The sequence below is a fragment of the Oncorhynchus masou genome, chromosome 16 (assembly GCF_036934945.1).
Source record: "Oncorhynchus masou masou isolate Uvic2021 chromosome 16, UVic_Omas_1.1, whole genome shotgun sequence".
NCBI classification, from domain to species: Eukaryota; Metazoa; Chordata; class Actinopteri; order Salmoniformes; family Salmonidae; genus Oncorhynchus; species Oncorhynchus masou.
In genome coordinates this window covers 14,868,281-15,152,254 of record NC_088227.1, presented here as the reverse complement: position 1 = coordinate 15,152,254, position 283,974 = coordinate 14,868,281, and the positions used below count along the sequence as shown (strand labels likewise).

The following is a 283,974-nucleotide window of genomic DNA, read 5'->3' as shown; positions in this document are numbered from 1 at the left end:
AGTACTGTAAGGCCACTGTTACAGCCTTGGTCACCCTGGTACCGCTAGGAACATCTCTCCCTAAGGCCGCAGTGCTGCCAGCACCGCTAGTCCGACTTACAGCGATTACTCTGGCTGAGTAACTCCAATGTGCCAATGTCCCATACAGTCGCAAACAGGGCAAAAAGGAAGGTCTTATTCTTGCTTTTCTGTTAGGAGTAGTTGGAGAGAAGAGTCATGGAATATGGAATACTGTGTTATTTCCAGACCATGTGGATGACATTGGATGAATGGTTGATTGAATGGATTTTGTTCTAATGGATACAGCAAGATACATCAATGGGATAGGGACGGTGAAGAAGGTATGTGAATTACTAGATTACATGGGCCATTTATGAAAAGGTATTACCATCATTATCTTTTACTAAGTTATTGATTGTTTTGTTTCTCTTTGTGCCTCTAGTTAGGCGTGGATAGCTATGAAAAGGAGGTTTTCCGACTGGGGAGGCAAATTTGCCACCAATTACAGTGTGGGATTGATATGAATTGTTTGAGAGAGTCATGGGTGAAAACATGACCTTTTTTCCCCCGTTCGGCTACCTCTGTCTGACAGTTCTTCTGTCTATGTTGTTCTATGAGTCTGTGCCGACTTTCCTCTCTGTTTCTGTGGTGCATGACATAGAGGTGATACCATAGAATACTGAAAGTATGAGTAGTGTCCATCCACTCTCTCAAAACTGGCAAACCAAGACCACCCAAATTTAAAAAGGGATTTTATTTATTTATGCCAAAACCAGAAAGTTAATTGAGGATTCCCTGATAGTCATATTGGTCTGTATGCACTGAGGTGACCTTTAAAAAAAAAAAAAATAATTCACCCTGTGTAAATCCAATTAGTATAATAAAAAAAAATCATCAAAATCTGTATGTTTAAGCAATCATTGGCATGTTTAACAATGGTACATCCACAATTGAGAATATTGCAAAACATTTAAAGCAAATAATGGTTTGAGGAGCCTTTTCAGCGGCATCCTGTTGCAAAGTGAGAAGCCATGTAAGAGTTTTGCAAAGTTATTTGGTTTTCCTGGCTGTAAGTGCCCTTGTCAAATGCCATCAGACATGAAAGAGGCTCTAAAGATGGGCATGTTTAGAATAAAGTATGTGGCTATGGTGCATCAGAGTAAATTGGTGTAATCCGTCCAATGATGTTGTTGGATCAAATTGAATTTACTCCTTAGGCCACTTCCTCTGTTGCTACTACCTTTATTACGACTACTACAACAACTACTTCTACTACTACTGCTACTACAACTACTACGACTACTACTGTTACTACTAAACTGAATGTCACTATGCCAATGTTACACAGATATAATTACCCATAGCGGATTATTTTCATTCATTTGACATCAAGGCTTGTCCTTTTTGGGTGGCGACATGTTTTTTGGGGTCCATATTTTCCAAAAAGATATCAATTCCAAACGCATCCAGCAGAGGTCAGTATTCACCAACAAATTGCTGCGTCTCGTTCTCAAACCAACACAGAAATAGTGTAAGCGCATGAGGACATCCCTATGACAAGTATCTCAGTGTAATATTGCAGACACTGACTTTCCATAGTAAGCCTTGTGATGTATGCATCATTTAAATCCAATATCAAAAGTATGACATCTCCTTTACGTCAGACAGTGTAATACAAGGTCTTGGGCCAGGATGCCTAGCAATTTTATTCATTTATTAGGAGCTCTATCCTGCACTGGGTTTGACTTGCTGACTAACCTTTGGATATGAACACACTGATCCCTCATAACATATCAATCCTGTACAGTATGTCTCAGCCCGGTCTCAGACACAGACAGACACAATCCCTCTGTCTGGGAGCTGCATGGAAACGTTTGTTTCAAATTCGTGGTCAGTCTGGAGGGGCAGGAACCCTCCGCTGAGTCATCTGAACCTGCGAGGTCGTCACTCATGTTTGGGAGACCGTTGGTTCCTCTTCCTGTAACAGAGAGATGATTATTGAGCCCAGAGGAAGGTAGTGAGAGAGACTCAGACCACTGTCATTTCCCAAGGCCTCACAGACTGCTGTGGGTAGTGTGTAAACACACCCATCTGGCCAAACCAATGGGGAAGGACCTTTTCCCATCCTACCTCTATCCTTTCTCCTCTCTTCTCCTGTCCTTGGACCTTTAACAGCAGCGGACTCACGGTCAACAACTGGCACTCCCCGCCTTAACGGTATTCGCTGGCCCTCAAGCGGCAGAGACCTGCTTTTATAAGACAAAAAGACTGCACAGGTCTCCTATTGCAGAAGGTGCCGTTTTCTCCTGGCTGGAGGATATGGATGCAAACTAATGTCGATGCCTTTCTGAGGCCTATTATGTAAAGTCCTGCTTTGATGCTGCTCAGCACAGGATTGAGGCAGAGGCCACAGGGGAATTGAAAAGGACATAAAACTCATTCCTCACTCATGCAGTATGAGGCCAGGAGAATGGCAACACAATATATACATTTACTACAGACTTAATCAAAAGCACACGGTGTAGGCTATACTAAAGAGTATTTATCATTTGTTTTGATGTCCATCTGACAACACATGCCACATTAGGCTTTTAGTGTTGTTTATCTAATTCAAATGAACAGTAAATAAAACTGTCATAATTGCACATGATAATATTTCACTTCTGACCAAAGTAGACTCCCAAGACCGTGTTTGATGTATTTATACTGCAGATAACATTGAAGCCCTTGAAGTGGGGTTTCTAAAAATCCGATCTGAGCCCTCCTCCCATGGTCTTCGAAACTTGACTTTTCTCTCCTCCACCCCATGGTCTTTGTTGTCCCTGTACATTACTATGGTTTTTGTCCAGAGACTAGAGTCTAGTCTGGGAACCATGGTTTCCTCATTACTGGAAGCATGCCACCCTGCTATATAAATTGGACAGGAGGTTCTGAGAACGCATTGACCTACATTTTATAGAGAGAAAAAAAACAGAACCCAAACCGGCTTCAGTTGGCTGGTTCCAAGTTCCAACATCAGACACCATCAGCTGATACCGGCCCTGTAAGAGTACGTACTCTCAGCCACTAGCTAATAGCTTTCAGAGTCACACTCCACATCTGCAACAAATACACTCCAAATTAAACTTTGACTACAAAGCTGTGAAAAATCATAAATGTTGATTTAGATTTTACTTGATAGGACTATTTTAACAAGATTTCCCCAAAGGAGATCCCCATACATGTATGTTTATGCAGGTGGTATATCATGAAACAAGCACACAGGCTGAGGCTCAGCTTTTCCACTCACTTCTCTATAAAGTAAACTTAGCTAACCTATTTTTGATACACAGCTGCCCTTAACTCAAAGACAAGAGATGTTACCAGAAGTAACACACAATGGGCAAGGACTTTCCTATTGCCAGAGGGGTTTATAGTTAGTTGGGTTAGTTGATCAGATACAACATTTACGTTTAAGTCATTTGGCAGACGCTCTTATCCAGAGCGACTTACAAATTGGTGAATTCACCTTATGACATCCAGTGGAACAGCCACTTTACAATAGTGCATCTAAATCATTTAAGGGGGGGTGAGAAGGATTACTTTATCCTATCCTAGGTATTCCTTAAAGAGGTGGGGTTTCAGGTGTCTCCGGAAGGTGGTGATTGACTCCGCTGTCCTGGCGTCGTGAGGGAGTTTGTTCCACCATTGGGGGGCCAGAGCAGCGAACAGTTTTGACTGGGCTGAGCGGGAACTGTACTTCCTCAGTGGTAGGGAGGCGAGCAGGCCAGAGGTGGATGAACGCAGTGCCCTTGTTTGGGTGTAGGGCCTGATCAGAGCCTGGAGGTACTGCGGTGCCGTTCCCCTCACAGCTCCGTAGGCAAGCACCATGGTCTTGTAGCGGATGCGAGCTTCAACTGGAAGCCAGTGGAGAGAGCGGAGGAGCGGGGTGACGTGAGAGAACTTGGGAAGGTTGAACACCAGACGGGCTGCGGCGTTCTGGATGAGTTGTAGGGGTTTAATGGCACAGGCAGGGAGCCCAGCCAACAGCGAGTTGCAGTAATCCAGACGGGAGATGACAAGTGCCTGGATTAGGACCTGCGCCGCTTCCTGTGTGAGGCAGGGTCGTACTCTGCGGATGTTGTAGAGCATGAACCTACAGGAACGGGCCACCGCCTTGATGTTAGTTGAGAACGACAGGGTGTTGTCCAGGATCACGCCAAGGTTCTTAGCGCTCTGGGAGGAGGACACAATGGAGTTGTCAACCGTGATGGCGAGATCATGGAACGGGCAGTCCTTCCCCGGGAGGAAGAGCAGCTCCGTCTTGCCGAGGTTCAGCTTGAGGTGGTGATCCGTCATCCACACTGATATGTCTGCCAGACATGCAGAGATGCGATTCGCCACCTGGTCATCAGAAGGGGGAAAGGAGAAGATTAATTGTGTGTCGTCTGCATAGCAATGATAGGAGAGACCATGTGAGGTTATGACAGAGCCGAGTGACTTGGTGTATAGCGAGAATAGGAGAGGGCCTAGAACAGAGCCCTGGGGGACACCAGTGGTGAGAGCGCGTGGCGAGGAGACAGATTCTCGCCACGCCACCTGGTAGGAGCGACCTGTCAGGTAGGACGCAATCCAAGCGTGGGCCGCGCCGGAGATGCCCAACTCGGAGAGGGTGGAGAGGAGGATCTGATGGTTCACAGTATCGAAGGCAGCCGATAGGTCTAGAAGGATGAGAGCAGAGGAGAGAGAGTTAGCTTTAGCAGTGCGGAGCGCCTCCATGATACAGAGAAGAGCAGTCTCAGTTGAATGACTAGTCTTGAAACCTGACTGATTTGGATCAAGAAGGTCATTCTGAGAGAGATAGCGGGAGAGCTGGCCAAGGACGGCACGTTCAAGAGTTTTGGAGAGAAAAGAAAGAAGGGATACTGGTCTGTAGTTGTTGACATCGGAGGGATCGAGTGTAGGTTTTTTCAGAAGGGGTGCAACTCTCGCTCTCTTGAAGACGGAAGGGACGTAGCCAGCGGTCAGGGATGAGTTGATGAGCGAGGTGAGGTAAGGGAGAAGGTCTCCGGAAATGGTCTGGAGAAGAGAGGAGGGATAGGGTCAAGCGGGCAGGTTGTTGGGCGGCCGGCCGTCACAAGAAGCGAGATTTCATCTGGAGAGAGAGGGGAGAAAGAGGTCAGAGCACAGGGTAGGGCAGTGTGAGCAGAACCAGCGGTGTCGTTTGACTTAGCAAACGAGGATCGGATGTCGTCGACCTTCTTTTCAAAATGGTTGACGAAGTCATCTGCAGAGAGTGAGGAGGGGGGAGGGGGAGGAGGATTCAGGAGGGAGGAGAAGGTGGCAAAGAGCTTCCTAGGGTTAGAGGCAGATGCTTGGAATTTAGAGTGGTAGAAAGTGGCTTTAGCAGCAGAGACAGAGGAGGAAAATGTAGAGAGGAGGGAGTGAAAGGATGCCAGGTCCGCAGGGAGGCGAGTTTTCCTCCATTTCCGCTCGGCTGCCCGGAGCCACACAAAGAACTGGCCAATGGGAAGAAAGAGGGATCTGGTTTAACCAACCACCAGTCTCTTAGCTGGGTAGAGCTAAGGATCCTGGCCCAGGGCCCGGAGAAGGGTATCCTTGGGAGTATCTCAATGGAATACTCCTTCGTGTCCTCTCCTTTCTCCTTCATAAAACCCATTGGATGAGAAAGCCAGTGGTCCCTTCCCTCTAACCTTCTCCTCCAACGGGTTTTGAGAAGGAGGCGAAAGAGAGGACGCAAGGAGGATTCAATTGAGATTCTCCCCTTGTAAATAGAGGGTTCTGGGTGAGTACCCCACGTGAGTAACAAAAATACTCCATGACTAAACTGAGTTATATTCACTTCAATCATATATCTCACTTTCAATTGATGAGCATAGGGAAATAACCAGGTGATTTATCGTATATTCCAATAGGCCAGATGTCCTGATGTTGTGCTGACAGTATTTTTAGGCCTTGCTTAAGCCCACGGGAAATATATCTCTTTATTTACCTTTTTGCGGGCGGGAAGGAAATAGCTGCACACCAGCAGCTACAACTGTGTTGGCATCGTACATTCCTGCTCTGCCCAATAAAGTGGCCCCCACTGGTAATACCCGTGGCCCCATGAAAATAGAGCCTCTCAAGAACACATTCCAGCAGATTCATCGAACCCCCGAAGGAATGTAAACTTTACTTTGGAGCTGGTCTGTTGTTCATTCTGTACTAGATCTATGGTACCAAGGAATTTTGTATTTGCTATGAAAGTGTGCACTGCGGTGGCTGCTCTGAGAAGGCATATTTGAAAAAACGTAATAAATAAAGATGAGATCCCTCTCCCCATCTCTCTGTGCAACTGGCACGTTTTAACATAAAACCACTTTTATAGGAAGGCTTCAGTATACCGGTAAATATTGATGTTTTGCAAGGACTTCCAGCAATTTGTGGCTGTCGGCCAAGAGTTAAATATGCCCCTGGTGTTTTTCAACTGAAGTCACTCTCCCAGGCAGTCTTTGAAGTTGTTGGTCTGCTCTCAAAATTGGACAGAATATTTTATTTGGCGGGTGCGGTTTCGGGCTAATATATTTGTTTCACGTCAATAGCACGGCTGGCCTGACAGCCATCATGGTGCAATTGGCGGTAATGAAACACTGGAGAGCATTAGGACAGAAAACAACATACCCCATATTGCCTTTTAATGCGTGACAGGGATGCATTTATTTATTTATTTTTGTCTAAAATACACAGACAAATGTTTGCACAGTACCAGGGGTATTTTGAGACACGTTAACAGCAGAGAGGCAAGAGTTAAGTACTCAGTGAGTACTATCTGGGCCTCCTGTCATCACAGGACACAAACAACAGCCAGGCAGCCAGCCACTCACTGTCCAGAGCACTTTCCATGTCCACCGTGATCAAATGTGCACAGCAAGGTCGACCGCATTCCACTGTAGTCTGTGAAAAATCAGAAACATTTCATCCGCCAATGTCAGTGGCGCACAGCATGCCTACATTGTGTCCTGTCACGATCTACAACAACAGCCCTTCCATTGACCTTTCATCTCTACCCACTTCCCAGGACAAGCCTGTGTGAGAGCTATGTACATGGCTGACAGCTGTGTTTTCCCCCTTCCATTAGCGACATTGGAAGTGAACTGCTTTAGTTGAGTTAGGGTTAGATGTGTATTTGAAATTCATATTTGCCGGACAAGGTGCACTCTTGAGTAGAGTCCCGTGTTCCTACTTCCTCCTATAAAGGTTGGATGTGGTTATGATGTGGCTGAGACCACACAAATGCCACAGGATGCCAGTGGTATACAGGATGGTGAAAACACGGTGAGGCGAAGGTCTCATAAACAGACGGCTGTAGTTCAGCACTCCTCCCCAGTACGTTCTCCGCTAACGTTGCCAAAGAAAATGAAGTAGACTATTACGAGTTATCTACATGGCCTGAGTCCGTTACCATGACGACAGACTGTGTTTGCTTTTGTAATTACACAGTACACTAAGGAAGGGAAAACATTGATCGTTGTATAGTTGAAACCCTTGACCCTCTACATCGGTTGTACAGGAACCACTATTGAGCAACCACACAAGGGTGGTCTCACAAATCACTTCCACTGCAACCAGAGAGAGAGACCCTGAAATACAGGAGTGATAAAACATTTTATTGTGACAATAAAATTTAAGATTACGTTGTCCCCTTTATGAAGCTTGCAGCCCACAGGACTGTGGGTCCATTGCTCGTACATTAAGCAGATTCGAGACCATTCCTGACTGCACCATGAATGCAAGCCTACTAGTTTTCTCAGAATCAACTAACGGTGGAAGAGGACTTCCGGAGAGAGTTGATTTATGTATTTCTATCAGGGGTTGGGTTGGACAGGGGTGGGTATGTTGGATGAGTGAGAGACCATGGGTCAGGTGATGATGTCTGATCTGGGCGGATGAGGAAGTAAAAAGAGTTCCAGTGGGCTCTCCCATCTAGTGCACATCCCGTAGCACCTAGTTGACTGCAAACACCACGGCTGCAGATGTCAAAACGAGACACACAAAACGTCCCCCCCTGGTTGTGAGCCCTCTGTTTGTTCAACAGGCCACCGTTACTTTTGCCACGTCACACTCACTGAGATGCGCAGACATTCTCGTTTCCACTTCCGTGTTTTTTTGTTGTTGTCCCTCTGAGTTTTTCCACCTGTGTGGTTTGAGAGGATATTCTGTAGTACTATTGTGGCAGAGGTGATCGATGTTAGATTCCCACTGGATTGGGTTATTTCACAACCTAGCTGTGGAGGGAGAAAAAAAGTCAGCTACTTCAGACTCCGACACTACTGTAACCCAAAACGAGTACGTTTATTCCCCAATAGGTTGTTGCTCTTCTCAAACCAGTTTGAGCTGACCCTCTACACGACATAGCCCCACAGCATCAAAATATATTTTTAATCAAGTGGTCAAAAGCAATTGCACAAACATTCTAAAGTAGCTTACGAAAACACCCTCCCAGACCCAGGGAAGAGAGAGGCCTTCTTCTGTCGGCTGGAATGTATACTAGGCCTTCTTTCCACATTTGTCATAACACAGGATCTCTTTGTGACCCGCCTGGCAACCACGCGGTATGGTGGAACTCGCAGGAATTTGGGCCTGTTTTTCCTGAAGAAAGCAGAAGTCGTTTGTTTTCCTCACAATGTTTCAATATAGTTCACTTTAGGTATATACTGTATGTGTAAATTGCATGTATGTTTGCATTACTATACACTGACCATACAAAACATTAAGAACACCTGCGCTTTCCATGACATAGACTGACCAGGTGGATCCAGGTGAAAGCTATGATCCCTTATTGATGCCACTTGCTAAATCCGCTTCAATCAGTGTAGATGAAGGGGAGGAGACCGGTTAATTAAAGAAGGGTTTTTAAGCCTTGAGACATGGATTGTGCATGAGGGCAATTCAGAGGGTGAATGGCTCAGTTGGTAGAGCATGGTGCTTGCACTGCCAGGTTTGTGGGTTTCTTTCCCAGGGCCACCCATATGTAGAATGTAAATGCAAACATGACTGTAAGTCGCTTTGGACAAAAGCATCTGCTAAATATTGTATTATTATATTATTACAAAATATTTATGTCACTTTAAACTGGGTATGGTAGTAGGTGCCAGGCACACTGGTTTGTGTCAAGAACCGCAATGCTGCTGGGGTTTTCACGCTCAACAGTTTCCCGTGTGTATCAAGAATGGCCCACCACCCAAATGACATCCAGCCAACTTGACAAGACTGTGGGAAGCATTGGAGTCCACATGGGCCAGCATCCCTGTGTAACGCTTTCGACACCTTGTAGAGTCCATGCCCAGAACGAATTGAGTCTGTTCTGAAGGCAGCTCTATAAGATGTTCTTAATGTTTGGTTATAGTCCGTGTGTAGCTACTATGTAACGCACCCGTGTACATGTGCACATTTTAAGCGAACACCAAGTTTACCTGTTTGAACTGGGATCAGATATAAATAGGAACAAGATACTTTTCTTTTATCAGTAAGTGGTGTTAAGGTTTTATTTAAGATTCCAAATGAAGCTATTGGAACAAATTAACTTGCTACTCCAACTGCCTGGCACAAGGATGAGAGTAAATTCTATCACATTTTAAGTCATGACTGAGTTTAAAGTAGCACAGGTTATTTTCAAGATGTAAGTGAACATTTTACTTCTCGTCAGTCGTGCGACATACGTTCGGTAAGGCGCTTATGTGTACCCGTATATACAGTGCCTTGCGAAAGTATTCGGCCCCCTTGAACTTTGCGACCTTTTGCCACATTTCAGGTTTCAAACATAAAGATATAAAACTGTATTTTTTTGTGAAGAATCAACAACAAGTGGGACACAATCATGAAGTGGAACGACATTTATTGGATATTTCAAACTTTTTTAACAAATCAAAAACTGAAAAATTGGGCGTGCAAAATTATTCAGCCCCTTTACTTTCAGTGCAGCAAACTCTTTCCAGAAGTTCAGTGAGGATCTCTGAATGATCCAATGTTGACCTAAATGACTAATGATGATAAATACAATCCACCTGTGTGTAATCAAGTCTCCGTATAAATGCACCTGCACTGTGATAGTCTCAGAGGTCCGTTAAAAGCGCAGAGAGCATCATGAAGAACAAGGAACACACCAGACAGGTCCGAGATACTGTTGTGAAGAAGTTTAAAGCTGGATTTGGATACAAAAAGATTTCCCAAGCTTTAAACATCCCAAGGAGCACTGTGCAAGTGATAATATTGAAATGGAAGGAGTATCAGACCACTGCAAATATACCAAGACCTGGCCGTCCCTCTAAACTTTCAGCTCATACAAGGAGAAGACTGATCAGAGATGCAGCCAAGAGGCCCATGATCACTCTGGATGAACTGCAGAGATCTACAGCTGAGGTGGGAGACTCTGTCCATAGGACAACATTCAGTCGTATATTGCACAAATCTGGCCTTTATGGAAGAGTGACAAGTAGAAAGCCATTTCTTAAAGATATCCATAAAAAGTGTTGTTTAAAGTTTGCCACAAGCCACCTGGGAGACACACCAAACATGTGGAAGAAGGTGCTCTGGTCAGATGAAACCAAAATTGAACTTTTTGGTAACAATGCAAAACGTTATGTTTGGCGTAAAAGCAACACAGCTCATCACCCTGAACACACTATCCCCACTGTCAAACATGGTGGTGGCAGCATCATGGTTTGGGCCTGCTTTTCTTCAGCAGGGACAGGGAAGATGGTTAAAATTGATGGGAAGATGGATGGAGCCAAATACAGGACCATTCTGGAAGAAAGCCTGATGGAGTCTGCAAAAGACCTGAGACTAGGACGGAGATTTGTCTTCCAACAAGACAATGATCCAAAACATAAAGCAAAATCTACAATGGAATGGTTCAAAAATAAACATATCCAGGTGTTAGAATGGCCAAGTCAAAGTCCAGACCTGAATCCAATCGAGAATCTGTGGAAAGAACTGAAAACTGCTGTTCACAAATGCTCTCCATCCAACCTCACTGAGCTCGAGCTGTTTTGCAAGGAGGAATGGGAAAAAAATTTCAGTCTCTCAATGTGCAAAACTGATAGAGACATACCCCAAGCGACTTACAGCTGTAATCGCAGCAAAAGGTGCCGCTACAAAGTATTAACTTAAGGGGGCTGAATAATTTTGCACGCCCAATTTTTCAGTTTTTGATTTGTTAAAAAAGTTTGAAATATCCAATAAATGTCGTTCCACTTCATGATTGTGTCCCTCTTGTTGTTGATTCTTCACAAAAAAATACAGTTTTATATCTTTATGTTTGAAACCTGAAATGTGGCAAAAGGTCGCAAAGTCCAAGGGGGCCGAATACTTTCGCAAGGCACTGTAGTTGATGTGCTCCTGCCATGTAATTATACAGTGGTAGCTGAATTCAAACTGGAGAGTTGGCACATCAGCGGGTTGGGTTGCAGGTTTAAGTTCAGAAGGTACGATTAAACTAATTTGCTAATGAAAAACAGAATATAATCCCAGTTTCTCAGACTTGTTTTTTATATTTCTATTAAATCGTCTTAAAGTTCCACCATAATCTGCCCTTCTTTCAATCATATAGACATTGCCTGAATAACACATGGAATGTTCCAGCTTTAGCCCAAAGTAACAATGATGCCCGTTAATTTACAGAGGTTTAACAAGAGTAATTCAGATTTATCTAACACTGCAGGACCAGAACAATGTGTTTCTGTCCCAAATGGCACCCTATTTCCTATAGTGCCCTATGGGCCTCGGGGTGGGGGTGGGTGGGGGGGGTGGGGAGTAGTGCACTACATAGGGTTATAGTGTGCCATTTGAGACACAGCCTAGCCTGTAAATCTTGGACACGAGAAAGTGATTAGCGGCGCCTGACAGGCTTAATGCGGATCACTCACTGCCAACCAGGACGTTTACAGGCCTGGGCAATAGAGGCCCTTTCAGAACCCAATACTCTGTAGACGCTCATTAGCAGCACCATTAGCAAACAGTGACCCCAAATGAAGGAGCACCATGAGGTAGCTACTTATGGTGCTCTCATAAAGATTGGTGAAATAGTGTCTCTGCTCGATTGAGCACAATAATATACAATAATGTCATATATACATTGGCTTTATGCCCATATACTTTTTAGTTTTTTTAGTTTTTTTTTTACTTCAGGGAAAATATCTTAAATGCAGCAGCTCTGTTGGAAAGCAGTTGAATGCCTGCTAGTGCATACGGTCGCTTGGTCATTCTAAAAGAGGTTTGGCTCCCTATCAAGTGTTCTCAAATTGCCAGTTTCTTGAGCAGAACCTATCGCAAATCAAATAACATCACTCTTAAATTATCAGCCAGCTAGACTAGTCTGATGATTAACTGCCCATCGGAGCTGGAATATGCATGCACTCCGTTAGCGTGCCGTGGTTCTGGGGCCTGGGCCTTCAGTGAAGTCCTACACAGTCCCACCCGAATTAATCCACCTCTTATTACCATCATTATGATGCCATGGCTCTAGACACTATACATTTAGACAGAAACGCAGTATATAACCAAATTGACATTTTTATTCAGAGAATTGCAGGGGAAGAGTACAATACCTTTTCATTGTGCAGCTTCGTTGCCCTGCGCACTTGTTCGTTGAGCTGTAGATCCACTCATGTGTCCCCAAAAGTGTTCAAAAGCACCATTGTTTGTAAGTGCCCAGCCGTACTTTGGTGTCTCGTTGCTGCCTTGGTTAGACAACTCAGGTTTGCAAAGCCAGTGTGGCTCCAAACACCAAATCGATCACTTGCAAATAATAGGCATTCCCAGCAGTACAGTTTGCAGTGCTTCTTGGAGCCTGTCTTTGTAGCGTCGGCTTTGTAGCGTCGGTGTCTACCTCTCCTGACAATGTCTAACTATTCTTGAAAAGTTTGTCTTGAGAATGGCGTTATAATTATATCCTCGACCAAATCGATATCTTCTCCTTCCGCCATTGTGGGTTGAAAAAACAGTTTAGTAGTACGCAAATTAATTTGTTTATCAATTTCAGTTTCCTAGTTCTGAGACCTGCCCATATAGGACCTGCCTCTCAATATTGGTAATCCAATCAAAAGACGTGCAGGCACTACTCCTGTCTAACACTGGAGCCAGCCAGCAGGCGTACAGTAGCCAACTCTAAAGCTGATTGGTTGACACTAAATTTTAATTTCCATTCACTTTAAGCTACAAGCGCCCCGCACCGTTGATTCTGAAGGCCTGAGGGCAGATTTTAGACCCCTGGCAACACATGATGGCTGAATATTATTGGATAAAATATCTAACATAAAGACCAGCCCTCCAAATCTCAACCTGGGGCTGGAAGCAGTGCAATCAAGAGGAACGCTATGAAATGAAGAGTGTAACTCTTACTCTGGGGAATAATTTAATACATATTTGTGGGAAAATATATGTAAAAAAAATTATATTCTGATGATGTTTAGGCCAGCAGAGAAGGCCTTGCTGGCCCTGATGGCCTACCACTGTGGCACTCAAAAGTAAACAAGGTTAACTTCTTCAGTTTTCAGCAGAGCTAATATATTGAAGAGATCCCAGGAGTTTATATAAGAGGCTTCCTCCTCACATTTGTTTGGCTTGTGCAATACTGTACCAGTAAATTATCCATGTATTTTCCTCCTCCACAGCAGGCAGTTCCAAAGACACTAACAATGACATCACTGCCATTATCTTTGTGTTTGTGATGAGGGAAAAGTAGAGAAATTAGATGAGGTAAACAAGCTGTCCCTAGGGCGCTGTGAGACGGCTCTGTTTACCGTACTGCACCAAGATGATTACTAGGGGTCTAGTAATACTTGGCTCAAATAAACCATAATGCATCCAGAGGAATTTGAACCTTGTCTTCTTTTGTGGTGAGGCAATGTCTTGCTTGGTGAGCTTTTGATGCTATTAGAGACTGGCTGGTTGCACGTTTCCTCTTGATCTTATCCCCGGGCCCCGGTCGTGTGGCTGTGTTGCGCTTGTGATTCTCTGTATCACCTGAAATACCGGTCATAGTCATAAACAAGGCCTAAGTTAAACTGGACTTCACCGCTGAAACACATGTGAGACTCTGGCCACCACATGAGCTGCATTCGACCCTCATTTGTGTGAAGAGAAAAAACTTCATATGGGATTAAAGCTCTCTTTAGAGGTTGTTTTTCTCTTTTCAATCCATTGAGAGTGACCTGAGGTAAACTGGCCCAATGGCAGGGCAGTCAATTCTGTGAACAACGTGGGGAATGTCCAGCTAGCTGGGGGCAGGAAAAGACAGTGTTGACCCCAGGCAAACACCAGCGGGCAACACAGCCCCTGACCCAATGTTGAAATATCCCATTCTGTACAAACAGTTCACACTTTTACAGAGGGAAAACAAATTCTCCCCAGTCTACTGTTTCTTTTTCCGAAGGGGAGTAATTTATCATGCTGAAAACATATCCTCCAGCCTAGGGTCCGTTTGCACATAGGGGTCAGGAGTCACTCATGACTGGGGTCACTGGCAACAGCAGAGTATCTGGACCAGCAGCACAGACATTTATCTTGCTATTCAACGTTTGGGGGGTATAAGTGTCTCAGTGTGAGCCACAGAGAGGCTGAAGATATTTTGTCAGGCTGATATGTTGACATATAGGTTGTGGGCCGAAGCCGAAGGTGAAGTTGATCGATCCCCGTCGAGGGAGGAGCAGATTCTTTTGTATATGACAGTAAAACATTCTTATGGCGATTTAAAAAAAAATTGGTACCTTCAAATTTTGGACATTTTCTTTTACAATGTATATTTCAACTCTGTCTGCTCAGGCAAATTTGACCAAATTCTAAACTCGGAACCAATCCTGACATACCCCCCTGATGAAGGCAGCCAATTGCTTCTCTATACGATGTAAATACAGCCTCTTGTGAAAACGCGAGCTGCTGTCTGATGAAGAAGAACATGTATAGCTAGCTCCCAAAGACTGAGATAAAGATAAACATTTGTTTTCGAGTGCACTTGAAATATGCAGCATGTAATTCGAATTGTCTTTATCATATGAAGAGGGAACTCCATTGACCATTTAGACAATTTATTGTAAGCTCTCCAATGTTACAGTTTGCCTACCCTAGCCAGCTACTGTAAATGCCAATTTGTGTTTCATTAGCTATCTCTCTGTCTGTGAATTACATTTTTCATTTCAAGTAACTAGCTGGAGGCTTAAAGAAACATTCAATCATATGCTTTGCATAGAAATCCAAAGCATGCACTGTAGATAGGGAATAGGATAGGGAATGCCATCCTTTGGAGAGAGGCATGATCCAACCTTGTTGTTATTAAAGCAGGCTACTGGTCACACACTGGTCACACACTCAGCATTCATAGGTAGTTGAGCAATATTTAATCAAATTTGCAGACACGCCTGACACACCAGGTGTGTGTGTGTGTGTGTGTGTGTGTGTGTGTGTGTGTGTGTGTGTGTGTGTGTGTGTGTGTGTGTGTGTGTGTGTGTGTGTGTGTGTGTGTGTGTGTGTGTAATACAATTGTCTCTCAAAACAGTTGTACAATATGCTCTGCAATAAGTTAACCAGAGTTTGATTTCTAAACCAGATGAGTTCTCAAAAAGCAGCTGCTGAATACCATGGTGGGCATGCATAATGTCAGAGTCATTGGACTATAAGGTATGGAGAATGATATAGAACCTGTAGGATTATAGGAAAAAAACAGTTGGGAAATAAATATTTGAGTTTCAAGTACTAAATGTTCAGTGAATATGAAGTTATTTAGATGGTTGAAAGGATGAACTTTCCTACTAACCTTCTAAAAGTTAACGGTTCCAAATTCTTGCCAATCCATTCATTATTCTACTAACTATGATGAGTGTGAGACATGTTTTCCATAGTGTGCGTTTCCTCCATATACATTCGAACAAAGAACACCATCACAAATAGTGTTTCACCATTTATTTTGTATGGAGAGAAATACCAAAGGTGTCTCAGGCTGTATTTGAAGTATCTAACTATAGTGTAACGTACCAATCAATGTTACTACAGACCCAGTTTGATTCCAGGCTGTTTCACAACCGGACGTGACTGGGAGTCCCATCGGCCGGCGCACAATTGGACCAGCAACGTCCTGGTTAAGGCTTGGCATGGGTAGGCCGCCATTGTAAATAAGAATTTGTTCTTAAATGACTTGCCTCATTAAATAAAGGTTAAATAAAAACTCTATTAAAAAATAAATGTTTATAAAGTGCCGTGTAGGGCACAATCTTACAGTGTTGCAGTACAGAGATGAGCGCTTTACCCTCTATGCCAAAAGCCTGGGCCTCTGATGGAGACACGGTGAGATGCTTCCTGAGTGTTCAACCGCGGGACAGGGGTTTTCAGTACCTGGTTGACTAGGAGGGTTATGTCCCGGAGAAGAGGTGCTGGGTCCCCGCTAGACATCCTAGACCCAGCCCCCACCGCCAGCACCCCAGTCAACCAGGTATGCAGCAAGGTAGGACGCCAGGTGGCGTCCCTGGGGGAGGGTACTGTCACACCCTGATATGTTTCACCTGTGCTTGTCCCCACCCCCTTCCAGGTGTTACCCATCTTCCCCATTATCCCCTGGCTATTTATACCTGTGTTTTCTGTAGATCTGTGCCAGTTCATCTTGCTTGCCAAGTCAACCACCGATTTTTCTCTCAGCTCCTGTTTTTCCCAGTCTATCGTTTTCTCATCCTGCTGGTTTTGACCCTTGCCTGTCCTGGCTCTGAGCCCGCCTGCCTGACCACTCTGCCTGCCCCTGACCGCGAGCCTGCCTGACGCCCTGTACCGTTTTGGACTCTGCCCTGGCTATGATCTCTTGCCTGGCTATGACCTGCCTTTTGTCTATCCCTTGGATTATAATCAATACCAGAGCTCAAACCATTTGCCTCCTGTGTCTGCATCTGGGTCTCGCCTTGTGTTGTTATACTTGGTTGATGTCTGGGAGCAGGACACAGGAGAGCTGAATAGATCATCTGAGACAAAAGTGAGAGACAAGAAAGAATCAAATAAATCATCACCGCAAAGGAATGTAGTTTGTGATCTAGAAAATGAACATTCTGCCAGTCTGAGGCAGGGTGCTCTGCAATCATCCTACTCCATCTATTGGCAGGGAAAATGTGGGTCCTGCCTTGATGACTGTATTAGATTTTCACTACTTTATCCTATAGATGTTTTTTTGTTGTTTAAATTTTACCCCCTTTTCTCCCCAATTTCGTGGTATCCAATTGATAGTAGTTACTATCTTGTCTCAATGCTAGAACTCCCGTACGGGCTCGGGAGAGATGAAGGTCGAAAGCCATGCGTCCTCCGAAACATAACCCAACCAAGCCGCACTACTTCTTAACACAGTGCACATCCAACCCGGAAGCCAGTTGCACCAATGTGTTAGAGGAAACACTGTGCACCTGGTGATCTGGTTAGCGTGCACTGCGCCTGGCCTGCCACAGGAGTCGCTAGTGCTCAATGAGACAAGGATATCCCTACCGACCAAACCCGGACGACGCTGGGCCAATTGTGCGTCGGCCCATGGACCACCAGGTCGCTGCCGGCTGCAGCAGAGCCTCGAACCCAGGGTCTCTGGTGGCACAGCTAGCACTGTGATGCAGTGCCTTAGACCACTGCGCCACCCAGGAGGCCCTCCTATAGATTTTTGTAGTCTTCAATTATTCTATGGAATAAATTGATAGCTAAAACGCTCCTTGTCCCAGAATTACATGCTAACTAGTGATAAAGCTATCAACTCCTGCTAGCTAGAAACAAGCTAGCTACATTTACTATAGTTGATGTGCTCTAAGTTGGGAGTCATTTTACATCTTGAATTGATCTCGTTTCTATAACTAAATAGTTAGATTACAAATAAAGAAAAAACACTTTACCTGATAGTTTGTCAGACGGAGATCTCTCTCTCGTTTTGGTCTAGACTCTGGCCTCTACATGAGCTGTCAAATACTTTGGTCCTTCACATACTTTACAGTGCATTGCTTTTTTCCTTTAAATATCTTGAAAATGTTTTTTGGAGTAGTCTGTTTTGTTAAATTTGTGTGCATAGTCGCAAGCATCGAGAGATTATAAAGAGAACGGTGTACATTCTCCCTCACGATCTATTGTGCAATCCAATAGCTGAACATTATGCTCATGATGTGGTCAGTGACATCTTCCTGGGTGTGCCATACATGGGGTCCTTTAAATCTCCCAGGTGATTGAACAGAGATGGCAGATGATAATGTACCTCACCCTACCTCATCCTATTGTCAGGCTGGCTTTTTTGCTTTCCCAACACAAGCAGAAATTAACGTGTTAGCAGATTTAGCGCAGTTACAACTGAGTCTTTCTGTCTTGTCATTCATTTAAAGTGTATGACACACCACATAAATCACAACTATAGAATGCAACATATGCACGGTCACTTCCGTCTGACCCAAATGACCTCATCAGAATTCCCACTCCATGACATCACAGATGCTTAAAGAAGTGACCCCAAGGGCACCGTTTGAACCTCTGAAACTGTCCAATATAGATGGAAGGCTACCATTATTCTGGCCACAGCTGCTCCAGAGAGCTGGTCTTACAAATGGTCTGTACAGCTCTGAACTATATTTATAACTAGCCAGGCTTGTTTGGTATCCAAGACACTCTTCAGTGAGGTCTGCAGGATAGCTCCATGCAAGGGTGCTCATCATGACTGCTGTTTCTATTGAAGATCGCGGCTGGCATGGGAGGGCGAGTCACTACTACCTCCATGCTTTGAGACCTCCGTGCTTTGTTTACAGTACCTGTTGCTTGGTGCTCATAGGCTGCTATAGAACGTAGTCCATAATAGAATAACATAGAGCAGGCCCCCCGGGAACGAATAATACATTTGGAGAGGATGATGTCAAATGGATTTATGTTCCTTATTGATGTAACAGCCCCTTCTCTTTGTTTTTCTCTCGCTATTTTTATCTGCTACGGTCTTCATTTATAAGCACATCTCCTGGATGGTCCTTGCAGCCTCATTTCCGCAGACCACAGGGGCCTACGTCAAAACCCACATGCACACACACACACACACACACATACCCCCGCAGCCCCACATTCACACGCCCTCACAGCCACACACAGACACTCACTCAGAAAACACACGTACACGTGCACACACAAACACACTCACTCTTTCAGAAACACTTGTCTCCCAACGCTAGCTGGCCGTTTGGAGCACAAGTCTCCTTTTTGCGTCATCATGCCACACACAGACTAACCCAAAATGATGGAGGGCCGGGGCCGTGTGCAGAGCAGACAGAAAGACATCCCCGTAGAGCAGGGAAACCCAAACACACAGGGTGTGGGCGTACAGTCAGTGGTGTTCCTCTCTGCCAAGGACAGGCTGTTCACCACAATCAGGATGTAGAAAGGTGGTTGGGCCCGAAAGCTGGACATTGTTATTTGAATTTGTACTATTAGCCTCATACACAAGTTGTACATACACTTTTAGAAAAAATGGTTTGAAAAGGGTTCTTCAGGCTGTCCACATAGGAGAACCCTTTTTTGCTCCACGTAGAACCCTTTTGGGTTCCATATAGAACCATCTATGGAAAGGGTCCTACATGGAAACCGAAAGGGTTCTACCTGGAACCAAAATAGTTATTCAAAGGGTTTCCCTATGGGAACAGCCAAAGAACCCTTTTAGATTCTAGATAGAGTGTACTGTATTGATTATGATGTACAGTAGCTAACTGAGAAATAACCTGCAACAGCAACCCCTGTAGCTTACTTCTGTTGATTAGGTTAATCTCTAATGCAACAGATGCCAGGGAGATTAGCATTATTAGAGTGTGCAATATCAGAAGGGGCTGTACAATATGCTGACCACTGAATCACCTCGCATATTGAGTAAGACTGAGACACATCTCTGATTCAGAGGGGTTGGGTTAAATGCAGAAGACACATTTCAGCTGAAGGCATAAAGTTGTACAACTGACTAGGTATCCCCCTTTCCCATTTCTATGACCTACATATTTAAATTATAATGGTTAACCTGCCATCTGCTTTGAACATCAAGACTGAGGCATGATGATTTGTATTGTTAATGCAATAAAGGTCAGAGGTCATTGTGTTCCCTCACTAGGGAATCGTTAGTCTCATCAACATAACCTTGCTCTATTGCTCTGTGCATAACTTATCATACACAACCTCCTGAAAACTTTTCCGTTTCATACGTTTACCGTCAAGTTGCCATTTTTGGAAATGCAACCCATGTCGAGAAAACAAAAGTACATTCTAGTACATTCTCAATAGTGCTATTAGAAAGCAGGAATATCCCAACTAGCACATAATGTTCTGAGAAACATAAGTTTCCTAGAGCTTGGTGAGAGTGTGGTTGTGGTTATTTTGCTTACAACCTTCCCCACAACGTTTTGGGAAGGGTGCAGAATAGGTGCTTGACTTTGGAACATTCTCAGCATATTTAAGGATCTTGACAAAAAAACATGTTACTTTCTTGGTATTTCATTACTTTCATAGAACGTTTCCTAAAAGTTCAATATATATATATATATATATATATATATATATATATATATACTGTACAGTACCAGTCAAAAGTTTGAACACACCTGCTGATTCAAGGGTTTTTCTTTGTTTTTACTATTTTCTACATTGTATAATAGTGAAGACATCAAAACTATGGAATATCATGTAGTAAACCAAAAAAGTGTTAGACAAATCCAAATGTATTTTATATTTGAGATTCTTCAAATAGCCACCCTTTTCCTTGATGACAGCTTTGCACACTCTTGGCATTCTCTCAACCATCTTCATTAGATAGTCACCTGGCATGCATTTCAATTAACAGGTGTGCCTTTAAGTTTATATGTGGAATTTCTTTCCTTCTTAATGCATTTGAGCAAATCAGTTGTGTTGTGACAAGGTATGGATGGTATACAGAAGATAGCCCTGTTTGGTAAGAGACCAAGCATATTATGGCAAGACCAGCTCAAATAAGCAAAAAGAAACAACAATTAATCATTACTTTGACTTGAAGGTCAGTCAATACGGAAAGTTGAAGAACTTTGAAAGTTTCTTCAAGTGCAGTCAAAAAAGCCATCAAGCACTATGATAAAACTGGCTCTCATGAGGATCAGGCCTGCAAAGAAACCACTACTAAAGGACACCAATAATAAGAAGAGACTTGCTTGTGCCAAGAAACACAAGCAATGGACATTAGACCGGTGGTCTATCCTTTGGTCTGATGAGTCCAAATTGGGGATTTTTGGTTCCAACCGCCGTTTCTTTGTGAGACGCAGAGTAGGTGAACTCCACATGTGTGGTTGAAACTGTGAAGCATGGAGGAGGAGGTGTGATGGTGTGGGGCTGCTTTGCTGGTGACACCATCTGTGATTTATTTAGAATTCAAGGCACACTTAACCAGCATGGCTACCACAGCATTCTGCAGCAATACGCCATCCCGTCTGGTTTGCGCTTAGTGGGACTTTATTTGTTTTTCAACAGGACAATGACCCAACACACCTCCAGGCTGTGTAAGGGCTATTTGACCAAGAAGGAGAGTGATGGAGTGCTGCATCAGATGACCTGGCCTCCACAGTCACCCGACCTCAACCCAATTGAGATGGTTTGGGATGAGTTGGACCGCAGAGTAAAGGAAAAGCATTCAACAAGTGCTCAGCATATGTGGGAACTCCTTTAAGAGTGTTAGAAAAACATTCCTCATGAAGCTGGTTGTGAGAATGTGAGTGTGCAAAGCTGTCATCAGAGCAAAGGGTGGCTACTTTGAAGAATCTACAATATATTTTGATTTGTTTAACACTTTGATTCCATATGTGTTATTTCATAGTTTTGATGTCTTCACTATTATTCTACCATGTAGAAAATAGTACAAATACAGAAAAACCCTTTAATGAGTAGGTGTGTTCAAACTTTTGACTGGTACTGTATGTTCTAGGAACATTCTCCAACTGTTTTGACATTGGTAATGTTCTCAAATAGTTCAGAAAAAAAAACGTTTTTTCCTACACTATGAGGTTGAAATAACTCTCTGGAATTGTGAAAATGATGACAACGCACTTTTTGTGTATGAGCTGTTAAAAAAAACACCTGGAATTTCAGGCTGTTCAGGTGGGATGTAATTTTGTCCTGGTCCTGCCCAAAAGCAAGAGAGATTGTGCAGTATGGCTGCCTTTGCAGTGTATTCCATCCGAACACTCACTTTGTTTGATTTGGCTTCGATTTATTTTCATAATCAACTGGGAGAGTTCAGTCAAACCTCTTGCACAGCACACTTTGCAGTAGACTACAATGCAAATCAGGCTAGGTACACGTGGATTTCCCAGCAGCTCCATCAAGCATCACATGGATCTTGAAATTGGCAGCAGCAGCAATCATTCATGTAATAAGTGTCTCAACAGTTATTTTTTCTATTATAAGTTAACATGTGGGAAGATGCCATGGGTGAAGATCCCGAATCTCTTCATTAACTCCCAACAAAATTAGCCTACATTTAGACTATTGATTATACAGTATGTGTATTTCACATTATGTTGAGGTAAAAATCTGAGTATAATGCTTGTATGGATGTCAACCCCAATACATACTTTGACTACCACCACCGATGTCTATTTACCTGCTACCCTACCAGCTTATGCGAACAGAAGTTAGCATTTAGCAGTCACTTCTTCTAAACTTGAAAAGCGACTACTTCTAAATGTTATACAGAAAGAACTGTCAAATACATCCAAATCGGACTTTCGTGACCACATTATGGGCCTTTTAAAATACATTACTCATGATGGAGTCGCAGGTAGTGGGAGACGATGAAACTAGGTGAAAGTGGGCCGACATTCTGCTCATTTTCTCATCGATGAACCGTCTGATCTCACTTCCTTTTCTGTTCCCAAAACTATAATCTGTTATGAACACAGTGCAGTTTTATAGACTTGACGCTCTGCCAAAGTAAAAAAAAATGGTGTTGTTTAGAGAGATTGAAAGGTTGAATTGAGTTTGTGAACACACATACTTCACAGAGGAGGCGTTCGCTAACAGCAATGTACAAATACATGTTACAACGCGCCAATAGGATCCAACTAGCTTGTGTGTCACATGGAATGACGCTGGAGAGACGAAGCAGGTACGAGGAGTCAAACATTTAATAAAGGAACGGACATGGAACGAGACAGGAACAGAGTCAGCATACAAGAAAACAAAGACAAAAAACAATCATTGCAGCAGTGGGGAACAGAACAAAGGAACTGACAAATATAGGGGAGGTAATAAACAAGTGATGAGTGAGTCCAGGTGAGTCCAATATCGCTGATGCACGTGACGAGGAAAGGCAGGTGTGCGTAATAGATGGTAGGAGTGAGTGATGCAGGGCAGCCTGGCGCCCTCAAGCCCTCATTTGCTCCCACTGTAAATGACAGAGATGAACTATCATGGGTTAGTTATCAATATCTTTGGTTCTGCTAGATACTCAATGGCATTCTCTGAGCTGCCATGAGCTGATGAAGATTCCATCTAATGTGCATTACAGTGACTTGGAAAAACAATGACATTTCTAAAGGAGGCAAATAATTAGTAGTAAAACCTTTTGTGATCACTGTGATGTCTCCAGTTTGACTTTAGATGGCGTATAACTTTAGCTAGCTAGCTAAGATTGAAGTTCAGGACAGGATTTTAACGAACTAACGTTACCATTCCTAACTAGACATTTTTGACAAACCTTTCTAGCTATTGTCACACCGTGATCTGCTTCACCTGTTTTTGTGCTTGTCTCCACCCCTCTCCCGGTGTCGCCCATCTCCCCATTATCCCCTGTGTATTTACACCTGTGCTCTCTATTTGTCTGTTGCCAGTTCGTCTTGTCTTGTCAAGCCTACCAGCATGTTTTTCGTACTCCTGTTTTCTTGAGCCACTGTTTTCTAGTTATACCGGTTTTGATCATTCTGCCTACCCTGAGCCTGCCTGCAGTTCTGTGCCTTTTGACACTGCCCTGGATTACTGATCTCTGCCTGATCCTGACCCTGAGCCTCCCTAGCACTCTGTACCTTACAGACTCTGCCCTGGTCTACCGACCTCTGCCTGACCCCGATCTGTCGTTTGCCTTCCCCCTGTTTTATAATAAACATCTGTTATTCGAACTGTCTGCATCTGGGTAACATATCTCTAAAGTAAATTTGACGACATGATAATGATGATGGCAAAGTTGTTTCCTACTTATTAATTGCTTACTTTAGAAATGTCATCACATTTCCAGGCCAATATAGTGTCCCCTCAGATAATGTTAGCTAAATTGCTCGCTACCAAAGTCTAACTAATGGTATTTAGCCTGTTGATTTTTGTTCAAGCTGCAGTCAGAGTCAGTCACCCAAAACGGACCAATGGTAGCCTACTTGATTTAGCGTGTGTCTTGTCTTTTTTATGTTCATGTTTTCTTTGACTGTACAAAATAAAATGCTCAAATCGACAACTTGAAGAGTATTTGTCATTAGGCATTAGTGATAAAACAAACTGGCTTGTGATTGGATTTGCAGCTAGTAGCCCGCCAGCCAGAAGAAAGAGAGAGGGTAGCTATTATTATTAGTAGCTAGCTAGATATCTCATCCGGTGTATGTTTATCTGTGATATGATTCCTAAAAAATACTAAGCCTTCTGACTGTTGCATGCAAGAAGGAACCCTTATGATAGATCATATGACTTATGAAAGCTCAGGCTGGAGGTCTAGCTGGTTTCATCTTGCTACAGGCATACATGATCATATTATTTCAGTCATGGACTATCAGATCTGAAATTATGTAACGTTTTCTCAAATGTGAGATTAGAAAATGTAACAAATTCCCTTCCATTCATGATCCCCATCCTTATATGCAAAAGGGTAATCGCTGAGGAAGGCCTGAGGATACAGGTTAGTCGAGGTAATTTGTACAAGTGACTATGCATAGCTAATAAACAGCGAGTAGCAGCAGTGTAAAAACAAAGGGGGGGGGCATTTTATTAATAGTTCAGCAGTCTTATGGCTTATGGCTTGGCGCTCCAGTACCGCTTGCAGTGCGGTTGCAGTGAGAACAGTCTATGACTTGGGCGACAGGAGTCTTTGACAATATTTTGGGCCTTCCTCTGTCAACGCCTGGTGAAGAAGTCCTGGATGACAGGAAGCTTGGCCCCAGTGATGTACTGGGTCGTTCGCATTACCCTCTGTAGCGCCTTATGGTCGGATGCCGTGCAGTTGCCATACCAGGCGGTGAGCTCTCGATGGTGAAGCTGTAGAACTTTTTGAGGATCTGGGGACCCATTCCAAATCTTTTCAGTCTCCTGAGGGGGAAAAGGCGTTGTTGTGCCCTCTCCATGACTGTCTTGGTGTGGTTGGACCATGATAGTTTGTTATTGATGTGGACACCAAGGAACTTAACTCTGGACCCGCTCCGCTACAGCCATGTCAATGTAAATGGGGCCCTGTTCGGCCCTCCATTTCCTGTAGTCCACAATCATCTCCTTTGTCTTGCTCACATTGCCAGGTCTCTGACCTTCCTATAGGCTGTCTCATCGTTGTCGGTGATCTGGCCTACCACCATAGTGTCTTCAGCAAACTTAATGATGGTGTTGGAGTCATGCTTGGCCATGCAGTCGTAGGTAAACAGGGTGTACAGGAAGGGACTAAGCACGCACCCCTGAGGGGCCCCCGTGTTGAGGATCAGCATGGCAGATGTGTTGTTGCCTACCCTTACCACCTGGGGGCAGCCCGTCAGGAAGTCCAGGATCCAGTTGCAGTGGGAGGTGTTTAGTCCCAGGGTCATTAGCTTAGTGATGAGCTTTGTGGGCACTATGGTATTGAATGCTGAGCTGTAGTCAATGAATAGCATTCTCACATAGGTGTTATTTTTGTCCAGGTGGGAAAGGGCAGTGTGGAGTGCGATTGCATCATCTGTGGATCTGTTGGGGCGGTATGCAAATTCGAGTGGGTCTAGGGTTTCCAGGATGATGGTATTGATGTGAGCCAAGACCAGCCTTTCAAAGCACTTCATGGCTACCGACGTGAGTGCTACGGGGCGGTAGTCATTTAGGCAGGTTACCTTTGTATTCTTGGACACAGGGACTATGGTGGCATTGTCGATGCACCTATTGATGAAGCCGGTGACTGAGGTGTTTTACTCCTCAACGCCATTGGAACAATCCCGGATGCTTGCTGTAAATTGTTTTAGTGTTTAATTAACTATACAGGTAAGAAAGTGTCTGATCAAGAAAAAAGTAGCATCAGCCACTAAAACAAGTGTTCCTTATTTTGTAAGGATCAGAATAGAAATACCTTTTACTGTGAATGAGTTTAACAATTGAAAAGTTTCATCACTTGAAAATATACTTACATGCCATGATTTTGACTTTCATTATAACCTTGTTTACCATCTTTGATAGATACTTTTGATTTCCACAAATGCATGTGCAGCTTGCCACTTAACAATAAAGGAAACTGAACTGTAGTGCATCTGTTTATTATGTTATGCGAATAACTGACATGAGAATTTATGAAGAATGACAACAACCTTTTTACTTTCAAAAACAGAATTCAAGTGATTACTAATTAGAAAAATGTAAATACGTTAAAATCTCCAGTATCATCACAAAGTCTATTTTGCAAAATGATGAAATGTACTCTGAGATGATACTGAAGATTATACAGTGTATACTTAGTATTGCTTACTGTGTTTGGCCTAAGATGCAAAGGTCTACAGTCTGCCCTGTACTGTAGATAATCATCCTATTCTGCAATGAATAGACGGCAGGCAAGGATGGTCCACCATGCAAACAGGCTGTTCTGGTCCTGCATCTTCTGGTGACCTATAGAAAACAGAACAACAATAATAACCTCTCAGAAAAACTTTCAGGGAACCATAGTAAAACATTCTAAGAACCTCTCTGCAACGAAAAAAATGAACGTTTTCAGAACGTTTCAAAAATGTTAATATGTACCTTGTTCCCAGAATCAATGAGAAACCAAAAACATACGTTCTCACATCTTCCAATGAAACAAATGTGCTAGCTAGGATAGTTCTGTCTGTGCACAAGACTAAAGATAACAAACACCCCAAGGTACTCTGCAGTGGGCAAACAAAAGTCTGCAGTAGCATGGTTCCCTGCTAAACAGGCTCTCCCTTGTGAGTGTCATTCTCCCTCTTGTTTTCTCCTAGAACAAGGAGCCAGAGCCAGGGCAGCAGACAGGAGATGTGTACTGTGTGGACTTTTTTATTCAAAACATACTGTTATAAGGAGAGCCATATCCTGGCTAATTCGAGGAGTAGTCTCTTTAAGTTTTTCCACACAACATGGTTTGCATACATTACACTGTATTGAATGAATTAGCTCACCCTAGCTTGTCTTTGATGTATATGATCTGTTAAAGGGTGTGGAGAGCTTAGCTCGATGTTTTTAAGGGTCTCTGTCAGGGTAATGCTTTGTAATCTCATATCTCAGTGCTGACCCCATTGTAAACCTCCCACCTTGAGCAAAGCTCTGATCCTGCCTGTCTGTCATAATTGCAGTCTTGTGAGCTCTTGGGTGGACCTTGAACTGTGCAGTTCCCGTAAAAGGAGGAAATACCACCTATGGGCAGTCCCACTCAAAATGCCCCGCACCTGCAAAAACATACTGGTCATTCCGTTGAGTGCAGACGCCCTGTGAATACCGGCAAATCACTTGTGCATAATATACTTTTTTTAGGGGAAAAGCACACTTGGACACACACACAACCACAAAGAGCAAAACGTTTTATTCTTTCACACATTCACACATCTTGTTTTCTTTGCCTGAAATCAAAAAGCAAAACCACCATGTCTCTTCTCCCCCTGTCCCAGACTCTATAGGCAAGGCAGAGGGCTAGGCTAATAAGCAAGATTTGCTTCATAGGCAAACATCTCTGGTGGTGGCCTCTGGACTGCCTTGTATTGTTGTAAATGCCAACATATCTGCACCTGACCACACATGTTTCTCAGGCCCAGTCTGCCAACTGCTGCCTGGCCTTCTGGACTGCCCAGCAGGCTCTGTTTAGTCAGAGGCTGTGTCTCATGTACAGTGGGGCAAAAAAGTATTTAGTCAGCCACCAATTGTGCAAGTTGTCCGACTTAAAAAGATGAGAGAGGCCTGTCATTTTTATCATAGGTACACATCCCCTATAACAGACAAAATGAGAAAATTAAATCCAGAAAATCACATTGCAGGATTTTTTATTAATTTATTTGCAAATTAAGGTGGAAAATAAGTATTTGGTCAATAACAAAAGTTTATCTCAATACTTTATTGTATACCCTTTGTTGGCAATGACAGAGGTCAAACATTTTCTGTAAGTCTTCACAAGGTTTTCCTACACTGTTGCTGGTATTTTGGCCCATTCCTCCATGCAGATCTCCTCTTTGGCAGTGATGTTTTGGGGCTGTTGCTGTGAAACACGGACTTTCAACTCCCTCCAAGATTTTCTATGGGGTTGAGATCTGGAGACTGGCTAGGCCACTCCAGGACCTTGAAATGCTTCTAATAAAGCCACTCCTTCGTTGCCCGGGCGGTGTGTTTGGGATCATTGTCATGCTGAAAGACCCAGCCACGTTTCATCTTCAATGCCCTTGCTGATGGAAGGAGGTTTTCACTCAAAATCTCACGACACATGGCCCCATTCATTCTTTCCTTTACACGGATCAGTCGTCCTGGTCCCTTTGCAGAAACACAGCCCCAAAGCATGATGTTTCCACCCCCATGCTTCACAGTATGTATGGTGTTCTTTGGATGCAACTCAGCATTCTTTGTCCTCCAAACACAACGAGTTGAGTTTTTACCAAAAAGTTATATTTTGGGTTTCATCTGACCATATGACATTCCCCCAATCTTCTTCTGGATCATCCAAATGCTCTCTAGCAAACTTCAGACGGGCATGGACATGTACTGGCTTAAGCAGTTGGACACGTCTGGCACTGCAGGATTTGAGTCCCTGGCGGCGTAGTGTGTTACTGATGGTAGGCTTTGTCACTTTGGTCCCAGCTCTCTGCAGGTCATTCACTAGGTTCTGGGATTTTTGCTCACCGTTCTTGTGATCATTTTGACCCCATGGGGTGAGATCTTACGTGGAGCCCCAGATCGAGTGAGATTATCAGTGGTCTTGTATGTCTTCCATTTCCTAATAATTGCTCCCACAGTTGATTTCTTCAAACCAAGCTGCTTACCTTTTGCAGATTCAGTCTTCCCAGCCTGGTGCAGGTCTACAATTTTGTTTCTGGTGTCCTTTGACAGCTCTTTGGTCTTGGCCATAGTGGAGTTTGGAGTGTGACTGTTTGAGGTTGTGGACAGGTGTCTTTTATACTGATAACAAGTTCAAACAGGTGCCATTAATACAGGTAACGAGTGGAGGACAGAGGAGCCTCTTAAAGAAGAAGTTACAGGTCTGTGAGAACCAGAAATCTTGCTTGTTTGTAGGTGACCAAATACTTATTTTCCACCATAATTTGCAAATAAATTCATAAAAAATCCTACAATGTGATTTTATGTATTTTTCTTTCTCATTTTGTCCGTCATAGTTGTGTACCTATGAAGTGTACCTATGATGAAAATGACAGGCCTCTCTCATCTTTTTAAGTGGGAGAACTTGCACAATTGGTGGCTGACTAAATACTTTACTTGCCCCACTGTATACTGCCTACAGTCACATCATAGACAGAAGAAAACATCCATTAATAAGGATGCATAGAATACCAGGATGAATGAAAGAGGTAGTATTTGGAACAACATACTGTAGCTGAAGCATGTGGCATGAAATAAAAACGTGTGGACCCATTAATGCCCAACAACTCAACACGGTCCTTGGGAACAGGTGTTTTGTTTGTTTTCATTCTCAACTTTTAATACTGAGATGCTTGATCAAACCATGGCTGAATATAACTGAAAATAATTATCTGTAGTTTGTTAAAACCTCTCTGGGATAGGCGGAACACAAATGTGTCACCTGGCCAATTGGCAGGAAAAATGCAGGGTGCCAATTTTTTTTAAATGCTATAAAATTCAAACTTTCATTAAATCACACATGTACGATACCAAATTAAAGCTACACTCATTGTGAATCCAGCCAACATGTCAGATATCAAAAAGGCTTTTCGGCGAAAGCATAAGAAGCTGTTATCTGATGAAAGCACAACAGATATCAAAGAGACAATAGCATATTTCAACCCTGCAGGGCATCACACAAAACACAGAAATACAATATAAATCATACCTTACCTTTGACGAGCTTCTTTTGTTGGCACTCCAATATCTCCCATAAACATTACAAATGGTCCTTTTGTTCGATTAATTCCGTTGATATATATCCAAAATGTCCATTTATTTGGCGCGTTTGATCCAGAAAAAAACAGCTTCCAATTTGCGCAACGTCACTACAAAATATCTCAAAGGTTACCTGTAAACTTTGCCAAAACATTTCAAAGTACTTTTGTAATACAACATTAGGTATTTTTAAACGTTAATAATCGATCAAATTGAAGACGGGTCTATCTGTTTTCAATACAGGAGGATCACAAACTAACGCTACTTTTCAAGTCTTGCGCAACTCTCAAACAGTACACAAACAGTACACATTGTTCCAAGATGGCCGTACTTCTTGACTGGTGACATCCAGTGGAAGCGGTAGGAACTGCAAACAAGTGCCTAAGAAATATCATTGAACAGATCTCATTGAACAAACAGTGACCTCAAAAAAAAAAATCTGAATGGTTAGTCCTCGGGGTTTTGCCTGCTACATAAGTTCTGTTACACTCACAGACTTGATTCAAACAGTTTTAGAAACTTCAGAGTGTTTTCTATCCAAATCTACTCATACTATGCATATCTTATATTCTTGGCATGGGTAGCAGGAAGTTGAAATTGGGCACGCTATTTATCCAAAAGTGAAAATGCTGCCCCCTATCCCAAAGAGTCCTGACTCCTTGTTTTACTTAGATGTTTTAATTTTTACAGTGTGCGTATGTTTTTTTATAATATATGTTTTATAGGGTGAAACCAGGTGTAAAGATATATATAAGCTGTCTATATTTGTTCATGCTTTCTTTATGGAAGAGAGTATAGCCAAATTTGTTCTTAAGAATGTGAAATGGAGCACAAAGAGCTACAAAATACATAAGCTTGCAATTACCATTCCTTGGCAGACCTGCACTTATAATGTCTGGAACCTCGACATAAAATTAAAAGCTCATTACTGTTCCTCATTGATTTTGCTTCGCTTTTGTTTTTTTCTTATGTCTTTCTCCTCAAGGCCCACTGTGACCACTTAAAGTCCTTGGGTCTGTCTGGTTTTATTTCCAAAGTCTCCTTTTTCTGTTACAGCTGCGATTGGAAAACTCCCTGCTGCTCGCGACGTTGCCAAGTAACTTCTTTATTTTAGTGGGAGGACTGGAGGGGGCTGTGCTCTGAAAGGGGCCGGTCAGCAGGGATGGAGAAGCATACAGATTGAGGTGGGATTCTGGGGAAAGGCGTTCCCCCACTAAACGCCATGTAGCCAGTGCTGCTATGGGACGTTCTCACCCACCCAAAGGAAAACAGTGCATGTACCAGACCTCCCGAAACACCTTTGTCCAAATGATCAACCCCTGGCTGACTGTGTGTGTGATACTTTCTCTGGGACCTCTTTCACTCCTCAACATTTCCCCTTCAGCAACACCTCACAGGGCAGGGAAGGGTAGATAGCTAGTCCTCCCTTTGTGGCAGCTGGTAGGTTTATGGTGAGATAAGTCAACACGGCATGGTGAGTTGAGAAAAGGGTTCAAAGAGACTTATGTGTTTGCGCCATGACTATCGTCATACCGCACGTCACTGAGGAGAAGTTCAGGAGAGGCTGAACCCCTAAGAGGAGTAGCACCCTCTGGGTACATGGAACCCAATAGAGTTCTACCTGGAACCAAAACAGTTCCACCTGGAACCAAAAGAGTTCCACCTGGAATCAAAAAGGGTTCTTCAAAGGGTTCTTCTATGGGGACAGCTGAAGAACCACTTAGGTTCTTGATAGTGCACTCTTAGAAAAAAAGGTGCTATGCTTGGTGAAGGGAAAACCAAATGCCAAAATGGCTGCAGTTGCTAAGGTGACAATGCACATTTGCCTTTGTCTATAGTGACTACAATAGGCCTGAAAATGGACAATGAAAATTCATCACTGCAGCATGTCATTATCCTTTTGTCACTCCAAAGGAAGTAGGATAATTTATCAATTGAAACTGAATATGAGGATAGTTTCCAGTTGCATTTTGAGGATACAAAGACCCTCTTTCAAGTCTCTATTAAGCTCATTACTCAAAAGCTCTTATGTCCATTCCTCCACTCCAACATCACTCAAGAGTCCAACATGGTCAGATAAAACATTATACCAAGAGCTGTTTCTAATCTCAGCTCGTCCAGTTCCAAAGCATTCCTTCCTGGGCATCCCCAGTGTTTCCCTCTCTCCTTTGACATCATGACCCTTGACAGAGTGGAGTGGTGCAGGCTGGAGGCTTCAGACCTGAACTGCCCCTGATGGACAGCAATGTGCCTCCTGCTTTCTGCCTCCTGGAAATTCCTCCCTGGATTAAGAGTTCCCAAGGTCCCCTAAACGGAGTTCAAGTTCAAGTGAGAGAGGTGTTGGAATGCCTGTCACTAAAGCTGCATTCACACGCCAAACAGGACACCTCTCATGGCATCGGTCGCACAAACAGTCCCTCACTGTGCAATCCCCACAATCAGGTCTGTATGTCCACATACCGAGTCAGCACAGGCCCGAGCCAGCACAGGAACGCTGAAGCTGAAACAGTTTACTTATCACACTATTTGACGTATAAGAAAACGGTTTGTGGTTTTGATCGTTAGTAACCTGGACTGGTCTAAGGACTTCATAAGACTAGTGTGGCCTAGGCCTAGATTCAATCAGATCAAGTATTAACCAGTGATAGGCGACAGGCGCATAGCTGATGTTTTGGCAGTGTCAGAGGTGGAACTGCATTGGAGCTGTCAAATTGGTGAGCAGCTGCCCTTGGGATCATTGTGACAAAGCCACACCCATCCCACTCTTGTTAGAAATTCAGAGCGAGAAAGGGTACGCTATATTACAAAGAATGATGCTCAAATTAAAAAACAGCCTAACCGAGGTGTAGATTACGGCTCACATTCCAGTGTTCGAACTTGTAAACAAGGCTACATGGGATTTGTCTTCACACAACTCCGTGAAGCAAATGGCAATGTTAGCTTTAGGTATAATACCGGGAGCTGCATGTGGATTTGACAGCTCTACCGCCGTTTCTCCTCTGACACTGTCAAAACATCAGCTATGTGGATGTCAGTTAAAGTAGATCTGATTGAATCGGGGCCCCTAGAAGAATTGAAGAGTTTATTTTCAAAACTCTACATCCAGATATTTGTAGCATTTGTGTTTTTTCCATCAGAAATTATTGCTACTGAGTACCTTCATGTGTTACTGTTCTCAGATTTGTACTGATAGATTTTAGGTGTATACCAAATCAAATCAAATTTATTTATATAGCCCTTCGTACATCAGCTGATATCTCAAAGTGCTGTACAGAAACCCAGCCTAATACCCCAAACAGCAAGCAATGCAGGTGTAGAAGCACATATAAATGTATTACATTGTTTTGCAAAATACTATATATCTATTGTCCTGTATATTTCCCTGTGATATGTGGTTGTCTCACCTTGCTATCTTAAGATAAATGCAATTACTGTAAGTCGCTCGAGATAAATGTCAAATGTAAATGTTTTACATACATATATCATATTACTGTATTTAATTATTATTTTAAACATTTTTTAAATAGTGATGCCACAAATGTATAATTTGTACATTTCTTTATTGAAAAAATGTTGCTATTTGTTACATTTAACCGTGTAAAACCTAGCAGTACCTCTTATTTCTCTGAGAGTGAGACAGATTTATAGCATTTTGCAAAGAAACATGATTATGAATCTCTCTGAAATGAAACCATCAAGTGATACATTTTAAACAAATACATGTCTGTCATTGAACAACAGCCGGCCATGATTAGATGGTGAAAGAAACACACCAATCTCTTACATCATTTCTTTAAGCAATAAAAGCTAATTTACCAACATTTTTGAAAGTGTATATATAGCATTTTGGAATTAAACTCTTCAATTACTCCAGAAGAATGCATCATTTCACACATTGTAAAACCCAACTGTAATTATTCTGTCTGTGGAGGTGTTTCTAAATATCTGCTGTTGGCAAAAGTGTAGTCTCGCATAGCCGTACTTCCAAAATCACATCATTGTCACGCCTCCTTTGGATTAGGGAAGCTGGGTCTTGACGAGGCTAGCAAAAGTGATATGTTATGTAAGTTAAATGTTCATCCTAATAATGAGCAGCCAAATGGACTCAAGGCTGTTGCCTTCAGTTTTCTCTTGACCAGGCTTATTGCTGGTGATGCTATCTGTCTGTATATCTCCTTGTTCTTTTTTGGTTTGTCTCTTCACTGGGACTGAGCCAGCTGTCTGGTTATCTCTGGACTGGTAACCCATTCCTCCACCATCACCTCTCCACTTGGCTGTCTGCACATCTGGGCCTAGTGCCAGCGTGTCTCAGGGGCAAGATGAGTGCCACAGGCCAGCAGGCCAGCACAAGGCCTCTATCGTCTGCTACCCAACCCTGGGCCTGGGTCAATCCCGCATTCTGCTTACTCCTGCCCTGGAGGTCCCCTGGCATTCAATCGTATGTCCTCTACTGCAGGGTCACTTTATCCTTCCTCCATCTAACTTACGATATACCGTAACTCCTTTGTGTTGATTTCTCCTTTGTGTTGATTTCTCCTTTGTGTTCAATTTCACCTTTGTGTTGATTTTAAGCCTATTTTAAGGATTTAAGCCTATGTTGAGTGGGCAAGCTGGGAAAATGACATGAATCTCATCCATGTGTGACTGACTGTGTGCAAAAAAATAAATTGTTTCGGAATAAAACCTTTCTATAACTGTAAACATTCAAAAGCGTTGTATTCTTGCCAGGGTGATGGTTGAATGTCCTCCACCACAGTCCTAACCGCTGTGATTAAAGAGCCGTTGCACGAAGGCTAGTCACATCTCCAATCATGAACAGTCTGTAGGTGTACATATCAATTGCAAGACACATGGAGAATCAGGAAAAGATAAAGGCCAGAAAAAATCCCTGTAAATGCATGCTTCTATCATATTTTTTGTTATTTGTGATAATCAGTAAGTCATTATTTAATGGGAATAAATAGCTATCAGGATAAATTAGCTGTCTAATTAGATATTGGGTCTGCCTTTGACATGGTTTGCTTTGATCCAGATCGTGTGCAAGTGCTGAAAGCTGTGTTTATACTGCTGGTGCAGCCGGGCTATCGAGGGCCTCCTCAACTTTCAGGACTAGATTTGTGGGGGCCCGCTGCGTGCCCTTTGACTAACAAGTGATGTCATATACCTTGAGTGATGAACTGCTCCCTGAAACCAAAGCATTTAATTCAATCCTGTGGACACACTAAGTGTTATTAAAAGGCATAAATTGTATAGTTCTGCTGGGCCTTGCAAGAAAATACATGTGAAAATATGTTGTGGTCAGAAAGTAGGTCTGCCACGTAGGACACACTCTCTTTTAACACGTAATCTATCACACGCCACGCACAAGTTACATTAGCCTGTCACACGAGGTCCATTGATAAAATGTACTGCATGCAGAAAGCGTCCGTCAGGCCTGTCACATTACAAAAACCGTATGGTTGAAACATTGTTTTAAAAACAACCAGTGGATGCGCCCAGTGTCTGTACAGCATGACTTCTCCTAACCAAACCACATGGTTTATAGTAAATACTCTCCATGAAATAAAGGAGGCCCTCCGCTCTGATAGTCTGGGTCCCAACGGCTGAACAGTGGGGCTATTGTTGAAGACATGAGGCAGACTGGCTGGAGTAGGAGTATGACAGACAGGTGACAGACACTCACCATGTGTTGGGCAGTTTAAAGCTCCGAGCCCCAAGTGAATCACTTCCAGACAGATGCGTTTCAGTGGTTCATTCATTACCCCAGCAGCCAGACAATGAGACATTGGATCCAGGTCAGTATCCGCTAGACTCATCAGTCTTCTACCTCCGTGGTTCTCCCTTGTCTGCCAAGGATGTCCAGATTCCAAATAGGACATGTCATTATGTGCTGTTATATAACAGCTATTTTCTTGTCACAGATAAGCAAACCATGTAATTCAAAACCATCCTTATTTTTAAGTTAATTCCTGCTCTTATCCTTAATATAAGTGCCACATGTAGTTTCGTGGGGATGATTTGATTGTACCCACTGCATAGGGTGAACGTTACAGTTGAGGTAGAGGTATTGTTCCTGTCTCAAGTGATGCATGTTTATTTATACCTCAGTGTCTCCAACCATGTCTAAGAATGGCAAAGGCCCTTCAAATGACAGGCTAATTTTAGAGCTCAACTGGTGCATGAGCTTCCTGTCCGGTGAGAGTTGAGGGAGAGAGTTACAGTATTTATAGAGTTCCTGGGGGATTGGAGACTGAGAGGGCAGAGGATAGCAGTACTATGTATTGTCTCTGTGTTACTGCCTGTCTACTGGTGTGGTCTCATGGGTCCTTTACAGAATCCTCCATCACATGACTCCTCCAGGCTCAGGGGGAAGTAGAGAGGGATCGGAACGATTCTCTTAAATCTGGTTAGATCTGTTTATAACACTGACTGAAGACTGCCCAGATCCTCTGGGATAGAGCCAGGTTGTATCCAAAATGACACCCTGTTCCCTATATAGTGCCAAATGGGCCCTGGTCAAAAGTAGTGGACTCTATAGGGAATAGGGTGCCATTTGGGACACAACCCTGGTTAACGTCCCCACCGGAGCTATAGGGACTGTATCAGATCATCTGTGTAATATGATCTGTACCACTCCATTGTGTCAGAGCAGCAGGGCAGCCTCAGATGACCTAGTTCAAGTATTAGTCTGGATATTCCACTGATATGTTTCAGATATCACACTGTAGTCTATTCTACCTGACAACTGATCTTTCAATCTTCTCCTCTAGAATCGCAATGTTCTGTGCACGTTTCACCAACAGCTGCTGGCGGACAAACCTAACAGAAAACATGACCCCCCCCCCGGCAATGTGTTTTCCTCTCCGAAACGATTTCCTTTCATTTACCTATGACCCAATTGTATGATGAGCCTTCAATTGTGTCAACATCTGAGAGCAGCTCATGTTATTCCAGGCCGCTCCAAGAAGGAACACAGTATTTCTAATTCACATTCCATCTTTCAGGTGTAGTGGAGGACTGCGCTCGGTGTAATTATGCAGGGAGAGGTTAGTGTATGCCTGCTCCAGAGTTCATACATCCTTTTCACCTCAGAATACATTTGATTAAATGTCAAATTCATTTGGGTATGAAAAGGAAAATGGATGGGGATCATTTTTGTATGAAATGCAGAATCCCATTCAATTTTCTGGGTAATTTAGTCTGAAATATGGAAATAATGACAATTACAGTAGGAACTGTCATACACAGAAGGCTATTTTACACAGACAGCAAGTCTGTATTAATTTTTCTGGTTGCAGGCATTTGACTACGATGTTGGCTAAACAGTATTTGAATATGGCCATCAGATGAACTAAGCTTTCATTGCTATGTTGTGGCTGGCAAAAATAATATTGCTTGAGAAAGAATGAAACAATGTATTTCATGTTACAAGCAGAAGTTTCAGATGAAATGTTTTGGTCTGCAGTTGCGATCCTGATCATAGTTCTGAGGAATTTGAGCAAAGTCCCAAAATGTTTGACCTTGGCGTAGTATGTGACTTTCTAAACACCCTTTGAAAACTGGGTCAGATGCCCTATGTTTGACAGATAATGGAACAATTGCTTGTTTTCCTAGTCATGACTTCCTTCTCGTCCCACTGCACTGTTCCAGTGTAAAAATGTGTTGTGTTTTCCTTTGAGCGTAGAGTTCAGAAATATTTTCATTGTGAACTTTTCCATGTTTTTGCATGCTGGAATTGCGAGAAGGTATGTTTTCCACTGTCTGTGGCAGTGGTTTTAGGATCTACTGTACCATTTACCATGTAGCAAATGGTGAAGAGATAGGACTTTGGTTATCTCTATCGTAGTTGTGTCCTTTTGATTTTGTTGACGGAAACCAGTTTGGCAATCCTAAAATACCCTAAAATAGGACTACATCTTGAATTTGGGCAGACTGTTGATTTAAATGTAAGAAGCACTTCAGTGCAGAGTATATCACACCGTCTGTCACTTCACAGTAGAACCCAACAGCTGTTAGAAATCACATCTGATGGAGAATTGGGGGGGAAATAGTGGTGTGTTAATGTCTTTAGTTTGCGTATGCATCCATTTTACAAGGTCTGGATTTTTTGACATATTGGTCTAAGGTTCTCCAGAAGTATAGAGGAAAAATACTTGAAAACACCATTAGGTCATCTCCGTTTACTGAATGTCATAAATCACATTGAGTCAGTAAAGCCATCCCATAGATAACATCATTGAGTAGTACAGTAAGTGAACTGTGGAAAGCAATCTACATTTTGAAAATGGATTTTAGCTGAATGCACAAATAAAGTGTTTGCTCAATGTCTACTCATTACTGGTCTAAGTGGGTCTACGTGTTATTGGGCCTTTGGCTTGAAAAACCTTTCGGGTGATGTTTAGTTAATTCCCCCCAGAAATCTAACTGTTATTCAGTGATGGAAACAGACCTCTCTCTTTTTAAACAACACCCAATACCAATAAAAGGAGGTGTATTCCTCCCAATGCTACATAAAAGGGAGAGCTGGACATTTCACATCTACAGTTCAACCAAGTGAACTGGGTGTTTTCCACACTGGTATGTGGGTCTGGCAATAATTAAAGCAAAAAGCCACCTATACCACAACCCATACGTCTCAGTCCTCGTCCTATACGGCACTGACTAACCGCATTATGAAAAATACAGTTTAGCGTCGTAACTTCAGTGAGATGGAGTTAAGTTCCTGGTGCTTCATTTATTTGTGCCCCTGAAAAGAGGGTTATTCTCATTGAAATACATTGGCATGTTGGAACTCAGAAATCATCAATACCAGGAAATGAAAGCTTATGTGAACCACTGGGAAAGTTCCATGGATTCAAAAACCTCAAGGAGCCTGAGTTTCACTGTAGGAGCCAAAGGTATGAATTTAAGGAGAAAAGAACACAGCACACTTCACAAAAATACACTTTTTGGCTTCAAGTCTGCTTCGGACAGCCATATAAGTTAACATATTCCAATAGTGAGATAGCATGACTAACCCATATTATGGAGATTGTATGGGGATTTGTTTTCCATTTCTTTCACTGACCACTGTTAGGTTCAGTAACTTTACTTTCTTAAATACTATTCATTATAGCAATAATAGCACTTTGGTACTGTCACTGGTGTGACAGATGATCAATCCCAGTCACTTTCTGTGGGTGGCCTGGTAGCAAGTCCAGTCTCCTGCTAGCACCTCCTTTGGTCATGGCAGGTTATTGCAATAAAACAGTGATAAACCCACATAACCATATTATGTTTCCTTATCAGAATACTGCCTATGAAGTTGGTTCCCTTTATACAACCATTATACAACCGACTCGTTTTTTTTATACCAAACATGTAAAAAAATAAAATGCTTACAGGCTATCAAAACTGCACACGTAAATATTACTGTACCAAAATGAGACATTGGATTACTAAACTGGAAAAGATTTGCATTGTAACACCCAATAATGACATGAATTTGCTTAAACCACAAGCTGCAGTAGTCTAAATGCTGTTGTTCAAGCCTGGAAGAAAAAGTAATGATCCCAGACAGTAATAAGGATCAGTTGTTTCTTCTCCTGATGTTTGATCTTTGCTGAAAATGGTGTCTTGCTGAACTGTTCTTCACAAGTCTCTTGATTAACCAAGACTAGTGTGACCGCATTGAAGGTTTGCGTTAGCACCTTCCTAGTACCACCCTCAAGACATACAATCAGTCTGTCTGAGTTATTTATCTTCAGACTCCAAGGCCCTGTTGAGCTGTATGAGGCCATCAGGTCTCCCATGTCTCGCTCACACCAACGCCTACTGACTCAGCTCCCCGTGAGCTGGGACCTGGATTAGTGGTCAGCTAATCAAAGAAGTCCAGATGGGTTGGTGTAACTGAAGTAGGTAAATCCAAACTTGTTTTGCCCTACGTTTAGGTCTTGAGGCTCTGCTGAAAAGTTGGATGGAGGACTGTTTTTCCATCTGCTCCTGAAAATCTTACGTTGGACATTTCTTCTCTTGGGTAAAATAAGCAGAACGGGTTTTCTCTGTGTTGCCTGACGCATGATGTAATGGCGTTGTCGTGACGGCAGCTGTGATTAATGGCAGAAGGCTGGGGAGACTCAAATGTGTGGTTCCCTGGATCCACACCAGGACACTGTATATATCCTGTAGGGCCCTGAATAGTAGACCTCAACCTGACTATCAGGCCGTTTCAATCGCAGACCTCCAGTGTTATAAGGACTTTAAAATATGGGCCTTATTGTGAATATTCACATTATCTCATTAACCGTACCTAATTGAAAACTCCAAAACTGTCAACATTTTTACAGATTTTTTTTACACTGACCTGTCAAAGGTCATAATAGCCTGCATAACATTTAGAGGATTAAAGCCCTTTAACAGATAGACACTTATGTAATAACTAATTTAGCCAAATATAGCTAATTCTGCCTGTGTTTATTGGACATACTTACAGCCCATTAATACTGCAAGCAGCTGATAAGCAGGACATGTTTTGACCACAGACAGTTGAAGATAAACAGGAGGGTGAGTAGCCAATGCCATTGCATGATATGCACTGTAATGCTTACCATCTTAGAAAATATGTCTGCCACATAAACAGTGTGAAGCTTGACCAAGAATCCTTATCTAATCCATTGTCTGTATCCACTAGCAAAAATGTCTTCCTCTTGAGTTTAAAAAAACATTTTATAAGTGCCACCTCAGAGAGGGCATGTTACAGCCTGATAAGTGTATTACTTCTCAGTAGACTCCAAGGACCAATGCACATGCCACATTCTCCCTCTCACTAAAACAACACAAAGCCTACCCCTCCCAATCAGAGATATTACAACGGATGTCACGTTCTGACCTTTATTTCTGTTGTTTTTGTCATTATTTAGTATGGTCAGGCCGTGAGTTGGGGTGGGCAGTCTATGTTTGTTTTTCTATGATTTTGGGATTTCTATGTTTCGGCCTAGTATGGTTCTCAATCAGAGGCAGGTGTCATTAGTTGTCTCTGATTGAGAATCATACTTAGGTAGCCTGGGTTTCACTGTTTGTTTGTGGGTGATTGTCTATGTTAGTTGCTTGTGTCAACATAGTCCTTATGATAGCTTCACGGTCGTTATTTGCATTCAGTGTTCAGTACTTTCTTTAATTAAATATTCATCAGGAACACATACCACGCCGCATTTTGGTCCTCCGATCCTTCTCACCTCTCCTCTTCAGATGAAGAGGAGGACGCCCGTGACAACGGAACTGACAGACTTCCATTCAGTTCAGTTGTAATGACTTTCATTGGGAGGGATAGAAAAAAAATGTATTCCCCCACACTTCATTAAACATTTCTTCAAAATAAATACACGTCTCATCTCTGCTGAGGGTGTACATTCCAACGAGAATACCTCTTCCAAAGTACAGTATGTCCTAAGTGTAAGAGTGAAAGTTCCTAGTAGTTGTTGGCCCTAATAATTTACCTCACAAAAACACTACGCAGACTATGGCTCCCTGAGTAGGCGTTTATGAGAACGTCCCCAGGTGGGTGGAACTTGACAAACAATTTGAAACAACACTGTTAATACATCTGTCAGGTCACACTGAGACCAGCTCCCGTAGGTGGAACTCGATGTCCAGTCTCCAGACAGAATCCCCTCTGTAGCAGAGGTGCCATTTTCCCCTGCTAGCCCACAGCCAGCAACATGAGGTCATCCCTCCAGTGCCAGGAATTGTGGGGCTATGACGTCACGGGGTGCTCCTAAGGTGGCCAGTTAGACACTCCCGGAGCAGGCCTGCCAGGCAGAGGGCGACCACTGTTTACTGCTCCGAGTTGAATGCCTTGTACTGGTGTTTTGGAGAGTAGATGTGGATGGAGGGAAATATGGGCTGGTTGGTGAGACACTGAAATGTCAATGACTGACAGACAAACTGGCTCCTTCACAAGCTTACGGGCTACTCTCTTTCCTTCTAAATACTGTAGTTTAGACGAGAAAGCTGTTGGTCATTGATATATTGTTCTACCACAGCATATCAGTATGCAAAATATTACATCAAACGTCTGTTGAATAATACATCACACGGATGTTCAAATATTATTACAAATATTATTAAAAAAACATCAGTCATGGCCTGTTGGTGACCATTTAGCAAATACATATGAATGTCCTTAGGTCCAGCCTGAGACCTGCAGGCTGATACAGGAAGGGAAAGCCACATGTATTTACTAGGTGTATGCAAAGTTAAAAGTCTAATGAAAGAAAAACACCAGGTTTATTTGAAGGTTGAGGAGAAAGTGGGTTCAAATTGGACAGGATGGCAACCTATCACGCTAGCATGCAACACCTGTTTTCGAAAAAAGGAAAACCGTAAAGCAAAGTTTTAGCGGTTTCTCTATGAGTTTAGGTACAATTTACCTTGGCACTATATGAGACAAACGAAACCCATTTCACTAACACCAGTCTTTGTATTCGAAGAGTTTAGCAGGAAACCAATTAGTGAAGAAATGTAACCACTTGCCAAGGCATGAGGAGGAACTGGCATTCCTCTTGAACCTGCTCAATGCTGCTTGTCACGGTTGGCCCATGAAAGATGTCTAATTGCTGTTTGGTTTCATGGCTTCCTCTCCTTTTCAGAATCGGGGAAAATTAGCTGAATAAATAAGAGGAAATGAAGGTTCCGTCCTTAGCCACCTCTGTTTACGTAGTCTCACCCCCAGACTGAAGTTTACACCTGGTCTGACATGAAAGTGAGAGCCTTGATTTACCGCTGCCTAGCTGTCTGTCTCTAACCTGGGAGAGATTGTGGGATTGTGCCCCGGGTTCTAATCCAGTAGCTGAGACTGACGGGTATGAGTGCAATCAGGCAGAGCAAAGCGAAGCAAAACAGAATGCTGTTTTATTCCTGAGGCCAGGGGAGTCGGACAGGGGCCAACTTGGACGACTTGTTAGTGGGTCAGTGTGCTGCACGGCCAGGCAGCCGTCTGGCAAACATCTCCTTTGCTGTCACAGAAGGTTAAGTCACTGAAAGGGCCTAATGAAACCTGGACACTGTCTTCCATAACACAATTAGCAGAGTACAAACAGCAGCAGCACCATTTGTGTGATAACATGATGATCTGTGTGTGACAAGGACTCTTACACATAGAAGTCTGCTGTGGTGTGTACTTCGGCCATTCAAAAATGTCCTCATTAGTGGTCTGGTGAGGACTGGAGGGATTCCACCAATTTCTTTATGTTACAAAAGACAGCTGGATTCCACTCAAACTTCCTTTTAAGGGAATGTGACAAGCTTGTTGGATGTTGCAGAACTTTTGAATGTGATTTAATAGCCCGTGTGGAACAGATACTAAAATGTAATATAATTTTTGAGGTTTGGTTTCCCTGCCTCCCAACGTCTCTAGCAGTGCTCCAACTGATGGGACAAGGCCAGACTCTGGGCCGGTTTCAGCCAGACCAACCACAGAGCGAGCCTAGTGGAACAGTGTAAACAAGACACGAAAAAGCACATCTGAGGTAAACAGGAACTTTTGCTGTAGATCTGCATACCTACTTAGTTTTTTACCTTGGGTTATTGGAAACCTAGTCATACAAGTACATGTACTGATAATGATTATTCTCAAGTTTATTCTCAAAACGTGTAGTTACTGTTGTTTTGGCATCTTCTTTAACATTGGTTGTTCAATGAAAGCAATTGACTAAATCTTTCCATGTTATACATTCGGTGAACTGTGCACCAGTTGTGAGCAGCTAGAGTAGTGTCGCGTTTATTCTGCCTCTTAGGTAATGGCCTAATCTGATTGGGGCAGTCTGCAGGAGAGACATGAGTCACTAATGTTATATTCCTCACTGAGGATAGAGACTCAGCCCACTTCACCACCAGACTAGATAGTACACACAGACAGGACACTGGTTACTGTACTCTCTTGTTAATGGTTTGTTTGCTATTGTTTACCTGAAATTCATAATTCTTTTTCTGTTGTTCACCACCTCCTGTTAATATTTTCAGAATATTTTATATATGGTTGCGATGTCAAAGGTTGCCCTATTAATATCTGGTAGTTTGTCATATTTTGTCATATAGTCTGTTCTATATGAAGAAATCTAGGTTAGTTGTACCGTACATTTCAGATGCATTGAGTTAAGCTGTCAGTTAATGCTCTGACATGGTCTAGTGAAGGTCCTTAGACCAAAAGCTTGGGCCACATCTCAAATGAAATATGGTCCCATGTTTATCAAACCATTCTGTGATGACAAGGTCATGGTATTGTTACCGTCTGGGTCCTAGTCCTCCTCTCTAACCGTATTCCAGTAGGGGGTGTAACCGGCCGGGAATAGATGGGTTAGCTGACAAGGTCACGAAAACGATGCACAAGTCTGGATGGTCAGATAGCTAGCAACAATGACAAGAAACTGCCATGTGGGGAATCGTAAGTGGCTTGTTTCAGCTAGTTTCATCTTGTTCTTAATACCATGTCTTGTTTTGAGGTGTTTTGACTGATTTCATTTCATTGCTTATATGGCTAAAATTCGCTCGCTAGCTAACCAATAACTGTAACAATGTATTTGACAGAGAACGAGCGCTCATTGTGCAAATGTATTTATGTTTTCAATAAACATTGGGCACAAAACATAGTTTGTTTAGTTAAACAACCAACAACCAACAAACATAGTTAAACAACCAACCCGTCTATTCTGATTGTTTTTGTTGAAGACTGTTACTGAGCTGTGTTGTCTCCTGCGGCTCAGCTCAGTTGCCATGGCGAGTGTGATGAGGGCATTCCTGGGGTGCTTGTCTTGGCGCTGGGGCGCTGGCCAACTGCAATCCCATGAATGAGTGCTTTTCAGGGCCCTCGGCCGTTAGACTATACCCACCAGCCACAGGTATCTCCAGGAATGCGTGCAGCAGTGATCAAAACATAAGTCAACTAATAAAGACAGCAGCTGTTGATGGAGAGGTAGAAATTGAATCCTCAGTTGGCTGGCTTCAGATTCCTCATCCTACTGCAGGTGGTATTTATCCCCACTGCAGTTATTTCACTAGCTTTCACTAGCTTTCACATTCAAACTTATGAAACGTTGGGTGACTAACTTTTTCATTTGATCACATTGCATTGTAGAACAACTCATGATTGTCGAACATCTCATTCCAAAATCATGGGCATTAATATGGAGTTGGTCCTCCTTTGCTGCTATAACAGCCTTCTGGGAAGGGTTTCCACTACATGTTGGAACATTGCTGCGGGGACATGCTTCCATTCAGCCACAAGAGCATTAGTGAGGTAGGCCACTGACGTTGGGCGATTAGGCCTGGCTCGCAGTCGACTTTCCAATTCATCTCAAAGGTATTCAATGGGGTTGAGATGAGGGCTCTATGCAGGCCTGTCAAGTTCTTCCACACTGATCTCTACAAACCATTTATGTATGGAGTTCATTTGTGCACAGGGGCATTGACATGCAGAAACAGGAAAGGGCCTTCCCCAAACCTTTGCCACAAAGTTGGAAGTACAGAATCATCTAGAATGTCATTGTATGCTGGAGCGCTAAGATTTCCCTTCACTGGAAGGCCTAACCCAAACCATGAAAAACAGCCCCAGACCATTATTCCTCCTCCACCAAACTCTACTGTTGGCACTATGCATTCGGCAGGTAGCGTTCTGCTGGCATCCGCCAAACCCAGATTTGTCTGTTGGACTGCCAGATGGCCAAGCGTGATTCATGCTTAGCATTGCACATGGGGATCTTAGGCTGGTGAGCAGTTGCTCGGCCATGGACACCCATTCCATGAAGCTCCCGACGAACAGTTATTGTTCTCTGTAGTGAGTGTTGCAACCGAGGACAGTTCTGTGAACTTGTGGCCTACCACTTTGCGACTGAGACCTTGTTCCTCCTAGATGTTTCCACTTCACAATAATAGCACTTACAGTTGACCGGGGCAGCTCTAGCAGGGCAGAAATTTGACAAACTGACTTGCTGGAAGCGACGGTTGTGGCTGAAATAGCCAAATCCACTCATTTAAAGGGGTGTCCACATACTTTTGTATAAATAGTGTAAGTTTACATGCTGTTGTGAGGTAGTGGCTGTTAATGACCTTCTTAGTTCTGCTATGAAGTCTGCTGTGTAAAGATGGGCAGAGATGGACAAAGCCCTCCTAATGACCTGAGTCCTGGCCAGGAGACAACAAACAGCAACTTGCATAAAGGGGCTCATCTGTGGAATGTTCCAATAACTCCTCTGAAGACAAAAAACATACAGCAGAGTAGTCTGGAGAAATGCTAACATTGGGAATGTAGGGGTGTGAGTTTGGGATAAGGGGGGCCAGAGTGTGGGGTGTCTATGCCTATATTTGGAACTCTGCACTTTGTTCATGACACTGTACAAACCATTCTCTCTTTAGATTCAATAAATCGTGGACTCTCAGGCCTCCATATTGGATTCTGTTCAGAATGATGGCAGGTTTTACAGACATGGGTCAGAGGTCAGACAGAGAGATGCAGCAGACAAGACGTAGGCTCCTCATTCACTTTCATTACCATGGTAGCCCCCTCAGAAGGCATGCGTGTAGCAGTAAATCTCTGTGGATGAAATTATTTTCTGCTCTTTGTTGAAAAAAGTTCAGCACCCTGGCACTTCCCTGGGTTGTCCTTTCTAGTCAAAATAGCCTGTAATTTTCCACAGCCACGGCTTTTTATAGACAATCGCATCTATCAAATCCATTTCCACTTTCCAGCCACTCTCTCTCAGCTGTATCCTTTAGCCCACCAATTATATTAATTTGTTTCACGCTTTCAAAGGAAATTAGATTTAGCCATTTCTAGTCTGTGATTTTGCTCCATGACACGAATGATGTAGTAAGGTCCAACGGTCGGCGAGAGTCTGGGCAATGAATTACCTCAGTCAGCCTTGGTATTTCAAAGAACCAGAAACTGTAGCCCTCATAATTAGCACATTTTGACATCTCTGCCACATGTTCAGTTTAAATAGTGGTGGAGGGACGGTCAGTTTGAAGTTTCAAAGCAGGGAACATTCCAGGAGCTCACTGCCAACTGCCAATTATAGAATTTTAGGTGGAGATGGTGAGGTGGATATGGATATGAAGGCAAATAATCTTTGTTCTTGTTTGTTTTAGTGTTCAGTAAGTTTAGCGTATAGTTGTTCCCAGACACTTTTGGATGATCAACCTTTCAACTAAAATAGCATGTCTGATTCTTTTCATCTTTGATCAGATGTTTCAGTGAACAGTAACGCTATGCAGGTCTGAAAATGCATAGGCTACTTACAATCCCTGAAAAATGTGGTTAAGATGAATACATTTCCCCTTTCTTGTTTTTTATTGAATACTCAATCATATTCTCACTCATGTCGGCCCACTGTACACCTTAACTTGTAATATGTAACTCTTGTTTATAACTCACTCATTGCCCGTAGTCAGTACTATGCTGCTGGCGACTTAATCACCCCAAAAGAGCTGTGTGTAAAGTACACTGGGTGTTGTAATGTTAGAAAAACAGCCTGTAGCCTTTCCATCTGTACATGTGTGTGTTGGTAAAGCACAACGGGCTTCTGGCTACATGAGCACAACTGTGCTGAGCGAGGCCCCACCTTGCCTAAATGGGGAAACCGGAAAATTCATTTTGAAAAACATTGCCTAGCTATTCCAAATGTAGAAGTAACTGTAATGGATGATGAATGACGGCAATGAAGAGGAAATGCTGAGTTAACCCGTGTGTTCAGAGGACAGAGGCACTGTACAGGGCGTTCTGTCACATCACCTCAGCTTACACCATGGCCAGAGAGCTACCAGTGGAAAACTCCCCAGTCTCTCCCCAATGAGGAGCTTCTGTGGAGCTTCTTTGGGGAATTCCATCGTCACAGGGCCCGTTCTGGCCTCTGATGAGGTCATCCTATTCTTTACTGGGAGATGATCGGAGAGGACGAAGGCGGCTTAAGGCAAATCCCATGAGGAATGCACTGCAACAATCTCACAGGAATGCTATGCTGCTGTGGCTGAAAATATGCCCTCTCTGAAGAACAAAAGGGAATCCAAACAGAAGGGAATCCATCATGGGGCGCTCCGCCCTCACTCCGCCCTCCAGTCAGAGGGAGACCTAGTCCAACTGAAGGCTCTCCATGCCAGTATAGCAACATGAAGGTGCCCATTTGCTAATGTGGTTATGTTATTATTGCAGTACTATTACGCACAAACACTGAAAAAATTGTAATAATAGGAGAGAAAGCAATTGGGGGCTATAGCGTGTGACAGTAATCCATGAGTTTCCCCCTTCTCTAGGAGACTTACTATGAATACACTAAGCTTGGACTAGGTTTTTGTTTCTCGGCAGCAGAAACAGAAGCTCAGTTGTTATGTGATTCATGAACAATATGTTTTACCCTAAAGGAAGTGAAAGCAGGTTATGAGGTGCGTCTTATAAAATGAATTACATCTGGGTAGGGTTACCGCAGTGGGGAACCGTGAGGGCCTTCTAGACTTTCAGAGAAGGATATATAAAACATGTATATTGTGTTTAATAAAATGTTGTTTTAAAACTTATATTTAATCTTTTCAATCATTTTAATGATCATCTGATTTCATTTTTTCAGTTTGTGTAGGAAAGTGAAGGGTTAATACTGAAGAGAGAAATTATTCCATCGGGATTTTTCTGTGGTGGTCTCTGGGTAGAAAAATCTAGATAGCTCAGACAGCCATTGGCTAGGCCTTCAGAAGCTGGACAGAAGGCCTCTGCCATTCAACTGTATTAGAGCAGATTTTTGGAGTGACAGTGGAATGAACCAATCACATTTTGACTTGCAACGGGTGGGACTGTTTAAAAAAAAGTGAGTTGTTGGTCAAGCCCAAGAGCAAATCAGTGGCAGTTTTCCCACGCCAGCTTGTGTTGTAGCATGGTGATGGCGGCTGCAACAGGTGTTATCAACTTCAAGGTGGATACTTTTCAAGATGAGCTTTCAAACGTTTTAAAATTATCATCACCTGTAGCCTCTACTAATCTGAGAGCGGAAGACTCTTCTCTCTTCTCTAACGTGTAGGCTCACTTTTTATGAACAGTCCCATTAAAGTCAGACTGTTGAATAAATTTCATTTGAACAAAATTTACCTGTTTTCCTCTGATTTTGTCCTTATGTAGGAAATAATCTGAGACAAAAAAAATATCCACAGATATGTCAGTTTGTGTTTCCGGTTTGTATTTTCCAATGCTGACGCAATCCGCACAATATGTCTACAATTTAACCGATGGAAAATACAAGCAACAGAACATACCGGTGCCGCAAAAAGTCAGGGTACCCACAGGAAAGTGTTTACCTACCTCCACTTCCTACTGCTAAAAGGACCAACAACAGGGACAACCAGTAAAGTACATTTAAATATCATTATTTTGAAACTTTTATAGCGACATCTTTCAAACTGATATCCATGGAGCAACCATGGTAACAGTCTGATGTTTAGAGAACTTAATCTGGTGAGTGGCACTGTGAACCTTCGCCACAGTCTGAGGTCCTGAGAGCTCTGGAGCAGGTTTTCATCAAGGATACTCCTTTCATCACTACCAGTCCCGCAGCTGAAAAACATCCCAACAGCATGATGCTGCCACCACCATGCTTCACTGTAGGGATAGTGCCAGGTTTCCTCCAGACGTTACGCTTGGCATTCAGGCCAAAGAGTTCAATCTTGGTTTCATCAGACCAAAGAATCTTGTTTCTCCATGGTCTGAGACTCTTTAGGTGCCTTTTGGCAAACTCCAAGCGGGCTTTCATGTGCCTTTTACTGAGGAGTGGCTTCCGTCTGGCCACTCTACCATAAAGGCCTGATTGGTGGAGAGCTGCAGAGATGGTTGTCCTTCTGGGAGGTTCTCCCAACTCCACAGAGGAATTCTGAAGCTCTGTCAGAGTGACCTTTGGGTTCTTGGTCACTTTCCTGAACAGGGCCCTTCTCCCCCGATTGCTCAGTTTGGCTGGGCGGCCAACTCTAGGAAGAGTCTTGGTGGTTCCAAACTTCTTCCATTTAAGAATGAGAGAGGCCACTGTGTTCTTGGGACCTTCAATGCAGAAATGTTTTGGTACCCTTCCCCAGATCTGTGCTTCGACACAATCCAGCTCTACGGACAATTCCTTCAACCTCATGGCTTGGTTTTTGCTCTGACATTCACTGTCAACCGTGGGACCTTTATTTATTCAGGTGTGTGCCTTTTCTAAATCATGTCCAATCAATTGAATTTACCACCGATGGACTCCAATCAAGTTGTAGAAACATCTCAAGGATGATCAATAGAAACAGGATGCACCTGAGCTCAATTTTGAGTCTCATAACAAAGGGTCTGACTACTTATGTAAAAATGTCTAAAAACTTGTTTACGCTTTGTCATTATGGGGTAATGTGTGTAGATTTTATATAATACATTTTAAAATAAGTCTGTAACGTAACAAAAATGTGGAAAAAGTCAAGGGGTCTGAATACTTTCCGAAGACACTGTATCTCTGAAAATAATGAGTGTGAAACATTGTTGCATTTTCTTTATGTCACTGGGTAGGGTGATGAATGGGATAAAAGATTTGCATTGGGAAGTAATAGCTGGTTTGCTCATTTCATTTTGGAAATAAAATGTTGTTTTTTTAAGGCCGACTGGGTTGAATGGGTTGCTTATTCTATACATTTATTTGATGGTGTGTGTGACTTCTGTCTATCAGCCGTGTCTATATGTTTGACCAAAACCGTGCTCTCCTTCAGTGCCATGGACAGTCGCTGTCCTTTCAGCACCACAAGTCTATCACCTTTGATGTGTCACTGTTGTGGTCGCTATTGGTCATATGTGATAGTGGTGTTAGGCTACCATAGGTTGTGTAAACAGTGTTTTTTGTTTTGCTGGTTGCATTATTGTATGCTGTGTATCACATTTGCATCCATGCCGGTTCTGTCTATGTGTGAGCTGCAGCACGAAGCGTGGCCTGTTTGATTCGTTCTTAACGTCATCTAAAAGTATTGCTCCTCCTTCATTACAACTAGAATGGTCTGACGATAGAAGATACAAAGTAGGCTATTGGAATATGTTTGATACCTCTGAATGCCTAGGTCCTATAGTGATGGTTCGCCACTGGGTTATTGTAGATGATCAAACTGTTGCTTTTAAGCTTAAAACAGATTCTTAGGTATTTGTGAGTCAGAAATCCAATTTCTGTACCTGTGTCTTCTACTATATTGGGCCTACCTATTTTTAGTCCTAATCATCCATTCATGGTGGAAATACTAAAGAAGTTTACACATGAAAGTAACACAAGGAAAGGGCAAAGGAAAAGGGGGATACCTAGTCAGTTGTCAAACTGAATGTATTCAACTGAAATGTGTCTTCCGCATTGAACCGAACCCCTCTGAATCGAAGAGGTGCAGGGGGCTGCCTTAATCGACATCCACAAGTGTTTGATGCACTGCAAAACAACATAGGCTCAACAACTAAAGCTGCTGTAAACATAGTGTTTCTAATACATAGTTTTAACTGTGTATTACACACATCAATTGTCTGAAGGCAATATGAATTCCTTCTATCCAATTTTACATGTTGTGTCTTTTCTGGAAGAGCACTAAAATTGCAATAATAAACATTATACACAGCACGTCCGATTCCATTTTAATCATAGATCAGATCTCTGGTTTGGTTAAAAATACAAATCAAATACATAGATGGAATACCTCAGACAGAACATTTGTCATTTGAACACAGTCACGTAAGTTGCAGACAGAACAGGGTTGTGTACCAAATAACAGCCTATTCCTTTTATGCTGCACTACATTTAAGGCCCACAGGGCTCTGATGGGCAAGAGTAGTGCACTATGTAGAGAATAGGGTGCCATTTGGGACGAAGACTAGAAGTGGAAATGGAAATGGAGAGAACTGGAATCACACTGCACAGACAATTACTCATTGGCAGAATGTTTAATACACTGATGTAGCTAGCTATGTGTGTTTTTTTGTACTGGGAACAATGAACCACGGCAATATTTTTACACACAACACCCTCCTCCGTTGAGGGAATGGGAAAGTGAGTCACATGGTCAGGTCTGCTACATCCCACAGTGTAGCATGTTTCTAATGGGTACTTTATTTACACTGAATGTGGAATCCTTTCCATTGCGTCACCAACTCTTGACCTTTGACCCTAGCTAACTTCTGCCCGTCACTCCAACATTAGCACCTCATCACTTATCCCAAATTGGACCCCAATTGCACCGCATGTGGAATGTTGAATTTGGAATCCTTGCCATGCCTAAGCTCAAGTTTCAGACCCCTTTTAGCCACCATTGAAAACCAGAGAGCATGACATTAAAGGTTAACAGACCTTACAGGATTTACCTATGCTCCATTGAGTGAGGAACGTCTTGGGGAGAAAGGAGCACACCAAAAGAGGGCTTAGAGAGAGAGAGAGAGAGAGAGAGAGAGAGAGAGAGAGAGCACTAATGAGAGCTCCAGGACAACAGCCTAAGACAGGGAATCTGATGCTAACACACAGCTACGTCTTACCACACACAATGGTTGATTAAACACTGCTGATCTAGTTCAGTTCATCCAACCCCTCAATGGAAAGCCACACCGTGCTGTTATTGGTTCAGGAAATCGAGCTCATTTTCAAATAGGGCATTGCGATAAGCTGCTACTATTTGACATGACGGGGTTAAGGAACTGGCAGCCTCTGTTTGGCCACAAATGAATCTGTGTTGACAGACAGGGTACATTACCATCCCACACACTGTCCGGCGAGAACGTCTCAGACAGTACAGACCCTGAGGAGCTCCTACTGTACTTTCTGTACAAACCACACTGGAAAAAAGGGAAAGACAGATGCTGCTAGTGAAGATTCCCATATAAGGCCACGCTTCCTCCCAGTCGGTGTGTCCATGCAGTAATAGTATGTCTGCTGGCGCAGCCGCACATTCCTCCAGCTCTGAGTTTTCTCTGGGAGTTTTTCATTTCCGATTCGGTGGCTGGTGAGGAGCAGGGCTGCCTTTCATAAGACTGAGGTGGAGAGTCTGGGGCTTGTGTGATCGTTTCTTCAAAAATATACAAACCCCAGAGTCTAGCCGCTTTCCTGCAATCCTCAAGTCTGCTCAGTGTTTAGCTACTGACGGAGCAAAATAGAATCCCACACCAGGAATGTAGTACAACTATGCTTTAAAGTCCATAGACTAAACCTTATTAGTGAGGTGGAAGCACATGGCTATAAAAAAAAGTATGCGATTAAAACCAATGAATAGAACTGATGAGAGTCTGTTAACTAGATGGTGATGTGGTTTTATACTGTATACTGGTTTTATACCTTTATTAAGGACTTGTTGATTAAATCCCAATACCCATGACTTATTATACTTAGGAAGGCTATTGTATAATACAATTACTCATACAATTACATATCATACATCTGTTTCTCTGTGCAGTATGTTATTTTCCGAATAGAAAAGCAGTCCTGAAGGTGTACAGGGGTTTTATAACAGTACTGTTTGTAATGGTGAACTACACTACAGCCCTTCCTTTCATAATAAAATGCACATGCAATAATAGATATTTAAAGCCTTTGAAGCCACTCGTGTACAAATCTACGTGTGATGTGCTAAGAGAACAGAGAGGCAGCTATTCCTAATACCAGGGGAGGTTTACGGTCTCTCTCCGGGATACAACACAACCGCCGATTACACATAAAAGGAAAAGTTGGGGGACAGTGCCAAGAATGCACTTTTATTTTGATATGTGACAGCACTTTGGCTTCAGACAGGAGGAATGCGATATGTCAGGGAGAGCGAGTCTGGGGGAGGGAAGGGGGGGGCAGGAAATTAGGAAAGAATGCCAAGAATGTCCATGTTTGTCGAGGACTCCATTCAGCCACTGGCACGTCACTGCAGCCCTGGGTGTATAAAGGCAGGGAGAGCTCCTAGCTTCAGACACAGAACAACTCCTCATCCAAGAGAGAGCTACAAGAGCAGCAGCAGCTCTACTACTGAAGCTAAACTCTAGCTTTAACCAAGAGAACTACGAGAACTTAACTGAGAGAGAACCAAAGAAACAGAAACTTCTTAACAACGAGATCGACTCGATCAGACGACAAGCTCCCTGACTACTCGCAAGAGACTAAGGAAGACTTTTGAAGAGCCTGAAGACTTATTTTTGTCTAACATACTCTGAGAAAACCCCAGAAGAAAAGCAAAATGTCTGCTGGAATGAACATGAGGCTGATGTCTTTCTTCTGTCTCACTCTCTCCTACCTGGTAAGACCCTTTTACTGAGAATGTCAAGTTAAATGGGAACTGTATTGCTGTGTCTATGCGCCATGTACCAGACAGACACGAGCTATCAGCATGTCTAGCCTATTACAACAGCAGTTGAATTGCAAATCGATATATTTTGTTAACACAGTTACAAAAGGCTGTATGATGCCCTAGCTCTTGGGGCTGATGAACTGTAACGTTAGTAGTAGTTGTGCCCATGTGATCAGGGTCTAACCATACTCCTGTCTCTTTGTCCCTTAGGCTGTGGCTCAGGAGTGCAGTGGGCAGTGTAGTTGTCCTGATGTGCACCCCCAGTGTCCCCCTGGTGTGAGCCTGGTGCCCGATGCCTGCGGCTGCTGCAGGGTGTGTGCCAAGCAGATGGGCGAGCTTTGCACAGACAGGGACATGTGCGACCCCCACAAAGGGCTCTTCTGTGACTTCGGCTCCCCCGTCAACCGCCGCATAGGAGTCTGCACAGGTAATGTGACTCTCAACAGGCTTCTTTTGTCGTTCTAATACGCTGACCCTTTGATTATTTTCCTCTGCTGGCGTTTGTGTGACTGGAGATGTGACATTCTCTTCTCCTCCTCCCACAGCTAAGGGTGGTGCCACCTGTGTGATGGGTGGGATGGTGTACAGGAGTGGAGAGTCCTTCCAGAGCAGCTGTAAATACCAGTGCACGTGCCTGGACGGTGCCGTGGGCTGTATCCCCCTGTGCAGCATGGACATTCGCCTGCCCAGCCCTGACTGCCCCATGCCCCGCCGCGTCAAAGTGCCCGGGAAGTGCTGCGAGGAGTGGGTGTGCGATGCCCCCCAAAACACAAACATCTTTGTGGGCTCTGCTCTCGCTGGTGAGTCTCAGTCTTAGACACACACAGTAGCCTGCATTCGAATGATGTAATCTGGTCAGTGTGAGTGTAGAGATAAAGAGTCTTATGTCACTTCCCCTTCTTTGCCCGCAGCTTACAGAGAGGAGGAGACCTACGGGCCTGACCCCTCCATGATGAGAGAGAACTGCCTGGTCCAGACCACTGAGTGGAGCGCCTGCTCAAAGACCTGCGGCCTGGGCATCTCTACCAAAGTAACCAACGACAACCGCGAGTGCCGCCTGGAGAAACAGTCCCGTCTGTGCATGGTCAGACCCTGCGAATCCCACATGGAGCAGAGCATTAGGGTGAGCACATTCTTCAACCACTACCCAAACAACCCTTTCATTACAACAGAAACACTTTGTCAAATCAAGAGGAAAGCAATGGTCACTAATTATGACTTTTTTCTTTACACTTTGCTCTTCCAGAAGGGAAAGAAATGCATCCGCACGCCAAGAGTGTCCAAGCCCATGAAGTTTGAGATCTCTGGCTGCACCACCACCAAGTCCTACCGCCCCAAGTTCTGCGGCGTGTGCACCGACGGTCGCTGCTGCACCCCCCACAGAACCACCACCCTGCCCATGGAGTTCAAGTGCCACGACGGCCAAGTCATGAAGAAGCAGATGATGTTCATCAAGACCTGCGCGTGCCACTACAACTGCCCCGGCGAGAACGACATCTTTGAGTCCATGTACTACAAGAAGATGCTGGGAGACATGGCGTGAACAATTACGTCACCTAACAGCAAAAACAACCAATGACTCTTAACTTGAACCGAACAGATATCCATCTCATCTCGCAGCACAGCATTTGTTTGTCTTTTGGTTTGTAATTTTCAAATTGTGTATTTTGTACAAGGACAGAAACATATATGCGTATATTCAATGTATATGTATGAGTGTATTGATGGATGTTTAGGGCCACTTGCCCTAAAGAGGGGGCGAAAGACAGGGGGCTGCTCTGCTGCCCGAAATAGAATACTTACTGCACTATAGTTCTACTATGTGACAACCTATGTTGTTGTCACTAATTGGCTGATGCCATATTCCCCTCCCCCGAAACTGTGGCGGGCACCTAATTAACTGGGCTGTGTCCAACCGCTAAGCACTTGCAGTAACGAAGGGTGAAGACTTTCAACCCCAGTACAGAAACTTAAATCCTTAACCCACCAGAGTACTAGTTGAACGTACCCTTGTGTATAGCTCACTGTTTTGCAGATCCTAACTGTTGCAGTACTAACGACAGGTCATGGTTTAGCCCATGCTGAAAAACAGCCGTCCTTCCAGACAAGGAGCGTAGTGTGCATGCTTTGAGGGCATGCCACAGCACTGAGAAAAGAGGTATTTGACTTTGACTGATTGATTCAGGTTGCAAGGAAGGAATCAGTATTTTGTCAAAAAAAAAAAGAGACTGGATGATTTGTAGCTTCATTCCTTTTTATATGTATTATTGATGCTGTAAATATTGTACATATTATTGTACAGTTGTTTAAGTTAATTTAAAGTTTTAAAAAGTTTGTTTTGTTTTTCTCTTCCTTCAACATGTTTATCGATAGCTTATTTGCTGGGTTTGACTGTTCCTGTGACAGTTTTGTGTACTATTTTATTGAGAAGTGTGACAAAAGTTACATGTTTTCACTTTTGTAGTTTGGAATAAAATATATTTTTTATATAAACATGTCTTCCTTTCTTTGTTTTACACTTTCGGCTTTAAAAGTAGCCTACCCTACAGAACTTAATCTAATCTTATCACCCAAATGACATCCCAAACTTCACCATATGAACTCAGCCACTAGTTAGCACATGTTCACAAAGCAGTTAGGTGTTCCCACTTTCAGTTCAACAACAGCAGTCAGGCCACTGAAATTCCACTCATTGGATTGTGTGCAGTCCAGGTCCATGCTCTGTCAGACCACCCAGTCTCTAGTAAAGGTGTAGTCTACGTGTCACTTTTTTAGCCACCAACACCAGTGGAAGACTGCCAGCCCATCCAACAAAACGTTTTTCTAGTCCTCTATTCTCTTCCCTGTGATGCGTGGATGGAGCGGTGTGCTGCCTGTCCATTTACACACTAACCTGACTGCAGACTAAGGATACATAATCTGGCAGCATCTGAGGAAAAGAGCAGTCTAACTAACTGGCAGCCTTGTGCTTTAACACTCAGTATCAGTGTCCCGCCACTGGGAAAAATCACACCACACGGAACTAGGCCTGGTTCAACATCAAAGACAACACAGACAAATATATGATGGGGATCGGGAAACGGGACTTACCTCATACCAAAGGATAAGCCACAAAAATGTATACAGTAATTGGCTGATCAACACAGTGTAAATCCTTTTCCTGTCACTGAGTAGCAGGGTCGTTGGTTGCTTTCCAGACAAAATGAAAGAGCCGTTGGATCTAAAAACTTGTAACTCTCCACAAAGGGCTCTTTTCATCTGATTTTTCCCCCCTCAAAAGTCTTGACTGAATTTAGACTTAGTCTGGCTCGTGTTGTTGTTGGGGGGTGACTACAGTGTGAGATATTCATATCAACAATATAGTGTGATATGTCTAATTAATGATGTTGTGGAGGCTTTACCTAGTTGAATGTGCCTCTGAAGCTAAGAAGGGTTGGTCCTGGTCTGTCCCTGGATGGGAGACCAGATGCTGCTGGAAGTGGCATTGGAGGGCCAGTAGATGACACTCTTTCCTCTGATCTAAATATACACTGCTCAAAAAATAAAGGGAACACTTAAACAAAACAATGTAACTCCAAGTCAATCACACTTCTGTGAAATCAAACTGTCTACTTAGGAAGCAACACTGATTGACAATAAATTTCACATGCTGTTGTGCAAATGGAATAGAAAACAGGTGGAAATTATAGGCATTTAGCAAGACACCCCCAATAAAGGAGTGGTTCTGCAAGTGGTGACCAGACCACTTCTCAGTTCCTATGCTTCCTGGCTGATGTTTTGGTCACTTTTGAATACTGGCGGTGCTTTCACTCTGGTGGTAGCATGAGACAGAGTCTACAACCCACACAAGTGGCTCAGGTAGTGCAGCTCATCAAGGATGGCACATCAATGCGAGCTGTGGCAAGAAGGTTTGCTGTGTCTGTCAGCGTAGTGTCCAGAGCATGGGAGGCGCTACCAGGAGACAGGCCAGTACATCAGGAAACGTGGAGGAGGCCGTAGTAGGGCAACAACCCAGCAGCAGGACCGCTACCTCCACCTTTGTGCAAGAAGGAGCAGGAGGAACACTGCCAGAGCCCTGCAAAATGACCTCCAGCAGGCCACAAATATGCATGTGTCTGCTCAAACAGTCAGAAACAGACTCCATGAGGGTGGTATGAGGGCCCGACGTCCACAGGTGGAGGTTGTGCTTACAGCGTGCAGGACGTTTGGCATTTGTCAGAGAACACCAAGTTTGGCAAATTCGCCACTGGCGCCCTGTGCTCATCACAAATGAAAGCAGGTTCACACTGAGCACGTGACAGACGTGACTGAGTCTGGATACGCCGTGGAGAACGTTCTGCTGCCTGCAACATCCTCCAGCATGACCGGTTTGGCAGTGCGTCAGTCATGGTGTGGGGTGGCATTTCTTTGGGGGGACGCACAGCCCTCCACGTGCTCGCCAGAGGTAGCCTGACTGCCATTAGGTACCGAGATGAGATCCTCAGACCCCTTGTGAGACCATATGTTGGTGCAGTTGGCCCTGGGTTCCTCCTAATGCAAGACAATGCTAGACCTCATGTGGCTGGAGTGTGTCAGCAGTTCCTGCAAGAGGAAGGCATTGATGCTATGGACTGGCCCGCCCGTTCCCCAGACCTGAATCCAATTGAGCACATCTAGGACATCATGTCTCGCTCCATCCACCAACGCCACATTCCACCACAGACTGTCCAGGAGTTGGCGGATGCTTTAGTCCAGGTCTGGGAGGAGATCCCTCAGGAGACCATCCGCCACCTCAACAGGAGCATGCCCAGGTGTTGTAGGGAGGTCATACAGGCATGTGGAGGCCACACACACTACTGAGCCTCATTTTGACTTGTTTTAAGGACATTACATCAAAGATGGATCAGCCTGTAGTGTGGTTTTCCACTTTAATTTTGAGTGTGACTCCAAATCCAGACCTCCATGGGTTGATAAATTTGATTTCCATTGATAATTTTTGTGTGATTTTGTTGTCAGCACATTCAACTATGTAAAGACAAAAGTATATAATAAGAATATTTCATTCTTTCAGATCTAGGATGTGCTATTTTAGTGTTCCCTTTATTTTTTGAGCAGTGTATATACAGTGCCTTGCGAAAGTATTCGGCCCCCTTGAACTTTGCGACCTTTTGCCACATTTCAGGCTTCAAACATAAAGATATAAAACTGTATTTTTTGTGAAGAATCAACAACAAGTGGGACACAATCATGAAGTGGAACGACATTTATTGGATATTTTAAACTTTTTTAACAAATCAAAAACTGAAAAATTGGGCGTGCAAAATTATTCAGCCCCCTTAAGTTAATACTTTGTAGCGCCACCTTTTGCTGCGATTACAGCTGTAAGTCGCTTGGGGTATGTCTCTATCAGTTTTGCACATCGAGAGACTGACATTTTTTCCCATTCCTCCTTGCAAAACAGCTCGAGCTCAGTGAGGTTGGATGGAGAGCATTTGTGAACAGCAGTTTTCAGTTCTTTCCACAGATTCTCGATTGGATTCAGGTCTGGACTTTGACTTGGCCATTCTAACACCTGGGTATGTTTATTTTTGAACCATTCCATTGTAGATTTTGCTTTATGTTTTGGATCATTGTCTTGTTGGAAGACAAATCTCCGTCCCAGTCTCAGGTCTTTTGCAGACTCCATCAGGTTTTCTTCCAGAATGGTCCTGTATTTGGCTCAATCCATCTTCCCATCAATTTTAACCATCTTCCCTGTCCCTGCTGAAGAAAAGCAGGCCCAAACCATGATGCTGCCACCACCATGTTTGACAGTGGGGATAGTGTGTTCAGGGTGATGAGCTGTGTTGCTTTTACGCCAAACATAACGTTTTTCATTGTTGCCAAAAAGTTCAATTTTGGTTTCATCTGACCAGAGCACCTTCTTCCACATGTTTGGTGTGTCTCCCAGGTGGCTTGTGGCAAACTTTAAACAACACTTTTTATGGATATCTTTAAGAAATGGCTTTCTTCTTGCCACTCTTCCATAAAGGCCAGATTTGTGCAATATACGACTGATTGTTGTCCTATGGACAGAGTCTCCCACCTCAGCTGTAGATCTCTGCAGTTCATCCAGAGTGATCATGGGCCTCTTGGCTGCATCTCTGATCAGTTTGTCCTTGTATGAGCTGAAAGTTTAGAGGGACGGCCAGGTCTTGGTAGATTTGCAGTGGTCTGATACTCCTTCCATTTCAATATTATCGCTTGCACAGTGCTCCTTGGGATGTTTAAAGCTTGGGAAATCTTTTTGTATCCAAATCCGGCTTTAAACTTCTTCACAACAGTATCTCGGACCTGCCTGGTGTGTTCCTTGTTCTTCATGATGCTCTCTGCGCTTTTAACGGACCTCTGAGACTATCACAGTGCAGGTGCATTTATACGGAGACTTGATTACACACAGGTGGATTGTATTTATCATCATTAGTCATTTAGGTCAACATTGGATCATTCAGAGATCCTCACTGAACTTCTGGAAAGAGTTTGCTGCACTGAAAGTAAAGGGGCTGAATAATTTTGCACGCCCAATTTTTCAGTTTTTGATTTGTTAAAAAAGTTTGAAATATCCAATAAATGTCGTTCCACTTCATGATTGTGTCCCACTTGTTGTTGATTATTCACAAAAAAATACAGTTTTATATCTTTATGTTTGAAAACTGAAATGTGGCAAAAGGTCGCAAAGTTCAAGGGGGCCGAATACTTTCGCAAGGCACTGTATATATCCCAAAGCCCCAGGGCAGTGACAGGGGACATTATCCTGTGTTGGGTACCGTCCTTCGGATGGAACATTAAACGGCTGTCGTGACTCTCTGTGGTCACTTATACTAAGAGTAGGGGTATTAACCCCAGTGGCCTGGCTAAATTCCCAATCTGGCCCTCATGCCACCTAATCATCCCCAGCTTCCAATTGGCTCATTCATCATCACATCCTCTCCCCTGTAACTATTGTCCAGGTCGTTTCTGTAAATGAGAATGTGTTCTCAGTCAACATACCTGGTAAAATAAGTGTTTAAATAAATCACTTTGAGAACATAGGCCATAGGCTACTTAGATGATCAGATATCACAAATCAGGCCAGATGTATACTCTACAACTTGTAGAGTATAATTGTACTTTAATTGTACCTCATCATTTGAATAAAGTGCTTCACCTGTAGTAAACGTTGTCCCTCCAGAACGATCTTCCTTGTAGCGCTCTAAACGATCATGCCTTCTACACTTCCTATATTGTCCTGCATGCTGCGTTTATAATGAACCTGTACTGCCCCCCAGTGTCTATTCAATGACCTGATGTTTGCACATAAACACATGCAAAGTTCTTGAGTTATTGTCTCGGTTGTGTTGACGACAGAGTCAACCATTGTAATAAAATGCTACCACCGAACTGTTTTGTCTGAAGGGTCTCTTTCAAGCTAAATGTAACTAGGGTAGCAACATTTGACAGGGGAGCTATTTTAAAATCATATGATACTTCCAAACCGGTAGGCTACTCTGACCACAAGGGGTCCCCCTCTGCCTACATTAGGGTGTGGTATGAGGAAGAAACTAGTCTTGGGGGAAACTGAGTTGCAGGGAAATAAAGTATTTAATGAAATGTAATACAAAACCAAGTTTGTTTATTTGTTGCTCTCAATATGTATATTTCGAGGGAATTGCAGGTTGAAATGAAGTGTTATTATACATGACCAGTTTTCTTCCATGAGCTATTGGAATTTATATCAAATCTAGGTAAGTCTATTAACACATAAAGCATATATGCCTACACATAGAGACATCTGAAATCTAGCGTAGGGCAGGCAGGCTATAACAAAGTATAATTTCACAGCCACTGTGCCTCCGCCACAGTCCAAAATGAGCCAATAGATGGAGACAGCATTTAGGAACCAAAACATTGGGAGGCCTTATTGAAGAGTTACATTAGGTTACCCACAGAAACTGGCCAACCTATGCAATATGTACAAAAGGGGTCACAATACAAAAGGGTCACATGCTTGGATTTTTTTTTTCAATGTATATAGTTGAGATTATTGAATAGGTTATCTATACAATATATAGATAGTCTATATCATAGTATGAGTCCTTGGGAGCCAAGTGGTTGCTCTACGGATCCCAGTGTTATGAAGGCTCTGGGACCTGTTTGTGATTTATGTATTAGCCTAAACATCAAAAACTTTCATCTGAGTTATAGGCCATTCTGAGATAAGTTGCAAATCATTGAAACCCTGCATGCTGTAAACAGCTCTCGTAGCGTTTAGTACTATTATTACATAACGTAACACGTAGGTTTCAGGTGATGTAAATTAGGAATTTCCCAAAATTATGAAGAGGGCCTATTCTCCAAAGGTCGGAACAAAGGGGTAAGGGCAACATGTACAGTACCAGTCAAAAGTTTGGACACCAACTCATTCCAGGGTATTTCTTTATTTTTACTATTTTCTACATTGTAGAATAATAGAATCATGTAGTAAATAAAAAAGTGTTAAACAAATCAAAATAAATATGATATTTTAGATTCCTCAAAGGAGCCACCCTTTACCTTGATTACAGCTTTACACACTCTTGGCATTCTCTCAACCAGCTTCATGAGTTAGTCACCTGGAATGCATTTCAATAAACAGGTGTGCCTTGTTAAAAGTACATTTGTGGAATTTGTTTACTTCTTAATGCATTTGAGCCAATCAGTTGTGTTGTGACAAGGTATGGGTGGTATACAGAAGATACATAAGCCCTATTTGGTAAAAGACCAAGTCCATATTATGGCAAGAACAGCTCAAATAAGCAAAGAGAAATGACAGTCCATCAATACTTTAAGACATGAAGGTCAGTCAATACAAAACATTTCAAGAACTTTGAAAGTTTCTTCAAGTGCAGTCACAAAAACCATCAAGCTCTATGATGAAACTAGCTCTCATGAGGACCACCACGGGAAAGGAAGACCCAGAGTTACCTCCGCTGCAGAGGATACATTCATTAGAGTTCCCAGCCTCAGAAATTGCAGCCCAAATAAATGCTTCACAGAGTTCAAGTAACAGACACATCTCAACATCAACTGTTCAGAGGACAGTGTGTGAATCAGTCCTTCATGGTCGAATTGCTGAAAATGAAACACGACTAAAGGACACCAATAAGAAGAAGAGACTTCTTCCAAGAAACACGAGCAATGGGCATTAGACTGGAGGAAATCTGTCCTTTGGTCTGATGAGTCCAAATTGGAGATTTTTGGTTCCATCTACAGTGTCTTTGTGAGGAACAGAGTAGGTGAACCGATGATCTCTGCATGTGTGGTTCCCACCGTGAAGCATGGAGGAGGAGGTGTGATGGTGTTGGGGTGCTTTGCTGGTTATACTGTCAGTGATTTATTTAGAATTCAAGGCACACTTAACCAGCATGGCTACCACAGCATTCTGCAGCTAAACGCCATCCCAACTGTTTGCATTTAGTGGGACTATCATTTGTTTTTCAACAGGACAATGACCTAACACACCTCCAGGCTGTGTAAGGGCTATTTGACCAAGAAAGAGAGTGATGGAGTGCTGCATCAGATGACCTGGCCTCCACAATCACCCGACCTCAACCCAATTGAGATGGTTTGAGATGAGTTGGACCGCAGAGTGAAGGAAAAGCAGCCAACAAGTGCTCAGCATATCTGGGAAATCCTTCAAGGCTGTTGGAAAAATATTCCAGGTGAAGCTGGTTGAGAGAATGCCAAGAGTGTGTAAAGCTGTCATCAAGGCAAAGGGTGGTTACTTTGAAGAATCTCAAATATAATATATAACACTTTTTTGGTTACTACATGACTCCATATGTGTTATTTCATAGTTTTGATGTCTTCACTATTATTCTACAATGTAGAAAATAGTTTTAAAAAATAAAGAAAAACTCTGGAATGAGTAGGTGTGTCCAAACTTTTGACTGGTACTGTATGACCATGTTGTTGTCTCTTTAAAGCCACACTGTAAGATGTACATACCATCAAAGAGTGGGCCACCAACAAAACATAAACAATGGAGCAAGTGTAATGTTCACATACAATGCAAATACTGTAGCACTTGACTAAAGCTCTGCCTTATCTCAGCTCACTGGTCACGATAACAACACCCACCCGTAGCACGCACTCCAGCAGGTATATCTCACTGGTCATCCCAAAAGCCAACACCTAATTTGGCCTTCTTTCCTTCCAGTTCTCTGCTGCCAATGACTGGAACGAATTGCAAAAATCGCTGGAGTTTGAGACTTATATCACCGTCATTAACTTTAAACATCAGCTATTTGAGCAGTCAACCGATCGCTGCAGCTGTACACAGCCCATCTGTAAAAAAAATATGTACTTTTTTGCTCTTTTGCACACCAGTATTTCGACTTGCACATCATCATCTGCACATCTGTCACTCCTATGTTAATTTGCTAAATTATAATTACTTCGCTACTATGGCCTATTTATTGCCTTACCTCCTCATGCCATTTGCACATACTATATAGACTTTTTTCTATTTTTTCTATCTATCACGGTACGCTTGTTTATTCCATGTGTAACTCTGTTGTTGTTTGTGTTGCACTGCTTTGCTTTATCTTGACCAGGTCGCAGTTGTAAATGAGAACTTGTTATCAACTGGCCTACCTGGTTAAATAAAGGTGAAATAAATACAAATTAAACAGTTATGACATCCCATTAGAACAGCGTTGTGCTTGTTTTATGATTTGAAACTACAATTTGTTTACAGTACCCATATGACAACAAAAACATGAACATTTGATGGATGACAACTGAATAGGGTAGGTCTATTTTTAAGTCATGTACCTCCAATTCAGAGAAGGCTGGTGGGAGTAACAATAGGAGGACGGGCTCATTGTAATGGTTGTAATGGAATCAATGGAATGGAGTCAAACAAGTTGTTTCCATTACGTTTTTTGTGTTTTGCACCATTCCATTGATTCCATTCATTCCATGACAATGAGCCCGTCCTCCAATAGCTCCTCACACCAGCCTCTTCTACTCACCATCAAGGAATATGATTCATCAGTTAAAATTACTGGAAATATTTTCTTACTGGAAAATAGCAGACTGTCGCTTTAAGGGGAAATACGCTCCAACTGTTCCAAATATGGTCATGTCACCGCCCAGTAAACAAGGCTCAACGGCAGGCTAGTGTGCATGAGCCTGTGCAGGAAAGATAGTAGTGGAAATAGGGCAGGGTCCAGGGACTGGACATAATATTCGCATTGGTATTCATTATTCTATGGGCATGGTTTCTAGATGATAGGCTATTCATTGCGCGGCTGCACAGATTTGGACAGTAAACCAGATCTGCTTTCTAGGTCGATGGATCAACCGAAAACAAGTTTATGTGGGATTTGTAACGATTGAAACCTGTGTTAGTGCGCAACTTCGGAAACTAAGTGGAGTCGATCTGGCGACGCGCAAGAATGTCGCAATTGAGTGGTAACTGGTACTTTCCATAGGATCGGTAGCTGTATATGAGTAGCCTATGTGTCGTGACTTCACAGTAACGGTGTCTTTCAATGGTCGTAGTACGCACTATCTTGGTTCATGATCATTGCAGATCGCACAATTTCATGCGAAACCAGGAATGAATTTACAGGAGGTTGACCCATATCACCAGACTGTTGTTTACCTGTGTTGAAATACCTTCAAATAGTAAGGACATTTTCCTTGCGTGCCTTTTGTATATAATGTCTTCGAGGAAACGTGCGTAATGTTGACTTTGGGTGTATGGAGATGTTGGGCAACGGAGTATCCATAACAACACAGAGGGATTGTCAACCAAAACAGACTTTGAAAAACAATGAGTCAAGATGAAGGGATATCCTTGTCGGTCCCCTCTTCTAGTCCTGGTTCGAACACAGAGGGTGCCCGCGGGGGATCTGCTGGCTCCCGGGAAGAGAGAGGCTGTGGTGACCCCATCCCCGCCGCTGGGACATTCTGGCACGACTCTGTGGTCAGCGGAAGCATCAGTCCGAGTATCCTGAGCTGTCCGATGGACAGTGGCTGCTTGTTATCTACGGGGAAATGTAAAAGCAGGGCCGTCACCGTGGCATATGTCGTCAACAGCGAGCTCACTCAACTGCACACCGCAGAGAACATGGCTCTGCATTGCCTGAAAGACGCGTGCGAGTCCGTGGGAAGTCAACTAGAAATAATAAATTTTGGAAAGATCGACTTTGGGGAGACGTGTGTGCTTGACCAGTTCTATAATGCAGGTAAGAGGTGATGATGACATACAGAGTGCACGAGGTGGGTTATTGAATATGTTGCACTCAAACTATCAGAACCAAACCATATTTACATTTGTCACTGTCTTTTCATCCAAATCAACCCCCAGACATCAAATCCCAGCCTTCAACACATGACATAGGGGATATTCATATAAGGTCAAACGTTTTAGAACACCTACTCATTCAAGGGTTTTTCTTTATTTGTACTATTTTCTACATTGTAGAATGATATTGAAGACATCAAAACTGCGAAATAACACATATGGAATCATGTAGTAACCAAAAAAAGAGTCAAACAAATCCAAATATATTCTATATTTGAGATTCTTCAAATGGCTACTCTTTGCTCTGACACTTTTGAATGAGTAGGTGTTCTAAAACATTTGACCGGTAGTGTATTTACCAAAGGTATAACAGGTTCACTACCGTTCAATAAACATTCCTGTGGGTGGGAATTGGGCTACGGTGCACATTAATCCACATGCTACACCACTTGCTCTAATGGGGCTTCCATGGTGGTTGCTGTGAGCAGCACACTGACAACTGCAGATAACATTTGTCATGGCTTAGAAGCCTTACATTAACCTCCCAGTTTCCATATTTCTTTCCACTACATAGCCTATAGCCTACCCATTTGTGTTCATCTGGAACACATAGAGCACTGAATAGACTCAATGGGGGAATGCCTAATTTGCTCCACAAATGTGCCTCCTGAAGTGAGCCTCCTGAGCGTCATGGATTGTTCTGCTAAGTATGAGCAGGGGTTTGAGTTTCCATTAGACTCCAGAAGTGAACTGAACCTTTTGACTAAAGCTCTTTTCCTCCTTTGCCCATATATCTAAAAATGTTCCCTTCATCCCAAATGGAAATGTGTTTTTGCCTAGTGGGGTTTCTTAAAAGTCAGATTTTCAAAATGAGTATTACTGTGTGTTTGCAAGGATCACTCCTTCATATGAATGGATGTTGTACCGTGGTCGATTGTATGGTCCACTGTACGGTCAACCATAACGCTATTTGCCAACCCTCAAGGTTTGAAATACAGGATGGGAGATGATGAGGGACATACTATAAAGTATTCAAACCATGTTGCAGAGACATTGAAGTTTTTTGGGGATAATTTCCAATTTCTTCTCAAATAAATGGAAATAATTGCTCTTTTTTTGTCTCCACACCTTGTTATTGAAATTTCAACATCGCAGAACCGTTTTTATTTTTGTAAAGACATGGCATGGATAAGATTATTGGCACCCCGGAGCTAGTACTTGGTTGCAAAGCCTTTGGCCAAAATAACTGTCAACAAATGCTTATTGTAGCCATCAATGGACTTGCTGCACGTTTCTACTGGCTATTTGACCCACTCTTCAGCAGAAAACTGCTATATTTTTTCCCTCCACCGACTGCTGTTTTCACCATAGGTTATGGGTGTGATTCAGATCTGTGCTCTTTGCTGACTAACAGTCTTTTTCCCCCTCTTGAACCATTCCAGGGTGCTATCGATCTGCGTTTGGGGTTGTTGACTTGCTGGAAAACCCCCGACCATCAACAGATACAATGTTTTTGGACAGCGGGTTGAACATTGCACTCTAAAACACCTTGATAATCTCCTGATTTCGTGATGTCTTGCACACATTTAATGCCCCCCAGTACAAGAGGCAGAAAAGCAACCTCACAGCATTATCAAACCTTCCCCATGTTTTGATTTTACGGTGGGTGTTCTTTTCGTTGAATGCTTAATTTGGTCATTGGTAAATATAGGAGACCCCACTGCTGAAAGAGACACAATAAATCCTGATTGAACTTCTCAGAAACCCACCTAAACAAACCTAAATCCTGGGGGAAATGTTCTGTGGACCAATGAAACAAAATTATAGCTCTTTGGCAATACAGATCAGCACTGTGTTTACTGATGACTAAATGAAGCATTCAATGAAAAGAACACCCTCCCTACAATCAAATATTTGGAAGGTTTGATAATGCTGTGGGGTTGCTTTGCTGCTCTGGTACTGAGGGCATTGAACTTGCACAAGGCATCATGAAACAACAGATTATTAGGTAATTTGGAGTCCAATGTTAAAACTCGTGTCCAAAAAATGGGGAACCATTAAAGGTTGTTGGTCTTCCAGCGGGACAACAACCCAAAACACACATCAAAAAGCACCCAGAAATGGTTCAAGAAGACATTTATTTTATTTGAATCACTTAGCAGATGTTCTTATCCGAATTACAGGAGCAATTAGGGTTAAGTGCCTTGCTCAAAGGCACATCGACAGATTCTTCACCTAGTCAGCTCTGGGATTCGAACCTTTCAGTTACTGGCCCAACTCTCTTACCTGCTAGGCTATCTGCTGCCCCAGAAGAGATGCTTGAATGTTCTGGAGAGGCCAGCAAAGAGTCTAGATCTGAAACATATCAAAAATCGAGAGCTGAAAACAGCAGTTGGTGGAGGGCACAGCAGTTTGAAGAGTGGTCCAAATGACCAGTAGAAAGGTGCAGCAGGGGCCTCCCGAGTGGCGCAGTGGTCTAAGGCGCTGCATCGCAGTGCTAGCTGTGCCACCAGAGACTCTGGGTTCGAGCCCAGGCTCTGTCGCAGCCGGCCGCGACCGGGAGGACCATGGGGGCGACGTACAATTGGTCCAGCATCGTCCGGGTTAGGGAGGGTTTGCCCGGTAGGAATATCCTTGTCTCATCGCGCACTAGCGACTCCTGTGTGGGCCGGGTGCAGTGCACGCTGACCAGGTCGCCAGGTGCACGGTGTTTCCTCCGACACATTGGTGCGGCTGGCTTCCGGGTTGGATGCAAATCAAATCAAATCAAATTTTATTTGTCACATACACATGGTTAGCAGATGTTAATGCGAGTGTAGCGAAATGCTTGTGCTTCTAGTTCTGACAATGCAGTAATAACCAACAAGTAATCTAACTAACAATTCCAAAACTACTGTCTTATACACAAGTGTAAGGGGATAAAGAATATGTACATAAAGATATATGAATGAGTGATGGTACAGAGCGGCATAGGCAAGATACAGTAGGTGGTATCGAGTACAGTATATACATATGAGATGAGTATGTAAACAAAGTGGCATAGTTAAAGTGGCTAGTGATACATGTACATTACATTTTACATTTAAGTCATTTAGCAGACGCTCTTATCCAGAGCGACTTATTACATAAAGATGCAGTAGATGATATAGAGTACAGTATATACGTATACATATGAGATGAATAATGTAGGGTATGTAAACATTATATTAGGTAGCATTGTTTAAAGTGGCTAGTGATTTATTTTACATCATTTCCCATCAATTCCCATTATTAAAGTGGCTGGAGTTGAGTCAGTGTGTTGGCAGCAGCCACTCAATGTTAGTGGTTGCTGTTTAACAGTCTGATGGCCTTGAGATAGAAGCTGTTTTTCAGTTTTCAGTCTCGGTTCCAGCTTTGATGCACCTATACTGTCCTCGCCTTCTGGATGATAGCGGGGTGAACAGGCAGTGGCTCAGGTGGTTGTTGTCCTTGATGATCTTTATGGCCTTCCGGTAACATCGGGTGGTGTAGGTGTTCTGGAGGGCAGGTAGTTTGCCCCCGGTGATGTGTTTTGCAGACCTCACTACCCTCTGGAGAGCCTTACGGTTGTGGGCGGAGCAGTTGCCGTACCAGGCGGTGATACAGCCCGACAGGATGCTCTCGATTGTGCATCTGTAGAAGTTTGTGAATGCTTTTGGTGACAAGCCAAATTTCTTCAGCCTCCTGAGGTTGAAGAGGCGCTGCTGCACCTTCTTCACGATGCTGTCTGTGTGGGTGGACCAATTCAGTTTGTCTGTGATGTGTATGCCGAGGAACTTAAAACTTACTACCCTCTCCACTACTGTTCCATCGATGTGGATAGGGGGTGTTCCCTCTGCTGTTTCCTGAAGTCCACAATCATCTCCTTAGTTTTGTTGACGTTGAGTGTGAGGTTATTTTCCTGACACCACACTCCGAGGGCCCTCACCTCCTCCCTGTAGGCCGTCTCGTCGTTGTTGGTAATCAAGCCTACCACTGTTGTGTCGTCCGCAAACTTGATGATTGAGTTGGAGGCGTGCGTGGCCACGCAGTCGTGGGTGAACAGGGAGTACAGGAGAGGGCTCAGAACGCACCCTTGTGGGGCTCCAGTGTTGAGGATCAGCGGGGTGGAGATGTTGTTGCCTACCCTCACCACCTGGGGGCGGCCCGTCAGGAAGTCCAGTACCCAGTTCCACAGGGCGGGGTCGAGAGCCAGGGTCGCGAGCTTGATGACGAGCTTGGAGGGTACTATGGTGTTAAATGCCGAGCTGTAGTCGATGAACAGCATTCTCACATAGGTATTCCTCTTGTCCAGATGGGTTAGGGCAGTGTGCAGTGTGGTTGAGATTGCATCGTCTGTGGACCTATTTGGGCGGTAAGCAAATTGGAGTGGGTCTAGGGTGTCAGATAGGATGGAGGTGATATGGTCCTTGACTAGTCTCTCAAAGCACTTCATGATGACGGAAGTGAGTGGGTAGTCGTTTAGCTCAGTTACCTTAGCTTTCTTGGGAACAGGAACAATGGTGGCCCTCTTGAAGCATGTGGTGACAGCAGACTGGTATAGGGATTGATTGAATATGTCCGTAAACACACCAGCCAGCTGGTCTGCGCATGCTCTGAGGGCACGGCTAGGGATGCCGCCTGGGCCTGCGCGCTGTGTTAAGAAGGAATGCGGCTAGGTTGGGTTGTGTTTCGAAGGACGCATGGCTTTCGACCTTCGTCTCTCCCGAGCCCGTATGGGGGTTGCAGCGATGAGACAAGATAGTAATTACTAACAATTGGATACCACGAAATTGGGGAGAAGGGGGGGGGGATTTAAAAGAGGGGAAAAAAGAAAGGTGCAGCAGGCTCATTGACAAGAACCGTTTGTCTGCAATTATCTTGGCCAAATGCTGTGCAACCAAGTACTAGTTCTGTGGAGCCAATTATTTTTGTTCTTTATTTTGTAAATTCAAATCGTATACTTAAGTTTACAAAAATAAAATTGGTTCTGCAAATCTTGAAAATCTAATAATATTGTGTGGTGACCAAACTTTTTTTTATAAATATCAACTTAATTTAGAAGAAATAGAGAATTATTTAAGAAAAGGGTGCCAATATTTTTGGCCGCAACTGTATATAGCTAATGCAGTTGTATCCCTGACATGCATAAAATACACAGTAATAACACTAATGACATATTCTCCATGGTAATATTCCATAATACAATAGGGCATCAGTGAAGTAAATGTTAAAACACCCGTGTTGTATAGACTTAGCTGACATCATAGCTTAAAGTATTGTCGGTTGTCAAAACATTGTTGGTTGTGTAAACAGAACTAAATTTTTCCCCTTTTTTTTGGTTTGGCTATTTTCCACAGGGCCTCTGTGGATTTTCAGTATAATTCAAATGGGAGGTGGAAAGCAGTTCCCAGAAACCCCTTTTGTATCTGTTAAATGAACACAAGCTTTATTGAGATGACTGACAGAAGCTTCTTAAAGATTGCCAACTTCTTTATCGTGTTCCTACAACAGGACATGTTAGGGATGGAATCATGGAACACAAGAAACGAGAACAAAACTCTAGCTTTTGTATACAATGAGCTAGAGGCTTGTCCGCTTTGCTCCTTATTTGGAAGAGTTGAACTACCACATTCTGAATGACAGTGCTTACCTCATAAGAAGGGAGCATTCACAGAACATGTAAATAAGTGCATCAGCAATGTGCAGGTGGAAGCACATTTTCACAGTACATCAAACAGCTGTTCAGATCCATATAAAATGTTCACATGTTGTGACCTCGCTGAGTAAACACAGCAGTGGCTATTGACCTAACCCCATCAGCTCAATAGACAAAGGTCAAAGCACACATCCATCCTAATGAAGTGAGCCAGTGGCGTAGGCTTCTGTTAAAAAAGGGGTCATGGTTTTCAATGGATAATGGATAAAAATTGATCCAAATAAATGGATAATGCTTTGCCTTTACTGTATGCTGGTCCCCAAAGGACAACTCTCTTGCGCTGACTACCACCTGTAACTGTGCCGGGAAGCAGTATAAGCCATAGCTATGTCATGCAGGAAAGTTCCGTCATGGTTGATCATTATACCACATGTCTGTGTAATTTGGATGGAGGACAATAGTGTTTAAGAGTCCATGGTGATTCTGAGAACAGTATTACCTTGGTATAAGTGTTTGTTTACCCCTCAGCTAAAGTGGCTCCGCTGTGGGCTGAACTGAACCATTGGCTGTCTGACTGTGCGAACTAGACGACAAGGCTGTACACAGTGTCTTCTCACACCAGGGACCCAGTGTGTGTTCCATTCAGTTGCTCGAATGTTTGTCCTTTTGAGAGTCTGTATCCATGACATCCCAAATCCTACCATGTAAATCTCTGGAGAAGAAAGCCTGGATGTTTCACCCAGAGTCTCTCCTCATTTCAGTTGGTCCCTAAATGAAGTACTGAACATCAGCACCATATCACTGGAGGCTGTCATAAAGGAAACAGTCAAACTGTTGTGATGTACAGTAGAGGTCACCTGGAGGGAACAACTCTCCCCAAACGATGTGGTATCACATGAGACAAAAGATTGAATGTATAGTCAAGAGTGTGTCCTTTGATAGATAATTCCATTCTGGAGAAGTATCTATAGAGTATATACTGGATTCAAAGGTTATCAGTCACTCAACATTACAGGATAGGCCTACACACACCACATTCAGCATTGTTTTCCCTGTCAAATGATTCCACCACAAGATCCCACATGCACTCTGGCCTGAAGGCTGGCTGGCACCTATCACTCTCTGCTCCTATTGGTTGTCTACTAAGTTGTTTATCCATGTTCATGTGTACGCTGGCTGCCCATGTGGGTCAGAAAGCATTAGGTCAGGAGAAATTGGATCACTAACCACATTACTTTCCAGGAAATATAGTCTTTACTGGAAAGGAAGAGAAAAAATCCATGTGTTCCTCAGAAAAATAGAGTGGTGTAGAGTGTTGGTTGACCAAAGCACTCTGTCAGGTTTTATCTGCAGTTTGGGTATGTGGTGTCACATTTGCCAGCAGCAGTTGGCAGTAGGGCAAGGGAGTAGTTATGACCTGTTGATGTTGGCAGGGTGAGACTATTGCGTGACCTCACAAAGGTATCCTGGTGCTGTATTTCTTTATTGCCAGGTGATCACTTTGTATATTAGTATCCTTCATGTTAAATGGAATTACGTTGAGACATAAAGTGCCCTTGTTAAAAACAAGTTCTGCTTAGTTTGTTTCTTTAACAAGAGGCCAATCAGGAAGTATAAGGCCAATCTTGGCAACTGGCATTGTAGGGACCAGGCAGCTCCTTGTGTTTGTGAGTTTGGATGGGATTAATTCACATTCTGTTCTTACACTTTCCCCTTGGGCCATGGCACTCACTACTCACTCTCTGAAATATGCTAGTGTGAACAGAAACTAAACTACCAGATGCCGAGGATTCCTTCTACCGAAGGCCCTGGTGCTACTGACAAGTTACTCTCCTTTCCAGTCAGAGCTGGGGTTTGCCTTTTTCCTGCATATTGCGCTCATTTCTAAAAAATAAAGTAGTATTTCTTCTTTTTGGGCAAGGCTTCCCACCAGCTTATTATCCATTGTAAAGGTACCCTGCATTCTTTCTTATGGCTGGGTTTATTTATAGAATCAGGCACGACATGCTCAATTTAAACACCGACACGGTGTCTTATTCCTTCGATTGTTTTTGCATAACAACACTGAACCTAATTTGGGCACTTAAGCCTCTTTTAACTGGGTTGGTTTCATGGGCCAACAAACCTGATCTGAAAATAACAATACACGTCTTAGTGCTTAAATTGCTTCCTGGAAGCAGCTAGCAACACTGGATGCTGTGTGAATTGATTATTAGTCCCATAGATTTTTCTTGACTGATTGTAGGACATCATGATGCACCCTCTTCAATTCCGCTTCAATTTGACTGCAGGGAAACATAATGGAATGTGAATGGAGCACACTCTGCAGATAGAGGTCTCCATGAACTCTGCTGTTTTTGGAATTTTGGCAGCAGACGTTCACATTTCTCTGTGCTTAAGTCACCACTGGCCCCTTCGAGCACGGTCATTATCAGACACAAGGTCCTATTGCATCTTTGGGGAAAAGAAAACTGCAGTCTTGGGAAACATTCACTTCCAGTGGAGACTAGGGACCGTCATTCTTCCACTATGGGGTTGTTCCATCCTGCGTCCTCCTCAGTGCGGCTGAGCTCCAGGGAAATCCATGACACTGGCGCGCTAGTACACTCCCCTCTTTCCTCCTGAGTGATAAGGGGAAAGTACACATCATGGATGGCTAGACAGTGATGTCTTCACTCAACACCGTCATAGTTTGATAATGGATAGATGGATTATCACTGAGCAGAATGTGCTGAGAAATGAATGATTAAGATTCAGTCATTCAACCGTCCATCCACAATGGCGCGACGCCAACTGCTGAAATTCTCAACAAAGGCCTGAGAATTTTCTTACTACAATCTGAAATAATTACATTCTCAAGTGTTCTCATCTTGTGTATGTCTCACTGGCATTTATTCACTGTGGGTGGTCAAAAGATATGCTTGAAGTACAGCTACAGGATTTTTTGGGGGGGATACGCTTGAGATCTTCAAAATATAAATTAAATATGGGAATGTAACGTTACTCTTACAGTTTTTCTTGCATGTCAACGTTTGCATACATAAAGACACGCAGTTTATTAGGTACACCCATTTAGTACCAGGTCAGACCCCCCTTTGCCTCTAGAACAGCCTGAATTCTTTGGGGACTAGAAACATTGCTCAATTGATATCAAGGGAGCTAACGTGTGCCAGGAAAACATTCCCCACATCATTAAACTACCGCCACCAGCCTGTACCATTGACACCAGGAACGATGGGGCCTTGGACTCATGCTGCTGATGCCAAATCCTGACTCTGCCACCAGCATGACGCGACCGGAACCGGGATTCGTTGGACCAGGCAATGTTTTTCCACTCCTCAATTGTCCAGTGTTGGTGATCACGTGTTCACTAAAAGCCGCTTCTTCTTGTTTTTAGCTGATAGGAGTAGAAACCAGTGTGGTCGACAAGGACCAACGACGAGTTGTGCGTTCCGAGATGCCATTCTGCACACCACTGTTGTATTGTGCCATTTGTTTGTGGCCCGCCTGTTCGCTTGCATGATTCTTGCCATTCTCCTTTGACCTCTCTCATCAACGAGCTGTTTTCGCCCACAGGACTGCTGCTGACTGGATGTTTTTTGTTTGTCGCACCATTCTCAGTAAATCCTAAAGACTGTTGTGCGTGAAAAAGCCCAGGAGGCCGGGCATTTCTGAGATACAGGAACCGGCACGCCTGGCACCATCAATCATACCACTCTCAAAGTCACTTAGGTCACCTGCTTTGCCCATTCTAACGTTCAATCAAACAGTAACTGAATACCTCAATGCCTGTCTGCCTGCTTTATGTAGCAAGCCACAGCCACATGACTGTCTGTAGGAGATAAAATTTTCGTGAACGGGGTGGTGTACCTAATAAACTGGTCACTGAGAGTATATGCAGTTGAAGTCGGATGTTTACATACACTTAGGTTCTCTCCATCCAACCTCACTGAGCTCGAGCTGTTTTGCAAGGAGGAATGGGAAAAAATGTCAGTCTCTCGATGTGCAAAACTGATAGACATACCCCAAGCGACTTACAGCTGTAATCGCAGCAAAAGGTGGCGCTACAAAGTATTAACTTAAGGGGCTGAATAATTTTGCATGCCCAATTTTTCAGTTTTTGATTTGTTAAAAAAGTTTGAAATATCTGTCAGGATTTGGCCAGGGTTGTTCCGGGTTTTGGTCACTAGATGCCCCCATTGTGCTTTTTGACCTTATGTTTTTTCCCTTGTTCCCCATTATTATTTGCACCTGTGCCTCGTTTTCCCTGATTGTATTTAAACCCTTAGTTTCCCTCAGTTCTGTGCTCTGTGTTTGTATGTTAGCACCCAGCCCTAATGTTCTGTGTATTCTTGTCGATTCCGGTGGATGCTCTTGTGGAATTCTGTTTTTGTTTTTGAGTATCTCTTGAGGCTTTTTTGTGCTATTCCTACCACCTTTTGGATTTGCCATTTTTGTATTGAAGGACTTCTCCTTTTTACTTTATTAAATACACCGTCTTAAGTACTGCTGTGTCTGCCTCATCTTCTGGGTTCTGCTGACTATTCGTGGCTCAGTTGGTTAAGTGACTGTTTCTCACTCCGGAGACCCAGGTTCGTAACCGGGTCCTGACAATATCCAATAAATGTTGTTCCACTTCATGATTGTGTCACACTTGTTGTTGATTCTTCACAAAAAAATACAGTTTTATATCTTTATGTTTGAAGCCTGAAATGTGGCAAAAGGTCGCAAAGTTCAAGGGGGCCGAATACTTTCGCAAGGCACTGTATATTAGCCTACTTCTATCTTGTTTAGGTTTTTCCCCACCTCATTTTGGTCCAAAGGAGAGTTGTATAGGCACAGCCTAGTCAACCCAGCGGTGACTGACCACTCTCTCTGTGTGTTTACGAACAACAGGCAAGGGGTTTAAAATGGGTCTACGTAATTGACAAAGCAGCAGCAATGTTTGTTGTGATTTATTGGAGATTTTTTTTTTGGGGGGGGGGTTCTCTGAATGATTTAGTGTTGTTCGTTAGAATAAGTATCAGTAAATGTGCTTAGTGAAAAGAAGAGCATCGGCCTCAGATATATTCAACGCTGTATTACCGGGAGTCACGACTGCAGCGGTGGCTGTCAAGTTCAAGGAATAGTTGAGGACACAGAGTATGAATAAGAGCTGCAGTCTGTCCTCACCATTGTTGTGTCTGTGCGTTGTTCTGAGAAGGGAAATGAAACTTTTTTTTTCTGTCAGTAAATGGATAGACGTCAGAGAATAGTACTCAGTAAAAGGCAAAAGGGCACCAAGAACTCACACAATGTTCCTCCGCTATTCCCAGAGACCCATTTCCTCCTTCTGTTTTGTTGTTCACTGTTCTGTTCTTTGGAAAAGATCAGCAGTGGGGGAGATGTGCCACCCCCTTTGTTGGCACTGTGAAATGGGCAGTGCCAACAAAGGGGGTGGCAGATTATGACCGCTCGTGTGTCACAGTTGAGAGACTCAGGTGTTCTACTTCCAACCTTGTTTTGAGGATTCAAATACAACAGAAAAACAAGGACTTGCGTACATGGCCTACATCAGTTTTGTGTGCAGAGTTGTTTATCACCAGCTATTCATGTTGAGAGTTGACTGTTGATAATTGGCTAGTGTATCACCGCTAACACTTATAACCCATTGATGCTGCATCTATTCCCTAAACTCAAAATCAATATTTTCTATCAAGTCTCTCATATCCCAGCACTCTTTAAACCGTACTTTGAAAACAAAGTGCCAGTACAAATGTGCATAATGCAGTCAAGTGTACAGTACTGCATCATGCCTCGCCAGACACCTCAGTGTTGTCAGCTGAGAGCTGTGGAGCTCTTAAGTCAAAGAGGCCACTCATGTCTCCTCTTACTCTCTAGCACAAGACTCTCATTCTCTGCGTCTGCCACATTTTCCAAGTGTCTACATTTTCCACCTAAAGCATCATTCATATAAGCCCTGCCCTATGTAAGCTAATATTTTCCCCTGGCTCATACCTATACAAGGCAGAGGCTTCCAAGGATAGCGCGGTATGTACCCCACCCATTTCCTCATAGAAGTGTCTGTGACGTACTAACTTCTACAGAGATGGATGCCTCCACTACTGGTATCAAACATTTGCAGTTGTAACGGCCGTCGTTGGTGGAAGAAGGTGAGGACCAAGGTGCAGCGTCGTATGTGTTCGGCATTTTATTAAATATAACTGAACACTAGATAACAAAGTAACAAACGGCACAACCGAAACAGCTCTGTCAGGTGCAACACACACTAAACAGAAAATAACTACTCACGGTGGGAAAACAGGCTGCCTAAGTATGGTTCTCAATCAGAGACCACGATTGCCAGCTGCCTCTGATTGGGAACCATACCAGGCCAAACACATAGAAATAGAAAACATAGAACACAAAACATAGAATGCCCACCCCAACTCACGCCCTGACCAAACCAAAAGAGACCTAACAAAGGAACTAAGGTCAGGACGTGACAGCAGTTCTCTGGTCTTTTCACATTAACACATCTCTCAAATGTAATATTGATGGGGGCTCCTCTGCTAGCGGATAAATGAGTCCCATAATATATTATTCATCAGCAAGCCTGTACTATCTGGAATGAGGAGATGCTGGCATTTGACCTCATCCAGTATTCATACTCTCTGTACATCAGCAGTCTCTGATCTTTTGCATGATCTGTATTGTCTTCAGCATAACAATTATCTTTTTATTTCCTATTGCGTATATCTGTAAACAGGGACTCCGTCTCAAGCAATGGTCCCTTTAATTTTACGTTTACTGTGAACACTGAGGCTGTACCGACTTTAAGTTGCAGTTTTAACAGTGGCCAAGTTGGCTACTGTGGCTATTTGATCATAATGTAGGCCTACCAGAGTGGCCTACCATCAACAACAATGGAGAAAATGCATCCCATAACATTTTAACATGGAAATAGCTGTTATATCATTCAGCCTACAGTAGCAGATAATGTGTGGTGTTCAATGTAGGCCTACATTCCATGAGACTTTTGAAAAAAAACATGCAGGGCTTGACATTAGCCTGTTTATCCACTTGTCCACTTAACATTATTGCAGAGAATCAGACAAATTAAGCTACCCTCTGCCTTTAACATCGCCCCTTTAAGACAAAAGAAAAAGCTCTTTACCTGACTAGCTTTTGAAAGATGTCAGGAAATGCACACATTTTGTGCTCTTGTAGGAAGCAATCACTCCCCTATTGCTTACTTCAAATGATCTATAACTGGGCTCGTAACTCACTAACTAGCAAAGGATATGAACAAAATATGCACATGCGGCTACATGCAGCTCTTGCTTTGATCTCAAAACAAGCTCATCTACTCATGATCACAGCACTCCAATTCAAGTAAATGGCACAGATCCATATTTGGCAATGGTCTATTTGCATTTAGGCCTACTGCAGCTCTGATTGGTGATGCCGCACGGTCTGTGTAGAGTACAGGCTGAGTCGGTCTGTGTAGAGTGCAGGCTGAGTCGTGCACAGTAGAATCCTACTCAGATGCTTTCTGCCTACAACAAAATGTCTTGCATAGTTCGTTTTGTTTTGGTATGTTGCACTGAAAGTGCCTAATATTGCGTTGATTTGATCACAATTGCCACAGTAAACGGAAACCTTGATAGTGTTAACTAACAGGGAAAATCTCGTGCTTCTCTCCATGGGCTCTGATTTTTCTTCTGTGTCTGTGCTGCAGTCCTGGGGGAGCTGCGTGGCAGTCTCTGGGCCACTGCGTGCCCACGCATGCACGCACGCAGTTTAGAGGGAACTGTTGTCTCAGTGATGGCTAATTAAGGGGATTTAAGTGCTCACTTGAAAGGTCAACCTCTGTGAAGGCACATATCATTGTTTATATATATTATTTATTTTTTTTACCCCATTTTTGTGATATCTAATTGGTAGTTACAGTCTTGTCCTATCGCTGCAACTCCCGGACGGACTCGGGAGAGGCAAAGGTCGAGAGCCATGCATCCTCCGAAACACGACCCTGCCAAGCCGCACTGCTTCTTGACACAGTGCTCGCTTAACCCGGAAGCCAGCCACACTAATGTGTTGGAGGAAACACCGTACAACTGGCGACCGTGTGAGTGTGCATGCGCCCGGCCCGCGACAGGAGTCGCTAGAACACGATGGGACAGGGACATCCGGCCGGCCAAACCCTCCCCTAACCCGGACGATGCTGGGCAAATTGTAGGCCGCCTCATGGGTCTCCCGGTCACGGCCTGCTGCGACACAGCCCGGGATCGAAACCCGGATATGTAGTGGCACCGCTAGCACTGCGATGCAGTGCTTTACACCAGCCACTCCTTAGTTGCCCTGGCTGTGTGTTTCGGGTTGTTGTCATGCTGGAAGATCCAGCCACGACCCATGTTCAATGCTCTTACTGAGGGAAGGAGGTTGTTGGCCAAGATCTCGCGATACATGGCCCCATCCATCCTCCCCTCAATACGGTGCAGTCGTCCTGTCCCCTTTGCAGAAAAGCATCCCCAAAGAATGATGTTTCCACCTCCATGCTTCACGGTTGGGATTGTGTTCTTGGGGTTGTACTCATCCTTCTTCTTCCTCCAAACACGGCGAGTGGAATTTAGACCAAAAAGCTCTATTTTTGTCTCATCAGACCACATGACCTTCTCCCATTCCTCCTCTGGATCATCCAGATGCTTATTGGCAAACTTCAGATGGGCCTGGACATGCGCTGGCTTGAGCAGGGGGACCTTGCGTGCGCTGCAGTATTTTAATCCATGGGTAGTGTGTTACTAATGGTTTTCTTTGAGACTGTGGTCCCAGATCTCTTCAGGTCATTGACCAGGTCCTGACGTGTAGTTCTGGGCTGATCCCTCACCTTCCTCATGATCATTGATGCCCCATGAGGTGAGATCTTGCATGGAGCCCCAGACCGAGGGTGATTGACCATCATCTTGAACTTCTTCCATTTTCGAATAATTGCGCCAACAGTTATTGCCTTCTCACCAAGCTGCTTGCCTATTGTCCTGTAGCCCATCCCAGCCTTGTGCAGGTCTACAATTGAACCCTGATGTCCTTCCACAGCTCTCTGGTCTTGGCCATTGTGGAGAGGTTGGAGTCTGTTTGATTGAGTGTGTGGACAGGTGTCTTTTATACTGGTAATGAGTTCAAACAGATGCAGTTAATACAGGTAATGAGTGGAGAACAGGGGGGCTTCTTAATGAAAAACTAACAGGTCTGTGAGAGCCGGAATTCTTACTGGTTGGTAGGTGAACAAATACTTATGTCATGCAATAAAATGCAAATGAATTACTTAAATATCATACAATGTGATTTTCTGTCTCTCACAGTTGAAGTGTACCTATGATAAAGTACAGACCTCTACATGCTTTGTAAGTAGGAAAACCTGCAAAATCGGCAGTGTATCAAATACTTGTTCTCCCCACTGTACATCACTTCTTCTCGGGTTGTAATGAACGTGTGTGACCTGAACAGAGCCTTTAAGACCCAGTAAAGAAGAAACAACTTCCTGGTGGCATTTACATGTCCTTGCTGAGTGGGAGGAACTGCGCTCTGGCCTGGGGGGACTGGCCCTATGAAAATGAACATTTTGCTAAAACAAGCCAGGCTGTCTCCACTGGGACCTTGTTTTTGCATAACAACACAGCAGCACACACACACTAGAATGTACATTAAATTAGATTGCTTGTTTGCTTTGATTATCCCTGTGATGTTGGCTCTCTGTGTGGATGTTTGGTTCTCAATGAGTGAGAATAGCATTGGGTTTGTAGTGGACTGGAACCCAGGTATTACAGTGAAAGGGAGCTCCATTGGAAGGGAAGAAAAGCTCTATACTAAGCTATATGTAATGTGTATGTTGACATGGAAGGGGAAACTTGGAAGCACATGAAAAGGTGGGGTGGGTCTGTTAAATGTTATCACTCTGGAGAGCTCTGTCATTACAGAACACTGCATCACAGTTCTAGCCCAGTTTTGTTTGTGCAGTTATCAGTCAGTGGGAGCTACCAGAGGGGCTTCTGAAAGAACCCCACCCCTGGCCTCCTACCAGACAATGTTATTTTGGCCTTTTATTTTGGAAGATTTAGTGATGTCTCACAGTCTGGTCTAAAAAAGACCATTTGGGCAAATTAAATATTCTACTTCAGTCCAAAACAATTCTACAGGCCATTATTGTCCCATCAATCTGATTTCATATGAAACCTAAACAAACTGTGGTAAATGTGACGAAACTAGTACAAGATGTTGTAGGCTTAAAATATTTTATACTACAGGCAGTTGTTCAGTGTTAAAGGCCCAGTGCAGTCAAATGTGATTTTCCTCTGTTTTTATATATATTTCCAAACTATGAGGTTGGAATTATACTGTGAAATTGTGAAAATTATGATAATGCCCTTTTAGTGTAAGAGCTGTTTGGAAAGACCACCTGAAACTTCAGCCTGCTTTGGTGGGATGGATTTTTTGGCCTGCCTGGTGACATCACCAGGTGGTAAATTAGTTAATACACCAATAAGAAAGAGTTCCAAACCTCTCTGCCAATAACAGCTAGTTTTCAGTTTTCCCCTCCCCACTCAGACCACTCCTAGACAGTCCTAGCAAAATTCTTGCTTGAGAAATTGCTCTTTGCTAAGAAGCCATTTTTGTTTGACCATTTAATTGAAAACAATCACAGTAAGGTACTTAATTGTTACCCAGAAATAATTTGATATGGAGATTCAAAAAACGACTACATTGGGCCTTTAAGACTACTAACAGGCCTACTCTGTCCCTCCCAGACATAGCTGTAGTGGAGATGACGGACGCTTTCCGCCAGCCCTCCCTGTTCTACCACCTAGGTGTGAGGGAGAGCTTCAGCATGGCCAACAATATCATCCTGTACTGTGACACCAACTCCGACTCACTACAGTCCCTACAGGTAAATTGCACATTTTGCACTAATTTTCTTTTTTATTCTCTGTGTTCTTTTTAAGCCTTTAAGTGCACAAGGTCACAGTCTATATTTAGAATATGAGTGTGCGGGGAACATGTAATAGCTGTCGTGTTGTTGTGACAGGTAAACACATCAGTGATTTGTTGGTGGGAGATGCATTAACACCTAGGCAGGATATGGTGTGTTTCATAAATATAGGGCTATGTAAAAATAGCATTTGACGGAAGAAAAAAAATCAACACACAGAATTTGGTTTAACATTGCACCTCTTTACCTCTGTTTCACCCTTTAGTCTTGTAAAAGAGAATGTTGTCGACATTGAAATGTGTTTATGACAGACTGACTCATATCCTGGCATTTAAAGGCCCAGTGTAGTCAAAAATGTGATGTTCCTGTGTTATATCTATACTGAACAAAAATATAAATGCAACATGTAAAGTGTTAGTCCCATGTTTCTTGAGCTGACATAAAACATCCCAGAAATTTTCCATATGCACAAAAAGCATATTTCTCTCAAATTTTGTGCACAAATTGATTTATGTCCCTGTTGGTGAGTATTTCTCCTTTGCCAAGATAATCCATCCATTTGACAGGTGTGGCATATTAAGATGCTGACTAAACAGCATGATCATTACACAAGTGCACTTTGTGCTGGGGACACATACAAAAAAAACACTCCAAAATGTGCAGTTGTCACACAACACAATGGCACAGATTTCTCATGTGTTGAAGGAGTGTGCAATTGGCATGCTGACTGCAGAAACGTCCACCAGAGCAGTTGCGAGAGATTTTAATGTTAATTTCTCTACCGTAAGCCGCCTCCAACAGCGTTTTAGAGAATTTGGCAGTACATCGAGATCCTGAGGCCCATTGACGTGCCGTTCATCTGGAGCCATCGACGCATGTTTCAGCATGATAATGCACGGCCCCATGTCGCAAGGATCTGTACACAATTCCTGGAAGCTGAAAATATACCAGTTATTCCATGGCCTACATACTCACCAGACCCATGGAGCATGTTTGGGATGCTCTGGAACGACATGCACGACAGCATGTTCCAGTTACCGCCAATATCCAACAACTTCGCACAACCATTGAAGAGGAGTGGGACAACATTCCACAGGCCACAATCAACAGCATTATTAACTCTATGCGAAGGAGATGTGTTGCGCTGCATTAGGCAAATGGTAACCACACCAGATATGGACTGTTCTTTTTTTATCCATGCCCCTACATTTTTGTAAAGGTATCTGTGACCAACTGTATTCCCAGTCTTGTGAAATCCATAGATTAGGGCCTAATGAATTGATTTCAATTGACTGATTTCCTAATATGAACTGAAACTCAGTAAAATCTTTTGAAATTGCTGTATGTTGCGTTTATAATTTTTGTTCAGTGGATACATTTCCACACAAGGTTGGAATAATACTGTGAAATTGTGAAAATTATGATAACGCCCTTTAAGTGTAAGAGCTGTTAATTTTGCTAAAACCTCTCTGCCAATAACAGCTAGTTTTCCGTTTTTTCCCTCCCCACTCAGACCACTCGCACACAGTCATATCAAAATGCTTGCTGAGAAGCAATTTGTTACTTTTGACCATTTGAATTGAAAACAATCACAGTAAGGTGCATAGTAGTTACCCAGAGATGATTTGATATTGATCTTTTTTTTAAATGGCTGCAATGGACCTTTAACCTTTTGGCCCTGAGTCTGTCAGGCGATGAATGACCAGTCGAGTTAACATTAGCCTAAATTGGTTTGAAAAGTGAGAGGGCCTTGCAGTCACATGGGAATCCCCTATCAATGACCGCCACCAACAACAACAAAGGTATGCAAGTGAGAGAATGAGGGGGAGGGGAGATTATGGTTTCTTGTGCGTATATATGCAGAAACATCAAGGCGGTGGCCCGTTCCTGTAGGTTCATGCTCTACAACATCCGCAGAGTACGCCCCTGCCTCACACAGGAAGCGGCGCAGGTCCTAATCCAGGCACTTGTCATCTCCCGTCTGGATTACTGCAACTCGCTGTTGGCTGGGCTCCCTGCCTGTGCCATTAAACCCCTACAACTCATCCAGAACGCCGCAGCCCGTCTGGTGTTCAACCTTCCCAAGTTCTCTCACGTCACCCCGCTCCTCCGCTCTCTCCACTGGCTTCCAGTTGAAGCTCGCATCCGCTACAAGACCATGGTGCTTGCCTACGGAGCTGTGAGGGGAACGGCACCGCAGTACCTCCAGGCTCTGATCAGGCCCTACACCCAAACAAGGGCACTGCGTTCATCCACCTCTGGCCTGCTCGCCTCCCTACCACTGAGGAAGTACAGTTCCCGCTCAGCCCAGTCAAAACTGTTTGCTGCTCTGGCCCCCCAATGGTGGAACAAACTCCCTCACGACGCCAGGACAGCGGAGTCAATCACCACCTTCCGGAGACACCTGAAACCCCACCTCTTCAAGGAATACCTAGGATAGGATAAAGCAATCCTTCTCACCCCCCCCCCCCCCTTAAATGATTTAGATGCACTATTGTAAAGTGGCTGTTCCACTGATGTCAGAAGGTGAATTCACCAATTTGTAAGTCGCTCTGGATAAGAGCGTCTGCTAAATGACTTAAATGTAATGTAAATGTAAACCAAGATACCCCACACACTCCTGTGACCTGCTCTGCTCTGACACTGTCATTGACATTTAAAAAAAAGCATTGCAATCTTTTGAAATTGTCCTAAATTCCTCAAAGAATAAGTCATATTTTACAAAGTGTACCCAAACATAGATATTATGCCTGTAATCTTGATAAACTATATCCTCCATCTTAACCCACCTACACCCTGCAGTAAAAAAACAAATATGCCTTTCTGTGGTGGTGTTAACATATCACTATCAGCCTGCAGTCTTCAAACAGTACCAGCTCCCTTATTGAGGGTTAAGAGCAACAATGGCTGCTGTGTTAACCGTTATAGATTGTTTCGAATAAAGAGACTCCATTGTGTACAAGTGCTAAGGCTCAACTTCTTTTTAAAGTGCCCTTTTGCCATGGTTAACCTGTTGAAACTCCCCATCCCGGATCCGGGATCGTGACTAAAGCCTCAGGCTCATTAGCATAACGCAACGTTAACGATTTCTGAAAATCACAAATAAAATGAAAATAATGCGTCTGCTCTCAAGCTTAGCCTTTTCTTAACAACACTGTCATCTCAGATTTTCAAAAAATGCTTTTGAACCATAGAAATTGACTAATTTGTGTAAGAGTATGCTAAGCTAGCTTAGCATTTTGAGTAGCATTTAGCACGCAACATTTTCACAAAAACCAGATAACCAAATAAATAAAATCATTTACCTTTGAAGAGCTTCGGATGTTTTCAATGAGGAGACTCTCAGTTACATACCAAATGCGCAGTTTTTCCTGAAAGCGTCTGTGTGTAGGAGAAATCGTTCCGTTTTGTACATCGCATTTGGCTACCGAAACGAACCGAAAATTCAGTCACCTACAACGTCAAACTTTTTCCGAATTAACTCCATAATATCGACCAAAACATGGCAAACGTTGTTTGGAATCAATCCTCAAGGTGTTTTTTCACATATCTCTTCATTGATATATCGTTCGTGGAAGCTTGCATTCTTCTCTAAATTCCATGGAAAAATACTTGCAGCTGACTTTTGCGTACCAATTTCGGCGCAGGACACCGGGCGGACACCTGGTAAATGTGGTCTCTTATGGTCAATCTTCCAATGATATGCCTGCAAATACGTCACAATGTTGCAGACACCTTGGGGAAATGACAGAAAGGGCAGACTTACTCCTCTCGCATTCACAGCCATATAAGGAGACAATGGAAAACAGAGCCTCAAAAATCCTGCTCATTTCCTGGATGCCGTCTCATCTTGGTTTTGCCTGAAGCTCACGTTCTAGGGCACGCACAGAAAATATCTTGGTAGTTCTGGACACGTCAGAGTGTTTTCTTTCGAAAGCTATCAATTATATGCATAGTCGAGCATCTTTTTGTGACAAAATATCTTGTTTAAAACGGGAACGTTTTTCATCCAAAAATGAAATAGCGCCCCCAGAGCATCAAGAGGTTAATATCTCCATGGTTGTTTTCTGGCCCTTAGCCTGCACAATACGACACCGCAAAATGAAATGTTAGTGCTGATGTATCCGCGTTTCCACTGGTTTTGTTTGCAAGTGCAGGAGTCCATTTATAGCTTGACTGAAGGATCGCTCTAGTGAACTGTGACCAATGTAATGTTTTGTGATTATCTATCCACAGTGCAGTATTGACGTTTCTCTTTTTCTCTTGCAGGAGATCGTTTGCCAGAAGAACACTGTAAGTGCACAAACTAAACACTGTGTCTCTATTTCAAAGTTGTTAATGACACACCTCTATTGTCTCTTCCTTCTTTCACATTTCCTGTGTGAAGGCAAATGCAATAAACTGATTTTTACTCATGACAACATTCAGCAGCGCAGCCATCAAACACTTTTCATTACCCAGTTCACTATCCCTCTAGTTTGGCTTTGTGCATTCTGCTGTGTGTACAGTAAACTAAAGCATTTCCCCTTACTCAGAGAGCTTTCCAGAATAGCTGTACTTGGTTGACAGGCAAGCCTTATCACCAGGGTGACTGGGGTGCTTTGTAAAGCAGAGAGAAAACGAGAGAATGAGTTGACTCTCATTTCCGATTTCCTGCCTTTCTGCCGTCTGTAACAGTGTCTGCCACTCCTTCTGCCTAGTGATAGCCAGGTCAGACAAGGAGGCACCACACTGTCTGTTTGCCTGTGTCTGTCTGGCTGGCTGGCTTTCTTATACAGAATAATACGATATGGTGACATTAATGCACTGTAGCATGAGGGGGGAAAAAGCTGTGAGGTTGAGGAAAGGGCATGGACAGGGGGCCTCCTCAGCAGCTATGAGCCGCCTGCCGGGCTGGTGCTGCTTATAGGGCTAATGGGAGCGACAGGGTTGCCCTCCTCAAGCTTAGCTGGCGTAATTGACGTTACGGAGTGGAATAAGGTGGCTTGGTGCTCCGGGAAGCAGGTTGATGGTTGATCGGTGTGTTGCGACATAGCCTGCATTACAGTGAGAGTCCACTGCCGCCATCCGTGACTGACTGTCTTTCTCTAGTTGTATCTACACACCACGCCCCTTCTCTCTGCTCTGAGAGAACAAACACACCACGCCCCAGAAGGATATGACACATTAGTGGCACTCTGACCAAGGGCTTATATCACATGGTACACCACTAATCAGAACAAATTCCTGGATTGTTTTATGGCTGCAGCCAGCCGGGCGGTCATACAGGTATTAGGGCTAACGATTAATGTTAAGTCATTACTCACACACACTACTTATTCCCGTCTACCCCTCCCCCTTTATGAATAGGTTAATCCTGTACTGCCTGACTGATATTTAACTCCTTAATTACCATAACGTGCTAACACCCCGGCTAAGTCCCAAATGGCACGGTATGTATGCCCTATACAGTGCATGACTTTTTGTCCAGAGCCCATATGTAGTGCACTATGTAGAAAATAGGGTGCGATTTTGGGACACACCCCCAGTTTTCAGTCCCTCTCTGCTCTCTGCTAAGATTGTTGTTTTGTGGACCTGCGTGCCACCTACTATTACCTAATACAGTCACAAACAAGAATCTAATGAGACTCAAAGACAGGTGCTGCTGGGGTTGCCGGCGCGAAAGACGGCCCCTGGCGACTAAAACATTTATTATGATGTGTTGTCGTCATGTGATCCGCCGGGCCATGACTCACACTGAGTGTGTGGCTCAATATAGTACAGGAAGGATGTCGTAATCTGTGGATGCACCTATCCGTGACAAGCCGCCACAGATTATTTTGGAAAGTTATGGTATGACTAGTGATCATTAAAAAAAACATATGATTGAAGAAGAGGAAGCCGTTTTACTGTGGATCGTTCCAATTTCTACAGGCAGAACTTAACCCTCTGTTCACTTCCTTTTGTTACAAGCGTGAGTAGCAACGCATCCCGGGTGTGTACTTGAAGATCAAAGTGATACAGAGAGATTCACATATCCACTGACTGTGCAGACTCAGGATGCATCTGGGCAGCACAACAGATGTGGATCAGCAAAATCCCTTTTTGTTTTTTTTTACTGTAGCCTACATGTTCTAGTATAATTTGGTCAGGATCCATCAACGTAAGCTTTTCTAGTGCTGAATGTTGAGTATACCGTGAATAACAGAATACAATGACAGACATCAATGATAGATTTATTGGTACTCTCTACACCACATGCAAATACAGCTGGACAAGAGTAGTAAGACAGACCTGGTTTGAATTGGATTTCCATGAGCAACATGAATGGGAGTTTTAAGGGCAGCTCTGCCCTGAGGGCAGTGTGAGCAGTTCAGTCAGTCAGATCCTAATGTCACTGTAATTACTGATGTGGATCTGTCCCCCAGGCCACCGGCTCTTCAGACAGACTCATTATGTCCAATTCTCCATGGGTACAACATCACCATTGTCCCTGCAGATCAGGGTGGTAAATTACCAGCACACAAAAAAAGGCCCATACCACTGTCCTCCCATTGTACAGTCAGGTCCAGAATTATTGGCACCCTTGATAAAGATGAGCAAAAGTACTGAGCTATATTGTATGCTACATGTTTTAATACCAATACAATTTCTCAGAGAAAGCGATTTTGATCAACAAGTAAAAATGTATTTTCTCAAAAATAAAACAATTATTGGCACCCATGTTTTCAATACCTTTCAATACCTCCACTTGCGAGGATAACGGCACTGAGACATTTTCTCAAATGTTTTATGGGATGGAGAACACATTGGGAGGGAACTTAGATCATTCCTTCAAACATAATCTTTCCAAATCCTTGATATCCTTCATCTGTACTTATGGGCTGCCCTCTTCAATTCAAACCACAAGTTTTAACTCAAAATGTAGATTTTGTGTCAAATAAACAATTTCTTTGTGGATGTTGATGTGTGGTTGGGGTTATTGTCTTGCTGGAAGATCCACTTGCAGCCAACTTTCAGCCTCCTGGCAGAGGCAACCAGGTTTTTGGCTAATATGTCCTGGTACTGGGTAAAGATGATGATGCCATTGACCTTAACAAGGGCCCCAGGGCCAGTGGAAGCCAAATAGCCCCATAACATCAATGATCCACAGCCATATTTTACAATAGGTATGGGGTTCTTTTATGCTTCTGAATTCTTCTTTCGATGCCAAACCCACTACGGGTGTACGGGCCAAAGAGCTCTATTTTCATATCATCCTACAAATGTAAACGCCTGGAGTTTGCTAAATGGCATTGGTACTTGGATTGGAAAGATTCTTTATGGAGTAGCGGTCTAAGATCTCTCCAAATGTGTTCTCCAATTTTATAAAACATTTTACGTGCTGTTATCCTCTCAATGAGAGGAAAATAAATATGCCTTGTTACTTATCGGAGTTATTGTATTAGTATGAAATAATATAATTTCCTCTTTTTTTGTTTATAATATAGCTCACTAGTTTATTATGTGGTATTTTTTTGCTCTTCTTTCATCAAGGTTGCCAATAATTCTGGACCTGCGAATGCAGTCAATAGGGCATGTAAGGTGGATGCTCTGTTGCTGTTCTCAATTTCTCCAGTCTTCATATTGGGGTAGACTTTACCGAGCAAACTAATCCAAGTATTTGTGATATTTAGCTATTTGACCCATGTCTGACACTAACACATCAAACCAACTCTACATGCACCACAACCCATAATGTTGTTTCTGCTTTTTTCCCCCCAGACATGCTCAGCCAACTACAGCTTCATCCCATACATGGTGACACCCCACAACAAGGTGTACTGCTGCGAGAGCAGCCTGATGAAGGGCCTGACGGAGTTGATGCAGCCCAGCTTCGAGATGCTGCTGGGGCCCATCTGCATGCCCCTGCTGGACCGCTTCGTCCAGCTGCTCAAGGTGCCACAAGCCAACTCCTGGTGAGTAGCAGAGAAGTGTTTTGGGTTAGGTGCTGGTCCAGCTAGCCCATAGGTCCAACACCTGGCGAATAGTATAGGTTTGGGGTAGATAGTGGCTTGGGAGTTTGTCGGTTAGACATTGGGCCTAAGATTAGCCCAGAGGTCCACATTCAGCCTGACTTGATTTGTAGAAGTCACATGTTCCTTCTCCCACTAAGCTGTAGTGAAACAGGTGTCATCTCACTGGGGAGGTGTGGTACTGTAGTTGGGAATGAGTTGTGAACACACATGACAAGGTGATTATTACAGAGCTGTTTTTGCCAGCAGAGGTGTAATTACATTGACCTAGCGTGTACTGGTTTTTGTGTTGTCTTGTGTCATTTTCTGTGGTTGATTATGCAATATGGGTGGCTAGCTGGTGAAGTGCGAATGCCCTTTTCGTCGGATATTGCACTTCTTGAGTATTCCTCAGAAGACATTGTATTGTCCAACTCACTCGTTTTATATATTTTTTTAAATAGTTTTGCAACATATTGGCTTGCATAGCAATCTCAGTTTCAATGTTAGCTTTACTTAGTTATGTCCTAATCTTTTAGGGTTTTCTCTGCCAATGTTCAGCATCACTGCCTATCTTCCAGGAATAATGAGTCGTGCTTTAGAGAGCTGAGAGAATTTGCTCTTTGGATGAATGTTTTGTCTCCTGAAATGTGCTGCTTCAACAGTACAGTGAAGTAGACATTGAAGGGGTTCTTTTCCCAAAACCTATTTCCCCAGAAAATCATACCAAGACAGCAATGGGTTCTTTGCAGAAAATGTTGATTTCATGTTGATTTCTAGTGTGAAAAAACATATTTATGAGTCTCTCTGTTTCCCCTTCGTAGCCAATACTTCAGAGAAACCATTCTCAACGAGCTCCGGAAAGCGCGGGAGTTGTTCACGGGGTCGGAGCTGGCCTCAGAACTCAGCCGTATTCAACAACGATTGGACAACGTAGAGTGCCTTTCAGCTGACATTGTCATCAACCTGCTTCTGTCCTACAGGGACATCCAGGTACATGTTACCCTCTATAACGCTTGTCGAATGCTGTTGGCACAGTCACTTTAGGCAGACTGCAATGCCTCAGCAGTCAGCATAAATGTGTTCGGGCCTCCCTTGGCTACTAGGCTTTTCAGAAGGACTACCTGCCTGTGGAATGCTGCAGGCTAAGCCTTTTGTCATCTTTCTGTGGCTAATCGTAAGGCTACTGCACTCCAGTCCATTCTCTTTGCATTGCGATGCCATTCACCCTACAGGCTCCCATCCCGCCAGCCTTAGCAGCCACCAGCCACATTAATAAATTATATAAACGACCAGAGCCACAAGGAGAAAGTGAATTATTGAACACTTTTTGGATATATATATACTGGACAAGAAATGGTGGAAGAGAGGACATTTGAATTTTTTGAATTACTTGAATAAGCCAACAGTGTCCTTCCCAAGTGCAGTGAAGTGACTTTGTAAGGGAACACAAACATAGACATTTTAGGTTTGACGTTAACGATAGCAACCAAGATGGCTGAGTCCAACAATCTGTTTTTCTATGTTTGTATGTAATGCAGGATTATGAATCTATAGTGAAGCTGGTGGAGACCTTGGAGAAGCTTCCTACATTCGACCCTGTGGCCAATCCCCATGTCAAGTTCCACTATGCCTTTGCACTGAATCGGTAAGACCCCGAGTATGTCACACCTGGTTTGTCTGCACACACACACACTCACACCCTCACACACAGATGCACACACAGACACATGCATGTGCTAAACACGTGTGTCTGTGCTCTGGGTCGGAACATCAGATGTTCAGCTCAGAAAGTATCTTGCTGCTTGCTCTTTAACATGCTGCCTCTCTTGTCACTGGTTCTCCTGCATGCTACAACGCAACACTGGTGTCTAGCCAGTTAGGATAGCATTTTGCTGCATTTATCAGTGGTGGAAAAAGTACCCAGTTGTCATACTTGAGTAAAAGTAAAGATACTTGGAAAATAACTCAAGTCAAAGTGAAAGTCACCCAGTAAAATACTACTTGATAGAAGTCTAAAAGTATTTGGTTGTACACATAATTAAGTATCAAAAGTAAATTGAATTGCTGAAATTTCACATTCCTTATATACATGTTTTTTTTTATCTTTGTTTTGTTTTTTTTTACAGATAGCCAGGGGCGTGCTCCAACACTCAGACATCATTTAGAAACAAAGCATTTGTGTTTAGTGAGTCTGCCATTTCAGAGGTAGTAGGGATGACCAGGGATGTTCTCTTGATAAGCATTCAACATGCAACTTGTACTTTTGGGTGTCAGGAAAATGTATGGAGTTAAAAGTACATTATTTTCTTTAGGAATGTAGTGAAGTAAAAGTTGTTCAAAATATAAATACCCCCAAAAAACGACCTAAGTAGTACTTTAAAGTATATTTACTTAAGTACTTTACACCATTGCATTTTATACCCTCAAAGAAACACATTAAGAAACCTGTTGCACATTCTTTGCATAATTGAATAGCTCAAAAATGAAGATGGTTGCCATGAGTCTGTGTGCTGGTTTAGACAGCAGCCTCTTTGTTCACAATTTCCCCAACTGGAGGTGATTCATGACTCAGCAGTTTAGTACACCATTGCAAAAACTTGCCATTATCCTGCAATAATGAAGCATGAATGATGAGAACTAAACATGTCTGAAAAGCAGTGTTTTCTGTTGAGTCATTGTGTTACAGGGAAGTGCTAGGTTTGAAGCCTTGCCTGTTGCACAACCCCCCCCACCCCCCCGCCCCTTCATGTTTGCCTACTGCATGACTGGAGTGGGCTAGGCTGACTCACTGCTTAGCTTCACCCCCCCTCCAGTTGCCCTTCAGCGGCACTCTGGTATTGAAGTGAAAGCTGGGGAGAGGAAATAGCTTCCCGTTCTTATGCTTATTTAGCATGCATTTCTATGGCTCTGTTGAGATCCATATTAGTGTGCCCATGCCAACTAACTTATTCTGACCACGAGGCTCACACTGGGATGCTGTTCAGCTGCCTTGTGAAAGAGCCTGTGGAGACTTTGTTGTCCCCCTTTGGGGCGCAAAGGAGAGGGATAAAGAGGAGGCTTAAGAAAACTGAAAGACTAATCAGGCAATTATATTTCATATTCAGACAATGTATGTACAAAATAGAATGGGATCCGAGGGAGGGATGGAACGTGGCTCCCGTTCGCTTGGTAAAGCAGCATTACAGTATGGATTGCGACTGACTGCCGACAGATCAAGTGCTTGGTCATTACTGCGTGCGTTACTCCAGTTCTCGCTAATACCCTTAAACCCAGACAGTCCAACACAGGAGTTAGTTGGCCAGGTCTGTAAGGGAGGTAAATCGAACCCACTACCCTCATGAAATGCAAACTACAGTCTTTTGATGCCTTCCTCTCTGCCAAGACATAGTGCTTTGGTGTTACACACACACACACACAAACAAACACACACACACACCGGCTTGTCTCATGTTTATTCATCCCCCTCTCTCAGTGTAGACCATAAGAGAGAGAGACACACCCAGACAAACTCCCACGACAGTGCATTTGGAAAGTATTCCAAATGTAATGTATTCAATTTTGAGTTTGCATCCCAATATTACACTTTATATACAGTACATCACAGAAGACTGAAATATATCAAAAGTGTTTGACATAGAAACACTGGATTTTCTGTGCTTCAAAAATAAGTATATTTAATTAATTAGGAAATTAAGAAAAATATTAATAAGATTCCACCCATGATGCCACAAGGGGGTGATTTGGTCATTTGACGGCAGGAATTAACAAGTCACATAATAAGTTGCATGGACTCACTTTGTGTGCAATAATAGTGTTTAACATGATTTTTTTATGAATACCTCATCTCTGTACCCCACACATACAATGATCTGTAAGGTCCCTTAGTCGAGCAGTTCATTTCAAACATAGATTCAACTACAATGACCAAGGAGGTCCAGAAAAGAAAAAACAGACATTGATATTCCTTTTCAGCACGGTGAAGTTTTTAATTACACTTTGGATGGTGTATCAATACACCCAGTCACTACAAAGATACAGGTGTCAACATGGTTGTTGTCCTTGATGATCTTTTTGGTCTTCCTGTGACATTGGGTGCTGTAGGTGTCATGGAGGGCAGGTAGTTTGCCCCAGGTGATGCATTGTGCAGACCGCACTACCCTCTGGAGAGCCTTGCGGTTGAGGGTGGTGCAGTTCCCGTACCAGGCTGTGATTCCAGCCCGACAGGATGATCTCAATTGTGCATCTGTAAAAGTTTGTCAGGGTTTTGGGTGACAGGCCAAATTTCTTCAGCCTCCTGAGGTTGATTAGGTGCTGTTGCGCCTTCTTCACAACACTGTCTGTGTGGGTGGACCATTTCAGTTTGTCTGTGATGTGTACCGAGATACTTAAAACTTTCCACTTTCTCCACTGCTGTCCCTTTAATGTGGATAGGGGGGTGTTCCCTCTGCTGTTTCCTGAAGTCCACAATCATCTCCTTTGTTTTGTTGAGTTAGAGTTGGTTTTCCTGACACCCCACTCCGAGTGCCCTCACCTCCTCCCTGTAGGCCGTCTTGTTGTTGTTGGTAATCAAGCCCACTACTGTTGTGTCATCTACAAACTTGATGATTGAGTTGAAAGCGTGCATGGCCATGCAGTCGTGGGTGAACAGGGAGAACAGGAGGGGGCTGAGCACGCACCCTTGTGGATCCCCAGTGTTGAGGGTCAAGGAAGTGGAGATGTTGTTTCCTACCTTCACCACCTGGGAGCGGCCCGTCAGAAAGTCCAGGACCCAATTGCACAGAGTGGGGTTGAGACCCAGGGCCTCCAGCTTGAAGATGAGCTCTGAGGGTACTATGGTGTTGAATGCTGAGCTGTAGTCAATGAACAGCATTTTTACATAGGTATTCCCCTTGTCCAAATGGGATAGGGCAGTGTGCAGTGTGATAGCGATTGCATCGTCTGTGGACCTGTTGGGGCGGTATGCAAACTGAAGTGGGTCTAGGATGACAACAGACTGGGATAGGGAGCGATTGAATATGTCCGTAAACACACCAGCCAGCTGGTCTGAGCATGCTCTGAGGACACGGCTAGGGATGCCGTCTGGGCCAGCAGCCTTGCGAGGGTTAACACGTTTAAATGTTTTACTCATGTTGGCCACTGAGAAGGAGAGGGCTCAGTCCTTGTTAGTGGGCCGTTAGTGGGCCGCTAACCCGGACGACGCTGAGTCAATTGTGCGCCGCCTCATGGGTCGAACCTGGGTCTGTAGTGACGCCACTTGGGAGGCGGCAAACCATTTCTGTATGGACCTCGCTTTGTGCTCGGGGGCAATGTCATGCATTGCCACAGTTGGAAGCACCGAATTGTCTAGAACATCAATGCATGCTGTAGTGTTAAGATTTCCCTAGCACTGGAACTAAGGGGCCTAGCCCAAACCATGAAAAACAGCCCCAGACCATAACTGCTTCCAGAGGCAGTTTGAAACACTCAGTAGTGAGTGTTGCAACCGAGGACAGACAATTTTAATGCGCTTCAGTACTCAACGGTCCCGTTCTGTGAGCTTGTGTGGCCTACCAATTTGTGGCTGAGCCGTTGTTCCTTCCAGACATTTCCACTTCACAATAACAGCACTTACAGTTGACCGGGACAGCTCGAGCAGGGCAGAAATTGTACAAACGAAATTGAATGTCACTGAGCTCTTCAGTAAGGCCATTCTACTGCCAGTGTTTGTCTATGGAGATTGCATGTCTGTGTGCTCAATTTTATACACCTTGAATTCTATACACCACAAATTTGAAGGGCTGTCCACATACTTTTGTAAATGAGATATTTCTGTATTTAATTTTCAATGCATTTGCAAAATGCACTTTCATTTTGTCATTATGGGGTATTGCGTGTAAATGGGTGAGAAAAAATATATATTTTGAAATCAGGCTGTATGTAACACAACAAAATGTGGAATCAATCAAGGGGTATGAATAATTATTGTAGTCCACTACACCCTGTTTAAAAGCAGTGCACTAGAAAGGAAATAGGGTGCCATTTGAGACTCACCGTCTTTGGTTATTGGTTATTCCCTCTTCTGTGTTATTCAGGAGGAACCTCCCGGGGGACCGTCAGAAGGCCCTGGACATTATGCTGCCCCTGGTGGAGTCTGACAACCAGGTGGCCTCAGACATCTACTGTCTGGTGGGACGCATCTACAAGGACATGTTCCTAGAGTCCCACTTCACTGATACCAAGAGCAGGGACAGTGGCACAGCCTGGTGAGTGAGTGAGTGAGTGAGTGAGTGAGTGAGTGAGTGAGTGAGTGAGTGAGTGAGTGAGTGAGTGAGTGAGTGAGAGACTGACTGGCTACTGATGAGGGTAATTACCAACCACTCCTCACCAGCTAGAGATAGAGAGGTCTTCCACCTCTCAACTACAGCTAACGAACAGCAGTGTCATCTGACTCGGAGCAAAGAGCCTGCAGGTGCATTCTGAAAGTAGCTGATTTGAAACAGCAGCACCAGTGATATTCTAAAGATAACCATTCCAGGAAGACTGCAGTTATGTCTCTCGTCGAGCTGATTCATGGCATCTCGTTTGAATAACTTTGGCTGTCCTTGTCCTCTGTTCCAACCCAGACGACGTCTTTGGAGAGCCTTCTCATGTTATTCACACTCATTCCCTCAGTGGAACAGATTGCTCACGAAGTAAATTAGGTTTTTATCTGTTAGAGTCAAGCTTTATGCCATAAGTGGTTCCTCTGTTCACCCTGCTCAATAATGCTGTAGTTATTTCTGGATGCTTTTTTACAAAAGTAGGGAGGAAGTGATAAAGACTATAAAGTTCTCACCAAGGACACATCAGAAATGACTGTAGGAACATCAAGTTAGATTTATAAATGAAGCATTGGGTGTAATATTGGCCTCTCTGTCCTTCCTCTCAGGTTTAAAAAGGGGTTTGAGTCCGAGCCGACACTACACTCTGGCATCAACTACGCCGTTCTACTCCTGGCAGCGGGACACCAGTTTGACGCCTCCTTCGAGCTCCGCAAAGTCGGTAAGTAGCTAACACTTTATTCTCCTTGATATCTGTTTGGCCTTGAGCTGCCTGATGGTGCATTGGAATTGGCTCGCTACTCTGTTTTTCATTAGAGCTGCTGGTGACTAATAATAATGAAGTTACTGATCTGCATTCCCACTGCACTGCGGTTACCCTCATGTCATAAAGCGTGAGATCAATATCAACTCATGTGACAGACAGTGCTCATTCAAATGAACTGCTTAGGATGAGACACTCCCATCAAAGGTAGTCTGGGTGTGAACGGAGAGCCTGCTACTGTACTGCGGGGGTTAATATGAAACATCCGATTTTACTTAAACAATGACGTTTCCATTTTTTTTGGAAGGGTGTTTTGTGCTGTTTGGCTCCCAATCCTCTGTGTTTGCTGTGAGATCTGAGGCTCAGAAAGAAACTCAGGAATGTGAGAAACAGGACAGACAGGCCTGGGAATCAGCCGTGGGCCCCCTTCCCAGTCCTTAGCCCCTTACCTGCCCTCCTCTACTCTGCGCTACCCCGGGCTACATGAGTAGGACATGTAGTGGCAGCTTGCCTCAGCGAGGCCAAAAACAGCCATGTTCCATTATAGTAGCAACATGGCAACCAACTACATTAGATGTTAAAACGATTCCAAAGAGGGCATTGAGATCCTCCAAGCTGCATTTCAGGTGAAATGTCTAACATAACAGTAGGCTACTGGGGTATACAGTGCCCAGCCTATTCCCAAACCCTTGAAATAACGCACAGTATATAAAGCACATAAGATATGGCAAATTATGTACCTTTAGAAAGACATTGAACAATAAAACTATGGGATCATTCAACAGTGTGCAGTATCTTTAAAAAAAATATTATTATAATATGTCCCTAACCTGACCTTGTTCTCCTTTCCAGGAGTTAAGCTGAGCAGCCTCCTGGGGAAGAAGGGGAGCCTGGACAAGCTGCAGAGCTACTGGGACGTGGGCTTCTTCCTGGGCGCTAGCATCCTGGCCTGTGACAACACTAGGGTCATACAGGCCTCAGAGAAGCTCTTCAAACTCAAGGCCCCCGTCTGGTGAGGGAGGGTGCTGTTTAAAAAAAAAAAAACATTTTTAATGTAAAGTTCAACATACAGTTCATTCGGGAAAGTATTCAGACCCCTTGAATTTTTCCACATGTTGCAGCCTTATTCTAAAATGTGTTAAATTATTTTTTTCCCCCTCTTTAATCTACACACAAAACCCCCCAAAAAGACAAAGCAAAAACAGGTTTTTAGAAATGTTTGCAAATGTATGAAAATAAGAAAAAAAAAGATATCACATTTACAAAAGTATTCAGACCCTTTACTCAGTACTTTGTTGAAGCACCTTTGGCAGCGATTACAGCCTTGAGTCTTCTTGGGTATGACACTGCAGGATTGGTACACCTGTATTTGGGGATTTTCTCACATTCCTCTTTGCAGATCCTCTCAAGCTCTGTAAGGTTGTATGGGGAGCGTTGGTGCACAGCTATTATCAGGTCTCTCCAAAGATGTTCGATTTGGTTCAAGTCTGGGCTCTACCTGGGCCACTGAAGGAAATTCAGAAACTTGTCCCAGAAGCCACTCCTGCATTTTCTTGGCTGTGTGCTTAGGGTCGTTGTCCTGTTGGAAAGTGAACCTTTGCACCAGTCTGAGGTCCTGAGCGCTCTGAAGCAGGTTTTCATCAAGTATCTCTCTGCATTTTGTTCTGTTCATCTTTGCCATGATCCTGACTTGTCTCTAAGTCCCTGCCGCTGAAAAACACCCCTACAGCATGATGCTGCCACCACCATGCTTCACCGTAGGGATGGTGACAGGTTTCCTCCAAACCAGACACTTGGTATTCAGGTCAAAGTGTTCAATCTTGGTTTCAGAATCTTGATTCTCATGGTCTGAGAGTTTAGACAAACTCCAAGCGGGCTGTCATGTGCCTTTTACTGAGGAGTGGCTTCCGTCTGGCCACTCAACTATAAAGGACTGATTGGTGGAGTGCTGCAGAGATGGTTGTCCTTCTGGAAGGTTCTCCCATCTTCACAGAGGAACTCTAGAGCTCTGTCAGAGTGACCATTGGGTTCTTGATCACCTCCCTGACCAAGGCCCTTCTACCCAGATTGCTAAGTTTGGCCGGGCGGCCAGCTCTAGGAAGAGTCTTGGTGGTTTCAAACTTCTTCCATTTAAGAATGATAGAGGCCACTGTGTTCTTGGGGACCTTCAAGGCTGCAGAATTTTTTCAGTACCCTTCCCCAGGTTCTGTGCCTCAACACAGTGGGACCTTATATAATATAGACAGGTATGTGCCTTTCCAAATCATGTCCAATCATTGAATTTACCACAGGTGGACTCCAATCAAGTTGTAGAAACATCTCAATGATGATCAATGGAAACAGGATGCACCTGAGCTCAATTTAGAGTCTTATTCTTTTATTTAATACATTTTTGAATAAGGCTGTAATGTAACAAAATGTGGAAAAGGTCAAGGGGTCTGAAAACCTTCCGAAGGCACTGTATACACTGAGTACAGAACCTGCTCTTTCCATGACATAGACTAACCTGGTGAATCCAGGTGAAAGCTATGGCCCCTTATTGATGTCACTTGTTAAATCCACTTCAATCCGTGTGGATAAAGGGGAGGAGACCGGTTAAAGACAGATTTTTAAGCCTTTAGACAATGAGACATGGATTGTGTATGTGTGCCATTCAGAGGGTGAATGGGCAAGACAAAAGATTTAAGTGCCTTTGAACGGGGTATGGTAGTAGGTGCCAGGCTCACCAGTTTGTGTCTAGAACGGCAACGCTGCTGGGTTTTTCATGCTCAGCAGTTTCCCATGTGTATCAAGAATGGCCCAACACCCAAAGGACATACAGCCAACTTGACACAACTGTGGGTAACATTCAAGTCAACATGGGCCAGCATCCCTGTGGAACACTTTCAACACCTTGTAGAGTCCATGCCCCAACAAATTGAGGCTGTTCTGAGGGCAATATTAGGAAGGTGTTATTCATGTTTTGTACACTCGGTATAGACAACTTATTTAAACCTACTTTGCACTATTTAAATGTCATATATTTTTTGTAGTCACAGGGGTTATCTGTCATATGGATGATTTTTTGTGGTAGATTTTAATTTTAATTTTATTTATTTATTTCAAATATTGAAATTGACTGGAATTGGTCAAACTCAAAGTTTAATACATGTACAAAATGACCCTCTTTCCCAATTAAGTATGGTCATGACTGTCTGACACGAAAGGGCAGTTTAACTTTGCCCCGCAGACAATCGATCTGAGATCCTTCAGTTTCAGTCATGCGGTTTCAGTCATGTGTCGACCCTATTCTTTCAAGCTCAAGATTTTGACAACGTATTCAAACAGATTTTGATCTGTTTTAAGTGCATTTTCTTTTTCTGCGGTCAATGGCTTTTTAAAATGTATTTCAAGCTAACGTTTGTGTTGACTGCACCCCAGGTATCTGAGCTCTCTCGTGGAGACCATCCTAATTTACCAGCATTTCAAAAAGCCCTCTGTCGAGCAGCCACCACCCAAACAGGAACTGGTGGACTTCTGGATGGACTTCCTGGTGGAGGCCACAAAGAAAGACGTCTCATCTGTCCGCTTCCCAGTATGTCTCCCTGATGTGACTGCCACTGAGCCCCATGCTCGCTCTTCCTTCCTGGCATTCTTCACTGTTTAGACTTGAACTTGACAGTTAGACATATACTGTACACACATAAACCATAACAATGGCACCAACTGAGGCAGTGTTCCGAGAATGTTTACTTCTCTGCTTTATTGTGAAATGTCTCGAGGTGATATTGGTTGTCCTCTTTTCCAGGTGTTGATACTGGAGCCCACGAAAGTCTATCAGCCCTCGTACTTGTCCATAAACAACGATGTGGAGGAGAACACTGTCTCCATCTGGCATGTTGCTCCTGATGACAAGGTAAGTTACTGACCACAGGAAGAGTGTGTGACAACTGCCTCGTGCCCATTGCTTTGTGGTTTTTCTTCCACTGGAAAGAGTCTCTGCACTGACACATTTTGCCAGGTCATCAGAGTTACATTTTCAGGTGTCAGTCCTTGTCATATTTTCTGAGGTTCATGTTTTTCTGATCTCTCTAACAGAACAGGGGGGTCCATGAGTGGAACTTCAGCGCCATGTCAGTACGGGGTGTCAGGTTGGTGATCTCACAGCTGTCCTGATCTACACACTCATTACAATATATGGGCAGTGAAGTCACTGCTCGCTACTCTCCTCCTCTTTCCCATATGCCGCCAATATAACAAATGATTTTGTGGCGGTCCCTCCGTGGCTCTCCCTCCTTCACCCTCCCTGACTCCCTCTCCACAAAATAATTCAGTGGCAGACTGACAGGCCGAATGATCTTCCACTCTAGAGGGCCTCTGTGAGTTGTTGCTAGGGAACGTATCTTACTCGGTGCCCACTCCCCCTCCAGTGGACTAGGAGACAATGGCAGTTCCCTCTGATGCAACAGTGTGCCATGGTGGGCTGAATACAACCACTCATTCTGTGCTCTGCTCCACTCTGCTCAGCCCTCACCTCGGTTAGCTGGCTTAGAATCCCTGTTCACTCCGCTGAACACTGGTGGAGACTCAACAGAGTGTATGTGTGTGTGGGAAGGAACGCTCTGAGTTATGCTCATTCCGTCCGAGTTACTGTAACTTGTTTTATGTGTTTGAATGAAGAAGAGTGTTGGGTGGTTAAAGACTTTTACAGCTCTGGTGAAAATGAAAAGCTTCTGTAGTTACCTACAACTGGAGTGATTTCTCAGATGGCTACGCTCAGACATCCAGTCTATGCCGGTGTCCTATGTCATGTGAATTCCCCCATCTCGTCTCTAACTGTCAACTCCTCTTCCTCAGCATTTCCAAGTTTGACGAGCGCAGTGCCTTCCTGTACGTGCTAAACAACTCTGAGGACTTCCAGATCTATTTCTGCACAGAGATGCACTGCAAAAGGTCTGTCACTCTTCTGTCTGTGTCGTGACCACTCCATCTCACCAGCATGTGAGCCGCTGTCCAAGGCAGTGACTGTACTGTAGAGATTTACACAGAGAAGAACCAAAGCACAGCCAGCCAGTCTTATTAGCTCCACAGTGTGATTCAGTGAGTCAGTGCTGGTGTGATTTGAGCTTTCACCCATTGAGTTTTCACGCTGAGAGTGTATGAAAGGGTGCCTGGGCTTAGTGTTGTTTCACAATTACTCCCTGTGACGTATTTGTAAGTATGGTAAAGGTCATCTGGGGTGATCTATGTGTTGCAGGTTCTGTGATCTGGTCAACAGCATCGCAGAAGAAACATGGAAAGGCTCCGAAGAGGGGGAGTGTGACGCTGACGCCCTAGAGGTGAGGGAGGAGAGAGGGATATTTTCATTGTATGTTGTCTCCAACAGGATTAACCTGATTTCCAGAATGTGTAGGGTGTAGGCAGCAGCAATTGTCTCTCCGATTGTTTTCCAAATTTTATATCAAACCAGATTGAGGCAATGTACAGTGTGGAAATGGATAGAGGCAACTTCCTACAGTGTGGACATGGGTCATGCTGTTCATTGTATGTTTTGCAATGGAAACCAATAGTGTAGAGTAGGAAAAGCACCTGCTCCTCAAGTCACCTGTTCTCCCAGTGGTGAGGCGGGGGAAAATAATTGTCTGTGAATAATTACCCAAAGACTTCTTGTCAAACACAAGCATGGTGACACAAATTGTTTTTGAGCCCTGTTTGATCTATGCCACACCTTGCAAAGCTCACATTGCCCTTTGCTTAGTTGATACCCAGCCGCCACTCTCACCTTATGGCTCACCTGCTCTAAGATGGACCTATATCCCCATTGTAACTCTATCGTTATGGATCTTGAAGTTAACATGCAACAAAATGTCATCTTTAAAATCATGTCCTCCTCAGTACGACTATGAGTATGATGAGCTCGGGGAGAGGGTGGTTCTGGGAAAAGGCACATTTGGAGTGGTGTACGCAGGCCGGGACCTTAGCAACCAGGTGCGGCTGGCCATCAAGGAGATACCGGAGAGAGACAGCAGGTAGGTGAACATGTTATGTTGACATTTTCCCCCCAAAAGCCCTTAGCACAAATCCTCAGCTTCTACTATTCCCCCTTACACGTATTGTCATTGCACCGGCTACTATAGTTGACATAATAAGCATCCATGACACTTTTGCGGTCTTTTAAGAGGCCCTTTGCTAATGGAAGGCTGAATTGCAACAGGTCCCTATGTCGTTATTTAAAGGGAGTGATTGGTTATTCAGAGCACAACAACCAAGGGGGTTTCCTGAGAGTGATCATTTGATTGGCAGATCGAAGGGACACCAAAACGCTTCTTTACGTCGTCGACTTTGTTAGCTCTGTGTTCCTGTTGTGTGTCCTTTCTCTGGCACACCAAAGTGTTATATGTATACCTGATCGAGTGACTGGGCAATGAAAAGAATTGGGGGGGAAAGAGTCGCCTAGCAACTAGTGTACCAAGTACTTGCGCTGCCTTCCATCACTGGTCTGCTCATTGTTCCACCTATTCCTGTTTTATTATGGGACTCCTTCAGAGCCCAATCAGCCCAGATGATTCCTCTGCCATACATTGTTCCACTCATCACATCACAAGTCATTAGAGGGCTATCATGGGGAAACTCAAAGGTGTCAAGAATTATTCTGAATCACTTAGAAGCAACTCTGAAGTATCCTCTCGGGGGGGGGGGGGGGGGACATTGAATAAGTGTCTGATTCACTAGAATAGCCAACCGTGTGATTGAGGGAGAATGTATTTAGTCTTATTATTGGTGGTGTTCAGTTTGAACATTTATCTCTAGAAGAAGATTGCTGGAGAGTGACATTTCATATGTATCCAGCTGGTATGTGTCCTTGTGTTCCTTGTCCTCTGACCATGGTGTACTGGACTGAGTCCCTCTGACATCTCTCTCCGTGATAGGTTACTGCAAGCTACTAAGTGCAACAGTGCAATTTCCCGTTTCAAAGTGCTCTGGTCTTTTTTTCTTTTTTTTTGAACGAGAGAGAGAGAAGACATCATCCTGTCCTTTTTCCTTATTAGATGTAACAGTGGATGTTTCATCTATTCTGTCCTAGGTATTCTCAGCCCCTCCACGAGGAGATTGCCCTTCACAAACACCTGAAGCACAAGAACATTGTGCAGTACTTGGGCTCCATCAGCGAGAATGGTTTTATCAAGATCTTCATGGAGCAGGTTCCCGGAGGTAAGAGGGCAAATACAAACACGTATACACTCATTGGCCATTTTATTAGGTACACCCATCTAGTACCGGGTCAGACCCCCCTTTGCTTCTTGAACAGCCTGAATTCTTCAGAGTATGGATTCTACAAGTTGGAAACGTTCCACAGGGATGTTGGTCCATGCTGACGCGATGGCATCCCGCAGTTGCTGCAGATTGGACAAGGGTACACCCCCGCCACCAGCCTGTACCGTTGACACCAGGCAGGATGGGTCCATGGACTCGTGCTGCTTACACCAAATCCTGACTCTGCCATCAGCATGACGCAACAGGAATCGGGATTCGTCGGCCAGGCAATATTTTTCCATTCCTCAATTGTCCAGTGTTGGTCTCCGCGTGCCTACTAGAGCCGCTTGTTCTTGTTTTTAGCTCATAGGAGAAGAAGTTGTGCATTCCAAGATGACATTCTGCACACCACTGTTGTTCTGCGCCATCATTAGTCTCTTTGGGTCCCGCCTGTTAGCTTGCACGATTCTTGCCATTCTCCTTCGACCTCTCTCATCAATGAGCTGTTTTCGCCCACAAGACTGTCACTGACTGGATGTTTTTTGTATGTCACGCCATTCCCTGGAATCCTTAGACACCGTCGTGCGTGAAAATCCCAGGAAGGCGGACGTTTCTGAGATACTGAATCCGGCAACCCTGGTACCGTCGACCATACCACGCTCAAAGTCACTTCGGACACTCGTTTTGCCCATTGTAACGTTCAGTCGAACAGTAACTGAATGCCTTGATGCCCATCTGCCTGCTTTGTGGAGCAAGCCACAACCACCTGACTGTAGGAGCTAACCATTTTCGTGAACGGGGTGGTGTACCTAATAAACCTATTCTGTGAGTGTATGTTATCTGAGTTATGTAATGGACTGAATACACTCCTGTCCTGCTGATAGTAAAGCAGAATGTATTAATATGTATTGTACTTTGGCCTGTGGTTTGTATCCAGGAAGCCTGTCTGCCCTGCTGAGGTCTAAATGGGGCCCTCTGAAGAATAACGAACCCACCATCGGCTTCTACACCAGACAGATCCTGGAGGGGCTCAAATATCTCCATGACAACCAGATCGCTCACAGAGACATCAAGGTGGAGCCTTGGCTTTTTCCTCTACCACTGCTCTATTTCAAATGCTTTGATTGGCCATTCTATAGTATGCGCCTGGCCAATAGGGAGGCCACATTCATGTCAGGGGTACATAAATGATTTGATTTGTAAGTGGCGCCTGGCACTGTCATAAAGACTTCCCTTATCATCCGACAGGAAGGTTAATGTGACATAACTCCGTCTCAGTCATAATAAAAACACACTGAGCCCACTCCCATCCCATAATAGAGCAAGTCATTTAGGTTAGCATACTCTTCCTCCTACACCCAGGGCAAGATAGGCCTCTAAATTCTGCCTCATTTAACAATAGTATATCATAAAATCACCTCAACGGCCATTCACGTCAATGCTAATAAACTTGTTTTGGATTGGAGGTGGTGAATATGGCCCACTGTAACAACTGTTGCTGATTGCCTTCTAGGAAATACCTTAGATTACCAGGCTGTTATCATAGTCATTTGGGTTAAGGTTAAGGAATAGATCTTACTTGGAATGGAGCTATTTTCTCATCCCCTCTGTTCTCTTTATATCCACAGGGAGACAATGTGCTAATAAACACATATAGTGGAGTTCTGAAGATATCTGACTTTGGCACCTCTAAACGGCTTGCTGGGATCAACCCCTGTACTGAGACTTTCACTGGTATGTTCTGGTCTCCCTGAATGGGTTTATAACCGCTAGTACAGTTGAGGTTGGAAGTTTACGTACACCTTAGCCAAATACATTTAATCTCAGTTTTTCACAATTCTTGACATTTAATCCTAGTAACAAAATCCCTGTCTTAGGTTAGTTAGGATCACCACTTTATTTTAAGAATGTGAAATGTCAGAATAATAGTAGAGAGAATTATTTCTTTCAGCTTTTATTTCTTTCATCACATTCCCAGTGGGTCAAAAGTTTACATACACTCAATTAGTATTTGGTAGCGTTGCTTTAAATGGTTTAACTTGGGTCAAACTTATCGGGTAGCCTTCCACAAGCTTCCCACATTAAGTTGGGTGAATTTTGTCCCATTCCTCCTGACAGAGCTGGTGTAACTGAGTCAGGTTTGTAGGCCTCCTTGCTCGCACACGCTGTTTCAGTTCTGCCCACAAATTTTCTATAGGATTGAGGTCAGGGCTTTGTGATGGCCACTCCAATACCTTGACTTTGTTATCCTTAAGCCATTTTGCCACAACTTTAGAAGTATGCTTGGTGTCATTGTCCATTTGGAAGACCCATTTGCGACCAAGCTTGGACTTCCTGACTGATGTCTTGAGATGATGCTTCAATATATCCACATCATTTTCCTACCTCATGATGCCATTTATTTTTTGAAGTGCACAAGTCCCTCCTGCAGCAAAGCACCCCCACAACATGATGCTGTCACCACCCGTGCTTCATGGTTGGGATGGTGCTCTTCGGCTTGCAAGCCTCCCCCTTTATCCTCCAAACATAACGATGGTCATTATGGCCAAACAGTTCTATTTTTGTTTCATCAGAACAGAGGACATTTCTTCAAAAAGTACGATCTTTGTCCCCATGTGCAGTTGCAAACTGTAGTCTGGCTTTTTAATAGCGGTTTTGGAGCAGTGGCTTCTTCATTGCTGAGCGGCCTTTCAGGTTATGTCGATATAGGACTCGTTTTACTGTGGATATAGATACTTTTGTACCGGTTTCCTCCAGCATCTTCACAAGGTCCTTTCCTGTTGTTCTGGGATTGATTTGCACTTTTCACACCAAAGTACGTTCATCTCTAGGAGACAGAACGCGTCTCCTTCCTGAGCGGTGTGATGACATGGTCCCATGGTGTTTATACTTGCGTACTATTGTTTGTAAAGATGAATGTGGTACTTTCAGGCATTTGGAAATTGCTCCCAAGGATGAACCAGACTTGTGGAGGTCTTGGCTAATTTCTTTTGATTTTCCCATGATGTCAAGCAAAGAGACACTTAGTTTAAAGGTAGGCCTTGACATACATCCACAGGTACACCGCCAATTGACTCAAATGATGTCAATTAGCCTATCAGAAGCTTCTAAAGCCATTACATAATTTTCTGGAATTTTCCAAGCTGTTTAAAGGCACAGTCAACATAGTGTATGTTAACTTCTGACCCACTGGAATTGTGATGTAAACAATTGTTGGAAAAATTACTTGTGTCATGCACAAAGTAGAAGTCCTAACCGACTTGCCAAAACAATAGTTTGTTAACAAGACATTTGTGGAGTGGTTGAAAAACGAGTTTTAATGACTCCAACCTAAGTGTGTGTAAACTTCTGACATCAACTGTAATGTTCTGGTCTCCCTGACTGGGTTTACAACCACTGGTCTGTTCTGATCTGCCTGATTGGGTTTAGAACCACCAAGCTTCCCCTCCCTACATTGTAAACATGCCTTGATGGAACAGAATGTTTGAAAATGAGCTGGACCCTCAAATCCACGTAGTGATCTCACTGACTATTTATAATAACTTAAGTTTTGTCCCAAAGTAACTAGTTATTTTGTGTGCCCAAATTTTTCTGAGCCCCCCCCCAGTATATCTGTTTGGGCTTCGATTGGGTCAATTTGCAGTCTACAAATTAGTTATAGTTACGTTCCAGCCCCCTGACGCGTCCACTCTAGAATAAATAGGCCCGCGGCAAAAGAATAGCCTGCCGTTTCTATTCAGAGTGCTGTTTGGTGAGAGTTTATGGTCAGGTCAGGGTTCCAGGGTTATGGCAGTGTTGACATTGTGGCAGCCAATGGTAGCACAGCTTGGCCTCTTTGTTAAGATCAGTGGACTGTTGATTGGAGCATAGAAATACACCTCCTTTTCATCTTGAAACCATTACCGTACAGTCAGTTTCTCCTATTTAAATTGTACGCCAATGTGTATTTTCACCATAGCACTTAGCGTACCTTTTAAAAGCTCTATAAAAGCTCCTCTTACAGTAAGCTATAATTAGACTCATTTCATCCATGGTTACTATAGAGCCCAAGTTCACCCTCCCTAAAATCTGATTTGCTTTTATCAGACTTTATATGCAAATTCTACATATGCAACTTGTAACTAGCAGCTATGATGTGTATAATTTCCAGTCGGTTTGGTGTGTTGTTGTTTTGCAGGGACTCTACAGTACATGGCCCCTGAGATCATAGATAAAGGCCCTCGAGGCTACGGCAAGCCTGCAGACATCTGGTCTCTTGGGTGCACCATCATTGAGATGGCCACTGGGAAACCACCCTTCTACGAGCTGGGGGAACCACAGGCCGCCATGTTCAAGGTCAGAGTTCAGAGGTCAACTAATGTTCAGTTTATTGACCTCTGTTGTTCATTGGGATTTATGGTTTTGCTGACCTTTTTCTCTCAGGTGAACTAATGTTCAGTTTATTGACCTCTGTTGTTCATTGGGATTTATGGTTTTGCTGACCTTTTTCTCTCAGTAGTGAAGTCAGATGCGGGAAGAGATAGCTGTCTTTACGCGCCTCTAGGCACATTTGTGCAAGTGATTGGATTACATGCTTATTCAACTGTGAGGTTAGACATAGTACCTACAGATAGAATTTGTGTGCAGTACTGTCTATCCTTTGTGTGTTGTTTTAAAGTTTCCGTTCCATTAATGAGCCCCCCTCAAGCTTTTTCCACTTGTATTCATCTAAAGTGGAAATTTTAAGTGTTGCCCTCATCAGCAATATCACAAAGGCAAAGTCTGGGCATATGTAGTCTATTAAAAACTGAAGCTAATGATCCAACTGGGCGGTCTATAATGGAGATCATGTTGAATACAGGCCAGAAGCATGGACATTTCCATGCATTTTAATTGAATTACAGTAGTAAATTGCTGTGCGTTCACATGTCTTAACTTGCATTTTCCAGTGTTTATAAACCACTTTTCTGTACCTGATTGTATAGATCTGTAATGCTAATAATGCTTTCACTAACACTGTCATCTTTCTACGCAATGGCTTACATGAGAAACTACCATTTAGAGTAATTTCTCATCTATACTGTTGTTCAGGTGAGAAAGCGTTTGGCAACAATCCTCACAAGAATATTATTTTGGAATGTCTCCACTGGTAATCTCATGCCTACATTCCAGATCAATGTTGGGAATTACTAGAGTGCTTCTTATCAGACGAGCTAACGCATTCGTCCTTCACTGTCGCATTGACCTCCTATACTGTGATGGTATGAGCACACCTGCATAGTGTTACAGCGCCACAGAGCTATGGGTTAGAAGAGATCTGTTTCCCCACCATTAACTAAAGTCAGGCCCTTAGGTTAGGCCCTGAGATCTAACATGACTGGGTTTTGTCTTGGCTGTAGCTGCAGGTTAGGCCCTTAGATCTAACATGACTGGGTTTTGTGCTTGGCTGTAGCTTTAGGCTGATCTAACATGACTGGGTTTTGTCTTGGGTTAGGCCCTTAGATCTAACATGACTGGGTTTTGTCTTGGCTGTAGCTGCAGGTTAGGCCCTTAGATCTAACATGACTGGGTTTTGTCTTGGCTGTAGCTGCGGGTTAGGCCCTTAGATCTAACATGACTGGGTTTTGTCTTGGCTGTAGCTGTGGGTTAGGCCCTTAGATCTAACATGACTGGGTTTTGTCTTGGCTGTAGCTGTGGGTTAGGCCCTTAGATCTAACATGACTGGGTTTTGTCTTGGCTGTAGCTGCGGGTTAGGCCCTGAGATCTAACATGACTGGGTTTTGTCTTGGCCTTTTTGTCTAGAGATCTAACATGACTGGGTTTTGTCTTGGCTGTAGCTTAGGCCCTTAGATCTAACATGACTGGGTTTTGGGCTGTAGCTGCGGGTTAGGCCCTTAGATCTAACATGACTGGGTTTTGTCTTGGCTGTAGCTGCGGGTTAGGCCCTTAGATCTAACATGACTGGGTTTTGTCTTGGCTGTAGCTGCGGGTTAGGCCCTTAGATCTAACATGACTGGGTTTTGTCTTGGCTGTAGCTGTGGGTTAGGCCCTGAGATCTAACATGACTGGGTTTTGTCTTGGCTGTAGCTGTGGGTTAGGGTCTAACATGGGGTTTTGTCTTGGCTGTAGCTGTGGGTTAGGCCCTTAGATCTAACATGACTGGGTTTTGTCTTGGCTGTAGCTGCGGGTTAGGTCCTGAGATCTAACATGACTGGGTTTTGTCTTGGCTGTAGCTGCAGGTTAGGCCCCTTAGATCTAACATGACTGGGTTTTGTCTTGGCTGTAGCTGCGGGTTAGGCCCCTTAGATCTAACATGACTGGGTTTTGTCTGGGCAGTATATGCAGGTTAGGCCTTTATCTTGGCTGTTGTTCCAAGTTAGGCCCCTTAGATCTAACATGACTGGGTTTTATCTTGGCGAAAGCTGCAAGTTAGGCCCTTAAATATAGCATGACTTGGCTAGGTCACTTGACTTAGTTCTGTACTGTGACTTGGCTACAGCTTAGGCCCTTAACTCACGCATGACTGTGCTGCGTTTTATCTTGGCTACAGGTCGGCATGTTTAAGATCCACCCTGAGATCCCAGATTCCATGTCCATGGAGGCCAAGGCCTTCATCCTGCGCTGCTTTGAGCCCGATCCCGACCAGAGGGCCACCGCCCTGCACCTGCTCACAGATGAGTTCCTCACTGTCACCAGCCGCAAGAAGAGGGGCAAGAGCAGCTTCACAGGTAGCTAGGACAACGCTTCACTGGTCAATCAGTGCAGTAGTTAGTAGAATATAGATATATCTGAATAGATAGACAATTGCTTCTAGATACTTTGTTTTAGATACTTTTTGTCTCTGTTTATTTTTCTGCACAATCCATACTTATCATTGAATTAAAAAATATCCATGTTTTTCTCCTCAGCTCTTACACCAGCAGGTTCAGGTGAGTTTATCTGAGCGCCTGTGCTTCATCCTCTTTAGAGTACACTGAGTCTGAGCCCAACGACATGAGGCTAACCCAATTATCCTGTTGACTACCCTATCCTGAAATGACACCCTCACAGAAGTAGTACTGTAATATCATTTCCGTGTAGTGTCCTTAACAAGTTGTTCGCTCTGCTTTTCTTTGTGTAACTGTGCCGTCACCCGTCTCTGTGCCCTCCAGAGTACCTGCGCAGCATCTCCCTGCCAGTGCCTGTGGTGGTGGAGGACACCAGCAGCAGCAGTGAGTACGGCTCCGTCTCCCCTGAGAATGACCTCAACACCAACCCCTTCATCTTCAAGCCCAGCACCAAGTGTTACAGCGATCGGGACGTCAAGGGAACCCGCTCCCTGTTCCTCAGGTAACACAACACACAGTCAACACCATACCGTATGTGTTTGGACAGTGAAGCTAACATTTTCAATTTGGCTCTTTACTCATTTCGGATTTGAGATCACAAAAACACACCTCTTAATCAATCTGACAATAAGCAGTGCCGGAAAAACCCAAATCTGGAGGAAACTTGTAAATATTGCTATAGTAAGTAAGAGATAAAGACAGATGCTCTGTATATTATCTGGGCATAATGGACAATGAGGTATGTTGTACATCCGTGGAGTACATTAGTTCCAGATTTGATCATGCTTATACCACGGTTGCCAAAGAATGTCCTGTAATATTGACAATGATAAAATTCACAAATATGTTGTCAAAACAATTTCACTGAGCCTGTGTTTTTTCTCCGCCCTCACTCACAAACACACTGACACAGACATACTTTTATTTCTTATTCTTTTACTTATCTATTTTTTACATAACACGTATTTTTCTTAAAACTGCATTGTTGGTTAAGGGCTTGTAAGTATTTCATTGTAAGGTCTGCTACACCTGTTGTATTCGGCGCATGTGACAAATAACATTTGATTTGATACACTCATCCACACACACCACAACTGCTGCTACCAGACTCTTGTTATTATTACTAAATACTGAACCATTTTAAACACTTGCCCCCCAATCCTCCCTTCCCCCAAACACATGTAAATATTGGACTATAAATTGTGCCATCCTGCAAGTAAACATTTCGTTGGTACACCAACTTGAACTTTATTATTCTCCTATATAAATATGTTCTAAAACAAATGTTACTAAGGTCTCTAATCTAACCTGTGTTCCCCACCAGTATCCCAGTGGAGAACTTTGAGGACCACAGTGCTCCTCCGTCTCCTGATGAGAAAGACACTGGGTTCTTCATGCTGAGGAAGGACAGCGAGAGAAGGGCCACTCTGCACCGCATTCTCACTGAGGACAGAGACAAGGTGGTGGCCAACCTCGTGGAGGCTCTCAAACAGGTCAGTTAGCATCTAGTCTGGTAGTGGACAGGGAAAGGTTTGGCCTGGTTCCAGTTTGTTTTTTCCCCTGGCATGTCACTCGGCATGACAATGACCCTAAGAGTTGGCAAGACATCACAAACAGATCTGGGAACAGGTTAGAAGCTGTCTCAGAGTAAAACAAATCTCTCATCATCTGCACTCCTCTCTACCTTCACCCTCCTCTCATCACCCCTTCTCGTCGTCCTCCTCTCTCCTATGCGTGCAGGGTTCTGAGACATCCGACACCAAGTTGAGACATCAGCATATCTCCACCCTGGTGGTCAGTCTGGGGGACTTTGTGCGCATGGCGGACAGGAAGATCATAGCCAACACCCTCTCCCAGCTCAAACTGGAGCTAGACTTTGACAGCACGGCCATCAGCCAACTACAGGTGGTGCTATTCGGGTTCCAGGATGCAGTAAGTGCTCTTTCTTCACCTATTAGTAGGTCTCTCTATACGCATTATAAATGACCTATGATGATTCAAAAATCCCATTGTCTATTTATCCACTGTGAATGGCTTGGAATTAAAATAGTCCTTGTATAGACCAAAGGTTCTGGAGGCATTAAAGTATGATTTAAGGGGTTTCTGTGAAACGTTCACAGCAGAATTATGTCGCCATGCTGCCATTGTTTGAGCAAACAGATCAGACTATTGACTGTGAAACACTTTTGACCTTTAAGGGTAATTAAAGGGAAATATGTCCCCTTAATTACACATCGTGTAAAGAGGCTGATTCTGCCCTGTATCACAAATACAATTATGCAAATAGCACTGTAGCAGGCTGTAAGATATGCGAGAGTTATTACATAACTCTGTCAATAATGAGCTCTGATGCCCCTTAGTGGATACTTGTGAAACCAGCTCTGGTCTATAGGTTACACTGTCTGCAACAGATTATTATCAACGCACGATGCCCACTTGTTTTTCACAGTTGGATTTTCCGGAATGCATGGCTTTTTATAAATAGCAGTCTCTTTTTTTCTGGGAAATGCTTGTTCCATAGGCTAATTATAGGGGGATATCTCAGCTTACTAGGCAGCCACCACACGCAATGTAAACAGACACCCTCTGGGGTCAAGCCTGTTGTCCTTTCCACTAATGTGACCATGTAGAGGATGCATAGGTGCAGTATGTGTGTGGGTCAGCTGTTTATTAATGGTGTGTGTGTGTGGCCATTGCATCTCCAGGTAAACAAAGTACTACGAAACCACAACATCAAGCCCCACTGGATGTTCGCCCTGGACAATATCATCCGTAAAGCGGTGCAAACTGCCATCACCATTCTGGTGCCAGGTAATAGCAGTGACTCCAGCTGCAGAGTTTTAAATCAGTAATTATGCACCTAAGGGCCCAGGACACTGTTTGTTAACTAAAGACAGAAACATGACTTTGAACCAGGCCCCAATCTAATCACAACTTAAGGTTACTTTTGTAACTCCGGTTCTCTAAAAATATGAGTGCGACGTATCACCACTCTCGGAAGGACCAATCAAAAGCCCAGGCTCTATCGCAGCCGGCCACGACCGGGAGGTCCATGGGGCGACGCACAATTGGCCTAGCATCGCCCGGGTTAGGGAGGGTTTGGCCGGAAGGGATATCCTTTTCTCATCGCGCACTAGAGACTCCCAAATATGTCCCAAAAACAGTGCCCAAAAGGTAAACTCCTCAGTAGGAGAGGGCCCTATGAGAGAAGGGCATAACACCCTTGAGCTCTCGTTCAATCCAAGTAGATGCGCAACGTCCGAAATGAAAAACCCCTGGGCAAACTGTGGGCGCAAACAGTGGTAGTGTTGGGGAAGCTACTCTGAAGATGTAGTTTACCAAGCTCCCAGTTACTTCACACTGGAAGAAGTTAAGCCTCGCTGAAGCTACCCTTAAGGAAAATATAGTTTGAAGTAGTTCACTACATACAAACTACTTTGTGAAAAATGATCATAAGTAAATCTGAAATGTCATATACTACACAATCTGCATGAATAGATCGCTTTGGGGTCATATCAAATCAAATCAAATTTTATTTGTCACATACACATGGTTAGCAAATGTTAATGCGAGTGTAGTGAAATGCTTGTGCTTCTAGTTCCGACAATGCAGTAATAACCAACGAGTAATCTAGCTAACACTTCCAAAACTACTAACTTATACACACAAGTGTAGGGGGATAAAGAATATGTACATAAAGATATATGAATGAGTGATGGTACAGAGCGGCATAGGCAAGATGCAGTAGATGGTATCGAGTACAGTATATACATATGAGATGAGTATGTAAACAAAGTGGCATAGTTCAAAGTGGCTAGTGATACATGTATTACATAAAGATGCAGTAGATGATATAGAGTACAGTATATAGGTATACATATGAGATAAATAATGTAGGGTATGTAAACATTATATTAGGTAGCATTGTTTAAAGTGGCTAGTGATATATTTTACATCAATTCCCATATTAAAGTGGCTGGAGTTGAGTCAGTGTGTTGGAACCAGCCACTCAATGTTAGTGGTGGCTGTTTAACAGTCTGATGGCCTTGAGATAGAAGCTGTTTTTCAGTCTCTGTCCCAGCTTTGATGCACCTGTACTGCCCTCGCCTTCTGGATGATAGCGGGGTGAACAGGCAGTGGCTCGGGTGGTTGTTGTCCTTGATGATCTTTATGGCCTTCCTGTGACATCGGGTGGTGTAGGTGTCCTGGAGGGCAGGTAGTTTGCCCCCGGTGATGTGTTTTGCAGACCTCACTACCCTCTGTCAGGTAGGGTGGAGGTGATATGTTAACGGAATATGGATTTTAGCCTAATAAACACAAAACCGATGTTTCAAGTGAGAATTAGGCAGATCTGAAAGGAAATTATTGCCTACCGCCATATTTTATTTTCACAAAAAGAGTAGAGTTACACAACACTCTTAGAAAAAAAGCCTTCCAAAAGGGTTCTTCAGGCTATCCCCATAAGAGAAGCCTTTTTGCTTCCATGTTAAAACCTTTTGGTTTCCAGTTAGAACTATTTTGGGTTCCATGTAGAACCCTCTGTGAAAATTATTCTACATGCAACCCAAAAGGGTTCTACCTGGAACCAAAAAAGTTTCTTCCTATGGGAACAGCCGAAGAACCCTTAACTTCGATAGCATCTTTTTTTTTCTCCAAAGAGTGCAGCTAGATTTGAATTTAGTTCAGCTACCACCAAGCTACTGCAAAATGTAGTTAAATTAGTCATAGACTGATCGTTATTGAGGCTTGTGATGTTGCTGTCTTAGTTTAATGTTTCCTCTTTCAAAGTGCAGTTTAGCTGTTGCATATGTACTAGTTGTCATGCTATTGCTGTAACGGTGTAATGATGCATCACGTGTCCTTACCCAGAGCTGAGGCCCCACTTCAGCCTGGCCTCGGAGAGTGACCCGGCCGACCAGGATAATGTTGACGATGACGTTGAGCCTGAGGATTCCGCCGTCCACCAGAGCAGAGCCCCTCCCAACACTGCCCATGATGACACGGTCGCCACCTCCGGCGTGAGCACACTCAGTTCCACCGTTTCACACGAATCCAATAATGCCCAGCGCTCCGTCAGCATAGAACTAGGCAGGATGAAGCTGGAAACCAGCAGGTGGGTCGCCGTGCGGTCATAACCATGACAACAACTGTCAGGCACAAAAGCAGAGATTTATTCCAACAACCTTTTCTATTACCACCACATCAGTGATGAATTTGTAACAGATATTGCCTGTAGCTTCACATTGTTTCCTCACCAATGTGAATTCTGTTATGTAGAAAGGTCCCAACACAGAAGAGAAAATATGTTTATTTTCATCATGGCTATAGGTGTGGCTGCAGTAGCCATGTCTAGTAGTATCGTGTTAACTCATTGAATGACCCTATGTCTCCCCCTCCCCTCCTCTCTCCCTACTGTGTCTGTCCAGGCTAATGGAGCAGTTGCTAGAGAGGGAGGGAGAGTACCAGGCCATCCTCCAGCAGGTCCTGGATGAGAGGGAAGAGGGGATCAAATTACTGAGGATCTGCTCAGAGCCTATCTGTGAGCACATCTCAACATATGCTACACACCTTCCAACATGCACTCAACAGCTCCCAACATACACGACACAGCACCCAACAAACACTACTACACACCTCCCAACATCCACTACACACCTCCCAACATCCACTACACACCTCCCAACATCCACTACACACCTCCCAACATCCACTACACACCTCCCAACATACACTGCACACCTCCCAACATACACTACACACCTCCCAACATCCACCACGCACCTCCCAACATCCACCACGCACCTCCCAACATACACTACACACCTCCCAACATACACTACACACCTCCCAACATCCACTACACACCTCCCAACATCAGTGGTGTAAAGGACTTAAAGTTGAAGTCGAAAGTGTACATACCACTCCACACATTTGTTGTTAACAAACTACAGTTTTGGCAAGTTGGTTAGAACATCTACTTTGTGCATGACACAAGTAATTTTTACGACAATTGTTTACAGGCAGATTATTTCACTTATAATTCACTGTATCACAATTCCAGTGGGTCAGAAGTTTACATACACATAATTGACTGTGCCTTTAAACAGCTTGGAAAATTACAGAAAATTATGTAATGGCTTTACAAGCTTCTGATTGACATAATTTGAGTCAATTGGAGGTGTACCTGTGGTGGTATTTCAAGGCCTACCTTCAAACTCAGTGCCTCTTTGTTTGACATCATGGGAAAATCAAAAGAAAACTGCCAGACCTCAGAAAAAAATGTGTTGACCTCCACAAATCTGGTTCATCTTTGGGAGCAATTTCCAAATGCCTGAAGGTATCACGTTCATATCACGTTCACGCAAGTATAAACGCCATGGGACCACGCAGCCGCCATACCGTTAAGGAAGGAGATGCGTTATGTCTCCTAGACATGAACGTACTTTGGTGCGAAAAGTGCAAATCAATCCCAGAACAACAGCAAAGGACCTTGTGAAGATGCTGGAGGAAACCGGTACAAAAGTATCTATATCCACAGTAAAACGAGTCCTATATCGACATAACCTGAAAGGCCGCTCAGCAAGGAAGAAGCCACTGCTCCAAAACCAACATAAAAAAGGCAGACTACGGTTTGCAACTGCACATGGGGACAAAGATCGTACTTTTTGGAGAAATGTCCTCTGTTCTGATGAAACAAAAATAGAACTGTTTGGCCATAATGACCATCGTTATGTTTGGAGGATAAAGGGGGAGGCTTGCAAGCCGAAGAACACCATCCTAACAGTGAAGCACGGGGGTGGCAGCATCATGTTGTGTGGGTGCTTTGTTGCAGGAGGGACTCGTGCACTTCACAAAATAGATGGCATCATGAGTCAGGAAAATTATGTGGATATATTTTAACAACATCTCAAGACATCAGTCAGGAAGTTAAAGCTTGGTTGCAAATGGGTCTATCAAATGGACAATGACCCCAAGCATACTTCCAAAGTTGTGGCAAAATGGCTTAAGGACAACAAAGTCAAGGTATTGGAGTGGCCATGACAAAGCCCTGACCTCAATCCTATAGAAAATTTGTGGGCAGAACTAAAAAAGCGTGTGCGAGTAAGGAGGCCTACAAACCTGACTCAGTTACACTAGCTCTGTCAGGAGGAATGGGTCAAAATTCACCCAACTTATTGTGGGAAGCTACCCACAATGTTTGACCCGAGTTAAACCATTTAAAGGCAATGCTATCAAATACTAATTCCTATGTATGTATGTATGTAAACTTCTGACCCACTGGGAATGTGATGAAAGAAATAAAAGCTGAAATTAATTAATAATTCTCTCTACTATTATTCTGACATTTCACATTCTTAAAATAAAGTGGTGATCCTAACTGACCAAAGAGAGGGCATTTTTACTAGGATTAAATGTCAGGAATTGTGAAGAACTGAGTTTAAATGTATTTGGCGAAGGTGTATATAAACGTCCGATTTCATCTGTAAGTGAAAATACTTTAAAGTACTACGTAAGTAGTTTTGGGGGGTATCTGTACTTTACTATTTATTTTTTTGACAACTTTATTACATCTTTATTTCACTACATTCCTAAAGAAAATGATGTACTTTTTACTCCATAGATTTACCTTGACACCCAAAAGTACTAACAGGACAGGAAAATGGTCCAATTCACTCACCTATCAAGAGAACATCCATGGTCATCCCTACTCATATCAAATCAAAGTTTATTTGTCACGTGCGCCAAATACAACAGGTGTAGTAGACCTTACAGTGAAACGCTTACTTACAGGCTCTAACCAATAATGCAAAAAAAGGTATTAGGTGAACAATAGGTAAGTAAAGAAATGAAAACAACAGTAAAAAGACAGTGAAAAATAACAGTAGCGAGGCTATAAAAGTAGCGAGGCTACATACAGACACCGGGTTGTCGGGCTCATTGAGGTAGTATGTACATGTAGATATGGCTAAAGTGACTATGCATATATGATGAACAGAGAGTCGCAGTAGCGTAAAAGAGGAATTCTGAAATACTTTGTGTAACGGCTGTTTCATGATATTTTAATAGAACTGAACACTGAATAACGAGAATGATCAAAACAGTTTTGTCTGGTGCAGACACAAAAACAGAAAACAACTACACACAAAACACAGGTGGGAAAAGGCTACCTAAGTATGGTTCTCAATCAGAGACAACGATAGATAGCTGCCTCTGATTGAGAACCTCACCCGGCCAAACACACAGAAATAGAAAACATAGAACACAAAACATAGAATGCCTACCCCAACTCACGCCCTGACCAAACCAAAATAGAGACATAAAAAGGATCTCTAAGGTCAGGGTGTGACACTTCGTTTGTAAATGATGTCTTGAGTGTTGGAGTGTGCCTCTGGCTATCCATCAATAAAAAAAGACATTTGTGCTGTCTGGGTTGCTTAATTTAAGGAATTTTAAATTTAGTATACTTTTACTTTTGATACTTAATTAGCAATTCCATTTAATTTTGATACATAAATATATTTAAAACCAAATACTTTCAGTATTTTACTGGGTGACTTTCACTTAAGTCATTTTCCATTTTTTTTACCCCTGTTTACCCCTTTTTCGTGGTACACAATTGATAATTACAGTCTTGTCTCATCGCTGCAACTCCCGTACGGACTCAGGAAGGTCGAGAGCCATGCGTCCTCCAAAACACAACCCAACCAAGCCGCACTGCTTCTTGACACAACGCCCACTTAACCCCGGAAGCCAGCCGCACCAATGTGTCGGAGGTAACACTACACCTGGCGACCGTGTCAGCGTGTGCACTGCGCCCGGCCCACAGGAGAGGCTCATGCGCGATGGGACAAGGACATTCCTGCTGGCCAAACCCTCCCCTAACCCGGACTACGCTGGGCCAATTGTGCACCACCCCATGGGTCTCCCTTAGACCACTGTGCCACTCAGGAGACCCTCTTGAGTCATTTTCTATTAAGGTATCTTTACTTTTACCCAAGTATGACAATTGAGTACTTTTTCCACCTCTGCCCAACATACACTACATACACTATGCACAAGAGCATTACAAATACAGCTTTTTAAAGGACTAATGGAAATATTTGTACAACAGATGCATCAGGAAATAGACCATGCATATTCTTTGCTATGTCTAATATGATTAGTTATATGGATGATACATGGTTGTTGTTAAAGGGGCAATCTGCAGTATAAACAATAAAAAAAAGTGACATCCCCACAACTGTTTTGGTTAAAGGCTGGAGAAATGTAACCACTCTCAAATTCATAGACAGAGTTATGGATGCAAGGACTGATCATCCAAGAAATATAAATATTATAGTTTAACCATGTTTTGAGGCTATACAGTGTTTGTTTACATTCAATTTGTTTACAAACATTGGAGTGAAACAACCTTTTATTTTGGGTTATGATGGAGTATGACAGTTGAACTAAGCTTATGAGGCATTTGTAAGTTAAGATGAAATGGGTACATATCATTCATTTTACATTTTGAAATGTATGTAGCAACTGCAGATTGCCCCTTTTAATAGTTGGACATTTACTGTTGTTGTTGACAGATATGCCTACATTATCAGTGAGCCAAAGGAGCAAGTCCACTATGAGCCATGGTGACCCAAAGCTGATCAAGTGGCTGAAACTCCAAGGCGCTGACGATGACTCCATGGACAGGGTAGGTCCTGAGGCAGCTCTCCCCCAGCCACGTCTGTTTTAAATGGGCACATTATGTAAACAAACTCACACCCACGTAATTCTCTCCCACTATACTACAATAAACAATGTGCATTGCTGTAAAGCTGTTAAAACAAATGGCTTGATTGATGTTTGACAGATTATTGCACAGAAGGCTATATGCATACTGTATGTGTAAAGTCTTAATAACAGATACACGGTTGAGCACCATCTATTGGTCAAGAGCTTCATCTCTTTGATGTACCAATGATTGGACCCATTTTGTAGATTCTGACCGAGGATTACACGTTAGATGACCTTCTCCACTATGTGACGAGAGACGACCTGAAGAGTTTGAGATTAAGGTATACAACATACAGTATTCTCTCCTACACTGTCAAATAGCCAGCCATGTCAACCATGACATGATTGAAACACTAATATCGTACGTTGTGATAATAGTCTGTTTTTATCTTTCTCATGTTTTCCTCCTCAGAGGTGGGATCCTGTGTAAGCTATGGAAGGCCATCACAGACTACAGAGAGAAGCCTGCGTGAGGAGCCTTCGTGTGCCATTAGCCACTGCTACAGTACAGGAACTTTACCACAGCAACAACAACAACAACTGAGTGTTCTCCTCAACTCTTACCACTGCACTTTAATCTCAGTATTTATTAGACCAAGAATCCAGTGTAGTTGATCATGTGTGGAGTATTGCCATTATTGTGTAAGGGAGACCTATGGAATATTGTGTGTGTTAGAGAGACCTTGTTGGGTTATGGAAATGTTTTTTGGGAATTATTATTTTCAAACTGAGTTACTTTTTCATGTAAAACTATAAACGCAACATGCAACCATTTCAAAGATTTGACTGAGTTATAGTTCGTATGAGGAAATCAGTCAATTGAAATAAATTCATTAGGCCCAAATCTATTGCGCTATTTTTGTGCATTCAAATTGCCAATCGATAAAATGCAATTGTGTTCTTTGTCCATAGTTTATGCCTGCCCATACCATAATGCCACCGCCACCATGGGCCACTCTGTTGACATTAGCAAACTGCTCGCCCACACGACGCCACACACATGGTCTGCGGTTGGACGTGCTGCTACATTTTTTAAAACAACATTGGAGGTGGCTTATGGTAGAGAAATTAACATTCAATTCTCTACCAACAACTCTGGTGGACATGGCTGCAGTCAGCATGCCAATTGCACGCACCCTCAAAACTTGAGACATCTGTGGCATTGTGTTGTGTGACAGAACTGCACATTTTAGAGAGGCCTTTTATTGTCCCTGGCACAAGGTGCACCTGTGTAATGATCATGCTGTGGTTACCAGCTTCTTGATATGCCACAGCTGTCAGGTGGATGGATTATCTTGTCTTGTCAAATTTGTGCACACAATTTGAGAGAAATGAGCTTTTAGTGCGTATTGAACATTTCTGTGATCTTTTATTTCAGCTCATGAGAACATTTGTTTGTACTTTTGTTCAGTGTAAATAAGCACCACTGGTTTTATAATGTTCAACAGTTGTGACATGTTTTAAGCTGGTGCTCCAAGATTCACAGGACAAACAGTGGAACATTACCTATAAATAGCTGAGAATGTGTTTAAAATTTAAATGTTATTTGGTTGTAGAATTATCTCCTTACTATCATTTGTTAACAACACATGAGACTGACCATTTTCTAAACCAAGCCTGAGAGATAAAATACAATGTTAACTGATGTGTTTGAGCTGCTGTACATTATGTTGATTAACAACATTGTTATTGTCAGTGGCTTCTTATCACTACTTTATTTAAACGTGTTTTTATGCATATTGTCTACTCTCAAGGCCATCACTGCATGCATACCCTTTTGTACCTTTTTGTTTAACTGTCTGTGACGGCTTTGAATCATCAAAACTTTTGACTTCATTTGTTCAAGTAATTATTTAACATTTATGTAATTTTAAGATTTTTTGGGGGTGTGATTTTAGGGGAAATTATGTAAATATATTGCAAATATTATGACAGTAAATTGCTATTTTTAGTTAAACAATTTACAAAAACCTAGATGTCCTATTTAATGTGCAACACAAAGTTAAGTTGGGTAATTTATAGATATTATCGATACTGGCGATGGAACAAAATGATCTAACCTACACATTATACTTCCACATGTCAGATTTTGTATGATATTTGATCGGAAGAAACAGATGACCCAATTGATATTTTACTCTATTGAAGATGTATTTTTGTTGTATATTTGGGGAATTATAGTTTTAGCCTGCCTTCATTTGTATATTATATGATCTTTAAAGCGGCAATCAGCAGTTGAAAGGATAACAAAGTGGTCTCCCTGCCCCTGGCATTTATAAGCTACATTCTTCAAGAATCAATAGGTACATATCATTCATTCACAAGTCCAAAAATGTATATAGCAACTGCAGATTGCCCCTTTAAAAATGCAAATTCTTTCAATCAAATGTGTGTTTGATTTCAATTCAGAAACGAAAACAAGATGGTCATATTGTTGTACCACCAACCTCTTTTATTTAAAATATTTCTGTCAGAAATACACAAATTACGTTTTGCTCAAATATGTCCGTTTTGTTTTCATATTCATGATAGATTGATTACATTATTTGTGCAATAACATATTGTTGTGTAACACAAAACATCGTCTTAATCTTAACTGTGAAATAAAGTGTAAACTGAAATCGTGTTTATTATGGACATTATTCACACAACTGAACACAAATCCTTTTCCATGGGCCTATGATTTCAAAATGCAGGTTTAGTACCCTAATAATATTCAGAAAATCTACAGTTCTTAAGCTTGCAGACATACAGGGAGTTGCATAAAACCAAAACCGACAGGCGCGCTGCGGGAAACGGGCTGTGCTATCCGGCATAGTTGAAATGTCCATACCTTGAACTCCAACCCTAACTTTATACCATAAGGTAACCATAAACCTTAATTAACCATAGTACATTTCAACTTCATTGGCGTAGGGACGCCCCAATGATTCCGGATATCATAGATCCCGAAGAGTCTCAATATAAAACATCATCCGTGACGTCAATTATTTCAGTGCGCCTCCAATCACTGTGGCTGGATGTGGATGTTGGGCGCTACCTCCAAGCAGTGCCATCATGATACCGACAAAAGGCCTTTAGCATCGCAAAAAGAAACAAGCAAAAGTGTTCACCGGCGACTCGGGATTATTGGATATGAGACAGTATTTATATTTTGCGTTATAGGTTTCTGGTGTTGAAAATAAAGAAGGGCCTCCTCGTGCGTCAGAAAATAGCCGGGAAGGATGCCGTCTAACTGCGTAAACATAATGGCTTTGGCTCAGCATCGACTTATTGCGTGTATGCTGCTGTTCTGTATGGTGACTAGCATTCACACACGGTCCTCTAAAATATCGGACTTGAAATCTAAAATATCAGGGGTGGAAGAGCTTTTAGGAGAATTCCGCAAGCAGCTCCAACAGGACCAGACGTATAGCAGGGAGGACGAGGAGGTGGTTGACGTCTGCCTGGGTGACTTCAACGCCGTAGAGGAACACATCATCCGAGCGAGGGCCTCCATAGAGCAGGGGGCCACCTTTCTCTCGGCTCCTGACCAGGTGTACAGTTGGAAAGACTGTCTCCATGCCTGCTGCGCAGACCCCCACTGCACGGTGGCGGTGGTCCAAGAGGACATGAGACAGTCGGACGACGGCCTCAGCTGCTATTTGCTCAACTGCAGTTATAGAAATAAAAACGTCTGTTCGTTCGCAGCACAGACAGGGTTCAGCACCTACAGCCGGGCTCACAATACAACAGGGCACGTCACCTCTTCCAGTGGCAATGTAGATGGGAACAAAATCAGGAGACCTGAGGATAAACCTAGTTATAAAGATGGAACGCCAGGTGAGGTTCTGCACCTGCTTTGATTTATATGGGATTACAGTTATAACATACAATATACATACATGCAAGTGTTTGTCTAAATCACAAAAGTATATAATGTGTTGCTATTGCTTATGATAAAGCATGCATACATAGTAAATGGTTGCTGGTAATTCTGTTCCACCACCTCTAACAATTATCAGCCTGGTGTTTAGCTTGGGTTAATCATTTGCTATTTGCCCCCTGCTTCTAAATTTAGATTTAATGTAAGTCCGTGCGCTTGACAAGTTTCACCCAACTTTGAAACTAAATCCAATGGCATGGTGAAATATGTTGATTTCACGTTGAATACAGGTTACCTGACAACTCAACTACATGTAAATGTAAATCAAAACTAGACGTTGAACTGACATCTGAGCCCAGTGGGTTAGCTCTGCTCTGGGTTGATTTCAGACATGGACGAGCCGCCCCGGAGTGATGCCGGCCAGGATGTGGTCATCCAGCTACCCACTGACTGGGCCGTAGTGGACGGCCGGGACAGTGTGGACGACCACGGAGTCACTCGTTACGAATGGGCCCTGGTGAAGGGCGACCAAGACATCAACATGAAGGTAACACCGCAACTGGTGTCATTCTTCCGCATTTAAACTTTGTTTCTGCTTAGATTCTTTCCTCTGTGAGTAATGTTGAGTGTCAAAACACTGTGGAATGGCATTTGCTTTAGCAGATCTGGGACTCACAGTTGTCTTGTTGCTATAATGTCGTACATAGAACGAGGTATATGCTGAAGTCAACGTGCCGGAGCCACACAATGCCCTGCTGCACAGACACAAATAAAAGGCTATTGTCACCCAACCTGCCGAAAGGACAAGAGCCCTATTGTAGGCTAACCTCTCTCTCCCTGTGACGCCACTGAGCGGTTGATGTGATATACCAGTCGTGGGTCTTTAGAAGAAACCCCTCTTGACTCTTTCTATGAAGGCTTTGGCTTTGTCCATGGCATAATTTCTCAGTGCAGTTTCCTTCCCTGTTATTTTCTCTGAAATGTTATTTCTGCTCACCTGCAGGTGACCCATCCAGGGTTACTGAAGATCAGTGGTCTACAGGAGGGTGTCTATACCTTCCAGATGACTGTCACCGACATCGCGGGACAGAAGAGCACCGACAATGTCACTGTGACTGTGCTGGCTCCAGAACGCCAAGCTGAAGGTGAAAAACACTTCAAACCAGCCAGATGTGCCTCCTCATGTTCATGAATGATAATTCATTACTGGATCTTGCCTATTTTCTCGCTATTCTGTGACTAACATTAATTGTGTTGTTGTGGTCAAACTTATTTGTGCTTCTCTGTGGTCCTGTTCCTCATATAAGACATTTTCCACTCTAGACCAATGCATTACAGGCAATGACCTTTTCGCTGCAATTGAATCCATGCCTCTAAGGGTTGAATCCATTGCATAATGAAACAGAGCCTGGGATTTAGTGCTCCATTCAATTAAGCAGTACTGCCCTAGTCAAATGGCTGGTTGCCTAATAGCCATTCAGATGATCAGGCATGTTAATCTATTCACTGCATAGAGATGGATGAGATACAGTATGCCTTAAATCATCCTAGTCTAGCCCCATCTCAAATCAAATCAAATCCAATTTATTTGTCACATACACATGGTTAGCAGATGTTAATGCGAGTGTAGCGAAATGCTTGTGCTTCTAGTTCCGACAATGCAGTAATAACCAACAAGTAATCTAACTAACAATTCCAAAACTACTGTCTTATACACAAGTGTAAGGGGATAAAGAATATGTACATAAAGATATATGAATGAGTGATGGTACAGAGCAGCATAGGCAAGATACAGTAGATGGTATCGAGTACAGTATATACATATGAGATGAGTATGTAAACAAAGTGGCATAGTTAAAGTGGCTAGTGATACATGTATTACATAAAGATGCAGTAGATGATATAGAGTACAGTATATACGTATACATATGAGATGAATAATGTAGGGTATGTAAACATTATATTAGGTAGCATTGTTTAAAGTGGCTAGTGATATATTTTACATCATTTCCCATCAATTCCCATTATTAAAGTGGCTGGAGTTGAGTCAGTGTGTTGGCAGCAGCCACTCAATGTTAGTGGTTGCTGTTTAACAGTCTGATGGCCTTGAGATAGAAGCTGTTTTTCAGTCTCTCGGACTAGAGTAATAATGTAAGGAAGAGGGTGGGGATTGTTGATGTACCTGGACTATGAAGGTCCTTTTCTACACCTATAAGTGATGAATATTACAGCAACATAATGTACTACTATTATACATTTCTCCTGTCCAATCCCGAATTCCAACAAACATAAGATGAGTGACCTATTACACAGAACAGCAGTTTAACACAGCATCTATACTGTAGGAAGGCTGCCAAGTATACCTGGGGACTGTCATTGGGTGCTGTGGTGGTGGTGGTGGTGGTGGCCAATATCATCACCCATTTGTGAGTGTGTAGGCACTGAACTACAGTGTCATTAGAGAGTAAAACAGAGGTGTTCGTGTCGCCTCTCCCCCAGTGTGTACAGGTAGCTGCTCCCGCTACCAGTTCATGTGTGACGACGGCTGCTGTATTGACATCACCTACGCCTGCGATGGGAAGCAGCAGTGTCCAGACCGCTCAGACGAGGATTTCTGCCAGAGCTGTAAGTCACTCAATCTGTCCTCCTCAAGCTGTCAGCAACGTGGAGGCAGTAGCTCCTGGTAATTGTTGGCTTTCCTGTCAAAATAAAGGTTAAATAAATAAAAGGATGATCATATTGTAATATAATAACAGAATAATAATAATAATAACAACATAGAGGGCTGTAGGTTTCCTGTGTGGACTAGTTTTAGACTTTATTGTACCAGGATGGAGTGTAGTTTTGGACTTTATTGTACCAGGATGGAGTGTAGTTTTAGACTTTATTGTACCAGGATGGAGTGTAGTTTTAGACTTTATTGTACCAGGGTGAAGTGTAGTTTTAGACTTTATTGTACTAGGGTGGAGTGGAGTTTCAGACTATTGTACCAGGAGCGAGTGTAGTTTTAGACTTTATTGTACGAGGAAGGAGTGGAGTTTTAGACTTTATCGTACCAGGATGGAGTGTAGTTTCAGACTATTGTACCAGGATGGAGTGTAGTTTTAGACTTTATTGTACTAGGATGGAGTGTAGTTTTAGACTTTATCGTACCAGGACGGAGTGTAGTTTTAGACTTTATTGTACCAGGATGGAGTGTAGTTTTAGACTTTATTGTACTAGGATGGAGTGTAGTTTTAGACTTTATTGTACTAGGATGGAGTGTAGTTTTAGACTTTATTGTACTAGGATGGAGTGTAGTTTTGGACTTTATTGTACCAGGATGGAGTGTAGTTTTAGACTTTATTGTACTAGGATGGAGTGTAGTTTTAGACTTTATTGTACCAGGATGGAGTGTAGTTTTAGACTTTATTGTACTAGGATGGAGTGTAGTTTTAGACTTTATTGTACTAGGATGGAGTGTAGTTTTAGACTTTATTGTACCAGGATGGAGTGTAGTTTTAGACTAGCGTAGTAGTAGTGTTATACTTGAGTGTACAAGGATGGAGTTGTATGCATTCAGTTCAGTCTGGAATATCAGAGCAAGGAGGGCTGCAGTAAATTGTGTCCGAGAGCCCAGGATAACCATGCCCTGTCATCTCTTTCCTCTCTACAGTTGATGGGAACAGGAAGTCGGTGACCCACCCTGCAGGTGCCAGCCCACACAGGCCTGTCGCCCAGCCAGAGGAGACTGAGGACCACTCCATGGCCCAGGGTGGGCCCAAGAAGACCATGGAGGAGGCAAGACCACCTCCACCACAAGCTCCACAAGACCCACAGACCCCACAGTCTCGTGAGAGGAGCAAAGCTGTGCCGCCAGTCCTGCCACAGCCAAGTCACAGTGATCAGGAGAGCCCTGTCAGTCAAGGTACTGTCATTGTGTAACTATTACCTAGTTTTGTTACTACCTCCCTATAAGCCAGTAGGCAATTTAATGCACATGAATCAAAACATCATATTAACAGCTTTGGACAAAAACCTGTAGACAAAAACCAACTATAGATTAAAGGTTTTGGTCAGCTGTGAAGTAATTCAATCCATTTGGTAGCTGCAACATTTTTCTGGTTGGCCAGAGTTTTGTATGTGCTAGCAGAGAGTGGAAGGCCTTTGTGTGTTAGCTAGTAAGCACAGAGAGAGACAGATTGAACCCCTGAAGGCAGCCATTGAGCCATAGAGCTGATCTGGAACTGTGGAGTGAGGCAGAATAAGGTCCGCAGGGGCACTCTGAGACGAGCAGGGCTGAGATTGGAGTGCAGTCCTGGGACGGGAGTGAGCCTCACAGGGGCCATTTATCGCCATGTCCCCCCTCAGCGTTGGAACAAAGCACTCCTCTGTCCCCCGCCACCTGATCCCGGAGTTAGGCTAGCCTGAGACAGATGAGGCGGGGTACTTCCAATGTTAACTTATCAAGACTGAGACCACCTGACCAAATCTCTCGTTCCTTCTCTCTGTCACACCTGACCAAATCACTCCCTCCCTCTCTTTGCTCTGTCCCCGTCGCAGCTGACGAAATCTCTCTCTCTCTCTGTCCCACCTGAACACATCTCTTCCTCCCTCTCTCTGTTGTCTTTCTGTCCCACCTGACCAAATCTCTCTCTTGCTCGCTACGTTCTCTCTGTCCCACCTGACCAAATCTCTCACTTTCTCTGTTCTCTCTTTGTCCCACCTGAACACATCTCTCTCTCTCTCTCTGTCCCACCTGAACACATCTCTCTCTTTCTCTGTTCTCTCTGTCCCACCTGACCAAATCTCTCACTTTCTCTGTTCGCTCTTTGTCCCAGCAGAGCCCTGTGCAGCTCCCCCTGATGTGGGTCCATGTAAAGGCATCTTCCCACGCTGGTTCTATGACCCTGTAGCTGAAGAGTGCAAGCACTTCATCTACGGAGGCTGCAAGGGCAACCATAACAACTTCCTGCAGCAGACAGACTGTGTCAATGAATGTATAGAAAAAAAAGGTAGGATTATTCTAGGAGACTACAATTTCTTTGTTTTTTAGAATTATCTGGATTCTGATGTGCATTCTCATTACATATTGAATGAGGTGTACATAATGTAGGAAGACAATTATGCAAATGAATAATGGAAACAAATAATTCAGGTACTGCTATCAAGCAAATGACCGTGGCACCTCCCCCCACCACCAAACACACAGAGTCAGGTAAATTCCATTGTTTTATAATTATTACTCCTGCACATGATAATTAATCAGCTGAATACAATCTCTCGCCTGTCTCAGTCTTAACCAGTGTATTAACATTTACAGTAGAGACCCCTAAAGTGACCATGAAGTGGCCAGAGACCAAACTACTAGCAGAGAGTGACATGTTCCCAATATCCAAACCACACTCAGTAGTGGGAGGACACCCAGGGCCTGAGTCAGGTCTGTTCAACATCCTTACCAACTTAGTTACAATAACTCTGTAATATTAGGTTATACATGGAGAATTCAAGATAGTATATGACAGTCCCTTTATCTCTCTCTTCTCCCCTGCAGGTGCGATCCTGCCGTTGGTTCTGGGACTGATCATCACGGCTCTGTTGCTGCTCATGATTGGCTGTCGTCTGCGGTTGGTCCACCACAAGCTGAAGAAGGCTCGCCCCCTCACCACAGAGGAGTCTGATTATCTCATCAACGGCATGTACCTGTAGCAGCATAGCAGGCACATGCACAGATAAGGCTCTACCTGTGCAGAGCACATGCCCCTTTGCCCTTCCAGTCTCTAAAGTGCCCTTTTGTAAACAAAACAAACATTTATCTTTAGTTGTTGATATACATGGTTTTTGATGCAGTTGTTCTGAACCCACTGCCCGCAAGTTGTTTTCAAATTCGCATTAAATATGTGTCATTGAATTAGCCATTAAGATATGACCATCTATTGCTTCTATGTAACTAAATAATCAAAGTCATAATTGCTCAATGAATCTGTGACCGCAGTGGCAGAATCTTATTTTTTGGGTGCTTTTGTTTTTAGTTTGAAAACCTGCCTCTCAAAAAGTCTGTGCATGGCACTTCTATTTCTTTTGGATGCACCCTCTGTACTAAAAGCCCCTCAGGCAGAAACAACAAAACTGTCAGTCAGCCTATCAAACGTTCTATATGAGTGTACACCTTTAGGTGCACTTGACTTATCTAACTCGCCACGCTAGGTAGGCAGAGATCACTCTTTAAAATTGTCCCCATTGGAATGGTCCCAAAGGTGCAAGCCCGACCCAGCACTCCAGGGTCACAGTTGAGCTAAATTAAACCCACCTTTTAACAGGGAAGAAATGTTTGCCACTTTTGTGTACTCGCTTGGCGTAAAAAAAAAAATGATGCTCGTCTGGCTCTTTCATTATTGCTCTTTCACCCGCTTTCGTTTCATGAATTATGGATGTATATTTTCGTTGGGAGATATAGTACTTTATCCCTTACGTAATACTTCTGCCACTGAGTGGCACTGTTGTGTATATCTATTAGGCTTGGCCTAGAGATTTATTTTGTACCAGACTCATTTGAAATATGGGGGTAGCAAACTATGTAACGTATCGTAAATTCCTAAACTACAATCATTACTGAAAATCATTATTTTGTTATAACTGCAAGTAATTCCAGAAACACCCATATCAAGCCATAAAGCATTCTAGGCCGTCTGATATTGCAATGTAGTAGGTTGCTTTTCTGTGTCATCTAGCTATGTAGTTTTAAAATGGTGACGTAGCTCAAACGCCCGTATGCATAGTGTGTGTGAAATAGTAAAGGTAACTCTTGATGAATGTGTCTTTGGGAACTCTGTGATAAAGTGTTCAGAGTATTTTGAGTGGTAATCTGCAATCAGAATATACAACGTGGATTCTTCCTGCTCTACTAGAGGTTTTTATGGTGATAAGGACAAATGGCAGTAGGTGCCGTCTTCAACGGCAAAAACAGCTTGAAACAATAAATACTCCACGGCACAAAGTGGGACAAAAACATAAGCATCTTTTTATTTTCATTTTTGCCATTCCAGAAATTGTGAAAGCCATGGACCATCCAAAATAAATGTGCTTTTTAATTCCATGTTTAAAAAAAAAACCTACAGACATTCATTTTCTTTGCATTTAGGCTTATTTTGGCAAAGCACCAGCTATTTCATTTAGTGTCGGTCATCAGTAAAGCCTGCACACAATGTCATTGAAACCATGTGGATGTGCTCCACTCTTGTTGTAGAGTGTTGTGGTTTGGCTTTTGCCTGTATCCAACTGTACGAGTAAATCTAGGTGTAATAGTCCTTTCTTTAATGCCATTTAGTGCCATGTGCTGCATGTCAAACAACTGGATGTGGGATAGAGTAGTCATTTGTGCAACCTGCGTGTGCCTGTTTAAATACTGTGTGTGTGGGGGGGGGGCTGATATGTTAGCAGAGCAGTACAGATATCTAGTCAGATCTTCAGATGCAAATCAGTAGCAAGTGGGTGAATAATCTCATCAACTCAGGCTTTCCTTATCAGAACAGTCTGGCAACCTCTTCACACTCAGCTTTGATGGAGCTGAAATGCATTATTGTTGAAATGGTTGATTGCAACTCACAGATGTAACCAAAATGTAGAAAAATAATAATTTTAAACTCAAAATCCTGCAGCTATTCAAAAGGAAAAATTCACAACCCCCCCCCCTCCAAAAAAATGCAGGCCTGAAAAAAAGACTAACCCCGACACTTTCTTCTGTTCAATCTCTAACAGTCTTTTTCCCAACCTCAGGGGTTATTCCTCAGCATGATAAAGAAAATGTTTTGAAAGAATTCCAATGGCTGTTGTTGGAACCCAAAGTAGTCTCCTCCAGGCTCACATTGAAAATGTGGTATATGGACAGTTTGTCCCCTCAAAGTTCATCCCTGTGAGAAATAAGAGGCAACACGTTAAGCGATGGACTTCAAAGAGGAAATATAATGTGTCAAAATCAGAACTCCCTCTTGTCATGCCACTGAAGGTCAGTTAGACACTCCCATGCACAAACTGTTGTAGAAAGCCCCACACCACGTGCAAAATCCAAATGAGGATAAACGTCTCTTGTAGACTTCCCCTCGAAAACAAGGCTGATTCAAATTGATAAGCTCTCATGCCAGAAGTACCACAGCCAAATGCCAACCATCAAACATTTTAAACATAACCATTCTTGTAATACCAAACAGAATCCACACTTGATTGTTTGCGTCACTGCACTCTTGTTTAGCTGAACAGATCTAAAATTTCATACTAGTTTACGGGAAGAAAACGTGCAGCCAGTTGACATGGTATGGAAGAAGCAACTAATGATGACAAGCCGCAAACACAGCCCATTGGGATCCATCATCTGCTCCAGGCCACACCATTTCACCTTTGCCCACTGTGTGAAGGAGAGAGGGAGTAGGAAGTCACTTCCACCTGGACCACTGCTTCTCTTTGTCTGTTAAAGGCACGTAAATCACCCCCATCAGGGGCTTCATCTTGGTGCTGCCGTCCTCCAGCTTGTCGTACTGCTCCAGCATCTGGTTCCCTCCAGCCGGCCCCACGGGTAGAATTAGCCTGCCGCCTGGCTTCAGCTGATCAAGGAGCTGAGGGAGGAGAGGACACTCACTGGGTCAGAACCAGATAATCTGCCCCAAGGTCCAAACATTCACAGTTTTCTACCCCATCAGACAAGTCTTCGAAGAAGAGATGTTCACATTAACAATGCAATGGCTAGCCGAGTAAAATATGCAACAGTGTAGTTACACCAAATAGACCAGGGTACTGTTTGACAAAATAACACAGCACAGAGCACTAACATATTTCCTGAGACCGAACAAAGCCTGCTGTTACTAACAGAGTTAGAGTCCGTGTTGGTTTTTATCTCGTCTCTGACCACAGCATTCCTACAGATGGTGGATTGCGGCGATGGGACTCCTATTAACTGGGTCCCCTTTGATGCCTTCATTTGTGTTTTTTTGTGGTTTGGGAACTTACTGCTTGTGGCACGTTGGGTGCTGCCGCGCCCACGTGGATAGCATCGTAAGGCGCCTCCTCTGGATGGCCCATCCGCCCGTCTCCCACTGTAAGGCAACAAACAGGCAGCAGCTGCCACTCACACGCTGCCAGCCTTATACCCGTCAAGCACTGAGACGCAGAGCGCAAAGGCACACATCAGAGCTGTGTGATGCCACCTCAACCTCGTCTCTGGCCTCTGACACTGATGTTGGTTGACTGCAGTACAGCAGACAGTGCCGCACCCATGTTTCCTTACTTAACAGTCATCGCGTCAGCAACTGTATTTTAAGCTTATATTTGAACTGTATATTTTGTATAATACCTTTGCATAACCCAATAATACAAGTCACCACATTGAATTAGAAAAAAAATCCATCTTGCTTTGCTGCTTTTCAGACTTACCGATTAATTGTATTCTACCTGATGTTATCAAGCCGGGGTCATCTTTCTTTACATTGGTTATAGAGTCATCTACCAGTTCCTTGATATGGTCAATTCCTATCACCTTCCCTTTGGGACCTACCTGTTAAAGACAATACATTAGGGAGGTATACAAGTCTATGCCATCGAACATTACACAGAACCCAAAAACCTGAAATAGAAAAATATACCCCAACCCTACCACCAAAACACAGAACCTGTGTTAACCAGTCATCATAATATAGCTCACCATTCGTGCAAAGCACGCAGAGAGGATTCCGCTGCCAGACCCCACATCCAGAGCTTTGGCCCCGTCATACAGCTGATCGTACAGAAGCTCCAAGGCATAGGCATGCTGGTAGAGAGAGATCAACATACAACTGCATCACCACCTGTCAGCATTGTACTTGCAAACCTCTGGTACGTGCTCAGTTGGTATACATTATAGGAGCAAGGCGATCAATGTTTGATAGTTATAATAAATTTATAAGATATGCAACAACTTAAACAAATACTGAAAGGCATAGCTAGGCCTACCATGTGTGGTGCACTGATGGTTGCTTGATAGCCTTTGGGGTCAAAGAAAGTGATTGTTAGCATCTAACATTCATCAATGGCTGGTGTATAGAATTTGCACCACAATACTTTATTGTACTACAATAAATAAGCACACCTATTGCCTGTGGGGAGTCCATGTAAGGGTTGCATCTGGAGAAATGGCCTCGGTCTGTGGCCAACATGACTTCATAGACCTTGTCCGACTTGATGATCCCATTTTCTAAGGGACAAAGGAAGACAGGCGGTGTTTAACGGTACAGTGGACTTGTGGAGAGTAACATATTCACAAACACTGCAGTGCCTTCAGAGTAAAGTAATCCCTCCGCAGGAGTCTCCACTGACAGTAGGAAGTGCCAGCGACAGCCGGTGCTACTGCTCTTATTTCTCCCCGAGACCCTGTGCCCCAACCTAACAACTATATTGCTGAGTGGTCGCCAATTTCCAGTGCTTAAGGAAAGTATTCAGACCCCTTGAATTTTTCCAGATTTTGTTCAATTACAGCCTTATTCTAAAATGGATTAAAACAAAAAACATTCTCAGTCTACAAACAATACCCCATAACGACAAAGTGAAAACAGTTTTAGACATTTTTGCAGATTTATAAAAACAAAAAATAGAAATACCTTATTTACATAAGTATTCAAACCCTTTGCTATGAGTCTCGAAATTGAGCTCCGGTGCATCCTGTTTCCACTGACTGGGGTGAAGGTTCACCTTCCAACAGGACAACAACCCTAAGCACACAGCCAAGACAACGCAGGAGTGGCTTCGGGACAAGTCTCTAAATGTCCTTCAGTGGCCCAGCCAGAGCCCAGACTTGAACCCGATCGAAGATCTCTGGAGAGACCAGAAAATAGCTGTGCAGCGGAGCACCCCATCCAACCTGACAGAGCTTGAGAGGATCTGCAGATTAGAATGGGAGAAACTCCCCAAATACTGGTGGCCCATGCTTGCAGCGTCATACCCAAAAAGACTAGAGGCTGTAATCCCTGCCAAAGTTGCTTCAACAAAGTACTGAGTAAAGTGTCTGAATACTTATGTAAATGTGATATCAGTTTCCAATTTTTAATACATTTGCTGAAATTTATAAAAACCTGTTTTTGCTTTGTCATTATGGGTTACTGTGTGTACATTTTATAAGGGGGGAAAATTTGAATCCATTTTAGAATAAGGCTGTAACCTGACAAAATGTGGAAAAGGTCAAGGGGTCTGAATACTTTCCGAATGCACAGGACATTACACCTGCATTCCCAACAGCTTCAGATGGAACAGCTCATATGCAGCTATATGTACACAATAGGCTAGAAGGATATATTTAATGTTTTTGAAAGACATTGCACTTGAGAGACCAACTCTTGAAGATGCATTATGCAGAAATCGCTCCACCATTTCCTGGTTGCTAAAATTCTAATAGTTTTCCTAATTTCAGTTTGTGACAAAACAAGCAAGTATAGTGTAGAGAAGTATTTTACTATCTAAATAGCAGTGATATATATTTCCCATAAGCAAAATTATTGTATTTTCAGCTGTTTGAAGCTGGTGTACAAAACCAAAAGTAAGACAAAACCAAAAGTTAAGAACAGGAAACATAGAAATAGCACACATAGAACAGATCTACCGCTTCTTCCACTTGCTTTCAATAAGAATGATCGGTCTATAACACACATTTCTATGTGAATTTGGTTTGCGTCGCCCAAAACGTTACATATAGTGGCTTTAAATAACTTGATGTTCTGAACACAGTGTGTGTGATAATCAGCTTTAAGCTCAAAGAGAAGAGCCTGGCCGAAGGAGCATACAAAAAAAATAAACTATAAAGGAATTAGCATGCATCTTGAGTTTGACCCATTTAAAATCTGGTTTAGGCTAATTTATGATTTGCAGTTGGTGAGTAGGCCTAAATGGATCAGAAAGCACATGACAACGGGGGAGGATGGATGTTGCTAAAATTCACCCAGAACTCAACTTTGGTGGATGAAATATTAATCCACTTCAGCATCACATTTTACCCAATGTTTTTGTTTCCCTGGATGCAGTGTTGTACCTGCTCGTGCATCTTAAAAGCTGGCCTTAATCTCTTCTCATGCAGAAGACATTCTCAACATAAAATAGGCCTATGTCCTTGTAGTGTACAGTATCACAATGAATAAAGCTATGCACAATCAAGGCCAAAGGGCTTTGGCAAAACGCTCAGACCCGCCCTCGTACCAAAGTTTCTGCTGCAGTGCTTTTCTGAACACTTGACCGTGTAAAAATAGCCAACTTGGCCTGCTGGCCAAATCATGTTGGACACTGATATAAGCAAGCCAAAAAGCCTCACTGCAGTCTGCACCAAGTCTTCAGGAGATATTTTTAGTTTTGTTACAAAAAATGCACTATATGTACAAAAGTATGTGGACACCCCTCAAATTAGTGGATTCGGCTATTTCAGCCACCCCAGTTGCTGACTGGTGTATAAAATCGAACACACAGCCATTCAATCCCCATAGACACACATTGGCAGTAGAATGACCTTACTGAAGAGCTTGTGAAATGTGAAACCGTCATAGGATGTCAGTTTGTAAAGTTTCTGCTCTGCTAGAGCTGCCCCAGTCAACCGTAAGTGCTGTTATTGTGAAGTGGAAACGTCTAGGAGCAACAACGGTTCAGCTGCGAAGTGGTAGGCCTCACAAACTCACAGAACGGGACCGCCGAGAGCTGAAGCGTGTAGCAATAGTCTATCCTTGGTTGCAACACTCACTACGAGTTCCAAGCTGCCTCTGGAAGCAACATCAGCAAGCACAAGGACTGTTCGTCAGGAGCTTCCTGAAAATGGTTTCCATGGCCGAGCAGCCTCACACAAGCCTAAGATCACCATAAGCAATACCATGCATCGGCTGAAGTGGTGTCAAGCTTGCCGCCATTGGACTCTGGAGCAATGAAAGTTAGTTCTCTGGAGTGATGAATTACGCTTCACTATCTGTTAGTCAGACTGACAAATCTGGGTTTGCCCCAATGCATAGTGCCTATTGCCTAATGTAAAGTTTTGTGGAGTAATAATGGTCTGGGGCTGTTTTTCATGGTTCATGCTAGGCCCCTTAGTTCCAGTGAAGGGAAATCTTAATGCTACAGCATACAATATTCTAGACGAACCCCATTGAACACCTTTGGGATGAATCGGAGCGCTGCCTGCGAGCCAGGCCAGGCCTAGTGCCTGACCACACTAATGCTTGTGGCTGAATGAAAGCAAGCCCCCACAGCAATGTTCCAACATCAACTGGTAAGCCTTCCCAGAAGAGTGGAGGCTTTTATAACAGCAAAGGGGGAACCAACTCCATACTAATGCCCATGATTTTGGAATGAGATTTTCAACAAGCAGGTGTCCACATGCACTACATGACCAAAAGTATCTGTCTAGCAAATTGGTGAATTTAAGAGATCCATTAGATCCATCTAAATCAGCTAATTCAGGAAGGGAAATGGAGCGAGAAGCTGACATCTTTCTTTCTACATCTTTCTCATGTCACCTGCAACTTTTAACTCTATGGCGCACACACATAAGAGACACACATACACACAATCTTAGCAAGGCTAACCACCACAGTGGTGTGTCAGGTGTGACTGCAAATTGGATTAAATATTGCTCAACTACCTATGAATGCTGAGTGTGACCAGTAGCCTGCTTTAATAACAACAAGGTTGGATCATGCCTCTCCAAAGGATGGCATTCCCCATCCTACAGTAACTTAGGTACAGTCAATACAGTGGATCAACATGCTAGGCATGGATACCCCACCCACAGGTTACAGCTTTTTAGCTAACCAGATGAGAAGAGTGCAATTGTGTCCCGCAATTCTGGGCGTTCTTGCATCTGCAGGAACCCCTCTTTATACTTGTATCAGTCCAGATTTAAGCTAGGACTCCGGTACGCAGGCAGGAGCACTCCAGTATAGGTTGTGGCCGTAATCAGTCCTTGACTTGGGCAGGAGCTCACCAGAACTGAGTACCGGCACCTCAAATGTTCTACTGCTTGACTTCCTGCTCCACTTATAGAATATTAGCGCAAAAGTATTGTGGCGCTCCTGTGGGGGAGGAGGCCTGCATGCAGGAACCAATGAGATTATGATTTGGTTACGGCGTTCCTTCAGATGCAGGTGATATTATACTGCTGATGCCACAGACTTTGTAGCTAGGCCTAACCTACTATATAAACAAACCATCCGAGGCGACAAATCATATCACCACACAGTAATGCCCCGAATTGCGGACCGCAATCACACACTATTGGACCACACTTTTGCTTTTGTAGTAAAAACAGAGATCAACTCAATCGAACTTCCAATGCATGTAATTAGTAGGTTTGCTAACTAACAAACGGCTTCGGTATTCCGCATGATATGCCGCATGACAATCATATGAACTGGCTAGCTAGCAAATTAACTAGCTATGTTTCTTAACAACAGCTGTGGCTGATAGCTAGTTAGCGACTGTAGCTAAAGAAGGTTGGTGCAAAGCACAATATGACGCACATAAAATACCTAAGGATATACTTTGCCTTTGCACCTAATAAAGCCACTACTGTGTCGATGAAATTGTTAACTTGCAAGCTAGCACTCTGTGGTAGCAGGTGCAGATTTGCAAACATCAGCCAGATATTAGCGTGACTACAGAGGAAAACAGTGTGCAATGTCCCAATGTTTAATAGCCTAGCCTGACGGTGGTCACCATGCTTTGGAGAAAGCAGCATTTCTCTATTACCCATTAGATATCTAAACCAAAATCCTTAATTATCCACATTACATAATGAGTAAACTTACTGCGTAGGTTGTTTACAAGCTCTGCGTGGTTGGCTCCTCCAGATTTCCAGGCCATTATTAAACACACTCTGCGGAGCAGGTAGAGAGCGGCTGTCAGTGCCGCGCCTGCGCCAACTCCTTTGCCTATGAAACTGACAACCTCCAAAACAGACGGAGGGGACACGTCACGCGACATACTTTTGCTTCGCAGCTTGTAGTTTATTCCATGTAGCTAGTCCCTGAATAAATTATGGTTGCATATAAATTAACTAATCGGAGATTTCATCTTAAATGTGGGGTTTTTGACCACTCAGATTTGATTGCCAGAGCAAGAATCTATCTTCCGCGTTCACCCACTAGGAGGGGCGCGAGAGCTTAACACGTTCGTGAATTAGTGACGTAATCACATTGCGTTTGACGTTTAGTTTGTCCTCATTGAGCCACCGTAAGAGATTTGGCGGTATTGTGGGAAATGCATGTCGAGGGGACTTAATTATACGTTTACATGTATATCAGAAATAGAAATTAGCTACGTTTAAGATTATTCTGATGGAGGGAATCAATGCTAAGTACGTGTCAAAGAAAATCAGCAAAACGAGATGGAGACCGGTCTCATCTTCGTCTTTACAGCAACCAGACATATTTGCTACTGGGTCTTGGGACAACGAGGTGGGTTTACTATCGATGGTGGTGACACGGACAGCACTCCAAGGTGCTAATTAATTCAAAGCATTTTAGAGGTCACTGCTGTATGCCCACATACTTGAGTATTGCAACGGGGCTTAGCTACACAAGTCTGAATTTCTTATAGCCTAATTTTCTAGACCTCAATGTTCAGCAACATATTTTTACGACACTGCAGTACACCTGCCATATGCACATATACTACCGCTCAAAAGTTTGGGGTCACAACAGAACAACAGTTTTCATCTGTGCTAACATAATTGCAAAAGGGAGCCCCATGTCAACTCCTGAGAGTCAACTTATTGCTCAAAGCCGTGAGGGGGCATGTGGCTGTGATGTTTAGCCTCCCAATGCTGTTCTGAAGACTGGCTATAGTGTCTTTTTTTTTTAAATGTCATTTTGAGTGTTAAACTGGGTGTCCTCTTTAGCCTTGTCTACAAGGCTGCCACCAAATGCGCCTTTGTTCAGACATGTTCAAAAACCTTTTTTTCCTGAGGGCTCTGTTTGTTTTATGTCTGATGCATAGGATGTTAATTTACTGTACATTCCACCAACTATTTTGCTAGTGTAATCCCTCCAGTCATTTCTAGACCCAAGCTCCCTACCTTTTTGCATGTTGTACAGTCCAACTTTGAATTTTGTATGACAAGCAAGGGGTTATGTGTTTGCTTGTTCTTGAACCGCAAATTGCAACTGCTCCAAGCACTTCGTCAGTGGATGCACCGTCTCCCACTCCCTGACTCGCTAGTAGGCCTACGAGCTAGTGGGGGTGCCGGTGGTAATGCTGAACTGGCGGGATTAGTATTGCCATCAGGAACAGTTTGCCCCTCACTCCTTTCTTCCGGCACTGACAGTTCTCTGGCTCGTTCTTGTTTCGATTCATCATCTTTCTCTGGATTTTTGGACTTGAAAAATGTCAAACTCGATTGCCTTTTCTTATCAACTTTTTATTTGGTGTTCCCACGATTCAAATTTAGTAGGGAGACGACTAGGCTATGTGAGGTGCTTATGTAGGGACTTCTTCACTATCTGACCACCACTACCAAGACCTGTGTCAAGATCAGTTACTTACCCCACTTGCCCTCCCCATAAGCTCTATGTACAAGTAAGAGAGCAGGTCTGGAATCAGTGTGGCAGAATAGAAGGATCACTGCACTTTTTCGTGATGGTCTTTCTGAGGAGTGGGAGAAATAACGGGGGGGCAACTTGATTTAATGCTGATCGCTTTTATTCGAATGTTTAAAGTGCAAACAGTGAAATAATTCAAAAATCATGCAGCGAGAGATACCGGATCTGGGCAAATAGGTGCCGGAACAAACAAAGTCAAATCTGAGGTGTGGATCCTATTCAGCTCAAATTAAGCACTAATAGTTAGTGTAACTTACCATCACTCAGCTCTTGAACATTTCTGTCTGATTGCATACCTTTAGCAAAATCTAATTTTTTTTCAGGACAACAGCATTTCAATTTGGTCCATCGGAGAGAATGGGGTCTCCAGTATGGACGATGAATTTGAGGGAGACCCTCAATTATTATGTGAATACAAACATAATGGGGATGTTCTGGACCTTCAAGTAAGTTAATATACTATTAGGTGTAAAATATTAGATATTATTGTACTGGTCCTGATTTTCAATATGATTCTGTCATAATTGCAGCGGTGGAAAATTACTCAATTGTCATACTTGAGTAAAAGTAAAGATGCCTTAATAAAAAATGACTCAAGTGAAAGTCACCCAGTGAAATACTACTTGAGTAAAAGTGTTTGGTTTTAAGTATACTTAAGTATCAAAAGTAAATGGAATTGCTAAAATGTACTTAAGTATCAACAGTAAAAGTATAGACCATTTCAAATGGCTTATGATGCAAACTAGACGGCAAATTATTGCCCCCCCCCTCCCCCTTTGACGGATAGTCAGGGGCACACTCCAAACAAAGCATTTGTATTTAATGAGTCTGCCAGATCAGAGGCAGTAGTGATGACCATGGATGTTCTTTTAATAAGTGTGTGAATTGGACCATTTCCCTGTCAAAATGTAAAGAGTACTTTTGAGTGTCAGGGAAAAGGTATTGAATAAAAGGTACATCATTTTATTTAGGAATGTAGTGATGTAAAAGTTGTCAAAAACATAAATAGTAAAGTACAGATACCCAAAAAACTACTTAAGTAGTACTTTAAAGTATTTTTACTTAAGTAATTTACACCACTGCATAATTCAATGTCAATCTTACACTCCTTTTAGTTTCTGGATCAAGACAGAATAGTAACAGCGTCATCAACTGGAGCGGTGACTATCTTTCGGCATCACCACAACAGCCAGGTATGGATGTTACTTCACAAGACATTGTCATAATGAAGATATACCAACAATCATGGATACATCAATTACAAATGTCAAGTTAATTTGTGTAGGACCTTGTTTTCAATAGCATCTATTTACTCTTCTCTACAGACATTGTCTGTTTCTCAACTGTGGGAAAGAGCACATCATTATCCCTGCGACAACGCCCCATGTACTGGAGTTGTGTGTAACAGCCCTGAGATTGTCACGGTTGGGGAAGATGGAAGGATCATGCTCTTCAGAGCGGACCAGGAAGGAGTGCTGCGCACCATAGGTCTGAGGAGGAAACAATAGGTCCTTATGTGCTAATAAGAGTGTATATAATTGTATGCTCTCCTGGCAATGGCCATTATTTTCTTAAAGGTTGCAATTTGAATTTGCAATGACATAGCTTTCATATCCATTTCCAAAAGTCAGCTGTAACTTCAAGTGAAATCTCACCCTTTAGCCAAGATGATACTGACAAAGTATTTTTCATTCCTGTCAGAAAAGGCTGACAGTAGCGCAATCCATGCTGTGACTTTCCTGAGGACTACAGAGATCCTTACTGTCAATTCTATTGGCCAGCTCAAACTATGGGACTTCAGGCAACCAGGCAATGAACCATCGCAGATTCTTTCATTGTAAGATGATTACATATTTGAGGAGCTGAAGTAAATCAGTTTTTCTGGTGCAACAACTTAATTGTGTAATGTCCTTTGTTGTTTAAAAAAAAGCTGCCATATGTATCTTTTTGGGCTACCCAACCAAATATTCACATAAAATGTGTTTTAGACCAGTTATTAATTAAAAGCAAGTCTAAGAAGCGGTAGATCTGTTCTATGTGTGCAATTTCTATGCTTCCATGTTCTTGAGTTTCAGTTTTGCTTTTACTTTCGGTTTTGTACACCAGCTTCAAACAGCTGAAAATACAATATTTTTGTTTATGGAAAATGTATCAGTGGTTTAGAAGGTACAGTGATTCTCTACACTATACTTGCTTACTTTGTTACGTAAACTGAAATTAAAATAACTATCAGGCATTTAGCAACCAGGAGATGTGATTTCTGCATAGTGCATCTTTAAGTGTTCTTTTTGTCTTTTTTGGGGGGGGGCTTCTAGAACTGGAGACAGAGTCCCACTGCATTGTGTGGACAGGCACCCCAACCAACAACACATTGTGGCCACAGGGGGGCAGGATGGCATGCTCTGTATCTGGGACGTGAGACAAGGCAACATGCCCATTTCACTTATGGAGGCACACACTTCTGAATGTAAGACATATTTATGGAAGTAGTTAATTCACTAAAACAGCAAGTCGATCTTTAGTTTAAGGGTTTTAACTTATGTTTTTGTTGTGCTCACAGTGTGGGAGGTCCATTTTCATCCATCAAACCCAGGCCACCTGTTCTCATGCTCAGAGGATGGATCACTGTTGCATTGGGAGACTTCTTCATATACAGACACACCATCCTTCTTACAAGGCAAGTCATCAGAAATATGTTTTCAAGGCTCACAGAGCAGGACTGTTGTGATTACTGCCAAATGGAAAGTATTTGATATATCCACCTGTTTTTTTTTATTTAGCAGGATTACATTACTGTAACACCAGTAGTTCACAATCAGAATTGTGATTTATTTATTTTTATTTATTTTTCACCAGGTGGACGGAACACAAGCATAATTTCTCGCAGCGCAATAGCCCCAGCAGGTGGGAACCAGTCCCTCATCAATGCCTGGCTCACTGGGGACTCTAGTAAGGGACACCTTGAGACCACTCACATGCTGCCTAGCCAAATGCTGTCTGTGAACAGTCTGGATGTACTGGGACAATGCTTGGTGTGTGGAACGGACAGAGAGGCTATTTATGTCAACAGACATGTCCCAATGTAAAAAAATAAAAATAAAAAATACAGTTCAGCTGTTCACATTATTTGACTGGCTGGCTGGACTTTATCTTGCCAGAAGATGCTGACCCTACCATTACGCTTATTTACGCTAAGCAGCACTGAGGTCGGAAAGCAATCATGGTTACATTAAGACACTGGAGCCGGCGCGAGATATGGGTTCGGAAAACATACCTCAATGCAGGGATGGGACATGCCACTGTACTCCAAATTATACCTTTATCCACACTACTCCAAGAAGATTTATATACTGCTAGTTTTTGCGGAAAAATTCATTTTTCGTCTTCATGTTAGCTAGCAGCCATATCAGCCATTATGGAATAGCACATTGCGTTGAACAACAAAGGAGCTGATTGGCTGACACAACATTCCAAAATTGGCTGCGGTGGCAACCGTTACCTAGCGTGAGGACAAAAAGGGCATGAGCAGAATTTCAATCTTCTCGATGGAGCAGTGTGGATAAATGTAACATTTGGAGTACAGTGGCATGTTCCATCCCTGCATTGAGGTACGTTTTCTCACTGTGTCTTAATGTAACCATGATTGCGTTCAGACCTCAGTGCGTAGCGGTAGGGTTGTTATCTTCAGGCAATTATTTACCTAATCTGATTGTTGAAATATTTTCCCAGTAAAAGGTCTTGCTCTTGAGGATTAGATCACCTTCATCAGGTGAAAGTATTTAGTAAATTGTATGATTGTTTTTGATATTCCTGAGGGAGGTTTAAGAAATTAAAAGCATACAGAGATCTTGGATTACCACAGAAATGTAGTTTACACTCTAAATTATGCTCAAAACCAATCACAGATAAAGCACTTGATTTTTGGGGAAGTCATACTGGTTGTATTCATGTAATTTAACTCCTGTGTTTTGAAATAAAATGCCTTTGCATAAATATGTTATCACTTATCCAATTCTGCATCACATCGTAAGACGATATATACACAGTATGACAACCATAATATGGACCGCATTTTAGGTCTTATTATAACATTTATAGAATATAAACTTTTGACATTCATTTGTTTTCATTTTGTATGTATATATTGTATTCGTTTTATGTTTATGAGTAAGAATACCTGAATCACTTGGGAAAGGCTTCTACTTTTGTTGGGGGGTGAAAGGTGCTATCGCAGGGGACGATGGGAAAAACAACCTACACATCCGGGAAAGTTGTCTGTCAAGACAGGAATATTCAAGCCACAGTTGGGACACGGAGTAGCTGTAAAACTATTCACTTTCAAACTTCGTCTAAATCATTAGATTAACTAATTTCATCGCACTTTCTTTTTGATTTGATTAAAATAAGAATGCTTCTGAAGGTAAGTTAATTGACAACAACCTGTTAGCTAGCATGCTAGCAAACTTGGCTAGTGGTTGCTTTGCGACGCGAACAGGCCGTGGACAACCAGCAGCAGTTGGCTTTGGTAGATGGCTAGCTGATTAGCTATTTAACTGAAGTTGAGTCAGTAACTGTATGCTAACTAAATACGAAGCATTTTATTCATCACTACCTTTTAGCTTTGTTGCTGGCTGGATTACATGTGTTTATTACATAACATCCTACAGTCGGTACGTTTAACTACAATATTTGGTAACGTTACCCGGCTAATTTAGTTACCAGCACCATTTGTTTTCATGGTCACGTTAGCTAACTAACGTTAGTTTAGTTGATAGGTTGTAACTTAGCTACAAAACTAAACTATTAGTTATAACTTATCTTCCATAATGAATTGTCTGAATATATTAATTGACAGAATATGTTGGATCATTTCACTGCTCATATCTGGGAGATTGAATTCATTCCCATTTGCTGTGTTTTATCATCCCCAGGTATTCAGCAGGATGCAGATGTGAAGTAAATCGAGTCTTGAAGCTCTTCCTGGCCCCTGATACCCTCACAGTGACTCACTGCTGTGTGCTACCCTGTTGTCCCCCTTTGGCTGTCAACCTACATGTTCTTACATGAAGAGAGGAGAGAAACCCGAAGGATATCGACAGATGCGACCAAAGACTTTCCCTGCTAGCAACTACAGTGTTAACAGCCACCAAATGCTGCAGGAAATTCGGGAGAGTCTCCGGAACATGTCCCGGCCTTCTGACCCCCCTAAGGTGGACATGGGGGGTGCTGTTATAGTGGCGCCTGAAGACCCCAGGCAGCAAGGGCGCTGCAGCAACCCCAGAAACCCCTACCACAAAGCCTTGCAGGAGATTCGCAAGTCCCTGATGCCTTATGCCAATGAGCCCAACTCTTCTGGACGGACTGCAGAGGTTAACAAACAGATGTTGCTGGAGCTGCTGTCTGCTGGCTTTGATGAGGTATGGAGAAAATAATGTAAAAGTGGAAACAGTGCTTCAGCTAGGTATCTAGCGAACGTGTGGACATGAGTCACATGATTTTGACATGAGATTTAGATTGACACACTACACGCACATGATTGACACTCCCACACAAAACACACTCGCATACACTACATTCGCCCACACACTCATACCGACACACACACACACTTTTACGCTTATCATTTGCTGCTGCTACTCTGTTCTTTATTTTACTATTATTATTATGATATGTTCTGATGCCTAGTCTCTTTACCCTGCATTCATGTACAGTGCATTCTGGAAGTATTCAGACCCCTTGACTTTTTCCATATTTTGTTACATTATACAGCCTTATTCTAAAATTGATTCAATCGTTTTGTCCCTCATCAATCAACACGCAAAACCCCATAATGACAAAGGAAAAACGTTTTTTTAAATACATTTTTGCAGATTAATAACAATAAAAACTGAAATAACATTTACACAAGTATTCAGACAGTACTTTGTTGAAGGACCTTATGCAGCGATTACAGCCTTGAGTCTTTTGGGGTATGACGCTACAAGCTTGGAACACCTGTATTTGGGGAGTTTCTCCCATTCTTCTCTGCAGATCCTCTCAAGCTCTGTCAGGTTGGATGGGGAGTGTTGCTGCACAGCCATTTTCAGGTCTCTCCAGAGATGTTCAATCGGGTTCATGTCATGGCTCTGGCTGGGCCACTGAAGGACATCCAGAGACTTGTCTCGAAGCCACTCCTGCATTGTCTTGGCTATTTGCTTAGGGTCGTTGTCAAGGTTGGAAGGTGAACCTTTGCCCCAGTCAGTGGAAACCGGATGCACCTGAGCTCAATTTTGAGTCTCAAAGCAAATTGTCTGAATACTTATGTAAATAAGGTATTTCTGTTTTTTAATTTTTAATACATTTGCAACCATTTCTAAAAACATGTTTTCTCTGTCATAATGGGGTATTGTGTGTGTGTATATTGCTGAAGATTATAAAAAAATGTAAATCAATTTTAGAATAAGGCTGAAACGTAACAAAATACTTTCTGAAGGCACTATATAAACTGATTGTTTAAAGCAAAACTACCAAAACGATTGCTGATGGTGAACCTGAACAATCAAAATAAAATATTGCAAGCCCTGTTCCGCAGGTATAGTTAGATGAGTTGTCCCCGGTAGCTTACTTTTCGTCCGGTAAAGCACCATTTTTTCAACAGCGCATAGATAACAACAATAATTTTGCAAATTACATAGGTTGTCACTCAACTAATAAAGTCTAATGTCACGAAAGCCATTTGTGCCGCACAGATGTGCAAGTTCAGGAACAGGCAGCCTACCTCGCGTTGGTCAGCACGCAGTTTGACTAGGCTACTGATATTGACTGTGGAGGTTAGGCTTGCAAAATATCTTGTAGTTGATCAATGGCTGTCAACACAGTTACATGCAGTTCGACACTGAAGGAGAGGAAGCATCAGTTGTCAAAAAAGTTAGGTATTTTCGGAAGGTAGAAAGAATTTAGTATGAGGCCCAAAAAATAGTTAACCGCCGATTTGTAAAGTCTGAATAGATTTTCTGACCGACGCATGCTACATTTGGATCAGTTTGGGGTCCGCGGACCTATGCACTTATAAACATTTAAATCGGGACCTATGTGTATCTGTGAATCATTAAATACCTAGTAACCAGCCCACTGAGCATCAACCATCACCGGACGTCCATAGATGATGAAAAGTCAGTCCAAATCAGAGCCAATCCTAGACATCTGTTTCACAAGTTTGGACAGCATAACGTTAGTACAGTAGAGTATAGGTCAGTACAATACGGTACTGTATAGTAGTGCACATGAGTAATTTACTGTACTTCACTGTAATGCACTGAATTCTACTGTGCTGTGCGGTGCTCATTCTAATAATTGCCAGTGTAGAATAAGGAGGAAATTAAATGTTTCTACCTTTGTACCTATTCGGCATACATCACCATGAAGAGAATGACATTCATAGTTATGCATTTCTGTATAGTTTAAAGTAGTTCATAGAGTTGTATGGTTTAACTTTGCAATCAATATTTTTTTGTTTGGTAATTGGCATAAAGGTGACATCTGAATGATTCTGTTACTGTGGAATTGCCCTAATGCTAAAGATGTTTTCAACTCGTCAGTCACAGGACTCCTGTATTCAGCACTGAAGCGGAGTATAAAATATTTTCAATGAAACAGTAAGTCATTTAAAAAGCTACTGGGATGTCTGGTTCTTTAAAAAAAATGTGCACAAAAAAAGCATGTATGAATTACATTGTATTTGACAGTTGTTGAGTAGTTCCTGTTAACTTGATCTGATCGTCTAACAGTACCTCGAGCAACCCTTTTGTTTCAGGTATTAATAGCTAGTAAATGTATTGTGTGCAGGAAATGGTGATCCGTGCTCTGATGCAGACCAACAGTCGCAGCGTGGAGGCAGCCATAGAGTACATTAGTAAGATGAGCTACCAAGACTCTGTGAGGGAGCAGATGGTGGATGCCCCCGCCCGCCCCGTCAATGCAGGCATGAAAGCCCCTGGTAGGTGTCAGTCCTTTGTGACCGAACCTCTCCTTTTTCCAGGGTTGTTCACAGGAACTTGGCTACTGTTGTTGTAGAATCTAAGGCTAGACTATTTGTCGCTGGAGATGCAATAGATTGTTGTTGAGGGAACAAGATTCTGTTGAACAACTGCTTTGGGAGAAGGGAGTGTGTTTGAATTGAGAATGCTGTACAAGGCATGGGTTTGCTCTCTTTTGATATAGCTGTAACATCTACTGCAAACACAATGATTCTTCTCTATATGCTGCTTTTTAACTGTAGTTTTTCTTTCCATTGTTGCAGGTTCCTCTCATATCCAGCAGCCTGTGCTGAGGAGGCAGAGCTGGAAGGGTTCCAAGGAGTCCCTGGTTCAGAGACATGGCCACATGAGGGTGGAGGGGATGGTGTACCGTTCAGACAGCCCTGGACCCCAGGGTGACCTGGCAGGACGAGGCCCTCCCCCAGCCTTCCCACAGGGCCACCCTGGCAACAACCAACGGGTCAACCCTCCCCTACCCCCTCAGGTGCGCAGTGTCACCCCTCCCCCAAATAGGGGTGGAACCCCACCTCCACCCTCCTGGGACAGTAACCCCTCCACCAAGCGCTTCTCTGGCAACATGGATTACCTGGTGCCTCGGATCTCTCCCGTTCCCCAAGGAGCCTGGCCCGATGGCTACTCAGCCCCCCAGAACCAGAGGGGTATCAGCCCAGTGCCCATGGGCCGTCAGCCCATCATCATGCAGAGCTCTGGGGGGAACAAGTTCAGCTTCCCATCCGGCTGGTCTCAGAACGGCTCCCCTCAACCAGACTACATGGGACACCAGAGTGGTAGTAGCAGACAACCCCCTCCCCCTTACCCAGTGAACCAGAGCAGCAGACAAAGCCCCACAGCTCAGCAGATGCAGGCCGGAGGTCCTGCCTCGTCCCCATCCTACATCAACGATGGTAACCTCCCCCAGTCCATGATGATGCCTAACCGGAACAGTCACAATCTTGACATGTACAATCTTGACATGTACAACATAGGTGGGCCTCAGTCCTGGACCCAAGCCCCCCTCGTCCAGCCCCAGTCCTCCCCAGGTAGCAGCAACCAGGACATGTCCCCCTCATGGCAGCAGCACAGCATCCCTGTCAGATCCAACTCCTTCAACAGCCACCAGATGAGCAACAGGCAGGGCCACCCAGCCAGCTCCCAACCCTCTGCCACCACAGTGACAGCCATCACCCAGGCCCCCATCCTGAGGCCCGTTAAGAGTATGCGTGTGCAGAAGCCTGAACTACACACTGCTGTGGCCCCCACACACCCACCCTGGATGCACCATCCCCCACCCTCTCCATCTCCCACTACCTACCAGGAGCCTCTACCAGCAGCACCCATGCCCCATGTACCCATTACAGTAGCAGAGGTGCCCAGTTACCAGGGTCCTCCACCCCCGTACCCCAAACACCTTCTCCAACAGCCTGCTGCACCCTGCCCTGCCTATGACCCAGGGCCCAAGCCCAGTACTGGGAGAGAGGAGGCTGCAGAGGAAGAGGAGTGTAGCAGCAGCTCAAATGACAAGCCAGAAGGCCCATTCTCTGCTGCCATGGGAACAGATAAGGAGAATAAACAGATCACCACATCTCCGGTGCCTATGCGCCGGAACAACAAAGACGAGGAGCGGCGAGGAGACCCCAGAGTGTCACTCTACTCTCCCCAGGCCTTCAAGTTCTTCATGGAGCAGCACGTTGAGAACGTCCTGAAGAACCACCAAATGAGGATCCATAGGAAGAAGCAGCTGGAGAGTGAGATGCAGAGGGTGAGTCCACAGGCGCTACTTATAATTAGTGATGCACCGTTATTACATTTTTGACCAATACCAATATCCAATATTTTCCTTGACAAAAAAAACTATACCGATATAATACAAAAACATTGCGGCCTTTTAAGCATTCTAGTACAGTTAACACACACACACGGACGCAGCGGTCTAAGGCACTGCATGTCAGTGCAAGAGGCGTCACTACAGTCCCTGGTTCAAATCCAGGCTGTATCACATCTGGCCATGATTGGGAGTCCCATAGGGCAGTGCACAATTGGTCCAGCATTGTCCGGGTGCAGCCGTCATTGTAAATAAGTGTTTGTTCTTAACTGAATTGCCTAGTTAAATAAAGGTTACACACACACCACACTGTTACCATTTACAGGTGAAGTCGGAAGTTTACTTACACTTAGGTTGGAGTCAATAAAACTTGTTTTTCAACCACTCCGCTAGCGGAACATTGACAACATTCGGTGAAATTGCAGAGCACGAAATTCAAAATAAATTATTAGAAATATTTTACTTTCATAAAATCACTAGTGCAATACACCAAAATACAGCTTAACTTCTTGTTAATCCAGCCACCGTGTCAGATTTCAAAAAGGCTTTACAGCGAAAGCAAACCATGCTATTATCTGACGACAGCACCCCACCATACAAACACATAACAATCATATTTCAACCCGCCAGGCGCGACACAAAACTCAGAAATAACGATATAATTCATGCCTTACCTTTGAAGATCTTCTTCTGTTGGCACTACAAAATGTCCCATAAATATCACAAATTGTCCTTTTGTTCGATAAACTCTGTTATATCCCCAAAATGTCCATTTATTTGGCGCGTTTGATTCAGAAAAAACACCGGTTCCAACTCGCCCAACATGACTACAAATGATCTAAAAGGTTACCTGTAAACTTGGTCCAAACTTTTCAAACAACTTTCCTAATCCAACTTTAGGTATTTTTAAGACAGAATAAACTGTGTTCAATAGCGGATAAAAATGAAAGTGGAGCGAGCGCCAGGTCGCACGCATCAAACAAAACCGTATGCTAGACTCGACACCCAGAAAGGAAAGCGCTACTTCTTCAGAGAAGTTCAGAGAGGAAAAAGTTGTGGAAGAGACAAAAAGTGAGTAAAAAACACCCTAAATATGTTTAGAACTACAAATGAGGAAGCTGCAGAGAGTGGCACACACAGCAAATAAGAACCAGATATTTGAGGCTTTACTCCTCCTCCATCACTTTATGGACCCCATTGTTAATCCCCGTCATAAGAGGCATTGTCAGTCCCTATCACCAGGAGTTTCTCTTTGGTAAGACAACACTTCTCGAGGAAAGCCACAACAGCACGGGCTATAGATTTGGCATCTCCTCCCTCCAACTCAACAAGCCCCAGAAATGTTGATACAATTGTCTGCTTGGTGTCACTAAAGTACCTTATCACAACCCCCAGGTACTTAGAAACACTTACATCCGTGGACTCATCGAGGAGGAGGCTGAAACGCTGCTCACCCACATCTGCGACCAACTTTTTCAGAAAGTATGGTGCTAGAACACCATTAATAATTTCTGTGCACTTTGTCCTGTGCATTTTGAAGTGGGTAGCAGCAGTGGAGTCTGAGAAAGCAGCTCTACATGCTTCTCCAATGTGATCACATGACAGCATGGAACAATGTTCAGCGAGTTTTTTTAACCATAAATGGCAGCTTGTTTTGGGTGGAACTATTGTTATAAGGCTTTGCCTTTTGAGTATGTTTTTGAGTTGTCATGCCTATTTACATCACTAAGTTTGGCGTAGAAATCAGCGTTACAATACAGGCAATATGCCCGTGTATCATCTCCAATAAACGTGTTCAACCAGCCTTTGAATTCAGGGTTTGATTCCCACTCCTTTCTGTATTTTTTAGTGTACAATTTTGACTGAGACATGATGAGCTAGCCAGCTAGATGTTTAGCTTATGTCACAGAGATGCAGTGGACAAGGTGAGTAAGTGACTGAGGCTGTGTGAGTCAAATGCAGTGATTCATTTTGGTGCAGTGATTTATTTTAGACAAAGAACATTTTACATTTACATCCCGCCCTGAATGTAAGCCAGGGCGGGATCAGCCAGCGGCGGATTCTCGCATGTGCGATTCATTTGCAGTCTGGACGCGGAGGGGTGAACATCTCCTGCTCTAACAGCAGCTGGTAGGGAATTTGGTCCAATTCACAGGAATACAGGGTAATAGATTATCAACAGAAAAGCCAAAATGTACACAAATGGATTTCGAATGTCCTCACGCATTCTTAGTTTTCAATATTTCTCTCTTACTATTTCTTTCCTGTTCAAGCTGTATGTTAATTGTTTTTAATGTTCTATTCTTTCTGTCTGCTTCGCTCTCTTTCTCTCCTGTTCTCTACTTGCTGTCACTAACAGCTGATGTAGAAGGTTAAAGTATCATCTATCAATGCCGTGACCTGAATAGTCCACACAGATCAGTGACCAAGTAAGCCGCTGTTGAAAGATTTACCTTTTTTTAATTGAACAGCATGAAGCCCTCTGCTGACTGACAGCAACACACCAACTCCGTAGGGAGAGGCATGCCTGTCCATCCACTTCCATGATAGTGCTCCGCTGCAGCATATATAAACACCTTGCTTGCCAAGAATACCAGCCTTATTGAGAACGTCTGCTATATACACAAAAGTATGTGGACACCACGTCAAATGAGTGGATTCGGTTATTTCAGCCACATCCGTTACTGACAGATGTATAAAATTGAGCACACAGCCAGGCAATCTCTATAGACAAACACTGGCAGTAGAATAGCCTTACTGAAGAGCTCAGTCACTTTCAACATGATACTGTCATAGGATGCCACCTTTCCAACAAGTCAGTTTGTCAAATTTCTGCCCTGCTAGAGATGCCCTGGTCAACTGTAAGTGAAACATATAGGAGCAACAACAGCTCAGCCGCGAAGTGGTAGGCCACACAAGCTTACAGAACGGGACCGCCGAGTGCTGAAGCGCATACAAATCATCTGTCCACGGTTGCAACACTCACTACTGCCGAGTTCCAAATTGCCTCTGGAAGCAACATCAGCGCAAGAACTGTTTGTCGGGAGCTACATGAAATGGGTTTTCATGGTCGAGCAGCCGTACAAAAGCCTAAGATCACCACGTGCATTCCCAAGCGTCAGCTGGAGTAGTGTAAAGCTCGCCGCCATTGGACTCTGGAGCAGTGGAAACGCGTTCTCTGGGGTCATGAATCATGCTTCACCATCTGGCAGTCCAACGGACTAATCTGGGTTTGGCAGATGCCAGGAGAATGATACTTGCCCGAATGCATAATGTCAACTGTAAAGTTTGGTGGAGGAGGAATATTGGTCTGAGGCTGTTTTTTTGTGGTTCGAGCTAGGCCCCTTAGTTCCAGTGAAGGGACATCTAAACACTACAGCATACAATGACATTTAGACAATTCTGTGCTTCCAACTTTGTGGCAACAGTTTGGGGAAGGTCCTTTCCTGTTTCAACATGATAATGCCCCTGTGCACAAAGCGAGGTCCATACAGAAATAGTTTGTCAAGGTCGGTGTGGAAGAACTTGACTGACCTGCACAGAGACCTGCACAGAGACCTGACACCTTTGGGATGAATTGGAACGCCGACTGCAAGCCAGGCCTAATCGCCAAACATCAGTGCCTGACCTCACGAAGGCTCTCGTGGCTGAATGCAAGCAGCAATGTTCCAACATCTAGTGGAAAGCTTTACCAGAAGAGTGGAGGCTGGTATAGAAGCAAAGGGGGGGACCAACTCTATATCATTGCCCATGAATTTGGAATGAGATGTTCAACAAGCAGGTGTCCACATACCTTTGGTCATATAGTGTATCTTTTTTTTTTTTTTTTTTTTTTTTTTACCTGTGTTTTCCTATGTTTTAATGGTTACTATTTTGTGTTACCTTACCTTGGCCTACATCCTACCAGTTTGAATTCATTGCTTTGCTAATGCATCTTGGTTGTTTTATTTTATGTTCCTAGTGAATATTCTGTGGTGCTCTCTTAAATAAACCATTTTTGGGGAGATCTCCATGACGGGCCTGAATGTAAATTGTCATCTTTTGCCTTTTAGGTTGGGTTGTCAGGTGATGCCCAGGAGCAGATGCGCATGATGCTGTCTCAGAAAGAGTCCAACTACATCCGACTGAAGCGGGCCAAGATGGACAAGTCCATGTTCAAGAGGATCAAGACCCTGGGCATCGGAGCCTTTGGAGAGGTGTGTCTAGCCCGGAAGGAGGACACGGGAGCCCTGTACGCCATGAAGACGCTGCGCAAGAAGGATGTTCTCCTCAGGAACCAGGTGGCCCACGTCAAGGCAGAGCGAGACATCCTGGCTGAGGCTGATAATGAGTGGGTGGTGCGGCTCTACTACTCCTTCCAGGACAAGGACAACCTGTACTTTGTGATGGACTACATCCCCGGGGGTGACATGATGAGTCTGCTGATCAGGCTGGGCCTCTTCAAAGAGGACTTGGCTCAGTTCTACATCGCTGAGCTCACCTGCGCCGTGGAGAGCGTGCACAAGATGGGCTTCATCCACCGCGACATCAAGCCAGACAACATCCTCATAGACCGGGACGGACACATCAAGCTCACCGACTTTGGGCTCTGCACCGGCTTCCGTTGGACGCACGACTCAAAGTACTACCAGAGTGGTTAGTATGATACATCCCTTAAGATGCTTGTTGCTGCTTCAATCCAAGAGGATGTTTTAGCCTTTGGGGTAACACTGTTCTCCCTCTCTTCATTGTCAGTAAAGCCAAGCTAATCTTTGTGTTGTGTGTGTCTCTCTCCATAGGAGACCATGTTCGGCAGGACAGCATGGACTTCAGTAAGGAATGGGAGCAGGACCCAGCTAACTGTCGCTGCGCAGACCGGCTCAAGCCCCTGGAGAGGAGGAAGGCAAGGCAACACCAGCGCTGCCTGGCCCACTCCCTGGTGGGGACACCCAACTACATCGCTCCAGAGGTGCTGCTCAGAACAGGTAAGCCTGTGTAAGAGAAAGTTGAATCTGCTATGGGGAGTTGGAAATATAATTGGTGATCTTTGAATTACTAGTGTAGAAGTGATATTTTAAGCGTAATGTGTGAAAGGTTATTTTTCTCTTGTGCGCCATGTTATTGTCTCTAACATGTGACTGTGTTAACTCTCTGTTCAAGGATACACCCAACTGTGTGATTGGTGGAGTGTTGGTGTCATTCTGTATGAAATGGTGGTTGGGCAGCCTCCTTTCTTAACAACTACACCCCTGGAAACCCAGCTCAAGGTAAATCAACCAGTTAAAAATGTTGGCCTGGCTTGTCAGGTGTTGTCCTCTGCGCTCTATTAAACACTCTGGTTCTGTCTCGTACGCAGGTGATAAACTGGCAGACCACCCTGCACATCCCCCCTCAAGCCAAGCTGAGCCCCGAGGCATCGGACCTCATCATTAAACTATGCCGCGGCCCCGAGGATCGCCTCGGCAAGAACGGTGCCGACGAGATTAAGGTGCAGCCCTTCTTCAAGACCATCGACTTCTCTAGTGACCTGCGGCAGATGCAGCCGGCCCCCTACGTACCCACCATCGCTCACTGCACAGACACCTCCAACTTTGACCCGGTGGACCCAGACAAGCTGTGGAGCAGAGATAACGAAGTCGAGGGCAAACACAATGACACCCTCAATGGGTGGTTCAAGAACGGCAAGCACCCCGAGCACGCCTTCTACGAGTTCACCTTCCGCCGCTTCTTTGACGACAACGGCCACCCCTACAGCTGTCCCAAGCCCATTGGCATAGAGTATGAGGAGGGATCTGATGGGGATGAGGCAGACTCTGAGGCCCCGGCACAGGAGGAGGGAGACCAGGAAGAGAGCCGCAGGGGGGCACAGGGCCGTGATATGGTCTATGTGTAGTATCTTCTATGAACATCTTTGTTCTGCTGGTTTATTGGTACATAATGTCTTTGAAACAGGTTGCTGGTTTGTCAGAGAGCGGGTCAGGAGTTGGGTATATGACGTGTGTGTGGACGTGTTTAACTGTTCTTGTGGGGACCAGAAGTCAAATGCTATTTCTATGGGGTTTAGGGTTAAGGTTAGAATTCGGGTTAGAATTACATTAAGGGTTAGGTGCTAGGGTTAAGGTTAGGGAAAATCGAATTTTGAATCGGACTGAATTGTCCCCCACAAGGTTAGCTGTACAAGACTGTGTGTTCTCAGCCCCTTCTTCTGCGGAACAATTAGGACCAGATATAATTGTACCATACAGAACAGATACATGGTACACATAACTACACTACAGTATAGTCTCTCTACACTACAGTCTGTAGGAGGAGGGTTTAGTCTTTCACACTACAGGTGTATTCATGGAGTTGTACAGGGTAAGCTTTATATGCTGTCTGACATTGAACAGACCAATGAATTGAAAGCAAAAATATCAGGGTGCTCTTCGAAGACTTACAAACCCTGTTTTAAGCCTTCATTTATTAAGGATACTACAAACTGGTGATGCTAGTTGATACTCATAAGTATGGGATTTATTTTTTCTACTTTATTTTTTGACAATTGTCTTAATTTATATTTTAATAGGTCTATTGCAATTGGGATATATTAGTGATATCACTCTGGTAGAATTTGCAGGGATAAGTACATCTTGAATTTTTCATTGCTGTGCCTTTGATCTTCTGCTCTTTCACCAAATACTGTATAGAGGGGCATTTTAAACTAGACTTAGTTGATTGAACTAGGGATTTGTGTATTTTTCTAATTTATACATAACATTTATTTATAAATTGTTGTACACATTTGATGTAAATATTTTCTCTATCTATTTGATTGGTTAGTTGATATACATTAGGGCAGGCCCTCTGCATTATTCCCGCATTATTCAAATCTCTTTCCTGTAATAATTGGTAGTGATCATTCCACTGTCTGTTTCCTTGTTTCTGAAAAAGGCCAATCTGAAAGGTACCTTTTTATGTTATGATACTAAAGTAAATGAAGAGATGGCATGACTGGGGCCGACAGGCTCCGTTATGCTATGTACAGGGCATTTTCTTCTCTCATTCACTTCCACAGTAGCATCTGCCTTCATCACTTCTGACATAGTGTCTCAACCAAGCACTATGCTGTGTATGTATGAGCTCACTGACACGTCGAACCTGTTCATAAAGGACTGATACCATACTGAAAAAGGAATTATAAATTGGCAGTCTTTAGTAGCTCATAGTGGATAGATGGGTCACTTCCCCTATCCCATATTTTGCCTTTATTAGTGACTTGGAAAGATTTTTTATGTAGTTGTAATATGTACTGTTTTGGTTGAAATCATGTAAAGATTACATAATTAGATTTATGGTGTAAATGTTTTGGGAGGGGGATTGGGAGAAGGGCTAATGAATAAAGAATGTAAAGCACTTCCACAAATTCCATTTTCTTGGCCTTTCACACCTGGAACTATCCAATACAGGCTGCTCTATAGTACTCTCCAGGGGTATTCAACTCTTACCCTATGAGATCTGGTGCCTGCTGGTTTTGTGCTCGATATGATAATTGGACACACCTGGTATCCCAGGTCTAAATCAGTCGCTGAACAGTGTTGGGAAAAGTACCAAATGGTCGTACTTGAGTAAAAGTAAAGAACTTAATAGAAAATGAGTCAAGTGAAAGTCACTCAGTACAATCCTACTTGAGTAAATGTCAAAAGTATTTGGTTTTAAATATTCTTAAGGATCAAAATTAAATGTAATTGCTCAAATATACTTAGGTATTAAAAGTAAAAATCATTTCAAATGTCTTATTTTAAGCATACCAGGTGGCACCATTTTGTTGTTTTTTAAATTTATGGACAGCCAGGAACACACTCCAACACTCAGACATAATCTAAAATGAAGCATGTGTTCAGTGAGTCTGCCAGATCAGAGGCAGTAGAGATGACCAGGGACTTTCTCTTGATAAGAGTGTACATTAGAATATTTTCCTGTCCTGCTAAGCATTTGAAATTTAATGAGTATTTTTGGATGTCAGGGAAAATACACTGCTCAAAAAAATAAAGGGAACACTAAAATAACACATCCTAGATCTGAATGAATGAAATATTCTTATTAAATACTTTTTTCTTTACATAGTTGAATGTGCTGACAACAAAATCACACAAAAATGATCAATGGAAATCAAATTTATCAACCCATGGAGGTCTGGATTTGGAGTCACATTACAGGCTGATCCATCTGATGTAATGTCTTTAAAACAAGTCAAAATGAGGCTCAGTAGTGTGTGTGGCCTCCACGTGCCTGTATGACCTCCCTACAACGCCTGGGCATGCTCCTGATGAGGTGGCGGATGGTCTCCTGAGGGATCTCCTCCCAGACCTGGACTAAAGCATCCGCCAACTCCTGGACAGTCTGTGGTGCAACGCCACGTTGGTGGATGGAGCGAGACACGATGTCCCAGATGTGCTCAGTTGGATTCAGGTCTGGGGAACGGGCGGGCCAGTCCATAGCATCAATGCCTTCCTCTTGCAGGAACTGCTGACACACTCCAGTCACATGAGGTCTAGCATTGTCTTGCATTCGGAGGAACCCAGGGCCAACCGCAACAGCATATGGTCTCACAAGGGGCTACCTCTGGCGAGCACATGGATGGCTGTGCGGCCCCCCAAAGAAATGCCACCCCACACCATGATTGACCCACCGCCAAACCGGTCATGCTGGGGGATGTTGCAGGCAGCAGAACGTTCTTCACTGCATCTCCAGACTCTGTCACGTCTGTCACATGTGCTCAGTGTGAACCTGCTTTCATCTGTGAAGAGCACAGGGCGCCAGTGGCGAATTTGCCAATCTTGGTGTTCTCTGGCAAATGCCAAAACATCCTGCACGGTGTTGGGCTGTAAGCACAACCCCCACCTGTGGACGTCCGGCCCTCATACCACCCTCATAGAGTCTGTTTCTGACCGTTTGAGCAGACACATGCACATTTTTGGCCTGCTGGAGGTCATTTTGCAGGGCTCTGGCAGTGCTCCTCCTGCTCCTCCTTGCACAAAGGCAGAGGTTAGCGGTCCTGCTGCTGGGTTGTTGCCCTCCTACGGCCTCCTCCACGTCTCCTGATGTACTGGCCTGTCTCCTGGTAGCGCCTCCATGCTCTGGACACTACGCTGACAGACACAGCAAACCTTCTTGCCACAGCTCGCATTGATGTGCCATCCTGGATGAGCTGCACTACCTGTGCCACTTGTGTGGGTTGTAGACTCCGTCTCATGCTACCACTAGAGTGAAAGCACCGCCAGCATTCAAAAGTGACCAAAACATCAGCCAGGAAGCATAGGGACTGAGAAGTGGTCTGTGGTCACCACTTGCAGAACCACTCCTTTATTGGGGGTGTCTTGCTAATTGCCTATAATTTCCACCTGTTGTCTATTCCATTTGCACAACAGCATGTGAAATTTATTGTCAATCAGTGTTGCTTCCTAAGTGGACAGTTTGATTTCACAGAAGTGTGATTGACTTGGAGTTACATTGTGTTGTTTAAGTGTTCCATTTATTTTTTTGAGCAGTGTATATGGAGTAAAAAGTACAGTACATTTAGGAATGTAGTGAAGTAAATGGTAAAGTTGTCAAAAATAGAAATAGCAGATAAAACATCAGCTGGCGCACACCCAGAAAATAGTTTGTGTGGAGGTGCTGACTAACGGCGATTAAACTGTAAACTATCAAAAGATTATACACTGCATGTATAATCTCCAAAAATGTAATGGCTATTCACCAACGTTTCGGCATCACTGTGCCTTCCTCAGGGTGTAATATAAATAGTAAAATATAAATAGTAAAGTATAGATACCCAAAAAACAACTTAAGTAGTACTTTCAAGTATTTTTACTTAAGTACTTTACACCACTGCCAATGTATCGTCCATGTAAAAAAAAAACTGTCTGATTAGGGTGAATAATATCCGACAATACCTTTTAAATTCTATGTGCTATGCATTTTGCTAGAATTTTTGCATGACAACACTGAAGTGTAAGCAGCCTCCAATTTTTGAAACCGACTGGATTATTATATTTACCACTTGGTTCCTGTTTCAGGAATAATGAAATCAGACCTTCTTGCTGAGTATCTGATAATCTACCATTTTTATAGGAATGTTTAAAACATATTAATAATGGTCCTCTGAGTACATCAACAAAGGTTTGGTATACCTTAACTGGTATGTCATCCAGCCCTGGAGTTTTCCCGGACTTAAAGGCTTTAATAGCATCAAGAAGTTCCTCCTCTGTAATGTGGCCTTCACATGAGTCTACAGCTGTTAATTTTACTTTATTAATAGAAAAAAAATCCATAGAATTAACTTTGGTTAGTGGAGATGGAGGAGACTGAAATGAAAACATATGCTTAAAGTACTTTGCTTCCTCTTTCAAAATATTATTTCATGGATCATGGGTGACTCCGTCATTAGTTTCAGTAAATCAGTTTTGGTAGCATTTCTATGTTGAAGATTAAAAAAGAGCATTTTTCTTCATATTCCATCCAGTTTGCTTTATTTTTTAAAATATATTACATTTGATCTTTCTTGAATTAGACCATTTCCTTTTGTTTTTCCCCTAACTTATTCTGCCTCTATGGTACAGTTGTAGTCATTCTATTTCTTTTGTTAATATGTACTCTTTGACCTAAATTGCCTTTGTTTTAGAGATGAGCATAGAATTGCATGGCTTCTAAAGGCACATTTAAAAGTGGTTTTAAATATACTTAAGTATCACAAGTAAATGTAATTGCTAAAATATACTTAAGTATCAAAGTAAAAGTATAAATCATTTCAAACTCCTTATATTAAGCAGATCGAATGTTTTCTAAATTACAGATTACAGATAGTCAGGGGCACACTCCAACACTAAGACATCATCGACAAACAAAGCATTTGTGTTTAGTGAGTCCACTAGATCAGGTGTAGTAGGGATAACCGGGGATTTTCTCGGGATAAGTGTGTGAATTGTCCTGTTAAGCATTTAAAATGTAACACTGACTTTTCGGTGTCAGGGAAAATGTATGGAGTAAAGAGTACATTATTTTCTTTAGGAATGCAGTGAACTAAAAGTAAAAGATGTCAAAAATATAAATTAGTAAAGTACAGATACTCTCCCAAAATCTACTTAAGTAGTACTTTAAAGTATTTTTACTTAAGTAATTTACACCACTGTCCCTGATTAGTGGGGAACAATGAAAACACGCAGTGGAACTCGCTTCGAGGTCTCGAGTTGTGTTTGAGAGTACCACACAAATCAAAATCTGTTCACCCAAAGGTGTAAGAGGGTCACATTTGTATTTTAACGTGTTGTATCTGAAAGAGTTAAAATAATGCAGCTGTTGCTGCGGTTCCATTTCTGATTCCAGTTCAGGATATGACGCCTGAGTTGACAGCTTCAAACGTTCATAGGCGGGTGTGTTGTCGGGTTTCGGTGTGGTTTTAGCTCTTTTTGTCAGACGAAAAGAAATGTAATTAACGTTATATATTTTTGCCATTTTAAAACGCTTGACTCGATTTGTTTCAGTCCTTGGGTGCGGTTCTACACTTTTTGTGTCGTATTTTGTTTTTTTACATCAATGCAACAGGTGGGTGTAGCTAGCAAACTAGCATGCTAAAGAAGTTTGGGAGTTAGTTTGTAGTTGCTAATTTGACATGAAATGTGTTTTTATGTGCCAGTAACGTTATGTAACAAATACTTTTGCTAGTTTTATTGCTGGTATTTTCTAAATTGTGATATTCGTTCATCTGAAACGTGTTAGTTAACAAACTAGCCAAGTTATGCTAAGCTAACAATCCGATATCATTCAACTCCCTGTCACAGCTGGCATCTTCATGTCCATCTTGTGCCATTTAATGTTTTGTTTTACAGGGTCTCTGTTGTTATGCCTTCTGGGGAGAACTGCATTATAACATCACAAAAAACATCACTTTAATCTAATAAAATGTTTAATCTCCCTAGAATGAGTCTGCATGAGATCAATGAAAACGTGAAACTTGCTCGAGAGTACGCTTTGCTTGGGAACTACAGTTCTGCTATTGTTTGTTATCGGGGAGTACTTGAACAAATCAAGAAATACCTTTTCACAGTACGGGACAGTAGCTTCCAACAGAAATGGCAACAGGTAAAATCTATGACATTTGTCATTGTTAAACCTAAGTTTGTTTGATTGGAACAGAGTTTTGGTCAGCAAATGTGCCTTTCTAATGTTGCTATTGACATTTCTTTACAGGTATGGCAAGAGATAAACGAAGAAAACAATCAGGTTCAAGAAATAATGACAACTCTAGAAAGTTTTCAACTGGAGACCACCCCGTCCAAGCCACCAAGTAATCAAGATGACATTAATGACATATGGCCTGTACAAGTAGAGCGCAGGTACAGCATGGACTCCTTTCACACAGATTTCTATTCTAGTGTATATATTTAGAGACCAAGTCATTCATTTACTTGGAAAATATATTCAAGTTTTCTTGTCTTTGCATTAGTATCTGATGGGGTTTGCACTTTGGTTAGTAAGAGGGGAGAATAAGCTGTTTGTCTGAAGAAAATAACTTAATGATCCAGTCATATGAGTGAGATTAGTGCTCAGAGTGCCTGGTAGTGGCCTGCTCTTTCAGCACTCACAAAGGCACCCACTTGATGTCCAAATGTCATCTTTTAAGATACAAACTAGCTGAACCTAAAAGTATTATTTGGTGTGTTTAGGCTGATTGATGTACTATTCCCTTCTTTCCTTAAAGAGCGTCTCCTCTTCCGGTTAGGAGGCCCCCGGTTCCCTACAAAGACAGTAAACCACACAACAACCGCCTGAGTGTGGCCGGTGTACGGGCTCAGCATCGCCAGTCACCACGTGGGGCCAATGGGGACCGAGCCAAACCTTTGAAGGGCAAGGAAAAAAAAGAGCCCCCAGCCAAACCAAAAGACGACAAGGTAAATGACAATGTACCATCAAGGGCTCAAATAGGGGCCGAAAGATTCTTTGTAACACCCTTACATAATACACACATAGACCACTCCTACCACAAGGAGGATTATCTTTTCATTGTAAACGCACAAATATAAAGGTTCAACATTATAAATGATCACTGTCCCAGGGAAAATGTCTAATGCTTTGCCTGGCATTACCCAACCTTAACTTGAAAGCTATTTGCACTGTTGACCAAACATTGTTCACTCTGTTTACTTAAAATCATCACCACCTTGTCAGTCTGGTTCCTGGAATAGAGCGAGCCTCTGCTACACAGTGAGCCCCCTCAGGGCTGACAATCTTCCTGTATGTTTCCCTTGCAGAACAAAGCTGAAGTCTCAGAGAAAGAGGTGAAGCGGTTTGACGGACAAGGATATGACAAAGACCTTATTGAGGCCCTGGAGAGAGACATCATTTCACAGAACCCCAATGTCAAATGGTATGTTTGACTGGCTATCAATTAACCTCCAGGATTATCCTAAAAATATAACTTATGTTTCTCGCTGTAAGAGTCGTCTAACAGGAAATATTTTTCCCCCCAATGCCTATAGGGATGATATTGCAGACTTGGAAGAAGCAAAAAGGCTTTTGAAAGAAGCTGTTGTGCTACCCATGTGGATGCCAGAGTTTTTCAAAGGAATACGAAGACCGTGGAAGGTATACATCGAAGCCCAAGGCCCACTTGATTTATATATTATTTGGATTGGTTGATATGATGCCTTGCTAATATGTGGTGTATTCATGTGCAATATTTTCTTAGGGTGTGCTTATGGTGGGTCCTCCAGGCACAGGAAAGACTCTTCTGGCCAAAGCCGTTGCCACAGAGTGCAGAACCACATTCTTTAACGTCTCGTCTTCTACTCTCACTTCCAAGTACAGAGGAGAGTCTGAAAAACTTGTCCGCATTCTATTTGAAATGGTAAGGTTCTGCCTCATCAGCTCCTCTGCCCGTGCAGTACATTTTTCTTCCTGAAAGAGAGAACCGGCGGCATCATATTACGAAAATGTGAAAAGGCTGTTTTTGAGGTGTGGCTCTAAAGTGTTTATTTTCTCCTCTGAACAGGCCCGGTTCTATGCCCCCACCACCATATTCATTGATGAGATTGACTCCATGTGCAGCCGCAGAGGAACGTCAGAGGAACATGAGGCTAGCCGGCGGGTGAAGGCAGAGCTGCTGGTCCAGATGGATGGTACAGTAACAGCAGCCACTCTGCTTAATTGGGAGGCCAAATTAATTAAATCAAATCAGTTTGTCACATGCGCCGAATACAACAGGTGTAGTAGACCTTACAGTGAAATGCTTACTTACAGGCTCTAACCAATAGTGCAAAAAAGTTATTAGTTGAACAATAGGTAGGTAAAGAAATAAAACAGTAAAAGACATGCTATATACAGTAGCGAGGCTATAAAAGTAGCGAGGCTACATACAGACACTGGTTAGTCAGGCTGATTTGAGGTAGTATGTAGATATGGTTAAAGTGACTGCATATATGATGAACAGAGTAGCAGTAGTGTAAAAGAGGGGTTGGTGGATGGGACATAATGCAGATAGCCCAGTTAGCCAATGTGCGGGAGCACTGGTTGGTCGGCCCAATTGCGGTAGTATGTACATGAATGTATAGATAGTTAAAGTGACTATGCATATATGATGAACCGAGAGTAGCAGCAGCAGAAAAAGCGGGGTTGGGGGGCACACAATGCAAAGAGTCCAGGTAGTCACTTAATTACCTGTTCAAGAGTCTTATGGCTTGGTGGTAAAAACTGTTGAGAAGACTTTTTGTCCTAGAATTGGCACTCCGGTACCGCTTGCTATGCGGTAGTAGAAAGAACAGTGTATGGCTAGGGTCTTTGACCATTTTTAGGGCCTTCCTCTGACACCGCATGGTGCAGAGGTCCTGGATGGCAGGCAGCTTAGCCCCAGTGATGTACAGGGCCGTACGCACTACCCTCTGTAGTGCCTTGCGGTCAGATGCCGAGCAATTGCCGTACCAGGCAGTGATGCAACCAGTCAGGATGCGCTCGATGTTGCAGCTGTAGAACCTTTTGAGGATCTCAGGACCCATGACAAATCTTTTCAGTCTCCTGAGGGGGAATAGGCTTTGTCGTGCCCTCTTCACGACTGTCTTGGTGTATTTGGAGGGGACTGAGCACGCACCCCTGGGGCGCTCCAGTGTTGAGGATCAGCGTGGCAGATGTGTTGCTACCTACCCTCAACACCTGGGGGTGATCCAGTTGCAGAGGGAGGTATTTAGTCCCAGGATCCTTAGCGTAGTGATAAGCTTTGAGGGCACTATGGTGTTGAACACTGAACTATAGTCAATGAATAGTATTCTCACATGTGTTCCTTTTGTCAAGGTAGGAAAGGGCAGTGTGGAGTGCAATAGAGATGGCATCATCTGTGGATCTGATTGGGCGGTATGTAAATTAGAGTGGGTCTAGGGTTTCTGGGATAATGGTGTAGATGTGAGCCATTACCAGCCTTTCAAAGCACTTCGTGGCTATGGATGTGAGTGCTACGGGTCTGTAGTCATTTTAAGCAGGTTGCCTTTGTGTTCTTCGGCACAGGGACTATGGTGGTCTGCTTGAAGCATGTTGGTATTACAGACTCAATCAGGGACATGTTGAAAATGTCAGTGAAGACAACTGCCAGTTGGTCAGCACACACACAGTTTTCTTGATCTTCTGATCTTGTGTGAAGATAATGTTTTATACACTGATCTTTACAGGAAACCTACTGATCGTAACAGTTTGTTGAGGGCTGATAGTTGTCACCCACTTCCCTTGAAAAACAGTGACTGATGTGGTCTACTGCTCAATGCCATTGGAAGAATCCCGGAACATGTTCCAGTCTGTGATAGCAAAACAGTCCTGTAGTTTAGCATCTGCTTCATCTGACCACTTTTTTTATAGACCGAGTCACTAGTGCATGCACCACTGGTACATGCACTATTCATGTCTCTACAACAATGTTTATTGCCCAATAGATTGTACCCTAAATACATAGCACTGATAATATCACTTTGATTGTTTATGGGATTTTATGCTGTTTAGGTGTGGGAGGAGCATCAGATAATGAGGATCCCTCTAAGATGGTGATGGTGCTGGCAGCCACTAACTTTCCCTGGGACATCGATGAGGCTCTGAGGAGACGTCTGGAGAAGAGAATCTACATCCCTCTGCCTTCAGGTCAACAATCATTGGAACACGGTTTTCCTGAAATATATATATTTATGTTCACAATGGTGTGACTATGGCTTGTTTTCTCTGCAGCCAAGGGCAGAGTGGAGCTGCTGAGGATCAACCTAAAGGAGCTGGAGCTGGCCAATGATGTGGATATGGCAAAGATAGCAGAGCAGAGTGAGGGCTACTCAGGAGCAGACATCACCAATGTGTGCAGGTAAGGCCTTATTTTTTTCAGGTTTAGTTTTTTAAGCGAACAAAAACCAGTCGTAAATAAACACTTGCGTATTTGTTCAAATACAGTGATTCAGCTGAGACTATCACTGATTTGAAAATGAGATGCGTCTTCAATTAGGAAATAATGGTGGAATGAACCACTTCACCTTATGTGATATGAGAGTAAAGTCAGGTGTGTTCCACTGCCTTTAGTAAACACTATGTCCATTACATCTGTAGGGACGCCTCTCTGATGGCCATGCGGCGAAGGATCGAGGGGCTGACGCCAGAGGAGATCCGTAACATCTCCAGAGACGAGATGCACATGCCCACCACCATGGAGGACTTTGAGTCTTCTCTGAAGAAAGTGTCCAAGTCTGTATCAGCGTCCGATCTAGAGAAGTATGAGAAGTGGATTGAAGAGTTTGGCTCCTGCTGAGAGTTAATCAGGAAGCCTGCAGGGGATTTGGTGGGATGCTCAGTTGATATTCTGGGAACAATAATTTAACTGTAATGGTTTCCCTGTCTTTGTAAATTATTTATATCTTAGGCTAGGTGATGCGAAATGCCTTAAAGTAGGGTAACCATGCACCTAAGTAAGCTGTTCTATAAAGGCCCAGGAGTGCTGGAACAAAGACTGTTGAAAACCAAATGATTCTCTGATTTCTGTTTTATTATAGCTCAATTTACACTAGATTAGCCTTTAAGTTAGTTCATTCGCACTACCAGGTCTCATGACAGCAAATTCTATGTTCATTTCTATTTCAATTGAACACCTTTGCTACCAAAGTATCCAGTGTCTTTGGGTTTTATCAGATGTGCTACTGCTATCAGTTAATCAAAGATACACTACCAGAAAACATTTATGACCTTGATTTAATTTCTAAATATGTATTTAGGGAACCAACTGGTTCTACCCACATTTTGTGGATGTGAATTTATATACCAATCATAGAACACTAACCATGTCTTAATAAAGCTATAAAAGTCAAATATTACTTGCATTGACAAGGCTTCCATGTGCTTTATTTGCATGTAACCTGGCTGTATTGTGTAGCGTGAATGTCACGAACATTACAGAAACATTTATTGAGCAGCATTTGGGAATTCAATGTAGTTTTGATTAGAATGAAAATACATTATGCACACAAGTCATGCTCCCATGCTTCAGTACAACAAGACTGAAATGGAATTGAGGCACCATAGAAGCAACAAAAAGGTAAAATAACTTACGTTCTTCACCCATTCATTGAAGTTCAAATCGGCATGCAGTTTCCGTGACCGCCAACTGCATAGGCAGAAAGTCAATGTGCCAAGGCCCCATTCAATGCCATGCGTACGTCAACCAGGAGCCTAGCCTTGAATCACATTGATACAATTATATTTTGGTCATGCCTTTGAGGCAAACCAGCCAATATGATACTAGGAGAAGAGTAGGTCTGACTATAACTATATTGAGACAAGATGCGCTTTATAAAAAGGTCATAAGTGTCACCATTTTCATTAATTGCAAAGAACATCCGTTAACCATATTCAGTTCAAATGCATACAAACAGGCATTTATTAAAGCAGCGGGGGCTTATTCTGTAAGTGCAATGTTTCCAGAGTGAACATAATTGGAATGTAAAGACTGGAAATGAATCTCTTCTCCAGTTCATGTCCATGCTATACTTTCTAGGTCTATCTTCTGTGACAGAGAGCCAAGTGAATATGCCCCAGAGGTCGCGCCACTGTAGGAACTGTCGTCTCAAACAATTGAAATGGTTAGATTTCATATTTGATCATTATTCTGCACTGCACTTATGGGTGCAAGACTAGGCCTTCCTGTCCATTTTATGAACTTTACCGCAGCCAAGAGTCGAGCCTAGTCAAAATGCAATAGCAACATTCAATATTTTTTCATTTTTGATCCTTTTACAATTAATGTATAGGTGAGGCCGTGACATATGTACTGGCTCAAAAAAACAGTAAATAAAAGCTGTTTGTCTTGCATGCAGACAAACACAATCCTCAGTTCGATCCTCCAGTCAGAATGATAAAATATGAACTGAGCAATAATAAAATAAACCAATAAGAAATCAATAACGTGTGGTATATTTACATTTGTCATTTAGCAGACGCTCTTATCCAGAGCGACTTACATGAGCAATTAGGGTTACGTGCCTTGCCCAAGGGAACATCGACATATTCACAGTCAGCTCGGGGATTCAAACCAGCGGCCTTTCAGGTTACTGGCCCAACACTCTTCACCGCTAGGCTACCTGTATATCCAAATTTCTAAACACAAAGTAATATTGTAACTTGAGGTAACACAATCATTAAGTGTGCAGTAGGTAGCTAGGTCCATAAGTATGATCTGCTTGCAGTATTAACAGATTCATGTTTTGAGTAGAGGGTATAAAGCAAATAATGTGTATGCAATGCATGTTTAAGTGCTACAAAAAGATTATGGTTTCTCTAACCACAATGCCTTGTCAACAGCTGCAATTGGACTCACTCCACTTCAGTCTTCAGTTTTCATTTAAGGCTTTTTCCTCTGCCTCTATTTCAATGTTCTCTAGCAGGGTGTGTTTCTCATCTTCAGGCATCAGAGTCACAGGATTTAAATGGAAAATTCCCCTAGAGGAAAAAGTACAACATTAATTGTCCTAGTAAAAATCACACTTAAAAGGGGGCAATCAGCAGTGCTACTTACAATTTTAAACTTCAATCAATATGTACCCATTGATTCTTGAAAAAGATGTGCTTAGTTCAGCTGTCGTGCCCTATCAGAACCCGAAGTATACTCCAATGTTTGGTTCAAACTAATTTTGATAGCATGAGCATGGATGTTCAGTCCTTGCATCCATACCTATGTCTATGAATTTGAGTGTGGTTACATTTCTCCAGCCATCCCTCAGCTTTTTACCAAAAACGGGTGGGGAAGACACTTTTGTTTCTACTGCTGATTGCAGCATTAAGAAAAGATGCGACTGATGTGCCTCAAATGGTCTTGGCAGTAAGGTGTGGTCAATGACAAATCCTGCATATTGACCTGGCAATGTTTCATTTAATTCTACAACAATCATGTAAGCAGGCACAACAGGACCTATGTGAAAACATACTTGTGTTCACATGTTGGGAAGAGCATGTCCAGGATCTTGACAATGACCGCTGACCCAACCACACCAATCACCACCACCCACATGATCAAGAAGAACAGGGGCAAGGACTCAGACCAGAAGCGTCGCAGGCGGTCCCTCACCTCCTCCACCCATCGACACATGGCCTGCAAACAGATTCAAACTTCAAAGCACATTCCGAGCACATTCTAGAAAATGTATTTTGTGGATTTGATTTGGATCCGATGTCCAATTTACTTACACTGTAAGAGGAGATGGATTCTTTGAGCGGTGCCTCTGTCCGCATTTCATCCGACAGCCCTCCCAAGTCATCATCCTCATCATTGTTATCATACAGCAAGTCTGGGTCCATGCGGAGGGGAGTCTCTGGGAGCTTGCCTGGAGCAGCAATCTCCTCCTGGGTGGTGTCAGCATGCTTCAGAGGGTAATGAATGGTGGTATGGGACATCACTTGGTCTTCAGCTGAGCAGAAGGAAGTGGAACATTACCGTTCACAAACTAATTTAGGAACACTACTTTAGTAATGGAATTGAGATAACTTGCCCTTTTCATGTAAAAGTACGAGAACGAAAATAGTTATTCTTGCATACCTTTTTTAGGATTTGTTGGATCTGTGATAACCACATCATTTTCCCTTGGGATCCTGAAGATCTCACTGTGTCCAATGGGGTAGGTGTTGGTATACTGAGCAAGCTTCTGGAAATTGGGGCTCATCAGTATCTTCACTTCGCACATTTCTGGCTGCTGGACCTAAGTGATAGAAAAGGACACAAAAGCCATAAGATCACAGATTTACCATCATTGTACCACCCACCATGGTGAAAATATGATCCTTTAGCTGTGACAAATATCCTAACACAATTATTTGATTGTCCCTTTCTCCATCAAGTAACGACCTTTTTCCCCTCCATCTCAATGACCTCGCTGAACACCTGGAGAGCCACCACCTCTTCTGAATCACTCCACAGGCGATTCTGGCTCACCATCACCCGGGTGACAGTGGACACATAGTCACCAGATTCAAATTCACTGGTTCCATTAATGGTATCCACTGTAAACAGAGTAAAAAGCTGTATTAATCAGGTGCATAATGCAGTTCTGTAAGCAGCAGAAGCATTTTCACTACTCACACAGCAAGGCCTGGCAGTTCAACCTAGTCACCCCTGACAACTCCACAGGGATGTCATTGATGAGCACCTGTTCTTCATCCACTGAAATATTCAGGTTGATCTGAAAAGGTAAATGTATTGATTTAATTATGTTATTATCCAATACCATTATGACAGGCTTATTAATAGACAACTTCAGAGTATTAAAGCTTACCTGCAAGTTGTTGGACTCCTGCACCTGTGTGTCATCCAATGTCCCTGCTGTCACATTGATCAGAATGCTTTCCTGTGTGAGAATCATGAATGGGAAAGAGGAATATGATATACACATTAGCTAGCTAGGTAAATAACATTATTCACCAAAACATCAGGACCAGTGAGAGTGACACTTGAGGGCATTCTACCTGGCTTGTATTGTTCTCATGCTACCTGGATAAAAACAAACATTCGCTAGTTAGCTAGCTGCAGTGAGTCAGATAGCAACAAAGGTAACGTTAGCATCATTAGCCAGCTAGTTACCTACCAATATTAGTTGACTCGCTAGTTAGCTGCATTCAGCACAGTAGGTAAACATAGTTAAGACTAACGTCACCTTGTTGATTTGACCAGCAAACAGTTGACGTTATCTAGACTAGTTTATTTTTATAAAACATTTTTTTTATAGCTATCTAGTCTAGTACCGTGGTACATTTGTCTCCTACCGTGTTCAACTGTCGAGGTGCAGACTCAGCTAAAATAAACGACATAAACAGTAAAAATAGAGAATAACTTGATGTTCGTTTCATCGCCATCTTCTAGCGGTCGTTGAAAAATATTTTGTAGGAAACTTATTTTCAGTCTGATCAAAGGAAACAACAACACGGTCGTCACGAGTTACCACGGCCACAAAGTCATAAACTCCGCCTATTTCTACGATTTATACTCTTAAAATGTGATTTTAAACCTAATCCTTAACTTAATCACGTGGCTAACCTTATACCTAACCCTAACCTTAAAATAAGACAAAAAAATATTTTTGTTTTCGTACATTTTTACCATATAGACGTTCTGACTTTGTGGTTGTGGTAACTAGTGGAAACCCACAACACCCCCAAGTGACACCGGAACCAAACAAGAGCGCGTGCGCAGCTGCGCAGTCACCCTGCAAACATGGCGGTTCTTCTTGAAACAACATTGGGTGATATCGTCATTGATTTATTTACAGAAGAAAGGCCTAAAAGTAAGGAAACATGCACCAACACATCCGACGCTAATATTTGGTAACACAGCCTACATTTTGTAATAATTAGAGCTTCTCAGAAAGTCAAATATCGCCTTTTAAGTTGCTGCTAGCAAGTGCTAGGTAACAAGATAACCAACCATTCATTTACCCAGCGATAGCAAATGCTACTTGTTGTTAATGTTATTTTTCGGCTAGCTAACAAACATTTTAAAAGGGGATTGCTTTGGGGGACACTCCATCTGACAGTTCACTCTGTGTTGATGTGGAGCAATCATTGAAACTCAGAGAAAGGAAATCCTAATGTCTTATGAATGTGATGTGTTCTCAAAATGATGATCAGCTCCTTTTTTTCTAGCATCCCTGAATTTCCTGAAGTTATGCAAAATAAAATTCTACAATTACTGCCTCATCCACAATGTCCAGAGAGATTTTATTGTGCAGACTGGAGATCCCACTGGGACTGGCCGTGGTGGAGAATCTGTCTATGGGTCAGTCCTCTTCCTTAGCATAAACAGCATTGTCCAAAATCATCATCACAGCTGTTGTTTATATCTCACAGGAATGTTGATGATTTATTTTCTATACCCTCAGTAAACTATATGGAGACCAGGCCCGCTTCTATGATGCAGAGAAAAACCCACGGATCAAACACAGAAAGAAGGGGATGGTGTCCATGGTGAACAATGGCAGTGACCAACATGGTTCTCAGGTTGGTAAAACTGCCATCCACCTCCTCAGTATTTAACTGCTATCAGTTTGAAAGCCACAATGTTAGTCTACAGATTCGAGTAGGACAGATGGCAAGCATCTGAAATCTTTTATTTGTGCTGTAACAATCTCCTTGGTCCCCAGTTCCTGATCACCACTGGTGAGAACTTGGACTACCTGGATGGGGTCCACACTGTGTTCGGAGAGGTGTCAGAGGGTATGGACGTCTTGGCCAAGATCAATGAGACCTTCGTTGACAAGGATTTCATCCCTTTTCAGGATATCAGGTCAGCAAATTGAATTTCCTTTAATCATATTTTAATGTAGCCATTTTAGAGGGAGATTAGAATAGAATTTTATACAAAAAAATATATATATAATAAACACTCACTGTTCCATGAATACCTAGAGTGCATCGTTTCCGTAAGATGGTAATAGCCTGCTTTTGGTCGATTTAAAATAAATAAATAGAAAAGCCGATAAATAAAATTGGCACAGGCCAGATTAACCTATATACCGATAAGCATGACCAGACAAATGTATTTACATCGATTGGTATTTCTATGAATTAATAGGCTAAAAATACATTATTTTGCAAAGGGATTTTCAATAAAAAAATCATGGTTTTTAGCCTATTTATTGATGTAAATACCTGTCGATATAAATACATTTGACTGGTCATTCTTATTGGTCTATAGGTTAATTTGCATTACTTAGTCAAATTAAATTGGTGCATGTGTATATTTGTTATGTATCTTATTTATCAATATGTGTACAGTATACAGATGTGGCATATCAAGAAGCTGATTAAATAGCATGATCATTACATTTTGTGCTGGGGACAATAAAAGGCCACTCTAAAATGTGCAGTTTTGTGTCACAACACAATGCCACAGATGTCTCAAGTTGAGGGAGTTTTTAATTGGCATGCTGTCTGTAAGACTGTCCACCAAAGCTTTTGCCAGAAAACTGAATGTTAATTTCTCGACCATAAGCCGCCTCCAAGGTCGTTTTAGAGAATTTGTTGTAGAGAGAAGTACGTCCAACCGGCCTCACAAACGCAGATCATGTGTAACCACGCCAGCGCAGGACCTCCACATCCGGCTTCTTCACCTGCAGGATTGTCTGAGACCAGCCACCCGGACAGCTGATAAAACATTGGGTTTGCACAACAGAATAATTTTTGCACAGACTGTCTCAGGGAAGCTCATCTGCGTGCTAGTCGTCCTCAGCAGGGTCTTGATATGACCGCAGTGCGGCTTCGTAATCGACTTCAGTGGGCAAATGCTCACCTTCGATGGCTACTGGCACGCTTGAAACGGATGAATCCCGGTGTCAACTGTACCGGGCAGATGGCTAACAGTGTGTATGGTGTCGTGTGGGCGAGCAGTTTGCTTATGTCAATGTTGTGAACAGAGTGCCCCATGGTGGTGTGATGGTATGGGCGTGCATAAGTTACAGACAACAAACACATTTGCATTTTATCAATGGCAATTTGCCATTCATCCACTCCCATCACGTCATGTTTTAGCATGATAATGCACAGCCCCATGTCGCAAGGATCCGTACACAATTCCTGGAAGCTGGAAATGGCATGAATACTCACCAGACATGTCACCCATTGAGCATGTTTGGGATGCTCTGGATCGACGTGTATGACAGCATGTTCCCGTCCCCGTCAATATCCAGCAACGCAAACCGTCATTGTAAATAATAATTTGTTCTTAACTGACATGCATAGAAAAACTTCAAAACACACATTGAAGAGGAGACAACATTCCACAGGCCCCAACCAACATCTTGATCAACTCTATGCAAAGGTGATTTCGCGCTGCAAGAGGCAAATGGTGGTCATACTTTAAGAAAAAGTATCTGTGATGCATATCTGTATTCCCAGTCATGTGAAATCCATAGATTAGGACCTAATTTAGTTATTTAAATTTACTGATTTTGTTTAAATCAAATCAAATTGAATTTGTCACATGCGCCGAATACAATAATTACAAGCCCTTAACCAACAATGCAGTTTTAAGAAAAAGTGTTAAGTAAAAAATGTAAAATAAAAGTAACAAATAATAAAACAGCAGCAGTAAAAAAAAAACAATAGCGAGGCTATATACAGGGGGTGCCGGTACAGAGTCAATGTGCGGGGGCACCGGTTAGTTGAGGTAATTGAGGTATTATGTACATGTAGGTAGAGTTAAAGTAACTATGCATAGATAATAAACAGAGAGTAGCAGCAGCGTGAAAGAGGTAGTCTGGTTAGCCCTTTGATTAGCTGTTCAGGAGTCTTGTGGCTTGGGGGAAGAAACTGATTAGAAGCCTTTTGGACCTAGACCTGGCTCTCTGGTACCGCTTGCCTTGCGGCAGCAGAGAGAACAGTCTATGAATAGGGTGGCTGGAGTCTTTGACATATTTTAGGACCTTCCTCATGGGGCCTGGTATAGAGGTCCTGGATGGCAGGAAACTTGGCCCCTAACTTGGGTAGTGTACTGGGCCGTACGCACTACCCTCTGTAGTGCCTTGCGGTCGGAGGCCGAGCAGTTGTCATACCAGGCAGTTATGCAACCAGTCAGGATGCTCCCAATGGTACAGCTGTAAAACCTTTTGAGGATCTGAGGACCCATGCCAAATCTTTTCAGTCTCCTGAGGGGGAATAAGTTTTGTTGTGCCCTCTTCACGACTGTCTTCGTGTGTTTGGACCATGATAGTTTGTTGGTGATGTGGACACCAGGGAACTTGAAGATCTCAACCTGCTCCACTGCAGCCCCATCGTTGAGAATGGGGGCTTGCTTGGTCCTCCTTTTCCTGTAGTCCACGATCATCTCCTTTGTCTTGATCACGTTGAGGGAGAAGTTGTTGTCCTTGCACCACACGGCCAGGTCTCTGAGCTCCTCCCTATAGACTGTCTCATCGTTGTCTGTGATCAGGCCTACCAATGTTGTGTCAACGGCAAACTTGATGAGGGTGTTGGAGTCGTGTCTGAACTGAACTGTAACTATATTTTTGTTCAGTGTAGATTGACATGGGCTAGAGATTTTGCTGTTCAGTACTCATCTTGTTGACTGATGAAAAGTAAATGTGGACAGTTGTTCTAACATCTTTATAAAGTGCGCATCAGAATTCGGTAAGAAGGACCGCCCATCCATGTTCTGTTAATATGAATTACTTTCATCTAAATGCGATTTCTGTCAGTCTGACCACTGTGGGTGGACGCCCTAATCAAGTTATGCAACCAATGTGTATGGGTCCGGTATATTTCTCAAATGTCTGGTAAATTAAGGGTGCAATATGCAGAAATCATTTCCAATTTGCAAAAAGTCTAATAGTTGGCCAAATTTTAGTTTGTGACAAAACAAGCAAGTATAGTGGAGAGAATCATTGTACCATCTAAACCGATGTAAAATGTATTTTCCTTAACCAAAATATTGTATTTTCAGCTGTTTGAAGCTGATGTACAAAACCGAAAGTAAAACACTCTAAAATGAAACTTGAATGGGAAGCATAGAAATAGTACACACAGAACAGATCTACTACTTCTTAGACTTGCTTTCAATGACAGATCTATAACTCACATTTCTATGCAAATTTGGTCAGGGTCGCCCAAAAAGTTGCATATTGTAGCTTTAAAAAAAAAAATGTCCGGCGGCACATTTTCCAAAAGTAAACCCTGCTACAGTGGTGTCAATAAAATTACCTACTCAGATAGACATCCCAGTATAAGGTGGAGAGAAAATAGGTATGATACTTGTTTTGTTATTGCAGAATAAACCACACTGTGATCCTGGAAGACCCTTTCGATGACCCTGCTGACTTGCCTGTGCCTGACCGTTCCCCTGAGCCTACCAAGGAACAGCTGGATGTATGTGACTGGACACTTTCTGTACCGTTGAATTAAAAGCAATGCATATCTCCCTTTCAGAGCAAAAGTATTGTAAACAATATTACTTTAATATAAAATTAAACAGGTTTAAGTTAGTTCATTATTGTCTTCAGTACCAAAAAACAGTGAATGATGCAACTTCTGACGTCTAACCTTACTGGCCCCTCTTTGGTGTGCAGAGTGGTCGTATTGGAGCTGATGAAGTGATCAACGACACAGATGGGAAGAAGGCTGAGGAGCTGGATGAGCTGCTGAAGGAGAAGGAGGCCAAGACACAGGCTATCCTGCTGGAGATGGTGAGAGGGGGGTGGTCCACTTAGCCTTGTAGAGGATGTCCATACTTTCAGGAGTGATGGCAGAAGGGATTTTGTAACACTCAACATTACCACTTGTTCGTACAGATTGCTGTTGAAGAACCCAATAGTACTTCTGCTGTAGTAGTTAATTAGCTAGTGAACATATTAGTGTTGTAAACATTATGGTGGTTTTATAAGAGTTTTGTGGTTTGACGTGTGTATGTGCTTGTGTAGGTGGGTGATCTCCCTGATGCGGAAGTGAAACCTCCTGAGAATGTGCTGTTTGTGTGTAAGCTGAACCCTGTGACCACAGATGAAGACCTGGAGATCATTTTCTCCCGCTTCGGACTTATTAAGTGGTAAAAATAGACCCTGTCTATTTCCATATACTGGCCTCATAACATTACGATACATATTTAATTTTAAATAGACCTAGTCCTAACCAATTTAAATATTGAATGTTGGTGAACTGTACCATGATTAACATGTTCTTAATTTGCTACAGCTGTGAGATCATCAGAGACTGGAAGTCAGGAGAGTCTCTGTGCTATGCTTTCATCGAGTTTGAAAAGGTGTGTATTGGTTTGGTTTTCATGTGATTGCTTTATGTACCATGAGTTATCATAAAATCATTTTAGCCCTATTTTGATTATGCATAGAAATAAAAGTTGAACATTGCTCCACTCCTGTTCATAAGTACACAGAACAAAAATACAAATGCAACATGTAAAGTGTTGGTCCCATGTTTCATGAGCTGAAGTAAAAGGTCCCAGAAATGTTCCGTAAAAAGCTTTTCTCTAAAATGTTGTGCACAAATTTGTTTACATCCCCTTTAGTGAGCATTTCTCCTTTGCCAAGATATGCTACACCTGTCAGGTGAATGGACTATCAAGAAGCTGATTAAACAGCATGATCAGGTGCGCCTTGTGCTAGTGACAATTAAAGGCCACTCTAAAATGTGCAGTTTTGACACAATGCAACGCCACAGATGTCTCAAGTTTTGCAATTGTGCAATTGGCATGCTGACTGCAGTAATGTCCACCAGAGCTGTTGCCAGAGAATTGAAAGTTAATTTCTCTACCATAAGCCAGCTCCAACTAAATCTTAGAGAATATAGCTGTAGGTCCAACCGGCCTCACAACTGCAGACCACATGTAACCAAGGCAGCCCAGGACCTCCACATCCAGCTTCTTCACCTGCGAGATCGTCTGAGACCAGCCACCCAGGCACTGATGAAACAGAGTATTTCTGTCTGTAATAAAGTCCTTTTGTGGGGAAAAACTAATTCTAATTGGCTTGGCCTGGCTCCCCAGTGGGTGAGCCTATGCTCTCCCAGGCACACCCATGGCTGCACCCCTGCCCAGTTGTGATATCCATAGATGAGGGCCTAATAAATTATTTTAAATTAACTGATTTTCTTATATGAACTGTAACTCAGTAAAATCGTTCAAATTGTTGCATGTTGTGTTTATATTTTGGTTCAGCATACAAATCAAGACAGAAATATAAAGATAGAGATTCCTTTTTGAACAATTCAAGTGCAGTTGTGCAAAATATCAATAGATGGCACCAGTTAGTCAGAATTGAGAGGGTTTAAATGAATTCATTTGAATGGTCATATGGTTTTGTTTACTGAAATTAATTCCCTTGTTCACTGGATCCATAAGGGCTCACATGACCCTCTTTTAGATGCAATTGATGTCCTTTCTGTGCACAGGAGGAGGACTGTGAAAAGGCCTTCTTCAAGATGGACAATGTGCTCATAGATGACAGGCGCATACACGTAGACTTCAGCCAGTCTGTTTCAAAGATCAAATGGAAAGGCAAAGGTAAACACTTATTAAAACAACTCACTTGGACTTTTATTTAAAGGTTTTGTGTGATCCATAAAGTATGTGTTATGTATACTTTCAGAGACTCAATTAAGCCCTAATAAGGTACTTAAACTAAAGGATGTGCCATTCACCTCTGCTAAGTAGAGAACTTCACATGGGTCTTTTGTTTTCTAGGTGGAAAGTATACCAAGGATGACTTCAAGGCCTATGAAAAAGACGCGGGATCCAAATTAGCTCTTAAGGATAAAGTCAAACCTAAGCAGGAGTATCCTTAAATGTGTTTATATTTGCTATTCAATATGTAGAGGAGAATACGAGTTCAAGTGTAAAATACTTAAACTCAACTGTGCACCATTTCACATAGCTGTCAGGACAGAGAGAGGTAAACTATTGTGAAGACATTTCTCTGTTGGAAGAAATTACATTTCTCTGAAAGACTTGGCAAACTTGGAATTGCACAATTTACTTCCTCAAGTTTTTCTAAACATTCCCAAAAGCTCCAAATACGACCTGCTTTTAGAGGAAGAGGAAGAAGGAACAAGCCATCGGCATGCTGAGAAAAAACACAAGGATAAGAAACACAATCACTCAGATGACGAGGACACCAGGAAATCCAAGAAATCCAAGGTCGCCCGAAAATGGCTTTTGAACTAATTGTTTTCCTTGTGGTGGGCACATATACTTTCTTTCACGAGAATGTTCAGTAAGAGCATTAGAATAAGCATGACTCATGTAATTTGGGAATGGCTTGTCATTTCATTAGTTGTGACACTAGTCACTTGAGGTATACTGAGTCATTCCACAGAGCTTTGTTTCAGCACCATCAAAGATGTTTCTTGAACCTTTGTCAAACCTGTTTCTCTCCCTATGTTATACCTACAGTGGAACAGTGAGGAGCCCAGGTGGGAGAAAAAGACAGACCGGCAGCATTCACGCTCCAGGGAAAGAGACCGCCACCACAAGCACAGCAAGTCCCGTGAAAAGCACCGCCCAGAGAGGAGCCGCAGTCGCTCACCCAAGAAGTCTAAAGACAAGGAGAGGAGCAGACACCGATGATGAGAGAGGGAGAGGAACAGGGTTGAGGCCAATTCCATTTCAATTCCCCATCCATATACTGAATTGGAAAATCATCTTTGAAAAATAAATGTCACTTCATTTCATGAATTGACTAAATTGAAATGGAATTGGACCGCCCTGATACCTGTCACTGTGGCCCCTACTACCCCAACACCACCCATGTCTGAGAGAGCAGCACTAGGGACTCGGCCCTCACATTACATGGGGGGATATCCTGGGATGTTTACCCTAATTACCTGGAAGTAACACAGTGTTACATAACCTGAGAACACTGCTCATTATGAATAATAAAACATTTCAGCCTGAACTGCTCGATTCCTATAGGGCAACATTCTGTATTTAGGTCTACACAGCATTTTCCAAATCAATCTCCACACACACATCATAACTAAGTCCCCAGTCAGTAACGTTCTGTAAGTATATTTGTATTTTGGTTTGACTTATACCCCACCACCCTTTCTGTTTATTAATGGGCAGGTGCATGATCCCCCCCCCATGTTTGTCCATATTTTAACCTTTTTTTGACTGTAGTTTTTTTTCCAGCTTTTGTACAGAAAATAAATGTACCCAGCTAACAAATATTCCCACAATTTTAACCCTCAGACACATGAATGTTCTTAACGCATCTAGAACATTGTATATTCTGAGAATATTGTAACCAAGTTCGAGATGCGTCATTGTTTACATTAAAGGAACATTCTCAACTTTAACACCAAAACATGCTAAAAATGTTTTAAAAATGTTTTTGCTAACATAGAATGTTCCATCAACTAACGGAAAACTAGACTCTCAAACATTAGGGGAACATCACGGGTAATATTACACAAACGTTCTCTGTACCTATAATTGTTAGCTGGGTATTGGGCATGGAAAGCGTGTCTGTATGCACTGCAGAGGGGATTCCCTGTGTCATCCTCCCCATGAGTTCAAGCCGTATGTCAATGAAATAGCATGATACACAGTGTTGTAGTCAGGACGGAGTCCAGATTTTCATGACTTCTGATTTGACTTGGATTCGACCAGTGGTGACTCGCCTTCTCGCGACTTGTATTTGCAGTGGGACTAGATAGGGTACTATGGTAAGGAAAATATTAGCAGCACTGGATGCGCAGAGCAACAAGGGTTCTGTTATCTGGCAGTGAAAGGGCACGCCACACCCAGCACACGTAGCTTATATCAGCTGGTGAGCTGCAAGTGAGGGTTGTGGGCAGGCAAGCTCTGCTAAGTGAGGGTTGTGGGCAGGCAAGCTCTGCTCCGGCTCCGACAATCATAGGCTGCGCAAAGGCGACTCTTGATTCCCCATAACCACCAGTTACCAGCCTACTATTTCGTTTTGCCTGGTTAGGAAACACAAACTGTTTAAGGAATTGAAAACAATACTACTATTGAGTTTAATGGTAAAACAACAGTCTCGCTATTTGTCTCCCCTTGATTATAGACAAATATGCTGTCTTTGAATTTGTCGTCTCGCTCAACCCACCTCCAACTTCTCCCCTGCATCTCTTCGCCAGGTTATGACAAGTCTCCCTTTAGTTTTTACTATGCAATAAAAAACATACAGAAATATCAGTGGGCGATTACAAAAAAATTAGCTGAGAGATGGACTTACCATTCATATATGTAGTAAATAAGTAGTTAAACAGGTATTGTGTAGAACTTGTGAGGTAATGACTAACTAGTACATTAGTAGTTTTTTTTCACGAGGGAGTGGCGATATACTGCCATCGGTGGCGACTAGAAACAATTGCATAATAAGATCTATTATAAATTGATGGACTTGACCATAGGGTATCGTGACTCTGACTCAAGCACAGGGGACTTGACTCGGGCTCGAGGTTTAGTGACTCGAGGACAACACCGATGATTACTCACACCTTCAAACTCCCTGAGTGATATGAGAAGAAGTTGGAGGCAGCCATGCAGGATGAAAGTTGTGTGGGCTACATTAGTAAATGAGGTATCCTCTTTTGGCTACAGTTTGAAAATGTTTTTGGTCAGTATATTGGCAGTACTGTCAGAGAGGGTATTAGTTAGCCCAACCCAAATAATGTGTTGAAGTATATTAGGGACATGTGTGGGGAAAAAACAAAGGCGAGCTAGATGTAATTCGATAAAGCCCAGACCCAAAGTGTTCAGAATAATGTTTTCAGCCTTGGCAGACAGAAGAATAGCACAGTGAGGGGTGCATGTGCAGCTAGCTAACAGTCATTGAGTTTTCCACAAGGCCTCTCCTTGTGCAACACTGTGGGCCACCACTTCTCGCCCCCTCGGAGTTACCCGAATTAAAGCATGAGAGACTCCGGTCAACATTCACTAGTCATTTGACATTTCACAAATCATTCCATACTTGGTTGTTTCTCCGAATGAGATGCCACTTTGAAGCTCCTTATAAGGAAGGGGTTGTTTTGAACTTTTACTGAGTGAGAGAGCATGAAAGTATTGTTCTCTTTCATTTTCGTAACGGGTCACCAAAGGACCTATGGGAACTCCTTCCCCTTCACGTGTGATTGAGATGCTTAATAATATCAAATATGTTTACAGTCACGCCACACCCTTACTGTACCATGGGACCTGTCACTATAAAAGATGGTGTGGCATAACATACTGTCTTTTCTTCACTCTCAAATTGATATATTTTACATTACGCGATTAATATTAATCCCCTTCGGATTACTTTTTTACGGAATTACGATTTTTCAACAACCCGAGGAGGTGCCTGAGGTGATGATTTTTTTATCAAATCTACTCCTCTCTCGTTATTGTGCCTGCCTATACTAGCTAACTTGTATTTATTTTTGTCTGGCATTTCCATTTTTGTGTGTTAGCTAGCTTCGGGTCTATCCCGTTACCTCAGAAATTAGCTCCTAGCTAGCTAGCTAAATTAGCCACACATACAGTGAGCTCCAAAAGTATTAGGACAATGACATTTTTTTGTTGTTGTTTTGGCTCTGTACTCCAGCACTTTGGATTTGAAATGATACTGTCATGGGGCCCGCACCCAAGTTTGATGAATTCAGTTCTTCAAAGACTAAGACATGCATCCATTTGTTCAAAGACTGGAGCATGCCAAATGACCGAACCCTTGCCCTGCCAAGCATATGCACTCGCTTATCTACAGTTAATGGAACAGATGAGAATGCTTTTAGATATGTCTCCCGTATGGACAAATCATTTGCTTAGCTTGTTCTGCCTGCTTCTCTCCAACACATTTCAGGCCAAGAGCTGCATAACAAATGATGCAGGGCATCTAAAAAGGACACATGAAAGCACTGCTTCAGCCGACAGGCTAAGCAATTCAGCAGCAATACTAGCCTTGCATCAGAAGGAGCTGCAGGAACGCCTCTCCACAAACTATGACGCTGAGACCATGAAAAAACTGGCTACAGTTACAGACCTGATCATCCAATGCCTTCAGGGCAATGCTCAGATGGTTGGGAAATCGTTGGCAACGCTGTCGGTTGCACAACGCCACCTATGGTTAGCCCTGTCCAAGCTCCCTGACAAAGAGACGGTTCCACTCCTGGGTGTACCCATATCACCTGGCCAGACATTTAGCCAGCAAACCATTACTCCTGTCCCAGGGCCCCAATTGGGATGCCAATAAACCAGTCTCAGACTCACGCTGCACATGCTCAGGAGTGGAGGAACAGACACTCTCTGCCCTACCGAAGTGGTGGAGAGCAGCATCGCCTCTTTTGATTTGATTTTATTAGGATCTCTTTTAGTCCCCATTTGGACTAATCTTCCAAGAGTCCTTAATATTAAAATACAATTTATAATGCAAACACACTTTCACATATAACACACTATTACAAACATACATAATACACTAGCATAATGACCCAATAAATACTCAATCTAAAAAAATATTGATTCTTCATCTTCTATAGTCCCACAACATCTCTATATACTATATTTAAATTGTTTTTAAATAATGTTTAAACTTATATATTGAAAGGTTTCTAGTTTGCTCAGTTAATTTATTCCATTTCTTTATTGCTCTAAATCGAAATGTTCTTTTGCCCATTTCTTTTTTCTGTCTGGATAAAGCATAGATGGTGGACAATCTATTCCTAGTATTTACGGAATGTCTGTCTCTTACCAACTGAATACCATTGTGAATAGAACTTGGCTGTTTTAAATGATGTATATTATAAAATAAGATAAGCATGTTTTTTTTCAATTATCTTGTCGATTGATGGCCAACCAAGAACACTGCGCATGACTGCAACAGAAGAACCATATCTCCGCCTTAAAACAATCCTTGCTGCTTTATTCTGTGCATTCTGCAGCCTCCTAACTTCACTAGATGATGCATTTCCCCAGACCACCGAACAATAGTTCACTTGACCCTCAACCAATGCCTGTGTTATTTGCTGAAGGGTTTTCCCTGGTAAATATCTAGCTATCCTTCTGATTATGCATGCTGTTTTAATATTTTTTTTTACATAGATTAGTTATTTGAGACGACCATGATAAGCAGTTGTCTAGCTGCACTCCCAGTAGTTTGGTTTCTACCACTTCTTCAATTTGTACTCCTCCCATACTTAATTGTATCCCATGCTGTTTTGGCCTTTTCCTAGTTGAACAGACCAACATAACTTTGGTTTTCTTGGTGTTTAAAGCAAGTTTGTTTTGGCAAACCCATTTCCTGATCATCTCCAAATCTCCTTGCAAAGCTTGCTGTACCTGTTGAACCGATTGTCTTGCTGCATAAATTGTAGTATCATCTGCAAATATAGTAGCTTGAGTTTCAACCAAGGCATAGGGAAGGTCGTTGGTGTATATTAAGTAGAGAAGTGGCAAGCAAACACCTCCCAGCAATACACCTTCCGGGTGTAGAATCTGGCAGCAGACCTTCTCTCCTGAGGAGGCCCTCATCCTTCAGACTGGATACATCCCACAGTAGTGGAGATGATCTGGGCACAGTTTGGAAGGGCCACCGCCGATCTGTTTGCATCGCAAGACAACACATTGTCCTATGTGGTTCTCCATAAAGGGTCCAGCAGGCCCACTCAGGTGTGATGCCCTGTCACACAGATGGCCAAGGGGGCTGCTGTAAGCGTTTCCACCAATTCCCTTGGTCCCTTAGGTCTTGAGGAAGATCAGTATCGAAAGCACGTCAGCTCTACTTGTTGCTTGACATTGGCCATGGCATCACTGGTTTTCAGACTTTGTACAGCCGACAACCATCCCGACCATGGGATCTCCCTCTTCGAGCGGACCTCCAGTCACAAGCGAGCGGCAGGCTTTTGCACCCCAAACCCAGCATACTGAAGTTGTGGGTGTGGACCCTGAACGTCACCGCCTTATAGCTGCAGGGTTGGCCTCCTTGATAATTTATGCAGTTCAGGCAACCAGGACATCCTCTGGCACATTGGATTACCAATGCAGTGTCAAAATCATACGCTGCAGCAGGTAGACCAACTCCAGACGACATGGTGGCTCAACCCAGATAATACGTGAGCAATACTTTGAACCTTGTACATGCTTGTGTATACAGTTGAATACCACAGTTGAAATTCTGAGTTATCCTGTAATTATATTTTGTTACATCCTGTGGGGGATACAAGGATATCTGGGCTAAGTTAAATGGTGAGCTATCCCAGTCTGTTGTCCGAATGACCTCTTCGGTACAGCCTCTCCCATAGGTCGTTTTGTGACCTGTTACGGGGGGAAAAAAAGAGAACTTTGGGTTACGGATCTCTGATTAGAGACACGAGTCGCCAAGCTGTCATGTCGTTACTCCACCTCATTGGGGTTTGAGTGAAGTAATAGACAGTATGTCACTCTGTAAACATCTTTGATATTAAGCATCTCAATCACATTGTGTGAAGGGGAAGGAGTTCCCATAGCTCGTTTGGTGACCCGTTACTCTACTCAGAGAACCAAGGTTACATCCGTATCCTAACATTTTCCACCCTCTTGTCTAACCACTGTCAGAGACTTCCCACTGGGCACAAACATCAGTTCAACATATAGTTTTGATTTTATTTGGTTGAGTCAACTAACATGAATTCAATGTGAAATTCACAACAAATATCACCATGTCATTGGATTTAGGTTAACAGTTTGGTGAAAAGCATATGAAATGCCCTGATGTCGATGACTTTTTGCAAGTCCAATCGGTTTTACAAGTTGATTCAACATCATCACAATGATGTTTTCCATTGAAATGACGTGGAAACAACATTGATTCAACCTGTTTTTGCCTACTGCACTTGACAAAAGAAGTGAATATTGTCAGGACCCGGTTACGAACCTGGGTCTCCGGAGTGAGAAACAGTCACTTAACCAACTGAGCCACGAATAGTCAGCAGAACCCAGAAGATGAGGCAGACACAGCAGTACTTAAGACGGTGTATTTAATAAAGTAAAAAAGGAGAAGTCCTTAAATACAAAAATGGCAAATCCAAAAGGTGGTAGGAATAGCACAAAAAAGCCTCAAGAGACACTCAAAAACAAAAACAGAATTCCACAAGAGCATCCACCGGAATCGACAGGAAAACACAGAACACTAGGGCTGGGTGCTAACATACAAACACAGAGCACAGAACTGAGGGAAACTAAGGGTTTAAATACAATCAGGGGAAACGAGGTACAGGTGCAAATAATAATGGGGAACAAGGGAAAAATCACATAAGGTCAAAAAGCACAATGGGGGCATCTAGTGACCAAAACCCGGAACAACCCTGGCCAAATCCTGACAAATATAACGGCCCTGGAGAAATGTAAACCATGAGCAGACAGTTATAGGATCCCACGGTCAGAAGCTGATTCCCATTATTGACCAGAATGCGGAAAAAATTGGGACAAATTGTACAGTCCTTTGACATTCACAGTAATCCCGTTTTTTCTACAGACAGACAGGTGTAAAATGTGTAATGTCTCAGTTGCAAAAGGATGGAATGGACTTGTGCATTTGTAGTCTCTTAATCCTTTTGAATAGTAGTTAAATAAACATAAAACTAGACAATAACTTACTCAGTCAACAATACAAAGCTGCTCAAATGTTTGAAAAACGTCATACCCACTTTCAAGTTCAGTTATTTTCTACTTTGTTATACAAATAAATATGTTCCGTTCCTAAAATGCTATGTATTTCTTGCACAGAAGAGACACAGCAGTTGATCATGATGTGTGATACCACAAACAACAACAGCAGACAACATCATCGACTCTCCTATGGGCCACTTGGGCACGTTGAGCTGACAATGTCTACCACAAAAAACATCAGGGAGAACCCCCAAGACATTAAAATATCACTTACCTGAAAAATTGCCTGATCTCCAGTGAATTTGGTGATTGGGCGATAGGATGTTTGCCAATGTTGATACAGTATCAACTGTCAGATAAAAAGAGCAAGGTTTGTCAGTTGCAGGAATCCTATCAGGTTCAGAATCAACTTAAAAGATCCTCCTCTTACTTTATTCCCCTTTTATCAATTAAATCTAAAATGTCTTAGGGGACGTGCCGAGGGCAGAATTGGCAATGCCTCCTGTGGCATAGGGCCAGTGGGTGAGGAGGAGTAGAGAGCTCACATTTGCTTTGCCTCCACAACTGGCAAGTGCTATTTGAATGTCTTGGGGGTTCTCCCTGATGTTTTCTTTGGAAGACATTGTCGATGTGGTACCAGGAAACTCTTTTGTAAGCCTACAGCTCAACGTGCCCAAGTGGCCCATATGAGAGTTGATGATCATGCTGAAGGCTGTTGTTTGTGGTATCACACATCATGGTCAACTGCTGTGTCTCTTCTGTGGAAGAAATACATAGCATTTTAGGAACTGAACATATTTATTTTATAGTGTAGATCTTACAGACTCACTTTATATATATAGTACCTCATAGATAGATAGTACACCAAAAGTATGAAAACCCATGTATGGATATTTTATGTGGAACTGGTGTGAAATGGCTAGCTAGGTAGCGGGGTGCGCACTAATATCATTTCAATCACTCTGAGACCTTGAAGTAGTTGTTTCCCTTGGTCTGCAAGGGCTGTAGCTTTTGTGGAACGATGGGTAATGGTGCTTCGAGGGAGACTGTTTTCGATGTGTGCAAAGAGTCTCTGGTTCGAGCCCAGGTTGGGGTGAAGAGAGGTACGGAAGCAAAACTGTTACATACACTACCGTTCAAAAGTTTGGGGTCACTTAGAAATGTCCTTGTTTTTGAAAGAAAAGCAAAAATAATTGTCCATTAACATAAGTCTTACAAATCCTTAACTGGCTGCTTCATTAAATAGTACCCACAAAACACATTTCTCAACATTGAAGAGGTGATTCCGGGATGCTGGCCTTCTAGGCAGAGTTGCAAAGAAAAAGCCATGTCTCAGACTGGCCAATAAAAAGAAAAGATTAAGATGGGCAAAAGAACACAGACACTGGACAGAGGAACTCTGCCTAGAAGGCCAGCATCCCAGAGTTGCCTCTTCACTGTTGACAATGAGAATATTCTACTTGTTTTGTTAAATGGACCCTCCACTGATTCTCACTACCGTCCATGCAGGCAGATAAGGATGTAGAATGCAAGACATTTTTACCAGGAATCTCTACCAGCTGGAACTGCCGTATTTTGAACCGTTCCTGTGAAAACAGCCGTCATGCATGTCCAATGAGATTGCCTCACCTCAACCAGAAATCCATGATTATTTTATGTAAACACTCACAAAAATATTCTGTAAACGTATTGTACATACATCGGATGTCTTGTTTTGTTATTGTTAATTGTGTAACAAGTGTTGTATGATCATTCTGTGCCTCACGCATGCACGGTGAGATGTTAAAATAACTGACTAGCCTACTGTACTATGTCACCACACAATTTGAATGAGTCGGATAAAGTTTACTGCACCATTGTGCATTATGCTGTGCTGCATGCATGCAAAATATTTGAACTGTGGCTATGGTGATTTTCCTCATCTGTTGTTCAGCTGACTTCTTTGTGACATAATACTGTATTTTCCAAATACATGTATTGAATAATTGTCATTCATTTCCTGACATACAGTACCGGTCAAAAGTTTGGACACATGTACTCATTCAAGGGTTTTTCTGAATCTTTTACTGTTTTCTACATTGTAGAATAATAGTGAAGACACCAAAACTATGAAATAACACATATGTGATCATGTAGTAACAAAACAAGTGTTAAACAAATCAAAATATATTCTATATTTGAGATTCTTCTAATAGCCACCATTTTGCCTTGATTATATTTTTGCACACTCTTGGCATTTTGTCAACCAGCATCATCATGAGGTAGTCACCTGGAATGCCTTTCAAATAACAAAAAGTTAATTTGTGGAATTTCTTTCTTTCTTAATGCGTTTGATCCAATCAGTTGTGTTGTGACAAGGTAGTGGTGGTATACAGAAGATGGTAAAATACCGTGTCCATAATATGGCAAGAACAGCTCAAATAAGCAAAGAGAAATGATAGTCCATCATTATTTAAAGACATGAAGGTCAGTCCAGTCAATAAGGAAAATGTCAAGAACTTTGAAAGTTTCTTCAAGTGCAGTTGCAAAAACCATCAAGCGCTATGATGAAACAGGCTCTCATGAGGACTGCCACAGGAAAGGAAGACAGAGTTAACTCTGCTGCAGAGTTACCAGCCTCAGAAATGGGCAATTAACCGCACCTCAGATTGTACCTCACAGAGTTCAAGTAACAGACACATCTCAACATCAACTGTTCAGAGGAGACTGTGTGAATCAGGCCTTCATGGTCAAATTGCTGCAAAAAAACAAACACTACTAAAGGATACCAATTATAATAAGAAGAGACTTGCTTGGGCCAAGAAACAATGGACATTAGACCAGTGGAAATGGAAATGTCGCCTTTGGTCTGAGGCGTCCAAATGTTAGATTTTTGATTCCAACCGCCGTGTGTGTTTCCCACCGTGAAGCATGGAGGAAGAGGTGTGATGGTGTGGGCGTGCTTTGCTGGTGACACTGTCAGTAATTTATTTAGAATTCAAGGCACACTCACTTAACCAGCATGGCTATCACAGCATTTGGCAGCACTACACCATCCCATCTGGTTTGCGCTTAGTGTTGCTATCATTTGTTTTTCAACAGGACAATGACCCAAAACACACCTCCAGGCTGTTTAAGGACTATTTTACATATAAGGAGAGTGATGGAGTGCTGCACCCGATGACCTGGCCTCCACAATCACCCGACCTCAACTCAATTGAGATGGTTTGGGATGAGTTGGACCACAGAGTGAAGAAAAAGCTGCCAACAAGTGCTCAGAATATGTGGGAACTCCTTCAAGACTGTTGGAAAAGCATTCCAGGTGACTACATCATGAAGCTGGTTGAGAGAATGCAAAGCTGTCATCAAGGCAAAGGGTGGCTACTTTGAAGAATCTAAAATATATTTTGATTTGTTTAACACTTCTTTGGTTACTACATGATTCCATATGTGTTATTTCATAGTTTTGATGTCTTCACTATTATTGTACAATGTAGAAAATAATAAAAAATAAAGTAAAACCCTTGAATGAGTAGGTGTGTCCAAACTTTTGACTGGTACTGTAAATGTTTTTATAAATATAAATTTGCCCTGTGCGTCTCCAAGCATGCTCTCCATACAGCCTAGCCCTAGGCCTATGGCCTAAAGTATAGGCAATGGATCATTTCATTGAGACCACACTAGGCGCACTTGATATTGAGCGCCCAGCAGAGAGTCAGGGATGAGGGGCAGCATCGGGCACACGTTGAGATATAATATGCAACTAATTCTCAAACACTGAGCTATATGACATATAATCCATTTCAAATTACATGACCCTCCCCTGGACTAAATAAAACAATACTAAACCCTCCCCCTGAATGAATTGAAAAAGTATGACTTTCCTCCATTATACGACATATTACACTCATTACCGCGATGGTTGTTCCAGTTTAGATGATTGAGGTACTCTCAGTATTCAATCTTCCCTACCCCAGCAACCATTCTGATTGCAGGTTGCAAGTGAAAAAATGCCACTTAACCCAACTCTGTCCGGATTCAAACTGGAATTACACATCACGTTGCAAGCCAGCATAATGTGACTTGCAGGCCTGATGTGGCCTGTAAACCAGGACTTTCCTAACACAATTGAAGCAAGGCCTTACTATACAGTATATGTAATTACTGTCATAAAGAATGTTATTTTTAATGCTAATAAGGCTGGTGGAACCATTCATAGACGGTTCTAGGAAGAACCCTCCAAAAGTGAAATGGTTCTTCTTGCAAGAACCTTTAGATAATTAAATGTTTTTTTGGGTAGAACCCTACATAGAGGGTCATAGGTAGAACCCTTTGCAAAGGGTTCTACCTAGCACCAAAAAGGGTTCCCCTTTGGGACAAACCTGAAGAACCCTATATGGTTCTATTTAGCACCTTTTTCTCAAAGCATGTTGTGAAGCGGAATGTAAAAAATGGCTCAACTTACCCCACTCTCCCCTATTAAGTCTCAAGGAGACCCACTGTGTTGTAGCCACACCAGGAAGAACAGAGAAAGGGGAAAAACCTCTGGGCTCACATACAACAAGCTTTCTAGCCAAAACTCTGCATGGGGCTACAATGAGGAAGTGAAATGACTGCATTTGTCTTTTGCTTCCTTGCTGGCAATGGTCTGAGTAAAGTCTCAGGAGACTTCCTCATATGAATAAAAACAGTACACACAGGTTCTGTCTCTCACCGTGACCGAGTTGGCTCTCTCCTTCACACAACAACAGGCTCGCTACCAGACAAGCAGGCTGATGCTTCTTCTAACCACCACAACAGTAAGTAGAGAGAGAAAAAAATGAGCATCTAATATCCATATCTTTTTGAGCTGCAAGGGTTTACAGTAGGGAAATGTTTGTAACTTCTTAGAGCCAATGTATTTTTTTGTTAGTTTTTGTTTCTGTGATAGTTCATTTGGATTATGTGTCTTCCTGATATACAGTATATGTGTGTGCTTAAAAGAGACTACAAACTGGGCACACAGTCAACAGCCAGTTCTGTTTTCATAGAATTTCAAACAGCATTGTAAACATTGAAATTAGGGTAAAACTTCAACTTCAATACATTGACTTAACCTGACTAACAGGTTGTTGCATCAATCTAATTCCAGCATAATCATTAGAACTATGTACTGTGTATGTAGAAATTGCGTTGAAAACTCCATGTAGAAATGATGTTGAATATTAGACATTGGTTATTTGACCTTGTTTCAATGTTGATAGTAAAATGGTATGTTTGAATCAAAGTCATTGTTTCAACGTCATGCCATCAACCTAAATAAAGAGATAAATTGAAACAAGATGCAAATACACAGTCCAAAGATTCCTGTCTGAATAGGAAAACCTCTCTGATCTTTATGGTTGAATCTGTGTTTGGAATTCACTGCTCAACTGAGGGACCTCATAGATAATTGTATGTGTGGGGTACAGAGATGAGGTAGTCATTCAAAAATCATGTTAAGCACTATTATTGCACACAGAATGAGTCCATGCAATTCATTTGATTCCTGACCGTATGTAGGCTTGCCATAACAAAGGGGTTGAATACTTATTGACTCAAGACATTTCAGCTTTTCATTTTTTATTCATTTGTCAAATGTTTGAAAAACATCATTCCACTTTGGCCTTATGGGGTATTGTTTCTAAACCAGTGACACAAAATCTCAAATGAATCAATTTTTTAATTGAGGCTGTAACACAAAAAAACATTTAAGTCAAGGGGTGTGAATACTTTCTGAAGGCACTGTATCAGAAATAAATCCTAAATAATAAAGGTCAATATCTCATTATTTTCAGAAATAAAAGGAAATAAATAATCTCAAACTGCAGTGGTCAAATGATTTGCACACAGAAGCAAGCACCAACGAGCATCACATGTGCATTGAGCGTGGCAAACACGCTCTACAAATTAAATATTACTTTTATTATCAAGACAGAAAAATATACACGTAAAAGCTTAATTACATAAAGGAATATTCGTGGGAATATAGCCATAATATAAACAACAGAAAGGAGAAGGGAACATATTTGAAAAGTCTTCAGTTTAAAAAATACGTTGAGAAGAAGCTGCTCCCTTGTGTGGATGCTACTTCTCAAAAATGTTGATATCTCTTATAATATCTGTTGTGCTAATTTTTTCATTTGATTGGAGAAAGAAAATGGTGCAATAAACTAGTGAACTATTTACCACAAAATACAGTTGAAGTCGTAAGTTTACATACACCATAGCCAAATACATTTAAACTCAGTTTTTCACAATTCCTAGTTAAAATGTCCTGTCTTAGGTCAGGTAGAATCACCAATTTATTTTAAGAATGTGAAATGTCAGAATAACAGGAGAGAGAATGATTTATTTCAGCTTCTATTTCTTTCATCACATTCCAAGTGGGTCAGAAGTTTACATACACTCAATTAGTATTTGGCAGCATTGCCTTTAAATTGTTTAACTTGGGTCAAACGTTTCTGGTAGCCTTCCACAAGCTTCCCACAATAAGTTGGGTGTATTTTGGCCCATTCCCCCTGACAGAGCTGATGTAACCGAGTCAGGTTTGTACCCTCCTGCTCGCACACAATCTTTCAGTTCTGCCCACAAATTTTCTATAGGATTGAGGTCAGGGCTTTGTGATGGCCACTCCAATACCTTGACTTTGTTGTCCTTAAGCCATTTTGCCACAACTTTGGAAGTATGCTTGGGGTCATTGTCCAAATGGGAAGACCCATTTGCAACCAAGCTTTAACTTCCTGACTGATGTCTTGAGATGTTGTTTCAAATTTCCTTTCTCATGTTGCCATCTATTTTGTGAAGAGCACCAGACCCTCCTGCAGCAAAGCACCCCCACAGCATGATGCTGCCAACCCCGTGCTTCACAGTTGGGATGGTGTTCTTTGGCTTGCAAGCCTCCCCCTTTTTCTTCCAAACATAACGATGGTCATTATGGCCAAACAGTTCTATTTTTGTTTCATCAGAACAGAGGATATTTCTCCAAAAAGTACAATCTTTTTCTCCACATTCAGTTGCAAACCGTAGTCTGGCTTTTTAATGGCGGTTTTGGAGCAGTGGCTTCTTCCTTGCTGAGCGGCCTTTCAGGTTATGTCGATATAGGACTCATTTTACTGTGGATATAGATACCTTTGTACTTGTTTCCTCCAGCATCTTCACAAGGTCCTTTGCTGTTGTTCTGGGATGGATCTGCACTTTTCGCACCAAAGTACGTTCATCTCAAGGAAACAGAACACATCTCCTACCTGAGCAGTATGATGGCTGCATGGTCCCATGGTGTTTATACTTGCGTACTATTGATTGTACAAATGAACGTGGCACCTTCAGGCATTTGGAAATTGCTCCCAAGGATGACTCGTGCCTTGTGGAGGTCTTGGCTGATTTATTTTTATTTTCCCGTGATGTCAAGCGAAGAGGCACTGAGTTTGAAGGTAGGCCTTGAAATACATCCACAGGTACACCTCCAATTGACTCAAATGATGTAAATTAAAAAGCTTCTAAAGCTATGACGTCATTTTCTGGAATTTTCCAAGCTGTTTAAAGGCACAGTCATCTTAGTGTATGTAAACTTCTGACCCACTGGAATTGTGATACAGTGAATTATAAGTGAAATAATCTGTCTGTAAACAATTGTTGGAAAAATGACTTGTATCATGCACAAAGTAGATGTCCTAACTGACTTGCCAAAACTACGGTTTGTTAACAAGACATTTGTGGAGTGGTTGAAAAACAAGTTTTAATGACTCCAACCTTAGTGTATGTAAACGTCCTACCTCAACTGTACATACAAAATAATACATATAGGAGCAAATCAGCCTGAATATCAGGACACACAACTGAAACGCATTTCAACAACTAATTAATAATCACATTGCATGTGAAACTGTTCTTTAGAAATTGCAACTCCTCTGTCCCCACGAAAAGTGTGTTTATGGATCCATCTACATTCATTCCACCTGGGTGGGACTATTGACCCAGCTGTGGACACATATTACAGACTGGTGCATAAACACATACACAATATATACTAAAGTACGTGGACACCCCTTTAAATTAGTGGATTAGGCTGTTTCAGCCAAACTGTTGCTGATAGGTGTATAAAATCAAGCACACAGCATTGCAATCTCCATAGACAAATGTTTGCATTAGAAAGGCCATATTGAACAGCTCAGTGACATTCAATGTGGCACTGTCATGGGATCAACCTTTCCAACAAGTCAGTTTGTCAAATTTCTGCCCTGCTAAACTGTAAGTGCTGTTATTGTGAAGTGTAAACGTCTAGGAGCAACAACAGCTCAGCTGTGAAGTGGTAGGCCACACAAGCTCACAGAACAGGACCACCAAATGTTGAAGTGAGTAGCACATATACATTTTATTTAACTAGGCAAGTCAGTTAAGAACAAATTCTTATTTTCAATGATGGCCTAGGAACAGTGGGTTAACTGCCTGTTCAGGGGCAGAACGACAGATTTGTACCTTGTCAGCTTGGGGATTTGAACTTGCAACCTTCCGGTTACTACTTACCAACGCTCTAACCACTAGGCTACGCTGCCGCTACATCATCTGTCCACGGTTGCAACACTCACTACCGAGTTCCAAACTACCTTGAACGCAACGTCAGCCCAATAACTGTTCGTCAGGAGCTTAATGAAATGGGTTTCCATGGTCGAGCAGTCACACACAATGCCAAGCGTCGGCTGTAGTGGTGTAAAGCTTGCCGCCATTGGACTCTTGAGCAGTGGAAACGTGTTCTCTGGAGTGATGAATCACGCTTCACCATCTGGCAGTCCAACGGACTAATCTGGGTTTGGCGGATACCAGGAGAACGCTACCTGCCCCAATGCATAGTGCCAACTGTAAAATTTGGTGGAGGAGGAATAATGGTCTGGGGCTGTTTTTCATGGTTTGGGCTGGGCCCCTTAGTTCCAGTGAAAGGAAATCTTAACGCTACAGCATACAATGACATTCTAGATGATTCTGTGCTTCCAACTTTGTGGAAAGCATTCCCAGAAGAGTGGAGGCTGTTATAGCAGCAAATGGGGGACCAACTCCATATTTATGCCTAGGATTTTGGAATGAGATGTTTGATGAGCAGGTGTCCACATACTTATGGTCATGTAGTATATATCCAAGCTAAAGGCTTCTATCCCTTATTTCAGGAATAACTTCCTCTATAGTCATCTGCGAGGACAAGGGAGGCACTGTTACTGTACAAGACTACACTGCCTATACCATTGAAGTACTCAGGCAACTGAATGACCCGCAAAACACCAGTCTCAACATCAACAGTGAAGGGGCGACACCGGGATGCTGGCCTTCTCGACAGAGTTCCTCTGTCCAGTGTCTGTGTCTTAATCTTTTCTTTTTATTTGCCAGTCTGAGGCTTTTCTTTGCAACTCTGCCTAGAAGGCCAGGATCCCGGAGTCGCCTCTTCACTGTTGACATTGAGACTGGTATTTTGAGGGTACTTTTTAATGAAGCTGCCAGTTGAGGACTTGTGAGGCATCTGTTTCTCAAACTTGACACTCTAATGTACTTGTCCTCTTGCTCAGTTGTGCACTGGAGCCTCCCACTCCTCTTTCTATTCTAGTTAGATCCAGTTTTGCGCTGTTCTGTGAAGGGAATCATACATAGTGTTGTATGAGATCTTCAGTTTCTTGGCAATTTCTCGCATGGACTAGCCTTCATTTCTCAGAACAAGAATAGGCTGACATGTTTCAGAATAAAGTTCTTTGTTTCTGGCCATTTTGAGTCTGTAATCGAACCCACAAATGCTGATGCTCTAGATACTCAACTAGTCTAAAGAAGGCCATTTTTATTGTTTCTTTAATCAGGACAAGTTTCTTTAATCAGAACAGTTTTCAGCTGTGCTCAACATAATTGCAAAAGGGTTTTCTAATGTTCAATTAGCCTTTTAAAACTATAAATTTGGATTAGCTAACACAACGTGACATTGGAACACAGGAGTGATGGTTGCTGATAATGGGCCTCTGTACGCCTATGTAGAGATTCCATAATTAATCAGCCGTTTCCAGCTACAATAGTCATTTACAACATTAACAATGGACAAATAATCAAAATTTTTTTTTGCCTTTCTTTCAGAAACAAGGACATTTCTAAGTGACCCCTAACTTTTGAACAGTAGTGGATATCAAGCAAGTATTTTTTTTCCACAAGTATTATCAGATCAACTGTTTTGTACAGATACTTGTCAGACTCAAGTTACAAATGCATGTTTCACAAATGTAGTGCACTGGGCCTTAACTAGTCCTGTATTAGCGTACAAACGCTGCACATCCACCCCCAAACTACTTCCTGTGGCTATGCCCTTATGATATCACCTTAGCTCCTTACATTCATTCTATTGATGAAAGCCGTTGTTTACCTCTTGTGTCGCACACATTTCATTCAACATTTAATTCTAGCTCACAATCAAGGACAGCTGTGTATTCTCTTAAACAGTGGTGAAGTGTGGGCCTGTGACTATGTAACCTTGTGACACTGTCCGACTGGACTCTGTGCAGGTTCCGAGTTAAGTGGAATGGAGTACTATGGAATGTTGTAATCTTGTTATCTTCCTGCAGATGGCAGTATTGGGTCATGACCTGAGGGCCCACTTATTTTCTTTCTCCAATTAAATCTAAACGTAAACTTTTCAAACATATTCCATTCTCCTTTCTCTTGTTTGTATTATGGTTATATTCCCGAATTTCACTAATATCTCTTTATGTAACGAAGCTTTTAAGTGTGTATTTTCCTGTCTTTATATTAATAATAATAATAATAATATTTTATTTGTAGGGCTCGTTTCCCACACTTAATGCATATTTGAAGCTTGTTGGTGCTTGCTTCTGTGCGCAAATAATTTGTCCACTGCAGTTCGAGATTATTTATTCCCTTTTAGTTATGAAAAGAAGCTGATACTGGCCTTTATTGTTTATGATTTATTTCTGATATTTTAGCTTAATTCAATTCATTTATACTATGGTGTTTCTATACCAAGAAAACTCTACATTTTACAGTAGCCTATGTATTGCCTACCTAAAACATCCATTGATACATTTGAAGTCCTTAAAAATAGAAACGCCATATCCTAGTAAACTATAACCCCATGTTTTTTTGCAAAACAGAAATATCACATTTACATAAGTATTCAGACCCTTTACTCACTACACAAGCCACTCCTGTGTTGTCTTGGCTGTGTGCTTAGGGTCGTTGTCCTGTTGGAAGGTGAACCTTCACCCCAGTCTGAGATCCTGAGTGCTCTGGAACAGGTTTTCATCAAGGACCTCTCTATACGTTGCTCCACTTAATCTTTCCCTCGATTCTGACTCGTCTCACAGTCCCTGCCGCTCAAAAACATCTACACAGCATGGTGCTGCCATCATCATGCTTCACCGTAGGGATGGTGCCAGGTTTCCTCCAGACGTGACACTTGGCATTCAGGCCAAAGTGTTCAATCTTGGTTTCATCCAACCAGAGACTCTTGTTTCTCATAGTCTGAGAGTCCTTTAGGTGCCTTTAAGCAAACAAACTGTCTGATTAGGAGGAATAATATCCGACAATACCTTTTTAATTCTTTGCGCTATGCATTTTGCGAAAAATATTGAAGTATAAGGGACCTCCAATTTTTTTTAAACGGACTGGATCTTTATATTTACCACCTGGTTCCTGTTTCAGGAATAATGAAATCAGACCTTCTTGTTGAGTATCTGATAATCTACCATTTTTATAGGAATGTTTAAAACATATTAATAATGGTCCTCTGAGTACATCAACAAAGGTTTGGTATACCTTAACTGGTATGTCATCCAGCCCTGGAGTTTTCCCGGACTTAAAGGCTTTAATAGCATCAAGAAGTTCCTCCTCTGTAATGTGGCCTTCACATGAGTCTACAGCTGTTAATTTTATTAATAGAAAAAAAAATCCATAGAATTAACTTTGGTTAGTGGAGATGGAGGAGACTGAAACGAAAACATATGCTTAAAGTACTTTGCTTCCTCTTTCAAAATATTATTTAGTGAATCACGGGTGACTCTGTCATTAGTTTCAGTAAATCATTTTTGGTAGCATTTCTATGTTGAAGATTAGAAAAGAATATGGGGCATTTTTCTCCATATTCCATCCAGTTCACTTTATTTTGTATAATAATAAACTCAGCAAAAATAGAAACGTCCTCTCACTGTCAACTGTGTTTATTTTCAGGAAACTTAACGTGTCAATATTTGTTTGAACATAAGATTCAACAACTGAGACATAAACTGAACAAGTTCCACAGACATGTGATTAACAGAAATTGAATAATGTGTCCCTGAACAAAGGGGGGGCCAAAATCAAAAGTAACAGTCAGTATCTGGTGTGGCCACCAGCTGCATTAAGTACTGCAGTGCATCTCCTCCTCATGGACTGCACCAGATGTGCCAGTTCTCGCTGTGAGATGTTACCCCACTCTTCCATCAAAGCACATGCAAGTTCCTGGGGATTCCTGGGGGAATGGCCCTAGCCCTCACCCTCCGGTCCAACAGGTCCTAGACGTGCTCAATGAGATTGAGATCCGGGCTCTTCGCTGGCCATGGCAGAACACTGACATTCCTGTCTTACAGGAAATCACGCACAGAACGAGCAGTATGGCTGGTGGCATTGTCATACTGGAGGGTCATGTCAGGATGAGACTGCAGGAAGGGTACCACATGAGGGACGAGGATGTTTTCCCTGTAACGCACAGCTTTGAGATTCCCTGCAATGACAACAAGCTCAGTCCAATGATGCTGTGACACACCGCCCCAGACCATAACGGACCAACCACCTCCAAATCGATCCCGCTCCAGAGTGCAGGCTTCGGTGTAAAGATCATTCCTTCGATGATAAATGTAAATCTGACCATCACCCCTGGTGAGACAAAACAACGACTCGTCAGTGAAGAGCACTTTTTGCCAGTCCTGTCTGGTCCAGCGACGGTGCCCATAGGCGACGTTGTTGCCGGTAATGTCTGGTGAGGACCTGCCTTACAACAGGCCTACAAGCCCTCAGTCCAGCCTCTCTCAGCCTATTGCGGACAGTCTGAGTACTGATGGAGGGATTGTGCGTTCCTGGTGTAACTCGGGCAGTTGTTGTTGCCATCCTATACCTGAGGAAGATCAGCTGTCCGTCCTGCCTCCCTGTAGCACTGTCTTAGGCCTCTTACAGTATGGACGTTGCAATTTATTGCCCTGGCCACATCTGCAGTCCTCATGCCTCCTTGCAGCATGCCTAAGGCACGTTCACGCAGATGAGCATGGACCCTGGGCATCTTTCTTTAGTTTTTTTCAGAGTCAGTAGAAAGGCCTCTTTAGTGTCCTAAGTTTTCACAACTCTGACCTTAATTACCGTCTGTTAGCTGTTAATGTCTTAATGAATGTTCCAGAGGTGCATGTTCATTAATTGTTTATGACTCATTGAACAAGCATGGGAAACAGTGTGTAAAACATTTACAATGAAGATCTGTGAAGTTATTTGGATTTTTACAAATTATCTTTGAAAGACAAGGTCCTATAAAAGGACATTTCTTTTTTTGGTGAGTTAATTTTACATTTGATCTTTCTTGAATAAGTTCCAACATTTCTTTTTGTTTTTCTTCTAACTTTCTGTGTCTCTATGGTACAGTTGTATTTCTATCTATCTGTACTGTTAGTCCTTCTATTTCTTTTGTTGATATGGACCCTTTTGACCTAAATTGCTTTTGTTTTAGAGATGAGCGTAGAATTGCATGGCCTCTAAAGGCACATTTAAAAGTGTCCCATACATTAAGGGGATCTGCTGTACCTATGTTACGTTGGAAATAGTCTGTTATAAATTCTTCTGTCCTAGGTAAAAACCAGTTATCATCCAATAGGCTTTAATTAAACTTCCAATATCTTCGCCCACGTGGATATTCTGTAAGAGTAATATAAACACACCTAGTCATTCAAGGGTTTTTCTTTATTTTTACTATTTTCTACATTATAGAATAAAACTATGAAATAACACATATGGAATCATGTAGTAACCAAAAAAGTGTTAAACAAATCAAAATATATTTGAGATTCTTCAAATAGCCACCCTTTACCTTGATGACAGCTTTGCACACTCTTGGCATTCTCTCAACCAGCTTCACCTGGAATGTTTTTCCAACAGTCTTGAAGGAGCTCCAACTTATGCTGAGCACTTGTTGGCTGCTTTCCCTTCACTCTGCGGTCCGACTCATCCCAAACCATCTCAATTTGGTTGAGGTTGGGGGATTGTGGGGGACAGATCATCTGATGCAGCACTCCATCACTCTCCTTCTATGTGAAATAGCCCTTAAACAGCCTGGAGGTGTGTTGGGTCCAAACCAGATGGGATGGTGTATCGCTGCAGAATGCTGTGGTAGCCATGCTGGTTAAGTGTGCCTTGAATTCTAAATAAATCACAGTCTCTGTCACCAGCAAAGCACGCCCACACCATGACACCTCTTCATCCATGCTTTACGGTGGGACATACACATGCGGAGATCTTCCGTTCACCCACACTGGGTGTCTCACAAAGACACAGCAGTTGGAACCAAAAATCTCACATTTGGACTCCAGACCAAAGGACAAATCTCCACCGGGTCTAATGCCCATTGCTCATATCTCTTGGCTTAAGCAAGTCTCTTCTTTTTATTGGTGACTTTAAGTAGTGGTTTCTTTGCAGCAATTCGACCATGAAGGCCTGATTCACAGTCTCTGAACAATTGATGCTGATATGTGTGTTACTTGAACTCTGAAGCATTTATTTGGGCTGCAATTTCTGAGGCTGGGAACTCTAATGATCCTCTGCACGAGAGGTAACTCTGGGTCTTCCTTTCCTGTGGTGATCCTCATGAGAGCCAGTTTCATTATAGCGCTTGATGGTTTGTGTGACTGCACTTGAAGAAACTTTCAAAGTTCTTGAAATTTTCTGTATTGACTGACCTTCATGCCTTAAAGTAATGATGGACTGTCGTTTCTCTTTGCTTATTTGAGCTGTTCTCGCCATGATCTAATCAAATGTTATTTATTTGTCACATGCGCCGAATACAAACTTACAGTAAAATGCTTACTTACAAGCCCTTAACCAACAATGCAGTTTTAAGAAAAAGAAGTGTTAAGTAAAAAATAGATAAGTTAAACATTTAAAAAAAATAACAATAGCGAGGCTATATACAGGGGGTACAGGTACACAGTCAATGTGCGTGGGGGCACCGGTTAGTAGCAGTAATTGAGGTAATATGTACATGTAGGTAGAGTTAAAGTGGCCATGCAATATGGGCTTGGTCTTTTATCAAATAGGGCTATCTTCTGTATACCCCCATACCGTGTCACAACACAACTGATTGGCTCAAACACATTAAGAAGGAAAGAAATTCCACAAATGAACTTTTAAGAAGGCACACCTGTTAATTGAAATGGACCGCAGAGTGAAGGAAAAGCAGCCAAGTGCTCAACATATGTGGGAACTCCTTCAAGAATTCCAGTTGAAGCTGGTTGAGAGAATGCCAAGAGTGTGCAAAGCTGTCATCAAGGTAAAGAGTGGCTATTTGAAGAATCTCAAATCTAAAATATATTTTGACTTGTTTAACACTTTTTTGGTTACTACATGATTCCATGTGTTATTTCATAGTTGTGATGTCTTCACTATTATTCTATAATGTAGAAAATTGTAAAAATAAAGAAAAATCCTTGATTGAGTAGGTGTTCTAAAACTTTTGACCCCCATATACTACTCACCACTGCGACCTATATGCTCGCGTTGGCTGGCCCTTGCTCCATATTCGTCGTCAAACCCACTGGCTCCAGGTCATCTATAAGTCTTTGCTAGGTAAAGCACCGCCTTATCTCAGCTCACTGGTCACCAAAGCAACACCCACCCGTAGCACACGCTCCAGCAGGTATATTTCACTGGCCATCCCCGAAGCCAAAACCTCATTTGGCCGCCTTTCCTTCCAGGAACGAATTGCAAAAATATCAGAAGCTGGAGTCTTATATCTATATCTATCTCCCTCTCTAACTTTAAGCATCAGCTGTCTGTGCAGGTTACCGATCACTGTACCTGTACACATCCCATCTGTAAATAGCACACCCAACTACCTCATCCTGATAGTATTACTTACCCTCTTGCTCTTTTGCACCCCAGTATCTCTACTTGCACATCATCATCTACACATCTATCACGCTAGTATTAATGCTAAATTGTTATTATTTTTGCCTCTAAGGCCTATTTATTGCCTACCTCCCTACTCCTCTACATTTTCACACACTGTACATAGATTTTTCATTTTTTCCCCCAATTTTTATTTTATTTTGTGTTATTTACTGCACTTTTGTTTATGTGTAACTCTGTGCTATTGTTTTTGTCGCACTGCTTTGCTTTATCTTGGACAGGTCGCAGTTGTAAACGAGAGCTTGTTCTCAACGGGCCTACCTGGTTAAATAAAGTTGAAATAAAATGTAAAAAATAAAGTCGGCATGTGTCGAGTCTGGTGCAGAATGATTCATCTCTGGTTTGAGATGAAGTGGTGTGAGGGGATGTGGTTACATGTAGATTGTTCAAGCTGTGAAGAGGTATAAGATCATAAAAACTGTTCTCACATGCAAATGAACATGGGGGTGTAGGGTACCTTAATGTAAATTGATTTTCAACTTGTTCTGCATGTAGATGACTAACTGGCATGGTATGCTTATTTGTTCGAGTTTATATTAAAACATGGCAATGTTAGTCTTAGCCTGACATTTACTTCCTCTTTTTCCAAGTCTCTTATCAAACCGACGACACCACTGCCTTTCAAAGTCGAATGCAAATCAGGAAGAAAGGGTGCTATGAAGGAACAAGTGATGGGGGTGGATGGCATTTCACAGAAGGCCTAACAATTGTATGTGTGCATGCAAGTGTAACTTCACATTCTAAAATAGAGATAAGGGGTTTCACTGAGGGCTTGTTCACTGTTCACTGTCTACGATCTGTGTAAAATACACGTTATCTTAGTATTGTTGACAACTTCTTGCTATTCTTAGAGTTAAGCACATTCCGGAACCAGAATAGAAGGTAAAGGGTGGGCTGAACCTGTATGGAATGCATGTCACTTTCACCCTCCCAGTCATTAGTGCAGTCACTTTGTAAAATAATTATTGGGGTTTTCCAGATTATCTTTAGAAGATGTCTGACTGGGATGGTGTTCAAGTTTTTGCAAAACAAATATCATAAAACATTTCTGTTTTGAGACCAACATCCTCAACGATTCCAGTGGTGTATATTTGTTATGACAACGGACACCACTGGTATCAGACATCAAATGAAAGCATTAGAGCAGGGCTTTATTTAAGTTGGCCCGAGACTACAGGGGCTTTCTCGACCTGTTATGACGTGCGTGCGTGATCATGAGGCTGTGGCAGCGCAAGCAGCCAATTCTATCACTGCCAGTCTAACCACATTCAAAGTGTCTAAAAGTCCCTGTGACTCCACCATGATACTTCCTGTGTTTACAGAACCAGAGAATGCCTCACCTCAACTCTTCTGCACCTGTCAAATCTTCCAAAACTGACACTGTTGCTGTGGAAACCATGATGAAATGATAGAAAAGGGAGGCGAGGAGGATTCCCCGACAGACAGAGCCCTGCCAGGAGCCTGGAAGGAGGACACCTAAACTACTTAGAGACACTGACAGAACTGAGGGAGGAAGCCTAACTGAGCTGAGGACCAGCAGCATGGACCAGCAGCATGGAAAAGTGGAGCGCTTCCTCAAGCTGGGCTACTCCCACAGTGACATTGTGCGCGTGTTGGAGAGCCTGCGCCATGACGCCCAGACAAACGACATACTGGAGGAGCTGATCAAGACCTGCCAGACCCCCACTACCACTACCACCACCCCATCCATACCAGCCATGCGCTCAGCCTACTCCAGCCCACAGCTGATCCCCCGAGGCTGCAGCTCTCCCCAGCCCAGCCAGCCCCTGCGGCCCAGCTCAGCGACAGACAGGGATCCCACTGGGGGATTCAGACCAGTGGTCATTGATGGGAGCAATGTGGCCATGAGGTGAGTTTACTGATCCTCCATTTAGGACTATAGGGATTGTAGCATTAGATGAATAAAGACAGAGTACTGGATGAAATGCTAGCACAAATGATGGTAATGTAAGTACTAATGAGAAAAAAACACAACAGCACATAGGGATTTATCTGGTCACGGACAGTACCTGTATTGTCACGGTACATTGCCCCCATAGAGAGCATGTGAAGTAGTACATCAATGTTCCTTTCATTTTTACTTTATGCGGCTACCTGACTTGTCCTATTCTGGGCAGATGTTACCCACTGAGGTATAAATAACGGTGTTACCATTGCGTTCCAGTGACTGAATGCTATATCCACTCCAGTTTCACTTCACAGACCAACTCATCTCACGCTTCCTCATTAATAGAGAGGGAAGTGAGAGTGGGCGATGCTTTGAGGTGAATTTCAGAAGAATCTGCGGTGGCTGGCAGGTGACCACAGGTCTATGAGAGGAGGACCTTTGCCTTCAACATAAATAACTCGTATTCAGATGCAATGGCAATTGGCTATTGATCAATAGCATCAGATATGCTATAACAATAGTGAGAGAAAAAAATAGTTAAAAATACTCTGCGATAATCAACAGGTGATGGGAAGGAGGGGATGAAACTATAGCAGAAACTGAGAGGAACAAAACAAATCAAATCAAATTTATTTATATAGCCCTTCGTACATCAGCTGATATCTCAAAGTGCTGTACAGAAACCCAGCCTAAAACCCCAAACAGCAAGCAATGCAGGTGTAGAAGCACGGTGGCTAGGAAAAACTCCCTAGAAAGGCCAAAACCTAGGAAGAAACCTAGAGAGGAACCAGGCTATGTGGGGTGGCCAGTCCTCTTCTGGCTGTGCCGGGTGGAGATTATAACAGAACATGGCCAAGATGTTCAAATGTTCATAAATGACCAGCATGGTCCAATAATAATAAGGCAGAACAGTTGAAACTGGAGCAGCAGCACAGCCAGGTGGACTGGGGACAGCAAGGAGTCATCATGTCAGGTAGTCCTGAGGCATGGTCCTAGGGCTCAGGTCCTCCGAGAGAGAGAAAGAAAGAGAGAAAGAGAGAATTAGAGAGAGCACACTTAAATTCACACAGGACACCGAATAGAACAGGAGAAGTACTCCAGATATAACAAACTGACCCTAGCCCCCCGACACATAAACTACTGCAGCATAAATACTGGAGGCTGAGACAGGAGGGGTCAGGAGACACTGTGGCCCCATCCGAGGACACCCCCGGACAGGGCCAAACAGGAAGGATAGGATATCAGAGTGTTCACTGTGTTCACTTCTCATAAATCTGAGATTTTCTTTCCGACACAGATCACTCGTCTTGAATTAGATCTGCTTTTTGCTGGGGACTGTCGCTGAACTTTTGAAAGTTTCTACTTCTAAGGCACAGTCACTCCTCTCATACTCACCCCTTTGGCAGATATCTCAGTGACTGTGCAGTTTGCTTACAAAACCACCTTTGATTACTCAAGTCCTGAGTTTCCTTGTCCCGAAAGGTCTCTGTGTGACTGGAGAGAAGAAAAAAAAATCTACCCAAAACACTGTCTCAACTTTCTAAGCAAAGGACATCTTTCTACTCATCATTGTGTATTTTCTATAACATCATTGTTGTTCTAGTGTTGTTGTTTGGTTCGGGTGCCCCAGTGGTTTAAAAATAGGCAATGAGATCTTATGTTTGGTGCAAAGCTGCCTACCACTTCCTGATGGTAGATTGCTCTATTTACTGATGCCTGTAGGCAAATCATCCTCTCTCAGTGAGCTGCTGTCAGTCAGGCCCTTTGAGGCCTCCGCGCAACCAGTCTTAGACCTGTCTAAAGTTCCGCTGGAGACATCACGCCATTACCATACAGGATGCTGCAGCTCACATCTGTCATGCGAGGTTAAATAAGTGTAACATTATACCTTATCCAAAACTTTTCCAAGAACAGAAGAGTAGTGTTGTTGAAGAGGCACACAGAGATTCTGAGACTTCCTGTTATTCCAGTTTATAGTCATTTGGGGAGATAGTTTTCCCTTAAGGCTGGTTTCTGGGATTGAAGGACACACAACAGTGTCTTTGCTGTGGTTCTGCAAAAGAGTTCACATGAATTGGAGTAGTTGGGTCACGCGGCTGACAGGATTTCTGAGAAGGGAAGAGAGACGTGACAGCTGTTTAGAAGTGAAAAAAGGAAGCTAATTTTCATACTCTGTCTTTGTAGCCATGGCAACAAGCAAGTGTTTTCATGCCGGGGGCTGCTGCTGGCAGTCAGGTGGTTTCTGGAGAGGGGTCTTCGTGACATCACTGTGTTCGTGCCCCTGTGGAGGAAGGAGCAGCCCAGTCCCGAGGCCCCCATGACAGGTAGGACACACACCTGTTATACTGTCTGACCAGGGCTAGATGGCACTGTGATGCTAACGGTCACCAACACACAGAGATCTACAATCCCTTACAAAACAGATTCGTTTTGAAACTGCAGTACAAGTGCTGTGGTATTTTGCAGAATAACTGCAGTTGAACTGCAGTTATACTGTACTGTAGCTGCAGTTACACTGCAAAATGACTGCAGTATGGACGCAGTATTGCAGCATATTGCTGTTATACTGCACTCTGACTGCAATCTTTTTTTCCGTAAGGGACATTAATGGTCCAGGTTTCAATCTTCTTTATGGCCTTTTATAACTGAGAATTGTTGTTCACACCATGTCTTTGGACCAAATGGCACCATTTTCCCTATGTAGTGCACTACCTGTAACCAGGGCCCATAGGGCTTTGGTCAAAAGGCTCAGGTCAAAAGTAGTGCACTATATAGGGAAAAATGTGCCATTTGGGACAAAGACCATGTCTTGTTAATGGCTGACATATGACCCATCAACTCCGTGAAACCCTAACCTCTTGTCACGTGACCCAGCAGATCAGCACATCCTCCATGAGCTGGAGAAGAGAACGATCCTGGTGTACACCCCGTCACGCTGCGTCAACGGGAAGAGAGTGGTGTGTTACGACGACCGCTACATCGTCAAGCTGGCCTACGAGTCCGACGGCATCGTTGTGTCCAATGACAACTACAGAGACCTGCAGATAGAGAGGCCAGAGTGGAAGACGTTTATAGAGGAAAGGCTGTTGATGTACAGCTTCGCCAATGACAAGTAAGTCTCAACACTGAATCGCTCAGCAAAGGTCAAATCAAATCAAATCAAACCGCATTTGTCACGGGCGCCGAATACAACAGGCGTAGACCTTGCTGTGAAATGCTTACTTACAAGCCCTTAACATCTATGAGGGTACCTGATGCAGGGCCTATAAGGAGGATATAAACCATTTTAAATTGGGATTGGGGACAGGGATACAGTACGAGAGAGATGGTTCCACCACCTACAGAATCACTCCAGCTTGTAAACATATGATAGATCTGTAACAAAGACATGGCTTCCAAGAGATTTGAGCATCATGCTTACTTTCGCCTTTCTATGACTTTATATTCGAGGTTCATGCCTCCAGATGATCCTCTGGGAAGGAATGGCCCAACGATTGACAACTTTCTGATGAAAAAGCAGTGGACCCCAGAAAACAAGCAGCAGCATTGCCCGTATGGTTGGTAGATATTTTTTTACAATACACACTTTTATTTTCAGTTTCCTTTCTCATTTATCTGGGGGGTTTCGACTGTAACTCCAATATGAGCCAGCTGAGCAGGATTTGATTTCCAGTTTGTGATTAGCAGTTGGGTCTTGTGATTTTATTTGGTTGCCTGTTGGCCATGAGAGAGCAGCTCCACTCCAAGGCACAGTACCACTCACAAACAAAAGGTCTTTTTATCGACACCCAGGATAGTAGAGTTTCAGATTAAATGGCAGGCCTGGGATTATTATTACTCCTGTCAGGGGAGTCCAAAGCTCCCTCATAGCACTCCACCGTGTACCTAGGGGATCAAAAACAGGCTGGTGACCAGACTTTATTTTTGTTTGCCTTGCCAAGTGTGTTTACAGTACTGAAGAAGGGGGGGGGGGGGGCTTTACAGTGCACTCAGACGGACACACATCCTTGTTGACAGTCTCTTTAAAGAGATACATGGTACATCTGCAAGCCGTGTTTTGAAAGCCCATAAATATTCCTTATTTGTTTCTTTCCAGGAAAGAAGTGTACTTACGGAGTGAAGTGCAAGTTCTACCACCCAGAGCGCTCCAACCAATCACAGCTATCTGTGGCAGATGAGCTGAGAGCCAAGAGCAAACCTACTGCTCAAACAGACAGGGAGCGGTCATTTCTCCCCTCAGGCCCCAGCCCTGCTCTGATCCAGGAAGTCAGCCAGGAGGCCCACCCTTACACATCCCCTTATGAGCTGGATCTAACTACTACTCATCTATACAGATATCTATCCACACCACCTCCCCTTATAAAAGAAGAGCATTCCCATTCCCATAGGGCTTCGCCTAGCGATCAGTTCACCAGCCAGAGAAAAACAGGCAGCCCAACTCTACACCACAGGTCCAGCCTCCGCCTCTGCCCCAGCCCAGACACTGACGAGGCCTTCAGCTCTCTGGAAGCCTCCCTGTCCAGACTCTATGTCCAGGACCAGGCCAACAACACCAAGGGGCCAGTGGTGTCCTACACCTACAGCAGTGGGGTGGCCAACTGCAGCCAGCACAGTGGGGACTTCTACCCTTCCAGCAGCCACAGCCACAGCCACACCAGCAACCAACAGAGGCTCAGCCTGGGTGGACCCTCCTCAGCCTGGGATGCCCCGCAAAAACTGCCACAGTGTGGCTGTGACGACTCACAAAGCTTTGAGTGCAGCCCGTGCATGTACAGACACCAACATCTCCAGTCAAAGCTAGGAGGGTGCTCCTATGCTGTTCACAGTAACCATATCCATTTCACAGAGCAGCAGTACTTCCATAGTCCTCCCCCACAAAGGCAGAGTCACAGCCTCCCAGAACACAGCCCGGGACAGGGCCTCTCTGGCGAGAGAGTGGGGATGACCAGGTCCAATGGAAGTAAAGCTCCAGAGAGTGAGCAGAGGAGGAGTGTGAAGAACCAGCTCAGCACCCTCTTCCCCCACAGCATGGTAGACTATGTGATGAGTGTGTACCCACACACCCTCAATATGTCAGAGCTGGTGCCTCTGATTCAGAGGTTCCGAATCAGCCACATTCCTTTCTAACATGCAAGACCTGTGATCATTTCTCTGTAAGCATTAAACACAGTAGTCTTCAGCAGACTAGAGGAAAGGCTGAAATGTAGCAATCTGAGCTGAATGTGTTATGTCAAGTGCAATGCACTACTGTCTCCTGAATGATGCTAGTTCATTTTGAATCTAGCATTGACTTAAATATATTCAAAGCAGCATGTGTTGTTTTATCATGTAGCCTCAAACTGAGGGAAGCTATAAGACAAAATGGATGTTGACCTGTATGGTATGCAGAATAATGCTGTCCATGTAATTTTTCTTATCCATATTAAACATAAGTCATTGGCAATTGTCTGATTATCCAGCTCATTTACACACTGCCAAGCTCCCTGCACTTTATCGTACCAACTATTTTAGGTCTCTACTGCCATCTATTGGAGTGAGAAGAAATGATCCAAAGACAATTGTCATCATGTCACCACAAGCCAACAACCAATGGAATGGAATCAACATGTAGAATATCCAATAAGAAATCCAGAATAGATTTTTTTTTTTACAAATAACTTCCCAGCTAAAATCAAAAACACTTCAGATATCCAAATTATTTTATTTTGTTTTATTAATAAAACAAGTATGAACTGACTCTTCACAACGAGCTTTGCAGATAAAGCTGAAAACTGGGTTTCTTTGGGGGTTTTAGAGAAAAAAAAACATGTCATAAGTGCTTAAGAGAGACAAAGAACTTAGCTTCTACCTAATTGTTTTTTTTAACAATATACTAAGCTTTGGTAAAAAAAAAAAAAAAAAAAAGAATCTTGATTTGTGACCGCATAGATAATCAATACAAATGCCAATCTAAGGCATTAATGTAAGGCAACATGTAAAAAAAACTTCACAAAGAATAATAAACTATTCCACAATTAAGGTAAAATCATTACAATGGTAAACTTTTAAACCATCCGCATCAAACAAAAGCTTCACAGGACAAATGAAACCAAATAAAAACAAGATACAAAGAGGACAGTCACCATTTTGTCTCACTTTACTAGAAATGTAAAGATGGCACTGTCCTTGTCATCTTTTTTTTGGATATATTCTAAACTTCTGGCCAGGAGGAGATATGGTAAAGCACATACCTATATAAATATTTGCTGATTTGAAACAGGAATACTTTTAAAACATATTCATTCTGATCTTTGGAACACTCTAGAAAACCCAATTTATACTGCATAGCAAAAAACTCTGATTTCTGAAAGCCCTCGGGAAACAGTTGCCTTCCACCAAGCTGTACATAGACAACACCTTAATACAATTACCAAAGTCTTTTCTTCCATCCGATGTGAAAGCGTCTATTTTGATGCAAGTTTTAGGATGAACTGAAAAATTCATGGGTCTCGTGACGCTGAGGTGTAAAAGTCCCCAAATATTAAACCTACATTCCAGTTGTCAGATAAGATGTAATTCTGCTTCGGAGCAGGACTTTCACCAGTCCAAGAGCTCTGGCATCCTAGAAAACTCGTCCATCTTTGGATTTTGCCGCATCTGCAGATCGTACACAGGGAATTCTGCATTTACACAAGCGATGAACAACAGACTGAGTGAACAAAGCTTCAGGACTGCAGAGTTTTCATACAACTGCTCCCCCCTTTTTTTCTTCTTTTTTTTTAACACGATACTTAAAATTCTCACAGAAATCAAGTAAAGAGCTTAAAAGGGACACTGTGCTTATTGGTTTGAAAGAAAATGGAAACAAAACAAAGTTATTAAAGTCTATAAAGCTATACTTACAGGAAATACAAGTGTTTCATAGTGTGAGGAAGAAGGCATTTAAGGCACATTCAAAAATTATGTACAGTAAAAAGCTCAGGGGTATTTCTTCCCCCTATGTACTGTACACATAAAGCATGCAATTTATTTTCCGTTCTTTTTACTGTAGATTGAAGAGATTGATAAGGGACACTACAGGGGAGAACGAGAGGCAGGTTTTGGTGGCAGAAATAACACTGAGTTTCCCCCAGCCATCCTATAGAAACAGAAACCAAACAAATAGTCCACAAGTAGTCTGTTAGTTTTCCCTTCAGGTGTGAGGTGACAGCTGACCAAAGTTCCCATTCCTGATTAGGCCATCACAAATCAGCAAAGGCACCCATGTTGGTTTTCGTGCGTGTGTGTGCCCTCACACTGCAGGACACCGATAATACTGTATAAGGAAGCAGCGAGGCATCCCCAGGGGTAAAGTCGCCCGTCGAGCGTTGAGCAGGAAAGGGGGATGACCCCACGCATGCAGAGACTCCAAGGTGAGGTATCATCCAACTCTGCTGGCTAAGTAAAGTAACACAACCTGTAAACACTATCCAGTCAAGCCTTCAGCATTCTACAAACCTCGGAGGAGGGGGGGGAAAGAAACAGGCCCAAAATGAAAAAAACTACAAACCCTGTCCATTCATTTTCTTACCACTAGCAAAAGAAAAACCTTTCAAATCTAGTTTCTTTGACTCTCATAGAAAAGTGGAGCAGGGTGTTGGGTATTGTCGGCGTCTTTGTGGCTCAGAAGTGCCGTGGGAACTCGCACTGTTCACAGCGGTTGAGGGCGGGGTGGTTGAGGAAGGTGCAGGCAGTGCAGCTCCACTGCGTACCCTCGTCTTCCTCCTGGTCTGACTCTGGATAGAGAAGAGAGAAGAGAGAAGAGAGAGAGAGAGAGAGAGAGAGAGAGAGAGAGAGAGAGAGAGAGAGAGAGAGAGAGAGAGAGAGAGAGAGAGAGAGAGAGAGAGAGAGAGAGAGAGAGAGAGAGAGAGAGAGAGAGAGAGAGAGAGAGAGAGAGAGAGAGAGAGAGAGAGAGAGAGAGAGAGAGAGAGAGAGAGAGAGAGAGAGAGAGAGAGAGAGAGAGAGAGAGAGAAAAAAGAGGCTTTAGTCACCCAACAGACTACAGAGAAACACACAGACATACAGGCAGCTGCAGGCAATGAACATCCATCAATGTGTTCTCAGACTGTCAAGGGTGAATCAATGTGTCAATCAATGTGCTGGTTTGTTTTTCAGCAATAAAAATTGAATTTTGTCATTGCACCACTGATGGTTTGAGTTGGCAGTTGTTGGTAGTTGCTGAATCACTGTGGTTCTTTTACCCTCCAGGATGTGTATTGCACAAGAAAATGATTAAAGGGGCAAGCCGCAGTTGAAACAATAAAAGCATCCCTCTGCTTTTCAGTAAAAAGCAGCGGGATGGGCCTGGAGAAATACAACTACTCTCAAATTCATAGACAGAGCTATGTATGCAAGTACTGACCATTGATGATATTAAAATGATAGATTTAACCATGTTGAGACTACAGTGTTTGTTTACATGCACTGTGTTTACATTGGAGTAAAACAAGCTTATTCTTTGAGTTTTGATGGGGTACAACAGTTGAACTAAGCTCCTGAGGCATTTATAAATTATATTCTTCAATAATCAATGGGTATATATCATTTGTTTATAAGTCCAAAAATAGGATGTAGCAACTGCATATTGCCATTTTAATGCTAAGAAAGTATCCGAGTGCTAAGAGAATCCTGTCAAATTTTCAAATAACAGGAAAACCTTTCATCAACAAATGTGCTGAAGGGATGACACAAGTTATTTTCTAGTGGTCAATGGTGCTTTCTAAGTATGAAATGGCAAAACGTTATGTAAAGGTCATCTGTTGAAAGATTGTTATGGTGTGCAGGTTGGATGGACAGGACTGACCCAGTATGACGGAGGGAAGGGGAGAGGTTGGACCACTGGGACAGACAGAGGGACAGACGGACAGAGCTACAGGTACCAACCCTGGGAGAGAGCAGCGGGAGGAGGAGGGGCAGAAGAGGGCTCCATGGTTAGCGTGGAGGTGACATTAAATATTCTTCCGTCTGTCCCCTGACCCTCTGGCTCTGACAGGTCTCAAGCACAGGATGGAGGGAAGGAATGAAGCAAGAGACGGAGGCGAGGAATGGCATGAAAACAAAGATGACATATGCAGAGGTGGAAACAACACCGCAAGTATGAATGAAAACACCAATGATGCCAGGTTTTACAGATACTTGAATGAAAACACTTAGGATGAAAGGTAACATACGTGATGAGAATGATCTAAACAACGCAGACTTCACCCAGATAGACAGAAATAACCCCTGATAGAAACCATCACAAGTACAGATCTCAAGCCCCATTATCAATAGATATTCATTCATGAAACACCAAGAGAGGGGAAAGTGGAAGCGGAAGAGGTTGTCCAGAGGCGACCATGCAACCTTTCCTAAACTTACCAACACGTAAAGTACCTTTGGGTTTGGGTGGGACGGGACCTAGGAATCCAATGTTGTCATAGAAGTTATGAATTGCACTGGGATTAAAGTGGGGTCCTGCGACAAACAGGACAGAGACATCATAAGCAAAACTGAAAGCATCAGTACGCATTGCATACGAACATACAGTTGAAGTTGGAAGTTTACATACACCTTAGCCAAATACATCACAATTCCTGACATTTAATCCTGGTAAAAATTCCCTGTTTTAGGTCAGTTAGGATCATCACTTCATTTTAAGAATGTCAGAATAATAGTAGAGAGAATGATTTATTTCAGCTTTTATTTCTTTTATCACAGAAGTTTACATACACTCAATTAGTATTTGGTAGCATTGCCTTTAAATTGTTGAACCTGGGTCAAATGTTTCAGGAAGCCTTCCACAAGCTTAAGTTGGGTGAATTTTGTTCCATTCCTCCTGACAGAGCTGGTGTAACTGAGTCAGGTTTGTAGGCCTCCTTATTCGCACACGCCTTTTCAGTTCTGCCCACACATTTTCTATGGGATTGAGGTCAGGACTTTGTGATGGCCACTCCAATACCTTGACTTTGTTGTCCTTAAGCCATTTTGCCACAACTTTGGAAGTATGCTTGGGGTCATTGTCCATTTGGAAGGCCCATTTGCGAATAAGCCTTAACTTCACGATGTCTTGAGATGTTGTTTCAATATATCCACATACTTTTCCTTTATCGTGATGCTATCTATTTTGTGAAGTGCATCAGACCCTCCTGCAGCAAAGCACCCCCACAACATGATGCTGCCACCCCTGTGCTTCACGGTTGGGATGGTGTTCTTCAGTTTGCAAGCCTCCCCCTTTAGCCTCCAAACATAACGATGGTCATTATGACCAAACAGTTATATTTTTGTTTCATCAGACCAGAGGACATTTCTCCAAAAAGTATGATCTTTGTCCCCATGTGCAGTTGCAAACCGTAGTCTGGCTTTTTAATGGTGGTTTTGGAGCAGTGGCTTCTTCCTTGCTGAGCGGCCTTTCAGGTTATGTCGATATAGGACTTGATAAACTCTGGAAATAGATACTTTTGTACCAGTTTCCTCCAGCATCTTCACAAGGTCCTTTGCTGTTGTTCTGGGATTGATTTGCATTTTTCGCACCAAAGTACATTCAGCTCTAGTAGACAGAACAAGTCTCCTTCCTGAGTGGTATGACGGCTGCGTTGTCCCATGGTGTTAATACTTGCGTACTATTGTTTGTACAGATGAACGTGGTACCTTCAGGCGTTTGGAAATTGCTCCCAAGGATGAACCAGACTTGTGGTCTTGGTTCTTGGCTGATTTCTTTTGATTTGCCCATGATGTCAAGAAAAGAGGCACTGAGTTTGAAGTTAGGCCTTGAAATACATCCACAGGTACACCTCCAATTGACTCAAATTACGTCAATTAGCCTATCAGATGCTTCTAAAGCCATGACATCCTTTCTGGAATTTTCCAAGCTGTTTAAAGGCACAGTCAACTTAGTGTATGTAAACTTCTGACCCACTGGAATTGTGATACAGTGAATTATAAGTGAAATAATCTGTCTGTAAACAATTGTTAGAAAAATTACGTGTGTCATGCACAAAGTAGATGTCCTAACCGACTTGCCAAAACTATAATTTGTTAACAAGAAATGTGTGGAGTGGTTGAAAACCGTGTTTTAATGACTCCAACCTAAGTGTATTTAAACTTCTGACTTCAACTGTACATGCAACAGTCACACATACAGCAGCAACTGTGTAGGAGTCACAGACCAATAAAGCAAGAGACTGCAGTCTAACACACAAAGACCAATAAAGAACTCAGAAAACAAAGCCATGACTCTTTACTCTTCACAAATCCATCTATTGAATAGAAGCCATATTAAATTCTGAGCCACCTTAAATTCTCCATTCACCTGTGTGACTGTGCTAGCTGGTGTATTAATCCTGTTGGCCGTGGAGAGCGGCCAGGTGGGCTATAAATCCCTTGTTACCAACCAGCAACAGGATGCAATTCAGGAAACAACTGGTAGTTAACATTACAATGGCAGCACCTTGACTGCGTGTGCCGAGGGGATGTGACCAGACCTACTACTGTACAGCTGTACTGAACACAAGTCATGCTTCCCCGCTCTGCTTCGCTCTGTTGTAGTCCACATTAGTTTCCCCTCTCTGACTCTCTCGTTCTCTCTACAGAGCTACCCATTATAACATACAGAAATATGACTAAACAATGAAATATGACGACCCGGGCTATACGAAGGAGCCAATCTTAAAGCAACAAAGACAGCACGTTAAAACACCATGAACACACTGGACGTACAGCACATGCATGCACACCACACACAGAGAGCTGGTGTCACGTTCATCCCAACACCGGCAAGCACGCTGACAAAGCGCACCCCACGAAACCAAGCCGAGCTGCCTACCTCTTGTTTGAAGATCGATTTCTTTGGTTAAAAGGTCGATGTCAATCTGCAGTATCCTGTTTTTGCATCGTAACTGCTGCATTTCCTCAATCTGATAAGAGAGAAGGAAACAGGGTCATATAAACCGCCATTTACAGGCAGGCAGCAGCATGGTATGCTGATGAGGCACAGTGGAGGAGTAGAGAGACTGAGAGCCTCGGCACATGCTGTTCGGTACAGACTCACAACACAAGCCTGTAATAAGTCAACGGAGGTGCACGGAGCCAAGTGGGCTAACAGTGTCAGGAAGAGAGTTATCTCCAGGTCTCCCTGGCCTAGTGAATACACAGAAAACACAAGAGCTACTGAGTTCAACTCCAGGCTTTTAACTTTAACCTTCCACGTCCTCTTTTCGCAGCCCTGACTAACACACAGTGATAGTTGACTCCAAAAAATGCTGATTCAACAGAAAACTCAGAGCACCACTTGATTTGCGGTCTGATATAGTTCAATAAACCCACAGCTGCACGCTTAACGTAAACCTGACATTGGGTGAAAAAATTGCCCCAAAGAATCATGGTTTCCTTGAAAATACATTAAATACACCACGCGACTCAGGAGCGTATTGCCGAGTCAAATTGCCGAAGACTTCTACTAAGACAGTTGAATACAGCTGCTGCACAAGGAAAGGAACATTGATGTTCTCGTCGCTGTAGTATCTCTCTGTGGGAGAGTAGTGTGTGTAGTGGGAGAGCAGTGTCTGTGCGGACTTACCGAGGGGATTTGGGACTGGGAGTTGGATCGTTCTAGCCGTCTCCTAGTCAGGTCATTCTCCATCTCGTTGACCTCCTCTTTTAGCTTCTCCAGCGTCCTCTTTTTTAACTCCAGCTCATGCCACAGCCGGTCCATACGGGCCTTCTGGTGAACCAACAGGGCTACAAGATACATAGTACACATTAACCCTGTGACATGGGGACAGACTGATGGCTTATCTCTGACTGCTGAAGTACATGCTTACAGCACAGGCTTATGGTGTGTTTGAAGAACCACAAAAGCTAGATACATTTCCCTTTTGGAAATAACGCTACGTGCAGTGGGGCTGAGTAAGAATCATACAGTAGCATAACCGTTCTTCATTTCATGGCCTATTTTAGAAAGGGCATCTGGGGGGAGTGAACGATGATCCCGGGGAAAAACTTGCTCAAAACACATCCTAAGAAGTGTTACATTGTCTTATAACGCATTCATAACATGCTTGGTCTTATAACGCATTCATAACATGCTTGGTCTTATAACGCATTCATAACATGCTTGGTCTTATAACGCATTCATAACATGCTTGGTCTTATAACGCATTCATAACATGCTTGGTCTTATAACGCATTCATAACATGCTTGGTCTTATAACGCATTCATAACATGCTTGGTCTTATAACGCATTCATAACATGCTTGGTCTTATAAAGCATTCATAACATGCTTGGTCTTATAACGCATTCATAACATGCTTGGTCTTATAACGCATTCATAACATGCTTGGTCTTATAACGCATTCATAACATGCTTGGTCTTATAACGATTCATAACATGCTTGGTCTTATAACGCATTCATAACATGCTTGGTCTTATAACGCATTCATAACATGCTTGGTCTTATAACGCATTCATAACATGCTTGGTCTTATAATGCATTCATAACATGCTTGGTCTTATAACACATTCATAACATGCTTGGTCTTATAACACATTCATAACATGCTTGGTCTTATAACGCATTCATAACATGCTTGGTCTTATAACGCATTCATAACATGCTTGGTCTTATAACGCATTCATAACATGCTTGGTCTTATAACGCATTCATAACATGCTTGGTCTTATAACGCATTCATAACATGCTTGGTCTTATAACGCATTCATAACATGCTATATGCTATGAGGAAATTAGCCATCCCTGCTTTAATCCATTCATTCCCTACACAGAAAGACCAAAGTAAACAACAAACATAATACCCCCCCCCACCACTCAGAAGTAGGCTTTGTGTTTTTCCAGGCAGGCGAGGAATGTATGTAGAGGGCTGCAGTGAAAGATAAGGGGCAGAAGGTACAGCGTCAGGGCCGGGGAGAGAGAGGAGAAGCCCCACAGTAGTCGCAGCAGCAAGTAAGCGTCTAGCAAAGGCCACAGGCACCGACTCGCACGTAATCCAGTCAAAGTCCAAAAAAGGAAACGCTGCGCTCCAACACATTTGACTCACACCGCCGCAGTCCAAGGGCTGTCAGCGCAAACCCAGCATTATAGCAGCCGACTCATGCTCCAATCACACCCCTCCCCTATGCGAGTCACCTTCAACAATTCATCTGCTCCCTCAAATCAGGCTGAGATGAAGCAGGGTTTTAAGGCCAAGAGGTTTTTAATGAGACAAACGTCGACGCAATTTGGCTTAAAAAAAACGCATTAGTGTCAATATTACGGAAATCAAAGTTAAAAGCAGGCATAAACGATACGCAATAGTCAAATGACTTTCTTGGCAGAATGCAGTGGAAAAGGCATTTACTACTGGTGGACAAAAATGCATTCTGTTCCTTACTGTCATGGGGGAAAGTTATTCTCAAAAGTGGATGTTATGTCTCTTTGGCCACTTGACTTTTGTTGCACATGTGACTGAGGGATACCATAGTTCAACTTAAACAATTGCACAACTAACTGTATCCGGATGTGTGTTTGTGGGTGAGTGTCTATACTTCCTAGTGACAGACCGTGACTGTCGACAAAGCAAAGCAGCTAACGGCTGAGATTTTAGTAACCCTGATCCTGTCTTACCTTGTGTGTATGCAGCATCGTCTGAACCCATGCTGAGTCTGCGTGGCTCGCTGGGCCTCTCCCTGTATGCAGACAGAGGGTCTGAGAGATGATGGGGCTCTGGCTCCACAAAATGGTGGTCTGACGGGAGGCTGAGGAGGTTGGTGGCCTCAAAGGTAGGGGAAACGACGCCAGGGGACACTGCTGGGGGCTTGTTGGGGGACACTGTGATTTTGAAAGTGTACTTGGTGTTGGGCTGGGTGACCACCACCCTGGGCGAGGTGGCCGTGCCTGCCCCTCCCATAGACGCGCGGGACTTGGGTGGGTGGTGGTGGATGTAGGCGGGGCCCATGCTCACCTGGCCCCCCATATTCCGGGCCCCCTGCGACCCGTGTGGAGGAGGTTGAGCAGAGATGTAGACGGTTGGAGGATTTCTGCCTCCACCGTCATCGTTATTAGCAGTAATGTAAAACTTGGGCTGGGAGCGAGAGCCTGTTGGGACCATGACGGCCTCGTCAGAGGGGGTGGTAGTAGCAGCGGTGGGCGGGCTGGCAGAGATGTAAACAGTGGGCTGGCTGCGGCTTAGGCCCGGGCCTCCGATGGACAGGGGGGTAGTGGTAGTGCCAGGGGCTGCCCCGACAGAGGAGGAGGATGATGGGCAGGAGGAGGAGGTGGAGGAGTTGGAGCGGGGGCTGCTGCTGGTGCGCAGTGTGGTCGTGGTGGAGTTGCTCCTCTGAGGAGATTCAAGTTTGATCTCTATCTGATTCTTGCGCGGTCCGGTGGAGATGTTCTGGATGTTGTACTGGCTGAAGGAGGACATGCCAGAGGGCATGACCGAGGACGAGGCACCAGAGGAGGAGGCCTGACCTCCAGAGGGGGCCTGGAGGATAGAGGGGGCCTGTGGGTTGGTAGGGGAGCTGATGGGCATGTAGACATGGGAGGTCTGGTGGCCCTGTGACTGGTGCTGTGAGGTATGTGAGGAGCCGTGCTGGTGCTGCTGGCAGGAAGGGCCTGTCCGGGAGCCAGGCAGTGAGGTGGGATGGGAGATCTGATAGATCTGCTGCTGGGGCTGGGAGGTGGGGCTGTACTGGGCCCTGCCAGCTTGCTGCTGCTGGCTTTGCCGGGTCGTACCGCCGGGCTGGGTCACATAAGGCCTGATGTAGATAGAGTTACCCTGTGGACTGCTCAGTCCGGACTGTGTATGAGGCCCGCCGTGTATGTGCAAAGAGGTGGGGGTGTTGCGTCCCGTCTGGATGTTGGGGGCCAGGGTGACGGTGATGGGGTTGAAGCGGGGCGTCTGCTGGCCATGATGGCCCATGGACTGCCCTTTGCCCCCCAGCTGGTAGAGTCCCAGGTGCTGGGGCGGCTGGGGCTTGCGCGTGGGCTCCATCACGGCAAACACATTGAGGCTGGAGGGTGCCTGCACAGGGGCTGACTGGGGCTCCTGCTGGAAGAAGTCACTGTTGGGGGTCTGTCCTGTCTGGAGGGGCCCGTCACTCAGGCTGTGGGACAGAGTCCTGCTGCCGTTCATCCTCAGGCCGTCCCGCCCAGGGGCCGCATGCACATTTTGAAACTGAGACTGCAGGCCCAGGTTCAGCTGGGTCATGTGATTGCGGAGCCTGATGAAGCTGGGGTCGTCGTTGTTGCTGAGGTTGCCTCCTTCGCTGTACAAGTACCCCGGGCTCACCTGAGACAGGTACTCACAACAGGCGTCCAAATTGTTGTCGTTCTGAGGAAAAGAGAAGCTTCAAAATCAGTCATTTGTGATATATCAGCCAAATATATTTTGGTGGGTAAAACCTATGGATTGGAAAGGAGGATACCCCAGACTCACCTGCAGAACACACTGGGAAACAACACCCTCTGGGACTTCAGGGAACTTCTGGCGCAGGTCGTGCAAAACCCGGATGTCAATCTGGTGGCTTCCCTGGGCCATTCGTGTACTGCCAGGTCAGGACTGCTCTGCTCGCTCCGTTCAGCACACTGACGACGCCTCAGTGGTGGCAGCACCTCAGCCACAACTTGAGCATCTTCTGGAAAACAGACGTTTCGGTTAGTCGACCCCAGTTGTAACTGAACACACACATGGAGCAGTTTCTGGGTTTCCCTACTATTCTCATACACACCCTCTCTTGGTCTACACAGAGTAAAGAGACCGTGTGTACTGTACCAGTACCAGTCTGTGTTTTGAAAGTATGTTAATGACAAGGTAGGCCTATGCGTGACGCAGTGACAGGGAAGGAGGGAGCACACAGCAGCCTATTCAAACTACATACTGGTGAAAAAACACCAATCAGACATTTTGAGGTCGCCTGTTTCATCACGGTGGGGGAGCTCTCAAAACAATATTTCAGAAATCCTTTTTAAAATAGGATAGGATAGGCTTTCATTTTTCACAGCCCTTCCCCTCCCCAAAATCCTCTTAATAAAAGAGTAGGAAACCACCTTTAGCCTAGATATACAGAGCCGAAGAGAATAGTGGATGTTCACGAGAATAGCACGGTGTAGCTTGGTGAATGTCTTTCGCACATGCCCACACTCTGGAGCTATTTCTAACCACACTCAATCAAAACGTCCTCGAGCTCAGAATTTGCCAATTCAAAACATTGCGCTGTAGGCCCCGAAAAAACCTGCAGAGATGAATCCAGTGTGGGTGGAGGATGAGCATTCTGGATTCTCTCAAAGTTATAAGTCCCTTGATGGTAATCCAATCCATCAGATTGGACTTCGGGCCAAATTAAATCCAGAAGCGACTTTAAAAATATTAAACACAAAGTATGACCGTCTGATAAGAGGAGTGAGACATTGCAGCTTTGAGGCACATTACTCCTGTTGTGCCAAGGAAATGACATAGCAAGTAGCAGTGCTGTCTTATCTGAGCTGGGAGCATGTGTAATGTCATAACTGAGGAGATGTCAATCTGGATGACAAAACATCCCACCAGAACTGATGATAACAGTGGGAGGAGTCACAGGGCTACTGTCAGAAGAGGGAGCCAGCAGCAACAGGGCTCTGGAACAGCCTGAGACTGACTCAAACGAGACCGGCTGGGATAACATCTGAAAACTGGCAGGATATTGACTTGGATGATACAATGAAACAACTAGCCCGATCGTGACACACTATTGCAATGTGTCCTCACATGAGAAAAACGTGTAAATCATGTTTCAGAGTGTGAGACACAGAACAACAAAGGCTGGGTACATCATTTTCTTTCAGCCCGGGCACTCAAACTGTCAGTCAATGCCTTCTTTTGTCCTTTGCAATACAAGGAAATGGAAAGTTTTGCAATCACACCAACCAGACTGAAGAATTCATTTCACTGCATAAAAAGATGAGCAAAGGAGTAAGCAGCAAGGAGAGGCTCTCTCTGCAAATACAAACTAGAGGAATATAAGTTTGCCATATCACAGACTACATGTTTGGAGAAAACGTAACCACCTCCAGGTAATAAGGTCTATGGAAAACAAGGCTTTGATGTTTCAATCACCGAGCCAAAGCTGGGGCTCCTCAACACTACTAACACAAATCTACCTAGTGTGATTTAGAAACAGGAGCATAGGTCAGCCCAAAGGGCATAGTGGTGAACTCTTATGATCCACCATTCAGGCTCTTCTCGTAGGCTGGGCTGCAGGACTAGTCTGTCTGTGGGAAAGGAAATTCACTACTTGGCAACTGACCCAACTACAGGTCAACATTGTGGTTAGAGTTTTTTTCCAGCCTTCAAAAAACAAAAAAAGGTCCACACTTCCTTATTGCACATAATTACAGCCCAAAAAGAAAAGGCCCTGGTTTGGCTCAGCCTCACAGCCACTCCTGGGCCTGTGGAAGGAGGGAGCAAAAGGGGGGTGGGGGTGGTCATAGGTCCTGAGAGGAGAACTATGGAACCAGGGAGATAAATAAACAAAGCTCCCATTGCAGAGCTGTTATTCCCAGTGCCAGAGCACTGACCCACAGCTCCAGGCTAATTTCTGGAGGTAACAGCCCCTGCCGCGCTCTTGTCAATGGACTCATTCACTCAGTATGAGTGGGTGCACCATAAAAATGTCCGCTTCAATTAGAGAAAAAATGTAATGGGTATTAACGATCAATGCACGGGAGCCTTAAGTGGAGAGATTGTAACTGGACACAGTGCTGTCGCAGCATTCCTGACATTTTTATTTATTTATTTTACCTTTATTTAACTAGGCAAGTCAGTTAAGAACAAATTCTTATTTTCAATGACGGCCTAGGAACAGTATGTTAACTGCCTGTTCAGAACGACAGATTTGTACCTCGTCAGCTCGGGGATTTGAACTTGCAACCTTCCGGTTACTAGTCCGACGCTCTAACCACTAGGCTACCCTGCCGCCCCACATTAAAAAGCCATGGCAACTAATATATATTCTAAACAAACAAGTTATAGCCTACTTCATCTATGTCATTTTATGTTCATATGGAGAAGATGAATGCAACTTTGTTACAACCTGAGGTGTGTTACTTTCCTGATCTGGTGTGTAGCTGCAGTAGGTAAAGTTCACAGCTTCTATAAATGAGAACCTGGAGGGTTGTAGGTCCAAGGTAACCCTATTTGTGGGGATCAGATATCATGATATATGGCCAGCACATTTTACTCTGATTGATAGAAAATAGAGGCCCACTACGCAGCCAGCCTTTCCCTCCATCAGTGCCCCGTGCCTAACACACCTTTCAACACGGCCAGTCCCCTAGGTTAAACCAGCTGGTACATCTTCTGGTTTATGCCATCGACACGCCAAGGCCATTACCACGGTGAAAATCCCTATAAATCCCACAGTCTTCAATCAGAGCAGTCCTCTGCAGCGTCAGGCACCAGGCAGCAACACGGCTTGGAATGTCTAACTACCTCGCAGTCCAGCGAAATTTAAACAAATAAAGGGACTAATTGGCAGTGGACGCTCTGAGGCCTGCTGGCAGGGGCCCCAGTACTCCAGTGTGGCCACGTGGTACACACACACACACACGCACGCTACCGTGCAAACACACATCTGCTGTGGGTCAAGGTACGACGACCGAATCATTCACTTCAATATTTGGGGCCAAGCACAATTGTGAACAAAGGAGTGTTGTCAAATCCTCAAAATCAGTGCTACACCTGAGAGCTTCAAGGCCTCATTCAACAACCCAACATTTCTAACTATCCAAGGAGTATTTGAACATTGGAGTGAGTACAAGAAATCCTATTCCAAATACACTGAGTATTCAAAACATCAGGAACTCTTTCCATGACATAGAATGACCAGGTGAACCCATGTGAAAGCTATGATCCCTTATTGATGCCCCCTGTTAAATCCACTTCAATGTTCTGTAGATGAAGGGGAGGAGACAGTTTAAAGAAGGATTTTCAAGCCTTGAGACAATTGAGACATGGATTGTGTATGTGTGCCATTCAGAGTAGGCACAAAATATTTAAACTGGGTATGGTAGGTGCCAGGCACACTGGTTTGAGTGTGTCAAGAACTGCAAAGCTGCTGGGTTTTTCACGCTCAACAGTTTCCTGTGTGTATCAAGAATGGTCCACCACCGAAAGGACATCCAGCCAACTTGAGACAACTGTGGGAAGCATTGGAGTCAACATGGGCCAGTATCTCTGTGGAATGCTTGACACCTTGTAGTCCATGCCCCAACTATTGGAGGCTGGTCTGAGGGGAAGGGGATGCAACTCAATATTAGGAAGTGGTTCCTAATGTTTTGTACACTCAGTTGTCAATTAAGTCCATTTAAGCAGCAGCTCATCTGAGAAATATTAGTTCATGTTTAAAATATTTACAAATGATTCCCATTTTGATGCACTGTGGTTCAGACCACCGTCAACAGCTTGTCTTAAAGGGTAGGTAGGAAGCATGAGTTTTTAGTCACCAAAGTAACAACACAGTGTGTTCAAAGACTTAGTAACTTAGTTGTTGTCACGATCTGGTTACCTATAACTACACTGCTCAAAAGAATAAAGGGAACACTAAAATAACACATCCAAGATCTGAATGAATGAAATATTCTTATGAAATAATTTTTTCTTTACATAGTTGAATGTGCTGACAACAAAATCACACAAAAATTATCAACCCATGGAGGTCTGGATTTGGAGTCACACTCAAAATTAAAGTGGAAAACCACACTGCAGGCTGATCCAACTTTGATGTAATGTCCTTAAAACAAGTCAAAATGAGGCTCAGTAGTGTGTGTGGCCTCCACGTGCCTGCATGACATCCCTACAACGCCTGGGCATGCTCCTGATGAGGTGGCGGATGGTCTCCTGAGTGATCTCCTCCCAGACCTGGACTAAAGCATCCGCCAACTCCTGGACAGTCTGTGGTGCAACGCCACGTTGGTGGATGGAGCGAGACATGATGTCCCAGATGTGCTCAATTGGATTCAGGTCTGGGGAATGGGCGGGCCAGTCCATAGCATCAATGCCTTCCTCTTGCAGAAACTGCTGACACACTCCAGCCACATGAGGTCTAGCATTGTCTTGCAATAGGAGGAACCCAGGGCCAACCGCACCAGCATATGGTCTCACAAGGGGTCTGAGGATCACATCTCGGTACCTAATGGCAATCAGGCTACCTCTGGCGAGCACATGGAGGGCTGTGCGGCTCCCCAAAGAAATGCCACCCCACACCATGATTGACCCACCGCCAAACCGGTCATGCTGGAGGATGTTGCAGGCAGCAGAACGTTCTCCACGGCGTCTCCAGACTGTCACGTCTGTCACATGTGCTCAGTGTGAACCTGCTTTCATCTGTGAAGAGCACAGGGCGCCAGTGGCGAATATGCCAATCGTGGTGTTCTCTGGCAAATGCCAAACGTCCTGCACGGTGTTGGGCTGTAAGCACAACCCCCTCCTGTGGACGTCGGGCCCTCATACCACCCTCATGGAGTCTGTTTCTGACCGTTTGAGCAGACACATGCACATTTGTGGCCTGCTGGAGGTCATTTTGCAGGGCTCTGGCAGTGCACCTCCTGCTCCTCCTTGCACAAAGGCGGAGGTAGCGGTCCTGCTGCTGGGTTGTTGCCCTCCTACGGCCTCCTCCACGTCTCTTGATGTACTGGCCTGTCTCCTGGTAGCGCCTCCATAATCTGGACACTACGCTGACAGACACAGCAAACCTTCTTGCCACAGCTCGCATTGATGTGCCATCATGGATGAGCTGCACTACCTGAGCCACTTGTGTGGGTTGTAGACTCCGTCTCATGCTACCACTAGAGTGAAAGCACCGCTAGCATTCAAAAGTGACCAAAACATCAGCCAGGAAGCATAGGAACTGAGAAGTGGTCTGTGGTTATCACCTGCAGAAACAGTCCTTTACTGGGGGTGTCTTGCTAATTGCCTATAATTTCCAACTGTTGTCTATTCCATTTGCACAACAGCATGTGCAATTTATTGTCAATCAGTGTTGCTTCCTAAGTGGACAGTTTGATTTCACAGAAGTGTGATTGACTTGGAGTTACATTGTGTTGTTTAAGTGTTCCCTTTATTTTTTTGAGCAGTGTACAAACATAGTTATGTTTTGGGTTGTTTACATATTTATTAACTTATTTACGGATATCTTCTAAACTACCCACAATTTGTGTCGTCACGATACCAGAATTTTTACTTCGATACCGATACCAAGTTTAGTGTAATGATACTCTATACCATCGTGATACTCGATACCAAAACGATACCCCAAAAATAAAAATAAAAAACGTTTTACCCAAAGTCACAGAATGGCACTTGATCCAGACAGATCAACTCTCGCTACTGCTCTGTTCAACTGTTGGGCATCTTTTGAGTTCAATATCATCACATTAGAACATTTGTAAGTCATTTTTTTGGAGACAGCCACGTACGCATTCATTAATAAATGATACAATCATACAATAAATTTGACTTTGTTTTTACCAATCTAACTACAAAACAACATGAATGGTAAATCTCTATTGATAAACTGGGTAAATCAAGATGTATCTTAGGTCTATTCCCAATAAAGGTGAATGCCTATTACTCACTCGGAATATGTGCATGCATTGAGTTATTGAGCTTGTTTTATCTGATTTCACGGGGCTACAAATGACAATGTTTTCCATTTAGGACTTATTTTATTGGAAACTGCTAGGAGAACATATTATTTTATTGTACTGATCAACAACATTTGCATAGAAGAAGCAATCTTTTATTTTATAAAAATATGCACTCTAGTGGAAACCAAGCGAAGGCGAGGGAGACGAGGAAGTGAATGAGCTTAGGTGAGCTTAGGTGGCGAGGGAGACAAAATTAATTAATCACATTTTTTGGTGACAATCAGCTTTGAAATCAGTATATTTTGCGTTATGGTTAGCATTTTATCACAAACAAAGTACTAGGGTAGTGAACTCTGCCGTAAGCTAGCAAGGAAAGTTAGCCTACAATTAATACTGGTAGCTACCGGTGTCGTCTTGCATTGTAAAAGCGTTGTAGCCTTTACGGACATTGTTTCAACATTTCTGCATGCGGTGTCGTATTATTCAAGTATGTTAACATCTGTGCAGCCTGAGTGGGGAGCTAACAGCAGCCCAGACAGCTCTACCAATGATTGAGCAAGTGGAGCAGGCCCTTTCTTAGCTCTGTAGAGGCTGCGTCAATACAGACGGGATCCTCTCAATCACGAGACACATTTGACAGAAGTACTGAACATAACAAAAATTCTAGTACCTAATGTTTTGTACACTCGGTTGTATATTAAGTCCATTTAAGCAGCAGATCATCTGAGAAATATTAGTTAATGTTTAAAATATTTACAAATGAGTCCCATTTTGTTGTACTGTGGTTCAGACCACCTTCAACAGCTGGTGTACCTCAGATTACAGCCAGGATGGAAACAGCTCATCTTAAAGGGTAGTTTTTCTTTACCAGCTTTTACTGATGTAGTTAGCATGTTGGTAGGGCTAACGCTAGCAGGCTAGTTGGCTAGAGACCTTGCAAGCTGATTTGTAACTATAATGGCTCTCATTTGTAGAATGAAGAGTGGACCAAGGCGCAGTGTGGTATGTGCACATCGTAACATTATTGATGACACCAAACAAAATAACAAAGTCAAAAAACAAAAGCGCACAGTTCTGTCACGCTACAGAAGCTAAACAGAAAACAAGATCCCGCAAAAGGAAAATGACAACTTATATATGATCCCCAATCAGAGACAACGATAGACAGCTGCCTCTGTTTGGGAACCACACTCGGCCAAAAACAAAGAAATAGAAAACATAGACTTTCCTACCCGAGTCACACCCTGACCTAACCAAACATAGAGAATAATAAGGATCTTTAAGGTCAGGGCGTGACAGTAACAATAAATTCATAAAGTATTTGCTTGTAAATTGGGTGAAAATGTAATTGAAACGAGTAGTCATGAGTGGAAACTATTGGTTTAATTTGAGGTTATACATTTAAAGTTATTTCTGTAGGAGTTAACATTATAGAGAATAGGCTGGCTTGCCGGGTCCTCCATATTACTCCACACCCCCGCAAAAATATTTTCCGGCATGACTTCAGACATGACTTGAGGTGTAACTTCGCATTGGGATCTGATGCGTATTTTAATGCCAATCCATAAGTTACATGTGGTTACGTTTATGCTTATCTACCCTTTACAGCTTGGTGTACCTCAGATTAAATCCATGATGGCAACAAGCTGAAGCCAGGCACACAGAGGGGACTAACTCGCCCTCTCTCTAACACACACATGTTCATATTCACCCACCCATGCACACACACACTTTGTCTTCTGGGAAGCATGGAACTTGACCCATTCTTTAACATAGATATTGTTTTGATTCAACACTGAGGAACTTTCACCTTCATGAAAGGATTTTGAAAGCTTAAGCCTGAATAGAAACTTCATTGAGGTGCCTGGTCTTATTAACAGAGAAGCATTTATACAGCAAAGAACTCACAGAGCCTCCCCTCTCGAAAATCAAGGTGGTTTACCACTACATTAATGTCATATTGTTAAACAGAATGAACATCTAGACTTTAAGAGAGAACACACTGCACTGAATGTTGATGTGCAGATTATCTGGCGTTCGTTTCGGCTTGCTGACTGCGTGGTGTGTTTTGGGGACCACCTGCAGATAGCGTCTGACTGATGACATTTGCTCGCGTTTACATGTAGAATCGGTTTCCTTGTCGGGACAAAAAAATGATACTTTGAGTCAATCAGAGAGCACGAGTGGGGAGCGTAAAGGACAGCCAACAAGAAGTAAAAGAGGCTACTTTTCCAGGTGACATCCACCCCCTTGCAGCTTGCTAAATGAGCCAGTCACACTTCATATGCATTGTAGGAAATGGGATGGTAGCTAGCTAAGTGCACAATGCACACAACACTAAATAATTCCTCAAAGCTAGCTAGCTGGCCACTGTAGCTCCAGGTAACTGCCAAAATAATGGAAACACTTGAATAAATGAGGGATACAAAGTATATTGAAAGCAGGTGCTTCCACACGTGTGGTTCCTGAGCTAATTAAGCAAATAACATCATGCTTAGGGCCATGTATAAAATGCTGGGCATGCCATTATTTTGTCTACGATCATGGCTTATGCCCCCATAGGATGACAAAGCCCCCATCCACAGGGCACGAGTGGTCACTGAATGGTTTGATGAGAATGAAAACATATGTAAACCATATGCCATGATCGTTTCAGTCACCAGATCTCAAACACCTATGGGAGATTCTGGAGTGGCACCTGAGACAGCCTTTTACACCACCATCAACAAAACACCAAATTATGGAATTTCTCGTGGAAGAATGGTGTTGCATCCCTCCAAAGGTGCATTGAAGCTGTTCTGGCTCGTGGTGGCCCAACGCCCTATTAAGACACTTTATGTTGGTGTTTCCTTTATTTTAGCAGTTACTTGTAGTATTGACATTATAATTAAATCACAATGGATTAGATTCCATGAAGTAGCTGCCTGTGTTAACTGCCAAGAGTTACTACAGTGTCTTTGGCTAGCTAGCTATGTTGTGCTGGCTAGCGAATTACATGCTAACCGTTTAGTTAGCAAAAAATGTGGCTATGGGCTGGCATTGGCAGTATGGGGAATTAGAGGGAATTAAATTGTTTCTTTGTCGTCTTGCTAATAAGTTATCTAGCTGTGGCTATCTGGCTAGAATCAACAAGTGCTTTCTACAACAATAGCAACATTAGTGCTGCAAGCTAGTTAGCTAACATTGGCTACCTACAAAGCAACACATACAGGGAAACTAAGCTCAAGAATGCAACGCTACTGCCACCTTCTGGTTTGGAGCATTTTAACAAGGCTGTCGGCTTCAAGGTCTGTGCTATGTGAACACAAACTGATTGACTGCCAACCCTCTGTTCGGAAGTACTAAGTACTCTCGGCAAGAAAATGTTTGGCAATCCTACCGGTGTGTCTCAGTCCTAATAGAAAGTACGATCACACGACTACATTTTTAGCATAAACTAAAACCAATCTCATATAGAATTCGTATCTAGAATCTCTTGCCAAACTAATATATATCTACACAACAGTATGATTCTGCGGGTTTTTTCCTCTATGTACATTGTCACTTCAAATGTAAGCGTTTTTTTAACACACATGCACAGTGCACAAATGCATATCGTTTTAAACCTCTGTCATTACGGATAAAAAACCAATCTACTGTATAACCCAACAAATCGATTAACAACATGTAGACTAGACCTACATGTTCCCATTTCACATGCACGCGAGTAACTGAAGAGCTTTTGTTCCAAGCCAGGTCTTCAAAGCAGAACCATACCCTACTCAACTGTGCCATGAAGCTAGAGCCTCACGCTGCACATAGAATTGTTGGATCAGCTCAGCTTTGGCACAACCGTTGGAAGATAGGCTGATCTTTTAGTTGCCCACAAACAGGGGTAGACGGTGCTGAATAAAACAAAATATTCAGCACCACTGCCTGGTTGATTGGAAGCAGGCAAGGGCACCAGCTCCCCAGGTCAACCAACCCCTACCCTCTCTGGGCAACGTGGGAAACTGTGAGGTCTCACAAACACAAACACAGACGAACCTGAACCTCCATTACACTTCTTGTCTTCGTGAGCATTCAAAGGGGTTGTCAATTGTCACTGTTTGTTTTCCTCTGTAAACAATGTAAATAACATGGAAAAGCTGCCTGGCAGGTTGTGTCTTTCCTGACCGTATAAGGAATTAGCAGTAGGGAAAGGGGGATTTAAAAGCGGTAAGTGGGTGAAGCTCTCTTCCAGGCGCTTGCTGCAGCTTGCTTTTCAGTGTGTGTGTGTGTGTGTGTGTGTGTGTGTGTGTCTCTCTTACACAACAGGCTCAATCACTGGTTCACTCCCTCCACTTCCTCCCTCCCCTTACTCTGCTCCTCCCCCACCTCTTTAACACAACATTTCTGTGGGCAACAAAATGCTGAGTTCACCTAGCAGCCACTTGGAAGTGGAAATGCTGTTGCATTCCATCAATGAGTATTGACAACTGGGTTTAACCTGCAGTTATCTGGATACAAGGGGTAACTGGGTTGTGGACAGGGTAACCTTTATTTATGTTTTATTTTTTTATTTAGCCTTTATTTAAATAGGCAAGTCAGAACAAATTCTTATTTACAATGACAGCCTACCAAAAGGCTAAATGTATACTGCAGGGAAGGGGGCTAGTATTAAAAATAAAAATATAGGACAAAACACACATCACGACGAGAGACACCACAACACCACATAAAGAGAGACCTAAAGACAACAACATAGCATGGCAGCAACACATGACAACACAGCATGGTAACAGCACCACATGACAACAACATAGTAGCAGCACAAAACATGGTACAAACATTATTGGGCACAGACAACAGCACAAAGGCAAGAAGGTAGAGACAATAATACATCACTTGAAGCAGCCACAACCCAGACTATTTGAATTGCCCCCCCCTCCCTCTCTTTTACACTGCTGCTACTCTCTGCTGTTATCATCTATGCATAGTCACTTTAATAACTCTACCTACATGTACATATTACCTCAACTAACTGGTGCCCCCGCACATTGACTCTATACCGGTACCCCGCTGTATATAGTATTGCTATTGTTCTTTTACTGCAGCTCTATAATTACTTGATACATTTATTTCTTATTCTTATCCATATTTGTTTTTAAACTGCATTGTTGTTTAGGGGCTCGTAAGTAAGCATTTCACTGTAATACACCTGTTGAATTCAGCACGTGGCAAATAAAATTTGATTTGATTTGACTATCAGAATGTCCATGATTGAGTCTTTGAATGAAGAGATGGAGATAAAACTGTCCAGTTTGAGTGTTTTTTGTAGCTCGTTCCAGTCGCTAGCTGCAGCGAACTGAAACGACGGTGACTGGCATAACGGGTGTTGCATGTGGAGGATGAGGGCTGCAGTAGTAGGTATCTCAGATAGGGGGGAGTGAGGCCTAAGAGGGTTTTAGAAATAAAAATAAACCAGTGGGTCTTACGGGTATACAGAGATGACCAGTTTAGAGGAGTATAGAGTGCAGTGATGTGTCCTATAAGGAGCATTGGTGGCAAATCTGATGGCTGAATGGTAAAGAACATCTGGCCGTACGAGCACACCCTTACCTGCCGACCTATAATTACGTCTCTGTAATCTAGCATTGGTAGGATGGTCATCTGAATCAGGGTTAGTTGGCAGCTGGGGTGAAAGAGGAGCGATGACGATAGAGGAAACCACGTCTAGATTTAACTTTAGCCTGCAGCTTTGATATGTGCTGAGAGAAGGACAGTGTACAGTCTAGCCATACTCCCAAGTATTTGTATGAGCTCTAAACCCTCAGAGGTAGTAATCACACCGGTGGGGAGAGGGGTATTATTCTTACCAAACCACATTACCTTTGTTTTGGAGGTGTTCAGGACAATGTTAAGGGCAGAGAAACCTTGTTGGACACTATGAAAACTTTGTTGTATATCGTTTAACATAAAATCCGGGGAGGGAACTGTATAAGTATAAGACTGTAACATCTGCATATAAATTGATGAGAGCTTCCTACTGCCCAAGCTATGTTGTTGTTGTAAATTGAGAAGAGCGTGGGGCCGAGGATCGAGCTTTGGGGTACTCCCTTGGTGACAGGCAGTGGCTGAGACGGCAGTGGCTGACACAGCAGATGTTCTGACTTTATACACTGCACTCTTTGAGAGAGGTAGTTAGCAAACCAGGCCAAAGGCCCCTCAGAGACACCAATACTCCTTAGCCGGCCCACAAGAATGGAAAGGTCTACCGTATCAAAAGCTTTGGCCAAGTCAATAAAAATAGCAGCACAACATTGCTTAGAATCAAGAGCAATAGTGACATCATGTAGGACCTCTAAGGTCGCAGTGACACATCCATAACCTGAACGGAAACCAGATTTCATACCAGAGAGAATACTATAGACATCAAGAAAGCCAGTCAGTTGATTACTGACAAGTTAATCCAACACTTTTGATAAGGGCAAAATAGAAATTGGCTTATAACAGTTAGGATCAGCTTCATCTCCCCCTTTAAATAAAGGACAAACCGTGGCTGCTTTCCAAGCAATGGGAACCTCCCCACAGAGGAGAGACAGGTTAAAAGGTCAGAGATAGACTTTGTGATGATAGGGGCTGCAACCTTAAAGAATAAAGGATCTAAACCATCTGAACCAGATGTTTTTTTGGGGTCAAGTTTAAGGAGCTCCTTGAGCACCTCAGACTCAGTGACTGCCTGCATTTAACATTGTATAAACTACAATCTTGATCCCTATGGACAATAAACCCAACAATACTATATCAGAGCATAATAATGTTAAGACATATTATGACAAGACGTTGTTGGAAAACTAGAAACCGGTCTTAACTAGATATTTGTGTCCTCTTTTTGCTCAGCCCATTAGGCAGGGCTCCAGACTGCGACCATTTAGTTAGCTTCTTCCAAAATCAAGTTTCGCTTGGTCTCAGCCTCCTGTCTCAGCCTCCAGTATTTATGCTGCAGTAGTTTATGTGTCGGGGGGCTGGGGTCAGTTTGTTATATCTGGAGTACTTCTCCTGTCCAATTCGGTATCCTGTGTGAATCTAAGTGCGCGTTCTCTAATTCTCTCCTTCTCTCTCTCGGAGGACCTGAGCCCTAGGACCATGCCCCAGGACTACCTGACATGATGACTCCTTGCTGTCCCCAGTCCACCTGGTCGTGCTGCTGCTCCAGTTTCAACTGTTCTACCTTATTATTATTCGACCATGCTGGTCATTTATGAACATTTGAACATCTTGGCCATGTTCTGTTATAATCTCCACCCGGCACAGCCGGAAGAGGACTGGCCACCGCACATATGCTCTCTCTAATTCTCTTTCTTTCTCTCTCTCAGAGGACCTGAGCCCTAGGACCATGCCCCAGGACTACCTGACATGATGACTCCTTGCTGTCCCCAGTCCACCTGGCCGTGCTGCTGCTCCAATTTCAACTGTTCTACCTTATTATTATTCGACCATGCTGGTCATTTATGAACATTTGAACATCTTGGCCATGTTCTGTTATAATCTCTACCCGGCACAGCCAGAAGAGGACTGGCCACCCCACATAGCCTGGTTCCTCTCTAGGTTTCTTCCTAGGTTTTGGCCTTTCTAGGGAGTTTTTCCTAACCACCGTGCTTCTACACCTGCATTGCTTGCTGTTTGGGGTTTTAGGCTGGGTTTCAGCTGATGTACGAAGGGCTATATAAATAAATTTGATTTGATTTAGTAACAGCAGAGAATCCCCTCCTGGATCAAAAGCCTTGCTGTCAAATATTTGTTTTGTGCATGCAGTAATGACCTGGCCTCCACAATCACCCAACCTCAACCCAATTGAGATGGTTTGGGCTGAGTTGGACCACAGAGTGAAGGAAAAGCAGCCAAGTGCTTAGCATATGTGGGAACTCTTTCAAGAATTCCAGTTGAAGCTGGTTGAGAGAATGCCAAGAGTGTGCAAAGCTGTCATCAAGCCAAAGGGTGGCTCCTTTGAAGAATCTCAAATATAGCATATAGTTTGATTTGTTTAACACTTGTTTGGTTACTACATGATTCCATATGTGTTATTTCATAGTTTTAATGTCTTCACTATTATTATACAATGTAGAAAATAGTAAAGAAAGAAAAATCCTGGAATTAGTAGGTGTGTCCAAACTTTTCACTGGTACTGTAAATACAATAGCCTAATTGTCAACCCAAAATGCAATGACAATCACTGGATTAGGTTGCACATACAAATATTTTTTAATCACAAAATGAAATTACGTACTTCTTGAATACCATCTCAGTAGTTTATTACCCTTTTCAACAAAGCACTGTGAATGACTTTAAGATTATTAAAAAAATGGTGTGACCAAATCATGTTCTGGTGCCACCAACTGAAAATCTTAGTGGCACCAGTGCCACCAGGGGAAAATGTTAGTCTGGGGCCCTGACATTAGGTGATTGTAGATGTGCAGGTCAGGGGTTCACCCTACAGCGGAGCGTGATTATGTTGGTCTACAGGCACAGTTTATGCAATAACAATAGTTCCCCCGGCCTGGCCTGTGGCACTAATCTCACTGCTCAACCGAGCCAGGCTGGGAAACAGTTTGGTTCAGGTCAAATGGAGACAACCTAGATGAGTATAACATAGACGGCTCTGATTACTTCATGACTTTAGGCTTGTCATGCTACTCTCTTGCAGGCCTTGTGTTCAATAAACCACTGATGAACATGCTGGGTATTCCTTGTGGCATAGGCCTAAATAAAACCAATCAGTAAAATGGGCTCAGTAAAATGAAGCAAGCATCTGTCAAACACTATTACAATAGTAGAGGATTCAACTCATTCAGCCAAACCAAGTCTTTTAGTTTTTATCAGACACTTCTCCTGGCCTACAAGTGATGAATCTCAAGTCAACATACTAGCACTTTCACTGGATTCTACCCACACACTCAGACATACTTACATTTACACTCCAACACACACACACACACACACACACACACACACACACACACACACACACACACACACACACACACACACACACACACACACACACACACAGCTGATGCTCTGTTTATTATCTATCCTGATTGCCTAGTCATTTTTACCCATATCTACATGTAGATATTACCTCAACTACCTCATACCCCTGCACACTGACTGGTGGTATATAGCCTCGTTACTGTTATTTTTTATGTTACTATTTTTATTTGCTTATTTTATTTACTTCTTAACTCTCCATTATTGGGTTAGGGGCTCGTATGTAAGAGTTTCACGGTAAAGTCTACACCTGTTGTATTTGGCTCATGTGACAAATAAATTTTTATTTGATATGCAAACAGATGAAAAATCATCTATCGATAATTACAGAAATAGCACCCCTAGAGAGCTATTATATCTACCTAGTAAAATATGTAAATGTATTTCAGAGTAAATAAATAAACTCAAGTAAATGTAAAAAATGCAGGACACACCTGGTCTACATTTCTGGAATTACTGACAGAAAAATGAAATTAACATTTAACACAACCGGCATAATTTCCAATTATCTTTGCCACGGAGGTCGTAAATAAGGCATTGCTCTGCATCATCGGGTGGTTTCGACTCTGCATGAGTACCGTGGCTGTGGCAAGGAACCCGAGAGGTGAAAATGTTCTGCATTATTTCTGAATTAAAGAGAACACTGTGTATACTGGATTTACATGCACACCAATCAGGGCAAGGCACAATCACTAATACGCTGACTGGTGTAAGCAATTTTCATGGATGTTTTTTCAGCCAACAGCCATAGAAATCCCAAGACATGGAAGAAATACCTAGACTAAATCTAGGCTACTTGTCCTTTAGAAAATACAATATTCATCCTCCTTGCCAGTGCCATCACAGGAATAAAGCCAAAATGTTGACAGACATTTATTTTTTATTTAACCTTTATTTAAGTAGGCAAGTCAGTTAAGAACAAATTCTTGTTTGCAATGACAGCCTTCCAAAAGGCAAAAAGCCTCCTGCAGGGACGGGGGCCTGGGATTCAAATAAATAAATAAATACAATATAAATATAGGACAAAACACACATCACAACAAGAGACAACACAACACTACATAAAGAGAGACCTAAGACAACAACATAGCAAGGCAGCAACACATGACAACACAGCATGGTAGCAACACAACATAACAACAACATGGTAGCAGCACAAAACATGGTACAAATATTATAAGGCACAGACAACAGCACAAAGGGCACGAAGGTAGAGACAGCAATAGATTACACAAAGCAGCCACAACGGTCAGTAAGAGTGTCCATGACTGAGTCTTTGAATGAAGAGATTGGGATAAATCTGTCCAGTTTGAGTGTCTGTTGCAGCTAGTTCCAGTCACTAGGTGCAGCGAACTGAAAATACGAGCGACCCAGGGATCTGTGTGCTTTGGGGACCTTCAACAGAATGTGACTGGCAGATAAAATGAAGCTTTCATGCACTGATCACCAGTAAAAAAAAACATAGTATTCAGCGTGCCACCAAACAACCAGCCTTGCCAAATTGAATTTATATACATAATTATACAGGGGACATTCAATTTATATTTTTGCTTCCGCAATAAACATTTATGAGTCAATGCTTCAGGCTGCTTTGTTTATTTCCATCCCTTCTGAGTAGAAAAAGTCATAATCTCATAAAGAAAGCGTCCAATAAAGGGCTATCTAGGATCTATTTTAGGGACAAAAACACTCACTAAAATGCTCTGTTTGAAAGTAGAAACCATTGCTGTTGTTATATAATAACTTGAATGGATAAAGAACTAGAAGCAGGCCTAATCTGGGACTGAGACATATGGGAGGAATTTAGGAGACACAAAAGCAAGTAAAAAGACTGACATTTGTAATTCTACCACCCATGTCATTATTCTTCCAAAGTCCCACCAGCTGCTGTCAAACAGCAACACAGTTCAAACGTCTCCCCAATTGAATCAACGCTGGAAGTTAATTTAAGACCCGACAGATATCGCTTGTGTATTTCTGAGAGGACCATGTCAATCAGACAACAGCTAGGACTGGGCCTACGCACCAGAGGATTCCCCATATCCATTGTGGAAAATGTGAGTCCTTGTGAGGAGACAGACCTATATAGCAAATTTCATAACGCTACATGACCCAGGATGGGGGCATAAGCTTTCAAAGTTTTGCATTTTAAATCGTTGTTGTCTTGCCACCAAGACATTGCATTAGAGGGTGTGGCTCTTGGCCCTTTACCTTCATGCCAAGATGCACCCTCCTAGGCCTTACCATCTCACGATAATTTTTGTGAACATTTTGGAACCGGAATAGTAATTATCAACACCAACAAATATAATAAGGTTGCAACTCAACTTCCCTGCTTAAACCCCTATTAATTTATTAATTGCCTTCAAACAGAAACTATTGTACAGATATCCTTAATAGGGCTGGGATGATACCAGTATCGTGGCAAAAAAACAAAACACAAAGCGGATTTAACTTCTTTAGGAAAACAGCCCTAATGTTGGAAACAAACATCATTATGTTGTCATCCAGTCACATTTATTTTGTAAGCTATAAAACACAATATGTTACATACAGCAGGTATTTTTAAGGACCAAAGAGTTTGGCCTGCTTTGTGTTTTCATTTTTGCCATGGACAAAATATTGCAATACTGGTACCATCACAGCCCTAACCATTACGGCGATTTGCATATCGCTGGATTTCAGCATTCACCAATCTTTACTGTCCCAGTCCCATGTAGTCTGAATGCTGCCCTTTCATCAAGCCTTAAAAGCATGGGGAAATGTAGTGTGCACCAGAGTACAGAGCTCTGGTATGAGATTGTGCAACCATCCTCCACCTCTGCAGCTGTGTGGCCTGAATGCTCCTTATTTCTGAAGACCCCCCCCCCCTCCTCCTCCTCTTATAGGCAGTATATGTCAAGACCACAAGCTAAGCTCGAAATAGAAACTTCAAAAACACAAAAATCTTAATCCTAAACCACTAATCTCTTTGTTTTGTTTCTGCCAAAAAGTTAAGTACATTTGAATTAAGAAAAGAGGGTATGACTAATCTTTGGAGTAAAACTGAATATGTGAAAATATAGCCTAGCAACAACATTAATTGTCAGCTGACAAGACCGAACACACACTCTCATTTAGCAGGTAAAACGTATAGCCTAAATTTACAAACTAAGACTAGAGAAAGATTAGGTTTTCAGAGTAAAAACTATAAAGCATTTGGGCATAGAGAGCTAGCAGCTACTTACTGAACATAAATCCTTATACTTTCTTTCACACCTTATTAGGACAGTAGCCTATACTTACAATGATGGTTGGAGCCAGATCTTAAGAAATAGTTGGCAATCAATTGATGACATTGCCCCTCAAAAATGTGATATGGATATGTCTTAAAAACAGTATTTCTGCAGAACTTGGTGTGGAATTTAATTCACTGAACCAATCCAAAGCAAATGTTTCGTGAAGTGCAAAACCAAAGCCTCAAAGTTGAAATACACATCCTAATCTACACTGCATAGTCTACACATCAACCAGTTTGATGCCTGGTTGCTTTATGTCACAGTATAGTAACTTCAGCAAGAGGATCTTAACCTTCTGAAGAAAAAAAAAAACGCTGAATATCTTATTTTAGCGAATCCCTTTCTGCTCCATATATTGTTATTTATGATACCCACCACGGCAAGTCGATGCAGATCCGGCTATATTTGGACAGTGTCTCAGACCAATGGCGGTTCTATCATGAGAAAATCCTATTTTGTCCCACTTCAAACATTTTAGTGCATCAAGGGCAGAACAATAGGAGTTGAACAACACAGACTGTCTGAGACAGTGAGCTCTGAGCTAGGAGATGGGCCTAGTTGGAGTCTTGCTGAGCTTCAGGAAGGACGCCAGACGGATAGGAGTGTTTTCCGGTGGCTTCTAGACAGAGCCCAGTGATGCAGCTGGAGACAGAGGTCTTTCCCCCCAATCCTCCAATCTCCTCTGGAGACATGCCTGGCCTGAGAGACCCATACAGAGGTGCTCTAACATCCTGGCCCACACCCTCAGGGAGAGTTTACAAAGCGGGTGGGGGCATCCATAACAGCCAGTGTAGTAAGTGCAATGTAGTAAACTTATGGCTTTGAAATACAATGAAGAAGAGTTATGTGGTAGGCAGACAGTCAGGGCTACTATGCCTCCAAGTACACAGGACTGCAATGTAACGAAACAAATAGGTTATTAAGTGGTACAGTATATTATACAGTAGCCTTTGGTGTAACACTCAAACCCATTGTATAAAGCTTAATCATAAATGAACTTTGTCTTTGGAGAGAATACCCACAAAAATGTGACAGGAGTGTGAACACAATGCGGCTGGCTGCTTGTCATGTCACAAAGAAAGACAGTGGTGAATTGAAGAAAGCAGACAAGTATGTGAAAACCGATCTATGATAGCTGTGAGGTTTAGCAGGACAGGGGTGGGAGGGAGAAGGAGAGGGCAAAAAAAAAGTTCAGAAACCATTGGTTCAGATAGATTTTCTGACAGAAGTTTCAAAGGCTGCTCAGCTTCACTGGCCCTCTGCCTAGCAACAGATTCCTCCGCTACATGATTCACAATTACAGATTATTTGCTGGCTGGGGGCCATGGAGACGACCCCCTGTTACTAAGAGGGGCAGATTTAGGGATTTGGAGGCCCTAGGCAGAGGCAAATCTTTTTAATGGTTTTTATAGTAAAATACCTAATTTAACAGTAAAATTATTTTTATTTAAAAAAATGCAGGACCTTTGAATGTGCCATGAACACAACCAGTCATGAAGTTGTCATCTGATTGTCAAACAAATGACTTCAAAAAGTAGGTTACCTTCGCACGTACATCCAAAACAATTCCAGCATCCGAACAATGCGCTGTGCACCAGCCAACCTTCCTTCAATTCTTCAGTGGCTGAAACTATCGCACCGGAGAAAGCATCTGAGTGAGGAAAACAGCGCCCCTCTGTCTTACTACATGTAGCCCATGTATCTGATGCGATCTGGCCAAAAAGAGTATGACATGCCATACTCTTTTTGCCCAGACAGTATCAGATACATGGGTTACACATACTGTGCATGTCCTCAGCAGCACCTGTCTTTTTACTAAACAACTGTGTATTGTATCCACCTAGGGCAGGGTTTCCCAAACTTGGTCCTCGGGATCCCAAGGGGTGCACGTTTTGGTTTTTGCCCTAGCACTACACAGCTGATTCAAATAATAGGGGTAAACCCGGGGAAGTTCATGGCAAAAAACATAGCCTTATAGGGGTGGAGATCAGGGTTTACATTAGCTGGTAATAGCCGGAAGTTTGACGATTTGTTTGTGTGTGAATATCTGGTAAATATTAGTATTTTTTATTTAACTTTTATCTAAATAGGCAAGTCAGTTAAGAACAAATTCTTATTTAAAATGACGGCCTACCCCGGCCAACGTTGTGCCAATTGTGTGCCGCCCTATGGGACTCCCAATCATGTCTTACTTTCCTTCACAATAGCCTATCCAAAATCAGACCATATCCACAGATAACTATCATTGTCCAGTAGCCAAAGGCACAATATGAGTCCTAATATTACCAACACATGCTAGTTGTTGCATATTAGACAAATATTTTCATTTCTGTCACATGAAACAGTGTGCTCTTGACAAGAGTTTTCCCGCTAATTTCATTATGCCCGTAGCCTACTGCCTTGTGCGCACTGCTGTTCTTATAATATGAAGAAATAATAGTTTATCAACATTTTGAGCTGCATTTTCGGATCTTTTGAATCAGACTCAGTGCTTTAAAAAAAAAATGTAGCCTAGGCCTACTGGTTGTTGACATAGGCTAGAGATTTTGCTGTTCGTTACTCATCTTGTTGACTGAGGAAAAGCAAATGTGGACAGTTGTTCTAACATCTTTAAAATCAGCATCAGAATTCGGTAAGAAGGACCGCACATCATTGCATCCTCGACTTGCATGTTCTGTTAATATGAATTACCATAATCTTATGTGATTTCTGTCATTTTGAGCACCGTGGGTGGACGCCCTATTAAGATTACGCACCCAATGCATATGGGCCCTGTGAATTTCCTCAAATGTCCAGTAAATTAAAATTCTGCATGTCAAATGTCCAGCGCCACATATTCATAACGAAAACCCTGGTGGAGACCTGGTGTAAATCAGTGATGCTTCGCCACCCGTCAAACCAACCAAATGCCTCACTAGGGCGGACCTCTAATAGTGCTCACTAGATTAGTGTCATAGGTGCAGCAGTGCGTGACGTAATCTTTCTACAGTTTATGGTGAGGATGGCAGGGAAATCGCCAATTTAAAACCCCATCAAAATATGTTGATGCACTGCATGTCGATGTTGTGTATAGAGCACACTTCTGGCTTTCTTCCATTTTCTGAAATGTTGCAAATTAACAACTCTCTGTAAAAATGTATCCTTCCCGGTCTGAAAACAGTGAAAAAGATAACATGTAGCACCAACGGGCATGTGGGGGGGAGGGTTCTTGAAATGTAACATCCAATCAAAATCTTGCTCCCAGCGGACCATTCAAACCGTTTTTGCAATACAAAAATCTCCGGACCTCCAATCGATGCTTGACAGCGACTACTACTAAGCTAACATATGTCATTGTTTTAAATGGTCATACCAAGGATTATTTAGCTATTTGAATTAGAATTTTAGAACCCTGTAGGTACAAAAAAGATATATATAAAAACATTATTTGATGAAACATTGAATTTGGCCTTACTACTATCTGCCCATAGAAACGCATTGAATAACTGATTCATACATGGAAAAACACATAGACACTTCCTTTTGACAAAATGTTTGACTGTCTAATATCCGAGAGATTCAGTATAAGAAAGCTCTGGGAAAAAAATATAATATTTTTTTCTTTGAATTACCTGTATACCTTTGACGTGAAAATGCCCTATTCACTTCCATTAACGTTTTGACCCGGTACTGGGTTACATTCAGTCCCGTGACACTTGTGGAGGTCGTAGGGGAAACTGAGAACACCGTCGTGTTCGCCTTTCCATAGAGGGGTCATATTAAACCGTTCGGACGCAACAGACGTTTTTGTGAGAGGACCGATATTTGAGATTTCTCCTGGTCTAACTAAACACTGCTGTAGCTCTGCCACCTTCCACCGCAGATGCCGAAGGTCGACATTGGCGGATGCGGTAGATTGAACAGCCCATGTAAAAAAACGTATCTTAAAAAATAGATTCTACTTTTTAAATTTTTTATTATGCCTCAAGAAGATCAATTATTTTCATATATATATATATATATATACATAAAAAAATGTAATGCCCAGCTCATGAGGCCCCTTGATGACGTGAGGCCTGAGACAATTGCCTCTTCTGCCTAATGGTAAGTCCGCCAGTGGGTACTACTTCCAGGTCTTAAGTGGAAGCCTTCTCTCCCCCTGACCGATTCATTAGGGATCACACCGCAGTCAGCCTTAAGTTTCAAGCTCGGGGACTCAGTGGTGTAGCCTTAGCTTAGCGTCAAGGCGCAACAGCAAATGGCATGCTATTATCTATTGGAAGGAAGCAATATAATAAACTGGGTTACATCTTCATGACTGCTGTACACATGCCATAGAGCTGGAACAATGCTTAGGGCAGTCTCTCAAAGTAAACTGTGCCCTGTCCTTGGGATCACAATGCAACATGCAGAAAAAGCCATAAATACCAGACATAACGTCCCTGTTACCATACCACAGCCACACCTTCAAAAGGAAGTCACACACCTCTTTGAATGGCACAACAATGCAGGCATGCACAGAAAGCAAGCAATCACTCTGACAAGATCACAACCTATATTTCCTACTTTAACACAAGCAACCTTTTTGTATTGCAGAGCATAGGTTTGTTATCGTTAGGTTAGGTTTGAACAATTGCAAAATACCTCAATGTCCCACTGGGTTGAAAGCTGCGATACAGTGGTCATCTTGTCCCATACGGTGTTACCGTAATTGAACAATGAAGCTGGTTGATGCAGAACGCTCACCACTGATATGCAAGGTATGCACAGGCAAACCTTCACTCTTTACTGCCTTAGGAAATACACTTACGGCGTGTCATCACGCTCTTTAGAGCAGCACATAGCCAGCAGGTTATTAGTACCGTCTCTCCCTGTGGCTTTGGCCCATTATATCACATTACTCCACCACACTGGGGTGTAAATAGGCCCTCGCACACTGAGAGAGAAGCCCTCTGTCAAGCCGGTGGATCTCGTCAGTTCATATTACCACGGCAGCACTTCAGTGTTTTGCAGCAGGCAGGACAGACCTCCATGTGTTCCGCTAAGGAGAAAACCCTCCGCCGGAAATGCTTTCCGCAGCTGCTAGGAGTATTATTCCCCCACCTTGAGGCCAACCAAAAGACAAATGGCAGCCAAGTCACATGGCTCGTCCGCAGTGAAATGGCTTTGGTGGAAAGATGTTCTATTCCATCCCTCTCTACACATTCTAGTCATACTTGTCTCACTGTGCTACTTTTTCACCCCATCACTGTAAATGAGTTGGGATGCAACATGGTAGCTAGCTACAGTATAAATGTCATGACTATTATGCTACATTGAAAACAGGCCAGTCAAGACTGACAGAAATGCTTATCTGTGACTAATTAACACAACAGTCAGTCACCCCTGTTGACAGTATGAACTTATGCCATAAGTGGCTCCGCTCCCCCAGGAGTACTATAACAGTGTGTCCATTAAGTCTGACCCAAAGGACCTCAGTGACCCTGGAGATGCTGCGTGGAGAAATGTGAATTTGTCAGCCTCCTTTCCAACCACAGACTTGTGCTGGGCAGTCCTGGCTGTGTTGCCTGTGGAGTTGTGTGGACTGGAAGCTCTACTGAGTGGCTCTTCTGGTGCCCACAGAGGACGGGAGGGACAGACTGGCACTGACAGGTGTGCCTGAGAGGGTGCCAGCGGCAGCCAGGCCTGATCCGCAGCGCAGCGCAGACAGCAGCCAAACCAAACACAGCACCAGGACTTAGGGCCCATGGCAGTGCATTCCTCTGAGGAATAACCCAGCAGAGCCACAGCCACGCTGTTATGACATCTTCAACCTAGAGCAGGGACGGGGTATTAAGCGGTGGGCCATAGAGGCCAGAGAGCAGGGAGGAATAATAATAATAATATTGTGGGTGATAATATTTGTCCTATTTCATACTAGTGTCACACGGTATACCGAAACTTTGGTACTTTTTCGATACTAGATCATCAAAAACAGAGTCAAATTTTTGTTACTTTCGGTACTTCTGTCAAATGTTGGTTTCAGAGCTGGTCATGGGTGCACCTCAGCCACGCTCAAGTTTCTAAACGACATCATAAGCGCCATTGATAAGAGACATTACTGTGCAGCCGTGTTCATCGACCTGGCCAAGGCTTTCGACTCTGTCAATCACAACATTCTTATTGGCAGACTCGACAGCCTTGGTTTCTCAAATGATTGCCTCGCCTGGTTTTCCAACTACTTCTCTGATAGAGTTCAGTGTGTCAAATCGGAGGGCCTGTTGTCCGGACCTCTGAAAGTCTCTATGGGTGTGCCACAGGGTTCAATTCTCAGGCCAACTCTCTTTTCTGTATACATCAATGATGTTGCTCTTGCTGCTGGTGATTCTCTGATCCACCTCTACGCAGACGACACCATTCTGTATACTTCTGGCCCCTCCTTGGACACTGTGTTAACTAACCTCCAGGCGAGCTTCAATGCCATACAACTCCCTTTCCGTGGCCTCCAACTGCTCTTAAACGCAAGTAATACTAAATACATGCTATTCAGTCGATCACTGCCCGCACCTGCTCGCCCGTCCAGCATCACTACTCTGGACGGCTCTGACTTAGAATACGTGGACAACTACAAATACCTGGGTGTCTGATTAGACTGTAAAATCTCCTTCCAGACTCACATTAAGCATCTCCAGTCCAAAATTAAATCTTGAATCGGCTTCCTATATCGCAACAAAGCATCCTTCACTCATGCTGCCAAACATACCCTCGTAAAACTGACCATCCTACCGATCCTCGACTTCGGTGATGTCAGCTATAAAATAGCCTCCAACACTCTACTCAACAAACTGGATGCAGTCTATCACAGTGCCATCCGTTTTGTCACCAAAGCCCCATACACTACCCACCATTGCAACCTGTACGCTCTCGTTGGTTGGCCCTCGCTTCATACTCGTCGCCAAACCCACTGGCTACAGGTTATCGACAAGTCTCTGCTAGGTAAAGCCCCGCCTTATCTCAGCTCACTGGTCACCATAGCAGCACCCACTCATAGCACGCGCTCCAGCAGGTATATCTCACTGGTCACCCCCAAAGCCAATTCCTCCTTTGGTCATCTTTCCTTCCAGTTCTCTGCTGCCCATGACTGGAACGAATTGCAAAAATCTCTGAAGCTGGAGACTCACATCTCCCTCACTAGCTTTAAGCACCAGCTGTTTGAGAGCTTACAGATCACTGCACCTGTACATAGCCCATCTGTAAACAGCCCATCTATCTACCTACCTCATCCCCATACTGGTATTTATTTTGCTCCTTTGCACCCCAGTATCTACCTGCATATTCATCTTCTGCCGATCTACCATTCCAGTGTTTAATTGCTATTTTGTAATTACTTCGCCACCATGGCCTATTTATTTCCTTAACTTACCTCATTTGCACTCACTGTATAGACTTTTTGTTTTCTTTTGTTCTACTGTATGTTTTGTTTATTCCATGTGTAACTCTGTGTTGTTGTTTGTGTGCAGTTGTAAATGAGAACTTGTTCTCAACTAGCCTACCTGGTTAAATAAAGGTGTAATAAAAAAATAAAAACCTCTCGCCTGCCTCAGCGAATGGTCAGGCACTCCCAAGCTAGCCCTCGTCATGGAAATGGAGGTGGCGACACATGCATTTGGACCAATCCATGACAACCCATACATCAAAACGTAGCTACGAAGCTTTACTTTGTAACCTGCTATGTTTTTTTCATGTCCCCGAAAACATCTGAATGACAGCAGCGAAGGAAAAACGTTTTACCTTATGTTTCTGTCAAAAGACATCTGATGACTGTGAAACACCCTCAGGACTTTCCCATACTTCTTGGCAATATAATGCCACATCGATCTTACTCTAATAGGCAGAGGAATACCCATCGCAAAAAGCAAATTTGAACACACGCAGGGCTGTCCCACAGATTTAAATGTTCTTAGCACGGGCTCATTTTGCGTAAACAACATAACGTACAGTATTGGGATGTACAGACATGGATAACTGCCTAATTCATGTTTTCAAATGATTTATTATGCATTTTGACAACCATTATTGACATTTAGTGAAAACAGATTTTTTTAAATGTGTTTTTCAGTAGAATTCAGGCATACTGTACATTGTTTGTCACGTCAACCTAACACCCTATTTGTAGGCTAATTATTCTTGCTAGCTTACAGCTGAAGCTAGCATCAATTCACTGCCCTAGTACTTTGTTCGTGATAATATAACCGTAGTGCAAAATATGCTGATTTCAAAGCTGATTGCCACCAAAACTTTATTTATTCACTTAATTGCTGTCTCTCTCACGTTTGTCCCAAAGATTATCTATTGCCTCAGCGAACTGACTTTGTCTGTGAATAGGGTTACTGCAGGACCCCTCTTGCCTCATGAATGATGTCATTACGGGATAGAAAGACAGTGCGCACTTTAATCAAATAAGCTACTCTACTCCTCTGCAAATGTTGTTGATCAGTACAATAAAATAAGTCCCAAATGGAAAAGAAACAGAGAGCTGCCAAATTAAGCGCAGTAACTCAATGCACCCACTCCAACTGACTATGCGTTCCCTTGTATTGTAAATACGCCTAGGCTACATCTTGATTCTAACTAGCAACCTTTCGGTTACTGGCTCAAGGCTCTAACCACTAGGCCACCTGCCATCTCGCTAGGCTATCTGCCACCTAGGTAGGTAGTAGGGGGGGTGTACAGGGGGTGGTAGGTTGCACTCAGCTACCTAGAGTAGGATTAGGTACTCCCTGCCCCCAGCTCTGCTGCCCTCATCTCTAGTCACCAGTTTCAACGTCAAGAGAAGTTTCCATGGATCAGCGACAAGGAACAAGGAAATGGACAAAAAAGACCCAAACAAAGGAGGCTCAGGGCAGCTGGGAGAAAAAGAAAAAAAACACTCACTCAATAGCAGCACTGTGGCCCACTTACACCTTTACAATCCTGCACTCAGCATGTTCCTCTCTAAACTAACTCGGTAGGCACTTATGGAAACTTTTTTTCTTAAGCATTGATGAAAGTAATTCTGATCTTTATGAAAAAACCAAGGGTGTGTGGGGGAAGGTTTTGTGTACGTTTACAGCCCAATTGTGCAATCTGTGTGTTGGAAAAAAAGATTGTCTCCAAACTCAATGGGAAGTATGGCTTGTTTTCTTCTCCGGGGCTCATGAGGTTGCGTTCGAGATGCAAGTGTTGCAAAACATCGGCAAATGTAATTTAATGGACCACTACTGCTGCTAGAATTACAGAGAGAGATAGACCCTCACTGTTGCCCTTGGTAAAGCCATACTCAACCATGACAAACAAAAGCATTTCAACTGTGTGAACTTCACTGTCCACCACACCCTGACAATATGTTTTACGAGAGGGAGAGAGAGAGCACTCTGGGAGAGGAGAGAGCGAGCGAGAGAGAGAGAGGGTGAGAGCCTCTGCTGATAGGGCTACAGGACATCAGATCAAAGCCCTTTCACATCATTAGTGAGTCAAAACCTGAGAGAGGAGACAAGAGATGAAAGACCATCAGCAGACTGTGGGAGCAATGATGAAGGACAGAGCAGTCTTGGTCCTCTCTGCATGGCAGTAAAAAACAACAAAGAATAACACAACTGGAACAGCAATGGTCTTGTCTGTCTGCAGCCAGGGGAAGCAGAGCAGTGATAAGACAACTGACTGTTGTGTGATATCGAAACCTCTCAAAACAAGCAACAAGCAGGTCAACACAATCTGCTGGACTCATTACGTGAATACAGAAATGTCACTCTTGCATTGGAGCACTAAGCAAAAAAGACTTGTTTCTTACACACTGTTTCTTATAAACTCAATAGTGTAATGTGGGTAGGTAAAACATTTAGTTCGTAATGTATTACTGCAGCAGCTCGTTTCAGAGACAATTTGCAGTGCTATGGGGAGACAACTGCAGCAGCAACTATGTATTGTCTTTCCATTTCCACTTGTTGTATCCACAGTTTTGCATTCTTCTGTGGAGTTGGACGGCCGCCAGCACCAATTAACGGAGGAAAATATTAGTCAATCAGGGCTGAAGTGTTGTCTAAGAACCAGTAGCTTGCTTGCAGGGGGGGGGTGCTAGTGGTGCAGACCTACTTGATTTGACTGATTGTATTTATTACCTTCATGCTCACAGTCAACAAGACTGAATTACGCAGCATGCAGACAGTTCAGACAATAATTAAAAACCATGGAGGTGTGTGTGTGTGTGTACATGGAGAAGGGGGGAGAGGCCGGTTCCCACCCAGAAACATGTGCAGTCAGCTGCCTGCAGAGCGAAGCCATCATCTGTGTACACTATCAGGTGGTTGCTACACTCCTCTAAACCATTCACTGTCACATCATAGATAGACAACTCCACCAGCACCAGCCTATCTATCTTGGCCGCCACTATCTGGCTCACTTCCCCTTAAGACTTTGCTGGTCTCCTCTCCTCTAAATAAATACAAACTCAATGCCCCATTTCCTCTGAATCCACCACGTTGTCTTGACTGGCGCTTTAACTTTAGCAGGGCTGTCTGAAGGTGCAGCCGAGCATGTCACAGAGTAGTAGCCAGTAGACAACATTGAGGGAGACAACAGATCCAGGCACCACCTCACAACCCCTACTTGTGCAGGATGAGAGACCCCACTCAGACTGCTGTCAGACCCCAATATTACACACCTGGGAGGAGACTCAGGAGAGTAGTGCACAGCCTCCTTGAGCTGCATGGGGGAAGAATGGAATTAACTGTACAGACAGACTGATGCTACTATGATAAACTGGCCAAAAAACCAAAATGAATTAAAGACGCATCTCTTTCAGTTCACGAGGAAATGCAAGCTACCAGTTAGCATCTTCTATGATGCTATTATTCCTTTCATTCGTAGTTGTCCCAACCACTTCATTAGCAGGTAAAGCATGCGCTGTCCTGATATACTGCTGGTGTTGCCCAAGAGGGGTATTGGCTTGGTTCTGCATTGAAGATGAGCAGTGTCTGTCTTATTCGGTGTGAATAAATATTGAGGTGGGGTGGTTATCAGAAATGTCCCTAACAAGAGGAAGTGTTTGTAAGTCACATACACATATGCTGCCGCAGTGTCTGGCTGCAGTCCCCTCAATCCCATGGTGTGCAATGTTACGATCACTGCTGCTGTCTTCCTGTGTGTGCACCATGTCCTTCAAACCCTCACATAGCAGATGGCAACAGAATGACTCTGGATACAGCATACAACATAGCCCCCTCCCCCTTTTTCTCCGAGACCCCACTGGACTACTGTTCCAAGTCCATTGACCTACTGCTTGCTCATAAATGGAAAACAGGAAAACCATTCCTTAAGTGCACAATACAGCATTTCTCTAACAATGCTAAATAAACGTGACTCGAGAGTTGCAGTGCTGTCTTTCCAAATATCCTTGTGTAACACACAAGGCTGCTCTGTTTTTAATTAGTTTACCTTCTACATTTAAAAAAAACAGGCTGAGGTGCTCTCCTATAGTTCTTCAATTGATGGTTGCGCTACTATCCTATTTCATAGCATTTCCCCTTGCGGCTCCCACATTGCACCCTACATTGGGCCCATAGGGCTCTGGTCAAAAGTTGTGCACTATGTAGGGAATAAGGTGCCATTTGGGACATAGTTGCAGCAAGGGATCTGATGATTGAAAACCACTTCATTAGCAGGTAAAGCATGCGCTCTCATTTTTCTGCTGTGTTCTATGCTGATATACTGCTGGTGTTGCCCAAGAGGGGTATTGGCTTGGTTTTTGTCCTGACATGCACTGTCAACTGTGGGACATTATATAAACAGGTATGTGCCTTTTCAAATCATGTCCAATCAATTGAATTTACCACAGGTGGACTCCAATCAAGTTTCAGAAACATCTCAAGGATGATCAATGGAAACAGGATGCTCTTGAGCTCAATTTCGAGTCTCATAAAAGGGTCTGAATACTTATGTAAATAAGGTATTTCAGTTTTTTATTTTGAATACATTTGCAAAAAATTCTAAAAACCTGTTTTCGCTTTGTCATTATGGGGTATTGTGTGTAGATTGATGGGGTAAAAAAAGATTTAATCCATTTTTGGAATAAGGCTGTAACGTAACAAAATGTGGAAAAAGAGAAGGGGTCTGAATACTTTCCCGAATGCACTGTAAGTTCTGGTTTGAATACGACAGGTTCAATTAGAGGCTCAGGTGAACGAATACAAACTGAAGGGAAGGTGTACTGATTTCAGTTGAGGTCATAGTAGGGTAACTTGAAAAAGAGAAGATGCTTTGAATTGAGTAATGACACTGATTTTAGGGGAAAAGACACTAGTGATTTGAGGTGGAGAATACAGACTGATTTAAGTAGTGGAAAATACTACCCAAGTTCAAGGGGGGGGGGGGGGCAGAGTGCACAGAGTCTCACTATAGGATATACTTCTCCAAGTTCCTGAAGCAACAGACACTAAAAAGGTAGCTAGGCTATAATAATACATTTGACTACACACACAGCGTGTTGAGCACTCAGAGGTATGAAAACGGAACCAACAAAAGTGGAAGCGAATCTCTCACAGCATTTACAATAACTTTCTGCCCCCAATTTACAATGATTGGGGGCAGAACAATGGTTAATTGTGAAGGTTCCACCTGATCATGGCATAGAAAGGTGAATTTATTTGCTTGGCTTAAGAGGTTGTCTGATCTAGGCAATAAATCACAACCCAAGGTTAGGCCTACTTCCTACCTGTGCATGAGCAAAAAGACAATACCCACCCATTCTTATCAAAACAGCTGACAACTGTGAAGTAACCAGCATATCACACATCATTATGCACCAAATACCTCCACAGAGAGGTGGAGCAAGTTCACTCACATAAACACATCTAAATTGTTGGGAAATAGACCTTAAGTCTCAACTCAAGCTATAACTAGTCCTTGAAAGTCAAATCATCACTTTAATGACACATTTAATTGGTCCAATGCAATAGTGAATGTGAATGCAGAGGCAGGACAATAAACCAACAGGCAATGAACTAGTGTGTTTCCTGCACCAGAGCACAGAGACAAAGATGTGATATTCACATCAAACAGATCTCAGAACTGACAACAATTGAGAAGAGAGCGAGACAGAACACTGTGCTCCTGAAAACGTTCCCTACATAGTGCACTACTTTTAACCAGAGCCTTACTTTTGACCAGAGCCATTTGGGACACAATCCAGAGACAGAGACCCTGTGGTCCTGTCCAGTGTGTTCTGGTAGAACAGCCTGGAGACGTCATCCATTTTCCCAGTCACACAAAAACGGAGCTGGCCCATTACTAATAATGACAGAAGCCTTTCTCCTCCAATTCAAGCAAATGAAGGAGAAATAAAATGCTAAGTCAGAGAGTTCAACTAGATTACATGCTTTAAATGGCACAGTTATGATGAACTATTTCCACTGCCGCTATGAGGATTGTTTAGTCACAAACTCTTTTGTTACTGGGTCTTTCTATAAATAATGGGGCTAATGTGTGATATTGGGATAAATATTTCAAAATGGTTTGAAACATGCAGTTCCACATGTGTACTTAGAGGATTACAGGCCGAGGACTGTACATCCTTCAATAAGCAGGGTTCATACAGATATTGGCAAGTCAAATTCAAGGATTTTCAGGGACTTTTTCAAGCACTTCATTGTCAAGGGCCTCAATGTTATACAATGTATAATTAATATAACTGTACATATAAGGCCTAATATAGAAGCCCCTGCCCTCCGCTCAAAAAGCATGCAAAAACAATTTTTTTTAAATCTACAAGTAGGCCATTACCACTAAGAATAGCGCATTATTTAGGCTGACAATGCATTGATGTTCAAATAGTTATTACATTCTAAAATATGTGAGAATGATGTGGACATTGCCTAACTAAATAGATTGGATGCATTAATGACGATTTTTATGTAGCGCATGTGGCCGACACAGGGACACATAATGCCATGAATAGCGGTAGAATTAACCTCACCCTTTAATCTCGCCATCACTGTTATTATAATGAGAAAGTGACCAAAAACCAGGTTCCTTTTTTTAACTGAAAGATTTGTATGGAAAGCCAAGATGAAGCCAATAGATGTTGTCGTCCTCATAATAACCGCACATGATTTTATCGCAACAGAGTAGCGCAAAGCCCTTCAATTGAAAAAGTGCGAAACAAACAAAAGCGGCCGCATCTCTCACAAAAACGGATACAAAATGTAATAATTATAAGGAAGCAGGAGAATTTATAAATTGGCAACAATGATTACAAGGACTTTTCAAGCACCAAATTGAGGAAATGTCTAATTTTCAAGGTAGGCCTATTCCAGTACATGAATTTGAGCTCCAAAACCAATCACTAGGTCATCAGAGTGCAACGTATGTTTGTTGCTGTTGAATGCTGCCGAACGCCGAAACCTGAACTAAAGACCTCGGTTTAAAAGCTGACAGTGTTTTTCTATACTTTTTTATTTTATTTTGAATCCTGCGGCTCTGTTGGGCTAAATTGCTGTGAGCGCTGCTATCTGTCCTGGGATCCTGCCAGTTTCCATACAGGGGAAGAGACGCGAAAGCCCAGCTAGCCTAGCTGCCTCCGCAGCCTCAAATGGATGCCGCTATTGAACGTTTCCAGCGTTGCAGGAGCTGTGTTTACTTTTCTTTGTTCCGGGACAATGTGGACCACTGACTTTCAATGTAGCAACTGCTTGCTTGTGGAGGACTATAGGAGCGAAGTAGCTACTCTTAGCAAGCAAGTAGCTAACCTACATAAACTACTGGGGAACCCACACCCACCTACTTTTTATTTTTCTTCCACCCCAGTAGCTGGACACCGCTCTGGTCTGGTGGAAGTTTCGCCGTGGTGTTGGCTCTCTTCAGCCGACTGGCCATTGCTAGGCAGGGTTCCATCCCCGAAGGGGTCTCCCCCTTCTCTGGAGAACAGAACTGTTCTCGACCCAACCAGCCAGCCATGGAGGTACGTCACTCGATCGGATCCGGAGGTACCAGCGTCGTCGTCCTCGGTTCCTCGTACCTCGGGTTCAGATCCTCGGAGCTCCCGCCTGAGAGACTGGCCCATTCAACATCACCAGCTTTCTTCATAGGCAGCTCTACGGTGAGAAACATCTCGGTCCCCAAGGCAAAACCCTGTGCTACCCAGAAGCACGAGAACAGGACATAACAAGGCTGCTTCCGACTGTTCTACCACAGATGCCGGGAGCTGACACTGTCGTAGTCCATGTGGGGTCAAACGATATCAGGAGGGCTAGCTCGGAACATTTGTAAATGGATTTTAGCATTAAAAGAATACAAAAAACGGCCAATAATTTCAGGTCCAGTACCATCGTTGGGCCGTGGGTGTGAAAGATTCAGCAGACTGCTGGCATTACACATCTGGCTAAAAGACAACTGTAGCTCTGTTGGAGTCACTTTTATTGATGACTTTGACACCTTCTGGAAACAGAAGATACTCTACAGGAATGACAGAGTCCATTCAAATAATCCTAGCTCCTGGACTCTGTCCACGCATGTCAAGGCTGTGTTGAAAGAATGTCAGTCATTTACCAGCCAATGAGTCGTCATAATTCTGCATAAATGTACATTATATTAGGGGCATTGGCAAACACCAAGTAAGTAATTTAAGTCCCCCTAATTGCACCGAATACATCTGTTTATCCTACAGCTATTGTAAGCAGTAATCATGAGCCTATAAACCAGAGTTACACTGTTAGCACTGAGGCGGTGTGCAATAGTAGGAAGACCACTTTATGCAGCTCACCCTGCACTATCAACTCCCATATAAATAACATGAGTAAGTCTACCTCTGATAAGCTTCCCAGTAAAGCATTAAAAACATTCAAGCAACCCAGAAAAGTGCTAAAAATAGCCAACATATGTAGCCTAAGAAACAAGGTCCATGAAGTCAATAACTTGCTTGTAACAGATGACATTCATATTCTGACTACCTCTGAAACTAAAAGATAACACCTTTGATGATACAGTCATAGCAATACATGGTTATAACATCTACCGGAAAGACAGAAATGCCAACGGAGGCAGTGTTGCGGTCTATATTCAGAACCACATTCCTGTAAAGCTTAGAGACGATCTAATGTTAAATACTGCTGAAGTAATATGGCTACAGATTCATCTGCCTCACCTAAAGCCCATTAGTCTTGGAAGCTGCTTTAGACCGCCAAGTGCTAACAGTGTAACGGCCGTTGTTGGTGGAAGAAGGTGAGGACCAAGGTGCAGCGTGGTATGTGTCCATATTTATTCAAATGAACACGGAAATAACAAAAAATACCAAAGCGAAGTGACCGAAAACAGTTCTGGCTGGTGCAGACACACAACAGAAAACAATCACCCACAAAACACAATAGAAAACAGGCTCCCTAAATATGGTTCTCAATCAGGGACAACCATTGACAGCTGCCTCTGATTGAGAACCATACCAGGCCAAACACAGGAATAGCAAATCATAGAAAAACTAACATAGACAACCCACCCAACTCACGCCCTGACCATACTAAAACAAAGACTCAACAAAAGAACTAAGGTCAGAACGTGACAAACAGTCAGTACATGGATAATATGTGTGAAATGCTTGAAAATGTATGTGATATCAACAGAGAAGTATATTTTCTGGGTTATTTAAATATTGACTGGCAATCATCAAGCTGCCCACCCAGGAAAAACTTCAAACTGTAACCAGTGCCTGCAACCTGGATCAGGTCGTTAGTCAACCTACCAGGATAGTTGCAAACAGCACAGGAATTAAATCATTGACATGTATTGATCACATCTTTACTAATTCAGCAGATATTTGCTTTAAAGCAGTATCCAAATCCATAGGATGTAGTGATCACAATATAATAGCCATATCTAGGAAAACCAAAGTTCCAAAGGCTGGGCCTAATATAGTGTATAAGAGGTCATACAATAGGTTTTGTAGTGATTCATATGTTGATGATGTAAAGAATATTTGCTGGTCTGTGGTGTGTAATGAGGAACAACCAGATGCTGCACCTGACACATTTAAGAAACAACTTATTCCAGTTACTAATAAGCACACGCCCATTAAGAAAATTACTGTAAAAACTGTTAAATCCCCTTTGATTGATGAGGAATTTAAAAATGTTATGGTTGAGAGGGATGAGGCAAAAGGTATGGCAATTAAGTCTGGTGGCCCAACTGATTGGCAAACGTACTGCAAATTAAGAAATCATATGACTAAACAAAATAAAAAGAAGAAACTAAGATCATTTATATAAAGAATGAGAGTAAAAATGTTTGGGGCACCTTAAATTACATTTTGGGGAAAAAGACAACTCGGCTCCTTCATTCATTGAATCAGACTGCTCATTCATCACAAAGCCCACTGATATTGCAAACTACATTAATTACTTTTTCATTGGCAAGACAAGCGAACTTTGGGATGACATGCCAGCAACAAACGCTGACACTATACATCCAAGTATATCAGACCAAATTATGAAAGACAAGAATTGTACTTCGAATTCCATAAAGGCAGTGTGGAAGAGGTGAAAGATTATTGTTGTCTATCAACAATGACAAGCCACCGGGGTCTGACAATCTGGATGGAAAATTACTCAGGATAATAACAGACGATATTGTCACATCTTCAATTTATGCCTACGAGAGATCATGTGCCCTCAGGCCTGGAGGGAAGCTACAGTAAAGTCGACCAATCAGCCTGTTACCAACCCTTAGAAAACGTATGGAAAATGGTACAACGCTATTTCACAGTAAAGAAATTGACAACAGAATTTCAGCATGCTTATAGGGGAGGACAGTCAACAAGCACAACACTTACACTAATGACTGATGATTGGCTGAGAGAAATTGATGATAAAATGATTGTGGGGGCTATCTTGTTCGACGTCAGTGCAGCTTTTGACATTATCGATCATAGTCTGCTGCTGGAAAAACATATGTTTTATGGCTTTACTATAATGTGGATAAAGAGTTACATGTCTAACAGAACACAGAGGATGTTCTTTAATGGAAGCCCCTCAAATATAGTCCTGTTAGAATCAGGAATTCCCCAGGGTAGCTGTTTAGGCCCCTTGCTTTATTCCATTTTTACTAACGACATGCCACTGACTTTGAGTAAAGCCAGAGTGTCAACGTATACGGATGACTCAACACTATATTCTGGGGCGGCAGGGTAGCCTAGTGGTTAGAGCGTTGGACTAGTAACCGAAAGGTTGCAAGTTCGAATCCTAGAGCTGACAAGGTACAAATCTGTCGTTCTGCCCCCGAACAGGCAGTTAACCCACTGTTCCTAGGCCGTCATTGAAAATAAGAATTTGTTCTTAACTGACTTGCCTAGTAAAATAAAGGTAAAGTTAAAATAAATAAAAATATATACGTCAGCTACTACAGCAACTGAAATGATTGCAATACTCAACAAAGAGCTGCAGTTAGTTTCAGAGTCGGTGGCAAGGAATAAGTTAACCCTAAATATTTCTAAAACTAAAAGCATTGTATTTGGAACAAAACACTCACTAAATCCTAAACCTCAACTAAATCTTGTAATAAAGCATGTGGAAATTGAGCAAGTTGAGATGACTAAACTGCTTGGTGTAACCCTAGATTTTAAACTGTCGTAGTCAAAACATATTGATGCAGTAGTAGCTAAGATGGGGAGAAGTCTGTCTATAATAAAGTGATGCTCTGCCTTCTTAACAACAATATCAACAAGGCAGGTCCTACAGGCCCTAGTTTTGTCGCACCTTGACTACTGTTCAGTCCTGTGTCCAGAACAGACTATGGGAGGCACACAGTACTACATAGAGCCATGACTACATGGAGCAGTAAAATTAGCCTAGGAACGATGGGCCAAGGAATGGTGGGTTAACTGCCTTGTTCAGGGGCAGAACAACAGATTTTCACCTTGTCAGCTCGGGGGCTCCAATCTTGCAACCTTACAGTTAACTAGTCCAATGCTCTAACCACCTGCCTCTCATTGCACTCCACGAGGAGCCTGCATGTTACACGAATGCAGTAGAAACCAAGGTAAGTTGCTAGCTAGCATTAACCTTATCTTATAAAAAGTAAACAATCAATCATAATCACTAGTTATAACTACACATGGTTGATGATATTACTAGTTTATCTAGCGTGTCCTGCATTGCATATAATCGATGCAACGCTGGGGGATGATTTAACAAAATCGCATTTGCGAAAAAAGCACAATCGTTGGACGACTGTACCTAACCATAAACACCAATGCCTTTCTTAAAATCAATACACAGAAGTATATATTTTTAAACCTGCATATTTAGCTAAAAGAAATACAGGTTAGCAGGCAATATTAACCAAGTGAAATTGTGTCATTTCTCTTGTGTTCATTGCACGCAGAGTCAGGTTGTATACAAGTTTGGGCAGCCTGGCTCATAGCTAACTAATTTGACGGAATTTTACGTAATTATGACATAACATTGAAGGTTGTGCAATGTAACAAGAATATTTAGACTTGGGGATGCCACCCGTTGGATAAAATACCGAACGGTTCCGTATTTCACTGAAATAATAAACGTTTTGTTTTCGAAATGATAGTTTCCGGATTCGACCATATTAATGACCAAAGGCTCTAATTTCTGTGTGTTATTATGTAATAATTAAGTCTATGATTTGATAGAGCAGTCTAACTGAGCGGTGGTAGGCAGCAGCAGGCTCGTAAGCATTCATTTAAACAGCACTTGCGTTTTGCCAGCAGCTCTTCGCAAGCACAGTGTTGTTTATGACTTCAAGCCTATCAGCCTAATGGCTGGTGTAACCGATGTGAAATGGCTAGCTAGTTAGCTGGGTGTGCGCTAACAGCGTTTCAAACGTCACTCGCTCTGAGACTTGGAGTAGTTATTCCCCTTGCTCTGCATGGGTAACACTGCTTCGGATGTGGCTGTTGTCAATGTGTTCCTGGTTCGAGCACAGGTAGGGGCGAGAAGAGGGATGGAAGCTATACTGTTACACTGGCAATACTATAGTGCCTATAAGAACATCCAATAGTCAAAGGTATATGAAATACAAATGTTATAGAGAGAAATAGTCCTATAAATACTATATTAACAACAACGTAAAACCTCTTACCTTGGAATATTGAAGACTCATGTTAGCAGAAACCACCAACTTTCATATGTTCTCATGTTCTGCGCAAGGAACTCAAACGTTAGCTTTTTTACATGGCACATATTGCACTTTTACTTCTCCAACACTTTGTTTTTGCATTATTTAAACCAAATTGAACATGTTTCATTATTTATTTGAGGCTAAATAGATTTTTATTGATGTATTATATTAAGTTAAAATAAGTGTTCATTCAGTATTGTCGCAATTGTCATTATTACAAATAAATCAAATAAAAAAATTGTCAGATTAATCAGTATCAGCTTTTTTTGGTCCTCCAATAATTGGTATCGGCGTTGAAAAATCATAGTCGGTCAACCTCTACTGTAGCTATGTGGTAGTGCTGGAGTAGGGGCCTGAGGACACACAGTGTGTTGTGAAATCTGTGAATGTATTGCAATGTTTTTTTAAATTGTATAAACTGTCTTAGTTTTGCTGGACCCCAGGAAGGGTTGCTGCAGCTTTGGCAGCAGCTAATGGGGCTAACAGGCTATTTCAAACCCCTTATATTGTTTAAAATTGCGGGTGTAATATGGAAACCGAAATGTATTTGACATGTTATTTCATTACCAGATTATGTTGTGAAGAAGCCCATTAAACTATGTAATTTGTTGTCACTATATCCAGAATAATTCATAGGAATAGCGTTGGGTGCTGCGCAATAGTCTATCCAACACAATTGTGCACAGTAGATCTAATGAGACCATGCTGTAAATCGATCAGGCAACAACAGATGACATCAACATCAATTTGCTAGGGATATTGGATCCAACGTGGATCCAGGCACAACTGTCTTCACTTTTCTCCTAGACCCGCATGAGTAATGTTCCTTCTCCATTGACCTACTGTACTGCTTGCTCATAAATGGAAACAGGACATTCATTATTTAAGTGCACAATACAGCCTTACTCTAACAATGCTAAATAAACGTGTCTTTCCAAATATCCCTGTTTAAAATTGCACCCTATACCCTATATAGGGCCCATATGGCTCTGGTCAAAAGTAGTGCCATTTGGGACAAAGCTGCAGCAAGGGAAGGGATGCTTGAAAACCACTTCATTAGCAGGAAAAGCATGCTCTCTAATTATTCTGCTGTTTTCTATGCTGATATACTGCTGGTGTTGCTGAGGAGGGCTATTTTGGGGCTCAGCTGAAGGAATACAAACTAAAGGGAAGGTGTGCTGATTTCAAATGAAGTCATAGTAGGCTAATTCGAAAAAGAGAAAATGCTTTGATTTGAGTAATGACACTGATTTTAGGGGAAAGCACACTGTAGTGATTTGAGAGGGAGAGGGGGGGGGAGTGCACAGAGTCTCACTTTAGGATATAGTTCTCCAAGTTCCTGAAGCAACCGGCACTAAAAAGGTAGCTAGACTATAATACCTTTGAATGCACACACAGCGTGTTGAGCGTAACAAATGAGACACCAAAATATTCTGGACATTCCTTGCGAACACCTTTTTTCCAGCACTTGGGGTGTTGTTGCATCGCATGCGCTATCACAACAACAGCTGTTCATCACTTGACCATTATTCAGAAAATTCTTTGAGATGGATCAGATGATATAGATCAGATGATCTTGTGAAAATAGTACGCCGTAACTAATCAGCTGGACACCAAATGCGCATCCCAACAACTATTATGCATAACTATTGAAGAACCACGTTAATGACAGTATCAATTTGGGCTTTAAGTATCAACGTAAGGTGACTCTTTCGGTTAGAAGCATTTGATTTTGCAATCACAAACATAATGTTGGATTTGTGTGCCCATAAAAACTGTTTTCACCTCATGACATAAGGAGAGGGTTAAACATAAGGGCTAAAAATATGTTTTAGCCTCCCGAGTGGCGCAGTGGTTTAAGGTACTGCATCACAGTGCCAGCTGTGCCACTAGATTCTGGGTTTGAGTCCAGGCTCTGCCGCAGCCGGCCGCGACCGGGAGACCCATGGGGCGGTGCACAATTGACCCAGCGCTGTCCGGTTTAGGGGAGGGTTTTTGGCCTGCAGGGATGCTCTTGTCCCATCGCGCACTAGCGACTCCTGTGGTGGGCCAGGCGCAGTGCACGCTGACATGGTCGCCAGGTGTACGGTGTTTCCTCCGACACATTGATGTGGCTGGCTTCCGGGTTAAGTGGGCATTGTGTCAAGAAGCAGTGCAGCTTGGTTGGGTTGTGTTTCAGAGGACGCACGGCTCTCAACCTTCGCCTCTCCTGAGTCCGTACGGGAGTTGCAACGATGAGACAAGACTGCAACTACCCATTCGGATACCATGAAAATGTGAAGAAAAAGGGGTTAAAGTTTCTAAAAAATAAAAAAAGTTTTAAATCAACTTGTGAATTTTATTGAATATAGCTATGTTTCCCCCTTATATCTGAATGTAATGACATGAAGAAAATTGGCTGAGGATTTCTCATCAATGACATCAACCGCTGTAACAAGTTGTCCAGTGTAGGAAATCCTCACTGTTACCCTAGTTTATAGAAAGACCCTGCTCCCTAATTCCATGACTTAGTTAATTAACCCCATTTGTTATGAATTCACTCTTTAGCAATATCTAGATTTCCGTCAAATTGGCAACAGATTTTCACAAGAATATTCTGAAATCTGCATAAAATTAAATATGTGCATTTTCCCACCAGAGATGTGTTTCCATCAAATTGACTTGTTGTGGATAAAAGGCTGTGCGTGATGGAAATACAAATACAATTTTGCCATTCAATTCCCATCTACTGAACAAAAAGTGAATTGGATTTCCATTGCATTTTCAACTCTACTGATGGTTTTGTCCCACAAAATGTTGCGTTATATAGCGAATGTGCCCACTCTGATATTGGCACGTGCGCTCTAGCCAAAAGCTTGACGCGAGTATAGCTGATGATGAAATTATTATGGACAAAAGAGCGAGATTATTTTTACTTGTCAAACTGCAGCCAAGCATCGATCATCATGTCACCAGAAAAAAAGACCCTCAATATTTATTGGAAAGGAGCATCAACCTAAAAAGTGTGCACTTTCTCCACTCTGAAGTTCATCATACCTTATTTCACCTGTAGCCTAAGAAACTGCATGCTTTCCCAGCTCATAGTGGGAGGACCACACAATATATCAAGTTCACTTATTATATAAATATTTGTGCATAAAAGCGTTTCCACCGCCATTTCTAGCATTATTCATTTTACAGACACAAAAAGATCCTACATTGTCCAGTGTTTTTTGGTTTCGTCGACATTTGGAAAGTTTACCGACAAATTTGCTGCTCCATTAGGCCTGTCATAACATTTCTTATCCGACATGTACTTTACTTGCATAAAAAACCTGGATATAGTCCTTCTCTTAAAAGTGTGGTGGTTCTACTGGTTTATGTCAGGTTACAATTTTGTGTTTAACTTTGTTATGTCAGTAAAAAAAAAAAAAAACACAATCCACCTCAAGTGGTTGGAATCTTTTGAACTGAGAGATTACATGCAGTGGACCCTGCAAAATCTACCACTGTGGTATTCCAACAATGTGTTAATAACCTTATCAACATTTAATAATTCAGCTTACAACTAAACTCTAATGGTTGTGGATTCAACATATCATTTGCAGTGTCATACTCAGTCTATGCATACAATTTAACCCCTGAACTGGAAAGTCCACCATGTGAAATGAAGGATTGCAATGAAAGCTAAGGAGTTATAGGAGAGCTGCTTTACCAAGGGGGGCGGGGTTCAACTGAGTCTCTCTTCCTGACAGCCAGGCAGCCACACACAGGCCAAGGTGGGGGAGGGTAAAATCCAGATGCTCTTTCTCTTCCTGAGACAGACCTGCTGCACTGGGCAAAATGTAATGCATCCTTAATAGTCTACTTACTACTCTCATAGAGATAAGGCCACATGACTATAACAAACCAATCAATAAAAATGCAGTGTCCACCTGGTAGGGTATTTGTGATGTAATATTTCACCTACTTTCATCCACTTTACGGCGTAGCTATTACTGAGCGGACTATGAACATGCTCTGGTGCTAAAATTAACAAAATGCGGTGACTGACAGAAAGGAAGGTAAGCCAACATGACTTCCTCGGTTAAATTGCCTCTGTACTGTTGACCCAAACAACAAGCACTTGTACTCAAGCCTAGTGTTGCACGGTATCCTGAAACATCGGTACCTTTTTGATACTAGAGCATGAAAAACTGTTTGGTACTACAATTTTTGTTACTATCGGCACTTCTGTCAATAATGTCTCACCTCGTCTACTGATTGAGAGAGGAACCAAATCTTTCTATCAACGCAGCCAATGTTCCCTTATAGCACAAGAGTGCCTGCTCCGTGACTACTCCACTTACTCATTGCTAGCTCTAGCCTTTCCTGAGGAACCACTGCACTCACTCGGAGTCTGGGCTGAATCACCACTCATGCTGCACAGAAGTTAAAGGGATACTTCAGGATTTTGTCAACGAAGCCCTTAATCCAGTCTATACCATTTTTATGTCTCTGCATTCAGTATGAAGGAAGTTAAGAGGTAGTATCTGGAAGTTAATGGTATCTACCAGAATGCTAGCAGTTACAATACAGTCATTGTGCTAACGCTAGTTAACAATTGCACTAAAGCTAGTTAGCAACTTCTTTCAAATTGCGCACAGAGACATAAAAAAGGTATGGGTGAGTTCATCTGACTCCGGGGAAGAAGATACAGGGCTTCATTGCCAAAATCCTGAAGTGTCCCTTTAACACACTTGAATAATGCGACACAGCATGTAGAGAAATGTTGAAACTGTTAATTGCTGTTCGCAAAACAATGTCCATTACAGGCTAGAACACTTTACAATGCAAGAGATACCGGTAGCTTCCAGCTTTGTGGGCTAACTTACCTTGCTAGCTTACAGCTAAAGCTCACATCAATTGATTAACCTAGTACCTTGTTTATGATAATATGCAAACCATAATGTAAAATACTGCTGATTTCAAAGCTGATTGTCACCAAAAACGCATTCACTTTGTGTCCCCCGCCTCATGTCTCTCCCAGTCAAGGGCTGCGGTCCAATCGTGTTTATTTTTTACCTCCTCAGCCCTCGCGCTAGGCACCTTCCCTCGGGGGAATCCCTGTTGAAATCGGATGCAGTGAGATTGCGATCTTAAGTGGCAGTTCAATTAACAAAAGTTGCCCCCTCGGCCCATGATTTAGCTTAAAGGAGCGAGTGGACAACTTTGATAACTTGCAGGGTTGATATTCCCCTAATTCAATGCAAACTGTAGTCAAATGTTAAATTTAATCAACTCGCAGTATTTTGGGGCATTTGAGACAAAATTATACATAGATGACATTGATTTAGCTGTGGCAAATGGGAATAAAACGCTCAAAATGGCAGACTCATAATGAGGAACCTACAAAACGTAGCTCGCTAGCTAGCGTCATAAACATATTTTTGGCAATTCTGAAATATTATTGGAATAAATGACCAAACTATAAAACTAGCTAGCCAACTATGGGTAACTGTAGCTAGCTACCTGACAGGAGTGCTAGCTATGCGAGCTTGCTAGGTACTTTACATCAACAGCTTCAGGTTGATTGTTTTTAGGCTCAACTTTGAGATTTCCATCAAGGATGTTGCCTCTCCAATCATCCAATGTTGTTGATCAGTAAAATAAAATACGTCCCAAAAGGTAATGAACTCAAAAGATCTGTCTGGATCAAGTGCCATTCTGCGTCTTTGGCTAAAACACCTTCTTTTTTTGCTGCAGTATCATTTTGGTATTGAGTATCTTGATTAGAGTTCGGCCGATTAATCGGAATGGCCGATTAATTAGGGCCGATTTCAAGTTACCATAATAATCGGAAATCAGTATTTTTGGACACCGATTTGGCCATTTTTTTTACACCTTTATTTAACTAGGCAGTTTAGAACACATTCTTATTTTCAATGACGGCCTAGGAACGGTGGGTTAACTGCCTCGTTCAGGGGCAGACCGACAGTTTTTTACCTTGTCAGCTCGGGAATTAATTTTGCAACCTTCCGGTTACTAGTCGAACACTCTAACCTCCTGCCTTACATTGCACTCCACGAGGAGACTGCGTGGCAGGCTGACTACCTGTTATGCGAGGGCAGCAAGAAGCCAAGGTAAGTTGCTAGCAAGAATTAAACTTATAAAAACAATCAATCTTCACATAACTAGTGATTAACTACACATGGTTGATGATATTACTACTTTATCTAGCGTGTCCTGCGATGCAAATAATCAATGCAGTGCCTGTTAACTTCTCATCGAATCACAGCCTACTTCGCCAAACGGGTGATAATTTAGCACTGTCGTTGCACCAAACCTAAACATAAACATTAATGCCTTTCTTTAAAATCAATACACAAGTAAATATTTTTAAACCTGCATATTTAGTTAATATTACCTGCTAACATGAATTTCTTATAATTAGGGAAATTGTGTCACTTCTCTTGCGTTCCGTGCAAGCAGTCAGGGTATATGCAGCAGTTTGGGCCGCCTGGCTCGTTGCGAACTGTGTGAAGTCCATTTATTCCTAACAAAGACCGTAATTAAATTGCCAGAATTTTACATAATTATGACATAACATTGAAGGTTGTACAATGTAACAGCAATATTTAGACTTAGGGATGCCACCCGTTAGATAAAATACGTAACGGTTCCATATTTCACTGAAAGAATAAACGTTTTGTTTTCGAAATGATAGTTTCCAGATTCAACCATTTTAATAACCTAAGGCTTGTATTTCTGTGTGTTATTATGTTATAATTAAGTCTATGATTTGATATTTGATAGATCAGTCTGACAATGGTAGGTAGCAGCATGCTCGTAAGCATTCATTCAAACAGCTCTTCGCAATGCTTCAAGCATTGAGCTGTTTATGACTTCAAGCCTATCAACTCTCGATATTAGGTTGGTGTAACCGATGTGAAATAGCTAGTTAGTTAGCGGGGTGTGCGCTAATAGTGTTTCAAACGTCACTCGCTCTGAGACTTGGAGTAGTTGTTCCCCTTGCTCTGCATGGGTAACGCTGCTTCGAGGGTGGCTGTTGTCGATGTGTTCCTGGTTCAAGCCCAGGTAGAGGCGAGGAGAGGGATGGAAGCTATACTGTTACACTGGCAATACTAAAGTGCCCATAAGAACACCCAATAGTCAAAGGTATATGAAATACAAATCGTATAGAGAGAAATAGTCGTATCATTCCTATAATAACTACAACCTAAAACTTCTTACCTGGGAATATTGAAGACTCATGTTAAAAGTAACCACAAGCTTTCAAATGTTCTCATGCTCTGAGCAAGGAACTTAAATGTTAGCTTTCTTACATGGCACATATTGCACTTTTACTTTCTTCTCCAACACTTTGTTTTCGCATTATGTAAACCAAATTGAACATGTTTCATTATTTATTTGAGGCTAAATTGATGTTATTGATGTATTATATTAAGTTAAAAGAGTTCATTCAGTATTGTTGTAATTGTCATTATTACAAAAAAAACAAAAATAAAAATTGTCCGATTAATCGGTATCAGCATTTTTTGGTCCTCCAATAATCGGTATCGTCGTTGAAAAATCATAATCGGTCAACCTCTAATCTGGATGGTATCGAGTATTGTGATACTAAACCTGCTAAACCTGCCAACACACTCATACAGTTATCCTTCCCCCTACCTAGTAAAAAACATTGTCTCTCACTGACTAGCAAGAGGTTGCTGTGCAAATGATTAACCTCAAAACAGGTTTTTCAGGAGACAGCATTCATGTCTTGGCAATAATCGGAACTGACTATTCGTGCATGAAATAAAAACTAATGCATATTCTTTGTTATTCAGCTTTGGTTCCATAACATCTACCTCCAGATGTAGGATCTTAATTTGATCACCCTGATGTTGCAGGAAATGTGCAGCATAGCAGGAAATGCAAACGTGTAGTGTATTTGCGGTTTAAAAGGGCTTCTAACATTTGTAATTTCCACAGAGAAAATGTCAGACTTGATTTGTATGCATCATAAATGTCCATTCATTATAATCGACACAATAGTTCACATTTCCTTTTGTTGCAAGATTATTTACCTTGTCCAATGTGTGTGTTTGCAAACAGCACATTTGTAAACCACAACTATGCAGGGAGACAATACTTTGACTGCAAGCTTGCAAACAATATCAAAACAAGTCACTTCATTCTAATTCACTAACTCAACACTCGATAGCCTAAATGTTTACTCTTCCTTCATTCACACACACAAATCACAGAGCAGTGGAGGGTGCTGAGGGGAGGAGGGGTCGAACACATGGAGCGCCAGCCATTCCCACGAGCCCGTCCGCCCCAATTAAGGTGCCACCAACCTCCTGTGACAGAGTCATTGAAGAAAAACCCTCACCCCACTCTCCAAAGAATGGCTAATCAGCAGGCCTTTCCCAGCAAGCAACATATTTGCCCAGCTAAAGACACACATGGTTTCAGTTAGGAGTCTACACCTATAAACAGTTGGCCATGGCAGCTTATTGGTCAGGAAGTTCAATGTTTACTTCAAGTCAAGACAGGCACAAGCTGTTAACGAATGATACTCTACCCCCATGATACTCTACCATCACTCTACCATCAGCAACACCAACACAATCATTGAAGACCAATAGAGAAGTGATTTTAGAAAGTCTAGTAGTCCTGTAAATGGACTGCACTTGGCCCTTCACAATCAGGCTATTGACAAATCACGGTTGTTGAAAGTTCAATATTTGAACATTGTAGTAACAGGAATACCACAAACGAACATTCACACATTGAGTTTTAATACATGGAATATCTGGAATATCGCCAAATTATTTGGAATAGATTTAAAGCCTCAATATGTAACTTTGTGGGCGACCTGAACAAAATCACATGCAAATCTTAGTTATAGTTCTGTCATTCAAATTGAAAGCGAATCTACGGTTGTGTCTACACTTAACACTTACATGCGACTTCTGATATCAGAATACGAAGCTCGCAATGAAAAGATGGTATAGATGCACAGAAGTCACTTTGTGGTCTTATTGTGTTCAGATCTGGTTGACCACTTCAGGTGGTCAGGTATGCATTGTGTGCAGATTTCTCCCCAGTCTGGACGCATTCAGGCTACCGAAATCGCATACAGTGGGCGACGTCATCAGCACTCCTCCCACAAGTCTTCAGAAAACGTGTTGTGGGACCGAGAGGGACCTTTCATTCTAACATTGGATGAAATATGCTCCTAGTTTGTGGTGTTTGCTGGCCTCATAAGTGCTAGCCGACCAGCTAATATTTAGAGCAATAATTTTTTGTTTGGCTAGATTTATGCCCCCTTTAGCTTTGCTTGCTGGCTAGCTACAGAGGATAGTTGGATACTTAGCTACTGCCAACTTAGTTGTTGTAGTGTTATTATCATATTTAGCCTATTCCAGTTTGTAGAATGCATACTGGCATTTGAATATAGCGCGGGAACAGACTCAATGTGGACATGGTGGACACATTTAAATGTAAATGTAGACGTGTGACTTGTTCGGAATTCCATGATCAGAACGCCATTTTCATAATACAAAATCTGCAAGAACTGTCAAGTCAAGACACGGTCTAAGAAGCGGAAGATCTGTTCTATGTGCACTATTTCTATACTTCCCCATTCTTAAGTTTCGTTTTTGCGTCTTTTACTTTTGGTTTTGTACACCAGCTTCAAACAGCTGAAAATACAATATCTGTGAGTAATTGAAAATATATTTCACAGTGGTTTAGATGGCGCTGTAGGACTATTTTCCATTGTTTGTGTTATTTGTTAATATCTCCCCTTCACGTGAGAGATCGCTATCACCTTTAGCTTGTGGATTCAGCCAATCAGACTGTCCCCATGCACCCCACACTCTGCCCACTGATCACGTATCCTGTCATTGATCAGATGCCCTTAGCTAGCTCAGCACTGGCCAGTCAGGTCCGTTGCATGCTCTCTCAAGCATATAAGTATTGCCTGGGCCTGAACAGTTTAATTCCATTCCATGAGCGTGGGTGGACATATGTGCATGGGAAGCCAGACTACAAAGTAACTTGTTGTTGATTAGCTTACCTTTGAATATCTCTATGTAGCTATTGCTATGTTATTTGCTGAAGTTGTTATTAGTATTGGCTGTTATTATCTCTAGCGTAATTTCTATGTGTAACATCTCAATCCAAAATCATGGGCATTGGTATGTAGTTGGTTCCCCCTTTGCTGCTTTAAAAGCCTCCACTCTTCTGGGAAGGTTTTCCACTAGATGTTGGAACTAGAGGTTGACGGATTGATCGGAATGGCCGATCAATTAGGGCCGATTTCAAGTTTTCATAACAATCGGAAATCAGTATTTTTGGGTGCCAATTTTTATTTTTATTTTATTTTTTACATTTTATACCTTTATTTAACTAGGCAAGTCAGTTAAGAACACATTATTATTTTCAATGACGGCCTAGGAACGGTGGGTTAACTGCCTCGTTCAGGGGCAGAACGACAGATTTTCACCTTGTCAGCTCGGGGGATCCAATCTTGCAACCTTACAGTTAACTTGTCCAACACAATAACGACCTGCCTCTTTCTCGTTGCACTCCACAAGGAGACTGACTGCCTGTTACGCGAATGCAGTAAGCCAAGGTAAGTTGCTAGCTAGCATTAAACTTATCTTATAAAAAACAATCAATCATAATCACTAGTTAACTACACATGGTTGATTATATTACTAGATATTATCTAGCATGTCCTGCGTTGCATATAATCTGACTGAGCATATAAGCATACAAGTATCTTAGTATCTGACTGAGTGGTGGTAGGCAGGCGCGTAAACATTCATTCAAACAGCACTTTCGTGCGTTTTTCCAGCAGCTCTTCGTTGTGAGTCAAGCATTGCGCTGTTTATGACTTCAAGCCCATCAACTCCCGAGATGAGGCTGGTGTAACTGAAGTGAAATGGCTAGCTAGTTAGCGCGCTAATAGCGTTCCAAACGTCACTCGCTACTAGTCTTCTAGTAGTTGATCCCCTTGCTCTGCATGGGTTCATATGTTCTCATGTTCTGAGCAAGGAACTCAAACGTTAGCTTTCTTACATAGCACATATTGCACTTTTACTTTCTTCTCCAACACTTTGTTTTTGCATTATTTAAACCAAATAGAACATGTTTCATTATTTACTTGAGGCTAAATTGATTTTATTGATGTATTATATTAAGTTAAAATACGTGTTCATTCAGTACTGTTGTAATTGTCATTATTACAAATAAATAAATAAAATCGTCCGATTAATCGGTATCGGCTTTTTTGGTCATCCAATCGGTAAATCATAATCTGTTGACTTCTAGTTGGAACATTGCTGCGGGGATTTGCATCCATTCAGCCACAAGAGCATTAGTGAGGTTGGGCACTGACGTTGGGTGATTAGGCCTGGCTCGGCGTTCCAATTCATCTCAAAGGTGTTTGATGGGGTTGAGATCAGGGCTCTGTGCAGGTCAGTCAAGTTCTTCCACACCGATCTCAACAAACCATTTCTGTATGGACCTTGCTTTGTGCACAGGGGCCTTGTCATGCTGAAACAGGAAAGGGCCTTCCCCGAACTGTTGCCACAAAGTTGGAAGCACAGAATCGTCTAGAATGTCATTGTATGCTGTAGCATTAAGATTTCCCTTAACTGGAAATAAGGGGCTTAGCCAAAAGCATGAAAAACAGCCCCAGACCATTACTCCACCTCCATCAAACAGTACAGTTGGCACAAAGCATTGGGGCAGGCAGTGTTCTCCTGGCATCTGCCAAACCCTGATTAGTCCGTCGGACTGCCAGATGAGGAAGCGAGATACATCACTCCAGAGAACGCGTTTCCACTGCTCCAGAGTCAAATAGTGGCGAGCTTTACACCACTCCAGCCGGTGCTTAGCATTGCGAATGGTGATCTTAGGCTTGTGTGTGGCTGTTCGGCCATGGAAACCCATTTCATGAAGCTCCCGACGAACAGTCCCTGTGCTGACGTTGCTTCCAAGGCAGTTTGGAACTCAGTAGTGAGTGTTGCAACCGAGGACAGTCGATTTTTACGCGCTACGCAGTCCCGTTCCATGAGCTTGTGTGGCCTACCACTTTGCGGTTGAGCCCTTGTTGATCCTAGACATTTCCACTTCACAATAACTGCACTTACAGTTGACCGGGGCAGCTCTAGCCAGGCAGAAATATGACAAACTGACTTGTTGGAAAGGTGACATTCTATGAGGGTGCCACGTTGAATGTCACTGAGCTCTTCAGTAAGGCCATTCAACTGCCAATGTTTGTCTATGGAGATTGTATGGCTGTGTGCTCGATTTTTATACACCTGTCAGCAATGGTTGTGGCTAAAATAGCAAAATCCAGCCTCCAAAGTGGCGCAGTGGTCTAAGGCACTGCATCGCAGTGCTTGAGGCGTCACTACAGACCCTGGTTCGATCCCAGGTTGTGTCACAACCGGCCATGACCGGGAGTCTCATAGGGCGGCGCAAAATTGGCCCAGCGTCGTCCGGGTTAGGGGAAGGTTTGGCCGGAGGGGCTTTAGTTGGCTCATCGCGTTCTAGCAACTCCTTGTGGCAGGCCGGGCGCCTGCAGGCTGACTCTGATCGTCAGTTGAAAGTTTTTTCATCCGACACATTGGTGTGGCTGGCTTCCGGTTTAAGCGGGCGGGTGTTAAGAAGCACACTTTGGCGGGTCTTGTTTCGGAAGACGCATGACTCGACCGTCGCCTCTCCCGAGCCTGTTGGGGAATTGCAGCGATGAGACTAGATTGAAATTGGGCGGAGAAATAGTGTAAAATAGAAAAACATTTAAGGGAAAACCACTAATTTGGAGGGGTGTCCACATACTTTGTATCTATAGTGTACTTGTTATTTATGTTGACCATTTGTATAGCCTAATTGTATGGTATTAGGTAACATGTTTATACTCTGCTGTTATTATTATTGGTAGCAATCATGATAGTTGTTACGCCTGTATTACTATGTAGGGATAGTGTACCTATTAAGCCAACCAAAAAAAGTTTAGACATTTCTAACATATACTGCCCTTAATTTTTGTAAGAAAAGAGGTCATGAAATGAAAGATTAATCTCTCATGTGAAGAGAGACCAGGGAACCTCTGCACAAATAGACAACAGCCACCTTCAAAGCATCGTTACCCATCGCTCCACAAAAGCCACAGCACTTGCAGAGCAAGGGGAACAACTCCTTCAAGGTCTCAGAGCGAATGACGTCACCGATTGAAACGCTATTAGCGCGCACCCCGCTAACTAGTATAGATCATATTGAACAATATTGCTTTATTGTCATTTACATACTGTATAGAGGGAGTGCTTTTTGTGCTACTGTACGCTTTATGCCCACCTGAGATAAATGTACAATTTTCAAAAATGGCATCCATGTTTAACAATGCAAGTTTAATTTAAAAGTAATATAATATAAAATATATTATCTTATTGTAGTTCACCAAGTTATGTTGCTACTGTAAGACTGACATGCAGGAACAACTGCTAGCATGAAAAATAAATATTTTCAATTGGCAAGAAATAGTCGTGAATACTCATGAAATATGCTATCATGTGCATAAATCAGCACATGAATCTATTACTTTTAGATAGGAGTATGATCACTTATCTGAGAAGGTACTGAGGGTCACCTCAACACCCAAAAAATGTTCCAGCTTTGAAATTGACCACTAGTTGGAACTTACACATAATGGCCTATAACTTAATAATAAAACATCTGATTGGGTTAGAAATAAATAAGTTATGGATATAACAACAAGATCAATTAGTTGTACATTAAACAGCAGAAAATGTAATTTTTCTAAATCCAAAGATGGAAGTGGGCCTAGTTGGTACTTGAGCATAATAGGAACGCTTACTCTAATACCTAGTTATTAGATACAGTCCTTAACTAATGTGCTATTGCAGTTCTGTTCCATTTCTATTCCCTGTTGTAGGCCATTTGCTATGCATAAATACATTTCGCTTTATTCATTCCATTCCATGTATATATTCATTATTCCTTTCATGTCTATTACACAACCATCCCCAAGTACATCTCCTTATTCCCCCCTAGCTGGGTCGTTCTTTTCCCCTATAATGTCAATTTGTATGCATAATATGGGTCATATCATTAAAAGTACCAGAGAGACTACTCTGGAAATGTGGTGTGTTTGAAGTAGGGCTGTCAAATGATTAAAATAACTAATTGCGCTTAATCGCAAGAATTTCTGTAGTTAATCATGATTAAATACATTTTTGAATTCGCTCAAATCTGGCCCTAAAGAAAGATTTTTCATTTAAAAAGCATTGCATTGGGCCTCCCGAGTGGCGCAGCGGTCTATGCAACATGTGGCTGCGTCACTAGGGATCCTGGTTCGCGCCGGGCGCATGCACGCTGACACGGTCGCCAGGTGTATGGTGTTTCCTCCGACATATTGGTGCGGCTGGCTTCCGGGTTAAGCAAGCATTGTGTCAGGAAGCAGTATGGCTTGGCGGGGTCGTGTTTTTCGGAGGACACACGGCTCTCGACCTTTGCCTCTCCCGAGTTCATACAGGAGTTGCAGCGACAAGACTATAACTACCAATTGGGGAGAAAAATGTGAGAAAAAATATATATAATAAAAGAAACATGGAGCATTGAGTTACAGGCATACTATGCTTTGATTGTAAGGCACGGAAACACAAAATAATCTGTATCAGAAACAAAATGAACCAAATGTTTAGGCAGACCAACCCTCTCTTATCAATGTTCTTGAAGTTATTCACTTGCTCGCAGGCGCGCACACACACACACACACACACACACACACACACACACACACACACACACACACACACACACACACACACACACACACTGTTATAGCTTAATTCAGCCAGGCATTCTAAATTAGTGTTCTCACAATTTCTGGGTTGAGTAAAGGAAAAAAGAACCGTCTCTATGGATACAAAGAACAAAGATCACTTAAAGTGGAACTGACAGTGTTTTAACTACTTTTCAGATACGAAACAGACAATCATAATATCAGTCACAAAGATCAAATTCCCAGTTTATGCTACAAAACCAACTTTATAAGAGGTTTTAAAAATAGGTTTTATTTGCCTCAACATTCTAATGAGGTACACTAAGGCATTGTTGGCAGAATAGATGGATACAGTTCAATGCATGATTAATATTATTCACCCATACATTTCTTGATAGTCCAAAAAATATTGCTATCAGGTTGTAAATCAGAGCTGGCCAGGTACACTGTTTGCTGCCTCCATTTGGGATGCACTGTTTCAGTTTCAATGACTCAATATGTTGGACAATAACGGATGAATGTAACTAAGGCTGGGAATGTCAACACAATCAAACTAGCAAGGGCAATGATCACAAGTATGTCATAATGTGGTTAATAGTCTAGCGCATCAACAGTGCATTCGGAAAGAATTCAGACCCCTTGACAATATTCCACATTTTGTTACGTTACAGCCTTATTCTAAAATTGATGAAATAAAACATTTTCCTCATCAATCTACACACAATACCCCATAATGACAAAGCGAATGTATTAAAAATAAAAAACAGAAATACCTTATTTACATAAGTATTCAGACCCTTTGCTATGAGACTCGAAATTGAGCTCAAGTTCATCCTCTTTCCATTTTTCTAAAACTTTATTGGAGCCCACCTGTGATAAACTCAATTGACCTATATATAAGGTCCCACAGTTGACAGTGCATGTCAGAGCAAACATCAAGGCAAGGGGTCGAAGGAATGTCTGTAGAGCTCCGATGGCACATATCTGGGGAAGGGTACCAAAACATTTATGTAGCATTGAAGGTCCCCAAGAACACAGTGGCCTCCATTATTCTTAAATGGAAGAAATTTGGAACCACCTAGACTCTTCCTAGAGCTGGCCCCTCCGGCCAAACTGAGCAATCGGGGAGAAGGCCCTTGGTCAGGGAGGTGACCAAGAACCCGATGGTCACACTGACAGAGCTCCAGAGTTCCTCTGTGGAGATGAGAAAACCTCCCAGAAGGACAACCATCTCTGCAACACTCTACCAATCAGGCCTTTATGGGAGAGTGGCCAGACGGAAGCCACTCCTCAGTAAAAGGCACATGACAGCCTAATTATATTGCAAAAAGGCACCTGAAGACTGATGACAAATCATGAGAAACAAACATTCTCTGGTCTGATGAAACCAAGATTGAATGCTTTGTCCTGACTGCCAAGAGTCACGTCTGGAGGAAACCTGGCACCATTACCTACAGTGAAGCATGGTGGTGGCAGCATCATGCTGTGGGGATGTTTTTCAGTGACAGGGAGACTAGTCAGGATCGAGGGAAAGATGAACGGAGCAAAGTACTGAGAGATACTTGATAGATCCTTGCTCCAGAGTGCTCAGGTCGTCAGACTGGGGCGAAGGTTTACCTTTCAACAGGACAACGACCCTAAGCATACAGCAAGACAACGCAGGAGTGGCTCCGTGACAAGTTTTTGAATGTCCTTGAGTGGCACAGCCAGAAAAAAAAACACGGGGCCTAACGTTAGCTAGATAGCTAACTAGCCGCTAGGAGATAGTCAAGTCATGCCATTGGAGGAGTGGTTGAGTGACTGACTTTTTCCCCTCATATTGTTTTTCGGTAGCTATACACAGCTAGAGATGGAGATGTTATTTGGTTTGCTAGCAAGAACTTGAACGACTGTTATTCAGTTAGCATATCTCTAGCATTTGCATAATCCCTCAGGCTATCTACTCCGATTTCAGAGCACTCTCATCTGAGTGTGCCAAAGCGCAGAATAACTGATGAATGTATGCAAGACAGTAAACGCAGGCAAAACAATAGTTAGTCACGGATACTCTAGATAATATGTTAACAGCCTAGCTAACTGGCTCTGCTAGGATGAGTAAAATGGTCAGTGAGGTGTTCTCTCATTTGTGTCTGGAAGCAGCTAGCTAGCAAGCTACAATTTCCCATCGTTTATCAGTGCAATTTTGACAGCCAACTACAAGCTGAAAAAGTTTGAGAGGGTTTATCTAGTGTTCCTTCAGTATATTTTAGCTCATCTTGTGCTGGCTAGCATTAATTGTTCTTGTTGTTGTTGAAGTGCATAACTGAGGGAGACAGAGCCTACCTTTTCATGGTTGTTTGATCAATAGTTCCTAAATGTAAGAGGACTCCCGTGGTATGTACACATTTGCAAAAATCCATTCAGGTGTATTTGTGGCTTTTGGCGAATGCGTTCGAATGATCTAAAGACGCGCTGTTGCAACTTCCTGTAAACACACAGAAGGCTAAAGAAATTTGGCTTGGCCCCTAAGATCCTCACAAACTTTTACAGATGCACAATTGAGAGCATTTTGTTGGGCTGTATCACCGCCTGGTACAGCAACTGCACCGCCCGCAACCGCAGGGCTCTTCAGATGGTGGTGCAGTCTGCTCAACGGATCACCGGGGGCACACTGCCTGCCTTTCAAGAGACCTACAGCACCCGATGTCCCAGGAAGGCCCAAAAGATCATCAAAGACATCAACCACCTAAGCCTGGCCTGTTCACCCCGCTACCATGCAGAAGGCGATGTCAGTACAGGTGCATCAAAGCTGGGACCAAGAGACTGAAAAACAGCTTCTATCTCAAGGCCATCAGACAGTTAAATAGCCCTCACTAGCCAGCTACCACCCGGTTACTCAACCCTGCACCTTAGAGGCTGCTGCCCTATATGCATCGACATGGAATCACTGGTCACTTTAATAATGGAACACTAGTCACTTTAATAATGTTTACATACTGCTTTACTCATTTCATATGTACATGTATATACTGTATTCTATTCTACTGTATTTTAGACATTGCCACTCAGACATTGCTTGTCCTAATATTATTTTACTTTTAGATTTCTGTGTATTGTTGTGAATTGTTAGATACTACTGCGCTGTTGGAGCTAGGAACTCAAGCATTTCGCTACACCTGCAATAACATCTGCTAAATATGTGTTTTTGACCAATACATTTGATTTGAAAGTGAATAATGGCAAGCCTGTGTGGCAATGGCTTGTTTGCATAAAGGCCTACTGTAGCTCTGGTTGGCTATCGTGCACCAGTCTGCGTAGCCTCCGGTCCTGGACAAGACATATGTTTTTATTACGTTTTATTTACTGCAGTGTCTATTACTTGTCCAAATGCACGGCTGTGTTCCCACTCCATATTGATATAGAATTTTCACAAATGCCTTATTATACGTAATTCCCAAACATTCTACGAATTTATGAAAACGTGAAAATTATCTAAGTGATTGCTTGTCAGACATTTTTAAAGAAAGTGTCATATTCTTCCTGGGGGTCTATATGAACAGATTTTAATACAATTTCAGGTTGGTGAAATGCTGTCATTTCCACTTTAAACCTATCCAACAATGTTATGAATTTCACAGAAGACAATAACAATAGGTCAGCCAGGTCTGAGTTCATGTAGGCTGTTAAATCTAGCCTAGCTAGGCTACTTCAACATGAACTAGTCACAAGCTGTTACAACAAGAATTGGGATAAAAATCTTTTGACCTGAGAACTAGAACAAAAACAGTAGCTAAATGGAATAAAATGTTCTGATTTGAGGGAAGTTTGAGTTATATCAAGAGGCACTCAGCCATGGATTTGTAAACATTATTTTGCTTAGCTAGCTCACTAACATTAGCATAACTAGCTACTTCAGTACAAAAATATGTTTTTGCTGTTATTTATTTTTTACATTTAACTAGGTAAGTCAGTTAAGAACAAATTAGTATTTACAATGGCGGCCTACCGGGGAACAGTGGGTTAACTGCCTTGTTCAGGGGCAGAATGACAGATTTTTACCTTGTCGGCTTGGGGATTCGATCCAGCAACCTTTCGGTTACTGGCCAAATGCTCTAACCAGTAGGCTACCTGCCTCCCTTATTTAAAGAAAAGCCTGGCAATGTATTTATAGTTAAACTTTCCGTACATTTTCCTTCCTTCATTTTCCTTCCTTGTTGCTTAAAGCTGCACGCACATGGGAGTTTTGAAACAGACCGGGTCATCACTAGTTACCACAGTCACAAGGTCAAAAAAACCACCTACTTCTACCATTTCTCTTCTTACAATCTGATTTGAAACCTAACCCTAACCTTAAACGCACTGCTAATCTTATGCCTAACCGTTAAACTAAGACCAAAAAGCAAATAGTTGTTTTATGAATTTTTACGATATAGCCAATTTTGACTTTCTGGCTGTGGTGAAGAAAGAAAAGAAGATGTGATTAACTGTGTCAAACAACATTTTACTGCAATAAAATGTAACACTTTGGCAGTCCTAGTTTGAAGAGTATATTGTTTTCAACAATATGTATAAAAAAATTAAAAAATAATAAGTAAAATAGGATACTTTTGAGATATTCATATTAATATTTTGGAGGTTGAATAAATTAATTGTATTTCAGAATCTAGACATACTCCAAATTTGAGAGAACACTGTAAGGAGTATAGACACCACGATGTTGTCTGTATCATGTACTGTTCACAGAACATAGGGTCTTACATGTGGTATGTATAGATCTAAAAAGGGCCTAAAATGGCCACTTTGATCATGATTTAAAAAAAAAAATGGTTTGTGATAGAAAAGTAAAAATCATGTCAAACATCCTTTATACCAATTGAGATTCTATGTGAGAATTGCCAGAACAACCTGAGATACCCTAAATATTTGCAGGCTGTCCTGGCATGGAATCACCCTATAATTGTATCAACATTTACGAACAAGGTTAGTCATGTGTCAAGTCCACCCCTACACATGCTCCCCTGCACCTATACATATGAAAGCTGTCAAACCTTTCATCTGAAATTCTCCTGAAGGGACATTTAAATGAAGAGCTTGGTCAAGTCTGCTCAGATGATCAAACTAACTAACATTCACCAAAATGATCTGTATCAAACAAACAAATATAAATTCAATAGAATAACATACACATTAACATATAGCCGAATTGAGAGAGAATGTGCAAAATGTTTTATTTCATTTCCATTCTATAGAAGGGAATGTGAGAGTACAGGACAGGCTACTTTTAGTTGAATTAAGTTTGACTCATCAAGGTAATTCGATTCGTGCATCAATACAATTCATATAATGTAGGCTAGTCTACAGGAGACTTTCGATTAACCTACTTATTATAGGTTGGGCCTGTGCTATGCCATTCGGTACTCCTAGTTAATACGTCTCTAGGCAATATTTGGAGAAGGCCCATCAATGCAACGAACGGAAAGACAGTCCATCATAATCGCACAGCAGTGTTTTGTGTGTAACACGTTTAACGTTAGATGCTGGGACCAAATTGTAACACAAAGTGTTACTTTTTCGAAGCATCGAACGTCACCGTAAATTACCATCAAAACTATCGCGACTTGCGAGCTGCTTTGTTAGTTACCAAGCTAACTAACTTTATGACAAGCGTAAAACTATTTCAAGGTTCTTTGAAGTTACAACACTTGATATAATCATATTGGCGTAGTAACTTAGTTGTGCTCTCAGAACACCATGGATGACGAGGTTTTTCAAGAAAACTCAATGGAAAAATGTAGCTACAGTGTAGCCTATAAGCTACAAAACATGCACGTCAGCTTTAAAATGTACGGTGGAACTATAAATGAAATGTACACAGCTAAATATTATTACAAATGTAATAACACATTCATGCTGGACACAACAAATCGCACATAGACTAAATAGCTCGCGAGATTGCCTACACCAGTTGCAGTCAAACACTTTTTCACACTTGAAAAGCCGACAGCCAGAACGTTTTTTCTGCGTTTTCTTTTTACCAGAGGGATGTGGAGTCGCACACGTATTTCGAGCATGTTAGTCGGGAAGGTTAGACCGAATTTTCATCTACAGTAACTAAACTATAACTTCAAACCACTTCTGGGCCTATTCTGAGGCATTCGCTTACCGTCTCCGCCGCCGCTCCCCGGGCCACCTTCAACACCCGAGACACAGCCACCGAATCTCCACAGGGCCGTGGTGCTGAAAGAAGAGCGGAGGGAGGGGGGGGACTTCGTGAACGGAGTTTCTACGGCACTCTGGACTTCTCTGTTTTGACTCGAGTGGGGGGTTACTACAGCCCCCCGCTGTTTCAGAGACACGGGAATTATTTTGACAGCTCTTCTTCTTTACCCCCTCTACTCCCACTTTATTTTCTCTTTTCTTTTCTTACGTCCAACAGACACCAATCAAAATACTGTCACAGAATATGGCGGCTGCATATGCGAGCGCCTATCGCGAGACTATTTTTTTCTCCTAGGGGAAAGTTTTTTTAGGGGAGAGGAAGTATGATTGCTAAATGCTTTGTAGAAGCAGACGCAGACAGAGAATGAAACGTTTGTGGTAACCGGTAATATTATTTGAAGGGAAACTGTCAACAGGCGTGTGGAAGAAATACAGGTGGGGTGGTAGAGGGTGCTTGTTAGGTCTATGTATAGTAATCTCAACTACTGAGAAAGTTAGGTTACAATAGTTCCAGTCACCTACAAAATGATTGACAATTATTGTAGGTGACTGCACCCTTGATAAAGATAAGAAAAAAATATATTTAAAAAAGTATATATTATATTACTAGAATTGCTCATAGTAATAGATTTTTTTTCACAATTAATAAGTTATTGGCACTGTTATGG

General features: G+C 42.8%; 11 protein-coding genes across 30 annotated transcripts; 8 read left to right on the top strand and 3 right to left on the bottom strand.

The window, feature by feature from the left end:
* Nucleotides 1–54,202: 54,202 nt before the first annotated feature.
* On the top strand, nucleotides 54,203–57,081 carry LOC135557533 (CCN family member 2-like). Its single transcript, XM_064990861.1, has 5 exons — nucleotides 54,203–54,537; nucleotides 54,799–55,015; nucleotides 55,134–55,388; nucleotides 55,500–55,711; nucleotides 55,835–57,081. The coding sequence occupies exons 1-5, from the start codon at nucleotides 54,478–54,480 to the stop codon at nucleotides 56,129–56,131; spliced, it is 1,041 nt and encodes a 346-aa protein (XP_064846933.1). The 5' UTR covers nucleotides 54,203–54,477; the 3' UTR covers nucleotides 56,132–57,081.
* Nucleotides 57,082–65,760: 8,679 nt separating this feature from the next.
* On the top strand, nucleotides 65,761–124,971 carry map3k5 (mitogen-activated protein kinase kinase kinase 5). Its single transcript, XM_064990854.1, has 30 exons — nucleotides 65,761–66,821; nucleotides 83,318–83,457; nucleotides 87,769–87,792; nucleotides 91,243–91,436; nucleotides 92,297–92,465; nucleotides 93,014–93,120; nucleotides 97,547–97,717; nucleotides 98,383–98,495; nucleotides 99,390–99,549; nucleotides 101,958–102,111; nucleotides 102,325–102,432; nucleotides 102,615–102,667; nucleotides 103,374–103,469; nucleotides 103,774–103,855; nucleotides 104,412–104,545; nucleotides 105,601–105,728; nucleotides 106,708–106,844; nucleotides 107,399–107,504; nucleotides 109,948–110,105; nucleotides 112,300–112,477; nucleotides 112,658–112,678; nucleotides 112,901–113,078; nucleotides 113,901–114,069; nucleotides 114,317–114,508; nucleotides 115,282–115,387; nucleotides 117,446–117,689; nucleotides 118,003–118,115; nucleotides 122,155–122,267; nucleotides 122,555–122,631; nucleotides 122,763–124,971. The coding sequence occupies exons 1-30, from the start codon at nucleotides 66,407–66,409 to the stop codon at nucleotides 122,821–122,823; spliced, it is 4,101 nt and encodes a 1,366-aa protein (XP_064846926.1). The 5' UTR covers nucleotides 65,761–66,406; the 3' UTR covers nucleotides 122,824–124,971.
* Nucleotides 124,972–125,361: 390 nt separating this feature from the next.
* lrp11 (low density lipoprotein receptor-related protein 11) lies at nucleotides 125,362–132,116 on the top strand. The gene is made up of 9 exons (XM_064990857.1): nucleotides 125,362–126,172; nucleotides 126,605–126,762; nucleotides 127,219–127,360; nucleotides 128,715–128,840; nucleotides 129,871–130,122; nucleotides 131,039–131,209; nucleotides 131,353–131,412; nucleotides 131,518–131,634; nucleotides 131,749–132,116. Exons 1-9 carry the CDS (start codon nucleotides 125,575–125,577, stop codon nucleotides 131,901–131,903), a joined length of 1,779 nt encoding a protein of 592 aa, XP_064846929.1. The 5' UTR covers nucleotides 125,362–125,574; the 3' UTR covers nucleotides 131,904–132,116.
* A 1,076-nt stretch (nucleotides 132,117–133,192) lies between these two features.
* Nucleotides 133,193–141,322, bottom strand: LOC135557531 (protein-L-isoaspartate(D-aspartate) O-methyltransferase-like). Of its 2 annotated transcripts, none has more exons than XM_064990860.1 (8): nucleotides 140,990–141,322; nucleotides 136,309–136,413; nucleotides 136,173–136,204; nucleotides 135,886–135,990; nucleotides 135,618–135,738; nucleotides 135,195–135,280; nucleotides 134,587–134,803; nucleotides 133,193–134,104 (listed from the first exon to the last, which is right to left on the bottom strand). In XM_064990860.1, the coding sequence occupies exons 1-7, from the start codon at nucleotides 141,162–141,164 to the stop codon at nucleotides 134,624–134,626; spliced, it is 804 nt and encodes a 267-aa protein (XP_064846932.1). In that variant the 5' UTR covers nucleotides 141,165–141,322; the 3' UTR covers nucleotides 133,193–134,104; nucleotides 134,587–134,623. The 2 variants fall into 2 exon arrangements, with proteins under 2 accessions (XP_064846932.1, XP_064846931.1); XM_064990859.1 differs by having other exon boundaries at nucleotides 134,634–134,803; nucleotides 140,990–141,320.
* Nucleotides 141,323–141,333: 11 nt separating this feature from the next.
* Nucleotides 141,334–146,773, top strand: LOC135557530 (nucleoporin Nup43-like). Its single transcript, XM_064990858.1, has 8 exons — nucleotides 141,334–141,637; nucleotides 143,104–143,226; nucleotides 143,896–143,973; nucleotides 144,106–144,268; nucleotides 144,482–144,617; nucleotides 145,096–145,247; nucleotides 145,341–145,457; nucleotides 145,637–146,773. The coding sequence occupies exons 1-8, from the start codon at nucleotides 141,518–141,520 to the stop codon at nucleotides 145,864–145,866; spliced, it is 1,119 nt and encodes a 372-aa protein (XP_064846930.1). The 5' UTR covers nucleotides 141,334–141,517; the 3' UTR covers nucleotides 145,867–146,773.
* A 235-nt stretch (nucleotides 146,774–147,008) lies between these two features.
* LOC135557528 (serine/threonine-protein kinase LATS1-like) lies at nucleotides 147,009–160,249 on the top strand. Of its 2 annotated transcripts, XM_064990855.1 has the most exons (9): nucleotides 147,009–147,200; nucleotides 147,712–148,197; nucleotides 150,605–150,755; nucleotides 151,059–152,554; nucleotides 154,013–154,099; nucleotides 156,670–157,252; nucleotides 157,396–157,581; nucleotides 157,757–157,863; nucleotides 157,953–160,249. In XM_064990855.1, the coding sequence occupies exons 2-9, from the start codon at nucleotides 147,844–147,846 to the stop codon at nucleotides 158,487–158,489; spliced, it is 3,501 nt and encodes a 1,166-aa protein (XP_064846927.1). In that variant the 5' UTR covers nucleotides 147,009–147,200; nucleotides 147,712–147,843; the 3' UTR covers nucleotides 158,490–160,249. The 2 variants fall into 2 exon arrangements, with proteins under 2 accessions (XP_064846927.1, XP_064846928.1); XM_064990856.1 differs by lacking the exon at nucleotides 154,013–154,099 and having other exon boundaries at nucleotides 147,010–147,200; nucleotides 157,953–160,248.
* A 3,711-nt stretch (nucleotides 160,250–163,960) lies between these two features.
* Nucleotides 163,961–170,286, top strand: LOC135557524 (katanin p60 ATPase-containing subunit A1). Its single transcript, XM_064990849.1, has 11 exons — nucleotides 163,961–164,176; nucleotides 164,551–164,713; nucleotides 164,822–164,967; nucleotides 165,333–165,522; nucleotides 165,883–165,998; nucleotides 166,111–166,216; nucleotides 166,320–166,478; nucleotides 166,623–166,749; nucleotides 168,611–168,745; nucleotides 168,830–168,956; nucleotides 169,196–170,286. The coding sequence occupies exons 2-11, from the start codon at nucleotides 164,552–164,554 to the stop codon at nucleotides 169,392–169,394; spliced, it is 1,467 nt and encodes a 488-aa protein (XP_064846921.1). The 5' UTR covers nucleotides 163,961–164,176; nucleotide 164,551; the 3' UTR covers nucleotides 169,395–170,286.
* Nucleotides 170,287–171,028: 742 nt separating this feature from the next.
* Nucleotides 171,029–174,258, bottom strand: LOC135557526 (glycoprotein integral membrane protein 1-like). Its single transcript, XM_064990852.1, has 8 exons — nucleotides 173,888–174,258; nucleotides 173,401–173,472; nucleotides 173,208–173,307; nucleotides 172,974–173,128; nucleotides 172,668–172,827; nucleotides 172,319–172,539; nucleotides 172,060–172,223; nucleotides 171,029–171,574 (listed from the first exon to the last, which is right to left on the bottom strand). The coding sequence occupies exons 1-8, from the start codon at nucleotides 173,975–173,977 to the stop codon at nucleotides 171,466–171,468; spliced, it is 1,071 nt and encodes a 356-aa protein (XP_064846924.1). The 5' UTR covers nucleotides 173,978–174,258; the 3' UTR covers nucleotides 171,029–171,465.
* A 36-nt stretch (nucleotides 174,259–174,294) lies between these two features.
* ppil4 (peptidylprolyl isomerase (cyclophilin)-like 4) lies at nucleotides 174,295–182,514 on the top strand. 2 transcript variants are annotated; one of them, XM_064990850.1, is made up of 12 exons: nucleotides 174,295–174,405; nucleotides 174,764–174,896; nucleotides 175,000–175,117; nucleotides 175,261–175,403; nucleotides 178,882–178,978; nucleotides 179,179–179,295; nucleotides 179,530–179,654; nucleotides 179,801–179,867; nucleotides 181,013–181,124; nucleotides 181,305–181,395; nucleotides 181,628–181,757; nucleotides 182,013–182,514. In XM_064990850.1, the coding sequence occupies exons 1-12, from the start codon at nucleotides 174,336–174,338 to the stop codon at nucleotides 182,184–182,186; spliced, it is 1,377 nt and encodes a 458-aa protein (XP_064846922.1). In that variant the 5' UTR covers nucleotides 174,295–174,335; the 3' UTR covers nucleotides 182,187–182,514. The 2 variants fall into 2 exon arrangements, with proteins under 2 accessions (XP_064846922.1, XP_064846923.1); XM_064990851.1 differs by having other exon boundaries at nucleotides 181,628–181,798; nucleotides 182,013–182,101.
* Nucleotides 182,515–193,875: 11,361 nt separating this feature from the next.
* LOC135557523 (probable ribonuclease ZC3H12D) lies at nucleotides 193,876–212,731 on the top strand. 4 transcript variants are annotated; one of them, XM_064990846.1, is made up of 7 exons: nucleotides 193,876–193,981; nucleotides 199,305–199,357; nucleotides 206,702–207,249; nucleotides 209,473–209,612; nucleotides 210,163–210,400; nucleotides 210,739–210,845; nucleotides 211,385–212,731. In XM_064990846.1, exons 3-7 carry the CDS (start codon nucleotides 206,921–206,923, stop codon nucleotides 212,413–212,415), a joined length of 1,845 nt encoding a protein of 614 aa, XP_064846918.1. In that variant the 5' UTR covers nucleotides 193,876–193,981; nucleotides 199,305–199,357; nucleotides 206,702–206,920; the 3' UTR covers nucleotides 212,416–212,731. The 4 variants fall into 4 exon arrangements, with proteins under 4 accessions (XP_064846918.1, XP_064846920.1, XP_064846917.1 ...); XM_064990848.1 differs by lacking the exon at nucleotides 199,305–199,357 and having other exon boundaries at nucleotides 210,166–210,400; XM_064990845.1 differs by lacking the exon at nucleotides 199,305–199,357.
* A 252-nt stretch (nucleotides 212,732–212,983) lies between these two features.
* On the bottom strand, nucleotides 212,984–283,568 carry LOC135557522 (TGF-beta-activated kinase 1 and MAP3K7-binding protein 2-like). 14 transcript variants are annotated; one of them, XM_064990829.1, is made up of 8 exons: nucleotides 283,251–283,568; nucleotides 223,722–223,920; nucleotides 221,909–223,616; nucleotides 219,863–220,023; nucleotides 219,110–219,200; nucleotides 216,682–216,762; nucleotides 216,190–216,291; nucleotides 212,984–215,042 (listed from the first exon to the last, which is right to left on the bottom strand). In XM_064990829.1, the coding sequence occupies exons 2-8, from the start codon at nucleotides 223,821–223,823 to the stop codon at nucleotides 214,930–214,932; spliced, it is 2,358 nt and encodes a 785-aa protein (XP_064846901.1). In that variant the 5' UTR covers nucleotides 223,824–223,920; nucleotides 283,251–283,568; the 3' UTR covers nucleotides 212,984–214,929. The 14 variants fall into 14 exon arrangements, with proteins under 14 accessions (XP_064846901.1, XP_064846902.1, XP_064846903.1 ...); XM_064990830.1 differs by having other exon boundaries at nucleotides 223,722–223,917; XM_064990831.1 differs by lacking the exon at nucleotides 216,190–216,291 and having other exon boundaries at nucleotides 216,667–216,762.
* Between the last annotated feature and the right edge of the window lie 406 nt (nucleotides 283,569–283,974).

Bases quoted from the DNA above. Each gene is read 5' to 3' on its own strand.
- LOC135557526 (XM_064990852.1), bottom strand. From the start codon at position 173,977: ATGGCGATGAAACGAACATCAAGTTATTCTCTATTTTTACTGTTTATG. The intron at 173,473-173,887 runs GTAGGAGACAAA...ATTCTCACACAG, and splicing joins CACCTCGACAGTTGAACACG to GAAAGCATTCTGATCAATGT. The intron at 173,129-173,207 runs GTGAGTAGTGAA...CTCTGTTTACAG, and splicing joins GAACTGCCAGGCCTTGCTGT to TGGATACCATTAATGGAACC.
- lrp11 (XM_064990857.1), top strand. From the start codon at position 125,575: ATGCCGTCTAACTGCGTAAACATAATGGCTTTGGCTCAGCATCGACTT. The intron at 127,361-128,714 runs GTGAAAAACACT...CCTCTCCCCCAG, and splicing joins TCCAGAACGCCAAGCTGAAG to TGTGTACAGGTAGCTGCTCC. The intron at 130,123-131,038 runs GTACTGTCATTG...TTGTCCCAGCAG, and splicing joins GGAGAGCCCTGTCAGTCAAG to AGCCCTGTGCAGCTCCCCCT.
- LOC135557528 (XM_064990855.1), top strand. From the start codon at position 147,844: ATGAAGAGAGGAGAGAAACCCGAAGGATATCGACAGATGCGACCAAAG. The intron at 150,756-151,058 runs GTAGGTGTCAGT...CCATTGTTGCAG, and splicing joins TGCAGGCATGAAAGCCCCTG to GTTCCTCTCATATCCAGCAG. The intron at 157,864-157,952 runs GTAAATCAACCA...TCTCGTACGCAG, and splicing joins CCCTGGAAACCCAGCTCAAG to GTGATAAACTGGCAGACCAC.
- map3k5 (XM_064990854.1), top strand. From the start codon at position 66,407: ATGAGTCAAGATGAAGGGATATCCTTGTCGGTCCCCTCTTCTAGTCCT. The intron at 114,509-115,281 runs GTAAGTGCTCTT...TTGCATCTCCAG, and splicing joins TATTCGGGTTCCAGGATGCA to GTAAACAAAGTACTACGAAA. The intron at 115,388-117,445 runs GTAATAGCAGTG...GTCCTTACCCAG, and splicing joins CATCACCATTCTGGTGCCAG to AGCTGAGGCCCCACTTCAGC.
- LOC135557533 (XM_064990861.1), top strand. From the start codon at position 54,478: ATGTCTGCTGGAATGAACATGAGGCTGATGTCTTTCTTCTGTCTCACT. The intron at 54,538-54,798 runs GTAAGACCCTTT...TTTGTCCCTTAG, and splicing joins GTCTCACTCTCTCCTACCTG to GCTGTGGCTCAGGAGTGCAG. The intron at 55,389-55,499 runs GTGAGTCTCAGT...CTTTGCCCGCAG, and splicing joins TGTGGGCTCTGCTCTCGCTG to CTTACAGAGAGGAGGAGACC.
- LOC135557530 (XM_064990858.1), top strand. From the start codon at position 141,518: ATGGAGGGAATCAATGCTAAGTACGTGTCAAAGAAAATCAGCAAAACG. The intron at 144,618-145,095 runs GTAAGATGATTA...GGGGGCTTCTAG, and splicing joins CCATCGCAGATTCTTTCATT to AACTGGAGACAGAGTCCCAC. The intron at 145,458-145,636 runs GCAAGTCATCAG...ATTTTTCACCAG, and splicing joins CACACCATCCTTCTTACAAG to GTGGACGGAACACAAGCATA.
- LOC135557524 (XM_064990849.1), top strand. From the start codon at position 164,552: ATGAGTCTGCATGAGATCAATGAAAACGTGAAACTTGCTCGAGAGTAC. The intron at 165,523-165,882 runs GTAAATGACAAT...TTTCCCTTGCAG, and splicing joins CCAAACCAAAAGACGACAAG to AACAAAGCTGAAGTCTCAGA. The intron at 165,999-166,110 runs GTATGTTTGACT...CAATGCCTATAG, and splicing joins CAGAACCCCAATGTCAAATG to GGATGATATTGCAGACTTGG.
- ppil4 (XM_064990850.1), top strand. From the start codon at position 174,336: ATGGCGGTTCTTCTTGAAACAACATTGGGTGATATCGTCATTGATTTA. The intron at 179,655-179,800 runs GTAAAAATAGAC...AATTTGCTACAG, and splicing joins CGCTTCGGACTTATTAAGTG to CTGTGAGATCATCAGAGACT. The intron at 181,758-182,012 runs GTCGCCCGAAAA...TTATACCTACAG, and splicing joins GGAAATCCAAGAAATCCAAG to TGGAACAGTGAGGAGCCCAG.
- LOC135557522 (XM_064990829.1), bottom strand. From the start codon at position 223,823: ATGGCCCAGGGAAGCCACCAGATTGACATCCGGGTTTTGCACGACCTG. The intron at 223,617-223,721 runs GTGAGTCTGGGG...TCTTTTCCTCAG, and splicing joins TTTCCCAGTGTGTTCTGCAG to AACGACAACAATTTGGACGC. The intron at 220,024-221,908 runs GTAAGACAGGAT...TGTATCTTGTAG, and splicing joins CGATGCTGCATACACACAAG to CCCTGTTGGTTCACCAGAAG.
- LOC135557523 (XM_064990845.1), top strand. From the start codon at position 206,921: ATGGACCAGCAGCATGGAAAAGTGGAGCGCTTCCTCAAGCTGGGCTAC. The intron at 210,401-210,738 runs GTAAGTCTCAAC...TTTATATTCGAG, and splicing joins TACAGCTTCGCCAATGACAA to GTTCATGCCTCCAGATGATC. The intron at 210,846-211,384 runs GTTGGTAGATAT...GTTTCTTTCCAG, and splicing joins GCAGCAGCATTGCCCGTATG to GAAAGAAGTGTACTTACGGA.
- LOC135557531 (XM_064990859.1), bottom strand. From the start codon at position 141,164: ATGTCGCGTGACGTGTCCCCTCCGTCTGTTTTGGAGGTTGTCAGTTTC. The intron at 135,739-135,885 runs GTGAGCTATATT...TGTCTTTAACAG, and splicing joins CTGCGTGCTTTGCACGAATG to GTAGGTCCCAAAGGGAAGGT. The intron at 135,281-135,617 runs GTAAGTCTGAAA...GTTGCCTTACAG, and splicing joins AGGTAGAATACAATTAATCG to TGGGAGACGGGCGGATGGGC.